Source organism: Pristis pectinata, chromosome 6 (genome assembly GCF_009764475.1).
Source record: "Pristis pectinata isolate sPriPec2 chromosome 6, sPriPec2.1.pri, whole genome shotgun sequence".
Classification (NCBI taxonomy): Eukaryota; Metazoa; Chordata; class Chondrichthyes; order Rhinopristiformes; family Pristidae; genus Pristis; species Pristis pectinata.
In genome coordinates, this window is record NC_067410.1 from 57,719,700 (window position 1) to 57,946,426 (window position 226,727).

The window sequence follows — 226,727 nt, forward strand, 5'->3', positions numbered from 1 at the left end:
CAGTCTGCCAAGCCAATCAGCTTCCCCTCCGTTGACTGTCTACACGTCCTACTGCTTTGGGAAATCAGCCAACATAATCAACGACTCCTTCCACACTGGTCATTTTCTGTTCTTCCACCCTCGCTCCCCCACCTCCAATCAGACAGAAGATACAAAAGCTTGAGGACACGTACCACCAGGCTCAAAGACAGCATCTATTGTGCCGTTCAAGACTCTTGAACATACTCTTATATGCTGAAGATGAACTCTTGATCTCTCAATCTACCTCGTCAAGGGCCTTGTACTTTACGTTTTTCTTGTGAACGTTGTGTATCAGATGCTACATGTCTCTGATGCTGCTGCAAGTAAATTTTTCATTGCACGTGTGCATATGTGTATTTGTGTATATGACCATAAACTCGATTTTGACTTTAATTGTTTACCTGCATTGCACTTTCTCTGTAACTGTAACACTCTATACTGCATTCTGTTTATTTTCCTTTTGTACTATCTTAATGTACTTACTTATGGAATGATCTGTCTAGATAGCATGCAAACAAAAGCTTTTCACTGTACATGTGGCAATATTAAACCAGCTACCAATTAGATCACACCTCTACTAAAAAGAACTATGACCATGTCAATATTTCCTGTTAAGTATAACTTTCAGATTTGGTTTCATTCTAATGAACCTATTTTGAACTTTGTCTGGTGCCTTTGTTTCATACATAACAGACACTAGAAGTGTTCACAATAACTCCAAGTACATATTATTTGGTTGCCACGACATAGGAAAGATTGGATTTGAGGGGTTACACAAAAGATGTTAGGACAATACCAGGGTTGGTGAAATTTAATAATAGGGGAAGATTGGCTAGGCTAGAGTAGCTTTACTTGGAGTGGGAAAGGTAGAGATTAATTAATTGAAGTGAATAAAATTATCAACTTTTTACTCTTCATCAATTGCCACCTTGACACAATGACCTGGCTTCTGTTTACCAATGACCCTGACAGGCACACTTGCAGTTGTACATTCCTGTTAGGCTCACCCTTGGTGACAAGTCAAAGGTGAGGTGACCATTTAGGAATAAAAGACTTCAAAAATGATGCAGATAAATGAAAGAAATATATTCCTGAATGGCTGCAAAGGCAAATGAGTGATCCAATCAAGGGGAAGCCCCAATCATTCTGCACCCTTTTGCCATCTATTCCAGGTTTCAACTCCAATAAGATCTTGTTCCTGGTGTACATCTTGCATCTTCCTCATGTAAATCACTCACAGGCTTCCATCACTGGATCCAATGATTCCCATTCTAATTACCAACCCCTGCAGCAATGGAAAAAAATGGCAATAGGAATAACTGAAGTGAAAGCCTCTAGTTCTGGACTACTACGTGGTCATCTCACACTTGGAATGGAACAGGAGAGTGATATGACAAGTGGGATCATAACTATGAAGTCCTTTTTGGAACACCCCACGGTGACCCTGCATAGGGAGAGTTCTGGGAAAAGTGCCCCGATCATAAACTGTCTCACCTGACCTAACCTGATGAGAAATTGCATCTAGAGGAATCATTCAAAATATAGTGAAAGTGTCATAGAGCACTACAGCACAGAAACAGGCCCTTCAGCTCATCTAGTTCATGCTGGCTTGGTTTTCTGCCTAGTCCCATCTACCTGCACCTGGACCATAGCACTCCATACCTTTCTCATTCATGTACCTATCCAAACTTCTCTTAAATGTTACAATTGAACCCGCATCCACCACTTCCGCTGGCAGCTCATTCCACGCTCACACCACCCTCTGAGTGAAGTAGTTCCCCCTCAGATTCCCCTTAAATATTTCATCTTTCACCTTAAACCTATGACCTCTAGTTCTATTCTCACCCAACCTGAGGGGAAAAAGCCTGCATGCATTCACCCTATCTATACCCCTAATAATTTTTTATACCTCTATAAGATCTCCCCTCATTCTCCTGCGCTCAAGGGAATAAAGTCCTAACCTATTCAACCTGTTACTGTAACTCAGGTCCTCAAGTCCTGGCAACATACGTGTAAATTTTCTCTGCGCTCTTCCAAGCTTATTGATATCTTTCCTGTAGGTAGGTGACCAGAACTGCACACATTACTCTAAATTTGACCTCATCAACATCTTGTACAACTTCAACATAACATCCCAACTCCCGTATTCAGTGCCCTGATTTATGAAGACCAATGTGCCAAAAGCTCTCTTTATGACCTTATCTACCTGTGATGCCACTTTCAAGGAATTATGGATCTGTATTCCCGGGTCCTTTTGTTCTACCACACACCTCAGTGCCCTACCATTGACTGTGTAAGTCTTACCCTGGTTTCTCCTCCCAAAGTGCATCACCTCACATTTGTCTACATTAAATTCCATCTGCCATTTTTCAGCCCATTTTCTCAGCTGGTCCAGATCGCTTTGCAAGCTTTGATAGCCTTCCTTGCTGTCCTCTACGCTAACGACTATCCTTTGCACCCTAGAATCTGTCAACCCTACCTGAAATCCTACATAATGACAGACTTGAGTGTATTGTTGCATCAGAGACATTGATAAGTACAAGCTACCACCAGAATTAGCTTTGTCACCTCATTCTTCCAAGTGGCATCACCTCATATATTCATATCCCAGCCAGCAACGAAATCTCTAAGGAGGATAATTTTTCCTTTTTTGTCATTTTGGGTCAGGACTTCATCAAAGTCAGCGAGAAACTTTTTTACATTTGTTGCCATCAAGTGTCAAGGTGTATGCAGTACTGATTGTGGCAAAGAGACTGTTGACTGGAGGGAGGTGTGGCTTATGAGATACTGTCTGATGACATTGCATACACCATCTTTAGATAGCACTACGTGTAGAAAAAGATATGGCAATCCTCAAAACAATGGAATGCGTGGAATGGGCTGCCTGAAACGGTGGTGGAGTCTTTCAAGAGACTGTTAGATAGGTATATGGAGCTAAGTAAAATAGAGGGCTATGGGTAAGCCTAGTAATTTCTAGGGTAGGGACATGTTCGGCACAGCTTTGTGGGCCGAAGGGCCTGAATTGTGCTGTAATTGTTCTATGTTCTAATGGCACTTCCGTGACATCTGTGTAAGAGCTCGAGATGTTAAAAAATCCACATTGCAGAAAGAAATACTGATTGAGCATTGCTTAGTCTATTCAATCAGGTACATGAAATATCAAAAGCAAGCTATGTCATTTCAGACAGTGTGATATTGAAAAGCTTCAGAACGCCCCAAGCTCTGTGAAGATGACTAAATATAATTCAGTGAGGAGCTTGCCAAAGTTAGAAATGTAAATGAAACATTTGTTCCTTCTTGATCTCCTGTTGAGGTTCAAAGTACTTCCCCCTCATCTTTACAAGATCCGTTTAAGACCCTTCCACTCCATTCTCAACCACTCAATATTCAGTTTTGAGTATGGGCTAACTACTTAAAACCGATAAATCCCACAACAACCTCCTTTCAACTCTACTTCCTGTAAAGACTTAATTCTTTCCAGTTCTCCCTATCTGTTACAGTATATCTGTTCCAATGAGGTCACCTTCCACATTAGTGCTTCCAATATCTTTTCTGATTTTCTTCAGTCAAGAATTCCTTAACACTGTGGTTGGCAGTGTCACCCATTTCTGATAGATCTGTACTCATTTCTCTCCTTGGATATGGGAGCGAAGCCAGAAGACTCTATGTTTACAAAAGTTAGTTTAAGAAATGAGAGGGATAGACCTAGAAAGTATGGGCCAATAAGCCTACTGTCAGTGAAGACAAGGGGTACTTATGTAGGACAAAAATTACAGGCTATTAAAAAGCAGACTTTTGTTAAAGGCACATTGTGTTCAATTAAAATGATTGAGTTTTTGATGAGGTAATGGAGAAGGTTGATGTTCTGCATATCGATTTACGTAAGGTATCACCACAATAGAGATATTAGCAAATTATAGCCCAAGGGGAAGTGGTGCAGTGAATGTTAAATTGACTAAAGGTAAAAAGAAAGTTAGTAGTGAACGGTTGTTTTTGAGTTTGGTGGAAAGTATACAATTGTTTGCCCCGGGTTGATGTTAAAACCACAGCTCTTTTTGATGTCTGTTAATGACTTATAAATTTGCAGATGGCATAAACTCTGAAATGAAGTAACCAATGTAGTGGCAAAATAGGCAGGTGAAGTTTAAGGCAGAGAAGGGCAGTGATACACTTTGTGGTTAGTATGACAGTCAATATGAACTAAATGCCTTAATGGTAAAAGGCGGGGAGAAAGTTGGCAGGTTATGTAAACAATTTTGTTTCTAAAATGCATCATTATTATCTGCAATGCACTGACGCTAAGGATGGTGAGAGCAGATTCATTGGTGATATTTGAAAGAGAATTAGATAAATAATTGAAGGGCTGTAAGACATGAACATGGATTAGTATTAACTGCCTATCTCTACAAAAAGAGCCAGATGGGCCTCATAAGCCAATTTCCTTCCAGGATGCATCATTCCATGTCTTGTGCTATCATCCTTTGGGTTGATTCATCATTAACAATATTTAAGCAGACCTGATTTTTCTCCATCCTTCTTTCTCTGCCTCAGCACTTGCTTAAACACAGCTACATCTTAAACTTCTTGTGGATGTGAATGGAAATCATTAAATTGAATGTTAACTCTGTCTATCTGTCCGTCTTTTGCTCCACAGATGAGAGTCTCACAGAGTGATGCTATGTTATTTTCTGAGTGTGAGACTCGCACATTAAGATGCTATTTTACACTATTTTTAAGCTTATCTCCTGCAATTTCAGGCTGGCAGACTGTGACTGGATGAAGCTTACAGAAGCTGAATGTTCAGCCATGCGCAGCTTTGGAATGATAGATGTGTGGTTTACAGGGATTGATTGCATCTAGTTCATATGAATTTTGGGTGGCATGGCATAATTTCTGAGGCTTCCTACATAACTTTCCGTTTGTTTAGGTAGGTTTAATTCTGACAAGAATCCGCAGCTTATTAGGTTGCATTCAGTTGTAAGTAAACATCCAAATTCTGAACCAGTGGAATGACTTTTCAGAAAGCATGATGTGTCTTTGTCCAGCCTTTCTTCCCAAATTAACTTGAAGCGACTTTATTAAAGCCAGATGCATGCATGTTCAATATGCCAAGCTTTTAACTGCCAGGCCAAATACAGGTTACTGACTCCATAACTTGGTCATACTCAAGGGACAGCACAGTGATGCAGCAGGTTGTGCTGCTGCCTCACAGCTCCAGTGATCCAGGTTCAAGCCTGACCTCCGGTGCTGTCTGCGTGGAGTTTGAACATTCTCCTTCCGACTGCATGGGTTTCCTTCTGGTGCTCCAGTTTCCACCCACATCCCACAGACTTGCTGGTTAATTGGCCACTGTAAATTGCCCCTGGCGTAGGTGGGTGGAGTTGATGGTCATGTGAGAGAAAGGGATTGGCAGAGTGGGTTACAGGGGGAAAAAAAGCAGAATTGGGCATGATGGGATTGCCCTGAGACATGGCATAGAGTTGATGGTTGAATGATCTTTTTCTGTACAAGAAATATATAAAATATAACATGAAATAAGTATCAACGCAAAGAAGAAAATCCTTTTCAGGAGAGAAGTTAATTTCGGTTCCAACAGCAGTAGCAGCTGAGAGGAGGAGCCAGAGCTGTTTAAAGGTTCATTGGCAGGTCAGGACATGTTAATTTCAGTCCCTACAGCAGAAGCAGCTGAGAGGAGGAGAGAGAGTTTTAAAGGTTCATTGACAGGTAAGGGACTTGTTTTAGAGCAATATAATAAGCTGGAGGAACTCAGCACGTCAGGCAGCATCTGTGGCGGGAAATGGACAGTTAACGTTTCAGGTTGAGACCCTTCATCGGGACTGGAAAGAAAGAGGGGAGAAAGCCAGTACAAAAAGTCGGGGGGGGGAAGGGTGGAGCAAGAGCTGGCGGATGATAAGTGGATACAGTTGAGGGGCTGATAGGCAGGTGGGGAAGGAGGGAGGGTAGGAATGATGTAAGATAGGTGGAGGTGGACAAAAAACTGAAGAAAATGGAATCTGATAGGAGAGGGACAGTGGACCATGGAATAAGGGAAAGGAGGTGGGGAGGGGACCGGTGGGAGAAATGTGTGGGTGGTGGGCAGATGGAGGTGGGGGGAGGGGAAAGAGAAGGGGAGTAGTGGATAAGAGGAATAAAAAGGAAGGGACAGAGGGGACTGGTTACTGGAAGTGAGAGAAATCGATGTTCGATGCCATCAGGTTGGAGACTGCCAAAGCAGACTATGAGGTGCTGTTCCTCTAATCTGCATCTAGCCTCAATTTGGCAGTAGAGGAGGCTGTGGACAGACATGTGAATGTGGGAATGGGAAGTGGAATTAAAATGGCGGGCCACCGGGAGATCCCAGCTGGTACAACGGATGAAACGGAGATCGCTCCAGATTTCCAGCATCTGCCATCTCTTTTGTCTCCAAGGGACTTGTTATTTTCAGTTGCAACAGAATAGTGGCTGAGAGGCGGATTCAAAACTGTTTAAAGGTTTAACCGCGGAGCTATTTAACCGTAAGAGGTGTAACACCTGTTCCTACACCTCCTCCCTCACCACCATCCAGGGCCCTAAACAGCCCTTCCAGGTAAGGCAGTCATTCACATGCATATCCTCCAGCCCAATTTATTGCATCCAGTGCTCCCAATGTGGCCTCCTCCACATTGGAGAGACTGGACCCAGACTGGGCAACTGCCGAGCACCTTCATTTCATACATTGTGGCTATCTGGAGCTCCCAGTTGCCATCCATTTTAATTTTATTCCTGATTCCCACAGCAACATGTCTGTCCACGGCCTCTCCACTGCTGAGTTGAGGCTCAACACTGATTCGAGGAATAGCACCTCATATTCTGCCGTGGTAGTCTCCAACCTGACGGCATGAACATCAATTTCTCTTAACTTCCAGTAACCACTCCCTTCTGTCCTGTTTTTTACCCTTATCTCACCGGCCCCCATCACGCCATCACTTTCCCCTCCCCCCGCCCCACTCCATCTGCCCATCACCCACACATTCCTCCCCCCAATTCCCCTCCCCACCTCCCTCCCTTTATTCCATGGTGCACTGTCCTCTCCTATCAGATTCCATCTTCTTCAGCCCTTTGTCACCTCCACCTATTACCTCCCAGCTTCTTACATCATTCTCACTCTCCGCCCCCCTCACCTGGATCCACCTATCGCCTGCCAGCTCTTGCTTCACCCCTTCCCCCACCTTTTGACACTGGCTTTCTCCCCTCTTTCTTTCCAGTCCTGACGAAGGGTCTCGACTCGAAACATCGATTATCCATTTCCCTCCATGGATGCTGCCTGACCCACTGACTTCCTCCAGCATTTTGTATTGCTCCAGATTTCCAACATTTGCCGTCTCTTGTGTCTCCAGGGGCTTGTTATTTTCGGTCTCGACAGAATAGCAGCTGAGAGGCAGAGCCAGAGCTGTTTAAAGGTTTAACCGCAGAACTGTTTAACCATAAGAGGTGTAACACCTGTCCCTACACCTCCTCGCTCACCACCATCCAGGGCCCTAAACAGCCTTTCCAGGGGAGGCAGTCACTCACATGCCCCCAGCCTGATTTATTGAATCCAGTGCTCCCGATTTGGCCTCCTCTACATCGGTGAGACCGGACCCAGACTGAGTGACTGCTTTGCCGAGCACCTTCGTTTCATCCTTCATGGCCATCTGCAGCTCCCAGTTGCCAGCCATTTTAATTCCATAAGACATAGGAGCAGAATTAGGCCATTTGGCACATCAAGTCTGTGCCTCCATTTGATCATGGCTGATTTATTTTTCCCTCTCAACCCCATTCTCCTGCCTTCTCCCCACAACATTTGACATCCTTACTAATCAAGAACCTATCAACCTCCACTTTAAATATACCCAATGACTTGGCCTCCACAGCCATCTGTGGTAATGAATTCCACAGATTCACAACCCTCTGGTCTGAAAGGATGCCCTTCTATTCTGAAGCTGTGCCCTCTGGTCCTAGACTCTCCCACTACTGGAAAATCCTCTCCACATCCACTCTATCCAGGCCTTTCAATATTCAGTAGGTTTCAATGAGATCCACCCTCATCCTTCTAAACTCCAGCAAGTACAGGCTCAGAGCCAACAAATTCTCCATATATGTTAACCCCTTCATTCCCAGGATCATTCTCATAAACCTCTGGAACCTCTCCATCGCCAACACATCCTTCCTTAGATATGGGGCCCAAAACTGCTCACAATACTTCAAATGTGGTCTGACCAATGACTTATAAAGTCTCAGCATTACATCCTCGCTTTTATATTCTGGTCCTCTCAAAATAAATACGAACATTGCATTTGCCTTCCTTACTACCGACTCAACCTGCAAGTTAATCTTTAGGGAATCCTGCACTAGGACTCTCAAGTCCCTTTGCACATCCAATTTCTGAATTCTCTCTCCGTTTAGAAATAGTCCACACTTTTATTCCTTCTACCAAAGTGCATGACCATACACTTCCCTAAGCTGTATTCCATCTGCCATTTCTTTGCCCATTCTTCCAACCTGTCCAAGTCCTTCTGCAGACTCCCTGCTTCCTCAACACTACATGCCCCTCCACCTGTCTTTGTATCAACCGCAAACTTGGCCACACAGCCATCAATTCCGTCATCCAGATCATTAACATAACAGGAAAAGTAGCGGATCCACACCGACTCCTGGGAGACACCACTAGTCACTGGTAGCCAACCAGAAAAGGCCCCCTTTATTCCCATTCTTTGCCTTCTGCCAATCAGCCAATCTTCTATCCATGTTAGTACCGTTCCTGTAATACCATGGGCTCCTATCTTGTTTACCAGCCTCATATGCAGCACCGTGTCAAAGGCCTTCTGAAAATCCAAGTAAACAACATCCACTGACTCTTTTGTCTATCCTGTCTGTTACTTCCTCAAAGAATTCCAACAGACTTGTTAGGCAAGATCTCCCCTTTAGGAAACCATGCTGACTTTGGCCTATTTTATCATGTGCTTCCAAGTAACCTGAAACCTCATCCTCAATAATGGACTCTTAAAATCTTACCAACCACCGGTCAGGCAAACTGGCCTATAATTTCCTGTCTTTTGCCTCCCTCCTTTCTTAAAGAGTGGAGTGACATCTGTGATTTACCACTCCTCTGGAACCATTCCCAATTCTAGTGATTCTTGAAAGCTCACTACTAATACTTCCACAATCTCTTCAGCTAACTCTTCTAGAATCCAGAGTGTAGTCCATCCTGTTCAGGGACTTATTCACCTTCTGACCTTTTAGCTTCCCAAGCACCTCCTCCTTAGTAATAGCGACTACACTCACTCCTGCCCCCTGACTCTCTCAAATTTCTGGCATGTTGCTGGTGTCTTCCAAAGCGAAGACTGACACAAAATACTTATTTAGTTCGTCCGCTCTTTCTTTGTTCCCTATTACTACTTCTCCAGCGTCATTTTCCAGTGGTCTGATGTCCACTCTTCCACTCTTGCCTCTCTTTTACTCTTTATACATCTGAAAAAACATTTGGTATCTTCTTTCATATTATTGGATAGCTTCATATTTCATCTTTTCTCCCCTTATTGCATTTTATTGGTACTGGTTTATTATTGTGACTTGTACCGAGGTACAGTGAAAAATTTGTCTTGCATACTGATAGTACAGGTCAATTCATTATATAGTGCAGTTACATTGAGTTAGCACAGAGTGCATTGATGTAGTACAGGTAAAACCAATAACAGTACACAGTAAAGTGTCACAGCTACAGAGAAAGTGCAGTGCAATAAGGTGCAAAGTCACAACAAGGTAGATCGTGAGGTCAGAGTCCATCTCATCGTATAAGGGAACAGTTCAATAGTCTTATCACAGTGGGGTAGAAGTCTGGTGGTACGTGCCCTCAGGCACCTGTATCTTCTACCCGATGGAAGAGGAGAGAAGAGAGAATGACCTGGGTGGGTGGGGTCTTTGATTATGCTGGCTGCTTCACCAAGGCAGTGAGAGGTAAAGACAGAGTCCAAGGAGGGGAGGCTGGTTTCCGTGACGCACTGGGCTGCGTCCACAACTCTCTACAGTTTCTTGCTGTCCTGGGTAGAGCAGTTGCCGTACCAAGCCGTGATGCATCCAGATAGGATGCTTTCTATGGTGCGTCGATAAAAGTTGGTGAGTGTCAAAGGAGACAAACCTAATTTCTTTAGCCTCCTGAGGAAGTAGAGGCACTGGTGAGCTTTCTTGGCCTTGGCATCTAAGTTATTTGACCAGGACAGGCTATTGGTGATGTTCACTCCCAGGAACTTGAAGCTCTCAATCTTCTTGACCTCAGCACTGTTGATGTAAACAGGTGCATGTACACCACCCCCTTTCCTGAAGTCAATGATCAGCTCTTTTGTTTTGTTGACATTGAGGGAAAGGTTGGTGTCATGACACCATAGTTTTAGTTGCCTTCTGTTGATTTTTAAAAGCTTTCCAATCCTCTAGCTTCCCGCTAATCTTTGCAATATTGTGTGCGCTCTCTTTTGCTTTTATGCTGTCTTTGTCAGCCACAGTTACCTCATCATTCCTTTAAAATGCTGCTTCTTCTTCGGGATGAAATGATCCTTCATCTTCCGAGTTACTCCCAGAAACTCCTGCCATTGCTGCTCCACCATCATACCTGCTGGGGTCCCCTTCCAATTAACTTTATCCAGCTCCTTTCTCATGCCTCTGTAGTTACCTTTATTCAACTGAACTCATCTGATTTCAGCTTCTCCCTCTCAAACTGCAAGGTGAATTCTGTCATATTATGATCACGGCCTCCTAAGGGTTCCTTTAATTTAAGCTCCTTAATCCAGAGGATGCGAAGAATCTGCAGAGAGATATAGATAGGTTAAATGAATGGGCAAGGGTCTGGCAGACGGAGTACAATGTTGGTAAATTTGAGGTAATCCACTTTGGAAGGAAAAAATATTACTTAAAAGGTGAAAGACTATAGCATGCTGTTGAGCAGAGGTACTTGGGAGTGCTTATGCATGAATCGCAAAAGATTAGTTTGGAGATGCAACAGGTTATCAAGTAGGCAAATGGAATGTTGGCCTTCATTGCGAGAAGGATTGAAGTTAAGAGCAGGGAGGTTATACTGCAACTGTACAGTGTACCGGTGAGGCAGCACCTGGAGTACTGTGTGCAGTTCTGGTCTCCTTACTTGAGAAAAGATACACTGACTTTGGAAGAGGTGCAGAGGAGGTTCACCAGCTTGATTCCGGAGAGGAGGGGAGCCTATGAGGAGAGATTGAGTCACTTGGGACTGTACCCACTGGAATTTGGAAGAATGAGAGGGGATCTTATAGAAACATATAAAATTATGAAAGGGATAGATAAGATAAAGGCAGGAAACTGGTTTCCACTGGTAAATGAGACTAGAACTAGGAGACATAGCTTCAAGATTCGGGGGAGTAGATTTAGGATAGAGATATCTCCCCTCTTTCTTTCCAGTCCTGATGAAGGGTCTCGACCCGAAACATCGATTATCCATTTCCCTCCACAGATGCTGCCTAACCCACTGACTTCCTCCAGCATTTTGTATTGCTCCAGATTTTTCCAGATGTGTCTCCAAGGGACTTCTTATTTTCGGTCTCGACAGAACAGCAGCTGAGAGGCAGAGCCAGAGCTGTTTAAAGGTTTAACCACAGAACTGTTTAACCGTAAGAGGTGTAACACCTGTCCCTCCACCTCCTCCCTCACCACCATCCGGGGCCCTAACCAGCCCTTCCAGGTGAGGCAGTCATTCACATGCATATCCTCCAGCCCAATTTATTGTATCTGGTGCTCCCGATTTGGCCTCTTCTACATCAGCGAGACCGGACCCTGACTGCGCGACTGCATTGCCGAGCACTTTTGTTTCATCCGTCGTGGCCATCTGGAGCTCCCAGTTGCCAGCTATTTTAATTCTCCTATTTCCCACATCGACCTGTCTGTCCGTGGCCTACTCTACTATCAAGCTGAGGCTAAATGCAAATAGAGGAACAGCACCTCATATTCCCGCTCTTTCCCTTTTCTCTCTCCTCCCGATCTATCCCCCATCCCCCATCTTCAAACTTTTGTCACTTCCACTGATCACCTACCAGACTCTGTCAATATTTCCACCCAACTGACAATCAACTTGTCCTCGCCTGGATCCAAGTATTGATTGCTAACTCTTGCTCCACCCCTTCCCCTCACCTTTTTTAAACTGGCTATCTCTCCTCTACTCTTTCAGACTAGATGAAGGATGTCAACTAAAATGTTGAGTATTCATTCCCTCCATAGATGCTGCCTGACCTGCTGAGTTCCTCCAGCTTTTTGTGTGTTGCTCCAGATTTCAGCGTATGCAGTTCATTGGCAGGTAAGAACTTGTTAATTTCAGTCCTGATAGTTGTTTCTCCTCCTTTTCTCTATAGATTTGTGCATCGTGTTTCTGTAGGCATGATCCATTTTGGATTTCAAGGGCTGAAATTGAAATGGCTCAGGTGACTGCCACCGTGCAGGAGTAAGTTATGGAACACAAGTGTGCTGTACACAGCAACACCAACATTTGCCTTTAAAAGAGGCAAGTCTTGCTGCTTGTAAGTTTCATTTTGCAGGAGTTGGGACTTGGAGCAAGAGCAGAAGACTTTAAAAGAGGCAAGTTAGCTCATTGTTAGTTCATTGTGACAGTGGGCCAGTGTGAGATTGGGGAGCTGAGGCTTTGGCTCAAGAGGCTTCGGCGAGAAGGCGCAGGTGAGGAGCAGGTAAGAACAGGTAAGATTTTATTTTCCTTTTCATCCTTAGTGCTTGACTCAGTGTAGGCAAGATGGTAGTTAGGGCAGTGGAATGCTCCTCCTATAAGATGTGGGAAGTCAGGGAACCTTATGGTCTCCCTGATGACTACATCTGTTGGAAGTGCACCCAGCTGCAGCTCCTGACAAACTGTTCAAGGAACTGGAGCTGGATTTGGATGTACTCAGGATCATCCAGGATGCTGAGGGTTTCATATATGAGACTTTTACTGAGGTGGTCACACCCAAGTTGCTGGCTTCAGACAGATAGGTGACCACCAGGAAAAGTAAGAGCAGTAGGCAGTCAGTGCAGGGTTCCCCTGTGACAGTTCCCCTCACTAACAGGTATACCTCTTTGGATACTCTTCGGGGGAATCATCACAGGTGTCTGGCACTGTGACCGGCTCTGAGGATCAGAGGGAGAGGGTGCAGTCAGATGGGACGATAGTGATAGGAGACTCAATAGTGGGGGGACAGACGGGAGATTCTGTGGGTGCAGAAGAGATGCCAGGATGGTGTGTTGCCTCCTGAGTGCCAGAGTCAAGGATATCTCTTGAGTGGTTGCAGAACATTCTCAGGGGGGAGAGCAAACAGCCAGAGATCGTTATACATGTTGGTACAAACGACATTCCTGCAGAATGAGTATAGAGAGTTAGGTAAGAAGTTAAGAAGCAGGACCTCAAGGGTAGTGATCTCTGGATTACTCCTAGTGCCATGTGCTAGCAAGGTCAGAAATAGAAAGATAGGCCAGATGAATGGGTGCAGGGGGCAGGGATTCAGCTTCTTGGATCATTGGGATCTCTTTTGGAGTAGAGGTGACCTGTACAAGAAGGATGGCTTGAACTTGAACCAGAGAAGGACTAATATCCTTGCAGGAGAATTTGTTAGTGCTACACAGGAGTGTTTAAACCAGATTGGCAGGGGATGGGACTCTGAGCAGGAGTAACTTATGGGATAAAGCAGTAGCCAGCAAGGTCAAGTTTATTAATCAGGATAGCCAGGGGCACAGTAAATGGAGAGAAAAGAATACTCAGTTATTTCAATGCATGAGGCTTAACAAGTAAGGTAGATGAAGTCAGAGCGTGGATTGGGACTGGGGACATAACAGAAACATGGCTGGCAGCTCAATGTTCCAGGATACAGATACTACAAGCCTGACAGAGGTACAGGTAAGGGAGGAAGGGGTGTGGCCTTTTTTGATAAGGGAGGATGTAACAGCAGTGCTTGGAAGTGACATTCTTGGGGGATCGTAGAGTGAGCCCATATGGGTAGGACTTAGAAACAAGAAGGGGAGGGTCACTCTTGTGGGGCTATATTATAGACCCCCCAGTAGTCAGCAGGAACTTGAGCAGGAGTGTGGAGAAATTGCTCACAGTTGTAAGAATAATAGAGATGAATTAGCAGGAGATTTTAATTTCCCCAGCACTGACTGGGCCATCCAAAATGTTAAGGGCCTGGATGGGGTGGAATTTCTGAAATGTGTCCAGGAAAGTTTCCTGAGTCAATATATAGAGGACCCTATGCAGGAGGGTGCAATACTGGACCTTCTCTTAGGGAACGAGGGAGGGCAAGTAACTGAAGTGACAGTCAGGGAGCACTTTGACTCTAGTGACCATAATTCTATTAGTTTTAAAATAGTGATGGAAAAGGATAGTCCACAGGTTAGGGTCCTGTACTGGGGCAGGACTAATTTTGGGGGAGTTAGGCAGGATCTAGCAGAGGTCGATTAGGTGATCCTGTTTGAAGGGAAAGGAACGAATGATAAGTGGGAGGCTTTTAAGAGTGTGATATCAAGAGTCCAGGAGCAGCATGTTCCTGTTAGTGTGAAGGATAAACCTGGCAAGGTTAGGGAGCCTTGGCTGATGTGAGATATTGAGACTCTGGTCAAGAGAAGGGAAACATATATTGGGTTTAGGAGGTCAAGGATGAGTGAATCCCTTGATGACTATAAAAAGATTAAGAATACACTTGACAGAAATCAGGAGGGCAAAGAGGGGATATGAGATGGATCAAGCAGGTCAGGTTAAGGAAAATCCGAGGAGCTATATTAAACTACATTAAGCTATATTAAGAGTAAAAAGGTGGCTGAGGAGAGAGTAGGTCCCCTTAGAGATCAGCACGACTGCTTACGTCTCGAGCCATAGGAAATGGGTGGGATTTTTAACAAATATTTCTCCTTGGTGTTTACTGAGGAGAAAATCATGGTTTCTCAAGAGATAAGAGAAACAAGTGGAGGTGTTTTGGAGAACATTCTTATTACCAGGGAGGAAGTATTTGCAGCTTTACAATGCATTAAGGTGGATAAATCCCCAAGTCCTGACCAAGTGCATCCTCGGACTTTGTGGGAGGCTAGAGAAGAAGTTCTGGAGGCATTTGAGGAGATATTTGCTTCATTGTTATCCACTGGTGAAGTTCCCAAAGATTGGAAGGTGACTAATGTTGTTCTGTTGTTTAAGAAGGGTAGAAAGGACAGGCCAGGGAACTACAAGCCAGTCAGCCTGATATCAGTTGCGTGGAAGTTACTGGAAGGAATTCTGAGGGACAGGCCCTACCAGCATTTGGATAGACAGAGCCTGATTAGGAGGAATCAGCATGGCTTTGTGCATGGGAAGTCGTGCTTGACGAACCTTTTAGAGTTTTTTTGAAGAGATAACCAAAAAGGTAGATGAAGGTAGGGCAGTGGATGTTGTCTATTTGGATTTTAGCAAAGCCTTTGACAAGGTCCCGCATGGTAGGCTGGTCTGGAAGGTTAGGTCCCATGGAATCCAGGGAGGGATAGTTAGGTGGATTCAAAATTGGCTCGGAGGTAGGAAGCAGTGGGTGGTGGTTGAAGTGGTCGGTATGGAGGCTGGTGACTAGTGGTGTGTCGCAGGGGTCAGCGTTGGGACCCTTGTTAATGATTTGGATGTGAATGCACAAGGCTTGATCAATAAGTTTGCAGAAGACATGAAATTAGGTGCTATTGATAGTGGAGAAGGTTATCAATAGATTACAAGGGGCTGTTGATCAGTTAGGAAACTGGGCCAGAGAGTGGCAAATGGATTTCAATACAGATAAGTGTGAGGTGATGCATTTTGGAAAGTCAAACCAGCATAGGACTTATACTATGAATGGTAGGGCACTAGGGAGTGTAATAGAACAAGGGGACCTAGGAGTACAAGTGCATGGCTTGTTGAAAGCGGCGTCACAGATAGACAGGGTGGTGAAAAGGGCATTTAGCACGCTGGCCTTCATCAGTCAGGCCATTGAGTATAGGAGTTGGGACATTATGTTGTAGTTGTATATATCATTGGTGAGGCCGCATTTGGGAGTACTGGGTACAGTTTTGGTTACCCCATTAAAGAAAAGATGTGGTTAAACTGGAAAGAGTGCAGAGAAGATGTATGAAGATGTTGCCATGACTAAGAAGGCCTGGGTTATAGGGAGAGGTTGGCTAGGTTAGGTCTTTATTCCTTGGAACGTAGGAGAATGTGGGGCAACCTTATAGAAGTGTTAAATTGTAAGCGGCATAGATAAGGTGGACAGTAATGGTTGTAATGTTTGTTCTTCATCAAGAGACAAACTTCGCATGGGTTTAACATCGGAACATTTTTATTAACCAACACCAGCCTAGCTTGCTTTTACTCGCTTTTTACAGCCACTTCCGGTTCCCCCATGTGACCCCTTGCATTGCCTGCTGGGAACTGTAGTTCTTTATTATAACTGCATAATAACACATCTTCCACCTTTAAAGAAAAACAAACACAATACCTTGTCCTTATAAACCTGCCAAGAACCCTTGTCCACTCAGCAGCTTTCAATCAGTCTCTGAGGTGGTTTAGTAGTCTTCTTTGGTCTGGTACTTCTTTTTGCAGGTCTGTTGCTTTCATTTGCTGTATTACTATTGGTGTTTGCTTGGGAACTCTGGTCCACATGTTCATTTTCTCCATATGCTGGCCCCTTTGGTGTACTGACAGGGGACGGGTCACAGCCATGGGTTGGAGCTTGTGGTCGTAGATCCATGCGGTTCCTCCTCAGAGGTGTCCCTCACTCCGTCTGGATCTGGTATGAATGTGGATTTACTTCCTCTTGCACAACTCCTTGCATGGACCATGTGCCAGAATCATGATCTCAGATTCACACTTGATCCCCAGGGTTCAGGACTTGTAGGGTTTTTGCTGTCTTGTCGTGATTCTGTTTCTGTTTTTCTTTCCCTTCCTCTTTAGCCTGTTTGACCTTGTGTTCTCCTTCAGGTGTCAGCAGGTTTTCATGTGTTGTAAGGTTAGTGCGTATGTGTCAACCCATAAGCATTTGGGCTGGTGAAAGGCTGTTCCGCAGTGGCACACTTCTGTAAATCAATAGACTTTAGTGGAAATCCTCTCGTCCATCTTGCGCTTTCTTCATGAGGCCCTTCACCACCTTAACTGAACTCTCTGCTAGGCCATTAGATTTTGGGTGATGTGGGCTTGAGGTTATATGTTGAAACCCCCAAACATTGGCAAAGGGTTCAAATTCACAGCTCGAAAACTGTGGACCATTGTCTGATATTACTTCACATGGAACTCCATGCCTCGCAAACACAGCTTTCAGGAACGTGATAACTGCTTTGCTGGATGTTGATTGCAGTGTCGCAACCTCTGGGTAATTGGAAAAGTAGTCTGTTACAACAATATGGCTCTTCCCATTACAATCAAACAAATCCACTCCAACTTTGAAATACGACCTGTCTGGTACAGGGTGTGGTGTAAGTGGTTCTGCTTGCTGGTTTGGTCTGTAGGTAAGGCATATTTCACATGAAACAGTGGTCCGGCTGATGTCTTGGATCATTCTTGGCTAGTACATCACTTCACATGCTCCACCTTTACATTTTTCCTCCCCAAGATGCCCTTTGTGTACCTTCTGGAGCATCTCCTTGCCTAGTGACACTGGAATCACAAACCTGTTCCCTTTGAAGACCATATCTTTCACTACTGACAGTTCAGCTCTGCATGCCCAATAATCCCGAATACACATTGGACAGTCATCCTTTGCTGCTGGCCATCCTTTCCGTATTGTATCATCGAGTACCTTCATTGTTTCATCTGCCTCTGCTGCTTTCCTAATCTGCTCTGTTCTATCCGGAGATACTGGAAGAGAGGTGACAATCATGTCAACATAGGCCTGTATATCTGCATTAACCTGTTGGTCTCCCTTTTCTGTCCTGTCGACTGCTCGAGACAGCGCACCAGCAGCAAACATACATTTTCCCAGTGTGTAGATCATCTTCACATCATATTTCTGCAGCCTTATCAACATGCGCTGTATTCTCATGGGACTGTCATTCAGTGGTTTGGACATAATTGAGACCAATGGTTTATGGTCTGTCTCCACTTGAATAGCTTGCCCACAGATGTACTGATGGAACCTTTCACATGTATTTGTACTGGTGAGAAGCTCTTTCTCTATCTGTGCATAGTTGGCTTCCGCACTTGTTAAAGCCCTTGATGCACAGGCCACAGGTTGCCATGTGCCATCATTCTGCTGCAGTAGTACTGATCCAAGGCCGTGCCGGAACGCATCAGCTGACATCCTGATACACCTTGTTGGATGATAAAACTTCAGCATGGGCTCTTCAGTTAGGACCCTTTTCAACGTCTGGAAACACTCCTGTTGCGCATGAGACCAAATCCATTTTTTTGCTCAAGGAGTGACATAAGTGGTGCTGACACTGTTGACAGTCAAGGGATGAACTTAGCTAGGTAAGTCACCATCCCTAAGAAACGTCTCACCTCCTCTTTGTTTTGGGGCCTCTCCATGTTTTCAATGGCTGATGTCTTTCTTGGGTCAGGCTTCACTCCCTCTTCAGATATGACATCTCCTATGAAGATCAGTGTCTTAACACCAAACTCACATTTCTCTTTATTTAATTTCAAATTGACATTCCTGGTCACGTCGAACACTTGTCTCAGTTGAGTATCATGTTCCTCCTTGGTGGACCCCCCAGACGATGATATCATCCATCATGGTCTCAACACCAGGTATGCCCTCAAAAATCATGTAGATGGTTTTATGGTAGACTTCTGGTGTGGACAGGATCCCATATGGCAGCCGAAGATAGTGAAATCTTCTCTGTGGTGTGTTAAAAGTACACAGTCTCGAACTTGCCTCATCAAGCTTCATCTGCCAAAACCCAGACGATGCGTCAAGCTTGCTAAACCATTTGGCACCTGAAAACTGGGACATGATCTCCTCCCGTGTTGGCAATTTAAAACGCTCTCTCTTGATGGCTTTATTGAGATCTCTTGGGTCTGGACATATCCACAATGCTCCATTTTTCTTTTGCACAATGACCAGTGAACTCACCCAATCTGTTGGTTCTTCAATTTTCTGTATGACATTCATCCATTCCATACCTGCTAGTTCTTGTTTAAGTTTATCTCTAAGTTGAAACAGAACTTTCCTGCATGCATGGACAACAGGAGCCACTGCCTCATCTATGTGAATTTTGTGTACACCAGGTAAGCATCCGAGCCCCTCAAAGACATCTGCATACTCTTCCACGAGTGTTGTGTGGTCATCTTTGGTATGTGAAGCTACTATGAAAACTCTTTTCACTAGGTTGAGCTTTTCACATGCACTCAGACCTAATATTGGCTGTACTCTCTTTTCTACAATCAGTAGCTGTGATTTTAAGTGCTGCCCCTTGTGCTTAAAGGTCACCATACAGCCCCTTTTACTGGAACTTTCCAGTGTAGCCTGTCACTTTTAACTTCACAGGGTAAATCTTACTCTTTACTGTGAGAGTCTTATGATCATCCATGGATAACAGATTCACCTGAGCTCATGTCAAGCTTGAGTGTCTCATTCACAGTTACTGGAACAATTCATTCTGTTTTACCAGCAGCCACAGTCTGTACAGAATCCACAAGGAATTCCTCTATTTCCTCATCAACGGTGTGCACCTTTCTCTTGTTAGCCCCAGCTTTGCAGCACCTTGCAAAGTGATTCTTCTTCCCACAGCTATTGCAGGACTTCCCATAAGCAGGACACATCTTTGGAATGTGTCTACCTCCACATCTGCTGCATTTGCTGTTTGAGCCTTCCTCTTTGCTTTGCTGTTGCTTTCGGAAATGCCTTGCGTGCTGCTTCTCTGTTTTCACAGCATGTGCTGTTGTGTCTGCCCTGTGCAGCTCCTTAGCTTGTGCTCATATGGTTTCTGCTGACCTACACATATTCACCGCCTTTTCCAGGATCAAATCTTTTTCATCCAACAGTCTTTCTCTGAGTCTATTATCTGGAATTCCACAAACTATTCTGTCTTTAACTAGTGAATTTCTCAAATCTCCAAATTCACAAGACTTACTCAGTGTGTGAAGCTCAGCTAAGTATTAGTCGAAGCTAACACCTTGTTTCTGGTCACAGGAAAAATATTTATATTTCTCAAATGTAATGTTTTTACTTGAGATAAAATACTCCTCAAATTTTTTCATCAAAGTGTCCAACTCAAAACTGTCTCATCAATCTGAAGGCTGTTATAGATGTCCAAAGCATCTTCACCAATCATGTGTAGAAAAATAGACGCTTTCAATTTTTCATTGTTCCCTCCCGCTCCACTAACATGGAGCTGTTTGAAGCGTTTCCAATTATCGGTTAGATTGTCAGTAAACTGCATAGGTGTGGGAGGACTTAGCTTATCCATAACGGGAACTCTTGGCAAATCCAGTGACTGCTGAACTTCAGGAACAATGTGCTCCCTCGCCATGCCAGCCAGCTTTTTTCTCTGTCTTATTACAGCTTTTCTTTCATACTCACTGAGTCTCTTTCTCAATTGCACACAGTATTCATCTACTCTCCCTGTTCAGACCTCACACCAGCTTCTTCATCAAGAGACAAACTTTGCGTGGGTTTAACATCTGAACATTTTATTAACTAACACCAGACTGGCTTACTTTCCCTCACTTTTTACAGCCACCTCCTGTTCCCCATGTGACTCCTTGCATTGCCTACTGGGAACTGTAGTTCTTTATTATAACTACATAATCACACAGCAGTGGCATAGGTTTAGGGTGAGAGGGGAAATATTTAAAAGGGACATGAGGGGCAACTTCATGCTGAGGTTAGTGAGTATATGGGTAGTGAGCAATGAGCTGCAGAGGAAGTGGTTGAGGCAGGTACAATAGTATCATTTAAGAAGCACTTGGATAGGTACATGCAAGGGCAGGGCTTAGGAGGATATGGGCAGGAAATTGGGACTAATTGGGTGGCAGTGGTCGATGTGGACTGGTTGGGTTAAAGAGCCTGTGTCCGTGCTGTATTGCTCTATGACACCAAGAGCACACACTCTTGCTGACTAGGTTCTTTCCTGCAGCTTAGAGGCAACGCTGCTCTTATGATGGAGATACGAGAGACTGCAGATGTTGGAAATTTGGAGCAACGAGCACAAAATGCTGGAGGAACTCAGCAGGCCAGACAACATCATGGAGGGAAATGAACAGTCAACGTTTCGGGCCCAGGCCCTTCATTAGGACTGTGCATTGGAGTATGACGAGCTGAGTGGAGCAGAAGATGATGCTGACAGTGACGGCCAGTTGTCCAATGCGGCCCAAGACATCTCCTGGGGAAAAAAATCACTCTCAGGTGCTGTAACTGTCACTCTGAAATACTTGACATCTCCCGCAGCTGCACGTTGAGTTGCTGAGTATTTCCACCAATGTTTTATTTCGGTGATCTTTCAGTCTTCCATTAACAGTGACAACTTTTCCTCTCTCTGAACCGCAGATTATCTCCGAGGCGGCAGCCACTCGGCGACGTGCGCGGCAGCCACTCGGCGACGTGCGGGGCAGCCCCCCAGCCGGCCCGGTGCAGCCCCTCAGCCGGCCCGGTGCGAAAGGGGCCAATCGATGACGACTCTCGATGTGCGCAGGGTTTCTGATTAGCCAATGGCGATGGACAGTGCTCGGCAATAGCCCACGGCTCTGCCGTCTCCGAGCGGCAGCTGATTGGTGCGTCCCGGCAGCAGTCGGGTTTACGCGCCTTAATGTGTGTGAGTCCCGGCTGTTGGCGCGAATGGCGGCCAAGCGGGGAGCTCTGATCGTGCTGGAAGGAATAGATCGGGTGGGAAAGAGCACCCAGTGCAAGCGGCTGTACGAGGCCCTGCGGCAGCAAGGACAGACCGTTGAGCTAATGCGCTTCCCGGGTAAGTGAAAGGGCCTGGGCCCCGTTTTGGAGTAGATGATCGCCATATCCAGCGGCTCTCCTCCTACCCCCACATCCCAGTAACCCCTCTGTGACACCCCACTACCCTCCCACCCCATCACCCTGATGTGACTAATGACCCTTCATTTCTTCAGGCTGCTCCTGCACCCAGCAATCAATGGACCGACCTTGTTCCTCGCCACATTCATTGCTAACGCTGTGAGAATGTTGCTGCATTTCACTAACTGCCTGACTGTGCCGCTGCTTTAATTGATCCGCTGTAACCCTCCATCTGTTGTCTCCAGACATGAGATACATTGCATGTTAGCGTCCTTGGTAGATTAGTTGGCCACTGTAAATTGCCCCTAGTATGTAGGTGAGTGAAAGGAGTTGATGGGAACGTGAGGAGGTTAAAAGATGGAATTAATGTAGGCTTAGAGTGGCTGATGGTCAGTGTGGGTCTGTTTCTGTGCTATGTGACTCTATCTACCTCCATGTAGTTTAGTTCATCCAAAACTTTGCAGTTAGTACCCAAACTAGTACCAGAGGATGTGGTAACTGCACCATTGGGACGCTCAACACCTGAATCACGCCTGCCCAGTATTCTTGCAAGCCACACAACTTGGAAAGTTGGGAGGTCATTAAATTAAATAGTGGGGGAAAGTGATCAAAGTTGCAGGGTCTCAACCCGAAATGTTGACCATGCCTCTGATGTCAAAGATGCTGCTTGACTTGCTGAGTTCCTCTAGCAATTTTTTTTTGCTCCACATTCCAGCATCAGCAATCTCTCATGTCTCCAGTGGATCAATGTTGTTAAGCTGCGAATAAAAGAGGAGAGACAAGGTCAGAGAGAAGGGTATTAATATCAGAAATGATATTGGGTGATAGGGAAGGACAGGGAGTACAAATCTAACTCGGTAAATAAGGCTAGAGATCAATGAGGAAAGAACTAGATGATTGTTGTGGACTTGGTGGGAAAAGGGTCTGTTTCAATGTTGTATGCATCTATTATGCTAAAGGCTCTGTATCTGGATGCACAAAGCAAGTGAACTGAGGGTAAATGGAAATAAATATAGAGACTTGGCTGCAGGATGGTATAGACTGAAGGATACGTGACATTTAAGAAAGACAAAAAGCTTGGAGGATAAAAGTGGAGATTGGATCCTTTAATGAATGATGTTCTTAATGCAATCCAAGTTCAGGAAACCAAGATGTGGAAGTAGGTGGCGATAAGAATTCATAAAGTCAAGAAGTCTTAAAATGTGAAAGAATGTAGAGCCAAAGATCATTATTTAAAATAATAGGTCACCCATTTAAGACAGATGACGTGAATATTTTTCACTTGGAGGATTGTGGTTCTTTGAACTCTGTTCCTCAAAGGATGGTGGAAATGAGCCTTTAAATATTTTTAAGATGGAGGTAGATAGAGTCTTGATGAAGGGGTGAAAGGTTACTTCTGTAGATGGGAATGTGGAGTTGAGATTACAGTTACATCAGCCATGATTTTATTAAATGCCAGGAGTAGGCTTGAGAGGCTGTGTTGTCTATTCTTGCTGCTTTGTCAAATGTTTTAAATGTACCTAGACCCATTCATCCACCAGTCCTGTGCTCACTATCCTGCTTGGCTCTTGCTCCAGCAACTCCTCTAATACTGAGAATCTTACTTTCATTCTTCTCAAGCAGTCCCTTGGGTTCAAGGTTGACTCCCTTCCATTGCAGTTCTGTGGGTTCTCTGGTGGCTAATGTGGCACCATGGACCTGCTAGGGTGGAACAAGAGGATCTTGGCAGGACAAGTGGGTGAGTAGGTTGGGAGTGGGTGTATCCCTTTACTGTTACAATCATAGAATCAAAATTTGCAATACTCATTTTGAGCAGTTACAGGGCAGGGATTCTCACAAATTGATGGGGATGCAACACTTTTCTGCAAGGCTTTGCAAACACTGCCTACCCTCTGGGTAACCTCTTCTTTGACAGAATAGAGTATGTCTTTCATGAGTTTATTGGAGACCACTTGAATGACATCAGAGTCAACAAAGTAATTGGCACTCATTGCTTGGACATTGGCTAGGGAGATGACACTAACGTTGGTTTGCTTATCCTGCCGGTGGATTTGGAGATTTTTGCAAGTGCCCAATTTCAGTACCATAGCCCTCCAACTCTGGCTAATTACCCCAACTTCCTCTGTTTCACTTGCTTTTAGCTGTCAAGTCCTGAAACTTTTCTATTCAATTTCTTGGATATCTGAGAAAATTTGGTAGGTCCACAAGAATTCTCTTGAACTTCTGCAGATGTGCCATAGAAAGTATTCTGATGGGTTGCATCTCAGCCTGGTATGACAACTGCTCTGTTCTTGACCAACTGAAGCTGCAGAGAGTGATAAATGCAGGCCAGGCCAGTCCATCGCAGGCTCATCATTTCCTTCCATCCAGTCCATCTTCGTGGGGCATTGCCTCAAGAAGGCTAGTGATATCATCAAGGATGCCTGCCACCCTGGCCACTCCCTTTTCTCTCTTCGACCTTCTGGAAGAAGATACAGGAGATTCAAAGCCCTGTGAAAGAGGTGATTGGTTCAGCAGTCTGATGGCAGTGCCACATTCTTGTACTTTTGACTCTACCTCTTGATTATTCCGTTATTGTCACTTCAGTATTTCTTATGTTGTACTAGTTCAGATGCACCACAATCTTTGCATTACTCTGTTGTTTGTGCTTGTTGTATTTATTGTTGTATTTATTATTACTATGTATAGTGTTTACTCTGTGAGTTTCATGCAAACAAGGAGTTTCATTGCACCCTCGTGTGTGCATATATAACAAACTAATCTAAACTGATCTAATCTAATTAGCCTTTAAAACACTCCCCTGTTTAAGCTTTTGGACAAAAACCTCACTATCCCCTTGTATATGGCATGAGATTATGACAGTGGGAGATCCTTGATTTTTGTCTCATTTGGTTTCAGATAGAGGTACTGAAATTGGGCGCCTGATCAGCTTATACCTGGAGAAGAAGTACAACCTGAATGATCATGCTGTGCACTTGCTCTTTGCAGCTAACAGATGGGAACAAGTGTAAGGTGTTTTACTTAATAATGTAAATGTAGAAAGGAGAGAGAAGATCCCTTTCTGATGGTGTGTGGTTGGCATGGGGAAAAGTACATTTAAAAATCAGCTACTGATACTTCCTGTTGCTGTTTTTTTTCATTTAGGCTTGACTTGTAATTGGGATTGGTTTAGATCCAGCTTTGTACAGATTAGTCCATGCATCTTTTACCCGAAATGGTACTTGATGTCAGCATAGTGTTTCTGTGTCTGGACTAAATATCATGTAACTTCAGTCAGTTAACTAAATCTGGAATATAAGATCAGTAGTATCTATAACACTGACCATGCAGCAGCAGTATAAGTCATTGGGCACTCTTTGCTAATTCTTGCTTCACTAGCAAGGCCAATATTTGTTGTTCATTCTTGAACCTGTGACATCCACCACTGTGTGCCGCACAACATAATCGTCAAGTTGGAGACGTGAGAGACTGTAGATGCCGGATCTGAAGATCTGGATTATCTGCAAGTTCCCTTGTGAGTCATGTACCATCCTGAGTAGTGAATATGCCACTCTTCAGTGGCATCAAGATCCTGAAACTTCCAAACTCTGTGGTGCTGTGGGAGTACCTTCTCTACATGGTTTACTGCAGTTCATCAAGATGGCTTGCCAGCATCTGAGACCATTAAACGGTGACTTTTCCATGGCCGTCATCTTTTTTTTATATAAAAGAAAAGGAAAAGTTGCTTCAATGTGTGGGTTGGGCAAAACTGTTGTAATCTGCTACTAAATTACAGATGTTTGTGAGATTTGCCTTGTGTCATAGAAATGTGCTTACAGTTTTGGCATTTTATTCTATGTTCTAGGTCACTGATTAGAAAAAAGTTACTGAAAGGGGTGTCTGTCATTGTGGATAGATATGCTTTTTCTGGAGTCGCATTCACAAGTGCAAAATCAGTAAGTATAATTAAACTGGGCAAAATAGTATTTTGCATGGTAATGAAAATGAATAACTAATTCATAAAATTTTAAGTGAAATCATATCTGCCTTCCCCTGCTGCCTTCAATGCCAATGTGACTTAATCATTCGTATTTAAGACTGAGGTGCCCTAATTGTCTGAACTGGAAATACATAGTATCTATGACAGGTGTGTCACCTTCACAACACAAGACTGAGAATGAACAATTGCTTAATCTGGACAATTTGGTGTTTCAGCCTTTGAATCTTGGTCTATTTTAGCTTCTGTTTCTCTGAGATTTTAAAAAAAACTTGATTTTCCTGGAAATCTGTGGTGTGAAATAGACCATTTCCTGGTAAATCTGGGAGGTTCAAACCATTCCTCCATTGCAAGACTTCAAAATTGAACTGAGGGGATCTTTATAATTATGAATGGGTAGATGTGGAGATGCTGCTAACGGCAGTAAAAATAAAATAGTCACTCATTAGTCCAATACAGTATTGGAATGATATCTGTTTACCAAGATGGCAGTAATGAGCTCTTTATCTCATTGTGGTTGAAGTGATTACCATGGATGTAACGGGGGGGGGGGGGGGGGGGTGGTGGTGGTGGTGGTAATTGTCAGATAAGGTCTGAGTGGGTGTGCTGATGGCATGAGATGGTTGAGGAAGACTCATTGGGATAGATCATTTGGCATGAGTGCCTAGTTATGTAAAATTCATTGTAAAATATTCCCATTGGTTGGCCTGGGCTGCCTCCATCCCTGAAGGAGAAAGGATCATTTTCTTTTCAGGAAAGCATATCAGGTATAGATAACTTGATTTGAATGAGGAATATAGAGGGTGCAGAAAAGGACTGAAGAAAGAAATTAGGAGAGCAGAAAGGGGCCATGAAATATCTATGGCAAGTTAGGTTAATTCCAATACATTCTATCAGTAGCAAGTGGGTAGCCAGGGAGAGGATGGTTCCCTGAGGGAGAAAAGGGGTAATCTGTGTGTGGAGTCGTGGATGTAGGCAAGGTCCTAAATGAATACTTCTTATCTACAGTTACCAGGGAGAAGGGTGGCATGGTAGCGTAGCAGTTAGTGTAACACTACTATAGTGCCAGCGATCTGGATTCAATTCCTGCTGCTGTCAGTAAGGAGTTTGTACGTTCTCCCCGTGTCTGCGTGGGTTTCCTTCGGGTGCTCCAGTTTCCTCCCACATTCCAAAGACGTACAGGTTAGGAGCTGTGGGCATGCTATATTGGCGCCAGAAGTGTGGTGACACTTGCGGCTGCCCCCAGCACATCCTCAATAACACAAAAAGACGCATTTCACTGTGTGTTTCGGTGTAGAAATATCTGAGGACATGGACACGTTGCAGCTGTATAAAACTTTAGTTAGGCCACATTTGGAGTACTATGCACAGTTCTGGTTGCTCTGTTACAGGAAGGATGTGGAGGCTTTGGGGCGGGTGCAGAAGTGGTTTACCAGGATGTTGCCTAGATTGCAGTGTATTAGCATAAGAAGAGGTTGGACAAACTTGGATTGCTTTCTCTAGAGTGTTGGAGGCTGAGGTGCAACCTGATAGAAGTATATAAAATTATGAGAGCCACAGATAGGGTGGATAGTCGGTCTTTTTTCCCCTAGAGTAGAAATGCCGAATACTGGAGGGCATCCTTCAGTGGCTGGAGGATAACTTTGATGACTATGAAAAGATTAAGAATACTCTTAAGAGGTGATCAGGAGGGCAAAGCAAGGGTATGAGGTGGATCTGGCAGGTAAGGTTAAGGAAAATCCCAAGAGGTTCTTTAATTATATAAACAGTAAAAGGGTGGCTAGGGAGAGAGTATGTCCCTGTGGAGATCAACAAGCTGCCTATGTCTCAAGCTGCAGGAGATGGGTGGGATTTTTAACGAATATTTCTCTGATGTTTACTGAAGATGAAATCATGGTTGCTCAAGAGATAAGGGAAGCTAGCCGAGATGTTCTGGAGGAAATTCATATTTCCAGGGAGGAGATATTTGCAGCCTTACAGCGTGTTAAGGTGGATAAATCCCCGGGTCCTGACTGAGTGCATCCTTGGTCTTTATGGGAGGCTAGTGCAGAAATTACAGAGGCCCTGTCAGAGATATTTGCCTCATCGTTAGTAACTGGTGAAGTTCCCAAAGACTGGAAAGTGGCTAATATTGCTCTGTTGTTTAAGAAGGAGAGCAGGGACAAGCCAGGGAACTAGTCAGCCTGACATCAGTGGTGGGGAAGTTACTGGAGGGAATTCTGGGGGACAGGATCTACCAGCATTTGGATAGACAGAGCCTGATTATAGGAATCAGCATGGCTTTGTGTATGGAAAGTCATGCTTGATGAACCTTTAAGTTTTTTTTTGAAGAGGTAACCAAAAAGGTAGATCACCATGGATATTGTCTGTTTGGACTTTAGCAGGGCCTTCAACAAGGTCCTGCGTGGTAGGCTGGTCTGGAAGGTTAGGTCCCATGGTTATCTAGGGAGAGCGAGTTAGGTGGATTCAAAATTGGCTCAGAGGTAGGAAGCAGAGGGCAGTGGTTGAAGTTTGTTTCTTGGAATGGAGGCTGGTGGCTAGTGGTGTGCTGCAGGGGTCAGTGTTGGGACCCTTGTTAATGATTTGGATTTGGATGTGAATGCACAAGGCTTGATCAATAAGTTTGTGGATGACACAAAATTAGGAGGAGGTGCTGATAATGAAGAAGGTTATTGTAGATTACAGGGGGATCTTGATCATTTAGGGAAGTGGGCTGAGGAGTGGCAAAAGGATTTGAATACAGATAAGTGTGAGGTGATGCATTTTGAAAAGTCAAACCAGTGTAGGACTTATACGATGAATGCTAAGGCCCTAGGAAGTGTATTGGAACAGAGGGACTTGGGAGTATGAGTGCATAGTTCGTTGAAAGTGGCAACACAGGTAGACGGTGGTGAAAAAGGTGTTTAGCACACTGGTCTTCATAATTCAGGGAATTGAGTATAGGATTTGGTACATTATGTTGCAGTTGTATGAGGCCACATTTGGAGTACTGTGTACAGTTTTGGTCACCCTGTTATAGGAAAGATGTGGTTAAACTAGAAAGAGTGCAGGAAAGATTTAAGAGGATATTGCCAGGATTAGAGGGCCTGAGTTGTAGAGAGAGGTTAGCCAGGCTAGGTCTTTATTCCTTGGAACGTAGGAGAATGAGGGGCAACCTATAGAAATGTTTAAAATTATGAGTGGCGTAGATAAGGTGGGCAGTAACAGTCTTTTCTCCAGGGTAGGGGAGTCCAAAACTAGTGTGCATAGGGGGAAAGATTTAAAAGGGAGCTGAGGAGCAACTTTTTCACAGGGTGGTGAGTGTTTGGAACGAGCTGCCAGAGAAGTGGTTGAGGCGGGTACAACAGTATCATTTAAGAAGCACTCGGATAGGTGCACGCAGGGGCGGAGCTTAGAGGGATATGGGCTGAACTCAGGAAATTGGGACTAGCTTGGTGGGCACTGTAGTCAGCATGGACCCGTTGGGCCGAAGGGTCTGTATCTGTGCTGTATTGCTCTATGACTTGATGACTCAATGGCATGAGTTTATGTTGAGAAGGGGAAAGTTTTAAGATTTATGGCAAGTTTCTTTTTACATGGGGGGTCAGTGCTGGGGAGGTGGTGGAAGCAGATAAGATAACAACATTTCAGAAGCATTTAGACAGACACCTGAATGTGCAGGGAGTGGAGGGATGTGGGCCAGGTACAGGCAGATGAAATTATTTTGCATTGGTATCATGGGCTGTAGGGGTCTGTTCCTGTGTTGTACTGTTTCTTGTATCCTGTTATTTAAATCAAATAATCAGTTATTTCTGCACTACAGTTAGAACAATTATGGCACATGCTGCTCTTTGACATCATGTGACAATGTGTAAGCAGATACCCCTCCCCTATCTATACTGACATCACTCAGCACTACCTCTCCACTAGCCCTCTCAGTTTTCTCACTGCTTTGGTTGTCAGATAGCTTCTCTGATGTTCTGTCTTGGATAAAGTGCGGTTTCCAGGAATCTTTGGCTTCCACCACAGAATCCATTCATTCGTACCTTCCCCATGGCCAGTGTCTAGGGTTGGAGTTGTACAGCATGGAAACAGGCCCTTCAGTCCTACTTGTCCACGTTGACAAAGTTGTCTATATGCGCTAGTCCCATTTCCCTGTGTTTGGCCCATATCTCTCTAAACCTTTCCTATCAATGAATCTGTCCAAATGTCTTTTAAGCATTGTAATTGTACCTGCCTCTATCACTTCCTCTGGCAGCTGGTTCCACATACCCACCACCATTTGTGTGGAAAAAGTTGTCCCTCAGGTCCCCTTTAGATCACTTTCCTCACCTTAAACCCATGTCCTCTAGTTTTGGACTCCCCTACCCTGGAAAAAGACTGTGTGACCATTTGCCTTATCTATGCTCCTCATAATTTTATTTACCTCTCTAAGGTCACCCCTCAGCCACGTATGCTCCAGAAAAAAAGTCATATATCCTTGAGAATCTTTGCTGCACCTTTTCCAGCTTAGTGACATCCTTTCTATACCCACATGACCAGAACTGCACATGGTATTCCAAGTGCAGTCTCACCAACATCTTGTACAGCTGTAACATGATGTTCCAGCTCTTATAGTCGATGCCCTCACCGATGAAGAGTCTTTGTAATCGTGGTGTCAAACTGGCTTTGGCTTTTGACCCTTTTCTGCCTTGTACAAAGGTCATTAACTATATCTATAGTTATACAGAACAGTATGTTCTAGTTCCATAAGATGTAGTGTTTGCACCCCTGCCTCAGCCTGACTTTTGAGAAACTCATCTCTGCTTTTGTTACCTTGGGTATTTCCAAGCTGTCCTGAAAGGTACACTCTTTACATCCTTGATTAAACTTCAGCTCATCCAAACCTTTATTACTGTATTCCATCGTACAATAGCCTCGTGCCACTGACCAGCATTGGCTTCCAGATCAATTTAAAGCTTTCATCTTTGCACGGCCACACCGTGCCCATCTCTGTAACCTCCAGCCTTGCAATCCTCTGAGAACTCTGAACTCCAGTTGTCACTGTCTTGTGTCAGTTACTTTGTCTCACTGTTCTAAAAGTCAGGTCCTGCTGTTACAGCTGTGATGACCAGCTTCACCTCTCCAGCATCTCTCTTGGCCCTCTGTAAGTCAAAGAAACGTGTTTTATTTGTCAATTTAACGCTATTCGCTTCTCTTTTGTTTTGAAATGTTTTGCCAAATAGGGTTTCACCCTGGAGTGGTGCAAACAGGCAGACGTTGGTATTCCAAAACCAGACGTGGTCCTATTCCTTCATCTTGAACCCTTGACTGCCATGAAGCGTGCAGGCTTTGGTACTGAACGCTATGAAGATCTTGCCTTTCAAGAGCAGGTGTATCAGCGGTTTAAAGAGTTGATGAAAGATGACAGCCTGAACTGGAAGGTATGGACATAGCATATCAAAAATGGGCATAGCTTTATAAAGGAAGACAGAGCACTAATGAGTGGCTGGAGGGGTTGTCACTGAAGACCTTTATTGAGGACTTGGAGCAAATCCGCTTTCCACTTTCAGTGAGACCTGACTCAGATTGGGTAACCGTTTTATTGAGCACATTTGCTCCGTCAGCCACAAAAGCAAGGATCTCCCAGTGACCAGCCACTTCAATTCCACATCCCACTCCCATACTGACATGTCTACCCACAGCCTCCTCTACTGCCACGTTGAGTCCAGATGCAGATTGGAGGAACAACACCTCGTATTCTGCTTTGGTAGTCTCCAACCTGACAGCCTCAACATCGACTTCTCTAACTTCCAGTAACCCCCCCCCCACCTTTGTCTTCACATACTGTGGTCCCCTTACCCCTTCTCTTTTCTCTCCCCCGCCTTCATGACCTGCCCAACTATTCCCCACCTTCTTCCTTTTATTCCATGGTCTACTGTCCTCTCCTACCAGATTCCACCTTCTTCAGCCCTTTGCCTCTTCTACCTGTCATCTCTCAGCTTCTTACTCACTCCCTTTCATCCCACCTACCTTCCTCCTCTCGCCTGGAGTTGCTTATCACCTGCCAGCCTGTGCTCCTCCCCCTCCCCTGACCTTCCTATTCTGGCTTCTGCCCTCTTCCTTACCAGTCCTGATGAAGGGTCTCAACCTGAAACTTCGACTGCTTATTTCCCTCCATAGGTGGTGCCTGACCTGCTGAGTTCCTCCAGCATTTTGTGTGCGTTGCTCCAGATTCTAGCGTCTTCAGAATCTCTTGTGTTTCCACTATCGGTCATCCCCAGGTTACGAGCACCCAGTTTATGGATGCCCCTACATGTGATCAAGCTCCCATAATATTACATATGTCAGAACTAGTTTCTTCTCTTAACTTTTGGTAATTCCTTCTTATCAGTCTTGTGTGTTTTTGATGCCATTTATTCCAATACTGTGGACATATGGTTACCATTTCAAATTTTCCCACAAAAGTTTCCTACTCGTGGACGATATCGGCTTATGGGCGCCTGTAAAAATGGAACCTGTTCTTTATCCAGGGGTGGCCTGTACGTGGACCAGTTAGTTGAGAGAGTAATGTGATTGTCTGTATGATAATGATGTGCAGACTAAAATTATAAAAGGATTGTTGACACTTCGGCTACCATATTTTTAAATGTTTTACCAGAAACGACCCCTTTCAGAGCCAATGTCAACTCCTCTCTGTGTTGCCCAGCAATCGACAAGGAACCACTCAGCAGTATAGATTTCCCATGTACATCTAGTTTTCTATGCACCTTTCCCTCTCCCAGATTCAGAAATGGACTTTTCCTTGACTTCATCTTCCACCCAGCAGCCTCTAATCAAATGATCATTCTTTGTGTTTTCTATTACCCTGAATGTTGCTATCCCCCGTCAACATTGTGAAAGAACAGCTTCCTCCACAACTCCCTGGTCCACTCTTCAACCACCTCTTCAACATAAGCACTGCAACTTCTGTTACAAGTGCAGGAGATGTAACATGGGCTAGCTTAGTCAGGGCATCTTGGTAGGCATGGACCAGTTGGGCTGAAGGGCCAGTTTCTGTGCTGTATAACTGTGTTTACCTCCTTTTCCCACTGCTCGGGAACCCCAGACCTTCCAAGTGAAACAGTGGTTCAATTATACCAACTTCAGTTTAGTACAGTTGCTACAATGCAGCCTTCTGTCTGTGGAGGAAGCCAAACACAAACTGGGTGTTTGCGAGTGTGACCCCCCCCCCCCCCCCCCCCCCAACTCTACACCCCAAGCTTCCAGGTGTCCCAAACATTAACTCTACAACTACTCACACTAACTACTCTGTCCTATACCTTCAACACTACCCCGACAGAGCTCAATGGAAACTCAAAAGTATAAGGACCATGTGGTCATCATTCCTGATACTGTCATGTCCAATGGCTATATTACAAGGACAAGCTCAAAAGATTTTTTCCATTGTGTTTTCACTCCACCTGCTACAAGCTCAGTCCAGCAGCAGTGTCCTTCTTCACTGTACATTGTGCACTTACTAAAGCAAAATACTCCAGGGTATCACAAATAAAAATATGAAATGCTGGTAATTCTCAACAGGTCAGGCAGCCTATGTAGAGAGAGACAGTGTTACCATTCTGGTCATGTCTGACCTACTGGGCTTTCCAACCTTTTCTATTTTTATTTGTGCTCTGGCTTCGACGAGTGCCTCTTCGAGATCGTGTTCATCGTGGAAGAGCTTGGTTCAACAGCTGGGGAAGAGCAAAATGTGGTCGTCAGCATGAGGCTTCCTTATGTTTTTGACAAAGGCATTGGGAATTGTTGTTGAATTCCCAATGGGCTACTCCCTCCCAGCTATATATCACTCTGCTGCACTTGTTTATCTGACAAGTTATTCATGTTATAGATTCATAATGATACAGCACAGAAAGAGGCCCTTTGGCCCAACTCATCCATGCCAACCAAGATGCCTGTCTAGGCTAATTCATTTGCCTGCATTTGGCCCATATCCCTCTAAACCTTTCTGTGTACCTCCCAAATGCTTTTTAAATGTTGTTTATACCTCTACCACTTCCTGTGGCAGCTCATTCCATATACCCACTATGTGAAAAACCTGCCCCTCAGATTCCTTTTAAATCTTTCCCTCTCACCTTAAACCTGTGCCATCTAGTTTTAAACTCCCCTACCCTCAGATAAAGACTGTAACTATCTACCCTATCTATGCCTCTCATAATTTTATAAACCTCAAAGGCCACCCCTTAGCCGCCTTCCCTTAGGGAAAACTGCCCCAGCCCATCCAGTCTCTCCTTGTAACTTGAGTTCTCCAGTCCATACTTGGGAATGGCCCTGGAATAGACTGGGCTGAAAGGTATGACTCTTGAGTATGACTGTATCAGTCAATTTCTGTGAGGCAACTCCCCCAATATTGGCACTAGTTCCCCTAGATGTTAGCGAGGAGGACTTTGTGTGATCGATGGGTTGTGTGTGCCTTTATTATGCTTTAGGTCAGAGTCTGGTGGTCTGTTGGGTTTTATTCCTACTTACTTTTCATTGTGATTTTAATACAATTGAGTAGCCTGTGATACTGTTTCAGAGGCAGAAAAGTGTTGGCCAACTTTACAACAGAAACAAAGTTCTGGAAATACTCAGTGGGTTAGGCTGCTGTTAACACATTAGTACAAATTACGTTAGTAGTTTACAGCCATATTAATCAGACAAAGGGCAGTTTGAGTAGGGATGACTGACCTTCCTGTGGAATACAAGGGATGCAGATAGGTTTCTGTGACAGTCTGGTAGGTATATGCCAAAATGAGTATATTCATAAGTTGCCTTTCATGGTACATGACATTCCATCAACTTACAAGATTCACATTGTATCATATGTCATCAATTTTTCTTCTGCATTATATTCCATGACCAAAGAGCCTGAGAGGTTTGTACATGTGTTCCAGCCCGTCAGGAACTTGTACTGTGGCCCTTGCCCTCAGATTCTTTGTGTTGGCTACAGCAGGCTTCAGTGTGTTCCTCAGCATGTAGTATAGGACCTAAGAATGTGCAGGTCTGTACCACTTGGTTATTGGTAACTGCCTGCACTGGGAGACTGGCAACACTGAGGCAGACCTTGAGGTGCCTTTCAGTGCATGGGACACTGAGTCGCATAATACATGGGATGATCTTCAAGAAAGGCCACTGCATCTCCATCTTGGCAAATGCACATGCTATTATACCTCTGTACCTGGAACTCACTAAATTCATTTACCACACTTTATCCAAAACCCATCTTAGTTTGCCTCATTGTCTCCACAGTTTTTTGCCATTTTAGTTTAACCCCTTCCCTCATGGCTTCAGTTAACTTTGGTCCCATCTCAGTTGAGGAGAGGTATGTGAGGAGTTTGCATGTTCTTCCTCTGACTGCGTGTTTCCTCCGGGCGCTCTGGTTTCTTCCCACATCCCAAAGACATGTGCGTTAATTGGCCACTGTAATTTGCCCTAACTGTGTAGCTGAGTGGTAGAATCTGGGGGTAGTTGATGGGATTGTGGGGAGAACAACATGGGGTTAAATGTAGGATTGGTGTTAATGAGTAGTTGATGGTTGGCATGGACTCTGAAGGGCCATTTCAGTACTGTGTTTGACTCTACAAAAAGATACAGCTCCATTATATAGCTGTAATTTCCTCTGGAACAGAGTCAAACCAGAGTGGCTGGATATTACTCAGACTGCACTATCTCAAAAGGTCTTTAACCGTCTCCAATATCTGACACTGTTAACCTGTTAAGATCGTAACCTTCCTGGAGACGCCTGTACTGTCATCCTTGCCCTATAATGCTATCCACTTCTGAACTTGTGTTTGTGGGAACATTTGCTGCAGGAAATTCAGCTACTCCTCAAACTCGGAATACTCGAGCTTAAGTGATGAGAAGTGCCTATGTCACTCATGGTTATCCAAGGCATGTGAGCCATTTTGGAATTCTCTCTTGGCATCAGTATTGCGGGCAGTGAGTCTCAGTTGGTCCATCTTTATACAAGTCTTCCTACTTGTATGTCTTTTGTAGTTGGAAACTGTTGAAGCTGTATCTGTTATCCTTGCAGGTAGTACATCATAGATCATAGCAACTCGCTGATTTTTTTTATATAAAAAAATAATTGTCATCTTGCCTCTGATTCTTTTGCCTATCACTTCAACTCTGTCTCCTCCTGATTATTGACCTTACTGCCACAAGAAGCACTTTCTCTTCATTTAACTACTTGTGACACTTTTTTTTATATGTATTAAAAACAGGTGTTGGATGCTTCTCAAAGTATTGAAGTCTTGCATCAGGAGGTAATATCCAACGTGGAGAAAACTATAGAGAAAGCTGTGGAGGAGCCAATCGGAGAACTCTGGAAGTAAGATCCTTTCTGCAGAGATAATGAGACATTTGGCTCATGGAGACTGTTAATCTTTTCACCATATGAAGTATTCAGCTCTAGTTTACGGGCATCTCCCTGTGCATTCTCCTGAATGTTGCTATGGAAAGATTTGATCCACAACTTGGCCACTTTGTTTCATTGAATATGACAGTCCAGTACCTCTTTCTGAAAATCACAGTGATCCTTAATAATCACAAGTCTTTGGTTTTGATTTCTCCCTTATGCTCTCCTACCTATGAACTGTTAAACAGCTCTCCTGCCCCAGGGATATAGATTCATTCTTTGTACACTTTTGATCCCAGACAATAAATGCAGGTAGGAGATGCAAGAGACAGCAGATGCTGGAAATCTGGACCAACATACAAAGGGGCTGGAGGAACTCAGCGGGTCGGGCAACATCTATGGAGGGAAATGGACAGTTGATGTTTTGTGTTGGGACCCTTCATCTGGATTGGCAAAAAGGAGGGGAGATAGTCCGTATGAAAGGGTGGGGGGAAGGGGTGGAGCAAGAGCTGGCAGGTGATGTGTGGATCCAGGTGGGGGAGGGGGAGGAATGGGAATGAAGTGAGAAGCTGGGAGGTGATAGTTGTAAGTAACAAAGATCTGAAGATGGTGGAATCTGATAGGAGAGGACAGTGGGCCATGGAATAAAGGGGAGGGGAACCAGAGGGAGGAATGTGTAGGTGATGGGCAGATTGAGAGGATGGGGGAGGGGAAAGAGATGGGGCAATGGTGGCCAATGGGAAAAGGGGGGACAGAGGAGTGGTTACAGGGGGTTAGAGAAATCGATGCTCCTGTCATTAGGTTGGAGACTACCAAGGCAGAATGAGGTGCTGTTCTTCTAATCTGTGTAGCATCAACGTGGCAGTGGAGGAGGCTGTAGGCAGCTGTGTTGATGTGGGAATGGAAAGTGGAATTAACATGGCTGGCCACTGGGATGTAGAGGAGGCTGCACAAGATGCAATAAATGACACCGATGGATTCACATTTGAAGAACTGCCTCACCTGGAAGGACTGTGTTACATATGCATGGAGCAAGAACAACAACAGCGTGGTAGAATAAACGTCTTATTCACATTAACCAAAATAAAGAAACTGAGCAACTTACAGTTGTAGATCAACAAGAAGGTCTATGGAGACTCGGAGCACGTGAGCCCCCGAAGTCCTGAGCCAAAAGTGATGTTCTGCACGTAGGAGGGCATCGTGCTCTGTCGAGCAATCAACTGGCAGACGCGTGCATGCGTACTTGCTGCATTTGCACCATCAATCTGCTGGGCAGTCGACTAAGCAGCATGCACACAGGTGTGTGCATTTGCCGTGTTCTCTGTGTGGTTCATTCCACCCTGCGCGCGGGCCCCCCCCCCCCCCCCCCCCCCCCAAAGAAAGGAACTGCAGGTGAAGAAAATAGGGGAAACATTGAAATTAATTTTCCACCACTATTCTGGCTGGTATCGGGTGACTGGCTGACACACCCTCATGGACTGCCGCAGGGGGACAGCTTCTTGGTATTGGTATATTGTCACTTGTACTGAGGTACAGTGAAAATCCTCTACAGATCAATTCATTACACAGTGCATTGAGGTAGAATGGTGAAACAATAACAGAATACAGAGTAAAGTGTCACAGCTACAGAGGAAATGCAGTGCAGGTAGACAATAAGGTGCAAGGTCATAACAACGTAGATTGTGAGGTTGACAGTCCATCTTGTATAAGGGAACTGTTCAATAGTTATAACAGTGCGATAGAAGCTGTCCTTGAGCCTGGTGGTATGTCTCCTCAGGATCTCCCAGTTCATTTGGGAACACCCGTATTGTCCTCTTTGGTACACGGTCCTCAACGCACTTGCTGATAAAGTCTGTGATGGTGGTGACATACTCATCTAGGCTGGCAGCTGAGTCTTTGAACATGGACCTGTCCGCTGACTCAAAGCAGTTGGTACAAGTCACAATAATAGACCAATACATGAGCTTCTACCTGAGGTACAGTGAAAGACTTGTCTTGCATACCAATAGTACAGGTCAATTCATTACACAGTGCAGTTACATTGGGTTAGTACAGAGTGCATTGATGTAGTACAGGTAAAAACAATAACAGTACAGAGTAAAGTATCACAGCTACAGAAAAAGTGCAGTGCAATAAGGTGCAAGGTCACAACAAGGTAGAGCGTGAGGTCAAAGTCCATCTCATTGTATAAGGGAACAGTTCAATAGTCTTATCACAGTGGGGTAGAAGCTGTCCTTAAGTCTGGTGGTACGTGCCCTCAGGCTCTTGTATCTTCTACCCAATGGAAGAAGAGAAATGACACGGGTGGGTGGGGTCTTTGATTATGCTGGCTGCTTCACCAAGACAGCGAGCAGTAAAGACAAAAGTCCAAGGAGGGGAGGCTGGTGTCTGTGATGCGCTGGGCTGTGTCCACAGCTTTCTGCAGTTTCTTGCGGTCCTGGGCAGAGCAGTTGCCATACCAAGCTGTGACGCATCCAGATAGGATGCTTTCTATGATGCATCAATAAAAGCTGGTGAGTGTCAAAGGGGACAAACCAAATTTCTTTAGCCTCCTGAGGAAGTAGAGGCGCTGGTGAGCTTTCTTGGCCGTGGCATCTATGTGATTTGACCAGGATAGGCTGTTGGTGATGTTCACTCCTAGGAACTTAAACTCTCAACCTCAGCACTGTTGATGTAGCCAGGTGCATGTACACAGCCCCCTTTCCTGAAGTTAATAACCAGCTCCTTTGTTGACATCGAGGGAAAGGTTGGTGTCATTGACACCATTCCACTAAGCTCTCTATCTCCTTCCTGTACTCCGACTCGTCGCTGTTTGAGATACGGCCTACGATGGTGGTATCATCTGCAAACTTGTAGATGGAGTTAGAGCAGAATCTGGCTACACGGTCATGACTATATAGGGAGTAGAGTAGAGGGCTGAGGACACAGCCTCGTGGGGCGTAAGTGTTGAGGACAATCGTGCCGGAGGTATTACCGTAGAACAATACAGGCCCTTCGGCTCACCATGTTGTGCTGACCTTTAAACCATGCCTAAGACTAACTAACCCCTTCCTCCCACATATCCCCCTATTTTAAATTCCTCCATATGCTTATCTAACAATCTCTTGAACTTGACCAATGTATCAGCCTCCACCACCACCTCAGGCAGCGCACTCCATGCACCAACCACTCTCTGGGTGAAAAACCTCCCTCTGACGTCTCCCGTGAACTTCCCACCCATTACCTTAAAGCCATGCCCTTTTGTAGAGCTTTGGTCTATCTATTCCTTTTAATATTTTGTATATCTCTATCATGTCTCCCCTCATCCTCCTCCTCTCCAAAGAGTAAAGCCCTAGCTCCTTTTGTCTCTCCTCATAATCCATACTCTTCAATCCAGGGAGCATCCTCCTCTACACCCTTTCCAATGCTTCCATGTCCTTCCTATAAAGAGGCGACCAGAACTGGACACAGTACTCCAAGTGTGGTCTAACCAGAGTTTTGTAAAGCTGCACCATTACCTCGCAGCTCTTAAACTCGACCCCACAACTTATGAAAGCTAACATCCCATACGTTTTCTTAACTACCCTATCCACCTGTGTGGCAACTTTCAGTGATCTGTGGATATGAACCCCCAGATCCCTCTGCTCCTCTACACTCCCCAGAATCCTGCCATTAACCTTATACTCCGCCTTGGAGTTTGTCCTTCCAAAGAGTACCACCTCACATTTCTCTGGATTGAACTCCATCTGCCACCTGTCAGCCCAGCTCTGCATCCTATCAATATCCCTCTGTAAGCTTCGACGGCCCTCCACACTATCCACAACACCACTGACCTTTGTGTCGTCTGCAAACTTGCTAACCCACCCTTCCACGCCCTCATCCAAGTCATTAATAAATATCACAAAAAGTAGAGGTCCCAGAACCGACCCTTGTGGGACACCACTAGTCACAGCCCTCCAATCTGAATGCACTCCCTCTACCACAACCCTCTGCTTTCTACAGGCAAGCCAATTCTGAATCCACATGGCCAAGCCTCCGTGGATCCCTTGCCCTCTGACCTTCTGAAGAAGCCTACCATGTGGAACCTTGTCAAACGCTTTACTAAAATCCATGTAGACCACATCTACTGCACTACCCTCAATCTTCCTGGTCACCTCCTCAAAGAACCCTATCAGGCTTGTGAGGCAAGATCTCTTCACGAAGCCATGCTGGCTGTCCCTAATCAGCCCATGATTCTCTAAATGCTCATAGATCCTATCTCTTAGAATCCTTTCTAACAGCTTGCCCACCACAGACATAAGGCTCACTGGTCTGTAATTCCCTGGACTATCCCTACTACCTTTTTTGAATAAGGGGACAACATTTGCCACCCTCCAATCCTCTGGTACCATTCCCGTGGACAACGAGGACTCAAAGATCCTAGCCAACGGTTCAGCAATCTCCCTTGTCTCGTGGAGCAACCTGGGGAATATTCCGTCAGGCCCTGGGGACTTATCTGTCCTAATATCTTCTAACGGCTCCAACACATCCTCTCCCTTGATATCTACATACTCTAGAACATTAACCTTACCAACACTGTCCTCAGCATCATCAAGACCCCTCTCCTTGGTGAATACTGAAGAGAAGTATTCATTGAGAACCTCACCCACTTCCATCACTTCCAGGCACATCTTCCCATCTTTGTCTTTAATCGGACCTACCTTTACTCTAGCGATCCTTCTGCCCTTCATGTACGAGAAAAAAGCCTTGGGATTCTCCTTAACCCTACTCTCCAAAGCCTTTTCATGTCCCCTTCTTGCTCTCCTCAGCCCCTTCTTAAGTTCCTTCCTTGCTACTCTATATTCCTCAAGAGACCTATCTGATCCTTGCTGCCAAAACCTTATGTATGCTGCCTTCTTCCTCCTAACTAGATGTTCCACCTCTCTTGTCAGCCATGGTTCCTTCACCCTGCCATTCTTTCTCTGTCTCACTGGGACAAATTTATCCCTAACATCCTGCAAGAGATCCCTGAACATCGACCACATCTCCATGGTACATTTCCCTTCAAAAATGTCATCCCAATTTACACTCTCAAGTTCTAGCCTTATAGCCTCATAATCTGCCTTTCCCCAATTAAATACCTTCCCGTCCTCTTTGCTCCTATCCTTGTCCATGACAATACTAAAGGTTATGGAGCAGTGGTCACTGTCCCCCAAATGCTCACCCACCGAGAGATCTGTCACCTGACCTGGTTCATTACCTAAAACTAGATCTAATATGGCATTCCCTCTAGTCGGTCTGTCAACATACTGTGACAGGAATCCGTCCTGGACACACTTAAACTCTACCCCATCTAAACCTTTGGCACTAAGCAGGTGCCAATCAATATTTGGGAAGTTGAAGTCTCCCAAGATAACAACCCTGTTATTTCTGTGTCTTTCCAAAATCTGCCTCCCAATCTGCTCCTCAGCATCCCTGCTGCTACCGGGGGGCCTAGAGAATACTCCCAGTAGAGTAACTGCTCCTTTCTTGTTCCTAACTTCCACCCATACTGACTCTAGAGAGGATCCTTCTGCATTACCCACCCTTTCTGCTGCTGTAATAGTGTCCCTGACCAGTATCGCCGCCCCTCCTCCTCTTCTCCCCTCCTTCCTGTTCCTTTTTAAAACACTGAAAACCAGGAATATTCAATATCCATTCCTGCCCTGGTGACAGCCAAGTCTCTGCAAGAGCCACAATATCATAGTCCCATGTACTTATCCAAGCTCTCAGTTCATCACCCTTATTCCTGATACTTCTTGCATTTAAGTAAATGCACTTTAGCCCATGCACCTTTCTACTTTTATACCCTGTACTCTGCTTCTCCTTCCCCAAAGCCACTCTGCATGTTAGATCTCACTTTTCCCCATCCCCTTCTTCCTCTGACCTATCCATCTGGTTCCCATCCCCCTCGCAGACTAGTTTAAACCCTCCCGAACCACCCTAGTAAACCTGCCTGCAAGGATATTGGCCCCCCTCGGGCTCAGGTGTAACCTGTCCTCTCTGTACAGGTCCCACCTTCCCCAGAAGAGATCCCAATGATCCAAAAATCTAAAACCTTCCCTCCTGCACCAGCTTCTCAGCCACACATTTATCTGCCATCTCCTCCTATTCCTACCTTCACTATCACGTGGCACTGGCAGCAATCCCAAGATTGCTACACTTGAGGTTCTGTTCTTCAGCCTTCTGCCTAGCTCCCTAAACTCACTTTTCAGGACCTCATCCCTCTTCCTACCTATGCCGTTGGTAACAACATGAACCACGACTTCTGGCTATTCTCTCTACCGATCAGAGACATCCGACATCCCGGACCCTGGCACCTGGGAGGCAACATACCATCCAGGATTCATGCTGACTGCCACAGAACCTCCTATCTGTTTCCCTGACTATTGAGTCCCCTATCACTACTATCCTCCTCCCTTTCCTTCTGAGCAGCAGGACCAGTCCCAGTGCCGGAGACCTGGCTACTGCTGCTTGATCCATGCAGGTCATCCCTCTCAACAGCTTCCGAACTGGAAAACCTGTTATTGAGGGGAACAGCCTCCGGGGTCCTCTGCACTATCTGCCTGTTCGTTTTCTTTTTCCTTTTCTCTCCCCTGACAGTTACCCTTCTATCTACTCCTTGGACCCCAGAAGTACCTGCTGTAAGGGGGGTGACTGTCTCCTGATGTACAGTATCTACATAACTCTCTCCCTCCCTGATGCTTCGCAGTGTATGAAGCTGCGACTCCAGCTCATCAATTCTGAGCTGAAGTTCCTCCAGCCTCAAGCACTTACTGCAGACGTGGTCACCATGCACCACAGCAAGGTCCACTAGCTCCCACATCAAGCAGCTGCAGCACACCACGATGTCCTCCATCTGAATTAATTCTTTCTCTACCTATTTCTGCCTATCCTCACTGATTGCAGTCCGTTGGTTAGAAAGTCAAGGATCCAGTTACAGAGGGAGGTGTTCTAGGTCTCGGAGTTTGGTGACAAGTTTGCTTGGGATTATTGTATTGAAGGCAGAGCTGTAGTCAATAAACAAGTGTCTAACGTAGGCGTCTTTACTGTCCAGATGTTCCAGAGCTGAGTGTAGGGCCAGGGAGGTGGCGTCCGCTGTAGACCTGCTTCGGCAACAGGCGAATTGCAGTGGGTCGAGATTGGGAGGCTGGAGTTAATGCATGCCATAACCAGCCTCTCAATGCACTTCATGATGGTGGATGTCAGAACCATTGGTCGGTAGTTATTGAGGCATGTTACCTTGCTTTTCTTTGGTACCGGGATGATTGTGCCCTTCTTAAAGCAGGTGGGAACCTGAGATTGAAGCAGGGAGAGGTTAAATATGTCTGCAAATACTTCTGCCAGCTGATCAGCACAAGATCTGAGCACACGGCCAGGGACACCATCTGGGCTAGGTACTTTCCTCGTAGTCACCCTCCGGAAGACTGATCTTACGTCCTCAACGGTGACCATGGGTTCAGTTGCATTGGAGGCTGTCAGGGTGGGTGGTGACAATCTATTTCCCTTCTGTTCAAAACGCACATAGAATGCGTTAAGCTCATCAGGAAGGGATGCACTGTTAACTATGCAGCCCGTCTTCGTCTTGTAGCCTGTTATACCATGTAAGCCCTGCCACAACTGACGGCTGGTCAGGGACTCTATTTTGAGTCGGTATTGCCTCTTGGCATCCCTGATAGCTTTACGAAGGTTATAGCTCGATTTCTTGTACGGATCAGGATGACCAGATTTGTGTGCAGCAGTCCTCGACTTCAGTAGGGAGTGGATCTCCCGGTTCATCCATGGTTTCCTGTTTGGGAACACCCATATTGTCTTCTTTGGTACACAGTCCTCCACGCACTTGCTGATGAAATCTGTTGATGGTGGTGGCATCTGTAAAGAGCAGCTTGCAATGAGTCGCCACACTCCGGCGCCATCTTGTTCCTGGATTCCATCTATTTCCTCAGACCAGCACTGCACGACTCTCTGTACTGGATCCTCCCGTTTCAGTTTCTGTTTGTATGTGGGGAGAAGGAGCACAGTCTGGTAGTCTGATTTCCCAAAGTAAGGACGAGGGGTGGCTTGGAAGGCATCCTTGATGGTTGTATAGCAGTGGTCAAGGGTGCTTGCGCCCCTGGTGGAGCAGATGTGCTGGTAGTATTTTGGTAACACTTTGGAAGTATTTTGGCCTGATTGAAGTCATCTGCGATGATGAAGAGGGTCCTCAGGGTATCCTGTCTCAAGGTTGTTGACCACGGAGTATAGCTCATTGAGTGCAGGCTTCATGTCTGTCTGTGGTGGGATGTAGACTGCCATCAGGATAGCTGAAGCGAATTCCCTTGGCGGATAGAATGGTCGACACTTCACCGTTAGATATTCCAGACTGGGTGAGCAGGAGCTCGCCAGGACCGTCGTGTCCGAGCACCACAAGTTACTGATTAAGAAGCAGACCCCTCCACCTTTAACTTTGCCTGAGGACTCTGTACGGTCCATTCGATGAATTGAGAAGCACTCATGTTGAATAGCACAGTTAGGTGAGGCAGGTGTAAGCCATGTTTCAGTGAGACATAGCACGTAGCAGTCCCTCGGTTCTCTTTGGTAGGTCAGTCTTGCCCTTAGTTCATCAACTTTGTTCTCAATGGACTGGACATTAGGTAGTAGTATGCTGGGGAGGGGCGTCTTGTATCCACGTTGTTTCAGCCTTTCCTGCAGCCCAGCCCTCTTGCCACATTTCCGAGATACGCGGCGGTGACTCTTCGGTCCTGAAGTGGAGCCACCAGGTAAGTGATTGCTTCAGGTCAGACCTGTAAGACCTGGAGTGGATCCACCTAGATTGGGAGGTAAGCTTGGAAGACCTGGAGTGGATTTTGCTGTCTTCTGAGGTAAGTTGTTTCCACATAGGTTTAAGTGTCCTGAAGAAGAGTGAGCTGCCTCAGCAGGTAAGTGGGGGCGTCTAGGGGGGCCTCGGTGTCGGGACTCAGCCCCAGGTGCTCCGTAGGGTTGGGCTTCCGATCTGGAGGGGCCCTGGTGTCATGCCCTGGCTGGTCAGGCCTCGGCGTCGGGTCGGGTCAGGCCTCGACCTCGTGTCGGGTCGGGCCTCAGGAGTCAATCTCACCAGGTCGGGCCTCGGGACTCATCCTCCACAGGTCGGGTCTCGGCATCAGGCACTCCGTGGGTGTCAGCGTCAGGCACTCCGGTAAGTCGGGTCTCGGCGTCAGGTGCTCCGGTGGGGTCCGGGAGTCAGGTCTGAGCGATGGGGGCTCCATGGGGACGTCTCTTCACCCTGCGTAGGCTTCCACATGGACGGGTCCATCCTAGGCCGCACTGGTCGCTTCCCTCGATCCGGAAGTCGGGTCCGCTTCGTAGTCGTTCCTGGACGTCGGAAGATCGCCAGCCCTGCAAGAAGATTTAAAAGAACATTAGTAGTAATAGTTAGTGACATAGAGTTTAAAGTTAAAAGTGTAGAACAATTATAGTAAGGGTAATGAGTAGATCTGTAAAGAGCAGCTTGCAATGAGTCGCCACGCTCTGGCGCCATCTTGTTCCTGGATTCCATCTGCTTCCTCAGACCAGCACTGCACGACTCTCTGTACCGGATCCTCCCGTTTCAGTTTCTGTTTGTATGCAGGGAGAAGGAGCACAACCTGGTGGTCTGATATACCAAAGAGGGTTGGGGGGGTGGGGTGGCTTGGGAGGCATCTTTCATGGTTGTACAGCAGTGGTCAAGGGTGTTAGGGCCCCTGGTGGGACAGGAGATGTGCTGGTAGTACTTTAGTAACACGGTCTTGAATCTGGCCTCGTTGAAGTCACCTGCATTAATGAAGAGGGTGTCAGGGTATCCTGTTTCAAGGCTGTTAACCACAAGAATATAATTGATTGAGTGCAGGCTTCATGTCCATCTGGGGTGGGATGTAGACTGCCATCACTCCTGTGGTAGGTAGTATGGTTGACACTTCACTGTTGGATATTCCAGACTGGATGAGCAGGAACTCGCCAGGACCGTCACGTCCGAGCACCACGAGTTATTGATTAAGAAGCAGACGCCTCCGCCTCTAACTTTGCCCAAGGATGCTGACAGTCCATTCGGTGAATTGAGAAGCCCTCGCGTTGTATGGCACAGTCAAGTGAAGCAGGTGTAAGCCATGTTTCGGTGAGACATAGCACACAGCAGTCCCTCGGTTCTCTTTGGTAGGTCAGTCTTGCTCTTAGTTCATCAGCTTTGTTCTCAATGGCCTGGATGTTAGCTGGAGAGGGAGGGGTCTTGTACCCATGCTGTTTCAGCCTCACCTGCAGCCCAGCCCTCTTACCACGCTTCTGAGGTAAGTGGCTGCGACTCGTCAGTCCTGGAGTGGAGCTACCTGGTAGGTGATTGCTTAAGGATGGACCTGAAGCGGATTTACCTGGACTGGAAGGTAAGTGACTGCTTGAGAACAGACTTGGAAGACCTGGAATGGATTCAGCTGGCCTGTAAGGTAAGTTGCTCCCATGCAGGTCTGAAGGTCCTGAAGCGGAGTGGGCTACCCCAGCAGGTAAGTGGGGGTGTCCAGGGGAGCCTCAATGTCGGGACTCGGCCCTGGGTACTCTATAGGGTTGGGCTTCCGATCCTGAGGGGTCCTGGCTGGGCATCCCCACAGGTCAGGGCTCGGCCTCCACTGGATGGGCCTCGTGTTGGTTCGGGCCTCAGGACTTGATCTCTGCTGGTCGGGCCTTGGGACTGGGATTCGGCTTCCGCTGGTCGGGCCCCACTTCGGGACTTCGTCTCAGGTCCGGCCTCCATATAGGTCCGGACGTGGGGGTCGGACGCTCCTGCTGATTGGGTCTTTGCTCGGGGTCCTCAGGTCTCAGTGTCGGGTGCTCCACTGGGGTCTGGGAGTCGGGTCTCGATGGTTGGGGCTCCATGGGGTTGGCTCTTCACCCTGCACAGGCTTCCACGTGGACGGGCCCATCCTAGACCTCGCTGGTTGTTTCCATCTGGGTCCAGGTGTCGCGGAAAAGGAGTACTTGGACCCAGAGGGCGTATGCTTCAGAAAGCCTTTATTGTAGCATGATATCATGGAGAACTCAGACTCCTAAAAGTGGAGTTCCAAAACTCTGCTCAGCAAAGGATTACGCTCATTTTTATAGTTAAAATATACATGACAAAAAGCATTTACACAAATACAAAAGTTTCACAGCATGTTCTAGGCGATAACCCAAAGCACCTATCAGTTTAAAAGTTACTCTGCCTGCAGCATTAGGGTAGATTATGAAACAATGATTCCAAAGAAAAATAGGTTCCCACGTCCTTCTTATAGTACAAGCAAGCATGGGAGTCAGTTACTTATACAGTAGCTAGGCACGGTCAGCTAGTTGGCAGTCCACCAAGGACAGACAGCACAGCTGTTGCGGCAGAAATGGCCCGACCCCCACCCCCAACCCCCCCAATCGTCCCCAATCGGCAATAATGCTTTAAATTTTCTTCCACACTGGGAGTTGGGTCAGTTGATCGGTCGTTCTTGGAGGTCGGAAGATCGCCAGCCCTGTAAGAAGATTTAAAAGAACATTATTAGTAATAGTGACATCAAATTTAAATTTACAAGAGTAGAATGATTATAGTAGAAGTAATGAGTAGATCTGCAGAGAGCAGCTTGCAATGAGTCTCCACGCTCTGACGCCATCTCTCTCGGTGTCTTCCTGATTAGCCGAGGTCAGTGGGCTACTCCTCTCTTGATGAAGCGTCTGTTGGTTCATCTGCTTGAACGGTAGCTTCATCGGCAGAGGCGGCTTCTGTGGCTTCACTGGTCCTCCATCAGTTCGCTGGTGTACATGATCCAAATGTCACCTGACAATTTGTTCATCCATCAGTTCAAGTTCTGCAACTTGACTATTACAATGTCGGATGACAGCTGGTTGCCAGTTTTCTTTGTGCATGAGTAGATTGTGGGCCTTGTCATCTGCACCAAACGTTCACAGCCTAGTGTGGGAATCATAGTTTTGTTTCATGGCCTCTTGTTTGCTGCAAGTTTGTTCCTGGACGGCCCGCTGCAGGAGTTCCAATCTGGTGCGTAAAGTGCGTTTGAACATTAATTCAGCGGGGGAGGTGCCTGTTAGTTCATTTGGGGTGATTTGGTAATGGAAAAGGAAATGGCTTAATTTTGTCATCAGGTCACCCTGTGTTTGTTTAGAAAGGCCTCGTTTCACCGTTTGCACTGCTCGCTCAGCCAGGCCATTTGAAGCTGTGTGATGAGAAGCCGTTGTCAGGTGCCTGATACCATTCTTCTCTACAAACTCCTTAAAAACTGCACTCATGAATGCCGGGCCATTGTTGGTTACGATCATTTCCGGAATACCAAATGTACCAAAGTCAGACTGTAGTTATAGTAGTAGTTGAGGAACACGACATATAGGTAGGTTATGCCTCTACCCACTTCGAATGGCCATCCACAATAACCAGAAACGTGTCCTCAGAATGGTCCAAAATAGTTGATATGAATATGCTTCCATGGGGAATCGGGCCAGGACCATGGTTTAAGGGGGTCCTTTGAACCATAGAACCATACAGCACAAAACAGGCCCTTCGGCCCACCATGTTGTGCCATCCATCAGACCACCCTCACACTACCTAACCCCTTCCTCCCGCATATCCTTCTATCTCACATTTCTTCATATGCCTATCCAACAAGCTCTTGAACCTGTTCAATGTATCTGCCTCCACCACCACCCCAGGCAGTGCATTCCATGCACCAACCACTCTCTGGGTGAAAAACCTCCCTCTGACATCTCCCCTGAACCTCCCACCCATAACCTTAAAGCCATGACCTCTCGTCTTGAGCATTGGTGCCCTGGGAAGGAGGCGCTGACTGTCTACTCTATCTATTCCTCTCAATATTTTATATACCTCTATCATGTCTCCTCTCATCCTCCTCCTTTCCAGTGAATAAAGCCCTAGCACCTTAAGCCTCTCCTCATATTCAATACTCTCCAATCCAGGCAGCATTCTGGTAAATCTCCTCTGCACCCTCTCCAATGTCTCCACATCCTTCCTATAATGAGGCAACCAGAACTGAACACAGTACTCTAAGTGTGGCCTAACTAGAGTTTTGTAAAGCTGCATCATCACCTCGCGGCTCTTAAACTCAATCCCGCGACTTATGAAAGCCAACATCCCATTGGCCTTCTTAACTGCTCTTTCCACCTGTGAGGCAACTTTCAATGAACTGTGAATATGAACCCCCAGATCCCTCTGCTCCTCCACACTGCCAAGTACCTTGCCATTTACCCAGTACTCTGCCCTGGAGTTTGTCCTTCCAAAGTGTACCACCTCACACTTCTCCGGATTGAACTCCATCTGCCACTTGTCAGCCCAGCTCTGCATCCCATCAATATCCCTCTGTAAGCTCCAACAGCCCTCCACACTATCCACAACACCGCCTATCTTAGTATCGTCTGCAAACTTACTAACCCAGCCCTCCACCCCCTCATCTAAGTCATCTATAAATATCACAAAAAGTAGAGGTCCCAGAACCAATCCCTGCGGGATACCACTAGTCACTGCCTTCCAATCCGAGGGCACTCCTTCCACCACAACCCTCTGCTTTCTACATGCAAGCCAATTCCTAATCCACACAGCCAAGCTTCCTTGGATCCCTTGGCCTCTGACCTTCTGAAGAAGCCTACCATGAGGAATCTTATCAAATGCCTTACTAAAATCCATGTAAACCACATCCACCGCACTGCCCTCATCAATCTTCCTGGTCACCTCCTCAAAGAACTCTATCAGGCTTGTGAGGCAAGATCTTCCCTTCACAAAGCCATGCTGGCTGTCCCTAATCAGTCCATGATTCTCAAGGTGTTCATAAATCCTATCCCTTAGAATCCTTTCTAACAGCTTACCCACCACAGATGTGAGACTCACCGGTCCATAATTCCCTGGCCTATCCCTATTACCTTTTTTGAACAAGGGGACAACATTCGCAACCCTCCAATCCTCCGGCACCACCCCCGTAGACAACGAGGACTCAAAGATCCTTACCAGCGGTTCAGCAATCTCCTCCCTAGCCTCTCGAAGCAGCCTGGGGAAAATCCCGTCAGGCCCCGGAGATTTATCTGTCTTAATATTATTTAACAACTTCAACACCTCCTCTCTCTTGATATCAACAACCTCGAGAACATTACCCCTACCAGCACTCCCTTCCGCATCATCAAGACCCCTCTCCCTGGTGAATACCAAAGAGAAGTACTCATTGAGAACTTCTCCCACTTCCGCCGCCTCCAGGCAAATTCTCCCACCTTTGTCCTTAATCGGACCTACCTTCACCCTAGCCATCCTCCTACCCTTCACGTACTTGAAAAAGGCCTTGGGATTTTCCTTAACCCTACTAGCCAAAGCCTTTTCATGTCCCCTTCTAGCTCTCCTCAGCCCTTTCTTAAGTTCCTTCCTCGCTACCCTATATTCCTCACGGACCCTGTCTGAACCTTGTTGCTTATACCTCACGTATGCTACCTTCTTCTCCCTAACAAGTCGTTCCACCTCTCTCATCACCCACGGTTCCTTCACCCTGCCATTCCTTCTCTGCCTCACCGGGACATATTTATCCCTAACATCCTGCATAAGATCCCTGAACATCGACCACATCTCCATGGTACATTTTCCTTCAAAAAGGACATCCCAATTTACACTCCCAAGTTCTCTCCTTATAGCCTCGTAGTTAGCCCTTCCCCAATTGAAAAACCTCTTGTCCTCTCTGCACCTGTCCCTGTCCATGACAATTTTAAAGGTTATGGAGCAATGGTCACTGTCCCCCAAATGCTCACGTGATGCTTTTTTCTGACAAATAGGGCAGATGTGCACCACGTTGTCAATATCGACCACCACACATAGCTTCTTGCAAGTGTCTTCATTCCGACCACAGCAGGATGAGCATCAGTATGCGCTTGTGGCCTTGAGGGGGAACCACTATTTGACTGCCTCATAATGTGCCACCATCCTGTAGGCTCAGTTCGTGTAGGCGATTTGTAAATGTTTGAAATTTGTATGAAGGGCTGGCGGGCCAACCAACCTGTAGTGTTCTTTTTACCTGTGATAGGAGTGGATCACGGTCTGTCCACTGCCTAATGAGGTGACTTTATATTGGTGTCTCATCTAGGCTTTGTAACAGGTGAACAACCTTAAACGGAGGGGTGCCAGATTTCTGTGCCCTCAACAACTGCTTAAGGCGTCGGCAACAACATTTTCATTTCCGGGGCTATACTTCGTTGTGTAGGAGTAAGTGGATAAGGCCAATGCCTTTTGTCACATTCTCAGTGATGACATTTGTTGGATACCTCATGTTTCCCCCCCCCCCCCCCCATTAAGCCTAGCAGAGGCTTATCATCTGTGTGGATTTCGAGAGGCTGCCCAAATATGTATAAATGGAAGCGCTTGATGCCAAAAATAATAGCTAGGGCTTCTCTGTCGAGCTGTGAATAATTCGTCTCTGCCTGAGACACTGTCCTTGAAGCAAAAGCAATAGGCATCTGTTCTGCAAGGAATTCGATATAGGAAGATGGCCCGGACCCCATATGGTGAGGTGTCACATTTCGTAGGTTTTTTGAGATCATAATGCACCAATACAGATGAAAAACAGAGGGCGGTTTTTATTTGGTCAAATGCCTGTTACTTGATTCTTGACCAGTCCCAGTGTTGGTCCTTCTGGAGTAGGTGGTATTAGGACTTTAACACTGTAGCTGATTGATTGAAGAACCAGTTGTAATGTGTGACTAGTCCCAGGAATGAGTGTAACTATGTCACGTTTCGTGGACGTGGAGCCTCTTTTAAGGCTTTGATTTTGTGCTCCTGCAGATGGAGACATGTTTTGACTTTGAAGCCCAGGTAATCGACTAAGTCAGCAAAAAACGTGCATTTCTCTTTCTTTAGGGTAAAGCCGGCTTCCTCTAAACGGGAAAGTACTCTTTCTAGTGTCTCAAGATGATGGGACTCTGATGTACCGGTTACTAAAATATCAAGGTAAGCACAGACGTGAGGAATATCCTTCATTAAATTATCAATAAGCCATTGGAATATCCCAGGTGCAGACCTCACTCCAAATAGCAGCCACTTGTACCAAAACAGGCCTCTGTATATTGATTATCATAATATCCCTAGAATCTGTTCAGGTGACCTGATTGTCGGCATGTTTCAGCTTAAGAACAGTTGGCCTCCCAACAGGGATGCATACGAGTACTCGACCCGTGGCACTGGCTACGTATTCAGTCTTGTCACAGGGTTTGCGGTCAGTTTGTAGTCGCCGCAGATACATTGGACTTGAGGACGGGTACAATTGGAGCTGCCTACTCTGAGTACTGTGCCAGCTCCATTACATCTGCTCGCTGTAGGCAGTCTGGTTCTTCTACCATGCTGGCAAACATTGGGAAGGGCCTCTCGCTCCAGTAATGCCTGAATAAGTGGTGATGGGGTCGATTAAATCTGTGTAAGGCCGCTCTTGACTGCCTTTCTGTGACATGCTGTGGAGCATGCTATGTCCCAGGACAAATCGTGCTTTTTGGACAGGAGGTTCTCGCGTCTCTTCTCATCATAGACCTTGATAATCAATGTTCGGTTGGATGTCTTTGTATTTGCATTCCTGCGCAGCCAGATTTAATCTTGTGTTAAGCTTGAGTTTGGTAGCTTCCTCCACCTCTGCTGTTGGTGTTAAAATGGGTAGAAATTCAATGTAGCCCTGGATGGTTTTCTTCCATTGTAGTCAGGTGTTTGGGGTTGGTTTTGCCATACTTGTGGCCCAAAATGGATTGGGTGCTTGAAGTAGAGAGGCCATTCTTGTTTTGATCCTCATCGCTAATTGTTACGTATGCATGGAGCAAGAAAAATAACTGCGGTAGAATAAACGTCTTTACTGATTCATATTAACCAAATTAAAGAAACTGAGCAACCTGCAGTTGTAGATCAACAAGAAGGTCTATGGAGGCATAAAGTGCACGAGTCCCCGAAGTTCCTCACCAAAAGTGATGTTTCGCGCATAGGACAGCGTTGTCGCTCTGAGCGATCAGCAGGTGTGTGTGTGTGTGTATACATTCGCCACATTCTCCGTATGGTTCAGACTGTTTAGGGCTCTGACTGGTGGTGAGGGAGGAGGTGTAGGGGCAGGTGTAACCCTTCGTGCGGTTGCAGAGATAAGTGTCTGGAGGGGGATCGGTGGGGAGGGACGAGTGGACAAGGGAGTCACTGAGAATGTGATCCTTGTGAGGGGAAGGGAAGATGTGCCCAGTGGTGGGATCCCGTTGGAGATGCTGGAAGTTGCAGCAAATGATGTGTTGGATGTGGGGGCTTGTGGAGTGGTTGGTGAGGATAAGGGGAACCCTATCCCTGTTATGTCTGGGGGAGATGGGGTGAGGGCAGATATGTGGGAAATAGAATAGATATGGGTGAGGGCTGCATTGATTGTAGTGGGGGGGGGGGGGGGAAGACCCCGTTTTCTGAAAAAGGACATCTCTGATGTCCTGGAGTGGATAACCTCATCACAAGAAGATGCGGCAGAGGCAGAGGAACTGAGAGAAGGGAATTGCGTTCTTGCAAGCAACAGGGGGGGGAAGAGGCATAGTTGAAGTAACTGTGGGAGTTGGGTTAGTAAAAGATGTCAGTGCCTCCCGAGATAGCGACAAAGATCCAGAAAGGGGAGAGAGGTGTCGAAGATGGACCAAGTGAATTTGAGGGCAGGGTGGAGGTTGGAGGCAAAGTCAATGAAATTGACGAGCTCAGCATGGGTGCAGGAAGCAGCCCCAATGCAGTCGTCAATGTAGCGGAGAAGGGGAGCATTGCCGGTGTAGACTTGGAACGTGGCTTGCTCCATGTGGTCAATGAAAAGGCAGCTATAGCTGGGCCCATGCGAGTGCCCGTGGCTACACCTTTGGTTTGGAGAAAGTGGGAGGAGCCGAAAGAGAAGTTGTTGAGGGCAAGTACCAGTTCTGCCAGACGGAGGAGGGTGGTGGTGGAGGGGAACTGGTTGGGTCTGTTATCCAGAAAGAAACTCAGCCCTGAGGTCTTCCTGATGGGGGATAGAAGTATACAAGGGCTGGACATCCATGGTGAAAATGAGGCGGTTGGGGCCAGGGAACTGGAAGTTATTGAAGGGGTGGAGAGCATGCGAAGGGGCATGGATGTAGGTGGGAAGGGACTGAACCAAGGGGGACAAAATGGAGTTGAGATAAGAGTACAGCAGGGCAGGAGCAGCTGTACTCTTATCTGGGCAGGTAGGTTTGTGAATCTTGGGTAGGAGGTAGAAATGGGCAGTGTGGGGTTGGGGAACAGGTTGGAGGCTGTGGAGGGGAAATCTCCGGAGTTGATGAGGTCAGTGATAGTGTGGGAGATAGTGGCCTGATATTTCTCATTCGGGCCCTGGTTGAGGGGTAAGTAAGAGGAGGTGTCTGAGAGCTGCTGTCTGGCCTCGGCAAGGTAGAGATCAGTCCGCCAGTCTACAACAGCACCGCCCTTGTCTGTGGGTTTGATGGGATTGGTGTGGAGAGCAGTGTGTTCAGAGGGTGAGGGGAGTGGTGGTCAAGACAGTTCATGTCCCATCGGCAGCTAGAAATGAAAAGATCCAGAGCGGGCAGAAGGCTTGAGGCGGGAGAAGGGGTCATTCAGTGGGGGGGTGGGGAATCCTCACTGAAGAAGGCACTGAAGCGACAGAAGAAGAGCTCGGCGTCACGGTGGGAGCAGAATTTGAGGGCGCAAGGAGGATGAAGCCAAGGCCCTGCTGAGGACAGAACATTCTGCCTCCGAGAGGGAATGGTTAGAGGGGATAGTGAAGACATGGCAGGGGTTGGAGCTGGGATCAGGGGAGGGTAGAGGGTTGGAGGGATCCGGGAAAGTGGGGTGGGAAAAAGAGGAGGGCTCAGGAGTGAAGGGGAGGGTGAGGGGTGGGTGGAGAATGGCCGCAAAAGAAGAGGTGCAGTAGGACCCAGTGACAGCATAAGAGGTCTCAGCCTAAAGGTGGTTTCGAACCTGGATTTGGAGTTCTGGGCTCAAGACATTTTTGGTCCCTCTCACTTTGTTTTTTGGTCTGACCCTCCTGACCCAAAGCCCTCATTTGCTTCAGTCAGACTTTTCATCCTCTACCACACAAAACAATTCAAATGGTACTGTGATCCATGCACTAATGTACGTTGCCCAGCTCAGCTGTTTTCAACTTTATACATGTGTGTAAAGTGGATTAGGCATTGCCTGTGATGTCAGCATTTTATTATTTAAATATCTTAGTAACACTTATTTAAATCCTTAAGAGATTCTAGCGTAAGGTCAATAGAATTGTGAATGCCTTCTGGGGTTAAGCCAGTGTGGCCACTATTATTAATAAGCCAAATAGCCCGATAGTGTTAATGTTCCTTATAACAACTGAAGCTGCTTTGACAGTACCAATGATTCAATATCGTAGTGTGGAAGCAGAAATTGACAACTGTTCTCATGATCCTGCTGGAACACCTCACTTAACCGGATACTGTTCACTATATTTCCTTCCTCTGAGTTTATTCCTCAAAAGACTAACTGGGCAAGACAGTGAAGGGACTAACACATGAAGGATTGTATTCAGGAATAGGAAGATGGTCTGTTTAGACTTTTATTCCACAGTGCAACCTGCAACATTCCTGATTTAATTCACTTAATTGCAAAATGTTTTGCTTCCAGACATGGGATTAGAAGACCAGTTGTCTTGGTAATTACCAACTCTCTCTCTCTCTTGCCCCTTATCTAAGGAACTATAGCAACCTAGGTCTTAGGGGATCAGTAGACCTGGAGTTTACTGATACATTTATAGTCTTGCCTGTATGTGACTGTTCACTTATGTTCAGACAGCAGCATTTACTGTTCAGGTGGCAGTGGCACAGCTGCTGTCTCGCGGTGTCAGTGATCTGGGTTCAGTCCTGACCTCCGGTTTTTTGTGTGTGTGTGTGTGTGTGTGTGTGTGTGTGTGTGTGTGTGTGTGTGTGTGTGTGTGTGTGTGTGTGTGTGTGTGTGTGTGTGTGTGTGTGTGTGTGTGTGTGTGTGTGTGTGTGTAGTGGGTTTCCTCTGGATACTCTGGTTTCCTCCCACTCCCAAAGACTGGAGGAAACCAGAGTCAATTGTTGGTAGAATACTTGGCCACTAAATTGTCCCTGGTTCCTATAGGTGAGTGGTGGAATCTGGGGGCAAGTTAATGGGTATGTGGCGAAAGTAAAACTATACTAGTGTACGATGAGTGTAAATGGGTGGTTGATAATTGGTGCAGGTTCGGTGGACTGGAGGGCCTGTTTCTGTCATGTATCTCTGACTAGTTGCTGATATCTACCCATTTCCCATGTAATCTCCATGTTTAAAAATCGCATTTTTAAAACTTTTTAATCAAAATTGTTTTAATAAATAAACATTACTTGCCAACCTGTTTCATATAATGTTACTTGCAAATAGTTATAAATGCATAATTGTGCTATTTTGTTTCAAGTGTGATTTTGTTGTGTGTGTGAAATATCCAGAGAAAAGACTTCTATCCACTTCAATTTGTATTCTAGATGAGAATTTTACTGTGACCAACTGGAGTTCCACTTTCTACACATTTGCCGGTACATTTGCTGCTTTTATGTAGAACGACTCAAATTTGGTGGTATTGTGCTTTCACTGTTCAGCTGTTGTAAACAAAGATCTTGACCTCCAAATTGTTTGATCAAGCTAATCATTTCCTTGGACTTGAACCAGAATCTGCTATCAGCACTGCAGTCGCACTTAGCCAGACCAGACTTGGGAACACATAAGGATAGTTTAACCCAGCCAGCCTCTTGTTAATGCCACAAACAGACTGACCTCTGTCTTTTCTCCCGTTCCTTGAAGTACAGCTGATTAACACATCTAATTGATATGAGATTTTAAATTAACAGTTGAGCTAGAATCAATTGCCATTTGCAGAGTTTCCAATTTCTACTACCCTTTGAACTCTACTGGTAGACTTATGATCCCTGTTCTAGAAACCTATCCAGTAAAGAGTTTTTCTTGTACTTTTAAATAATTATGTCAAATCCTCAAGTTAATGCCAAAGAACACTGGGAGGACAATATATCCTCTTCCTGAAGATGCTCTAAACTACTCCAGTGTGGCCCAAGCTCCGTTCACTCCATAATTTTTATGCCATTGTATTCTGCTCAAGATACAAAAGCCACTGTTCCACTAGCCTGTTTCATTACTTGCTGTGCTTGTCTAAGACATGGGCCAGATCAAACTTGGACCCAGGTGGCATTCCAGACCACTGCACCTGAACCCCCACTTCACACTTACAAAGCAGTGCCCCTTATTGAAAGTTCAGGTTAAGTTCATTTATATTTAGCTTTATAATGTACATTTTTTAAAAATTCAGATCCATTTAAACTTTTTGAATGTCTGAGACATTGGTAATTTGCTGCTGTCAGGTGTTCATCAAAGACTGGCAGAGGGTGCTGGGTCAATGCTATGGGTTCTGCCACTTGTGGCATTCCAGTGCAGTGCAGACTGTGGGGCCTACAGGAGGTCAATGCACCAGCTGGGGCCTGAATTGACAGACATGCTTTGGGGGGGGGGGGGGGGGGGGGGGGGGTGGGGAGCATGGGAGAAGAGTGAGTCAAGGGCTGCATTAAGCACAACTAGACTCACATCAGCCTGCGATTGTGCAGCCCCAGCGCAATACTTTTCACAGTTAGAAAATACGGTTCCCCTACCGTATGCAAGCTTCTCTTTGTGCTTCCTTTTTGTAAATATTGTCACCTGTCATTCTGTGCCTCATGTCCACAAGACAGAGCGTGCAGGTTCTGCCACTCATGGCCCACTCCTCCATTGGTGCCCTCCAGTGCAATGGAAACTATGAGCCCACAAGAAGGGCAATTGGTGGTCTAGTGGTCAGTACAAAGCTTGTCTAAGATTACAATGAAATCTTGATCAACTGGGCCAGTGGGATAAGGAATGCCAGATGGAGTTTAATTTGGATAAATGCGAGGTGTTGCATTTTGGTAAGACAAACCAGGGCAGGACTTGCACAGTAAATGGTGGTGGCTTGGGGAGTGTTGTACAACAGAGGGCCCAAGGGGTACAGATACATCGTTCCCTGAAAGTGGCGACACAGGTAGACTGAGTGGAGGTGGCAGCATTTGGCATACTTGCCTTCATCAGTCATTATATTTGAGTACAGGAGTTGGGACATCATGTTACAGCTGTACAAGACATCAGTAAGGCCACATTTGGAGTATTGCGTGCAGTTTCTCATCGTCCTGTATAGGAAAGATTTCATTTAAACTAGAGAGGGTGCAAAAAAAAGATTTACAAGGCTGTTACCAGGACTTGAGGCTTGAGTTGTAAGGATAGGCTGGGACTTTTTTTGCCTGGAGCTGAGGAGGCTGAGGAGTGACCTTTACAAAATCATGAGGGGTATAGATAAGGTGAATAGCCAAAGTCTTTTCCCCTGAATAGGGGAGTTCAAAACTAGAGGGCATTGGTTGAAAGTGAAAGGTGAAAGATTTAAAAGGGACCCGAGGGGCAACTTTTTCACACAGGGTGGTGAGTATATGGAACAAGCTGCCAGAGGAAGTGGTAGAGGTGTGTATCATTATAAAAGGCATTTGGACAGTTACATGGATAGGAAAGTTTTAGAGGGATATGGGACAAATGGAGACCAATGGGACTAGCTCAACTTGGTCAGAGTGGATGAGTTGGGCCAAAGGGCCTGTCTCTACACTGTGTAGCTCTATGACTGAGACTTTGTTCTTTAATTGTCCTTCAGTTTTTCACAGAGTGGTTTCTGCATAGCAGTATAAACTGATTCAGTATTACTGGTTACTGCATTTGAAGACCTTCCACTGCTCTAGTTTTACTGATGAGCAAATTTCCCCAGTTAACTGTGGCAGTCTCGGTCAATTTAAAGGGAGCAGCCTGACCCAGATCTAGAATCTTGGCAGCTGTTCTGCTTTGAATGCTTTGTTATTATTCAACTACTGTTAAAATGTTAACTACATGACTGATTGCTCATTGACTCTACTGTGGCCTGCCCATTTTGTCCTTTGACATAATGGTGCACGCAGTAGACAGAGGCAGACGGATCTCACCACCAATGGTGGAGGACAATGAAACAAAGGGGGAGGGGCTATATTCCAAAGTTTGTGAAATGTGAGCAGCACCCGTAAGCCGATGCCTGTGGGGAAGAGAGAAGTGATAGGACTAGCCAATGAACTGAAGCTTTAATTTCTAGGCCTGCTTAGTTTATTCCAATCTAGTCTCCCACATAGCATAAATGAGGCTGGGTGGGAAGCGCAGGGTGCAAGTTAGGTGTCTGCAGAGTGAGCAAGAGATTGGTCTAAGCATAATTGAGACCAGTTGGGGGAGGGTGTGAGAGTGGGAAAACCTGCCTTTAAAACAAAACTTTCTACAAGACCTCTGACACATCAGGATACGCACATTATAAATGTCAAGCTATGTAGACTCAGTCAGTGTAAAAATGGTAAAATTATAACATGGTGGGGTTGATGTTAAAGAGGATCACCATGGATACAGAGTCCTGGGTCGAGAGAGATCTTAGAAGAGATCTGTTGATAGCATCTCATGAGCACCACAAAATAGGGACTTCATCCTCCTGACTGCAGCTCTTGGTGCAAAAGATTAGGGGGAAGCTGATGCCAATATTTTAGAAACACTTTGGTTTAAGCCATGGCAGGTGCAAAACCATCATGGGCATTTCTTAGTCTGGTACTTGTAAGAACATGCTTACCGTTCTGTGGAGTTGGGCAGTCCACAAGATCCCTGATACAATGTACCACATCACTAGCAATCCTATGCCTCTTGCAAGGTTATAATGTTCAGTTTCTTGAGAAAACAGGGCTTCTACAGTTACTGCCTTTGTGCTTTGAAGATGTTAAAATATCCTGAGTGGTAACAGCCAGTCAAAATGGAGTTAAGAGCAGCACAGTGACGCAGCCAGCAGAGCTGCTGCCTTATAGCTCCAGTAACCTGGGTTTGGTCCTGACCTCTGGTGCCGCCTGCGTCAAGTTTGCACCTTCACTCTGTGACTGTGTGAGTTTCCTCTAGGTGCTCCAGTTTGCTCCCACATCCCAAAGATGGCTGCTGTAAATTGCCTATAGTGTGTACTTGAGTAATATAGTCTGGGAAAGTCTATAGGAATGTTGGGAGGATAAAATGGGATTAATGTAGCATTAGTATAAATGGGTGCTTGATGGGTGGCGTGTTCTAGTTGGATTGAAGGACCTATTTCTGTCTGTATAACTCCAAAAGAAAAAGTTAATGAAGAGGATACAGTCTCCTCACATCAACCAAAACAAAATCTTTTCAGCCATCAATACATTATTTTAAACAATTTATTTAGATATTATAGTTCAGCAGTCCATTTATCAGCCTCTTTAAATAGGTGCTATTTGGACAAGGTTAAGAGTGATCTATCAGTGTGCTGGTAGAACTGGCCATTTCACACTCGATGTACCATCCCTTTCACTGAAGAACAAGGTCCTAACCATCTCCTATACTAAAACAGATGTTGCCATCATCCTAAACAAAACCATAGGACTCCACTTATATGACTTTCCAAGCATCAGCCTATTTTCAACAAAGGTCAGTAGCTCAGAACTGCTTGAAGAACTTGCCTCAAGTTGTCAATGATCCACCACTTTGTCAACGTTGTCCTTCTTCATTGCAACCCGATACACATATTGTTTGATTGCTTTTGCACATTGAGTTATTAAAACAGTATTAATAAAAGATGTCAATAACAGCAAATATACTTCATACAATTAAAAAGCTCACCTTGTGTTAATTATATGAAGTGGTTAATTGATATTTCTTGGGTTTAGTGCAGACCTACTTCTATAAACTATAATGCTTTACTGTGCCTACTATTCAGCAGCAAGCAATCTCACCTTTAATGAAATTGAGATGTTGGTCTTCAGTTTCCTCCAGTTCTCCTGCCCCCAGTCCCTCCACTACCCTCAACAAAGATGCACTGGCAGGAAGTGGTTAAACTAAAGCCAGATGGTGTACATGGGGTGAGATGTTAAACTGGGCCTCTCTGTCAGCAGCATCATTAACCCCCGTTATCTTAGGGCAGCCCAGGTGGTTTATATTAAACACATCTATACCTCAAGCTGCTGATTAAAATACTTAAATTTATACAGCATCTTTATGACTTTGGGATGTCCCAAAGCACTTGTCAGTCAATGAAGTGTGGGCTCTCTTTTAATATGGATAAATACTGGAGCCAATCTGCATACAGCAAGGGTCCAACAAATGGAGTTTGATCATGATCAGATTACCCATTTTAGTGATGTTGGTTACGGAATAAATATTGACCAAAACACGGGATAATATCCCTGCTCTTGTTAAATGATGCAGCGAGATCACTTAGATCCAATGTGTGATGGCAGGCAGGGCCTCCACTTAACATCTCATTCCAGAGGTGGTACCTCAAACAATGTATATTCTCTGCTGGAATGTGAGCCTGGTCTTTTTGTGCTCAAGTGTCTAGAATGGGGCTTCAATCTACAAGTTTCTCTCAGGCAAGTGCGTTATCCAAAGCCATAGCTGGTACCAAACTTAAGTAATTCCTTTGAAGGACTTATACGAGTCATGTGGTCCCCAAATTCAGATCTAAAACTGATACTCGGATCAGTGAGGTCATCACTAAGCTGCTCCTTGTGCCTATGAAACCTGCCCAAAAATCCAAAAACTGAGCACAAACAATACCATTGTACAGCACAACTTTTCCTTCTCACCAAACATAACCATGTCAATGCATTTCAAACCCACTAATAGGGCTGAAGGTAACAAAGGTAGTTGGTCCTGTCTTTCTAAGAGAAAACAAAATCTCTCCAGTATACAGAATGTGATCAAACACACTCCTTTAACAAGAAACACTTGAATATCTGTACCACAATTCTTTCTGCACAACATTTAACCTAAGCAAACTGCTGATCTGATTCAGTTTGGAAGGAGATGGTTTAATACAGGTTCTTGATGTGACAGAGAATCCAAGCTGTCTGCAATCTTGCAACTTTTTATTTTATGCTGCTGCCTTAAATCCAACAGGATGCCATTCTGTTGCTGCAGGACTGCTGAAGAACAAGCTGCTGGATAAAACCCCAGGAGCTTTCAAATTACGTCCTCCGAATATGCTGCTAAAGTACAACAAAAAAATGTTGAAGTACATGGTAAGTGTGATGTGCTGGTAAAGCAGAGAGGCAGGTTTGCATTTAATCATCAAATAGTCTGGAGGGTGATCTGAGCTAGCTCACAGATGAGGAATATTTCTTCTCAGCGGGGACCAGTACAGTACGCACCGTCCGAGGATCCCAGTGCACTGACGATGATGTGAATTCATGAAACCTGTGCCAATTTACTGCTCCTTCAAAATATTGGCAGCGTAAGAATCACCAACACTTTGCTCTCAAAGGTGAATTCCTATTTTATAATGAGAGGATCTCAAAGTCTTCATCTTCAGAATCAAAGAATCGTTCCAGCCTTTCAGAATCTGTAAAGTCTGGGGGTGGGGTGGGGGGGGGGTGGGGTGGATGCGTTGAAGACAGACAGTAGTTAGTTTAAACATTCTTTGTGAGAGACCTGCAATTCACAAACTAACAAACTAGTGCTACATGCAAATTTAACGGGAGCATTTTGTTACCAGGAGTAAGACAGTGGACATCAGGGAAGCGAGTGTTCTGGTGATCCATCAGCTCAAACATTGGTAGGGCATCTTTCTCTTGTGAAATCTGCGGCGAGAGAGAGAAGAACTGTGATACTGGCAAGTAACCAAGCAGAGTCCTATCAGTGGCGAATATACAATCTATGGGAGTGGGTGAATTCAGTACCAGTCAGGTGAGAAGGATATGCTCACCACAATTCAACTCTCATGCATTGCAGATGGGGAATATGTAGTGAAAAGTAAGGACAGTCATTTAAGATTTTCAATAAAAGATTAAGTTGTGGAAATCAATCCCTAAATTAATGCAATAAAAAACATAATTTAGGTTTGGAGGGGGTTTGGGGATGGTTGGTAGGTTGAATGGATGGATGGGAGGCAGGGTCACGTGGAGGGGGGGAGGGAGGGAGGGGGAAGGGAAGGAGTGGGGGAGGAGTGGAGGGGTGAGGTGGGGAGGGGGAGGTGTGGGGAGGGGAGGTAGGGGGAGGGGTGGGGAAGGGAGGAGGGGAGAGGAGGAGGGTTGGGGGAGGAGGAGGTAGAGACAGAGACAGAGACAGAAGCTGTCTTTACCTCTTGTTTCCAGCATCTGCCGTCTCTTGTGTCTCCACTGGCGGCTACAAATTGTTTTACCATTAGAAAGCAAGTGCAAAGTGAACTCTGGCTGCCCTTATGCTCAGTACTTTCCCAGGCTCAATGCCATGTGTATTATTTTAAAAGGGGAAACAGGATGGTGGCCAGATGGACAGAATCACTTTAAGAAAAGTTTGGCCGCAAGGATCCATTTCACATCAAGAGAATGAGTCATACCATTTTCATTCTTTGACACCAGTCGTTAAAATCCTCCTCGGTGCTGCAGAAAAACCCCTGAAGAAGAACAAACAAAGCAATCAATGAAGAAATGAGTAACCTTGGATAGATTGACACACAGTTATCCTTTGGCTTCTATCTGACAGAATCTCAGTGGATGGGGTCTTGGGATGCAAGTCAACATCTGCTCGCTTGTTCCCATTCTGCACAAGTTTGTAAGAAAGAGAGGCACACAAAAGGTGATGGGGGTGTGATGGGGGGTGTAAAAGGTGTGTGCATGGGGGTAGTTGGGCAGGAGGGGTAGTTGGGCGGGAGGGGTGTGCTTAGGGTTGGCTGGGTAGGAGGGATGTGTGTGCATTTTAGCAGGGTGGTGGAGCTGCACTCCAAGTCACTTGTTGTGGGTTACAAATTATCACGAATGATAATTATACAAATTATCACCACTAACCCAATGGTGAGAGCTCCTGTCACAACAGTGGTCAACTTGACCGTTATTGAGCCTCTTTCTACAATTTAAATTTTCCATCATTCTGTGAATCAAATTTGTTGGGACAATATTCCTTCCTATCTTAGGTTTTTGGAGCTGACGTGGGTCCATCACATACAATCAGAAGAAATTATAATGGGAAATAAACTAATGGCAGAGAAATTAAACAAATACCTTGTGTCCATCTTCATAGAAAACCTCCCAGAAATAATGAACAACAGGCTGAGAGTGAATGAGGAGTTGAAAGAAATTAGCATTGGTTAGAAAACTATTGGAGAAATGTAAGTAAGGAAAGGGAGAAGAGCAGGGAACTGATTTGCCTGACATCAGTGGCGGGGAAGTGCTAGATTCTATTATTAAGGAAATAGCGACAGGGTGCTTAGAAATTAATCTGATTGGGTGGAGTCAACATGGATTTATGAAAGGGAAATCATGTTTGATGAATGTGTTAGAGGGTTTTAAATTTGTAACTAGCAGAATAAAGGAGAACCATTGCATGTGGTGTTTTTAGACTTTCATAAGCTGCCACCCAAGAGGTTATGAAGCAAAGATAATGTGATTAGTGGGGTGTTGCAGACATGGTGGCTGGGGTCCCAGGTGTTCACAGTCTATATCAATGATCTACACAAGAGGACCAAGTGTCATACATCCAGGCTTGTTGATGATATATAGTTGGGTGACAGGGTGGCTGTGAGGAGGATGCAGAGAGGCTTCAGGGGAATATAGGCAGTTTAAGTACATAAGCAAGGACATGGCAGATGGAATATAATGTGAGCAAATGTGGGGTCGCCTTCCTTGGTTTAACGAAATAGAAAAGTGCAGTTTTTTTTTAAATGGTGAGAGATTGGAAGTGTTGGTGTTTCTAAGGCCATAGGTGACCTTGCACACACGACCAAGTAACATACAGGTACAGTAAGCAATTCAGGAGGCACATTGCTGCCTCAGCCCCAGTGACCTGGGTTCAATCCTGACCTCTGGTGCTATCTGTGTGGAGTTTGCACATTCTCCTTGCAACCCTGGATATCTGTTTTCCTCCCACATCCCAAAGATGTGCTGGCTGTTAGTTAATTGCTCCTAGTATGTAGGTGGCTGAATCAGAATCAGGTTCACTATCACTGACATGTCATGAAATTTGTTGTTTTGCAGCAGCAGTACAGTGCAAGACATAAAGACATAAAAATTACTACAAGTTACAAACATAAATAGTGCAAAAGAGAAATAACTAGATAGTGTTTATGGGTTCATGGACCATTCAGAAATCCGATGGTGGAAGGGAAGAAGCTGATCCTGAAACATTGAGTGTGGTTCTCAGGCTCCTGTACCTCCTCCCCGATGGTAGTAACACAAAGAGGGCATGTCCTGGGTGGTGAGGGTCCTTAATGATGGATGCTGCCTTCTTTAGGCACCGCCTCTTGAAGATGTCTTCGGTGGCTGGTGGGAGATTCAAGGGGCATTAATGGGTATATGTGAGAGAATGGATTATAGGGATAATAAGTGGGGAAATGGGATTGAAGGGATTGCTCCAAGAGCCGGCAAAGACTTGATGGGCCAAATGGCCTCTACGGTCTCCTTTCTTGCAAGAGGACTTGAGTACAAGGCTATGTGTATCTTACTGGAATTACACAAGGCCCTGGTAAGACCACATCTGGAAAATTATGTACAGGTCTAATTTTCCTATCCAAGGATTGTTATACTTACAATACAGGGAGTGCAAAGGTTCACCAGAATGATTCTGGAATTTTGAGTTGGTGACATGGGTTGTCCCATGAGTTGAGATTAAGCAGACTAGGCCTTTGCTCTTCTGAGTTTACAAGAGCGAGAGGTGATCTCATCAAAATATACAAAATCCTTAAGGGGCCTCATTGGGTAGATGTTAGGATGATGTTTCCCCCGGCTGGGATGTCTGGAGTTGGAAATAATGATCTCAAAATAAGGGGTTGACCATTCAGGGCAGCAAGGAGAAGAAAGTTCTTCACCCAGAAGGCAGTGAACCTATGGAATTTTCTACCCAAGGGAGTTGCAGAGTCGAAGTCGTTGAGCAAATTCAGAATAGATATGGAAACGTTTTTGGAAGTTAAGAGAATCAAGGTATGTAGGGTTAGTGCAGAGAAGTGACACTGAGATAGAAGATCAACAAAGATCCTATTGAACAGGAGCATGCACGAGGGGCTGAAAGGCCTACTCCCACTTCTATTCCTAGAGTTCTTGAAGGTTCCTTTTCTCCTCCTTCAGCAGTCCCTTAGGATTGAGGATGTCTTGCTCCCCCTCGAGTATTCTGGGTCCTGGGATGGCTGAAGAGTCCAGTGTGTGATGTGCTGACTCTGCCACTGGTGAGGCAGGAGATGCTTGACTAAGCACAAGGTGGTGTGCTGCCTCCGCCATTTATAGTGACAAATGGACTCGAGGTCCTCAGAACCATCCCAAGTGGTCATGAGCCAGATATCCCCAGGAGTCAGTCGGGTTGTTGCAATTTTCATGGAGAATTTGAGAACATCTTTGTTTGCTCTGTCCATTTGGTAATATCTTACCATGACAAGGTTTGGAAAAGAGGGTCTGTTTTAAGAGTCTGGTGCCTAGCATAATCTGTACTGGAGCCCATCAAGTGTAGTTAGGGCCTCAAGGCTGGGAATGTTGGCCTGATGTTGGTTTGTTTACCTTAGTCATGGATTTGGAGGATTTTGCAAGGCAGAGTTGGTGGTACCTCTCCAGTGCCTAATATAGGTTGTCTATGTCACATGAGTATACAGGAGGGTAGGGATCACTGCTACCCCATAGACCAGCAGCTTTAAACCAGGTTTGAAGTCCTGATCTTCAGACACTTTTCCTCAGATAGCTAAACACTGTGCTGGCGATGCTGTATTACACCATCAATGTCTGCCTTTGCTGAGAGGTGGCTCCCCAGATAAAGAAAGTGATCCACATTTTTCAGAGTGGGTCCTTATTGTCACAGGCAGTGTTGTACATTGGGGACGGATTCAAAGACGAGATTTGATGTGCAGACATCAAATGTAAGGCCCATTCTATCATATACTGCGGTGAACAAGTCCTCAATGACTTGGAACTCGGCATCCGAATGTGTGCATATGCAAATATCGTCTGCCTACTGCAACTCAGCAACTGGGGTTGGAAGTCACGAGTATCAGGTCTTGAAAGGGCAGAATAGGAACCTTAATCCAAGTTTGTTCAACTTTTTACTTGTGCATCAATATGGAACGTATTTTTAAATGTCCCAAACCCTCTCAGATCAGGGACGCTTGAACCGATTACCATCCCAGCAGTTTGAACAAGAAGCAGAACTAATTTCCAAAGACAAAGTGTTCTGCCTTTCACCACCTATTCCTCAAAGCCAGAGTATATTTCACTGGCTATTTCCTGTTACTGTCAAGAACCATTAGAATATATAGCACAGCATGGTTTATGTTCAGTGGAGGTAAGTGATGCTAAATCTTTTTAATCTATGGTCTCAACAGGAGATGGAGCCTGGAAAAGGGAACGGGAAGACGATGAAGGAACTGCGACTAAACAAAGGCAGTTTGTTCTCCTTTTGTACTAGAGGTTATATATGTTTTGATCAATACAGATGCAATGTGAGTTCATTGTATTTCTCATCACTAATTCATTATTCATACAGTCCTTAGAAATCACTTGTATTCCTCAGATTGTTTTTCGTTTGCCTGGTAAGTTCAGAGAGACTTTCAGGTATTAAGGAAATCAAGGGACGTGGCATTAGTTCTGGAAAATGGTACTGAGGCAAAAGATCAGCCATGATCTGATAGTGAGCAGGTTCAATGCTCCTGCTTTTATTGCTCATGTTCTTTGAAGACCGCAAACTGGCTAAATTATATCAGCCAAGGTATTCTGTGCTCAGCTAGTCCTGAGCTACTGCACTTACCACTGCAATGGAAGGATCGAGGTCACAGATGTTCATTCTACAGGGAGGGTGCTGACAGTGAAAACTCTCGTCTGGTATAGAGAAGTCATCAAACGGCTCCACTGCAGGCTGTGTTGTGTGTGGGTCAAGATAGATCAGTTCATCTTCTGAGAACAAATAGCATAAGAATTTTTATGTATATAAATATGGCTACATAGGGATCCATCCAATAAAATTATTAACAGCATTTATCAGGTTACACGTCTGGACATTTCATACAGTTTGCTGTATCTAGCTGAAAGTAACCCAGTCACAGAATTGCAACATTATTTGTAGAAGTGACTCTGAGCTGATTAGTGTGAGGGCTCAGATTTTGAGGGAGTAACTTGTTCAGTAAAACATTGTGGGCTTTAATGCTGTACTGTCACAACAATAAGAATCCCAGTGTTGTATTCACAGGCAAGTATTTTGGAAATACTGTTTCAAAATAGTGCAATTCTTTTATTGGGGATAATTACTAAACACCATTCAAAAGTCTATTTTCTGTTTTGATTTCAGATTTCCATCATCCACAGTTATTTTTTTGCTTTTAGACCCAAAGTGACATCTATATCTACGAGTAGACCCACAGTACCATTTTTTTTGTGGCTAGTAAGCACATATTTTGTTTTATAATGGAGAAATAAGAAGAATGTTTCCTAAGTATTACTTGGAAAATTTGAACTCCATTTCTGTCTGACATTTTCCCATAATTAAATGCGGAACATTTTCAAATTAACATTTTCAAATTTCACAAAATTCTTCTAAGTTTACACACCTTGCAGAATGTATCCACCGTATCTTCAATTGAATTATTTCCCAAGAATGGCAGAAGATACCAAGCACATAGGGAGTGAACAGCTTACAGGATGCTTGAATATGATTTACTCAGGACCTTGCAAGCTGAAGGGATATAAAACTGCTTATTCATCTCCATCCCTTATTCCTAACCCCTTGGTTATTGTCAACAGACTACCATCTCACAATACCCATTATCCACTAAATCAAAAACAGAAATGTTGGAAGAACTCAGCCAGTCAGGCAACATCTGTGGAAAGAGAAACCAGTCATGTTTTGGGTCAGGGATTCTTCCTCAGAACTGGAGGGAGTTTGGAGGGTTTATAGTTTTCAAAACAGAGGTGGGCGGAGGGAGGTGTGAGACAAAAGACTGTACGGAGATACGACAGCAAAAAACAAACTGCTGGAGGAACTCAGCAGATCAAGCAGCATCTGCGGAGATAGTCAACATTTAAGGTTGAGAATCTGCATCGGATCTGAAATGTCGACCATCCCTTTCCCTCCACAGATGCTGCCTGACGAACTGAGTTCCTCCAGCAGTTTGTTTCATGCTCCAGATTCCAGCATCTGCAGTCTCTTGTGTCTCCTAGGTTAAGACAGGCGAAAGGGAGCACAAGTACTGACCTTCAGGGAGGCATTTTATAGGAAAAAAGTGAGAAGCATGATAATGGGAAATGAGAGAGCAGTGTACCTCAAGTTGGAAAATTCATTCAATATTTTCACATGATGTAGATCCCCTTTCAATAACTTTCCAACTTAAAGGAATGGAGTTGACGACATAATATTGCTCTGTTTCTACTGAGGAATTTCAGTCCAGTCTTTTTTTTTGTTTTTTTTTTAATTTTTCTGTTTAGTTTAGTTTAGTTTGATATATTGTTTATAATTTTTCTTATTGATTTGGGGATTTTTTTTCTTTCTTTTATATATATAATAAATCTTTTTCTTTCCTTTCTTTTACATTATATTCATTTACTAAGAGATCATGGGATCTACAGATTTTTTTTATATTTTATTGTTCTTTATGATTATCCATGCCATGACTGTTCTCCTGATTGATGTTATATATTAATCTGTATTAATTTGAAAACTAATACAGGGAAGGAGGGGAGGGAGGAAGGAAGGAAGGAAGGAGGGGAGGGAGGAAGGAGGGGAGGGAGGGAGGGAGGAAGGAGGGGAGGGAGGGAGGGAGGAAGGAAGGAGGGGAGGGAGGAAGGAAGGAAGGAGGGGAGGGAGGAAGGAAGGAAGGAGGGGAGGGAGGTAGGAAGGAAGGAGGGGAGGGAGGTAGGAAGGAAGGAGGGGAGGGAGGAAGGAAGGAAGGGAGGGGAGGGAGGAAGGAAGGAAGAAATAAAGGAAGCAAGGAAGTGAGGGAGGAAGGAAGGAAGGGAGGGGAGGGAGGAAGGAAGGAAGGAGGGGAGGAAAGTGCTCAGGTGAAGGAGATGTTGTTGTTTCTCTAGTTTATGTTGGGCCTCACTATGGTAGTGAGGGAGGCTGCAAACAGATTGGCTCAGTTCTTCCATCATTTTCTGTTTTTGCTTTTGGTTCCAGCTTGAACGGTTCCTTTATACAACGAGATGGACTATGACCTCATGACCTACCTTGTTGTGACCTTGCACCTTATTGCACTGCACTTTCTCTGTAGCTGTGACACTTTACTCTGTACTGTTACTGTTTTTTTACCTGTACTACATCAATGCACTTTGTACTAACTCAATGTAACTGCACTGTGTAATGAATTGACCTGTACAATGGGTTTGTAAGACAAGCTTTTCACTGTACCTCGATACAAGTGACAATGATAAACCAATACCAATACCAGTTTTACTTGTTACCCATTATCCACTGTTCCTTAAACCACAAGGCCTATTATCTGACATGGCTAACACAATGTTCACGATCACTACCCCAATATACACTGTCAACTATTCATTATATTTTTTAATTTACTGAAAATTACAGCAGCCATTTAACAAGAATAAAGAGATAACAGGAATAAAGATACTTTTCGTTAATTACTGACCTACGTAGCCGATGAAATAATGGGCACTGTTTGGCTTTCCACCAATGACTCCTAGAGATTGTGGCAACATAAAGCATTTCTGAAAGAGAAACTCTGATTAATGAATGAAACAGGTGCAGTCCCAAGGAGGGAACGTGGGCTAAAGTGTGGAAGGAAATGATCCATAGCAGGTAGGTCTCAAAGAAGGAAAGGGGTGAAGAAGTTTAGGGAAGTCCCTAGGTAAGGGCTTTGACAATTAAAGGTAGGGAGACCAATGATGGAGCGATTAAAACATTAGGGAGGTGCAAGTGGCCAGAGATGGACGAGCACAAATAACTTGGAAGATTATGGGGCTGGGGAAAGTTTCAGATTTGGATGGGTTATTTAAAAAAATAAGGGATTGAAAATGAGACACTGAAAAAACAGCACATTGTGGATGAGCACAGGATAAATGGATTTGAGGTGTGAACAGTGAGAGGAGAGGTTAGCAGGGAATAGGATGACCTCCTGTTTATAGGGAGTGGAAGATAGTTGTCTGCCAGGATTACTTTGGAGTAGTCGAGTACCAAAACAAAGCCATGCTTGGGTGCGAACTTATGCAGGAGAGGAACTGAGATGCCGTGCAGGTGGAATTAGGAGGTCTTGGCCATGGAGGGGATGTGGAGTTGGAAGTTGGTGCTGTGATGTAACAATCTGGTTGAGGTTCAGACAGTGACCAGGGAGACAGATGGAATCAGTGGCTAGAAAACGGAATTCCCAGTGCGGATTGAAGCCAGTGGTTTCGGTGTTCCCAATATTTCTGCTTATCCCATGTCGATCATCGGACAAAGCAGTGAATTAATTGGTGACACAGAACTTGGTGTCATCAACATACATGTAGAAGAGTTGTATCTTTGGATGATGTTCAAGTGGATGAGAAATAGAAAGTCAAAGCCAGATCCTTCTGTTGAGAAGGGGTGGGGTGGAGGTTATTTGCTGAGGAGGTGGTGGTAAAGGAACAACTGAACTCTTGAGTAGAGTAGGGAAAGATGACATTGCAGTAGATCTCCTGGCTGTGTGCGAATAGATAAGAATGGAACCAGGTGAGGACAATCTCACTTGGCAAGACAATGGAAGAGAGGCTTTGGGAGATGACGGTGTGGTCAGTTCTGTTAACGACTGCAGGCATGCTGGACGCAATGAATTGCCAAAACTGCTTTGTAGAGCAGATCAATCATTTGCTTTTCTAATTTGCACCATACCGTCTGAGCATTACTGGGGGACTAAAAAAAACTGTACCTTTAGTGTTTTGATGTACGATTCATTGATCTCACTGAGTCCCAGCCTCAGGGGTATTAGCAATACTAATGGTTTCCACAACAATGCATCTTCTGAGGAGTTTGCACCTGATGGATACCCATTGAATGGTCTTGGGCCATCGGCTTGAGGGAATGCTGCTGCTGCCCCTCCATACGCATTTTCAGACTGGCACAGCATCTCTATTACAAAGCAAGATGTGAAAAGAAGGAAGAAGCATTTGCAAGGAAACAAGTCGTAATTCTTAGCTAGCTTTATTAAGCCATTTTTATAAGATCAGGTCAGAAGTTGTGTATTCAATATGAATAATTTGAATAATTCATCTTTGACTTTCCACCAACCACAAGACATGTTCTTCCCATGCATTGACGAACATAGTTCAATGACACCCAACAAGCCATTCCCTGCACTGTTCCCATCTGCCCACCCCACCTCCCTTATTTAGTTCCATGCTCCACCTTCCTTCCTATCAGATTCCATCATCTGCAGTCCTTTGTTGCCTCCACCTATCACCTCCCAGCTTCTTCCCTCCCCCATCTGCCTATCACACCCCCTCACCCGGACCTACCTATTGCTTGCCAGCTCTTGATCCACCCCATCCCCTCACCTCTTAATACTGGCTATATCCCATCTACTCTTTCAGCTCAGATGAAAGGTCTCGACCCGAAACATCGACTGTCCATTTCCCTCCACAGTTGCTGCCTGACCCACTGAGTTTTTGCTCCAGATTCCAGCATCTGCAGTCGCTTGTGTCTCTAAGCTCAATATCATCTTGAATAAGGTACCCTGTTTGATTGGCATCTCATCCATCCCCTAAACACTTCCCTCCCTCCAAGATCAGTGCACTATGCCTGCAGTGTGTCCCACTTGCAAGAGACACTACAGTAGTTATCAAGGATTCTTCGACAGCATCTCCAAAAGCCACGCGTGGAAACAGCGCCACAGGCCAGCTCACACCAACTCGCACATTGTGCAGACTTGGAAAAGTGTAGTGTCCTTCTATTATTCTCACTGGTTAAAATTTTGGGAATCTCCAAGTTCACAAGAGCTGCAGTGGTTCAAAGTGACAGACCACCAATTTTACAAGGGTATTGAATACCGGCCCTGCCATCAGTGGTCACAGCCAGTGTATGCCTTAAAAAACAAAATCAGCCCCTTCTTTAGGTCATAATACTATTCACTTTGTTCAGCATTTAGATACATGACAATTTAGGCTACATTGCCAGCACTGGCAAGAAAGCAGAATTACACCAAGATATTTGTATAAGGAGTTTAATTAATGTGGATATAAGAAACAAGGAGAAAGCTGGCAATAGGAAGTAATGTTTGGTTTCAAATGCCTACATGGAAGTACAAGATTATCAACAGTTTTGTACTGCAAGATAGAAATTAGTTTTGGGCTCTCTCCCTACAACCAGAGCAGGGAACCACTGAAAGGTCACTGAAATAGGCTTCCTAGTGTTTTGCCTACAATAAGATGTGAAGTACACGAACTTACGCAGGGAGCCTGCAGACGTGTACAGATCTAACAGGATTCAGTCATAAACAGTAGAATGAATTACTTGATAACAAATAGGATCAGGAAAATGACAGGATTTTCCTCAAATATTGCCATGGGATTATTTTTGCCCACCTAATTGTAGCAACAACAAGCAATGCCCCAGTTTAACACCTCATTCAAAAGATTCTGATGTTGCGCCAGAATTGGGCTCGGACTTGCAACTCATCACCGCAACCACCCCCCGCAAACCAAACAGACATAACAGAAAAAAAAGTGCAAACTCAGGGTGACAGCATAAATACACAATACTAGGATTCAATCTGTGGTGATACTCACTGATGTTGTCGATTATTACAGTGTTATCCATCGCCACATGAACTGCTAATGAGCTCCAGTTGTCAAAAAATGTCAGCTTCCTAAAATAAGGAATATCATTATCTTGTGTGAATTATGATAAACACACACACACACAGAGCGCCATGTAGATCAGTTCCCATGCTCAATTCCCAGTCCAGTTTAGCTGTATAAGCAGAACCCATCCATTCAATCAGCAAGGGTGATTCTCAACTTCCAGTTGGTTGTCACTTGATTCACCTTCTCACTCTGACCAGTCCTTAGCCTCCTATATCATTCCAATGAAGGTCAATGCAAGAACACCTCATCTTCCAACCTGGGACATTACAGTCCTGAGGACAACAATAAATTCAATGATTTCCGATAACCCTCCATTCCCATCTAGAATCTCGTGTTCCAGCAGATTTGATTTTTCTTCCCCCTTTTCCGGTATTTCATATTTCATTCATCTCCTCCTATTGACATATTGCTCCTCCAGATATGTTGCAAGTTAATCACTAGCCTCTAACACCCTCTACCAGCTAGCACCAATCTTACCCAATCTCCAGCTTATCACAGACTTTCCTTTTCGTTCTCGCCACCTCTCCCCATCTCTGCAACATTCAACTTGTTTCATTTCTAACTGTTCCCAGTTTTGATGGAAGATCATTAACCTGAAATGTTAACTCTGATTTTTCTCCGCAGGTGCTGCCTGACCTGCTGAGTACTTGTGTTTTATCTAACACCGTTGGTAGTCCCCTTACAACCATGAATTCCATTTCTAAAGAGATATTCGTTATCATTGCTTAGAAATGGAGTCAATCTTTAATATCGGGGCATAACGCACCAATTTGGGATATGGATCCAGTGAATCATCACTAGTATATTAGCAGTTTAAAATTCCCAAACCACATTAGAATATTATTAGGTCCAAAACAAAAACATTTTTAAAAATGATGTACATATGCAAGAGGAAAACCTCCTTGGCACATTGCTCAACAGTTGCAGTACACTAGTTATTCTCACAGTATTAGCCAGACTCTCACATGCTACTGCTGATTGGATTCATACTTACTTCAATACTTGTGCTGCTGTGTTTGGACCATACCACTGACCAATTGACTTCCCTTCTCCGACTCCCATTTGAGCTGATTCAGGAGAAAAGAGACAATGTTTTCTTTTCCTAGATGCAAATTCCCAATCAACACATCCACTCTGATAACCAGCCTCTCACACTGTAGCATACAAGTTGGTGGAAGGCCCCAAATTAAGTTAAAGCATTAATTCAGTATTCAGGCGTGGCTTATGAACCAAATATTTGGAAACACCAGAATTTACTACCTAAAATTACAAAATAATTATTTCAAATGTGTTAATTATGAAAATATCAAATATTAACACAGTTTAAATATTAAAATACAGTAACTGTGTCCAGATTAAATCCTATCACATTTCTGTGGGCAAAGTCCATGCTGTCATATGTTCCAAGCTCATTACCAGGTGATCAAAATGCCTTGGGAAGAAGTTTCCACTTCCACAATAGTGAGTCACGGGTTATGAACCCAGAACTCAGGCTGATCCATGTATTACAGACTCATTCAGGTTCATCTGCCTAATACTTCTGCCATAGAACTGGAAGGTGCTCCTTTTCTGTTTCTGCACCTCAATTTGATTAATTCTACTTTTTCCCAGCTATCCAACAAAACTGAACTCCAATGTTTGTTAATCACCCATGTTTTTGTATGGTGATGATGAATAAAGCATGTTTATGCATTGTATACACAACAACGCCTGGTGTTATATTTTGACAGACACACTGTGCCTTCATATCAAGTTTATTACATATCACTTCACGAGCTTGGCACAAATTCTGATTCAGATTCGAGCAGACTCTCTAACACCGCACCAGGTGCTAATCATTGTCAAACAGGTCTAGTCTAAGACAATGGAACATTTTTTTTGTTGCTTATAGGGAAGAACAGGCAAAGGCAAAGAGAAGTCCAAGAGCGGGCATCAGATTGCTTGGAAGGTAGGTTCCAGACTTGGATTATATGAGTACATGATGTTTGCAATGGAGGTTGCATGGGCTATTTTTATTTAAAAAGGATGGCAACTTTATTATTGCATACCATGTACACAAACCATTCAGCCCAACTTGTCAATGATGAAATCTATATTTCTCAGGAGATTCCTCTCAATTCAATTGCATCTTCCAACCTTCTATTCCCTCCACATCCTTGTACACATCAAGCCCCTCTTCATTTGGCAGAGTGTTCCACATTCTCATCAAAGTCTATTAAAAAGGAAATCCCCCTAAATTTTATTTGATCCGTCCATGACTTTTTTTTTTACACCCCCTTATTCTGATCTTTATTTGCACAAAAAAGGATGTGGGCGTTGTTGGAAAGACCAACATCAATTATCTATCCCTAACTGTGCTCAAGAATGCCCTGCAGCCCTTACAGTGAAGCCCATTCTTGCCCAGTGACTGCAGCAGTTATAGAGAAGTGCCCTCTCAGTGAACACAGCAGTTTATGTCTCCTTCTAATGAGGTGATTGCAGCATTGGCAGCTGGTCTCTCTCCTTAAGTAGTGGGCATTGGCCTTGGTGACAATGGAGGTGGCAGTGCTGTGGGGTCCAACAGTCAGCGAGGTTCCTCCACATCGGTAAATGCAGAAACAATGGGCAGTAAGGGGCATGCCTGGTATTAGACAAAACATTGGATGGATATTGAAGCTTTGGAGACAGCACAATGAAAATTCATTTAGATGCTGTCTGATCTGTGGCAATACAAATACAGTCCTCATGTGTCACTTTTTCAATATTTAAAGTGGCCAGTCACTTGTCTGTCTGTCAAAAACAAAAATCCATTCACTATTTGATTTAAGATCAATTTCAAAGTTGCAGGCCCCAGCATTTTAAGAGTTCTGTTTATTTAGGGCAGAGACATCTGTGTTTATACACGCAGGAATCACAAACCTCACTGGGTCAACGATAATGGATCCAACTTAAATTGATAATGTTTAATCAAATTATTAGGGAACTGCTCTATGCTCTAGTCCAGTGGAGTAAGCTTTGTTTTTACCTATAGCCCAATAAAGAGTATAACGTGCATTAGTTCAGTTAAACGAATAACATTTCATAAATCCAGCAACCAGATACCAACACTTAACTGTCCTTTCCTGCTTACACATTAAAGACACTAAGCAGGGCATGTAGGGAAAGGGTAAATGCAAAGTGGAATCTTGGGCAAATTAAATCATGAACAGACTCAAAATGTTGATATTTTTATTTCAATCTGCATCAACTAACAACGCAGAAAAGAACTGGTGCATCACCAACTCATTCTGACCACAGAAGTCATTGGAACTGAACACTTGTGTGCGGGCTCCGAGAGAGTGTAAAAGAGATACAAATTTTCAGTCACTTACTGGCACAATATTACAGTGGTTTGCAGACAAACCACCCAAAGGATCTGATTGCTGACGTGCCCACAGCAACAACTGCTTCCATTTATGAAGTACTTTGGTGTGACAGAGGAATGTTATCAAGTAAAATGATAACAAGCAAAACTGATGTTGCAGGTCAAACATGATCCCAAGATCTTGAACTATCTTGTGCAATTTCAAACAGTTGCCATGAAGCTAACTTGTGACAGAAGCCAAAAACCAAGGTTTCAGACTTTCCAGTATTTAGTTGGAAGAAATTTTTGCTTATCCAACTAGTTGGAAACAAACTAACAAATGAAAGATCACAACGGGTTCAAGACAGGTGCAGAGAAGTAGAGTTGGGTACTGCTCGCGTACATATGGTAGTGTTTTTAGGATAGTGCCAAAAATATGCTAAATTGATATACTATACAGGCGACACCCATGTTATGACCATTCAGGTCACGGAATTCACAGATACAGAATTCACAAATCCCTACCCAAAAATCAGAGAGATGGAATAAAAATTGCTCTCACGGAATGTGTGTGTCAATTTTTATTTTATTTTCAGCTCGCATTTCTTGGCGCATGCACAGATGGCATGGCTTCGTGTTACAAAAAGTTGTGATACTGACAGTTTTCTGGGAACGCAGGAGTTGCCTGTATAGAAGACAAATTGTGGGTGAGCATTTACTAGCTATAACTGGTAAGGACCTGAGCAATACCCAAAAATCAGTTTACTATAATAACCCAGATTATGGAACTACATGATGGAAATGTCTGAATTATGAAAGTAGATCATCACTTAACTAGAGAAGCAATAGCTATGAATATAGACAAGAGAGTTAGAAAAGGGAGATGGAGAGTGTTTATCTCAAAGTTGTGAAACCACATAAATTCACTTGAAAGGAGTGTTGAGGCAGAAAATCTCAACCCTTTAGTTAGATTGGATAAAAATTACAAGAATTTTTAGGATTATGGGTGAGTAACTGACAAGGTGAACATATTCAATGCTCTAACTCCCATGTAGTTCTCCTTATTACATGTAGTGGTAAACAGCTCACCTATTTGATGAATAGAGTAGTAGCTGTCCTTTTTGTCAAGAAATGCATTCAATACATTGTAATATTCATCCCTTTGCTGTTTCCCATTTTCCCACCTCCAGTCTGCAAAGAAAGAGGAGAGAAGGAAGGAAATAGAGACAAATGGCGTTCTGCTGAAAACTGCAGGAAACAAATTTTCAATGAACAGGAATACTGCAATATTTCTTGCAACTCCTCAGTACCACAGGCAGGTGGGTGGAGGCCCAACACATTGATGCAATCACAAAGAAGGCACACCAGCAGATCTACTTCGTTAGGAGTTCCAGGAGATTCAGTTTATCACCAAAGACTCTTACAGTGGAGAGCATCCTGACTGGTTGCATCGCTGCCTGGTATGGAGGCTCCAATGCACAGGATTGCAAGAGGCTGCAGAGGGTTACAGCTTTAGCCAGCTCCATCACAGACACAACCCTCCCCACCATAGAGGACCTCATCAAGAGGTGGTGCCTCAAGAAGACGACATCCATCACTAAGTACCTCACTATCTGGGAGATGCCCTCTTCTCGTTACTACCATCGGGGAGCCTGAAGACCTACACTCAATAATTCAGGAACAGCTTCTTCCCCTCCATCAGGTCTCTGAACGATCCATGAATACTACCTCATTATTTTTCTGCACTATTATTTTTGTAACTTATAGATTTTTATATCTTTGCACTGTACTGCTCCCGCGAAACAACAAATTTCACGTCATATGTCAGCGATAATAAATCTGATTCTGACTCACTTTGTTTATCTTTACAAGCGGAGAAAGTAAACACTGAATTCTGTCCAAAGCCCTCATTTCTAACTCTATTTACTGACAGGGACAAAAACGTTGAACAATCCATTTCTCCGCCATTAAGTTCCTACCTTGCCCAAATGATTCTGATGCAAGGTTTGAACCAGTTCATGAAACTCACCTCGACCTAAATGTCTGCAGATGAGAGCCTGAGCCAAGATCATCTGTCCACATCGCAACATGCAGCCCCAACCATTATCGGAGGTGGGCCCCGTGCCTCCTGTTCACATCAGAAGAATGCAAGAGTTAATGATGACAACATGCAATAAATACTATACATTTATTATAGTGATCATAACCTTTCCTGGGGAACTGAAAGGAAGAAATCCAGTCACAGGATAAACAACCACAATAAAATTTTACTCAGTGATAGAAATCTCACAAAGACAAAGACAAAATATGGCAACACTAAAGCTAATAAGACTGATTGTTCTGTGTCAAACACCCAGCCCAGGCTCTTAATAGAAAACAAACACAGAAAATGCTGGAAATACTCAGCAGGTCTGTGAAAAGAGAAACAGAGTTAACAATTCAGATCAAACAGCTTTCATCAGAACTCTAACCCAAAATGTTAACCATTTCTTTATGAATGCTGTCTGCCTTGCTGAGCGTTTCCAGCATTTCCTCTTTTTATTTCAGTCAACAAGGACCGAAAGGTGGCCTAATACTCATGTTTAAAATGATGAGGAATTTGGTAAGAAAGTATAAAAAGGTTTTCATTTGTGGGAATTTGCTTATCCAACTGGTTGGAAACAAGCTAACAATTGGAAGATCACAGCAGGTTCAAGACAGGTGCAGAGAAGTAGAGTTGGGTACTGCTCGCGTACATGTGGTAGTGTTTTTAGGATAGTGCCAAAAATATTCTAAATTGATATACTATACAGGTGACACCCATGTTACGACCACTCAGGTCAAGAAATTCACAGAGACAGAATTCACAGACAGGTCAAACGTCTTGCAACTGGAATATATAATTGAGAGGATTACATAGGATAAATAGAATGGTAGCCATTCATTTGCTCAGTATTTGATCTGTATCTTAAATCCATCTTCCCACTAAGGTTCCATAGGCTTCAATATACTCATCTATCAAAATCTAGCAATGATAAAGCAAAGTATTGTGAATGCCAGAAATCTAAAATCAAAACAATGGATACTGAAAATACTCAGCAGGTCAGGCAGCATCTGTGGAGTGGAAACAAAATTAACATTTCAGGTCAATGACCAATTTCCATCAAACCTGACCAGATTAGATAAAGAAAAACTAAACTTCAGATTTGAAATTTTCAAGTCAACCCCAGGTTGTATTTTTTGGGGAAAGTGTTCCAAATTCCCGCGCATACTAGACCTCTCTGATGTCGTTCCTGAAAAACCTAGCTCTAAGATAAATGTTATGTCTTCTTGTTCTCGATTTTCCCACACTAATCTAATCAATGTCCTCTGTAACAGCTGCCATCTACATTATTTACTGTGCCACCAAACTCAATGTCATCAAACCTAGATTTAAAGTTCTCTTTTTCCTCATCCAAATTAAGTGCAACAAATTGTATTAGTGATGATATTCAGCTAGAAAAAGACATTATGAAATACACTTGTTCAGATTCTAGCCTGTAGTTCACTGCAGGATATTCAATGGTCTAACAACAGATGTTGTCCAAATGTATATAGCCATGCTACTAGCACAACGCTATAGGCAGCACAATGGCACAGCTAGTAGAGATGCTGCTTCACAGCTCTAGCAACCAGGATTCTATCCTGACCTCCCTTGCTGTCTGTGTGGAGTTTGCATGTTCTCCCTATGACTGTGTAGGTTTCATCTAGATGCTATGGTTTACTTACATGCCAAAGATGTGCTGGTTGGTAGGTTGATTGGCTATTGCAAATTGCCCTTAGTGTGTAGTTTACTGATGGAATCTAGGGGTAATTGTTGGGAATGTGGAGAGAATAAAATGGGATTAGAGTAATATTAGTGTAAACGGGTATTTGACAATCGGCATGAACTCAGTGGGCAGAAGGTCCTATTTCTCTGCTTTATGACTTGGCTACTTGGCTATCTGTTCTCATTTAGTGCTATCCAATATCTGAACTGTGTGCAGAATATTCCTTTAAAGAAGTGCAAAATGGTTTTACAAACCAATGAAGCTTGGCTGTGAAAGACCAATAAATACCTACCAATAGGAGAGAAATTCTTCCTGTAGGTAAACCAGAGTCGTGAAGTGACGTCTGCAAAGATCTCGTCTTTATCTGATTAAAAAAAATGAAAAAGACTCAGAATGAGACTGCCATTGGACTTTGTGGTGCAGACCTCATCTCCCGTCTAATCCTTCCACCAAATACTTTAGATCTATCCCCTGGTTTTTGACCTGATTTATGAGAGAAAAAAGTCCTTGCTATTCTTTCTAAGCCCACACCATAATTTTAAATACCTCAATTAAAGTCCCACTGAATCTCCTCAGTTCCAAAGAGAACTCTAAACTTATACAATCTCTCCTCATAGTTATAATTTTCCAGTCCTGGTAACATCCTCTTAAATCTCCTCTGTACTCTCCCCAGTGCAAATTACATATTTATTGTGACGTGCTGACCAGAACTACATGCAGAACTCGCTCTGGCCTAATTCATGTTATAAACAGTTCTAGCACAACTTATCTGTTCCTATGCTCAATGGTCCAGTTATAAAGTACAGCATCCAACATGCCCTTTTAACTACCTCCTTGATCTACATTGCCACCTTTAAGGAACAGTGCATATACACTCCAAGGTCCCTCTGTTCCACTATACTACTTTTCCTCCCATTAAGTCTTCTACTTTGCCTTGTTGTACCTCCCCAAATGCATTATCTCACATTTCTCTGGATTAAATTAACCTGCTACTTTTCTGCCCAATTGACGAGACCATCTACGTCACTTTGCAGCCTGGAGTTTTTTCCCTCACTGTCCACCAAAGGCTAATTTTTGAATTATGCGCTATAGGGGCACTTATCAGTAGATAAACACTGTTCAGACCAATGAGCAAAACCTCGAGCTCTTCTTGGAACCAGAGCAATAGGAATGAACCCAAGAGGGAAGACTTCATGTACTATTTGGTCCATTTTACTTATAAACAATTGTTGGTATACTGCCAGATTAAAACAGAGACATTGATTGATAATGCATATAAACATAACATGGGATTAGAATTTATTAATTCATTCAGAGCATGTGGGGTTTTACTTAATCTTTACATTTCAAATGAAGTTAGTGTGTAGTTTGTGTGCAATGATACCAGTGAGGAATTTCCTCAATTTTGACCCAGCAACAATGAAGGGATGGCAATATACTTTTAAGTTGCTTTATACTTGTAACTCAGACAGGATCCTGCAGGAGGAAATAATTCCATGAGCCAGCTGCCCTTGTCTTTCTAGGTGGTAGAGTTCATTGGATTGTGCAGCTGCCACTGAAGTTGTTTGGGTGAGACGTTGTAGTGCATTTCGTAGGTGGTATATGCTGCGGCAGTGATGGCCTGATGCTGGGGTGAGTCAATGTTTTAATGTGTTGATTAAGCAAACTATTTTGTCCTGGATGGATGTATACCTTAGACTGTTGTTCCAGCTCTTGCTATTCTACCACATCCCTGATTTCTCCCTTGGACAGAGATCCTTTGGCAAGTCAGAAGGTGAGACGCATTGTTTAGTGTTTGGTGTATGGCCTTCTCTTGTCACCTTTCCATTTGTGCTAGACTGTTAAGGTTCAGGTCAATAGTGACCCATTGGAAGTTGATGTTGGGTTTAAATGCCAGGAGCAGGTGCCTAGCCAGTTATTGCCCAGTAGTTGCATGGCATTAATGTTATTGATCTGAACCTTCTGCTTCCAGCAAAAGTCAATGAAAACATCTGGTTACTAGTAAGCATGGCTAATTAGCACTTTCATTGACCCAACGATTTTAGAAAAGGAACAAAGTTGGACATGCTTATTTTTAATTGACGTGACATTGCTAGACAATTCTCCTTGTCGGGTGAACACCCGTGTTGCAACTGTACCAGAACATCTTGACCACAGGAATAGCTAGAAAAGGACTTCAAGTCTTCAGCATTTCAGTCACCATGCATCAAGTCAATGTTTTCCTCATTCAGTGCATTAAAATATGCCTTGTTATGTGTTTGCTGATGATAAAATAGTAGCTGCAACAAGGAAAACTAGTGATTTGCTCCAAGTTGAAGATATAGTATGATCAATACCAGAGTGGGGACAGCAAGAGGAAGCTGAGGTGAATCCATTTACTTGATACTTCTGGCTGAACCTTATCGAGCCATGTTCAACCAGAAGTGCGAAACAGGTGATCCATCTTGGCTTCCCAAGATCTTCATCTTGGACTGCAAAGCTTTGATCTGATCAGATGGTTCCAAGATTGGTTAACCTTGTCTATTGTATGCTGTGTTTTGTAGTTGATTAGCATGCACACAGTCATACGTTACACCTTCACTGGACTGCACCTCTTCGTTTTTAGGTATGCCTGGTGCTGATCCTGGCATGCTTTTCTGCATTTCTCATTGAACTAGGATTGATCTCCTGGCTGAATAGCAATGGCAGAGTAAGGGATACCCCAGACCACAAGGTCATAATTTTGGTGTACATTTCTGCTGCTGTTAATAGTTTACAACATGTCTTGGATGCTCAGTTTTGAGTTGCCAGATCTGTTCTCAGTCTATCCCATTTAGCATGATTGCTGTACCAGATAACACATTGGAGGCATCCTCAGAGTGAAGATGGGTAATGGGGGGCTGGAGGGGGTGGGTGGGATAGGGGACAAAAGGACTGTGTGCTAGTTACTTCTACCAATACTATCATTGATAGATGCAACTGCCATAGATAAATGAGTGAGGACAAGGTAAAGCTGGTTTATCTCACACTGGTTTATTCACTACATGCCATAAACGGTCTGACAGCTGCGTCTTTCAATACTCCACCAGCTCAGTCAATGATGGGGCTACCAAGCCAAGCTTGGCGCTGTACACTGAAGTCCTCACCCAGATACAATCCTTGTTCTTGCTACTTTATGTTTCTTCCAAGTATTGTTCAACTAGGGAAGGGTACTGATTAGCTGAGGGAGAACTTGTAGGTGGTAATTATGAGGTGGTTTCCTTACGCATTTATGACCTGATGCTATGAGATTTCATGGGGTCTGGAGTCTACGTTGAAGATTTCAAGAGCTACTGCATCCCACCTGTATACCACAGTGTCACCACCTCTGGTAGGTCTGTTTGTTAGGACAGGGCGTACGTACTCAGGGATGGAAAAGGAAGAGTCTGGCATATTGTAAGATAAGCTACTTACAATAGATATAAATGAACGAGATGGAAGGACCAAGCACATGACATCCAAGCGTACTGAGAATATAAAGATCAGAGGGAAATTAGGTAATGAGGACACAGAGATAGGGAGGGATATAGATAAGCAGATAAAAAGAATGGCAGATGCAGCATAATGTGGGGAAATGTGAGGTTATCCACTTTGAATGGAGGGACAGAAAAGCAGATTTTTTAAAAAATACATGCTGGTGTTCAGAGAGATTTGGATATCCTTGGGACTAGAAACACAAAGTTAACACTAAGGTACAACAAGTTATTCAGAAGGGAAACAAAATATTCTTTATGAAAAAGGAATCAAATTCAAATGAAAATCAGAAACAATATGCAAAACTTTAGCAAGACCACAGCTGGCATACAGCTTCAATACCCTTTTTTAAGGAGGGATGTACTTGCCTTAGAGACAGTGAGGGTAAGAATCGCTGGACAGATTCTTGGAACACAGGAACAACAAACAATCTACTGGAGGAACTCAGCGTGTCGAGCAGTATCTGTGGTGGGGTTTTTTTTTGATGATTTGGGTCGAAACTCTGCCTCAGGATTGAGAGTGGAGAGGGGAGATAGCCAGTTCAAAGAGGAGAGTGGGAGTGGTGAGACAGGGTAGCCTACAACCCAATGGCATGAACAGTTTTTTTTCCAATTTTAGGTAACCTTCCCTTCCGATGGTTCCCCTCTCCCCTCCTCTCTCCCATTCTGATCCTCCTCCAGTTCTCCCATTTTTGTCCCCTATCCCACCCACCCCCTCCAGGTTCATTCCCTCCCCCTCCAGGTTCCATCTACCCACTACACAAATAGTTCACCCACAGGCATTTCCCCCCACCCCCCCCCCCCCCCATCTGGTTCTGGTTCCATCTGCAAATCACGGTAGTGTAGCGGTTAGCGTAATGCATAGCAGTTCCTGCCCCTATCTGCAAGGAGTTTGTACGTTCTCCCCGTGACTGCGTGGGTTTCCTCCAAGTGCTCTGGTCTCCTCCCACATTCTAAAGATATACAGGTTAGTAGGTTAACATGGGTGTAATTGGGTGGTGCTGAATCATTGGACCAAGGGCCTGTTACCGTGCTGTATAAAGTTTAAAATCACCTCCTTTACTTATCCAATTCTACCACTGGTAGAGCTTTGTGTTCCTGTTTATCTCCCTCCAGCAGCTGTCTCTAACCTTTACCCTCTCCTCCCCCCACCTTGCTCGATCTGCCTCTCACTTTATTTTCCTCTGTCTGCCTCCATTAATCATCTACCTATCACTGTTTCCCAACTCCACCCCCTTCCCCTCCCCTACCTGTCAGCTTTCATCCTCCTCAGTCCACCAATCACCTTGGGTCCCTGATTCACCACTCCCGCTCTCTTCTTTGTACTGGCCCTCTCCACTCTCAGTCCTGATGAACGGTTTCAACCCAACACATTGACAATTGCTTTCCCTCCCACAGATGCTGCTCAACCCGCCGTGTTCCTCCAGCAGTTTGTTTGCTGCTCCAGATTCCAGCATCTGCAGCCTCTTGTGTCTCCCAGATGACTGGATTGCCTGGTGAGGAAAGATCAAGTAGGTGGTCCACGTACTCTCTGGATTTTAGGCAAATGAGAGGTGGTCTAATTGAAACAAAGGACACCAAGGGTCTTGCAGGGAGGATGTTTCTACTGGTGGCGGATTTAGAACCAGGGAAAATAGGCTTGAGACAGACATGTCTTTTAAGAGATGAGCAATTTTTTGTCTCATAGAATGATGAATCTTCTGGAATTATACTGAGATTGATCCCCTTGCAGTCCAAGAATCTACGGTTATGGGGGTCAGACAGGTAATCGCTGAGACCACGACCAAATTAGCCATGATTTACAAATGGTGTGTAACTGCTTCCATTTCTTACATTCTCTCTCATGCCCTGTCATGTGCACCATGAAGAGAGCAATAGACGAGCATTCAATAAAAACTTGCAAGAGAAGTGGATAAATGTTTGAGGGGAAAAATAATTATGCTGTTATGGGGAAAAAAGCAACATAGAGTAATACATAATGAATTGCTTTAATACAAGGCCGCACAGACACTGAATGGCTTCCTTCTGTGTTTCATCGTTCTACGAAGAAGTGAAATCAGTCTATGGATTCAAACCAAGCCCATTAAATATAGAAAATAAATTTAAATTAGTGCGGAGTAATATTGAAAACTAACAGATATCAATAAAACAGCCTTTAAAGAATGAAAACATAGAATAATTGAGCAGGAAAATCTGCAGATTAGCTGTTGTCAAAATTAAGGGCTGATTTGAGCTGTTCAAATACTTGAATGTTGAAGAAAATTGACCTACTATAGAAAAAAATACATTGCAGTTAAGTACTGACCAATACTTTCCTCCTTTAAAGAATTGCTTCAAAAGGCTGGGAATGTGCTGGGATGATTAGAGTGCTGTAATCCTAGCCCAGCATCTACTTGACCTTCCAACAAGTCCTAACACTGTAGATTTAGCCAGCAGTTACCCTCCTAGCCTAATACTAAAAATGTACCAGCTCCTGGGAACTCTTCTCCCAGGTTATAGTTGCAAACCATTTTCCCAGTCTTCTTCCTACCTGTGAGTGCACTATACTTGGTTCCTAAAATCCAAACTGGCTCTTTTGTTTCCGGAAAGTCTTCAAAATCGCCAAACCTCAAGGTATCGTATGTTAGAGTAGCTGCAAAGAAATAAGACTAGTTACAGTATCAATCTAAAAGAGTCTGCAGATAAACACACATTCCCAGAGTTTTCAATTCTCTTTATTTCCCTGGTTGTCAGCCTTTCCTTCGTGAATAAACTATACTACAATCACAACGCCAGCTAATGACAATGCTTTGTTCTTAACTTGGACAGGGTATCAATGTCATGGGTGATGGGCGAGTCAAGATAAGAAATATGAATGAAGGTGATCAGATTAAGAGGGATAGAGGAGGAGGTACACCATGTCAGGGGGGAGGAGGACATCGGGATGAACTAGTGCAAGTGGATTACAGGATACTATCACAGGCCTGTAGAGAAGTGGGGAGGGAAGAGGGATGAGAAGCAAAATGGAAAGTTAAACATAAAAGCAGTCGGCTGGAATTGGGTCTGCTGGAAGAAATCGTCACAGGGAAGAGAATTTGGGGGAAGAGGGATACAGGGCACATGGAACTACTGGCTAATATATGCTACAAGTGAAGTGTTGAGTGCTGCCACCTTCATATTGTTTTTTTTGTCCTCATCAGATCTTTCCCGTGAACCATCACCCATGATCTGTCGTTGTGATCCAAATGCTAGTATGTAATTCTGCCACCCATACTCAAAACATAACAGAAATATACAATTAGAAAAGAATTTAAAAAGAGTAAAACAACACACAGACTGAAAACCAAAGAATGGATTAGCTGAGACGTAAAACACCAATGACATACGACCTGAAATGAAAACATGAGAACTGTCTCAGTCTCAGTTTCACTGTGGGCAACACAACTGAATGTATCTCAATAATTAGGTAAACATTTTGCATATTACTTTCCATCTCATGTGTTTGCAATATCCCAAGGTGGTAAAGAAGGTGTATGGAATGCTCATCTTCATTGATAGGGGTGTTCAGTATAAGAGTAAGGAAGTCATGCTGCGGCTATATGAAGCCTTAATCAGACCACACTCGGAGTATTGCATGTGGTTCTGGTAACCCCATTATAGGAAGGATGTGAAGACTGCAGAGGGTGCGGAAGAGGTTTACCAAGATGCTGCCTGGATTAGAGGGTATGAGCCATAAGGAAACATTGAACAAACTTGGGTTATTCTCCCTAGAGCGTCAGAGGCTGATGGAAGACCTGATGGAGATTTTTTAAAATTATGAGAGGCATAGATAGGGTAGACAGTGAGAATATTTTCCCCAGGGCAGAAATGTCAAATACCAGAGGACATGCTTTTAAGGTTAGGGGGGGGAGTTTAAAGGCAATGTGAGGGGCAAGTTTTTTTTATGCAGAGAGTGGTAAGTGCCTGGAAATAGGTTACCATGGGTAGTAGTGAAGTGAAGCACTTTGGTGGAATTTAAGAGGCTTTTAGATAGACATGTGAATATGAATATGAAGGGAATGGAAGGATATGGATGATACACAGGAGGTGGACATTTACTGTAAATTAGCATCAAGATCGACACACCATCGTGGGCCAAATGGCCTGTCCAGTGCTGTACTGTTCTATGTTCTATTTATTGTTGCTACCTTTTCTAACACTCATAGTTGCACTTTACACTACTTCAGTGGCTGTTAAATGTTTTGGTCCATCTCGACCACGAAACGTATTGTGCAAAACAAAAATGGGAGAGGACATAGAAGGGTAGGGGGCTGCAACAAGATGAGAGGAGACAAGACAGAGCTGCACACAGGGAAGGGGAAAAGGGTAATGTGGTGTAGCAGCACACTCAGAGGGAAAGTTGAAAACCAACCATTACTTTCCACTTGAATCAAAATCTATGCACTGCACCTTCCTCTGAGTAATCTTGGTAGCTATGTACAAAAAATCAAGTTTTCAGAAAGGTTGAGGTCTTTGGATAAAAATGTTAAAATGTTAATTGACCTGCACTTGCTAAAGCACTTTGACTTTAAATCTCTAACCTTTCTAATCTAATGTCTCAATGGCGTCTTCCCCTCTCCAAATCTGTAACAATCTCCAGTTCAGCAACTCTTTAAAAACCCCTGTTATCTTTCAGGTCTTGCAGTTATCCTCCCATCTTTCATGGATGGGTCTTCAGCTAATTAGGCATTAAGATTTAAAATTCTCTCCATAACCCTCTCTGTTTAGTCCCACCTGCTTCAAAGCCCTCCTTAAAATCTGGCTCTTTAACAAAGTTTTTGGTCACTAGTACCAATTTCTCATATGCCTCAGAATCAAATTTTAATTGATAATGTTTTGGTAAGTGCCTTTGTGCATTGTGAGTGTTTCCAGCAGTTTTTGTTTTTATATTGAATCAGTTCAAATTTCTTCTACTCTATTAATGTATACAAGCCAATTGCAAGAAAATTGAACTGAAGTGGAATAAACCTTGCAACAATGTTAGTAAAACCAAGTGTTTCACTGACAGGAAATGCACACATATATACACAGTATTAGGTAACCACCCTCTCTGTTGAGTTTTTTTGTTCCTTTGCTGATACTTCTAGTGAAATGTGGACACCTCCCTAGGGAGGTTAACAAAAACATTGTTTTTAAAGATTAGTTTTGAATTTTACAACCCTCCAACTTCCAACACCCCTCCCTCCCCCCCCCCCCCACCACCTTTATATGCAGTGTGTCCTCTGGTTCTACTGTCCCAGACGGTCTACATTAGGGATGTATAGATCACAACACTGCTTCATCTGGCCCACATGTACTGCACTATTAAGGCTGCTTCATGCCTCTGAATAAGACATGAATCTCCAGAGCACAATTAGCTGCAGACTGTACCACCAGACTGCTCCTTGCATTTATTCTTTAAATAACTGGGTAGAACTACAAAAAATTAGTCAAAACTTATGCTTGTAAAACCTCTTTGATCATATTCACATCATAAAATCCACAACAGAAATCCTGCTTCTCTTTCTTTCAGATGACAATTAACTGATAACTCCAACACCTGAAGGAATTGCTCACATCTCTTTGACTCACTACTCGAATTACAGACTTCTGTGCTGTTACTCTCTTTAATGAGACATTGGGATAGATAGCTTAACGGATACAATAATTACCACTCACGTTAATAACCACACAATTTAGTAGACAAAAATGATAATGGAATTTTATATCTGTGGTAAATGTTTTGATTGCAACATCTGACATTCTATTTTATTCTTCCCTTCTAGTTAGTGATTAACAAGAATTAAATAACCACATACCATTAAGAAAATACTAATAACATGAAAGCAAAAACATTTCTTGAGGCAGACTAAAAACCTTTTAAAAAAATATTCTCTTGGCCTGTTAAAAGTTAACAGAGGGAATACAACATCTAATATTGGTGCACCTCACATTGGACATGTAAAGTCTCAATTCTAACATATGTGATCAGAACGTCTAGCCTCCTTTTTGTAATAAAACTTCCAACCATTTAACTGAAGAATGTGAATATACGCCAGTTCACAATGCTTAAATATGAACGCAGAGAATTTATAAGCCACATACTGATGGAGAGCATGGAAATCATAAACTAAACCTACCACTTTTATATCAAATGTTCCAGATTACACCAGTAACAGAGAATGCTAGAGATAGTCAGTAAGTCAGATAGCATCCATGGAGAGAGAAACAGAACTCAAATATATTTTAAGTTGCAGAGAAGGTGACCAACAGACACAAAGGAGATGGTAAGGCTCATCAATTGCAGATGATCTGTCTGCAAGAGATGAAAATTTAAAAAAAAGAGATAAATGAATGAGTAACCGGGTTGATGACCTTCCATTGGAACTAGCCAGTTCTGACACAAAGTGGAAAGGCTGGGTATCTGAAATTGCTGACTTCCAAGCCCTGAGAGCTGTAATGGAAGCAGAAAAAAAACAAGTGCTAGAGATCTGAGAAACAAAAATAGTGAATGCTATAAACACTCAGCAATTCAGGCAGCATCTGACCTTAAACATTATTTCCATATCTCTCTCCACAGGTGCTGCCTGAACTGCTGGGTATTTCTGGCATTTTTTTGTTGTTGTTGTTGCGAGGACTGTAATGTGCCAAGTTAGAATACCAGCTGGTTACAGCGAGTTTGTGGCACAGGTTTAGCATCACTTAACACACACTAAAAGTCACTAACTTGATTACTGAGTTTGTGAAGTTACATTTTCAACTATATGCTATTTTGGCTTCACTGTTAGTCTGTCCCAAAGGAGAAAATATACATTAAAGCTATTAACATCTGCTTTCAATTTTGCAAAAATATGTTTCCAAATTTTATACCCAAATAGCAGAAAATTAGGAGGGACTTCAATTAGCATTCCCTGTGAATAAGCAATCTTAATAATGATCACTATTCCTAAACTTCACCATAAAAAGGCTGCAGAGAAGAGTTTGAATTTTGCTTCTTATAGTACAACACTGAGTAAATTGTTTAATATGTTTGAACTCTACAACTTGGAAATGTGTGTGTGTGAATATCCAGCCTCAAGACCTAAAAACTTTTGAGTTAAGAGTTTTTCTGAGATAGAAACTTCCAAAATTCATGGTTTACACTATCTTCACCTGACAGTGAGTAATGCTTCCCCGAACCACTGGAGTCAGTACAAATTTGAAAAGGAATATTTGCCATTTGGTGTAATATGCTTCCTGGGAACTGTGGCTCACGACACATTATGGGAGAATCACACAGCACAGGAACATTCAACTCAACCAAAATACAATGGCAAGACTAGAATGAAAAATTGTAATTGAACGATGGACAATCTTGATGGTTTGATTGTAGTCTAGGTACACACCACCAAGGGAAAGATTGGCCAACCAATGCCAGACCTCCCTGGGAAATAAGTTAAAGCAGACAAGGGTTTTAAGACTGATGTCAGGTTGATAACAGAAATGAAAATCAGTCCAAATATTTAAAGATCAGGACAGTTTAAAAAAGCACAGGGAATGAGAGGAGACTAACAGCTAATATTAAAGGGAATAAAAAAGTTTTTTCATAAGTATGTAAATAATAAAGTAATACAAGGAGGGCTAGAGCCAATTAGGGACCAAAGAGAACATCTACATGCGGGGGCAGAGGGCATATACGTTACATACTGTACTGTGCTGTAATGTTCTATGTTCTATCTTTCCCAATGAAAGCTACTGCCAAACTCAAAGTAGAGACTACTGACATAGTCAATAGGCTAAAAATTGTTACACTTAAGAAACAGGAGCAGGAGTAGGCCATTTCACAAGATCATGGTTGAACTTCTACCTGATCACCTTTTCCCCACCATGTCCTCAAATCCCTCAATACCTTTAATATCCAGAAATCTTTCAATCTCCATTTGAATACAATTAGTGACAGAGTGTCCACAGCCCTCCAGGATACAAATTTCCAAAGATTCACCCCTCTTTAAGTAAAGGAACTTCTTTTCATTTCAATCCTAAAAGTCCCACCCCTTGTTCTGAAACTGAGAGCCCTAGTTCTTGACTCCTGAGCCAGGAAAACATCCTCCCCACATCCACCTTATCAAGCCCTCCGAGTACTTTGTATATCTCCACTCTCATTTTCCTAGCCAATTCAATCCCCTCATAACAAACTCACCATCCAAGAGCCAGTCTGGCAAATCCATGCCACACTTCCTCTCAAACAAGAATATCCTGCTTTAGGTAAAGAAACCAAAATTGTACACAATATTCCAGGTCTCACCAATGACCAACTCTCAACCTGGATGCGAGGGAGCAATGCAGCACTAATCTCTGTGCCATCCTGCTTGCTCCCTGGCCCTTGCTAAAGAATGATGGCTGATGACTTAGGAAGGATGGCAGCTGGCTTTTAACAGAGGCCTTAAGATGGACAGATATAAAAGGTTTTAGAAAGCATGACATGTGTTTATGCAGTCCTTTGCACCTTAAAAAAAGTTACAAATTTCTATTATTAACAAAATGTGAATGTTTCTTTCCCACAATTTTGTCCGTCCTGTCCAAGTTCATGCTGAAGTTAATGTCTTGGGCTCAGGTGTACAGAGCAATTTGCAAATGACACCAAACATGGAGTAAGGTAGGACAACTGATGAATTTTAATATAGAAAACTACAAAGTGATACATTCAGGTTGTAAGAATACGGAGAGATAATATAAATACCTGTCAGAAGGGGGCGCAGGAAGAACAAAGTCTGGCTGCATGAGTGCACATAGGCATAGAGTCATACAGCATGGAAACAGGCCCTTTGGCCCAACTCGTTCATGCTGACCAAGATGGCCATCTGAGTTAGTCCCACTTGCCTGCGTTTGGCCCATATCCCTCTAAACCCTTCCTATCTATGTACCATAGATCTGGCCTCCACCACTATCAGAGACGGAGAATTCCAGAGAGTCATCCCCCTCTGAGAGGAGATGTGCCTGTCCAGTGGGAGATGTCTTAAAACAGATTGAGAAAACAATTAAAAAGGCATGGAGGTTCCTGGGCTTTATATATCGTGACACAGAATATAGAAGAAAGGAGGTCGTGTGAAATTATATGAAACACAGGTTGAGGCATCTCATTATTTTATACAATTATGGACACCTCGTCAAAAGTGCCCTACAGAGGGCCTGTTGATCTGGTGCCTGAATAGCTCAGTAACTACTGGAGAAGGTTGAGAGCGGCAGCTGCAGTAGCTAATTGGCCAATTTCTGCTGGGTGAGATTATCAAATTCAGGAAACATGAATCCAAAAGGAAGAAATACAAACCAACTCTCTCAATTTGTTTGACAGCTCACAAAAGACTCAGCTGCCAGCCTAGATGAGTACGTCACCACCATCACAGACTTTATCAGTAAGTGTGTTGGGGACTGTGTACCAAAGAGGACAATCCGGATTTTCCCAAACTGAAACCATGGATGAACAGGGACATCCGTTGCCTACTGAAGTCTAGGACTGCAGCATTCAAATCAGGTGACCTTGACCTTTAGAAGAAATCAAGATACAACCTCCGTAAAGCTATCAGAGATACCAAGAGACAACACCAGTCCAAAATCGAGTCTCAGACCAGCCTTCCGTTGTGGCAGGGCTTACACACTTCCCAGTCCCAGTTTGGCTGGATGCTAATCTGTAAGTGTACATAGTTATATCATGAAAATGTAATACAGGCAAGTTTAAATATAGTATAAAGGGTTTATTTTTCTTCATTCAAGGCCAGAATTTGTTACCCATTCCTGATTGTGCTTGAACTGAGTGGCTTGCTAGGCTATTTTGGAAGTCATTTGAGAGTTGACCATACCTGTCTGGTAGTTTTACAGCTACTGTTACTAGGCCTAGCCACCTATTTTTATTTCCAGATATTAATCTGAATTTAAATACCACAGCTGCTGTGGTGGAATTTGAACTTGAGTGTCTGAATTGTTACTCTAAACCCCTAGATTATTAGCCAGATAATTTAACCACTGCACTACGAGCATCCCCTAACAGTGATAATAATGTGCAGAATGACAGCGCCAGCTTCAGTTCAGTGGTAATACTTGCCTCAATGAAAAGGTCACGTGATCAAAACCACACAGGATTTGAGCACAAAACCTGGATACTCCAATTAGGAAACGAAATGAGTGAAGTGAAACTTACTATTGTTTAATTCTTCAGATGTTAATCCATGTGGTTAAGTTTTGCTCAAAGATGTGTGCTGTAGGAGTATCTTGACACAGCAGAGGAGAGGTTTCAGCAGGGAATCCCAAAATTTAAGGCCCAGGTTGCTGAAGACATGGTTTCCAACTGTGAGGTAAAAGGAACTGTGCCGCATGAAACCTGAGTTAGAGCAACTTAAGAGTTTTCGAAGGGTTAGAGTTAATCCTAGGAGGTGGTGGGAAAGTGTGTGTGTATGTGGAGGGGGTGGGGGTGGGGTTTGGAAATGAGATTTTAAAACTGAAGCTTTTCCAGACCAGATACCAACGCAGATGACTGAATATCTGGTTGAACAGAACCTGGATATAGAATATATATAGGCACCAGAATTTTGGACAAAATGAAGTTAAAGGGATTGAGAAGAAGGTTGCAAGGTGGGATGCCAGCTGTGAGCACTGGAAAAAATCTACTAAGGTAGTCCCTCAGGTCAAGAAAGACCTGCTTCTGCACCATTTTTTGTGTTTCAAAACATGGTCCAATATGGGTTCAACAGACTCTGTCCTCTGCTACAGGTGGAACTTGACAGGGGTGGGGAATAGTTTGATTGCTTGAATGTATTGTTCCGTGTTTCTTCTGCAGTTTGTGTGTGGCATTCATGCACTCCCAAAGAGATTAGTTTTCTGAGCCCTCAGATGCCACGGATTCCCATGATGATATTACGTCTTTTTTCCACCCAAGAGGCCCTTCAAGGGTTTCTTGGAAATTGCTAACTGTGACAGAGCCTAGACTAGTGCTGGCTTTGGGAATCTGAAGTTAGGCAAACGGATGACATGGCCCACACAATGAAGTTGGCTTGAGGACATAAAGGGTTAAGAAATTGTGACCGTACATATAACTAATGAAAAAATACCACACACACAAGCCCCTGACTCAAGACCAGGTGGTCATTACTGTGTCTGGAACTTGATTGTAAGCCAATTATACTAAACAATAAGTGTGAATTTTGTCCTAAACAATGAGTGTGAGGTTTGTCCTAAACAATGAGTGTGAATCTTAGGCAGAAAAGGCAATTTGGGAGTGCAATACAGGGGAAAAATGGAAAATATTAATGTCTACTTGTAAAAAAAGCCAAAGATCTGACAAATAGATCTAAACAGAGTAGTTGGGAACATAATGCACGTAGAAGGGGGATTAGTGTTTGTGAGGAAAAAGGAAATCCCAAGAGCTGGGATGTTCTGAAGTCTCAGTGTGGAGAACACAATGTTAAGAGAAGTAGAAGGGAGAGATCAGGAAAAAAAGGAAAAACATAGGAATAAAAATAGAGAAAATAAGGATAAAGTGGAGGAACCTCCCGACATGTCTGACGTGCCCCTGTTGTTCCAAAGTAATGATAGGGACATAAATAAGGAGGATCGGATGGTTCGACCCACAGCCCCACTCTGCCCCCAATTTCCCTGCCGCCCCCATATAATGTAACTAGTCCGCAAACCGTTCCAGTCTCACCACCAACGACTGCTGGACAAGTCCCGTCCCAAGGACAATCTCATGACCCTAATGCATCCCAAACTAGAAATTAGCTTGGAGCAAACTGTTCTGAGGCCACAGACAAGCGACGGAACTTTTCGGTAGGGAACAGACTTTTAGTCGATCCTCATTCGGACACTGATTATGACTCCGATTCTACCAGTGATAATGACAACCCTAAAGATCCCAACCCATCACCTATGTTGAATGAGGTAAAGGGAGCCAAAGCTAAGAGACAGTTCCCCAATAGGAGTGTTCCCAATCCCGATCCATCCCAAGTGAGCACTAATCCTACGATCCAAATCTACACCCCTTGGAAGCCTCAGGAGATGTGCCTAATCATAAATCAGGCGCCCAACCGTAAAACCAACCCGGAGGATTTTATAGATTATGTGATTGGGACAATTCAGATGTACCAGGCCACACCCCAAGACATTTTTAGTCTTTGTTGTATGGCCCTTACAACTAATGAGGTGGAAAGATGGAAAGAACACCTGGGAAACCATGCGGATTGGGCGAGCTTTCAAGCGGCCGTCCGGCCTCAGGACCAGGTAGGCACCATTAGAACTGCCCTTCGCAAAACCCTCCAACAGTCTATTGACATAACTAATGTTTTAGAATGCCGACCGAAACAGGGCGAGGACGACACAGATTTTTGGGACCGTTTCTGTTCACTTTCTGGTACCCTATGTGCGGGACTATGCCGAGAAGAGAGGCAATGCCTCCCCTAAGTTTAACGCCCTCCTACTACAATGTATCCCTGAGGGAGTGGCGTCAGCTATCGGCACTAATAACATGAATTGGCCTGACCATACGCGCAGGTCATGAGGAGGGCCATAGCTCCACTTCTGGAGTAACGGGCCGTGATTCGAAATCCACAAGGGTAAAAGCGGGGATATGGTACAAAGACTCCCATCAGCCCCCGCCGTGCCGACCCAGCTAAACACAAGATTATCAAATGTAACTCATAGCTGTTGCATTCGCAGAATAGGGTTTGACCGGTGTGTTAAAGGTAGCCTAATACACCCACAGCCCAAAAGACCCCCAATGTACGGAAACCCCTAATGCGCCACCACCAGCCCCCGATAATTACCCAGGACCCAGGGGGCCCAACAACCTGCGCTACCGAGAGTCAGGTTGACAGGATGCTACCTCTGTGGGTCATCTGACCATTAGCAGCAGTAGTGCTCCCACCGTCAAAGGCAGGCCCGACCCCCCCTCCCCCCCCGTAAACGACAACATTTCTCAACTGAAAACCCGTTTTCTGCCTGACTAGCTGTGGAAAGTAGTCATTCCATGTACCCTATCCTCACCGATAACCCGGACGATGAACCTATCGTCAATTTACTAGTTGAAGGAAAACCGATCCCCTTTATGATAGACACGGGGGCCAACCTCGACCCTCGAAGCTCCTTGTATCGCCCAGCAGGATTTTAAACTTTCCACGGCCACGGTTTCATTGAGCGGACTTGAGGGGCAGGAAAGATCCTACCCATTAACTGAACCTTTACGAGTGGGATTTGGAGATCAGGAATGTCTGATCCAATTCGCAGTAGCCCCAGACCTGGGGGTTAACTTGACCGGGAGAGACCTGTTCTGCTCCCTCCGACTGAAAATGCAATGCCTGGATGAAGGAATTAACATTACTGGCCCTAAACCACATACAATCCTCTGGATTCACCAGCCTCCTCAGTGGTGGGCAGTGGACTTCAAAAACGGAGATTTTGACCCACCCTTGAAGACCCCGACCCACATGTGACGCTAGCTTATGACTCCTCACGGGTCTCAAGAGAGCTAAATGTTTTGTATGCTCCTTACCTGGGTAGCATGGTTACTGTTACTATTTTAGGGGAAGTAGTGGGTAAGTAGGGGGCAGCACTTTTAGTTCAAGTGCCTAATGAATTGTGGAATCAGTCAGGCTTGGTGTCCCCTCACATTACCCTGTCAGTTAATGAGGGTCATAAACCGAAGGAGCTGGGATTCCCAGCCCACCGACTTGAGGTACAGGCAGACACAGGCCTTACGGGGTTCCCCATATACTGCCAGGAGGGACCCTGACTTATTACCTCACCCCTTGTTCGGTGACAGGATGTTTAACGCCACCATCAGCCCCACCGAATCCTTTTGAATGAGCCAACCTCCGATTTATGGGCCGCGTCGAAAGTTGAGGTAGTGTTCACCCCAGTGACCCCAGTCCAAATCCGTGTAAGACCGGGGGCACAATTGCCTACCGTCCCACACACCCCCTTCGGAGAGAGACAGTTAACGGAATAATCCATTTAATAGATTCATTCTGCAAACAGAGCATCCTGGTTCCTTGCCAATTACCATGCAACACGCCAATTTTACCCGTTCACAAACCCGGAAGGACGGAATGGCGCCTGGTACAAGACCTGGGTCAGGTTAATGATATAGTGGAACCACTGCATCCCGTGGTCCCAAACCCGGCCACCATTCTCAGCAATATCCCTGCTGCCATTTGTATTTTTACACCTGTGGGCCTCCAGTATGCATTTTCTGCAATTCCCCTATCTCCTGACTCGCAGTACCGGTTTGCTTTCACCTTCCAAGGTCGGCAATACACCTGGACGTGTCTCCCGCAAGGATTTATACACTCTCCGACTATTTTCTCCCAAATTTTGTATAAACAACTTCAAGAGTTCCAACTTCTTGACGAATCCACCGTTGTCCAGTATGTCGATGACCTTTTATTAGCAAGCCCCTCGGAGGCCGCCAACATTGCCGACACCAACAGACTACGTAACGCACTTCATTCTTGGGGATACATAATACCTCCACAGAAAGTAAATCGAACCCAGCGTCAGGTGAAATCTCTTGGCACCCTTTTCAGTGCAATCCGGCGATAGCTCACTCCTGAACGTATTACACCCATTATTCCTGCCCCACTGCACTCTACACTGAAGGGTATGCGCACCTTCCTAGGTTGAGTAAATTTCTGCAGACAATGGCTACCTAATGTGGCCCTCCTTACTAAGCACCTCACACCCCTGGCTTCAAGACAGTCCGTTGGACCTTTCAAACTTACAGAGGAACAAAAGGAGGCCTTTGAAAAGCTCAAACCGGCCCTTGCCAGTGCCCCGGCCCTGGGATTCCCTCTATATGATCACCCATTTCAGCTTTTTGTGAATGTCCTGGAGGACTGCGCCACAGCCGCCCTCACTCAAGTCCACGAGGATAGAAAAAGACCGGTGGCATATTCCTCCACTCGGCTGGAACCAGTTGCTCAGGGACTTCCGCCGTGCTCACAGATGCTTCCAGCGATCTACTCCCTGGTACAGCAGCCTCCAATGTAACTCTGCAGCAGTCAGTGGTTGTTTATTCCTCCCATACCGTAATGGCACTCCTGACCGCACATCAGATGCAACACCTTACCCAGGCCTGCTTAAACAGATATGAGGTAGCACTGCTGAATAACCCACTCTTCACTTTTGCATACTGCACCACCATTAACCCTGCAACTTTTCTAGAGGCCCCACCTGAGGATCTTGAAGATCCACCACATGACTGTTTAATGCATAACCACTTTTTGACTACACCCCATCCGGACCTTTCGGATAAGGCCTTCGAGTCAGCAGACTTAAACCTGTATATCGACGGTAGTTCCTCCATTTCTGAACAGGGAATCCACCTTTGTGGCTAAGCCATAGTAGACGACTCCCACGTTGTGGTGTCTATGTCTTTGCAGACCCCAGTCTCTGCCCAAAAAGCAGAACTCTTTGCCCTGACCAGAGCTTGTATTTTAGCCAAGGACAAAATAGCTAATATCTTTACTGATTCCCACTATGCTTTTGGAGTCGCCCATGATTTTGGCCAACACAGGGGATTTCTGACCTCTACAGGTAGCCCCATACAGAATGCGGCTTATGTAAAGAACCTCCTCCAAGCCATCCTCCTCCCTAATAAGTTGGCCATCATTAAATGCTCAGCTCACCTCACCTCTCAGATGCCTCCCTAGTAACACAGGGCAATAACAGAGCAGATGCAGAGGCTAAATTGGCAGCACACCAGGGGACTAATATCGTTTCGACTGCGGAAAAACAGGCGGTTGCTTGTAAGCCAACAATAACAACGCAGGGCACCCCAGACATAGTCACTGTACAGCACTTACAGGGGGACACCCCTGACTCAGAAAAACAAGTATGGAAGGTGCACGGGTGTACGCACTCTGCACCACATGGCCTCTGGACTACTCCAGTCAGTCAAGTATGCATACCTGATTACTTTTACCCGATGCTTATTGACTGCCTGCATTCTGACACCCACCTTGGCAAGGAAGGAATGAGTAACATTTTACTACGTACCTGGTGGCACCCCAGATTGGAGGAAGCAGCACAAGGCAAAATACGATCGTGTTTAATATGCCAACAAACCAATGCTGGGTAAGGGGTGAGGTGCACCCCAGGCAAAACCCCCTTGCCAGGTGGTCCTTTTGAATGTATATAACTTGATTTTATTGAATTACAGCGTGTTACAGTGTTATAAGCACTGTCTTATTATTGTTGATGTATTTAGTAGATGGATTGAAGCTTTTCCAACAACCAACAATAAGGCCTCAACGGTGGTAAAGTTATTGCTTACAGAGATCATACCAAGGTTTGGGGTACCCCGACAGATAAGTTCAGACAATGGTCCCCACTTCATAGGGAGAATAAATAAGGAGTTGTGCGAGGCACTGCATATCGAACAACAGTTCCATTGCACCTACCACCCTCAGGCAGCGGGTATAGTAGAATGAGCCAACGGCACCCTGAAGAATAAATTAACTAAATTAGTATCAGAGACAGGTCTAAATTGGCTGAAGGTTCTCCCATTAGCATTATACCACATGAGAATTACGCCCCACTCGGCCATTGGGGTGTCGGCTGCCGAAATTGTCTATGGACATCCGGGAAGAACCCCATGGGATGCTGACACCCAGCCCTCCACCCAGGTTGACTTTAACATCATGGGGAATGAACTACAAAGGTATTTCAGACAGCTTACGTCCTCTTTAAAGTTTCTTCATTCACAGGTGAAGAGTGCCTTTAAACCACGGGAAGGACAGGATGCAGAGTTGCCTGACCTGAAAATTGGAGATTTGGTACTGATAAGAGATTGGGAGCACCCTAAATTGGGACCTTGGTGGAAAGGCCCCTTCTAGATACTACTCCAAACTCCTACAGCTGTGAAAGTACAGGGCCAGGAACACTGGATTCATCTGAGTGACTGTAAACGATGGCCACCGGAAGGAAAATAATGTTTCTTAGATTTGGACTCTACCGGTACTCTTGTGTTGGCATTACAGGAAAATTTGTTTTACAAAGCACATATGCAACTACATGGAAATCGCACCGTTTGCTACCTCCTGGCAGAATCAGTGGAAGGTCTTTTTGTAGCCACACCAAGTTGGAGCCCCAGGTCTCTCTTAAAATACGAATATTCAGAAACAAAGTGTATTGGGCAGAAGGGAACTTACGGGAGGGTGTTGCCGGGTAAATGTTTGCAAAGAACAATAGCAGATCCTAGTAGCACAACTAGCTACCAGTCCTTCCCCCACTGCTTTGACGGTAAAGGATGGGGTTGTGGGATAGCGATCGTACGGCACATGATATCATGTGCCACCACCACCTGTGTAGACAGAATATGTGAACTTAGGGGAGGATGGTTTAGGTGTGGGTGTGCCACCACTAGGCAGGGGAGTGATGGGTTTGTGGGGAAGGGAACGGAACCCATGTGAAATTGTCTAATGTCTCTTTGGAATGGCTAACCAGCGAAAGTTATCTGAAAAATCATGGAAGGAATACTGCTGGAATCTCTTGGTATTCTCAGATGCCCAATCCATAGCAAATGGGTAATGTGACCTGTTACCGGGCCAAGGAAGGGTATGTGTTCCTTTTCAATGGTACTTATACTACTGCCACCCCCACTCTGCCAGCCTGGTTTGCAATAGGAATGATTGGGCCGGTCACGGTCCCCTGCCCCCAGAAGGCTCATGTCCGATGAAGACTTGTGGCGCGGTCAGTAAGTGAGAAGTTCTGTGAAGAATGGAGGGATCCTGTTACAATGGGCTCTCCCTTATCGTCATTAGGCTATGGGTTTCTGAGTACTCCCTCTCTGGGGGGGTTTGGCAGGAACTATAGCTGCAAAAAACCGGAACTACCTTATTTGTGGACTGACCATGCTGAGAAACAGTACCATAAAGGGCCTGGAGGCAGTGAACCAGGAAATGGCAGAACTTTGACTTTATGCCCAACAGAACCGGTATGCTGTGGACTACCAGTTGGCTCAGCAAGGAGGAGTATGTGCCATAGTAGGGGACAAATGTGTCACCAATGTTAGGGATGAGTCCTACAACACTTCCCATGCCATTCAGGACATTCAGAAGCAAGTAGATAGCTTTAGGCAGGGACTAGCAGGAGGGGAGGGTTGGTTGAGGTGGCTACTAGGAGGATCATGGACATCATACCTGCTGCATGGAGCAGTAGTGTTAATTGTTATTATTATAGTATGCTGTGTGGTGCTGACCTGTTTAAATACTTGTTGCAAGGTCTTTATTGATAAGCTCTCGACCCTGTTCTTGGCACCCCTCTAGGTTATCATGATATGATAAAAGGAGGGAATGAGGAAGTAAAGGGTTAAGAAATTGTACATACAACTAATGAAAAAATACCACACACGCAAGCCCCTGATTCAGGACCAGGTGGTGATTACTGTGTCTGGAACTTGATTGTAAGCCAATTATACTAAACAATAAGTGTGAGGTTTGTCCTAAAAAATGAGTGTGATGGTTGTCTTAAACAATGAGTGTGAATCTTAGGCTCCGCAACTGAAATCGGTGTAGTCGCATTGTTTAAGTGTGTGACAAGGACTGTATAAATTAATGTCTGCCCCTCTGTATTGTGGAGACCTCCGATAAAGACTCTGCATGAGAGTTGGGAGAATTTTCCCTGGCAGTATATTGCTAATAAATGCGTTTTACCAGAATTAATCCATGGCACTGTGTGATTTTGCAGCAGGCAGGAGTGGGAACTTAAAATTGGGCTGAGCATGATCTTAGTCCCAATGCTGCAGATGTTGGCCTAAGGTAGAATGTTGACATTGGTTCACCAATTCTGCCAGTGGGTTTGGAGGATTTTGTGGAGGCAGCATTAGTGGCACTTCTCCAGCACTTTGGGTTGTCCACAGTAAATTGTTCATACATCCAACACGTACATAAGAGACAACTTAGACATCCACAAGCTTGGTGCTGAGTTTTAGGTCTTGGCCTTTGAACACTTTTCAGCAGGCAGATTTAGTAGATTTCATCATCAATGGCTGTTCACATTGAAAAATGGTTCCCTAGATAATGGAAATGATCTATATTGACTAGTGTCTTGCCATGGATATTGAATGTTGGAATGGGTATTATATGGTGGGAGCAGGTTGAAGGACCTTTTATCTTCTGGATATTTAGTGCATGGCCCATCCTTGTGTATGCTTTGATGAAGGAATTGATATTATGAGGCTCAGCCTCAAAGAACTGACCAGTTCTGAAGCAAACAGAGAAAGTGAGTTACCTGAAATTGTTGAATGTGGTAGAGTCCAAAAGGCTCAATGTGCCCAGATGGAAGATGAGATGCCGTTCTTCAGGCTTACATTGACTAACATTAGTATAGTGCAAGAGTCCACAAACAGAAAGGTTAGAATGGGAATGGGATGGAGAATTAATGTGACAGGCAACTGGAAGCTCAGGGTCATCCCTGCATATTGAAAGCAGTATTCCAGAAAATGGTCATCTAATCTGCCTCATCTGTTAGGCATTTCCTACAATTATGACCTATATTTCAGAGCATTTACATGTTCCTATGTCTGTTTATTTTCTCTCTCTCTAACTGCCCTCATTAACCTATCCTCATGCCAATCCTGGGCATGCCCTATCAGAGATATTTCCTTTGTCCTGCCCACTCCCTGCTCTCTTTACCGCCTAAACCTAACTTGTTTTCTCACTTTCTCAGCTTTAATGAAGGGTCTTTGACCTGAAACATTAACTGATTCTCTTTCCTTTATTGTTGCTTGACCCGTCAAGCATGTCCAGCACATTTATTTTTATTGGAAGACTCAGGTGTGGACTAACAAAGGTCTCTGCAACAACTGGGTTAAGGCAAATGACAGAAGCAGCAGCATAGTATTTTTCTAATGCAGAGGATCCAGAGACAAACCCTCATTTCAGGGTCAAAAGTGGCACCAAGTTGTCTGGCTCAGGCAGCTGCTGTAGTGATTGATGGAATCTACAGCAGGAGCAAGATAGTTTCCCAATATTTAATTGAATTGAAGGAGACTGTGGCTCAAATAGGATTAGAAGCAGCTGTTTGACAACCTGAAAGAGAGTGGAGGTGTTGAAAGGCACCAGTTTAGTGGTGGTGAGCTGATGCTGGATGTCAAGAGCATGAATGCAAAACAGGACAAGGTGAAAGCAAGAGTCAGTACAGCACACCAGTAAGAATGTGGCCAAAGCTATACTTGCAATACAACCATATCAGTAAGAAACTTATGACTCAATATGTTACTTTCAGCCCAAGACCATTGATTCTGGATGATGTGACTGTAGGGCAAGCAGAAAAGACAAAGAGGCAAAGAAAGATTGTTGGAGGGAGTCCAGACGGTGCAAGGGTGGGAAGAGAGGCCATTTTAAGAGATTTTCTGGGAATGACTGGATAAATAATAGAATCAGGCCAGTATATCAAATTCCGTCAAAACATACTCAAGGAGATGGAGGAAGAGGAGGACACGATCCCAAAAGGCTGCAAATGGGGTGAAGGTAGCTGGAGGAATAACAACATGATCAGAAGCTACGACTTCTTAATTTGGTCAAATCTGTTTCATTGCTGCACCAGAGACAGGAACTGGATTGGAGATATTCAAATGTGAAGCTATGAAAAGAAGCCAACACTACTTTCAAGGACAAGAGGATAGGAAGATTAGAAATGTGCTGGTAGTTTGCAAGAGAGGTTAGGGGTTTAATTTCATAAGAATGTCTAATGACAACTGATTTCTGATGAAAGGTCATCGACCTGAGTATTTCTAGTATCTGCAGTATTTTGTTTCTGGATTACAAAGTGACTACACTTCAAAAATCACTCACTGCCTGCAGGATTTCTTTCAGGGACTGATACAAAAAGAATCTAGCCACCAATTTCATTCTTACAGCATTCTTTAAAGGACACCCCAGAGAATCTGCACTGAAAGGGAAATGCAATGATCCAGTTGACATAGTTGACTCAACGTCCTTGCGGTAACAAGGACGCTAATTGCCTGTCAGTGTGACATAGAGCCATAAGAAATATTACATTTTCAGAGAACCAAAACAGTGTATTGAATTTAGTGCCTGTCAGACATCTAGGAAACGATTCTGCATAACAAAAGATAATACCTTCAGCAAAATATATTTTTATTAGGTGGCTTCATTTCTGTGTCCTATTATTTTCTTTCTGAAATATCGTTTTCAGACTAGATTCTGAACATCCACCAACTGCTAGAAAAACAGTCCAAGGTGCTCAGCACTCTGATCTATTCTTTCCCTCTCACTTCCAAGCAACGACACATGGCCTCACATGAACACGTCCTTGTGACTGAGATCAGTAACACTATACAGAGTCATATGTGCAAACTCATATCCTGCCACACGGCAGTTTGCGTAGCAACTCGCCATATAGAGCAAAGATAAATATTGTGCAATTTAAACTGAGACTAGCACTTTGCGTTAAACAATAGGGTACGCCACAAACCACTTCAATGGAACCGGAGAATGAAACTACTATAGGAGAGGCTTCTACAATAACACAATAACGTAATATACATTTAGAATACCGGTGTACATACAAGAAACAATTTAATAACGTTATGAGATCGTCGATCCTGGATTAGCAAAGGACAAACTGGAAAATGGAGCAAGAGAATGCCAAGTGATGACTGTAGGACAAGGAAAAGCCGGGGATGGTGTACGGTTTCACACAATAGGGTCTACAATAAGTGCGTCCCTGGGAACGACAGGACAGGCAGCGACGAGAGGACACTGGCTGGATGGGACAAGCCAGCTTTCGGAGAGACGCCCCGATCTCATAGAGCGGTGGGACACGTTGCACCGAGTGTCCTGCGGCGTCGGCTGACGGGGCAGGGACGTTGTCAGGGTGCAAGGTAGATGGGGCAGGCCGCAGACCGGGTGCGGCACTGCTGCCAGCAGAGGCACAGCGGCGGACATCCCACCCCGCTCGCTGTCAGGCCCGGGCTTGGTACCAGGCCCAGGACGCGGAGGAGGGGCAGGGGTAGGTGAGGGAGACACCGCACTGGTTGACATGCAGCAACAACAGCTGCATCCGTAGCTGCGCCTCTCACAATTACCCTGACAAACCCAACCAGCAGGAGCTGAGGCCTACCTGCATCCATTGTGCACACTCCTCTCCCTGACACACTGGGCACCACCCGGCAACGCCGATGGACAGTCCGTGCGAGCCAATCAAAGCCTCCACCTCCGGTGGTGGCGGGGACTGGCACCGCCCCCCGGGTGGGCGTGGCGACGAGCAGATGCGGCCGTACCGCAGACTCCCCTCTGGGGGCGGGGTGAGCGGCGGAAGTTCCGTGGGCGCCAACTTGTCGTACGGAAAACGGGCAGCATTGCCGTTTGATTGGCATACTCGGTGCAGATTAAATCGGTTGGGGAGTTGATGAATTTACACACGATAATACTTGTTTCGCTTCTGTGAAGCAGAGGTGGCAAGTGCCGTGTGTTGTTCGTCACCCATTTCTTCTCCGATAGCAATGACTGGTTCAGGGCACAGGTGTCGCCATTTTGTTGTACGGAGGCTGAGACTGCTGTTGCTTCTTGATGGAGATGTGTTGAGTGCATTTACTTTTATTTATTGGTCTGCAAAATGGTGATATCTTGTTCAGCATATTCCTGTACCAACAGGCAGGGTAAAGCAGCTAAATCTATCTCTTTCCACAGGTGGGTATACCATCCAAGATGCGGATTGACCATTATTCAGACTATTTTTCCATGCGAAATTGTTTACTTCCTTGTAAAACGTTATTTTAAAAATTCATTATATCGAATATATTTTTAAGCATTGAGGTTCATCGATAGGTTTTCAAGTGTCCTTAAATCAAGTTACTGCGAAATTTTCACGTTGCCATTTAAAATAAATTTGTACCACAACAAATACATCTCAAAGAAGTTTGTGTAGTTGATTGAGCTACAGTTTAGGAACCTTGAGGTGACCAATTCTAGCTGGAGGAGTTCCTGGATGGATCATGGATGACGTGATTTCTATGACAAAATAAAACAATGCAGATACTGGAAATTCATGTCACATAGATGCATCCTGACCTGCTAAGCATTTCCAATATTGTGTTTTTATTTCAGAAACATGTTTCAGAAGCACGTTCACGACATATCTCAGTGATAATAAATTTGATTCTGAAATAAAAACGCCGTATTGGAAATGCTTAGCATGTCAGGATGCATCTATGTGACGTGGTTAATGTTTTAGTTCTACGACTTTTTAACAGAAATGTTGATTTTGTTTCTTTCTCCACAGATGATGTCTGATCTGCTGAGTATTTTCAACATTTTATGTTTTTATTTTTGACTTCTATGACTGTTCTTGCATTTACCATAAAAGCTGGGTCCCTTGTAGTTGAGTACTTTTGTCAGTTGTTTTGTGCTCTGCAGCTGGTATCTGAGCTGCAACAAGATGCTATTCTTTAACAAAGAAAGAGGGGAAACCAGATGTGGGAAGAGGAGAAAGTGGGGGATTAATGTGCAGAAGGGAGGTCTCACTTCATCAAACCTTCCACCCAAAACCAGTCTCCCATTCCACACACTTTGTTGTGACAAGCACCTGATCTGAGCTCATTTCCACAGTCTTGCAATTTTGCACCCCAAAGCTCCCATTTTTCTGTACTTTTCTACCCCTAAGCCCCTGGTCCTCACCCTTTTTCCACACCCTTCCTCCACTGTACCCTGAAATTGTGCAGTTTGTACAGGAAATGAAGTAGGATTATACTACTGTAGATCCTCTACATGGAATATTACCTTAACCCCTACTTCTCAAACAGCACCATTGTTACATAAGTGTGACATTTATAATTTCTGCATTGGTGTTCTCATAGCCTCATATTCATATAAAACAGAAATTTATCATTTGATTTTTTTTCCCTTTGAATCACACTTAACTAATTTTTTGGTGAATCTCTGACACTAATTTGCATAAAACTAACGTAAATTACTTCAAGTCATTTATTGTATGAAATGCTTTGAGATGCTTTGTGGTGAGGTGACTGTAAATGTAACTGTCAATATTTAATGATATTTTAATTATATCTGAACAAGGATGATCTACAATTGCTGAATATGCAAAATTATATCTACTAAATTGCTTGATAAAAATGTAGCTTTGTGTGTCTCTGCAAATATTGAAAGCGGTTGACGCTCTCTGTTATAACTCAAGTGTACCTCTGACATTTCTTTTTAGCACTTACCATTCTATTGGATTCTCTAGGAGAGACCTTTTGTTGAATCAACTATTGGCAGTTTTGTCCAGGGACTTTGGCACCAAAAACTTGCTCATTTCACTCAGGACCTGAATGACATACTTCCCTTCAGTCTGGCCTGACTATACTATCCAGATTGCAGTTTTTGTCTTTTAAAAACAGGGAAGTGGGATAGGGTAATGCAGCCTCTTAAGCTTGTTTTGCCACTCATTTGCATCAGGGGTACTTTGTTTGGTATTGGTTTATTATTGTCACTTGTACCAAGGTACAGTGAAAAGCTTGTCTTACAAACCGATCGTACCGATCAATTCATTACATAGTGCGGTTACATTGAGTTAGTACAGAGTGCATTGATATAGTACAGGTAAAAACAATAACAGTACAGGGTAAAGTGTCACAGCTACAGAGAAAGTGCAGTGCAATAAGGTGCAAGGTCACAACAAGGTAGATTGTGAGGTCATAGTCCATCTCATTGTATAAAGGAACCATTCAATAGTCTTATCACCTTAAGTCTGGTGGTATATGCCCTCAAGCTCCTGTATCTTCTACCCGATGGAAGAGGAGAGAAGAGAGAATGTCCCAGGTGGGTGGGGTCTTTGATTATGCTGGCTGCTTCACCAAGACAACGAGGGGTAAAGACTGTAATGCGCTGGGCTGTGTCCACAACTCTCTGCAGCTTCTTGCGGTCCTGGGCAGAGCAGTTGCCGTACCAAGCTGTGATACATCCAGATAGGATGCTTTCTATGGTGCATTGGTAAAAGTTGGTGAGAGTCAAAGGGGACAAACCAAATTTCTTCAGCCTCCTGAGGAAGTAGAGGCACTGGTGAGCTTTCTTGGCCATGGCATCTACGTGATTTGACCAGGACAGGCTGTTGGCGATGTTCACTCCCAGGAACTTGAAGTTCTCAACCCTCTCGACCTCAGCACCATTGATGTAGACAAGTGCATGTACACCGCCCCCTTTCCTGAAGTCAATGACCAGCTCTTTAGTTTTGTTGACATTGAGGGAAAGGTTGTTGTCATGACACCATTCCACTAAGCTCTCTATCTCCTTCCTGTACTCCGACTCGTCGCTGTTTGAGATACAGCCTACAACGGTGGTATCATCTGCAAACTTGTAAATGGGGTTAGAGCAGAATCTGGCTGCACAGTCATGAGTGTATAGGGAGTAGAGTAGAGGGCTGAGGACGCAGCCTTGTGGGGCAGCAGTGTTGAGAATAATCATGACGGAGGTATTGCTGCCTATCCTCACTGATTGTGATCTGTTTGTTAGAAAGTCAAGGATCCAGTTACAGAGGGAGGTGTTGAGTCCTAGGTCTCAGAGTTTGGTGACAAGCTTGTTTGGAATTATTGTATTGAAGGCAGAGCTGTAGTCAATAAACAATAGTCTAACGTATGTGTCTTTACTGTCCAGATGCTCCAGAGCTGAGTGTAGGGCCAGGGAGATGGCATCCGCTGTAGACCTGTTTCGGCGATAGGTGAATTGCAATGGGTCCAGGTTGTCTGGTAGGCTGGAGTTGATGCGTGCCATGACCAACCTCTCAAAGCACTTCATGATGGTGGATGTCAGAGCTACTGGTCGGCAGTCATTGAGGCATGTTACCTTGCTTTTCTTTGGTACCGGGATGATAGTGGTCTTCTTAAAACCTGAGATTGAAGCAGGGAGAGGTTGAATATGTCCTCAAATACTTCTGCCAGCTGATCAGCACAAGATCTGAGCACACGGCCAGGGACATCATCTGGGCCAGGTGCTTTCCTCGTTTTCACTCTCCGGAAGACTGATCTTACGTCCTCCACTGGACGAGTTTCTTAACTCTTATCTGCCTTTCTTGGTTATATAACCAATTTCAGGGCAGGACAGTGGTATAACAAGTAAAGCCACTGCATTACAGTACCAGCGACCTGGGTTCAATCCTGACCTTGGGTGCTGCCCGTATGGACAGCTTTGTTTGTCACCTTAATACCTCTGCACATCTATAATCAAGCTGGTATTGGAGATTTCTTTGTAAATGTTCTTGATTTTGGAGGTGTGACTATTATAAAACTTTATACACTTTATAATATTATACACACAGTATCTCTCTGCAACCCTTTTATTGAAGCTTAAATGAAAGAGCAATGAAATGGCATGGCAGTTCCTCATTATTAGCTTTCTGCTTTCTCTGCCAGATTCCCTCTGAAGGATACCAAACGCTTAGCAAAGTGGATTAATGCTGTTGGGCGGACTGACTGGAAACCAACCAAGTTTTCCTTCTTGTGCAGTGCTCACTTCACCAAGGACAGCTTTCAAAAGCGTCAGGAAGATCAGCATCATCGGCTGAAATTTAATGCTGTTCCTTCCATCTTCCACTTCTCAGAACGTAAGAAAACAGTAGAAGATCAGCACAGACGCTGCCAGGGTGCATCCAAAATACAGTCAACTCCAGCTAGTCAGCAAAAGGTTTATCTCCTTCATGAACAATTGAACAATAAGGGAAATGAGCTCCTTAAACCCAATTCTGTAATGTTGGAGAGCGAACATGTGCTTGAGACGGTTCATGTGCTGGGTGAACTTGCCACTTCTCCTACTTTCTTGGTGGCAAATGAACCCACTGGGTGTAAAGTTCCTGATCAACAGTGCACTTCGCAGTCTGAAGTTAGTAAGATCACAGCCACTGAAAGATTGCTGATTGACAGCACTGTACCATTTCCCGAAGATGCTACCCCATCTGCCTCTGGTGCTTGCAAACTAATTAGTTCACTGCATTCATACTGTTTAACTCCACTGCATGGTTCCTTTATCAAAGATCAGGTCATGAAAAAGAACACTGAGCTAAAGATCCTGAGAGAACAAAGTGGTCGGGTTGGGAAGCAAGTGAAAAAATTAGAAGGATGGATCTGTCGACTCCAGGAAAGCAATTCCACTCTAGTAAGGCACTTTCTACCTCAGGATCATGGTTAGTAAAAGCCTATAACTTCTCAGTTCTTGCAGTGAGTGTATATACAAATCAGCAAATGTCCGTGAAACCTGAAATTTAATTTTAGGAAACTAGTTGCTTAAAGCAGTAGATGTGGATTCTGTTTAACACCAATGAAGTAGTGACTCTATTCTCATTTCATTTTCACCCATATATTTACTGCAGATCACAACTCAGCTGGAATTTGAAACGTGTTCTTTCAGTGTTCACACATTAAGTGTAGCTATATGGGGAGATCTTGGAAAGCTTTAATTACCTGTGTACATAATAATTACCAAGTCTTTTAGCACAGAATCCTCATACTCATTGTCAAGTTTCATACTTTATGAAAAGTCATTTTTTAAATTAGCATCTAATTCAGAACTATCCTGACTAAAAGTTGTTTCTGCTTCATTTCTGAGATCCATGTAATAGAGGACTCACTGGACATCACTCTTGAAATAAGAATGACACTGTTACTTGTCCCAGTTGCTCCCTTCATCAATGCAGTGTTGTGTGACATTGAAAAGAACTGGCTGTTCAAGGCACTACAAAAGAACTGTAGAATCCTTTTAGATCAATGATAAATTGTCTTTGAAGGATTCTTCGGTGGGCTTGCTATGCTCTCTGCACTATCTTGAAGAAAGAGCTAACAGATGTGTGGCTATGATTTATAGATGTCCCCAAGTATATTGGTCTAGCTTAAGGTGAGGCCTCACTTTTCAAATCTTGCAATCTGATTAACAAATTCTTTTCTACCCTGTTTGCAAAGTGAGAATCTCATGAGAGTGAACATTTTGCAAAAAAAATACTGAGAATTTTTCAAGTAGTGTATTTTCCTAGAAATGAAATTCCTGAAATGGAGGAGTGACACTGGATTTAATTGGTAAATTGCCAGTGTGACTAAACATAATGTTTGGTTTCAGATTTGGAGGTCAAGGCACAGTGAATGTCTCCTGTATAGTTTCTGTATAGTTCCTTTCAGTAACAAACCTATTTTTAAATATATTTGTCTCTCTAAATCCTTTTAGTTAAAAAAATGCTTAGAACATAATGAAAAGAGTCACTCCCCTTGTTAGTTTTCTAATGACTAATTGCAAAAATCTCATTATAAAGAGTCACAGAGTCATAGTGTCATGGAGAGATGCAGCATGAAAACAAGCCCTTCGGCCCACTGTCTGCACTGACCACGAAACACCCATTTACACTAATCTTACATTCCTCATTCTCCCCATATTCTTATCGACTCCTTCCCAGGATCTACCACTCAGCTGCACAGTAGGGGCAATTTATTGTAGCCAACTATCCTACCAACCCACATGTCTTTGGGATGTGGTAGGAAACCCATGCAGTCACAGGGAGAACGTGCAAACCCCACACAGACAGCAGGTGAGGATTGAACGTGGGTCATCAGTGTTTTGAGCAAATGGCTCTACTAGTTGTGCCACTGTGATGAGGCAAGATTCGGCAAAATGCAACCATCATAATCACCGATCAAGTCAGTAATTAATGCCACAGTTTGCCATTTCACAATACACCAGGGCACTCTTGCTGATTAACCTAGAGAAAGCAATGGTGGGTTAGGGTCTTCCCATCTGCCTGTTTAAAGCCATGATATTCTGGGTAGTTTGAACTCCTGCATGTGCTTGTGGATCACTTTGATCAACAGTCTGAGCTCTTAGGATTTATGATTTGCCCAAGTTTTAGTTGGAAAGAATGTACACTCAGTGCATTTTATATATTTTGGTACCATGCCATGACAATGAAAAGTGCGTTTGTGTTTAGATATATGGTTGAGCAAAACAAAGTAGCTCCTTGGCCTGTATTGAATAATACATCAGGGAGGATTCAAGTTGCGTCAATGGATCTCACAGCAGCTGGAACACTGTAATTAGTACATATTGGAATGTCCTCACCATTCAGGCTAGAATGCAAAGAACTACCCAAGGCTTTTGTGTCGTAGAGTCATGCAGCATAAAAACAACCCTTCAGCTAGTACTGACCATCAAGCACCCATTTACACTAATCCCATTTTGTTCTCTCCATATTCCCATCGACCCCTTCCCCCCAGATTCTACCACGCGCCCACACACTAGGGGTAATTTACCAGATCACTGAACCCAGATCACTGGAGGTGTGAGGCAGCAGCTTTACCAGTCCCACCCCTGTGTGTGTCAGCTGGAATTTGAGAACATTGTTATTTCAGCCTCGCATCATTTACATCGTTTAGTTTGTTACTTGAGCTATTTTTGCTTACAGGGACCTCATTTGATTGATGGCTTTGATACACTGTGTGTCTCCAATGGTGCAATGCTGGGGATGCTCAAAAGTTACCAGCATTTGCTGCCCTAGGAGGAGCGGATGCGGCCTCAGGGAACCAAACTCCATCAATACACATCTATTGTGCTGTTTCTCTCCCGCACCATAGTAATATTATAAAATTCAGCTGTTGGGTGCACATGAGGGTCGTGGAAGCTCCTTACCCCCCGCCCCAGTGACTGGGGGGGGGGGGGGAGCAGCGCTGAGTGACTGAAGGCGGAGGGGTGCAGACCGGCGCCGAGCGAGTGAAGGGGGCGGGACCGGAGCCGAGCCGAGCCGCTGAAGGGAGCGAGGCCGGTGCCGAGCGAGTGAAGGAGGCGGGGCCGGAGCGGAGCGAGTAAAGGGGACGGATGGGCGGGCTGATTGGTGTCGACAGGTGTGGTTATCGTTTAGAAGGGAAGGGAAGGCATGGCTGGCGACGCGGCAGAGGCAGGTAAACAAATAAACAGGCTGGTGACTCGGATACACCGCGTTCCGGTTTATTCTGTAACTTTTCTCATGTTTGCCCGGGTTCCGAGTGTCTCCCGCGCCCCACAGCCGTCATCGCCTGCCGGTCCCGTCTGGGCAGGCCTCCCTCCTTCCTCGGGGCCTGTGGGCAAATTGCTATTGAACCGTGGGGCTGTGGGAGGGTGAGAGGAGTGGGCCAAGTGGAGGGAGACTGGGTGGATTGGGTTCGGGCCAGCGGTGAATATGAAAGGAATGGGATTGTGAAGGAGGAGTTGCGGGTGTCGTCAGTGGGAGCGAGGGCTGGTAAGGATGAGGCAAAAGACAGGATGGCGGGAGTGTCGGGACTGAAGTGTTGGTTCAAGGAATGGTTCGGGAAAGCAAGGGAGTATAGGAGAACGGCCGGATTGTGAGGGAGAGGAATTCTGACTGTGATGGGCAAAACAGATAACTCTTGCCTGTACATTTGTTAACGTTGGAAAGCTACAATTGCAGCTTTCAAGACTGCAATGAATAGATTTCCCTTGGTAACAAGGATATGAGAATAGGTGGGTGAATGGATTTGAGCTGTAGATCAACAATAATCCAGTTGACTGGTTGGAACACTTTAAATGATTTGCACCTGTTCCCATTAAGAACAGAATGGAATCTGAAGCATGTGTACGAACCGGAGACACGAGAGATTCTACAGATGCCGAAGATCTGGAGCAACACACACAAAATGTTGGAGGAACTCAGCAGATCAGACAGCATCTATGGAGGGAAATAAACAGTCAATGTTTTGGGTCAAGACCCTTCATTAGGACTGGAAAGGAAGAGGGCAGAAACCAGAATAAAAGGGTGGGGGAAGGGCGGGAGCACAGGCTGGCAGGTGATAGGTGAGTCCAGGTGAGAGGGGGAAGGCAGGTGGGAGGGGGGATGAAAGGGAGTGATGTGAGAAACTGGGAGGTGATAGATGGAAGAGGCAAAGGGCTGTAGAAGTTTGAGTCTGATAGGAGAGGACAGTAGACCATGGAATAAAGGGAAGGAGGTCTCCTCTTGGACACCCCATTCTGGCCTTCTGTCTGCTTTGGATGGAAGGGAATACCTCCCAGCTGCTTGCATCACTCCCTTTCATCCCCACCCACCTACCTGCCCCCTGTCACCTGGACTCGCCTATTGCCTGCCAGCTCATGCTCTTGCCCCTCTCCCCACCCTTTTATTCTGGCTTCTGCCCTCTTCCTTTCCAGTCCTGATGAAGGGTCTTAACCTGAAATGTTGACTGTTTATTTCCCTCCATAGATGCTGCCTGACCTGCTGAGTTCCTCCAGCATTTTGTGTGTATTGCATGTGTACAATCCCTTTAATCCTGCTACATACATTGTGGATTTGAGGTTTGTTCTAATATAATTCATAACCACATTTATTGATGTCTCATCAGTTTAGAAAGGGGCATCTTGCATTATACAGATCTTTTCAATTCCCTTATGAAGGTACTTGGGTACTTTTGAAATGTATTCACATTTGTAGGAAAATCAATAACAAGATTGCATACAACATAAATGAAAAACTATTAATCCACCATCCAACGTCAAGCCATCGTCTCCCACACTGTCATGAATCTCATTTTCTTGGGATTTCTTCCGATGATCTAATGCCCCAGCCCTGCATAGACCTCTTCAGGACTGTCTGGACAGACCCATTGTTTCAACCTATTGAATGTATATCTTCCTACCTTGACTCCATCTTTCCTTCCCACAGACATTTCAGATGCCCTCCATCACTTCAACGGTTTCTAATTTCCTGATCCACTGGTTCATCTTTACTGTGGATGTACAATTCCTCTAAACCAACATCCCATCTCCAGAGGGTCTGAGAGCCCTCTGCTGCTTCCTTTAACAAAGACCCGACCGCCAGCAGTCTTGTTCCCCTGGCTGAACTTACCCTCTGTAGTAGGAGAGCACATGGCTGTCACATGACAGTAACAACACTGACCCCGCTGGTCGGAGGACAGCATTGCTCCTTGGATCGGAAGTAACACCACTGTCAATCAAGGTGTGGCTCCACCCCACCCATCAGGTGTGGGCATAGGGATTGGCTTTGGAGAGGCATCTTTGTCCCTGAACCTGCCTGACCATTGGCCATGGCAGGGACCATTGGCCGTGGCAGGCACCTTTGTCCCTGACCTCCAAACCATTGGCCTGTCTAAATCACCTGGCCAGGCTCCACCCAGCCTCCCAGCACTATAAAGAGTTTTGCAATCCGCTGGTCTGTCTCTTTTGACTTCCCCAGGAATAGTGAGACAATGCTGCAGAGACCACTGGTAAGATTGTGCACTACCATGTGGTTTGGGAGCGTCTTAGTCAGATTCCAGGGAGTGTTAGGGCCAATGCCTGTTTGGGTCAAGGTATTCAGGCATTGAAGTGTTTATCCCTTGATAAGCTGTATCTTGTTTATTGTGTGTTTGTGTATCTCATCCTCGTTGTGATTCCCCCTCACGTTCGCAGTCTCCTGTGTGTGTGTGAGTGTGCATCTGGTCCCATTCATTCTGTCCCCGCGTTTGCCTTTGTGATTAAACTGTGTTTAAAATCCAAAGCCTGTGTCCAGAGTCTTCTATCTTTAGGATTCCAAGAGAACCTTTTCACACAACACCCTCACTTTGAATAATTTCTCCTTCGAGTCCATGCACTTTCTCCAGATCAAAGGTAGAGCCATGGGCACTCACATATGTTTAAGCTATGCTTGTCATTTTTGTGGATATGTGGAACAATATTTATTTCAATCCTATTTTGGAGCCACTTTCTGGTATGTTGTCTACCTTGGTGCTGCTTCCAGCACTCATACAAAACTCTAAATGTTCATCGTCTTTGCCAGTTTGCGCAGCTTTTACCTTAATGTGGTCCATCTTTGACTTGTGCCTTCCCTTTCTGGATCCTATCTATTACAAACATCTATTACAAGCCTACAAGCTGCCATAGCTATCTTGGTTATGCTTCCTCCCACCTGGCTTCCTGTATGGACTCCATTCTAATGACCTGGTTCCACCATCTGTTGCATTTCCTCTGATGAGAAATTCCATAGTGTCAGTAAAATATCTTCCTTCTTCCTGAAGCTTAGCCTCTCCTCTACCATAGCAGAGACAGAGCCTTTGACTGCATCTTACTTATTTCCTGCACCGCTGCTGCCGCCCCCTCTCCTCCAGAACAGAGCAAGGACAGAGTTTCGCTGATCCTTATCTTGCACCTCATCAACCACTGCATTCAACAGACCATCCCTCACAATGTCTATTAGCTTCAAGAGATTCCAACACCGGACATACCCTTCCCTTTCAGCATTTGGAAGGGATGGCTTCCTTTACGACTCTCTGGTCTGTTCCTCTGTCCCACCAATCACTCCTTATCTGCAGGAGATACAGCACCTGTTCTTTTGCCTCTTTCCACCACCCAGAGACCCAAACTGTATTTCTAGGTGAAGTAGTGATTCACTTCCATTTCTTCCAATCTAGTGTACTGCATTTGGTGTCTACAGTATCCTATATATTAGAGAAATAAAATGCAGACTGGGGATTGTCTTGTGGCACACTTGTGTTCAATTTGTAAGAATGACCCTGTGTTGTTGTTTGCTTGCCACTTGAATTTCCCATTCCCACTCCCTCTCTGACTTGTGTCTGTAGTGACCTGCGTTGTTACAATGGGGTTCCATGTAAGTTTGAGAACAACATCTCGTATTCTGTGTAGAATGTTGTTGCAGTGGATAGCAGCTTCACAGTTTCAAATATCTTTAATGTATTTCAAGGAATCTTTTGAAGATGAGTTGTCTTCCTGATTCGGTATCAAATTCTCTAGATTTTTATTACTCAGTCTTTCTTTCTGTCTCTACCACAACTTCACAGTTCTGCTTGTCATTCATATGTGATTTTTGGCTCAATTTTTTTCTTTCTAGCTCTTTAGTTTGGCCTGCTTACTATATCCCATGGCCTCGCTATTAGCAGCACATTACCCAAGTTATTCCATCTTCTTGGCAATGGCAACACTTTGCTACTTTTGTCCTACCAGTGTGAATTTAAGAAATGTATTTGAAGAATCTTTTCGTGAATTAGCTGCAGTGCATCTAATGAAAGATGTGCATTATAGTGATTGTACGTGGGTGGTAGATGGAGTGGCAAATAGGGAGCTAAATCAATTTACTGTTCTGTCTTGTGCAGCATCGTACTTTGAGTATTTCTAAATCTGCATTCATTTATGTGCATATAGAGTATTCCATTTGCATTCCTGACTTTGTGCCTTATGGATTGCAGAAGGGCTTTGGGGGAATCACATGCCACATCATGCTCAGTCTTTGACCTACTATTGTGGACCCAGTATTTTATGTGGGTGGTCCTGTAAGTTTTTGGTCTGTGGTGGTGTTGGTGGGGAATTAACAATCCCATTAAACATCAAAGGGAAATGCTTAGAGTTTCTTCTCACAGAGATGGTCATTAATTGGCACTTTTGTACCATGTACATGCCATTTATCAGCCCATGCCTGAGTATTGTACCCATCATGTTGCAAGTATACTTTGACTGGCTTGTTATCTGAGAGATTGTGAATGGAACTGAACGCTGCAGTTATTGACCAACATTCCCACTTCTAACATTGTAATCTAGTAAACATCTGAACTGCTTCCAACCCATTAACAGCATTCTTTAAATAAGGAGATTATGGTGTGGTGTCACCAGTACCTTATTTAAATGAAGAATAACCTTTCTACCTTTGTATTCAATTTCTCTGACAATAAATAACATTCTGTTTGTTTTCCTAATTACTTGTGACATCAGCATACTAGCCTTTGGGGAATCATTTCCTCTTTGCATCTCAAAGACCTATAACCTCTCACTATTTAGATAATATGCTTTTTTTTTACACATTTTCCTGCATTTATACTCCACTTGTCAGATCTTTTCCCTCTCATATCTTTATTCTTTTGTAGCTTCCTTGCGTTCTCTTTACAACTTCCCAACTTGTATCATCAGCAGATTTAATAACCATACTTTTGTTGCTTTCATTCAAGCCATTTATATAAATTGTAAAAAGTTGAGGCCCCAGCACTGATCCCTGTGCACGCCACTTGGAAATCTTTGGAAAAGACTGAGTTAGAAGATTTACCGAGACCTTCTGGTTGAAGTTAATTACTCATACTTTAGTTTTCTCTGCACTCTCATGAGTGGGGGTGTTTGTGGACCCCTGTCCTCCCATTGGTAACAGAAATGTTACAACACATCGGAGGTCGTACAGCCCATCATGTCAGCAGCTGTTCAGAAAAGACCCTAATCCCACTTGGCACTAGATCTATAGCCCTGCAAATCACAGCCCTTCAGGTACACATCCAAGTATCTCTTAAATTAAGCAAGGGTTTCTATTTCTACTATCCTTTCTGGGAGAGTTCCAGACCTCTATGATTGTCTGGATGGGGGAAAAAAAGTCTCTAATCATTTAATCAATTGCTCTACATATATGCCACCTAGTTTTTGACTTTTCTAAGGAGAATAGATCCTTACTATTTAACCTGTCTCAGCCCCTCATAAATTTATACACCACCAGTGGAGTCTCCCCTCAGCCTCTTCTGTCTTAATGAAAACAATATTAATAGTTGTTCCTCACCTTGTTCTGGCAACATCCTCATTAATAGCTTCTGTGGCCCCTGCAGTGCAATATCAAATTGCAACTTTTCTGAAAAGTGCTGACCAGAATTGTAAGCTACACCCAAGCTGTCGTTTAACAAGTGTTGCAGACAATTCAAGCATGACCACTCTGCTATGGTTAATAAAAGAAAGTATTCAGTGTGTCTTTTTTTAGCTATGTTAGTGACCAGTCCTGCTGCCTTTTAAGGATCTGAGATGTGCACTACTTTTAATTCTCCTTGCCTCTCAGTATTCTCCCATTTATTATATATTCTTTGCCTTGTTACATCCCCTAAGTACATTACCTCATACTTCTCTAGATTAAATTCTATTTGCTACTTTTCAGCCCAACCAATCAAACCGTATATCTTTCTGCAATCTAGAGCTTTTCTTCTTACTGTCAAGCACATGGCCAGTTTCTGAATCAACTGTAGTGTGATTGTCCAGGACCATTCTCAGTTTGGATGTGGCAGGACTTCACGGTTTCAAGACCTTGGCCACTTGCCAAATGGTATTGGTATATTATTGTCACTTGTACTGAGGTACAGTGAAGAACTTGTCTTGCATACCGATTGTACAAATCAATTCATTACACAGTGCAGTTACATTGGGTTAGTACAGAGTGCATTGAGATAGTACAGGTAAAAACAATAACAGTACAGAGTAAAGTGTCACAGCTACAGATGAAGAGCAGTACAGGTAGACAATAAGGTGCAAGGTCACAACAAGGTAGATTGCGAGGTCAAGAGTCCATCTAATTGTATAAGGGAACCGTTCAATAGTTTTATCACAGTGGGATAGAAGCTGTCCTTGAGCCTGGTGGTATGTGTCCTCAGGCTTCTGTATCTTCTGCCTGATGGCAGAAGAGAGAATGACCCGATTGGGTGGGGTCTTTGATTATGCTGGCTGCTTCACCAAGGCAGCAAGAGGTAAAGACAGAGTTCATGGAGGGGAGGCTGGTTTCTGTGACTTGCTGGGCTGTGTCCACAGCTCTCTGCAGTTTCTTGTGGTCCTGGGCAGAGCAGTTGCCTACCAAGTTGTGATGCATCCAGATAGGATGCTATCTATGGTGCATCAATAATGCATCAGTCTAGCCTCTAGGAGAATAAACCCTTTAGTCTCTCCATGTATTGAGGTATTTTCCCCCGGTAATATTTTTCATTCAATTATAAAATTGTAGAATGGTAACAACCAGAAGGGCCTGTTACCACGCTGTAAATAAAATTAAAAAATTTAATTTAAATTTAAAATGTAAAATTTAAGACTTGGACATCCTCTTCAGTCCTCTGGTGCTTAGTAATGATCACCATATTCTAGCTGAGACTAATGTGCTTTTATAAAGTTTCAACATAACTTCCATATTTTTACATTCTGGGCCTCTTATTAAAGGCAAGGGTCCTATAAAACACTCGTTGTGCTACTTTGGGTACATACTCTCCATGCCTGTCTGTTAATGGATCACAAATAAAATTGAAGACATTGAGCAGGTCGAGCCGAATCTGTGAAGATGGAAACAGAATTAATTTTTTTTCTTGTCTTTCTTCAGAACATCCTTCATATAGAAAGTAAGGTTCATAGACTCTTAATTTGCTGAGTATTTTATGTACTGTATTTTATGAACTCTGCAGATAATTCAGTACAGTAAAACCCTGAAAACCTAGCACACTGTGTGCTGGACTAACAGATTTTCCAACTATTATATTGTTACTCCAATACGCTTTATTTTTTTTAACATGTTAATCAGTCATATAATAAATTTTCCAGTGAACCAGGTGAGTTTTAAAGGGAGGGGGCAAGAGAACCTGGTGTGTTTCATCTTGTTACTTTCAGCTCTGCACTGCAGACCTCAGCTCTGGCCGCAAACCTACCCACATTCCTGACCCCCAGTGTTGCTGACCCAACCCTGTCGGCACAGTCAACTGCACTCCCAGTGACACGTGGCAGACCTCGCGAGTGTGTGAATCCATGGGTATCAAGGACTTAGTGCAGTGATAAGTGAGCTAGATGCTCAACCATTAGGATCTGTGAAGTATCAGATAACAGAATTTTACTGTACTTTTCTTTGAATCAGCAGTGTGGTATTAGAAATCTGTGATCTTAATAGGCATTCCCTCAGAATTAAGGATGACTTGCTTCCACTCTGGCTCTGTTGTTTGAGGTAACTAATAAAGCCGATGTGGGAATTGCAGGCTAATCCACAGATGGAGCGAGGGTTCCTTGACTGGACAAGTGAGTTTGTGAAGTGTGCTCTGTCAACGTATACACTGGCCTTCTGTGTGCTCCAACATGTGGACTCTATTCTCTGTGTTCCTTCTGCACTTTGGTCATGAGCCAGGGATTCCCATGTGTCAGTGAGAATGTTGCACTTTCTTAAGGAGATTTTTAGAATGTATTTGTCTGTAACTTTTTTCTGTGACACAGTTCAGAGTAGAGTATCTGTTGTCAGACATGTAAATGACATGGCCTGTCTAGTGAAGCTGACTGAGTTTAATTAGGGCCTTGGTGTTGGAATGTTGCCCTTAGAAAGGAGGCTGAAGTTGGTTCACATCCTTTCAGTGGATTTGGAGGATTTTGTGGAGGCAGCATTGATCTTATGATTCCAGCGTTTTGGCGCCCACTGTAGGTAGCCCATGTCTCAGAAGCACATAGGAGAGCAGGGGCCATGGGTTTTGTGCCACGTTTGAGACTTTGATCACCAAGCACTTTTTTTTGCTCAGTCATTCAAAGGCTGTGCTGGTGCACTGAAGATGACAGTGAATTCTATCAATGTCTTCCTTCACTGAGAAATTGAACAGGGTTTTGAGAGTCAAGCTGTGAACCTTTTAACCGTCAATGGGAGGTTTTCTAGAGTGGGGACAGTTTGGCAGAGGAACTTTGTTTTGCAAATGTTAAATGCAAGGCCCATCCTCTCCTATGTCTCAGTGAGCGAGTTGAGAGAGCTTGGCCTCTGAATATGCGCAAATGCAAACATCCTCTGCACACTGTAGAGGTTCTCCCCAGATTACAAATGCCTGATTTACAGACACCCCATACATTTGAATGAGCGTTTGGGAGACCAGTGGAATGGAGGTGAATTGATCTTTGGCCAGGTGGGAGCGGGCGTTTCTGTGTGCATTCCCACCTCCCCCACCCACCCCCGAGCCGCAACAATCAGGGCTGGAGGAAAAAAAAGTACTGGCTGTCTACTCTATCTATGCCTCTCATAAACTTATAAATGTTTATCAAGTCTCCCCTCAGCCTCCGCCTGTTTCAGCTGTAAGTGAACTGCAGTGGATCAAAGTTGTATGGGAGGCTGGAGCTTATGTGTTCCATGAACAGCCTCTTGAAGCATTTCATGGTGGATGTCAGAGCCATCGGGCAGTAGTCATTAAGGCAAGTTACCTTATTTTTCTTTGGCACTGGGATGATAGTGGTCTCCTTAAAGCAGGTGGGAATGTCGGATTGTAGTAGGGAGAGGTTAAAAGTGTCTGCAAATGCTAGTGTCAGCTGACTCACGCAGGATCTGAGGACATGGCCAGGGCCTCCATTCAGGCCAGACACTTTCCATGGGTTCACTCTTGGAAAGGCTGACCTGATGTCTGCAATGGTGACTGTGAGTGCAGGTACATCAGAGGCTGTCGGGGTGAGTGGTGTCATTGCCCTTGTATTCAAAACGTGCAGAGAATGCATTGAGCTCATCAGGGAGGGATGCGTTGTTGTCAACGATGCTGCCTGACTTCATTTTGTAGCCCATTATAGCATGCAAGCCTTGTCACAACTGACGGCTGGTCTGGGTCTCTATTTTGGTCTCGTACTGTCTCTTGGCATTCCTGATATCTTTATGAAGGTTGTACCTCAATTTCCTGTATAGGTCAGGGTCACCCGATTTGAACATTGCAGACCTGAACTTCCGCGGGGAGTGGATCTCTTGGTTCATCTATGGTTTCCAGTTGGGGAATACTTGGATCGACCTCTTTGTTACGAAGTCCCCCACAGACTTGCTGAAGACTGTGACAGCAGTGACATACTCACTTAGATTGGCTGTTGAGTCCTTGAATATAGACCAGTCCACTGACTCAAAGCAGTCATATAGAAACTCATCTATTTCCTCAGACCAGCACCGTATGACTTTCAATACTGGATCCTCCCGCTTCAGTTTGTTTGTACACAGAGAGAAGGAGCACAGTCTGATGGTCTAATTTACCAAAGCGCAGGTGGGGGAATGGATCGGTAGGCATCTTTAATGGTTGCGTAGTAGTGGTTGAGAGTGTTTAGGGTTCCTGGTGGGACAGGAGACATGCTGATAATATATTGATAGCACACACTTGTAGTTGGCCTGGTTGAAGTCCCCAACTATGATGAACAGGGCCTCAGGTTATCCCGTTTCAAGGCTGTTGATCACAGAGTATAGTTCATTGAGTGTAGGCTTCATGTCTGCCGGGGTGGGATGTAGACTGCTGTCATGATAGCCAAAGTGGATTCCCGTTAGCAGGTAGTATGGGCAGCATTTTACTGTTAGATATTCCAAATCTGGTGAGCAGGAACTCACCAGGATCACCACGTCCAAGTGCCACGAGGAGTTGATTAGTAAGCAGATCCCTCGACCCCTTATTTTGCCCAAGGACGCCGTATGGTCTAGCTGGTAAATTGAGAAGCCCTCGGCTTGTATGGCGCAGTCAGATGAAGCAGGGGTGAGCCACGTCTCTGTAAGGCAGAGCACACAGCAGTCCCTGAGTTCCCTTTGATAGGTAAGTCTAGCTTTAAATTCATTCACTTTACTTTCAATGGCCTGGACGTTTGCTGGAGAGGGGGGACTTGAAACCGCATTGTTTCAGTCTCGCCTGCAGACCAGCTCTCCTGGCACATTTCCTGGTTGAGTGGCTGCGTCTGATCGGGCCCAAGAGTTCTGGTGCAGAGTTGGCTCTTCCAGAAGGTATGTGGAAGCACCCAGCGGGGCCTCGGCGTTGAGACTCGGCCTTGTGTGCTCTGGAGGATTGGGCCTTCGATCACGTACATTGGTTGATGGTGCTCTTTGCAGTTCTCTTGCTTGTGCGGTAAAGATTGTACCCATGCTATGGGTAATGATATCACATGACACAACTAAACTGTTAACCAATGCAAAGTTTGGGTTGTCTTGTTAGTCCTGACAAAAATAATACACCTTGAGTATACAATACAAGATGGTGTGGCAGTCTATTATCATTACCTCTTGAGACTGAATTTGATGAATCTACTGTACTGGTTTTGCATAATTGAGCTGCAAGTCTTGAGTTGCATTTTATGCAACAAGGGTGGTGAGTATGACATTGTTGCAAATGACATCAATCATGTAAGCTTAGATTTTCAGTACATGAGAGCGGCATCATTGGGTGGCCAGGTCCAGGTGCATAACAGAACCGTGGTGAGCCCCTCAGCTTGCGTCAGGTCACGCCATGCTGGCTCTTTATAAATTGGAGTCCGGGGCGATTGGTGGACTGGGGAGGGGTGTGAGATGACGGGCTGGAAGCGCCAGGTAGGGGAGGGGAACAGGGGTGGAGTTGGGAGACAGTGGCAGGTATAAAGTCTAAAGGAATAAAGTCCTAGCCACATGAATGATAGAAGAATAGGGGGCTATGTGGGAGGGAAGGGTTAGATAGAACTTAGCAGGATAAAATGTCAGCACAACATTGTGGGACGAAGGGCCTGTACTGTGCTGTAGTGTTCTTAATAAAATACCAGCGCTCAGCACTTTATTTAGAGTCCATTTATCCAACCCATACCTGACCTGACAATAGACGCGAATACTGGTTCAGGTATCAAAAAACTTAAGCCCTCTGGCTTAGGTTCAGTTTAGTCATAGTCAGGACAGGTTTTACTTTTATATCCAGCCTGATCTCTGGTTTGTAATAATCGTCTTTTTCAAAAATGAACGGTGAATTCAAAACACAATTAAGATTTGAGCAAAATTGAGGAACCCCTGTGTTTTAGAAAGGTTGAACCCTGAATTGTCTCTGCTCTCTTGGGCATAAAAGGTTCTACGTTATTGTTTCCAACAATAAGGCATTTATTCCTGGTCAACTGGTCAGAATTTATCCTGTATACCAGAATAGGTTACCTGGTAATTATTCCCATTGTCTTGTAAAATTTAGCTGGTATGCTTACTATGCCACACAGTGACTATAATTCAAAAGAACTTTAATGGCTGTGAAGCCCTTTGGAATATTTCTAAAGGGATGTGACGTAAATGCAAATCTTTTTCTCTGTGTATGGCTCTCCTCTACTCACTTCTGTTCTCCTCTCTCCCCCATTCACTGATTTGTCTTTGCTCTGCTCACCCCTGCTGGTTATTTAATCCCCTGGGTCTCTCCCCACCCGCTGCCACCACCCCCCCCCCCCCCCCCCACCACTTGATCAATTCATCTCACCAATTTTTTTTTAACATTCACCAGTCAAGCAGTAAGCAGAAGGGTAAAGGTTGAAATTACAAAAAAGGCCCTTCAGGATGGGTAGGTGGCTAGGTGTGTGCACTGTCACAACGTCAAGAGTGGGTTTGCACTTTGGTGGGGTGTGTGGTTATCTGTAGCTACAGAAAGACATGCCAACCACCACTCTCTCAGTGACTCTGAGAGCTTGATTTGATTCATGGTGTAGCTGTGAAAGTACACAGCAGAGGGCAATAGTAAGATGCCAAACTGGTAATTCATGTGTACAGAAAGATTTGGATTACTTTGCTGTGTAATGAGTCACACCACTTGCATCCTATGACATGTTTGAGGTTTTTTGTGATAACTTAAAAGAAATTTCTGAAACTATTAACCTGACTAAATGTAGTCATTGCAGATGTAATTTCTCAGTCTCCTGTTTTTGCTGTCAAATTATTCAGTCTCAGGCTAGCTCCCAGGAGAAAATGAATTGTTTGTGATTAGCTCAAAATCTACTGGTGCAAAGTAGGCCATAAATATTTTGTTATAAATTAATATATATAGTAAATACAATCTGGACATCCTTTTTTACTTCTGTTGTTATGCCACTCATATATCCTCCTCAATGCAGCTGTGAAGCATTTGGGAGACTATTATATAGCCCAGTCCTCAGTGCCCAGTGTCAGCAAGACCCTAAACAGTGGTCCTTCCCCACAGAGCCATTGTGGTGGCTGCACTGAGCGTCCCTCAGCACATATTCCTGCACCCTGGAATGTGTCAGTCAGCAGCATTTGCTTGCGGATATCTCTTTGCAATGGAAGACGAACAAGTTTTGGGCAGACCAAAGTGCATCTTTCACTGAGCTGATGATTGTCTCGATGTGTGCCCTGGGAACACAGCAGCTGTTATTGCAGCTGCTTGGGACAAACTTTGACGAGAACCACAGCATCCTTTACCTGACCACCTTGGCAAACATACAGACCAAGAGAAGGTGGGCAAGCACTTGAACAACACCACAATCATCTCAAGGGCAGCATGCAGTGGAAATGAGACTCCTGCTGTGCAGTAAGGATCTGTCTGACAGAGAAGACCCCTCTCAATGCTGGCATAGATTAAAGGATTAAACAATGTACTTTTTCTTACTCTGTGCTACGTGTAAAAAAAGAGAAAACCTGAATTCAATTGTGCTTTCTGAAAGATGGCCATTTCTGTGACGATGGCCTCTCGCTCAATTTGGAGCATTTGGCAACAGTTTGAATTGTTGGGTTGGACTTTGTTACATGGCCTTTCTGCAGGTGTGTAATTTTGTCTTAAAATACTTTGTCAAAACACTACAGATGCTGGAATTCTGAAACAGAACAGAAAATGCTTGAAATGCTTTTATCAGGTATTTTCTAGAACATAGAACGTTACAGCACAATATAGGCCCTTCGGCCCACGATGTTGTGCCGACATTTTATCCTGCTCTAAGATCTATCTAACCCTTCCCTCCCACATTGCCCTCCATTTTTCTATCGTTCATGTAGCTATCTAAGAATCTCTTAGATGTCCCTAATGTATCTGCCTCCACCACCTCTGCCGGCAGTACGTTCCATACACCCATCATTCCCTGTGTAAACAAAACCTTACCTCTGACATTCACCCCCTATACCCTCCACCAATCACTTTAAAATTATGCCCCCTCGTGTTGACACTTTCACCCTGGGAAAAAGTTTCTGACTGTCCACTCCATCTATGCCTCTTATCATCTTGTACACCTCTGTCAAGTCACCTCTCATCCCCCTTTGCTCCAAAGAGAACAGCCCTAGCTCACTCAACCTATCCTCATAAGACGTGCTCTCCAATCCAGATAGCATCCTGGTAAATCTCCTCTGCACCCTCTCTAAAGCTTCCACATCCTTCCTATAATGAGGCAACCAGAACTGGAATACTCCAAGTATGGTCTAACCAGAATTTTACAGAGCTGCAACATTACCTGGCAGCTCTTGAACTCAATACCCAACTAATGAAGGCCAACACACCATACGCCACCTTAACCCTATCAACCTATGTGGCAACCTTGAGGGATCTATGGACGTGGACCCCAAGATCCCTCTGTTCCTCCACGCTGCTAAGAGTCCTGCCATTAACTTTGTATTCTGCCTTCAAATTCGATCTCCCGAAATGTATCACTTCACACTTTTCCGGGTTGAACTCCATTTGCCACTTCTCAGCCCAGCTCTGCATCCTATCAATGTCCTATTGTAACCTACAGCAACCTTCTACACTATCTACAATACCACCAACCTTCATGTCATCTGCAAACTTACTAAACCACCCTTCCACATCCTCATCCAAGTCATTTATAAAAATCTCAAAGAGCAGGGGTCCCAGAACAGATTCCTGTGGAACACCACTGGTCACCGACATCCAGGCAGAATACGCTCCATCTACCACCACCCTCTGTCTTCTGTGGCTGAACCAATTCTGAATCCACACAGCAATCAAAGCCATACTGACTGTCCTTAATCAGCCTATGCTTCTCCAAATGCCCATAAATCCTGTCTCTAAGAATCTTCTTCAGTAATTTGCCCACCACTGAAGTAAGACTCACTAGCCTGTAATTCCCAAGGTTATCCCTACTTCCTTTCTTGAACAAAGGGACAACATTTGCCACCCTCCAATCATCTGGCACTACTCCTGTGGCCAGTGAGGACCAAAGATCATCACCAAAGGTGCAGCAATCTCTTCCCTTGCTTCCTGTAATAACCTTGGATATATCCCATCCAGCCCCGGTGACTTATCCTAATGTTTTTCAAAAGTTCCAGCACATCCTCTTTCCTCACGTCGACATGCCCTAGCATATCAGCCTGTTGTATGCCATCCTCACAAACGTCACGGTCTCTCTCACTGGTGAATACTGAAGCAAAGTATTCATTAAGGACCTCCCCTACCTCTTCCAACTCCAGGCACTTTTCCTCTTTTATTCCTAATCGGTCCTACCCTCACTCTAGTCATCCTCCTATTCTTCACATACGTGTAGAATGCCTTGGGGTTTTCCTTAATCCTACTGGCCAAGGCCTTCTCATGCCCCCTTCTAGCTCTCCTAAGTCCATTCTTAAGCTCCCTCCTGGCTACCTTGTAACTCTCCAGAGCCCTATTTGGTCCTTGCTTTCTAAACCTTAGGTAAGCATCTTTCTTCCTCTTAACAAGATATTCTACGTCTCTTGTCAATCATGGTTCCTTCACTCTACCACCCTTACCCTGCCCCAATGGGACAAACCTATCCAGAACCCCATGCAAGTACTCCCGAAACAACCTCCACATTTCCGTTGTGCACTTCCCCAAGAACATCTGTTCCCAATTTACGTTCCCAAGTTCCTGCCTAATAGCATCATAATTCCCCCTCCCCCCAATTAAATACTTTCCCATATCGTCTGCTCCTATCCCTCTCCAAGGTAAAGGTCAAGGAATTATGGTCACTGTCTCCAAAATGCTCTCCCACTGAGAGATCTGAAACCTGATCAGGCTCATTGCCTAGTACCAGGTCCAGTATGGCCTCTCCTCTAGTCGTCCTGTCCACATACTGTGTCAGGAATCCTTCCTGGACACATCTAACAAACTCTGCCCCATCTATCCCCTTTACAGTAAGGAGGTGCCAATCAATATTAGGGAAGTTGAAATCACCCATGACAACAACCCTGTTATTTTTGCACCTCTCTGAAATCTGCCTCCCAATCTGCTCCTCAGTATATCTGCTGCTATTGGGGGGTCTGTAGAATACTTCCAATAGGGTGATCGCTCCCTCCCTGTTTCTGAGTTCCACCTACACTAAACCAGTAGACAATATCTCCAGGACATCCTCCCTTTTCTACAGCTGTGGTACTGTCCCTGATCAGCAAAGCCATTCCCCCACCTCTCTTACCTCCAACACTGTCCATTTTGAAACATCTAAACCCCGGGATATCCAGCAGCCATTCCTGCCCTTGTGACAGCCAAGTAAGTCTCTGTAATAGCCACAACGCCATAGTTCAATGTACTTACCCATGCTCTAAGTTCATCACCCTTGTTCCTGATACTTCTCGCATTAAAGTAGACACACTTCAGCCCATCCAACTGACTGTAATTTTGCCCTTTCAACTGCCTACACTTCCTCATAGTCTTTCTACACGCTGAAATTCACAAGCACACACAGAGAGCGGAGAGAGAGCTAGAATTGACATTTTGTGTTAGCATTTCTAGAAATTTAGAAGTCAGATTAGTTTTTAGTTGAGAAAAAGGGGGATGAGAGGAGAGAACAAATGGAAAATTTGTGATGGAAAGGCCCACCATAAATTCAAAAGAATGCTTATATCAATAAATTATGGAAATAGACAATGTCCTCTATTGAGATTTCACCAGGTACATTTCAGGGTCGTAACTATTAGTCTGGAAGCTTGTGACTTCATTGGCATCAGTGAGATTTTGAGTCTATTACAAAGGAATCCATCACTACTGAATAATGAATGAATACTCTGTGCTGCTTGACTGGTTTCTAGAACAGCTTGCCCCGATCCTGTTTTACCAAAGGAATGAGTGACTTTTCTGGCCTTTTCTCTGTACCCTCAGGCAAGGACTTGTTATTTTCCCTGTCCTTTTGCATTCCATCACACTGGCTCACCTCAAATAACAGGAAGAAATAATCTTATTGCTCTACATGTGAGAAAAATGCAAGCCCAGATAGCTTGGGGATTGATCCTGCAATGCATGTGTCTGCAACCATTAGCAGAGGAAGGTTCCTTTAATTATAGCCATGGGATAACACCTTTACCACTAACTAAGCTCTGGGAAATCAATAGCAATGGTATTTTGCTAAATTTGGGCCATGAGGTTACACATTCATCATTTATTTTACCAACAGCTAAGGGTATCAACTCGGTTTTAAGATGTGGAAGAGCATGCTGCAGCAGCACGTTGTGTACCTAAATGTGACAAATCGATGTGTGAAGCGACAAAGCATGACTACATGCATGCTATTCAGTGGAAACAGCATGCTTTAACCAACTAAATAATCTGTACAATGACCAGATCAGATCAAAACTCTGCATGTCTGCCCCATCCAGATGTGAATGGTGTGCAATTAAAGTAGCTAATGGGGGCGGAGGAGGCTCTGTGATCTTTCTTGATGGTGGAGATCAATGTATGAGTGGAAAATACTGGGAAGACTTTACACCAATCCAGAAATGTCAAAAGGATGTGATGGTGGGGAACTCCTCTGGACATCCCCACCATTATAGAAGCTATTCTTCACATTCACATGATATTCATAGAGTCATACAGCATGGAAACAGGCCCTTCGGCCCAACCTGTCCATGCTGACTGTGTTGCCCAGCAAGCTAGTCCCATCTGCCCACACTTGGTCCATAGCCCTCTAAACCTCTCCTATCCATGTACTTATCTAGATGGCTTTTAAATGTTGCTAGTGTGCCGGCCTCAACCACTATTTCTGGCAGCTCTTTCCAAATATGCACCACCCTTTGTGTGAAGAAGCTGCCCCGATGTCCCTTTTAAATCTCCCACCTCTGATCTTAAACGTATGCCCTCTTGTTTTTAACATCCCCTCCCTGGGAAAAAGACATGTGCTTTCACCCTGCCTATGCCCCTCATGATCTTGTATACCTCTAGCAGATCACCCCTGAATCTCCTACTTCCAGGGAATAAAGTCCTAGTCTATGCAACCTCTCCTTGTAACTCAGGCCCCCACGTGCAGGCAACAACCTGGTAAATCTTTTCTGCACTCTTTCTAGTTTAATATTTTTTCTTATAACAGGGCAACCAAAACTATGCATAATACTCCAAGTGCAGCCTCACCAATGACTTGTATAACTGCAACATAACTTCCCAAATCCTACAGTCAGTGCCCTGACTAATAAAGACCAGCATGCCAAACACCTTCTTCACCACCCTATTTACCTGTGACACCGCTTTGAATGAACTATGCACTTGCACTCCTAGGTGCCTCTGTTCCATAACACTACCGAGAGCCCTACCACTAAGTCCTATCCTGGTTTGATCTCACATTTATCTCGATTGAAAGCCATTTGCCAATCCTTAGCCCACATACCCAGATGATTGAGATCCCCCTGTAATTTTTCATCTACACTACCAGCAACACTACCTATTTTAGTATCATCTGCAAACTTACTAACCATGCTTTGTACATTCACATCCAAATTGTTTATATAAATTACTAATAACAAAGGTCCCAGCACCGACCCTGTGACACTCCACTAGACGTAGCCTCCGGTCTGAGAAACAGCCCCCGACCTCAACATGATATTCATTTCACGTGATAATTGTAAATTGGTTTATTATTGTCACATGTATATAGTGAAAAGCTTTTGTTTGCATACTATCAAGACATGCAAGTACATCTAGGTAGTACAAAAGGAAAATAAAACCATGCAAAATGTAGAACCATAGAACAATACGGCACAATACAGGCCCTTCGGCCCCCCCATGTTGTGCTGCCCTTCAAATATAGTGTTACAGTTACAGAGAAAGTGCAGTGGAGGTAGACGGATAAAGTGCAACGGCCATGACAAGGTAGATTGAGGGACCAAGAGTTCATCTTTATCATATAAGAGGTCTGTTCAAGAGTCTTGTAATAGCAGGGTAGAAGCTGTCCTTGAGCCTGGTGGTACATGTTCTCAAACTTTTGTATCTTCTGCCTGATGGGAGGGGGGAGGAGAGAGAATGACTGGGATCAGTGGGGCCCTTGATTACATTGGCTTTCCTGAATCTTCGGGAAGTGTCACTGGAAGGGAGGTAGGTTTTTGTGATAGACTGGACTGTATTCAGAACCTTCTGCAATTTCTTGTGGTCTTGGGCAGAGCAGATGCCATACTAAGCTGTGATGCATCTGGATAGGATGATTTTTGTGGTGCATCTGTTTAAAAAAAAATCGGTGAGGGTCAACGGGGACATTTGGAATTTCCTTAGCTTTCTGAGGAAGTAGAGGCATTTGTGTGCAACAAGAAACATTTGTGTGCTCTGGATATACCAACATCTGGGAGCCCCTATAACATCCCAGCTGTAATGCTGAAGGAATGTGCTGCAGAGCTAGCTGAAATTTTAGTTAATCTTTCCAGTAGAGCTAAAACACTTGTCTCAATCCGATCATGTGGAAGAACCTTCACTACCTGAACAAAAGTAGTTCAAGAAGGTGGCTCAGTGCCGCCACCTCTAGCAGTTTGAAATGCCCAGTAAATCTGGGCCTACCAGTGATGTACACATCCTGTCTATGAGTTTTAAACAAAATATTATTGTTATGTTTATATATTGGCAAATCACTAACTGGGGCCAGTATCTCTAAGGGATAGCTACCCAGCAGTTATGTAGAGTGTGCATAAAAACAAATTACATGGGTGGTAAGGAAGCCAGTCAGCTGGCTCTGACTTAAGGTTCAGTAGTTGATCAGGGATACTTCATAATTTGTACTACTTGAAAGTTCAGTTAGTTGAAAATTATATGACATTCCCTCCTAGTAAAATAACTTTAGTGCTTCATATTTGGCTTGGTGTCACTAGAATGTTTCCATTCACTTTTGGAAAGATTGGTGAGAGCATTTAAAGGCCAAGGTGAAAGATGCAACATCCAGTTGTCATAGGGGGTCCCATGGTTACAGATTATACACTTGTGTATGAGGAAGTAGTGAAGCATTTTGAAAAACCTCATTTTGTTGCTGTTGTCACAATTGTGTTTTGGGCCTACCTACCTTAGATGTTCTTGAGTACAGGGGTGCCATATACTCAGGTGACCTACAGGCATGGCATGCTTGAGTTGGCAGAACAGTCATGGGTCAGCAGCGTGAACAGTAGTGGACTGAGCACGCATCCCTGGGGGGCTCCAGTGCTCAGCCTGGTGATATTTCCAATGCGAACTGACTGTGGCCTTTCAGAGAGGAAGTCCAGAATCCAGTTGCAGGTGGAGGTGCTAAGGCCCAGTAGGCGTATCTTCCTTATGAGGTTCTGTGGGGTGATAGTGTTAAAGGCAGAGCTGAAGTCTATAAAGAGCATCCTAACATCCTCACCTTTTGATCTAGGTGAGACAAGGCCAGGTGGAGGGCAAAGGACACTGCATCTTCGGTTGACCGATTGGGGCGGTATGCAAGCTGAAGGGGTCTAATAAGGGAGGGAGAATGGATTTGATGTGTTGCAAAACTAACCTCTCAAAGCACTTCGTGATGATTGGTGTCAGTGCCACAGGGCGGTATTCATTTAAACAGGTTACTGGTGTCTTTTTAGGCACTGGAACGATGGTGGTAGATTTGAAAGATATGGGGACAACTGCTTGGCTCAAAGAGATGTTAAAGATGTCGGTGAATACATCTGCCAGCTGATCTGCGCAGTCCCTGAGCACACAGCCAGGTATGTTATCAGGTCCCGCTGATTATCGAGGGCCAACCCTGGATAATGTCTTCCTCACACTAGCTGAGGACAGACAAAGTACCTGGTCATTGAGCAGTGGAGGTGTCTTGCTCGCAGGTTCGTTGTTAAGTGCATCAAACTGAGCATAAAAGTCATTCAGCACATCTGGGAGTGGGGGCTTGTAGTCCGTGTTAGCCTGGTCCTCACTGTCCTGAGGGCTGCCACATCACCTGACCTGAAGGCAACATCTCAGGTTTTCAACAGTTCATGTACCTCTGCTGTCAGCCATGGCTTCTGGTTGGGTGCGTGTGGTGATGGTTTTGATGACAGTGACCTCGTCAATATACTTGTTGATGTAGCCAGTCACCACAGCTGCATACTTCTCCAAATTGATGGTATGGTCATAGGTGGCTGCTTCTCGAAACATACTCCAGTCTGTGTTTTCAAAGCAGTCCTGTAAGGCTGACATTGCACTCACAGGCCACATTCTTATCTGCTTCCGAAACAGTTTGTAGCGTCTGAGGAGTGGTTTGTATGTCGGCATCAGCATAACAGAGACATGGTCTGAGTAGCCAAGGTGGGGGCGGGGGACAGCTCTGTATGCATTCTTGATATTTGTGAATACCAAATCCAATGTATTCTCTCCCCGGGTTGCAAAGTTAACATGTTGGAAAAATTTTGGAAGCACTGATTTCCCCAGCAATGATGAAACAGCCATCGGGGTGAGCCGTTTGAAGTTTGCTTATCGCTCCGTAAAGTTCACACAGTGCTTCCCTGGCATTCACCTGGGGGGATGTGCACAGCCACAATAACAATGGCTGTGAACTCCCTCGGCAGATAGTATGGCCATTAGATTGACGTTCTAAATATACCTAGGATGTCCAGTTGTTACTGACCAATTTGAAGCTTCAGCCCTCCAACCAGTAGCTATAGTTGATGTGTGTTTGAGAGAACTGGTTTGCAACCACAATAATTTGTCAAATTTCTGTCACAGAGGCATGGCGCTATATAGTATAGAAACAGGCCCTTCAACCCAACTAGTCCATGCTGACCAAGATGCCTATCTAAGCTAGTCCCATTTACCCGCATTTGGCCCACATCCTTCTAAACCTTTCCTATTCATGTACCTGTCTAAATCTCTTCCAGATGTTTTTATTGTACCTGCCTCAACCACTTCTGGCAGCTTGTTCCATATACGCACCACCCTCTGCGTGAAGATGATGTTCCTTAGGTCCCTTTTAAAATCTTTCCCCTCTCACCTTAAACCAATGCCCTCTAGTTTTTGATTCCCTTTCCCTGGGAAAAAGACAGTGTGCATTCACCCTATCCCTTTCATGATTTCATGCACCTCTGTAAAGTCACTCCTTCATCTCCTACTCTCTGAATAAAGTCCTAGCCTACCCAACATGTCCTGGGCTCCCTTCAACTATGGCTCTCCATTGTGATCATGGAATTATTTCTTTTAGAGCTGTGGGTTTATATTCCTTGGATATTATTTCCTCCTCAACTAATATCACTAAAAATGGTCACTTTTCTTATTGTTGGGACTTTGCTGAGCACAAATTGGCTGCCCTTGTCCCCTTTTCGTAAACAGTTGAACTTTTAGAATTCTATACTCCAGAAGGCTGTGAAGGATGAGTGATTGATAACAGAGATTCATTGATTTCTGGGTGTTAGCGGTATCGAGGGGTATGGGGATAGGATGGGAAAATGGTGTTGAGATAGAAAATTAGCCAAGTTCTTGTTGAATGGTAAAGCTCGCTTAGGAGGCCAAATGGCCTCCTCCTGCTCCTATTAATATTTTTTCTATTTTGCTCTTCAGTAGTTCATAAAAGGCAAGTCTTTACTTTCTTCATTGCTTTGTTTTCCTCCTGTAGTTCATTTGAACCCAGCCATTGAGCCTCTCTCTTGGATGTTGGGTACCTGGATTTCTGACCCGTCTGGGGAAGGTTGCTACCCAACTATCAAACCTTTCAAGTACATGGAGGAAGTCCAAATCACGCACGTTGGTCAGCCCATGCTGAATATCTCGTAAGTCAGGACATCTTTTTGCACGGTCTAAATGTAATTTTCAGTAATATAACCAATGATATGGCTTCACTGGTCAGCTCTGTCCAGTAGCTATTCACTAGCAGGGATTTGGTTTTCCCATTCTATTACTAAAATTTCATTTCGAAGATAAGTGGGTAGTGCCGATGATATTTTGCAGTAGAAAATGGGAAAGGTTTATGAATAACCATAGATTAGAATATAACATCAGAATTACAAGCAGGAGTAGGCCATTGCCTCTTCAAGTTTGTGCTACCATTGATCAAGATCATGACTGATCTAGCTCAGTGCCATTTTGCTGCCATATTCCTATATTCTTTGAATCCATCACTATCCAGCAATCATGATCTGGTGAGCCAAGATCATTTCTCACCATCAGACTGATCTCATCCTTTAGTAATAACACTAACCCAGCTCTTTTACATTTCTGCTTGTCCTTTCTAAACGTCAAGTACCCTTCAACATTCAGCTCTCAGCTTTGGTCAACCTGTAGCCTGTAGGTTCTTCACAGTTCGTTGAAAGTTGCCTCACAGGTGGAAAGAGCAGTTAAGAAGGCCAATGGGATGTTGGCTTTCATAAGTCGCGGGATTGAGTTTAAGAGCCGCGAGGTTATGATGCAGCTTTACAAAACTCTAGTTAGGCCACACTTAGAGTACTGTGTTCAGTTCTGGTCGCCTCATTATAGGAAGGATGTGGAGGCGTTGGAGAGGGTGCAGAGGAGATTTACCAGGATGCTGCCTGGATTGGAGAGTATTGAATATGAGGAGAGGCTTAAGGTGCTAGGGCTTTATTCACTGGAAAGGAGGAGGATGAGAGGAGACATGATAGAGGTATATAAAATATTGAGAGGAATAGATAGAGTAGACAGTCAGCGCCTCCTTCCCAGGGCACCAATGCTCAAGACGAGAGGTCATGGCTTTAAGGTTATGGGTGGGAGGTTCAGGGGAGATGCCAGAGGGAGGTTTTTCACCCAAAGAGTGGTTGGTGCATGGAATGCACTGCCTGGGGTGGTGGTGGAGGCAGATACATTGAACAGGTCCAAGAGCTTGTTGGATAGGCTTATGGAGGAACGTGAGATAGAGGGATATGCGGGAGGAAGGGGTTAGGTAGTGTGAGGGTGGTCTGATGGACGGCACGACACGGTGGGCCAAAGGGCCTGTTTTGTGCTGTATGGTTCTATGGCAGTTGGATCCTATCCAGTTACTTCAGTTTGTGCAGGTAATTCATCAAGTTTCTTGTGAACATTGCATGCATTTAGATATAGCACCTTTAATTTTGTCCCTTTAACAGTTTCTGTACTTTAACCTCTTGCTGCTTGCCATTATCTTGCCTGTTACTTTTCTCACTTCCACATCCTGTTTTGTTTCTCTCCTTCCTGAATTCCTTCTACGTTTCCCATCCCTCTTGCTAGCTTAAATGCTTTCCAATTGCAATCCTTCCTGCAAGGAAACTAGTTCTGATCCTACTGAAGTGTAATCTGCCCAATTTGCACAGGTTTCACTTGTCCCAAAAACAGTCCCAATTCCTCCCAATCTTAAACCCTCCCTCCCGAAGTATTCATTTTCTATTTCTGTACCACTCAGCAGGTGGTACCACGGCATAGAAGTCCTTTTCAAACTAGCTCCTGAAAACCTGCTTGCAAGATCTCATCCCTTGCGCCATCTATGTTGTTGGTACCAATACAAACAACAGGTTCCGGTTGTTCCCACTCCCCTTTCAGGATGCTCTGCAGCTGTCCAGCGACGTCCTACGACCCTGGAGTCACGTGCATGGCCACAGAAATGGCTGTCTTTCCCCCTACCTATTGAAACCCCAATCAGTTTTGCTGTCTCGCTCTTCTGTGCAGCTGAGCAAGGCTGTTCCGTGCCAGGGGTTATTAGATTTCCTGAGCATGGTGAACAAAGTAAGAGTGGAGATGTCGTCCCGAAATCAATTTTCCCTTTCCGTCTGCTGTAAATAACACAGTGCCACGAGGTCAATTCGAGCAAATACCTTTATTAGCAGTGCACTGCTAGGAGCATTCTCTTCAGCACTCACTAAGAGTCGCTTCCCGAGTTCTCCCCGAACAAAGGGCAGACAGACATTTATACAGGAATTGTCACGCACATCCCATGCAAACGGCGCCGCGAGTTTCGGTCGAGCTATAGAGATCCCGAGACAGCTATCACACCTTTTGTCTTAGTATAATTGAGTTATAATCAAGGCTTTCAAAGGCAGGTATCACCCTTCATTGTTCAGACCAAGTCTTCACCTCGATGTTAATTACACTCAGTATCACCACTGTCTGACATAGCGGAATGGTTCGTTACCCGAAACAAAGTTCCAACCTAACTAGTGGGTCAGCAGCTTGCTAGTCCTTGCTAAAGAAATATAAATGCATATATATATATTTTATTTGCCAGTTATAGGTATGGTTGCAATTCTTAACCCCTTCACTTCCTCAGAGAGGGCTTAAGCTCCAAAGGAACCTGTCTAATTCTGTAATTAATTGGATACACAATGCAAGATGTTTCCTGTATTTGCTACATTCTTTCGTTCCACACAGACAGATAAATTTGCCTCTATTTATTTGAGATGCAATGCTGTTCTAAGCTGTAACTCTCAGGGGAAACTCTCACACATATTTAAAATGTGGAATTTGCAACCACTTGGATTGACTGAAGGAGAAATGAACAAAAGGGTATGTTAATAGGATTTTATGAAGTAGGGTGGAAGGGGGTACTTCTGGAGGCTGTGGAATAAATTTGAAGAATAAACATTTCTTTACATAAATGATTGTAAATTTGGTGTACTAGCAAGGGATTACAGCATTCAGCTGCCTAATGCCATTACTTGTGTGTATGTGAGGAATTGAGGTTTTGAAATGGAGTAGCAACGATTGGGCTAGGACACAACATATTACAGTAAAATTCCAATAATCCAGCACCCTTTGGACTTCGGTAATGCCGAACTGGCAGATTTTCTGGACTATTGGATGTTTCTTCCATTGATACCCAAACACACTTTTATTTCACTTTTTTTTTTGTTTGCAAGTTACACAACAGAATAATAAATTGTCTAGTGAACCCACTGAGTTTAAAGGAAGTGGGAAATAAAGGGCTCTCCTGACCCTGGCTGTAGCCTTGTTCCAATCTTTCACTTCATAGTGAACTCAAACTATGGGCAATTGTTGGGTTACAACTAAAACCTTTTCAAGGATAAATGGGGAATGTCCTTTTCACAATTTGTATTAATGAGTTAGATGAGTAAAGATTGAAACATATCCAGTTTAGCTGATTAGGCAGAACTAGGTGGGAAAGTGAATTGTGAAGTGGGTGTGAAATCTCTCCAAAGGGATATGTAAGGATTAAATGAATGAGCAAGATAATGACAAAAGGAGTGCAATGTGGGAAAATATGACTATGGGATGCATAGATAAACAACTTTTAAACAGTGAGAAATGAGTAAATGTTGATGTACAAATAGACCATGGTCTGCTGGTTTATGATTCACAGAAAGTAAACATGCAGGTACAGCAAGCAATTAGTATGTTGGGCTTTATTTCATGTGGGTTGGAGCACGAAAGTTATAACAATTTGATGAGATTGTATGGGGCTTTGGTGTAGACTGCATTTGGAGCACTGTATGTACCGAGACAGAGAGAGATACTTGGCCTAGTGTAGATTCATTAGATTGATTCCTTGGGGAAAGTCCTGTCCCATGTAGAGAGAGAGTAAACTTGGAGCTCAGAAGAATTGAGATGGGCGGTGAGCTCATTGAGTGATATACCATTCTGAGAGGGATTGAGGGATGCCAAAAGGCTGCTACCTTTAGCCGGAAAATCTAGAACCATAGGGCATATTCTCAGGATAAGGAGTTGGCCATTTAGGAGTGAGGTGAGGAAACATTTCTTTACATAAATGATTGTAAATCTTTGGAAGCTTCTTTCTCAGAGGCTGTGGATCTTCAAATATTGAGTGTATTCAGGAATGAGATTGATAGGTTTTTGGATGAGGGAACTGGAGGATATGGTGATCTGGTGGTAAAGTGGACGAGACACAGCATCAGCCACAACCGTGCAGAATGACAGGGTAGACGTGGACTGCATAGCCTATTCCTATTTCTTATTTTGTACATTCTTAAAGTGCATGAAACTTTGCATCTTCTCTTATCCACTTAGCTGAGCATTATAAAAGGAGAGCACAGAAAGAAAGTAATGAAATCACAAAGTTATATCCTTTTTTAAAGAAAAATTGATAACCAAACTATTCAATTTGAAATGGGAATCAAGTGTGTGCTTGTCTCCAATAAGTCACCTGGCTTGAGTGTGGAGGTCATGGTTAATATGAATTCTTTTTAAATCTGAATGGCCCTGCTTGGGAAATGTCTGAGAAGTTCCATTTTAGTTTGAGAAGCTACACTTTTATTAGTAACAATTTTTAGTCTTTTGAACATTTTCAAACTAAGTTTCCTCATTTATTTCACAGATTTAATGGTTTCAATCCTGAAACCAGGAAGCCAATGCATAGGGAGTGTGGCTTTATCAGAATCAAGCCTGGCACCAACAAAGTGGCATTCATCAGCGCCCAAAACACAGGTAGAGTACCACCTGCACTGAATGCTGTAAGTATGATCTGCACTTGAGAATGAAACTCCACCTTCTAATATAATTTAGCTGCTGTGAAGGACACATTTACATTTTATCTTTGTTGTGTAATTACTGTTTCATACTTTTAAATAAGCCAGGTGCCTGATGTGTGTGGAAATATATTGATATATACAAATTAAACTGCAAAAGACAATTATACTTCAGTACCAATTTCCTCCTCAGAAGGATACTATGGTAAGTTAGTAGGCATGTTTGGTACACAGACAGAATTCAGTACCACATTGAAATGGATTTAGAACAGTAAAGTAATTAATAGGCAGATTCCAACCAATTATGAACCATTGTTGAAAACTCTTCATCGGTATTAACCTGCATGGGCCTCTGCTTCTTTTCCAAAGGGACAGCTGAGGGATGTCCTTGATAGGGTAAGACTGGGGTGACCATAGGGATAAGTTGTAAATGAGGTTATCCGGTCAATGAGTGAATGGGAGCTGTTAGAGAGTGAGAACATGGACAAAAGAATGTAGGAGTTGCGAAATGCAGAGGGGGAAGGCATGCCCACAGGTCAGGCTGGGAATGTCCTCCACTTGCAGAGTTAAAGAAAGAAAGGGGAAAAAAAAACACAAGCAAGCTGGGTCAATATCACAGGTGGATGACTGATAAAGAGAAATCAAGTTACCTGAAGTTTGTAGAATTCAATATCGAGTCCAGAAGGCTGCAATGTGCCCAGATGTTTACCAGATAACCTTGTTTACAGCTTATCCCCATGGTCACCCTGATTTTACCCTGATAAAGACATGCCACCCCCCTTCCTGCACCTTATGAGTTTTCTCTCCTTCCCAATTTGACCTGAAACATTTAATTCTATTTCTCTTCTTACAGATGTGGCCTGACCTAATGTGTATTTCCAGCATTTTCTTTTTATTGGTGAATTAGTCTTCAGAATTATTGGGATAGAAATGCATCCTTGGTCCTAAATATGCACATTAATGCAGTGGTTGCACATTGTACTTTGTTTCTGAAATTCAGTTGTATTGACAAATTATCATTGTTCACTAAAAAAGGTGGTTTGGCACTATCTGTGAAAGAAGAACTGACCTGCAGTTTCAAGTTCAAAACCCTTCTTCATAACTTCAGTCTTGGACCTGAAACATTAACTCCGTATCTGTTTCAACAGATGCTGCTTGACCTGCTGAGTGTTTCTGTTTTCATTTCAGATTTCCAACATCTTCAGTCTTTTGATAAGCACTTAGTGCAAACTTCTGAGATTGAATTTCTGCTCATTTTTTCTCCATATCATGGATCATGGCTGCTATTTTCAGTTTCTTGCAATGTCTTGTGTTTGCTGAAAGAGAACATGTTTTCATTAAAGCCCTTAATTTCTGCCACTTTTTCCCACCTTTTATACTTCCTCACCTGCTGGCACTAAAACTCACAGCTGGACTCATCCCAGAGTTGTCACAGTAGTACAATTTGAGATTAAAGAAACCCCAAAAATGTTACCATCGGGATTGTCGAACTCTAATGGGATGCTCAGTGAAGAACACATCATACCCAAAGCTCCTATCAGTTGAGAACATTTCCCAATGGTCTAGTTTGTTCAGGTTAAGCTACTAACCAATTTTATCATTAATGATTTACAAAAGTAATATGACTGTAGATAAAAATGAAGACAAAATTAGAATTAATCCTCAGTGAGTTAATGCAGAGTCCTGATGCAGGGTCGTGACCCAAAATGTCAACTATCCCTTTGCCTCCACAGATGACCCGCTGAGTTCCTCCAGCAATTTGGATTTTTTGCTCCAGATTACAGCATCTGTAGTTTCTTGTGTCTCTAATCTATTTTTACCATGGCTGCTTTTGTTTTTTGTGGTTTTTAGGAAAGGTACTGTTTCTTTGAACACTAAGTTGCATTCAAACAGCAAATTAAGTAAATGATGATTTAATCTGCTTTCAGTGGTGTGTGTTGCAGTATAATTGTTGGTAGCTGAAATCACAAGCGCCTGTCTGTGTTACAAAGAGAGTCATCAGTTCATTGTCAGAACCAGAAGATGACACCCCTGGTACTGTGGCACTTCTTCAGTACTGCAGTGAAGTGTCAGTTATCTATCATGCATGACTTGGTTTGGGGCTTAGAAAGCTATATAATTTAAGCCCCATCTAGGACAGAAGCTAGTTTACGAAGACATCACTTGGACCTAGCTAATGATGTTATTTCTAATGCTATCTCAGGCTATATTAAATGAGCTTTCCTTTATTTTAGAAAAAAACTATAGCTTTCTTTTACGTTTTATAAAATACAGAATTTTAATAAGTAGGATTTAAACAGTGAAGTGCAGATTAAAGTATTCTCTTCCCCTGTTTTCTGGCCATTACATTAGAATCTCATGAGCAGCATGTGACCAAATTTCTCTTGTGCTTTTCCAAGGTCAGCTGCATCTCTTAAGAATAATTGTATTAATACTTGGTTTATGTCCAAATTTTCTGGCAACACGTTCAGTAATAGAATTTTCCACTGCAAAAACCACTGTTAATCCAGCTCTTGATCCATGGCACTGAATCACCAAAAGCTAGAGTAGTAGCTTTCAACAGGCACAAAGGTACAGACACGACAGCTGTCATCCATTGGCAGTGAGTTCTGTTTGTTTTGGATTCAAACATTGATTCCTCTGGAACTAAATCAAATTGCAAATTAATTTCTGTAAATGACTTTGCACTCTGTGATATTCTTGCTGATCGTAAACTCCAGGCAGTTTCTTGGTGCTTGTCAGCTCTGCTCTACGTATAACTTCCATTTATAAAAGTGAAGTAATACCTATAGAAACGGAATATGCTAAGTCGGACTGAATAGGCTCCTTTACATATATGTACTGTACATATTTTTTGTCTGGCATGGTTATCAGGAATGTCTTTGAAAGTAGATGTGATCTAAACAGAGACGTTTTTGTTATATAGATTTGGCATTAACTTGCTTTTTCCTCTATCTTTAAATGTCAACGTGTAACAAGTTGAAAGCCTGAATAACCTCTGGACATTTTCCATGAGAAATTGTTTTTGAACAAAATATAAAAATGCAGTCAGCCAGCCTGAATCGAATTTGTCTTTTGAAGAAATGGTTTATATTTTGCATGGATGTACCCTATTATCTCATGCCAAACCAAGGGAATGTTCTCATCATCTGCTATCACAAAGTCCTTTTGAACTTCCTGCATTTCATATAATCTCATTGTTAACTTCTTAACCCATTAAAAGCCAAATGGTATTTGATCTTTCATTAGCTTTTGTAACCTTTCATACCACTTGCTTTTAATCTGGTTTATCCTTACAAATGTTTTGGTTTGTGCCCATAATTTTTCTCCTGTTGATTTCAGCACATTTGTCTTTTTGTGAATTCCAGCCTAGACACGAGGCAAATGAAATTTCTGTGACAGATGTATTATTTACGTGGGTTTGGAGCAATCTCTGTTCTGCTCCTCCTGAATTCTCTGTTCACCACTGTGTGACTCTAAGTTGGAGAATGGAGATGACTGATATTATGCATTTAGTTGGAGCAGCTCCTCTGAGACTGGTATTCAGGACTATTGTTAGTGGAATACTTTAGCTTTAGAATACTTTAGCTTTCCCGCTCCTTATCATTTTGGAACTCTCTGTAACCAGCAAGGTGTTGTGAATTTCATTACAAGTAGGCACCATGCTTGCACCACAACCCAAGCATGGTGATCAGACCACAACAGAAGGTCATTGTTCCAGCAACAATTTGGATCATTTGCATTCATCAGTTTAACCAAAAAAAATGTTTACCCTTGTTTCAAGGGATGCTTTCATAATGCATAATGTTTTTACTCTACATTTTCCTTAGAGTTGTAGAGCATAGAAACAGGCCCTTCTGCCCACCATATCCATGCCAACCTTTTTGCCCATCTACACTAATCCATTTGCCTACATTAGGACCAAATCCTTCTATGCTTTACTTCTTCAAGTGCCTGTCCAGATGCTTCTTAAATGTAGATTTGAATTCCATTCCACTACCTTGGGCAGCATGTTCCAGATATCAACTATTCTCTTTCCCCTGAAGTCCTCTTTAAAGCTTTCTCTTGTGTTACTGTAGCTGCTGTTATTTGAGCTGGAATTCTTTGCTCTGATCCTTTTCACAGACGTTGCCTGCCTTGGCCCAGTTCCGTCTTTTTCCTCTGGTGTAGTACATGGAACTGTTTGATGTGAATGCTCCATGATATGCTGACTGCAAGGATTCCTGTTTGTCCTTAGTCAAGCATTGAATGTTGAGTTTCATTTATGTAAGCCTTTCAAGACTTTAGGATGTCTGAAAGTGCTTTGCAGTTAATGAAGTAGTTTATAATGAGTAGTCCCATTGTTAAGTAGGAAAACAGAATCCAGTTCAAATCAACCAGAGTTCCTTACTATTAAATTTTGCTAATCACTAGAGTGCATTGTTTTTAATTCCAGGTACCTTTTTTTCATTTACAGGTTGCCTCTTTAACAGTATCATCTGAAACTCTGGCTCCAGTTTTCACCACTTTATCTCACCACCACTCTTGCGATCCTTTCACTGTCTCTAAATTGTCAGACTTTTAACTGACTTCAGCACTGAATAAGCAGTAATTTCCTCCAAGTACTAGGAAGCCATTATCTTCAGTCTCTGTCACAAACTCCTTTTCCACTGATTCCATCCACTTGCTTGTCAGCTGTTGGAAGTTGAAATGAATTTTTCCCAGTCTCAGTTTCATCTCCTACCTCTGCTGTCACAAGACCACTTATTTCACTTCCCTTAACATTGTCTGACTTTCTTTCCATTCCCAACCTCTGCCTCACCATATCAGTTGTAGAATCCCTCATCTGTGACCTCTGGACTTGATTATTCCATTCCAGGCTGACCTCTGTTTTTTTTCTCTGTAAGCTAGAGGTCCGAAATGCCTGTGTCATAATTTGCACCTCCTGATGAATGCTGATCTATTCTGGCTCCTGGTTTGTGTGCCTCAATTTTAAATTTCATGGTCTTATACTACTGAGGAGGTTATGGAGTAGGGAGGTATCTCCCCTTCAAGCTCTAGCCACCTGAAGGTTTTAATGACTCAACTATTGGTGACTTTGCTGTCAGCTGACAAGGCTCTAAACTCTCCCAGAACTACTTTGCCTCTCTACCTCTGGTTTATTCCTTCAAGGTCTTGCTTAAAACCAACCAACGTGACTTAGTGTTAATTTTTTCTGTTTCTGTTGCTGTTTCTGTGAAATGTTTTGGGACACTTTTGCTGCATTAAAGGTACTGTATAAATGGAAATGTTGTTAATACACACCCTTGGGTATGTATTAACAACACTTCAGAAGCTTTTCTGTGGAGGTTGTTTTTAAACTAATGTTTTTTTCTGATGCAAGGTATTGTGGAGATTGAAGAAGGAGAGGTGAAGGATCAGGAGCTGACATTGTCTTCGCATTCTGTGGCTCGAATGTCCTTTGCAAAGGAGCCACACGTTCAGCAAGTAAGAATGGGCTCCAAAGGTCTGGAGTTTTTGCTTCTATTGCAACAAGAGATCCTATTAAGCAGTACTGTATCTTACTTTTTTTAAATTGTGTTGAGACTATATGGTTAATAGGCTGTCCTCTCTCTGGGTTTCCTATTGGAAACCTCTTCCACCCCTAGCGTTGAAGGAATGCTCTGTTGTAAAGGTTCTGTGTGAAATTAGTTCCATGAGTGTCCAGATCCATGAGATGAAACCCCAGCAAGCTGCCTACCTGTCTTGATAAGTATTAGGAAAAGAATGTGCCAAAGGTTCAGCATGAGAAATCACTGAAGATGTTTCAGGCATAATGATGATGTGAGTGCTAACTTATGAGCGAAGTGTTTTCCAATATGAGGACTGCCTAGTAACTTTGTTCAGTTAGCAATGGTATCACATTAATAGTGAGATGAGCCTTCCTCTCCTCCCTTTGAACTGGGGCACCCAATATTGTTACTAAGGAAAGTAGTTTATGTACTCTGGTTAATATAGCCTATATCTTCTTGCTGGCAAACATACTTACTCTTTTACTTGTTTAGAGTAAATTGATCTGTTTCAAAGGTGGTTTCGACTTGCATTTAAGGTAAATACTGTAATGGGGAGTCGATCTTCTAAAGGTCAGGATTCTCATAATGAAAAGGAGCAATGCATTGTACTCGCACTCAGTGACTTGTGAAGCCATACGTTGGGTCATGTTTATCCCACAACTAATATTACTTAAAGCAAAGTTGTGTATTTACATACCTTGTTGCCCATTTGTGGAACCAGCTCCTGGTAAAGTGCCTGTAATGTTTCTTCCAAGTTACAATAGAGGTTGCACCTTATTGGCTGGGAAATGTCTTGAGTTTGAGAAAGCAGTTGTTTCCTTCAAAATATTGACACATTGTGTGGCATCACCTGGTTAATGTGTGTAATTCTTTCTGTTCAACATCTGCTAAAGTATGACCTAGTTGATTTTTCCAATGGCTTTGAACACTTTTCAAGAAGTTATCTCCTTGCTTGTCCCACCACTAATTTTTTTTTTTGTCCACTCACTTTCTGTTTGTATCCTCTTGTCGCCATAGTTTTAACGCAATTCCTTTGATCTCCTAATTTTTTTTGTCTTCGCTATTTTCCCATTGTGAGCATTCTTTGTGAAACCTGCTTCTTGGTCTGTCTGCTTTCTTTCTTTCCCCCATGGTATTGTATTTGACCCTAAGAAGACCCTCTGACTGCATATCTCACTGTTCACAAAGTTCACCTATTTTATCCCATGACATCAGCTGACGGCTGCTTCAACTTCAGATACCTACTGCTGAAACATTGCTCTAAGCTCTTGTTCTCCTAGATTTGGCTATTCCAATATAATACAAGTTGAACAACTTCATCTTCCATTTAAGTTAGGTTGTCACTTATTGTACAGGAATATAATTAAAAGAGCAGCATTTGGGTCTCGATGACAAAATGAACTCAAAGGCATGAGGTGAGAAAGGAGAGAAAGTAGGCAGGCAGACTTCTTTGTCACTAACATGAAGGCTGAGTTCATGTTGGAGGTTCGGGTGTCAAAGGCAAGAGAGAGACATTTAAGAAAATGTTGATGGGGGAGAAAGAAAGCCTAATGTTAGTTTTGCACTCGCTGTTGTTTTGATGGAGGACAGTAGTGTTTGATGTAATCCGGCTACTTCTGGAAATGAACGGTAAAACCAGTTGTATGTCAGTAAATCGGTCTACATCCATGGGTGTAAGGTAGCAAGTGTGATTTGTATAATTGGGATCAACATAGATGGAGGGAGTAAGGCTTTTATGGGAACAAGTGGATTAATTGTGAACTCAGTTTCTTGAAAAATGCTAATCCATGGAGATGTGGAGATTTGACCTTGTGCCAGTATAGGTTGAACATGCATGCATCAATGTTCAACTTCAGATTGCTTAAATGAAAAGCAACTGGAATCCACTCATTTTTCTTATTCCCATTTTGCCTCATGTTAACTAGATTGGGAGGAATCTATGTTTATTGTTCCAAATGGCAATGTCTCTAACTGGGAAGAGTAATCAAGCTCAGACTGAATGTGTCTTTGCCCAAATGCTCTTTCTGCCAGGGCATGTATTGGTTGTTGGAGCCTTGCATTATCCTGCCCCTGCCAAACTCAAGGCCAATTCTGTTTCCCCATGGACATCTCTTCCAAGCTAAAGATATTCCAGACACCAGAAATTTATCCTAGCATTTGAGATTCAGTACTGCCTTAGATTGCACTTACTCAATAGAGAAGCCATATTCACCACTTTTTTCCCCAAGATCTGTCAAAAGCCTGACCTCATCATACTCTCAAAACCATACCCTGCAGACAACATGCCAGACTCCTCCTCCACAATCCTTCTGTCCAACCTGAGGGGGTGGTACAATGTGGAGAGAGTACAATGAGTAGCATTGATTGCAGGCCCCTTGGTTTCATAGCATCGTTAAATATGCCCAACGTAATGTCGTCCTTGGAAGAATCATTGAAAATGACAAGAGCATAGGTGTACACTGGGTGTGGAATTTCAACGTCTGTCGCCAAGAATGGCTGATAGCACCAGTACTGACTGAGCTGGATAAATACTGAGGGACATAGCTACAGACTGGCAGCAACTCAATTGTGAGGGATAGCCATACATGACCTCTTCCTCTGTAGTCTACATGTGGAAGCTATATCTGTCCACAGTAGAAATAACTGCTGCAGGGTACTTGTGGAGACAAAGTCCTACCTTCACATTGAAGGCACCCTCCATCACGTTGTGTGGCATTACAATGATGTGCTAAATAGGATAGACTTAGATCAGATCTAGCAGCTCAAAAACTGGGTATCCATGAGGAGCTGTGGACAATCAACAATTGCTGAAATGTACATTTCCACAATCTGTAAATTCATGGCTGGGTAGATCCCTCATCCTGTTGTTGCAGTCAAGCCAGGGGATCAGTCCTGGTTCAATAAGAAGAGCATAAGGGCATGCAAAGAACAGCAGCAACTTTGCCTAAATATAAGCTACCAACTTGTTGAAGCTGCAACACAGGATTTCACTTTGCCTTGCAATATATATTGAAACCAGAGAAGTTAAGGGCAAGCCTATCTTACGGCGGAAGATATCATGCCTTGCCACAGCCATGATGTGAAATGCATAACAATTAGCTGAAGCCTCCGAGGTACTGCACTTGTTTAATTGCTTTGTGTTTCCCTGCTTGTCCATATACTGAGGAAGTCTCCACACCCTCGCAGCCCCTCATATCTTGGGTGTGAAGAAGTCAGCTACTTCCACAGCCAGATGCTGATAAAAATCAGTTCTGTCAGAATTTGTTCCTCCTTCAGGGTGATTCAGCAGATTGTGAAAGAATATTGTGGTTCAGAAGTGTGACTTTGAAGCTCTAGGCCAAGAAGATAAAAGAACAAAAGGCAGTTCCAATGAAGCCCAGTGTAAGTTCAAGGAACAATATCTTCTGACAATTCAATCATTTCAGAAAACCAGCCTTACCAGTTTGTACCCAAACTGGCCATTTCTCATGTAACATTATAACAACTCAATTTCTCCCTTCCACAAATGCTGCCTGACCTGCTGGTTATTTTCAGCATTCTCTTATTTCAAACTTCCAACTACTGTCGTGCTTTGTATCAACATTTTTTTGTTAACTTCCGTCCTCTGTCATTCATTCCCTTCAAACTCATCAACTCCCATTACCAAGCCTTCAATACCCCACTTGTCTTGCACTACCATCATTCCCATTGCAGTTTCTCTTGGTCTCCATTCCTTCACAGAGGGTCCTTGGTTTTCTCCACCCCTTCTCTCCAACTTAAAACCTGTTTGTTTTTTCTAGCTTTGCCCTGTTCTGATGAGAGCACTTCACTGTGAGAAGTTAACTGCTTCTCTTTCCACAGATGCAGCCTGACCTGAGCATTTCCACTATTTTGTATATTTTTACTGTATTATTATATTTTAAATTATTTCTTAGTGTTCCAATATTTAACTTTTTTAATTTTTAAAATGGTTTGTTTTAAAGATTTGCAGCAATATTAATAGTCTTTTTTCAGAAGTAATTAAAAACTCTCAAGAAAAGTGCTCTGCTTTGCCTCCTATCAAAGTCTGTGAGCGCTTCGGGAATGGGCCCTCAGCAGTGTGGTACCCGAGGCCCAGTCGTTGTGGCCTTGCTGCCCAGTTCCCCAGTGTGGGGATTTGACGTTCTTGGCTTTCCACAGATGGGGACCATGAGCAGTGAGTCTTGATGGGTGAATTACACAGCCATTGCCAAGACCCGTCACCCATTTTGTCCCAGGGTCCGTCTTTGCACATTCAGATAGTTCCATCCTTCTTCATTACTTTTCAATTCACTTTTTATGTGCATTTATCCTTTCCCTGTGTTTCTGGTCTTGTTTCTGGTCTTGTCTCAGGCCTGTACCATTCATTACCTACAATATTGGAATTGGTTTATTACTGTCACTTGTACTGACGTACAGTGACAAACTTGTCTTGTGTACCATTCATACAGTTCAATTCATTATACAGTGCATTGAGATAGTACAAGGTAAAACAATACAGAATGCAGAGTAAAGTGTCACAGCTACAGAGAAAGTGCAGTGCAGGTAGATAATAAGGTGCAAGGTCACAACAAGGTAGATTGTGAGGTCAAGAGTCCATCTCATCGTACTAGGGAACCATTCAATAGTCTTATAACAGTGGGATAGAAACTCTTTGAGCCTGGTGGTATGTGTTTTCAGGCTTTTGTATCTTTTGCCTGATAGGAGAAGAGAGAATGTCTGGGGGGGGGGTGGGGTCTTTGATTGTGCTGGCTGCTTTACTGAGGCAGTGAGAAATGTAGGCAGAGTCCATGGAGGGGAGGCTGGTTTCTGTGCTGTGCTGAGCTGTGTCCACAACTCTTTGCAGTTTTTTGCAGTCCCAGGCAGAGCAGTTATCATACCAAGCTGTGATGCATCCAGATAGGATGCTTTCTATGATGCATCAGTAAAAGTTAGTGAGTGTCAAGGGGTACATGCCAAAGTTCTTTAGCCTCCTGAGGCGCTGGTGAGCTTTCTTGGCCATGGTGTCAACGTGGTTGGACCAGGACAGGCTATTGGTGATGTTCACTCTCAGGAACTTGAAGCTCTCAGCATCTTTGATATAGACAGGTGTATGTGCACTGCCCCACTTCCTGAAGTCAATGACAGCTCTTTTGTTTCGCTGACATTGAGGGAAAGGTTGTTGTCATGACACCATGTCACTAAGCTCTCTATTTCTTTCCTGTATTCCAACTCATCGTTATTTGAGATACGGCCCACTACAGTGGTATCATCTGCAAACTTGTAGATTGAATTAGAGCAGGATCTGGCCACAGTCATGAATGTATAGAGAGTAGAGTAGGGGACTGAGGACACCACCAGTGTTGAGAATAATTGTGCTGGAGGTGTTGCTGCCTATCCTTACTGATTGTGGTCTGTTGGTCAGCAAGTCAGGGATCCAGTTGCAGAGGGAGGTGTTGAGTCCCAGGTCTCAGAGTTTGGTGATGAGTTTGCTTGGAATTATAGTATTGAAGGTGGAGCTGTAGTGAATAAACAATAGTCTAACCTAGGTGTCTTTGCTGTCTAGATGCTCCAGAGATGAATGTAGGGCTAGGGAGGTGGCGTCTGCCGTAGACCTGTTTCGACGGTAGGTTCATTGCAGCGGGTTGAGATTTTCTGGGAGGCTGGAGTTGATGTGTGCCATAACCAACCTATCAAAGCACTTGATGATGGTGGATGTCAGAGCCACTGGGCTGTAGTCACTAAGGCATGTTACCTTGTTTTTCTTAGGTACTCGGATGATAGTGGTCTTCCTAAAGCAGATAAACAATATTCCTAATTTTGCCCAGCTTCCACTTCTTTATATCAAACCTTCAGTGTCACCGTAAGAATAGTATTTCCAGTGCCAGTTGTTGATGCACTGCAGCCTGGCAGAGCCAGCCCATTCCACTTTTGTCCGAGATTCTGCCTCCATGTGTCCAATTTCATCCTTATTGGCTGAGGAGGGCTCCCAACTTTGTGCCATCTGTATCATAAGAAATGTCTGTACTTCTAACCTGCAACCCCAAACCAACCACCCTCCAAATATCCCAAGGCCACCAAAACACCTTTGTCACCTTCAAATTTAATTAGTCCAATAATTTCTTCACAACTTCTGAACCACCAAAGCCAAGTCATTCATGTTGAGTGTTTATCCCATCCTGATCAACACCATTACTTGAATTCGCTGATTTTCATAACCTCACCCTTATTTGGAAGCAGTCCAAAGGGTTTACTTGCGCAACACAGAAAGTGCTGGAGGAACTCAGTGGGTCAGGCAGCATCTATGGAGGGAAATATACAGTTGACATTTCGGGTCAAGGCCCTTCATCTGGACTGATGAAGTTCAAAATCCAGTTCAGGGTTCTAGACTTGAAATATCAACTGTCCATTTCCCTCCACAGATGCTGCCTGACCTGCTAAGTTCCTCGGGCGCCTTTGTTGCTCCAGATTCCAGCACTTGCAGTCTCTTGTGTCTCCTGAGATTTCACTTGTCTTTTTTGTGAAGTGATTAACAGCATTAAAGAGACTATGTAAATGCAAACTGCTTTGTAAAACTCAGCTACATGATGCTCTTGCCCTGCCTCAGCAGAGCTGTTTAACAAACACCATTTCTACATTTGTGAAAGCAGTACAATAAAACTCGGTAAATCTGGCACATTCAGGACTTATGTGCCAAACTGGCAGATTTTCTGGACTGTAGGATGTTATTTCTGTTAATACTCCAGCACCCTTTTTTAATTCACTTTTATGTCAGCGTGTAACATCTTAAATAAATTTTCCGGTGGAGAAAGTAAGTTTCAAAGGAGCTTGAGAAATGGGCCCCACTAAGTTTCGGGGAAGTGGGGAACCAGGGCCCCAGTGTATCAAACGGAGCATAGCAACTGGAGCCCCAGTGTGTCAAAAGGAGAGTGGGAATCAGCACCCTGTGAGCCAGATGCCAAACCATTGTAATTTATGAACAGTATAATAGCGGATTATTGGAGTTTGACTACAGTAAGATTTGTTTGCACTGTCATTCGAGTCTGAGCAAATACTTGCACACAAATGGGTCTATGTAGAATAAAAGCAACGCTGTCATCAGGAGAAAATTTGTATCAATAAGTTCATTTTAATGTCTGTTTAAAGCAAGTGGAAAATGTCAATTTAAAGTTTCCTTTGTATCAACCAAAGTTGTGTGGGTGGCTTTTTCTCTGCAGAGCATCCTATCTGACTTTAATCAGTTGTCTCTTAGTCTCGCTCTGTGCGAGCTGGGCAGGTGCTGATCAGTGACAGATAAGAGGCTTAAGGTTGCAATTTGTCAAAATGAGCATTGTTGCAATCAAATATTCCTGCAACATAGTTAAGCTTTCTCTGGTGCCTCAGCTCCTGAAGCAGAGCAGAACTGGGGTGGTGGTTGAGTTTTACTTTTACTGCAATGACTGATTTATAGTCAACTGATCTTTAGAAAAGATTTAAGTATTTGCTGTCATTTGCGACCCTTGGTTTAGAGCTGTCACTAGTGACACGGCTGTCTCAGTTTCCCCATCTCCACCTCATCTGTTCTTGAGATGAGGCCTTCCTGAGATGTCCTCCTGTTTCAGAAAATGGGGCTTTCCCCCCCACTGGTTGATGGAGCCCTCACCCACATCTCCTTTATTTCCCCCAATCCTTTTCTTATCCCACTTTCCCCTAGAGACAGAACAGGGATAAAGTTCCCCTCATCCTTGCCTTTCACCCCACCAGTCGACACATCCAGTATATCATTCTTCGAAACTTCCACCAGCTAGACCATAAGGCATAGGAACAGAATCAGGCCATTCAGCCCTTCAAGTCTGCTCTGCCATTCGATCATGGCTGATCTATTTTTCCCTCTCAACCTCATTCTCCAGCCTTCTCCCTGTAACCTTTTGCGCCCTTGCTAATCAAGAACCTATCAACCTCCGCTTTAAGTGTACCCAATGACCTGGCCTCCACAGCCGTCTGTGGCAATGAATTCCACAGATTCACCACCCTCTGGCTAAAGAAATTTCTCCTCATCTCTGTTCTAAAGGGATACCCTTCTATTCTGAGGCTGTGCCCTCTGGTCCTAGACTCTCCCACTGCTGGAAGCATCCTCTCCACATCCACTCTATCCTTTCAATATTCGGTAGGTTTCAATGAGATCCCCCCTCACCCTTCTAAACTCCAGCAAGTACAGGCCCAGAGCCATGAAATGCTCCTCATGTTAACACTTTCATTTCTGGGATCGTTCTTGTAAACCTCCTCTGGACCCTCTCCAGTGCCAGCACATCCTTCCTTGGACATGGGACCCAAAACTGCTCACAATACTCCAAATGTGGTCTGACCAACGCTTTATAAAGCCTCAGCATTACATCCTTGTTTTTATATTCTAGTCCTCTCAAAATGAATGCTAACATTGCATTTGCCTTCCTTACTACCGACTCAACCTGCAAGTTAACCTTTAGGGAATCCTGCACTAGGACTCCCAAGTCCCTTTACACCTCCAATTTCTGAATTCACTCCCCATTTAGAAAATAATCTATGCTTTTATTCCTTCTACCAAAGGGCATGACCATACACTTCCCTATGCTGTACTCCATCTGCCACTTCTTTACCCATTCTCCCAACCTGTTCAAGTCCTTCTGCAGACTCCCTGCTTCCTCAACACTACCTGCCCCTCCACCTATCTTTGTATCATCCACAAACTTGGCCACACAGCCATCAATTCCGTCACCCAGATCATTAACATATAACGTGAAAAGTAGCAGACCCAACACCAACCCCTGCGGAACACCACCAGTCACCGGCAGCCCCCTTTATTCCCACTCTTTGCCTTCTGCCAGTCAGCCAGTTTTCTGTCCACGCTAGTACCTTTTCTTGTAATACCATGGGCTCCTATCTTGCTTAGTAGCCTTGTGTGCGGCATGTTGTCAATGACCTTCTGAAAATCCAAGTAAACAACATCCACTGACTCTCCTTTGTCTATGCTGCCTGTTACTTCCTCAAAGAATTCCAACAGGTTTGTCAGGCAAGATCTCCCCTTAAGGAAACCATGCTGATATCGGTCTATTTTCTTGTGAGCTTCCAAGTATCCCGAAACTTCATCCTTAATAATAGACTTTAGCATCTTATCAACCACTGAAGTCAGGCTAACTAGCCTATAATTTCCTGTCTTTTGCCTCCCTCTCTTCTTAAAGAGTGGAGTGACATTTGTGATTTTCTCTGCAATGGGATCCCAGCACCAGCCACCTCTTCGCTCTTCACCCCTTTCTGCATTCTTCCAGGACCACTCCCTCCATAATTTCCTGGTCCGCTCATCCCACCCTATCCATCCTCCCCCCTCCCCAGGCACCTTCCCCTACACGTATCCCTACACCTCCTCCTTCACCACCATCCAGGGCCCAAAACTGCCCCTTCAGGTGAGACAAATGTTTAGATGCATCTCCTCCAAACTTGGCTATCTCCCCTCTATCTTTCACTCCAGATGAAGGGTCTTGACCTGAAACGACAATTGTCCATTTTTCTCCATAGATGCTGGCTGACCCACTGAGTTCCTCCAGCAAATTGTTTGTTACTAGTGACTCTTCATCATGTTGTTTGTGGGCTTGTCTGACTGTAGATACCTGAGACCTAATCAAGTGTTAAATTCAGGGCCTGACTGATATTTTTGGTGGTTATAAAAGGTCTCATGGCATAATTCATAAAACATGGCCATTCTTCAGATGTCCAGCACTAGTGGGCACATTTAACTCATGAACTATATGAACAAATATGAATTGAAAATTTTTACTTTTCCAATTTTGTGCTTCAGGAGTAACTACATGTGTGTCTTGGATTCTATGCCCAGATCTCAATGTTTTTGGAAAGAGACAGTTAATGACTAGCAGATGGGACATCTCACAGTAGCAGTTTGTTTTCTGTCATCTAGACCATCTGTCTAAAGACTTCTCTTTAATGAGCAAGAGGTTTGTGTTGCAGTGCACAAGCAGGAAATGCAAAGTCCTAGAAAGACAAACTTGTTGACTGCATGTCTTTCCTGTTCGGCTTATAGAAATGATCACTCACCAATGTGTACTCTTGGGGGACATCTGCAAAGTCATGAAGTCATTGATGGCATTTTGTAGCTTGTTGCCTTGAAAAAGAATGAAATCCAATCAAAAGCAATGGGAGGGTGGGGGAGGGCACGTTGAAGAGCTTTTGTTAGTACGGCTTGGGATTCTAAAATCGTCACTTTGGTTCTGAACCTTGGAATTTTCCCAACGTTGCAAAACTAAGTTCACTCGTACAGGATTCCTTCATTAGCAGTTGTATAGAATATTTTTCATGGTAATGTGTATGCTCGATAGCACCATGTACGACACCTCCGTTCATGGTGTTGTACATGGTGCTATCGAGCACCCACATTATCTTCAGTGTAATAACCCCTGAAGGATGAAAAGTCGGCCCATCTGAAAAGAGACTGAAGGGGTTAACAGAGCAACGAGAGTGTGAGGGAGAAAGTTTGTCCTTTAAGCCAGGCAGAGGATAGGATACAGGAGAATAAACCGACTTCTAAATATGTTTACACAGCAATGAGGAGCATTTGACCAGCTGGGCAACTTCAACCTCTCGGGAGGCAATAAATATGAATGACTAATGATAAATGTATCAAAGGCCAGTTATCTGGACTTATGGGGAGTGTAGATGTATTTTCTATCTTAAGACCTCGACTACTTGTAACTTGGTGGAAAAGCCTGTGCACTGTTTCTCCATACGCATGCAAACAGACTGCTTGCATCTTAATATTGGTGCACTAAGTCTTGACTCTGTTATTTAACACTGTCTGCTTTGTTCAACACCCCAGTGTATATTTCATTCAAGCAGAATTCTGGGTCGAGCCTCCCTAATTAAGCTCGTGGCGGAACGGAGTTGACCTGTGCTCACACCAAAGAGGCTTTTGCGTTTATTTCATTCCAGAAAGCATTTAGCATAGAAAATTAATTATTTTGAACTGCAACTGCAATTGTCAAGGTAAAAGCATCATAAAAGATAGAGATAAAATATCAGAATTGTTGGTGACAGTTGGTTCATCTTCTAGTTATGGTATTGGTTGAGGGTGAAATGCCCGCTTAGATGGGGAGAGCCCCTGACTCATTGTGTTAGTGCAGTGGAATCTTTAATGCTCTGAATTATGTGAACAGAATGTTGGAGTATTGCTTTAAAATTATATAAACATTTAACCTTTCTAATAATGAAGCACTGGCTGTCAACCAGGATTGCATTCATGTTTTGGAGGGTGACTTCAATCCTTCTGATGTGAGAATGAAACAAGCCAGTGTATTCCCACTGGCATCTCTTCCAATTCTGAAGTGTCCCAAACCTGAAATGTTAACTGTTTCCCTTTCCACAGATGCTGCCTGGCCTGCTGAGTGTTTCCAGTGCCTGAAAACAGCCTGAAAGCACGTACCACCAGGCTCAAGGACAGCTTCTATCCCACTGTTATAAGACTATTAAACAGTTCCCTCGTACAATAAGATGGACTCTTGACCTCACAATCTACCTCTTATGACCTTGCACCTTATTGTTTACCTGCACTGCACTGTCTCTGTAGCTGTGACATTTTCTTCTGCATTCTGTTATTGTTTTACCTTGTACTACCTCAATACACTGTGTAATGAATTGATCTGAATGAACAGTGTGCAAGACAAGTTTTTCACTGTACCTCAGTACGTGACAATAATAAACCAAGTCCAATTCCAGCGTTTTCTGTTTTGATTTCAGATTTCCAGCATCTGCAGTTTTTGTGATTTTCATTTATCAAGAAAGTGGTTCTTGGTTGCTGTATTTCAGATAGAAATGAATGTTCTTTGATCTTTATTTTCATTAAGTATTCCTGCTGTCAGTGACCTTTCCTTGATTTGTGTTTTCACTTTCAGATTTCACGGACATTCAGACTCACAAAGGAAGGGAAGTTGGAGCAAACCGTTTTTATGGCAACTGATAAACAACCTCTACTTCAGCATCTCCATGTAACCTACACACGCAGTTCCTAACAGTGTATTATGTAACATGTTTGCAAGGTACACATGCTTTCCATTTTACACTGTAGCCTCATTGTGTTAAACTTGAGCACTTTAAGTGGTGGTTGCAGATTTTACTTTTGGAGATGTATAATTGATTGACCACAACAGTGGAAATTACCATCTGTTCATTTTACAAAATATGGAATGTCTCAGAATATGCATGACGGCCTTTGAAAGATTGTAAGAGCTTTCTATTGACTTGGTGGCAAGTCGTGACAATCAGGGAAACTTCTGTAATGATTTTGTTTTGCCTTCCCAGACAAATAAGATTTTGTGTTCCTTTCACTCACTAGTTAAAATCGAGTGATAGATAACTTAGTATCCAGCAGCCCTATACTGCTAGATTACATCTGTCTCTTTGAAGCTCTCTTTATTTGACATTTCTTCTGGACTCCACTCTCCCAAGCATCTAATCTAGGTTGACTCCATTGTTAGCATACTATTAAATGCAATAACAGAGACTACCTCAGCTCTGCCAGGCAGAGGGATGAAGAAGTTGCTTTTCATATCAGTACTGAATGGCCAACTTCTTATTTTGAGACTGTGGTCCTTGGTCCAGACACCCCAGCCAGAGGAAATACCATCTCTCATCAAGGTAATGTTACCAGTGTCAAGGTAATTGTCAAGGTAATGTTACCAGTGTAATGTATGTTCAGTGGCTGTGAAGTCTAGTGGTAATGTGCCTTTTTCTTAAACTGGTGCAGTTCCTGTGGTAGGTGCTGCAGCCGTAGTGATGTAAGGTTGACATTGAAGACTGGATTGCATGATGTGTTTAAATCAAAACTTCACAAATACGTTAAATGAAAGTGGGAGTGATTCTGAGCTGGAGAACATTAACTTGAAGTTTTCAGCAAAATTAATGACTTGATTCATCCTTTATTGTGTAAATAAATGTCCACAAATTGTACTGTTGTCTCTAGAATGCTGTAACATAATAGACTAACACGATTCAAATAATACTGATACCTTCCAATGACCCATCTGTTGGGGTTTTGAGTGACTTAGCAAATGGATTAACCTTTCAGTGCATCTCCTAATGGAGCATTGAATGGCTTATGTAATGGGGAGTCCCTCTTGATGGAAGAGCAAATGATGCAACTAACATTTCAGTAGCTCACCCAAGGGTTAATAAAAAGATCCTTAAATGGAGTAACAAATGAATCATCCACTGGGACACCTCTCATCCAAAAAGATGGAAGCTAGGCAAATGTGGGTAAGCTGATTTAGAGAACCATGCATACAAATTGCTAAGAGCCAGTATAAATGTACGAAAAGTAGCGATACAGGCTAATGAAATGTTGGGCATTATCTTCAAGGGTGGAACTCAAAAGCAGAAAATGCTGGAAATACTCAGTGGGTCAGGCAGCACCTGTGGATAGAGAAACAGTTAACATTTCAGGTTGACTATCTTTCATCAAGTATGTTTCAAATTGCAGTGATGGGAGGAGTGGTGAGGAGAAAAAAAGGGTATCTCTGCAACTTAAGCTGTTTGACCTTGACTTTTAGCTGTTCCGATAAAAGGTCATCAACCTGAAACATTAATTTTGTTTTCCTCTCCACAGGTACTGCCTGACCTGCAGTGTATTTTCTGCATTTTGTTTCTATTTCAGTGTTTCAACATCTGCAGTCTTTTGCCTTTCAAAAGATTGTTATTCTTTGTAAGTGGACCCTTGATCACACCCTTTCTGTGTTTGCGAGATTCAAATGACTGATACCATGGCTAAAAGGTTTACATTTATTAAATTGGGCCACATTAATCTAGTTTGCATTCCTTTTGTCTTTTGAGTTCAGAAGCTTGAAGATAATATGAGGTATTTAAGATGATTAAAGGGATTAGGTGGGGTTGATAGAAGTAGTAGTAGGGGAATCCAGATCACATGCATCAGCAATGAAGGGAAACATTTTTTCTATAGCCTGGAATTCAGTGCCTCAAATGACTTTGAATTCAGAGTCAAGGCAGAGGTCAATAGGTTTTTGTTGGGTAAAGGTAGTGAGGAACATGGAACAAGGATGGGTAAGTGGGTATGAGATGCAGTAAAACTTCATTAATCCAACATGCGAGAGACTTTGGTGCTGGACTGGCAAATTTTCTGGACTATTGCATTCAATCCAATTAATACTCGAACATACTTTTAATTCACTATTTTTATACGTATACAGTACTACAATAAATTTTCCAGTTAACTCTGTAAGCAAAAAGGGAAAAGAAGACCCTGGTGTGTTAAAGGACCATGGGAACCGGAGACAGTTAGCCATGTGCCAAACCATCAAGACTTCCAAATGATCAGATAATAGATTATAGGAGATTTTCCTGTATAGATAAACCAGGATTGAATTGGATAGTGTAAGAAACTTGAGGGAGGCACATGGAAAATTAAACCTCAAATCTTAAATGTTTCCACCTAGAACAATGAAGAGCACTTCAAACCGTGACCCAAGAAATTGCTTAAAAGCTTGGTTTTGTATTCCCATCCTTGGTTTTACATAATATATGAACTACCTGTACCTTAATGGTCCATACCACATTACTTGCTTTGGGATGGTCTCCCATTGTAGGGAAACAAGTTCAAGGAGAAAGGACAACAATACTCTTTCCTGCACAATATGCCAAGTGGGTGATTGTCAGATTGCATCAGACTGGCTCCTGGTTTGTGCCTGGTGCTCTGGTACTTATCCCCCTGCCAAACATTTAAATCCTCCTGAGTAGCACTAGTGAACCTCCCCACCAGGGTATGGTTCCCCTCCAGTTAGGCATCCTGCTGCTAAGGGGAGAAGCCAGCCCTGAAAGTGGCTGCACAGGTTGAAAAGGTAAAGAAGGCATATGGCATGCTTGCCTTTATCAGTCAAGGCATTGAGTTCAGGAGTCAGGAAGTTATGTTGCAGCTTTATAAAACTCTGGTTAGCCACATCTGGGGTATTGCATTCAATTCTGGTTGCCCCGAAGGCTTTGGAGAGGGTTCAGAAGAGCTTTACCAGGATGCTGCCTGGATTAGAGGGCATGTGCTATAAGCAGGGGTTGGACAAACTTGGGTTATTTTCTCTGGAGTGGGAGAGGCTGAGGGGGGACCTGATAAAAGTTTATAAGATTATGAGAGGCATAGATAGGGTAGACAGCCAGTATCTTTGTACCAGGGTTCAAATGTCTAATACTAGAGGGCATGCATTTAAGGTGAGAGGGGATAAGTTCAAAGGAGATGTGCGGGGTAAGTTTTTTTTTACACAGAGGGTGGTGGGTGCCTGGAATGGGCTGGCAGGGGTGGTAGTGGAGGCAAATACGATAGGGGCGTTTAAGAGGCTTTTAGATAGGCACATGAATGTGCAGAGAATGGAGGGATATGGAACTTGTGTAGACAGAAGGGATTAGTTTAGTCGTTTAATTACTAGTTTAATTAGTTTGGCACAACATTGTGGGCTGAAGGGCCTGTTCCTGTGCTGTACCGTCATCCAAAGTTTTTGTGTTAGTTCTGGAGGACCCCAGTCAGGGTAGAGGTCTAATTCAACATGATAACAGGTCATTTTCAGATTGGCAATCAGTAACTAGTGGGGTGGCACAGGAATCAGTGCTGGGGCCTCACCATTTATTTTATATTAATGACTTGGGTGAAGGGGCTGAGTGTACTGTAGTCAGTATTACTGATATAGTAAAAATAGTTGGGTTGGCAAGTTGAGAGGAAAGAGTCTGCAAAGGAATAAAGATTAAATGAGTAGGCAATGAGTCAGCAGTTACAGTATGGGACAGTGTGTGGTTACCTGCCTTAGAAGGAAGAATGAAAAAGCAAATTATTATTTAAATGAAGCAGAACTTTGCAGTGCAAAGGGATCTAGGGCTGCTGGTACTTGAAACACAAAGTTAGTATGCAGGGATAGCAATTAGAATAACTAATAGAATATTGTCCCTTATTACAAGGGGTATGGAGTTTAAAAGTAGGGAACCAGGGCCCCAGTGTGTTGAAGAGAGCATGGGAATCGGCACCTGGTGAGCCAGATGCCAAACCATTGGGATTTCCCAATGGTCCGATGGTGGATTATTGGAGTTTTAACTGAACTAAGTAACAGGGAATTGAAGTATTTCCTTCCACTTTCTCCTCGAACTTCATTTATTGACAGCCCAGTTTCCTTTTGTTTGGAATATATGGCATAGAGGTTTTATCATAAACTTTCATACAGTTGAACATCTGAAATTGTCCCTTGGATTTTGTGGGTTGACACAGGTATTGGATTCTCCAGGTCATCTTTACAGAGCATCTGTTTAAATTATTCTCCTGGCAAGGGGCAGGAATCAGTTACAATTCTACCTTATTACCCCGTTCCTGCTAGTATCCCTCTGGCCGTCATGTTAACAGCTCACTGCAGTAGGTGCTTGAGGCATTTTCAGGAAGCATTTGGAAATCTTACTTGGGAAAACAGGATTGCTTTACCTAAATGGAGAGGCTGCAGCAACCTTCTTGCCAGATGAAGGCAGAATACTGCCCAAATAGAGAGCAAAGAGGTCCTTCAAGGTAAGTGGACCCAAGCGACTTCTTTAATAAAAGTCTGTCTCTGATGCCAGCCAGTGTAAGGGCAAACAGACGTTTTACTTTTAACGTGTGTTTGTAGACTCAGGAGACAGAATAGTTTGATTAGTACTCTTTATTAATGAAATCAATTTTACCCCAATTCAGGTAGCACTTATGGGGTAAGTATGAGAGTACACACACAAATGCCTCATAGATTTTAAAACTGATTAATCACAGAAACAATCCAGAGTTCCTAAGGTTTACCAACATACTGGAATTACGGATACAGTTAAAATATAATTAGAATGTTAGGTTAATATGTAAATTTGTGGTTCATGAGTTTGTTCCCAGTTTTGCATCTTTTGCTGACTAGGTTTGCATTTGAGCCAGTTACACCTGTACTTATTGCCCCAGCTGTTAACTTTCTCCCTCCCTCACACTTTCATCTTATCTACCATAACACCTCAAAGCCTTGAGTTGCCTGAACCCGGTGCCTTGCTCAGGAGCTAACTGCTTTCTATCCATTTAACCATGTATATGAGGCCAGGCACTTAAAATATCATTGGCTTCACTTACTGGCCTGTGAGTACATTTTATGCTTGCCCCAGCTGAAACCTATTGTGAGGTTAAAAAAAATCAATTTTCAGAAACAAAGAATTACAGTTTTCTTGCAGATTGTAAGAAATATATTCTTCAGTAGGTATTTTAGTCCTGTGGGTGATTCTACCTTGATTGTTCTAAAAGTATTTCTGCTGTCAATAGGATGGACTATCTCATTCTTTCTGTGTAAGAACTTATCTGTAAAGAAAATTGACTGCTAGCTTTAACCTGAACACAACTGATATCCTTATTATGTTTTCTTACACACACTGTAGTAACAGCTGTCTTTTCTGTGTTGTTTCCAGAATTTTGTCCTATCAACTTCATCTTTAGGGTGTGAGCATTAATGGCAAGGCCAGCATTTTTCTGTTCTTCTCCAAATGTTGGTGCTTCTTGAACCACTGCTGTCCTTCTGGTGAACTGGTCCCACAGTGCTATTGGGCAGTTTTGGGATTAGACCAGTGACATTGAGGCATTGGGATTGTGTGCAACTTGGAGGAACCTGTAAGGGTTGGTGTTCCAATGTCCCTGTAGCCTTGTTCTTGGTAATTGAGGGCATGGGTTTGGAGGGCGCTGTCACACTAGCTTGGGTAACTGCTGAGTATTTTGTCATAAAAAAAAATACTGCAGTAATGGCACATACTGCAGCCAATATGCACCAGTGGCGGACAGGGTGCCAATTCAGGCTGCTTTGTCAGGATGTTGTTAAGCTTCTTCAGTGCTGTGGAGCTGCACTCATCAGGCAAGCATTCATCATGTTCTTGACTTGTAAGACTCTTACTTGATAAGTTACTGGAGGGGATTCTGAGGGATAAGATGTATGTGCATGGTTGATTAGGGGTAATCAGCATGACTTTGTGCGTGGGAAATCATGTCTTACGTATGAATTGAGCTTTTTTTTTGATGATGGGACCAAGAAAGTCAATGAGGGCAGGGTGTAGACATGGTTTATATGGACTTCAGTGAGGGCCTTTTGATAAGATTCCACACGGTAGGCTGCTCTGGAAGGTTAGATCACGTGGAATCCAGGAGAGCTGGTTAATTGGGCACACACTTGACGTGATAATAGAAAGCAGAGGGTGATGGTGGAAGGTTGTTTTCTCAGACTGGAGGCCCGTGACTAGTGGTGTGCTTCAGGAGTCGGTGCTGGGTCCATTGTTGTTTGTCAATGTACAAGGCACGGTTAGTAAGTTTGCTGATGACACTCAGCAGACAATGAAGAAGTGTCAACAAAGTTACAGGGGATCTTGATCAGCAGAATAAGTGGGCCAAAGGAATGGTAGTGGAGTTTAATTCGGTTGTGGCAAAGTATTGCATTTGGAAAGTCAAATCCGGGTATGACTTTCATAGTGAATAGCAGGGCACCTGGGGAATGTTGTAAAACAGAGGGACCTTGGAGTACATGGTTTCCTGAAAGGAGAGTCACAGGTAGACAGGGTGGTGAAGGTGGCTTTGGCACATTGGCCTTCATAAGTCAGGACATTGCATATAAAAGGTGGGCGGTTGTAACAGGACACTGGTGAGACAGCACTTGGAGTACTGTGTTCAGTTTTGGTTGCCCTGCTATAGGAAAGATGTTATTAAACTGAAAAGAGTGCAAAAAAGATTTATAAGGATGTTGCCAGGTCTTGAGGGACTGAGTTATAGGGAGAGGTTGGATAGGCTAGGACTTTGTCTCCTACACTCCAAGGAAAAGAGGTGATCTAATAGAGGTGTATAAAATCATGAGGGGCATAGATAGAGTGAATGCACTCAGTCCTTTTCCCAGGGTTGGGGAATCAAAAACTAGAGGGCATAGGTTTAAGGTGAGAGGGGAAAAATTTAATAGATTCTTTTTACACAAAGAATGGTATGCATGTGAAATGAGCTGCCAGAGGAAATGGTTGAGGCAGGTACAATAATAACTTTCAGAAGACAGTTGAACAGGAACATGGAATTGGAAAGGTTTAGAAGGTTATGGGCCAAACACTGGCAAATGGGACCAGCTTGGATGGGTATCTTGGTCTGCATGGACCAGTTGGGCTGAGGGCCTGTTTCTGTGACTCTCTGAACTTGTGTCTTGTAAATGACGGAAAGGTTTTGGGGTGTCACTTGGCAAATGATACTCAACCTCTTATGGCTGGTTCAATTGAGTTTCTGGACTAAGATGATCCCAGGATGTTGATAGGGAACTTGGTGAAGGTAATGCCATTGAATCTCAAGGGTAGGTGGTTAAACTCTCTCCTGTTGAAGATAGTCGTGAGGCACGTTTTTTCCTACTTATTAGCCCATGCCCGAGTGTTGTCCAGGTCTTGCTGCATGGATGGTTCAACCTCATTTGCTGAGGAGTTGGAAATGGAATTGAACATTGTGAACATCCCCACTTCTGACCATATGACAGAAGGAAGGTCATTGATGAAGCCACGGAAGATGGTTGGGCCTAGGACACTGCCTCAAGGAACTCAGTGATGTTCTGAAGCAGGGATGTTTGGCCTTCCATTGCGTGAGGTATGATTCCAGCCATTGGAAATTTTTCCCCTTTGTGCCTATTGACCTCAGTTTTACCAAGCCTCCTTGATTGGTTAAATGCTGCCTTGACATCAAGGACTGAAACTCAAATCTTTGGTTCTCTGTAATTCATCGTGACACCAGAATGTCCCTGTTGCAATTCTTTCAGACTTCAAAGACACTTTATTTATATTTGAGTCAATTGAGCAGCTCTTGGCCCAGTTTCATGTCTGTGTAACTTCCTGGTTAAATAATTACCATTTCCTAGTGTTCTAAGTATCTGAACTTATTATTTCTTTTCCCCCATGAAGAACTGTTTTCAGTCCTAATGAGCTAGAGGTCCTTCCCTGAACAACCACGCTGACTTGATCATCCTTAGACCTGTGCAGGGATTTTATACAAGGCCACGTCCCACTTTCATTTGGGTCACAAAATTATTTCATTGCTGCTTTCATTGGCACAAGTCAGACCTAAATCTTATGTACATAACTTGCTTGCCTCCCCATTGTAATGCTTGAGGACAGAAGTTAAGAAAGTCTGTGAATTTCATTATAGGCCACAGCCCTGACTTAAACAGGACCAGCTGAAAAGGTTTGGAATTTCAGGCTGCTGTGTTGTTGGTATCAATGTCTGGTAAGTGCTTAAAAGGGGGTGTTTTTTCAGCTGTGGTGGGGAAAGGTTTGGCCAGTAATAAACCAAGGGACTGTGGTGAAAATCTGAACAATAACACCACCTAACTTCTCATTCGGGCAATTATATTTTAAAATCCTACATTATTGGGTGATGGACTGTAGCCTACCTCTCCTATGGAGCTCTGACAGCCACATGTTGACTTTGTTTGCCTAAGCATATCACTGGCCACCATGTTCTACAGTGACCTACATCAATAAGGCAGTGCAGCAAAAGTCCCTGATTTCTAACTATGATGTTGGAGGCTTAAATACCCCTTTTAGTGTGTGAAAGCAAGCACTGGTCCACTGAGACTTGGTTTCTGTGAGAAGACAAGCTGATCAGCCATGAAAGGTCTAAGAAATGTTAGAAATAATCAGCAGGTTAGGCACCATCTGTGAAGAGAGTAACTCCTCCTCCTCTACACATACTTTTTCTGTGTTTAGATTTCAGCGTTTTATTTCTCAGTGTCTGCATTCAACCATGTGATCTCTGTTAGCTTCAGTATCGTGGAATTCTAAAGTGCAGCCAATGAAACAAACATGGGTATCTTTGAGGGGAATTTTAGGGAATAAGTTAGTATTGCAGAAAATATCATAGAACCTGAAACCTTGTTACATGAAGGTTTGTGCTGGAATGGTACTACCACTGCAGACATTAGCACAGATAGGTCTTTACACAAATGAAATAAGCCATATTTAGTGTAGTTAATAACAATGTCTCTTTATGACAGTAAAAGTTTTTTTCTTCCCCACCTAACACTGCAAAAACTCCTTACAGGATCTAAAATAACAATAGAGCAAAATGTGAAAGGGAGTCCCCAAAATTCTGCCAACTGATTGTCAATCTTAGGATTCCTGTTCTGTCTTCCATTTTAAACCAGCTTCAGGTTGGATTTCTGTAACACTAGCAAATTCATTGTTGTGCAGCTAATCTGTAGAATCCATGATGAAGCCATGGTAAAGGTGGCTTTTTTTTAAAGTATCTAATTTCTCGATGTTTATTGCCGATTTTTCAATTGGGCTGCTATTGTGGATGGGAATATTGCATTTGCTAGTAATCTCCTTATCGAACTCATCCTCCCCTTGCAGCAAGAGATCAAGACAGTGTCCCCCCTTTGCCCGATAATGCAAAGGGTTCATATTCTAGTCCAGCAAGTGCAGAAATTCCCTTCAGTCAAGACTGTATACTCAGGCATGCTGAGAGTTCTGTATCACATTAAATAAGGAAAGTTAACTTTGACCATATCTTCCACATGGAGTCAACGCTCTCGCAGGAGGAAGAAGAAGATCGCCTTGAGGAAATGTCCACAGGTACAGATGGCAGAGATGAGCCAATGATCACGGATACTGGGATCATTGTTAACCACAGATTTTGTAATGTCAGCCTAGGGTCAGAACAGATAAGAATTATTCAACACCACTTGACTGGGGTCATAGTTTAGACCAAAGCTACTCAATTATTTTGGAAAATATTTTATTCTGTCCTATTATGTACACTTGAAGTAAAATGCAGCATTTTTTAAGCATCAGATGACAACATAATTTAGAATGAATATAGAATAAGTTTGGGATGACAACTAGGAACTGCACATGCTTAAGAATGTACAGAGCTCTACAGGTCTATGTTCACAATAAAAGCTTACCCAAGGCATTTTACAAGAACATTGTCATACAAATTTTGGTACAAAGCCACATAAAGCTGTTAGAATGGATGACCAAAAACTTGGTAAAAAGATAGGTTTTAATGAATTTAAGGAGTGAAGGATGAGGTTTAGGTAAGGAGTGCCAGAGGTTAGAGCTAAGGAAGGTGGAGGTGCAATCACCAATGTTGGAACAGTGCAATGATATTGGAAGTTGTAGGGCTGGAAGTGGTTATAGAAATCAAAGTAATGCCCTAAGAAGATTTTAAACCTGACACACTGTCAGGCCAAAAGACAGCTTGTTTTGATGAGCACACAGCTTAATGGTTTTGGTGAGAGTTAACATCTAAAACTCTGCTGCCCACATTCAAAGTCGACAAAGATTGCCAGATGGGAAGGTGGGCCAAGGGACCATTTGAACATTAGGTGAAAACCAGAAAAAAAGCATGATCAAGCGTTTCAGCAGCAGGATCAATAGTAATCCAGCTATTTCAAGAACCTTACATGTCCAGCTTGTGCAAATACAAATGTATCGTATATCTGGGATGTGTGATCCAGCTGTTCTTCTACACATGATCTCAGCATCAGCTATCACTGGCTCATCTACACTTTCTTGTATCCTACCATTTTCCAAGCCCTGTCTTGGTTGCCCTCCCCAACTGCATTTGTCCTAACACAAGCAGTACATCCTGAACTTCCTGTAAACTACAACTTTCCTCCTCATTATCTCACACTGCCAAGTTTACTGTTACCACCAAACTTCCTATTCAAGTACAAGTCATTCATGTACATCACACAGACCAACAAGGGTGGTAGAACTGAGCACAGCAGACACCCATTGCTCACTGCCCTCCAGTCACTAAAATACCCACTAACCATTGCTTTTTGCATTCTCCCATTTAGCTAGTTTTTAATCCAATTCTCCTTTGGGTACCAGAGTCTTTTATCTGTCTTGATCAATCGGCCAATTGATCAATTGCCCATCTGGCAATCTTTGTCGACTTCAGCCAAGCAGGGCTTTGTCAAATACACACATATTTCAAATGTGTCATCCTCATTAAGCCTTCCCCTTATCTAAAAATATTCAATCAAAACGTAAAACTACATCCACCTCTTACCTCATTTTGATCTGTAACGGGGTCTGCTTTCTACACTGTTCTCCTTTTCCCCTCAAACATTTAAAACAATCAGGAAATTCTATACTTTTACCTGCCAATATTTTTTTCATACACTACATTCTACTTTAATTTTACCCTCCACTTTCTGCACTTATCTAAGCTTCCTGTATTGTAGACCTTTTGCTATCAGTAATAAACTTCCCTTTTTTTAAAAATCCTATTTTTTATAAAATCCTATTTTTTATATGTCCCTTTCTGTCCAGGTTACCCCTTCTCTATTACTGGGAACACATCTGGTCTGGAACTCTTTCCTTACTGAGACTGGCTATCAGCACCAATTCCTGATCAATCTGGGACCTTGGTCTTAAGGAAAATCAAAACACTGCAGATGCTGGAAATCTGAAATAAAAACAGAAAATGCTGACTACATTCAGTAGGTCAGGCAGAATTCATTGAAAGAAAATGTGTTGATGTTTCAGGTTGAAAACCCTTTGTCAGTTCTGATGAAGAGTCTTTGACCTGAAACCTTAATTCTGTTTCTCTTTCCACAGATGCTGTCTGACCTGCTAAGTGTTTCCAGCATTTTCTACTTTTGTTCTTGATCTGAATGCTTGGACACACAGGCAAGTAGTGTAGTTGCTCGTAATATTTTAAGGGTAAACATCTTATTTCATTCATTTTTCAGGAGGTGGCACCACTGGCAAGCCTGTTTATTGCCCATCCCTAAGTAACATTGAGAAGGCAATGATGAGCCATCTTTTGTTATGAAACAACTAAATACTGAGCCATTTCAGAGGGCAGTTAAGAGTCAAACATAAAGTTGTGGGTGTGGAGTCACAAAGAGGTCAGACCAGATGAGGACAGCAGACTTCTTCCCCTGAAGTACACTGGGGAACAAGAAGGGTTTTTACACTAGTTCGTAGTTCCTGTTACTGGAACTGTGTTTTTTATTATTTATAATCCATGTTAGTTAACTGAATTTCAATTTTTAGTTGCCACCACAGCATTTGAACTTGAATTGTGGATTGCCAGTGTTGGCCTTTGGTTGAGTTACCAGTACAGTAATCCAGAGCACCATTACCATGTACATTCATTTTGATAAATGGGGCAATACAAGTACAAATATTGAAGTTTGCTGAAAAGATAGTCCCTTACCCATCCACCCCGTCTCCTTAGCCATGTCACCAGTGTTTTCCGGACAAACTCTCCCAAGCAATCGACAATTGTGTGCACCATTGCGTGCTGGCCTTGCTTCACGCAGTCAATGGCTAACCCACCAGCTACAGCGTACAGGGCCACCACCTTCCCCCAGGTTATACCTACAGAGTAAAAATACAGGTAGACCCAACATAAGAACCACAATCAATGGAAGGGCAATCCATACATTTAATTACAACAATACAGTGTAACACTCAAAATAGGACCATAAAGATATACAAAGCTCAATGTATAGAACTTGGTAGAACTAGAAAGAGATGGAAAAAAAAGCAGCATCTCGTTGGCATTAATTTCCATTTTACCACTTAACCCTAGGACCACAGCTAAAAGACATCAAATGGAGCTCTGAACTGGTCCTATGAACGCCTGACATATGTACAGCCCTTACATATGAACAAGTGTTTAGGAGACTAATGAGATGGATTTGCCAGCTGCTGCCTCATGGGAACTCTGTCCCAGCAATATCATTGCATCTTGCAGAGAAATCTGAATTAAACACCCAGGTTTAACTACTCGTTGTCTTTGGTTGGTCTATGTTTTTATTTAACTATACTGCTGAGCGACTGCGTTTTCGACTTCTTACCCCCACAATGACAAACTAATCTCCCTCACCGTCCCAACTTCTCCCTACTGCTCTACCTTCTCTCCCAACCGGTCAGATCACATTTCCTCTCCTGCCTCAATAGTGTGCCTGTCAGGTAAGGATACAGTTTCCAAGCTTTGATTCCCCACTGTGCACTACCTTCCTGGTGACCAGCTCCTGATCAGATGGACACAGATCAGTTTGTGAAAGAATTCTGGGGATTTTACTAGAAATGCATTCTCCTAAAACTGAAGGTCTCTGATTGTTTGACACCACTCAACCAGCCAATCTATCTCACCCCTATACGCCTCCTCATATGGATGCCAATTTTCCCATAAAAAGAACAGGAGCCATTGGAGGTGGGGCCAAGGCAGGAATCCCTGGGACAGCCACAGCTGCTCAAAAGGAGTGGCTGGTGTTACCACCACCCAGTTTACCCTGAGGCCCTGCACAATGACCAGGAGGAGTGTGGGGAGGTTCCGGGAGGACACCACGGAACACAATGGGCCTGAGTAACTCTTTCACTGGCACTCTTAACTGACACAGTGGTGCAGCTAATAGAGCTGTTGCCTCAGCACCAGAGACTCAGGTCCAATCCTGCCCTCTGATGCTGCCTGTGTGGAGTGAATGGGAGCAGTTACAGATAAAAGAATGTGGAAGTTGTGAAATGCAGAACAGGAAGACATGTCTAGGCATGTACTCCACTCTGAGGAAAGAAAATACTTCTTGTTAAATTCATGGCTTGAGACATGATGATGTCATTAGGACCTGACAATTAATTTGAATAAGAGACTTGTGCAGTGAGCTGGGGCCATCTCAGTCGTGAATCTCTTCACAGCCCTTTCCATTCACTGTTGCACTGATCCCTATTGGAAGCTCCCGTCACCTGACACTTCAACCTGCTCACCTGGCAACAGCCGTCCCCTGCTGCTCACTCACTGCAGGTTACCCAGGGCACCTCTGGCTAACCTGTTGCCAAAAACCCTGCAAGCTGCAGCTCGCACATCCACTGCGGATACTACACCTGCACAGTGCACGGATGAACTGCCAACTCGCTCTGCAAAGCCTGAATGAGCTGGAGACCCAGATCACAAGTGAGAAAGAGATTTCACTCTGTGGGAGCTCTTGGCTTTTGTGAGAAAGTTGTCACTTCAGGAAGAGGAATAGATGCTCCTCATTCCACAGGGAACAGTGGAACGTCAAAGTGACACAGTGGCAGAGCCACTATCTCACAGCGCCAGAGACCTGGGTTCAATCCTGATCTCAGGCATCTTTGTCAAATTTTTACATTCTCCCTGTGACCAAGTGGTTTTCTGCAGGTGCTTTGGTTTTCACCCACATCCCCAAAAAATGCTGGTCAGTAGACTAATTGACTGCTGTAACTTGCCCCTAGTGTGTAGGTGAGTGGTAAAAACAAGGAGGAAGTTGGTGGGAATGTGGGGAGAATAAAAATGGGCTTGAGCAGGATCAATGTAAAAATGGTTTCTTGTTGCTGTGGGCTTGGTGGGCTGAATTGCCTGTGCTGTAGCTCTCTATGCCTGAATTGCATTTGAGAATGATGGGTTGTAAGATGCCTTGAATTACTGCCTCTGCCCCAGCCTCCATCCCAGACCTTACTCCTGTATGGGTGCTTGTACATGAACCCGAGGGACCCCTTGATGAAGTCATGTCAGTGGTTCTGGAGGGTGAGCAGAGCGGAATATGCACAGGTTTGCCTCCGAGAGGAAAATGTACTAGATTTTCAAAGAAAATGCTCAATATTTACTATGGAATCATAGAATGGTTCCAAGTTCAAGTTCCCTAGTTTCAAGGTTAAGCTTATTGTCATAGGCATACATATCCAGGGTATAAATGCCATGAAAGTTAGCTTGTTGTAACAGCAGCACAGTACATTACGAACATAGACTTAATTTAAGTCACAAGGAGGCCATTCAGCCCAACATGTCCGTGGCATCTCTCTGTCAGGGGCAACTCAGCAGTTCCGCACACTAGTACTACTTCCATAACAATGCACACAAAATGCTGGAGGAACTCAGCAGGTCAAGCAGCATCTATGGAGGGAAATGAACTACTTCCGCAGCCCTGCAAATTTTTGTTTCCGAGTATCTTAGGGTGTTGCCTTTACAGTTTGGCGAGTCAGATTTTAGGAAGGAGTAACCAGCAGATCCTGGACTGTTTTATTCTTTCACATTTTTAATATAATTTCAGTGAACACTCGTGGTAACAGGAGGTAGTTACAGTCCCATTGAGGCTGTGGTGCAGCTCCAGGGATCTTGTGTTACACAATGGGCCACGTTGTGGCCCTGCCCACAGTAAGCCCCAGCCACAATCTGTCTGTTAATGTGGAGAATGTTGTTGGCAAATCCCACTATGTGGCATCCCCAGTAAATACTGATACACTGCCTGGAATCCCCAGCAAGTACAGACACACCCAGGACTCTACCACAAATTATTTTCTCAAGGGAATTCCTTACAAGTCCCAACAATCTTAAATCAATACAGGGACACTCCCAGTCACTACCTGAAAATATTGGCAGCCACCAAAGGTTAAATAAAAGAACAAATGGAAAAGCAGGAAACATTTTCATTGGTGCACAATGGCAGAAGCAAACCACGGATCACTACTGGTCTTGGAGCTGTGCTCGAGTCCACAGATTTCAATTTACTTAAATACTTAAATCGTTGTATCTCTCACTTCCTACCGTAGAATCTGTTTACCTTAAAGCTACCTTAAGAGAAAGCCTGGGAGCAGAGATGATGAGATAACCCTCCCTGGTGTGGAGTTCAGACCTGTGGGATTCCCTGTGGTCTCTTCGCACTGAGTCCACAGGGCAACTTCAAGGGTGACCACCTTATCAAATTGATAATGTGGGTTGGTAGGTTAACTGGCCACTGTAAGATGCTCCTAGTGTGTAGCTGATTGGTAGAATCTGGGGGCAGTGGATGGGAGTGTGGGGAGATTAAAAATGGGATTAGTGTAGGATTCGTGCAAATGGGTGGTCAGCACGGACTGAAGGGCCCATTTCTGTTCTTGTGTCTCCATAACTCTGTGCCTCTTGCAATTTAAGAAATCCAGCTAGCTTTTGCAAGTACGACTTCTCACATGATAGTTTAATAGTGAGTAGGGCCCTGTCGATACACAGGACCTCACTGTTAGGGACTGAGACAACTCCTAGTCTTGGCAGGTACTAATCTTTTCTCTCAAACTCCACCGTCAATGTTTACAGCCGGCAGTGTTGGGAGCAAGTACACACACTGCAAGGCCAATGTGAACGAACCCTGGCTGCCTACCCCTCCTTTCCTCCCCTGCCCACCCTGCTTCCAAGAACTACTGCCACTGAATACAACGTTAGAAGTCTAACTTCGTGTTATCTATCCTGGATACCATACACTCTGTCGATTCATAGAAACTGTGAATAGCTGGCAATCAATCCCATGACACCTCAATCCCAGCAGACTGCCAGCCCAGAAACAACCTGATGATTACTCTTTATTTTCTGTCCTTTAACCAATTCAGTTCTGTGCTAAAAGGTTACCCCTAACCCTGTGAGTTCCTTACTTAATGTAACACACAAAAGGTTGTTACATGAAATATGGGCTCACAGAGTTGCGGGGTTAACTTATTAGCACAGAACTGGATTAGTTGAAGGACAGAAAATAAAAGAATCAACTAGTTGCACTTAACAATGGCTTTGACAGCCGGTGAGCCTTCAACCCCAGACACAGGCCAAACACTCAGTGACACTTAAAATGAGTAAAAATGTTTTTCATATATTTAACTATAAAGAATACATGTCAAAAATAAATGCAATTAAAACTAATTCAAATAATTAAAAAATAACTGCTTGCCTCTCTCCCAGTAGCAGATTTGTCCCACTCATGTGATTGGGGCACGTTGTGCCTGTATCAGGTTTAGCCCAGCACTGGTTCAGTGAGGCGACTGCCCAGCCTGAGAGCATAGAGATCAGCCTGCCCCACCAGAGCGGCACTAAGGCAGTCAGCTGCTGCAGGGTGGGAGACACTGGGCCATCACTGGTCTTCAGGGCCAGGAATCTGCCCAGTCTAATTTTATCCGTAGCCTCCTTCAGTAGCCACTTTTCTCACAAAGAATCTTAAGTATTTCTTATGTTTATCTTTTGGTAACCTTTTAATCTAATTCACCCCACATTCCTCCATTAATCAGTGTCATTAAGTTCAAGAATCTAATCATTGACTGATTTGTATCTCTCATGAACTGTGTACAAAATTGTATCACGTAATCACTTTTCCCTCGAGGGCCCCCTACCCAAAGCTTGTTAGTTAAACCCTGCATTAATATAGAAAGTAAAATCTGAGGCAGCCTGTTCCCCAGTTGGTTCAATGACATGTTGTTTCAGAATACTGTCCCCAGTTAATCCTCCATGAACTGATCCTGCAAACTATTTTTGACAATCTGATTTGCCTAATCAATATAAATGCCTCTCTGTATTAGCTTTGCCTGATCATTTATACAGGTTCTTCTACTTTGTGATTAATCCTTCATCCAGTTGTGTTGCTGCTATTAGGGTACCTATAAACCCCTTACTATCTCTTGTTATATTTTAATCGCTACTCTAACTAATTCTACTTCCTTTTCTTCTGTCAAGGTAATTCTCACCGCTGCCTTTACCATCAGGCTATGGACCCTTCCCCACTCACTCATCATTTACACTTGGCTATCCATTCTAAACATCAGGCACCCTGGAGCAACACACAAAATGGCTGGAGGAATTCAGCAAGTCAGGCAGCATCTATGGAGAGAGATTAACAGTTGATGCTGCAGACCGAGACCCTTCAGTCCTGAGGAAGGGTCTCGACCCAAAACGTCGACTGTTCGTGTGCCTGACTTGCTGAGTTCCTCCATTTTGTGTGTTGCTCCAGATTTCCAGCATCTGCAGTCTCTCTTGTTTATCAGGTACCCTGGACTATGTAATTCCTGCCCACTGTCACCAGGCAATCACTTCTCTGCAAAAACAATGAGATTAATTCTGTTTTTCATTACTTGGGTCATTTGTTCAACTGCTTAATGCATTCCGATTCAATACATATTAAGTTCAACAATTTAAATGGCCTCAAGTACAATGGCTGCCAATCTTCCCCACAATCTTTGATCATATCAATACAGGGAGTAAGTTCCCTGCAACAGTAGGACAAGTTCAAAGGCTGAGGCTCCTGCTCCATTACTTCCTGGGTCCTCACACCTGCCTGAGCTACAGCCACATCCTTCTGACCCTGACCATAACCCGGAACCAGGATACTCCTTAACCCATGGCCACCTGGAAAGTCTACAGCAACTTGGTGGCAGTTCAAACAAGCTGGAGGTTTCTATCCATCTTTGACTCTGTCATTTCCCCATCCACCCACAACCTCCCCTCGACCCCACCCCACACTTCTATAGCACCAACATTGTCATTTTTAGACACTGTGTACTTTGTCTCTAAAGCCTTTCAAAGCCCAAGTTTAGTGAATACCACAAAGAAGGAAAAGATACAGAGACGAAGCTTGCTGCATCTGACAGGAATTAGTTCAAGAGATCAAAGTCTTCCTCTGTTCTAAGAGGCATCGAGGAAGTTGGCCCACCTCCCTTGGAGTGATGTCACAGAAGAGAGCTCAGCATAAACTTTGCTGTAGGTTGTGTACAGAACACAATGTGTCCTGAAGAGACTTCTGCAACTTTGCCTACAAGAACCCTCAGACATCTCCCTCCAATTTGCAACTGAAAACTTAGCTCCTATGAGCTGTGCAAGCCCAGAGTTCTGTGCGGCCATGTTCAGTACGATCACACTTTTCAGGACCACATCTTATGCTCAGATCACCATAGTTATAATCCACAATTTAAATTCATAAGGTTAAAGTGTACAGCACAGAAATGCAGCCATTCAATCTGACTGATTTATGTATTTCTACTCTATACAAGTCTCACCCCAGCAATACATATTTCTTGAACTTTCTCCTTCACGTGTTTACCTAGTTTCCCCATAGCTGTGACTGCGCTGGTCATCTCAACTGCACTATGTGGGGGCAAGTTCCTACATTCACATCACTCTGAGTAGAGATACTTCTCCTGAATTCTTTGTTTGGATACATTTGTTACTACCTTATATTTATGGCCACTCGCTTTGATATATTTTCCACTTTATTAAACAACTTCATAATTTTAAACAACCCCTCACTATTAGAGAAAAGAGCTTCAGCCTCTACAATCCCCAACTCAAACAAACTCTCAGTCCTGGGATCATTCCAATAACATACTTGCAACATTTCCAGAGCTTTTATATCCTTTTAATGTGGAAGTTAAAACTCATAGGTTCCAAACATCCAAGTTTCTTGCCAATACAAAGCTCATTCGAAAAGTGTGCTGAGAGTTTGCATGTGAATAGATGTATACTTCTGGGATAAGTAGACCCCAGGGGACCTCAGCGGTGCTAGAATTGTGACCAAGAAAGGAGACAAATCCGACTGGGGTAACTGCAGAGGCATCACTCTGCTGTCTGCCACAGGGTCCTCCTCAACTGCCTACTCATAGCAGCTGAAGAAATGCTCCCCGAATTGTAGTGGGTATTCAGTCCTTCAAGAGGCACAGTGGAGAGGAGAATAAAAGCAGCAACATGGCCTTCTTGAACTTCACAAAGCCTTCCTCTCTATTGACTGAGACTGTGGAACACACCCAAATTTGGCTGCCTACAGAAATTCATCTCCATCTTGTGTTTGCTTCTTGAGATGACATACAAGCCATGATACCAACCAACGGGTCTACAACAGAGCCAGTCTCAGAGACAAAGGTGGCTGTGTCAGTGCCCCAACACTTATGTTAATCATTCCTGCTGCAATGCTGCACCTCACCTCCAACATGCTTCCCACAGGAGTGGAGCTAATCGATAGAACTAAAGGGAACCATTCACCCTACAGCAACTATGCCCAGAGGTCACCAGAACCATAGTAGTCAGGCTGTGTTTGCGTTCTCTCAGAAGCCGAGAACCAAAACATTGCCGATTTGTTTACTGAAGCAAACTCAACATCCACTACACAAAAGTCCTCTATCAAACTGCCTCTGACAATAAAGGTTCATGGTGAGACCCCAGAAAACATGGACCATTTACTATATCTCAGGAGCCACCTTTTGGTGAAGACAGACATTTACAATGAAATTCACCACTGCCTGCACGGCCTTTGGTCAATTGAGGTAAAGGGTGTTTGAAGATCAAGACTCCAGACCCAGAAGAAAACTCATGGTCTACCAGTCAACAGTGATCGCTGCCCTCCTGTGTGCTTCCTGAGACCCGGACCACTGGACCACCTCAAATCACTGGAAAAGTTCCACCAATGATGTCTCTTTATAATCCTCCAAGTTCACCAGCAGGACAAGGAACCAATATCAGGGTCTCCTTCCTGGCCAACATCCCCAATACTGAGGACCTTGTTACACTGAGTCAGCTCCATTGTGCAGGTTACATCACTTAATTAGCCAACACCAGACTCCCAAACAGACACTCTATTTCAAGCTGTCACGAAAAGAGATTACCAGGTGGGCAGAGGAAAAGATTCAAAAGAGTGCTCAAAGTCTCCTTGGAAAAAATGCAACATTCCCTCTAACTCCTGGGAATTCCTGCACCATGGACACTCAAAGTGGTGATGGTACTTGAAGCAATCAGAGTGGTATTGAGAACCTTGAGTCTATGCAGAGGGAGCACATGAAACTCTCTGTATAAAAGACAAAAGGAGTGCACCCAAGGACCAGCCACTTCATTAGAACAGTGTGGGAACTGGAGACCTTTACTATCAGTCACCTAACCCAAAAAACTGTAGTGGAAGCAAGTTTTTCTTGACATCAATGGAGTGGCTAAGAAGATATGCAACTAGGTTAAGGGAGTGGGCAAGAAGGTGGCAGATAGGGTATAATGTGTGAAAATGTGAGGTTACACACTTTAGTGGAAAGAATAGAAAGCTTTTTAAAAGGTGAAATATGAATAAATATTTGATCTACAAAGAGATCTGGATTTGCTGATACTACAGGATTTTCTGAGACTTAATTTATACAATGTGCAGTTTTGCTCTCCTTATTTAAAGAAGCAAATGTTTGCCTCAGAGACAGGGCAGTGGATTAAATCCTGGGATGTCCTCTGCCTAGAGATTGAACAAGATTGGACTCCAGTTACTCGAAATGTAGAAGACATCATGAGATGCACCAGATACTGAGAGGGACTGAAAAGGTTGATGCAGGGAGGCCGTTTCCTCTTGCTAGAGAATCTCAAGTGGAGGCCTAACCCAAGGATGAATAGCTAGCTGCTTAGAACTGAGGTGACAAGATTTCTTTACACAAGGTGTTGCAAGTTTTTGGAATCTATAATACATAGCCAATGTATATTCAAGGATGGGATATAATGACTAAACTAAAAAACATACTGCTGGAGGAACTCAGCCAGTTAAGAAGCATCTGTGGAGCCAAAGGGATAGTCAGCATTTCAGTCCTGATGCAGACTTCCTCCAATAATTTGATTTTTGCTCCAAATTTTGGCATCTGCAGTCTCTTGTGTCTCTATAATGATTAAACTGTTCACAGTACTCCAGGTGGTCAACCATTCTATATTATTGTAACTTAATATCACACAAAGTTTACAAATAACAATTGGGTAGAATACCTTGTCTGAAGATTTCAGATTAGACTTAAACAAAATACCAACACTACAATACTTTTTAAAACTATGCAGTCAGCAACAAGTTTAAACTAGTTCAAAAAAACACTTCACTCTTTCAGCAGATCTTTGCTATGGTGAAGATACTGTGTTTATGAAGAAACCCACACCAGGATGTGGTCTTTTCTGCCTCAGTTCTGGTACAATGCACTTCGTCAAGATTACTAACTCTGTTGAATATAGACTCGACATTTTCATCTCAGCCAAATCTCACCTTGTTTCCAGTCCAATCAACACCCAAATCATTTCCTTCTCCAGTGCCACACAACATCCCCAGCCTGGTACACAATCAGGCTCCAATAATGGAAAAGTCCCTGAGAGCCACTTAATCCCTTCACAAACTGAGCTAGAGAAAATCGGGATCATTTAATTTCAATGTGTTCGTTATTGGGGACGTGGTGAAGGCCGGTATTCATTGCCCATCCCTAACTGCCCTTGCTAGCTCGTTAAAAGTGAACCACACTGACAAAGGTCGTAGATTTACTCAACTGAAGGACATCAGTGGACAAAGTGAGCTTGTATCTGTAGTTCTGACATCATCATGACCAGTTTTATATTTTTTTAAAAAGAACTCCAGTTTATTAACTGAATTTAAATTCCATAGTGGAATTTGAACTCAGGTTCCAGATTGTTAGTGCAAGATACTAGTGTGGGAATTTAACCACCGTAGCACTATTCCCATTCAATCACCAGTTGGTGATGAATCAGCCTGGTGGTACTTCTTATTTCAGGTCTCCTCAGTTTAACAACCAGCACTCTTGTTCCAGATTATCACAGTGATCCCTGCTGGTAGTCCATGTCCTTAGGTACAGGCTAAATAAACTGTTAACTCTTCAACCGAGACATGACCACATCCTGTAGGTCCTCCCTAACTAACTAAAGTCATTGATTTAAAGCCACAAAGCACAGAAATAGGCCCTTCGGCCCATCAAGTCTTCAATAACTATCAACCACCCATTTACATTAATCCCAATTTTTATTCTCCCCACATTCTCATCAACTCCCCCCAGATTCAACTCCTCACCTACACACTAGGGACAATTTACAGTGGCCAATTAACCAACCCGCACATCTTGGAGATGTGGGAGGAAAGTGGAGCACCTGAGGGAAACTTGCACCGTCACAGGGAGATCGTGTGAACTCCACACGGACAGTGCCAGAGGTCAAGACTGAATGCAGTGAGGCAGCAGCTCCACCAGCTGCATCATTGTCACTCTGACCTTCTGACTTTCCGACTTTCCATCGCTCCCTGTGGAATGAGGAAATCATTAATAGTGAGCAGCATCAAACAGAAGTGACAACTTTCTCACAGAAAACAAGAACTCCCACAGAAATGACAACTCTTTCCCACTAGTGATTTATATCTGGGTCTCCAGGCTTTGCAGAGTGAGTTGGCAGTTCATCCATGCACCGTGCAGGTATAGTATCCGCAATGGATGTGCAAGTTGCAGCTCGCAGGGTTTTGGGCAACAGGTTAGCCAGAGGTGCCCTGGGTAACCTGCAGTGAGTGAGCAGCAGGGGACGGCAGTTGCCAAGTGAGCAGGTCGAAGTATCAGGTGACAGGAGCTTCCAATAGGGATCAGTACAACAGTGAATGGAAAGGGCTGTGAAGAGACTCATGACTAGGTACAAAGTAGCTGGCTGCACTTCTTCCAGAACGTGCTACACTGAGCAATGATTTAACATAAAACCTGTGGATGAGTGGGACCAAAGCTGAATCTGTCAGCTTTTTCCTACACCAATCAGATCTATTTCCATCCCAAAGAGGATGAAATTAGCAACAGTGACTGAACCCCACTGCCAGTAATGTGGGAACAGCAGGAGTGGGATGCTGGGAGCAGACAGGTGGGGTTAAATTGTGAAATATTTTCCAATACAATACAACCTCCAATACAACCACAGTCTGCAGCACCTGCAAGCTTTTCTGTGATGGTGAACATGGGGCCTTCAGGGATTTTGGTAATGAAGAGTCATAATAACTTAATCCTTTGAAACCCTTTCCCCTACCCCAGGATCACAGGCTGTGTAAGGCGTCACTGAGAATGAATGTTTGTGAATGTCTCTGACATTCGTACGTTCAAAATCACTAAGAAAATAACCTCACTGTACCACTCTGCTGGTGCATATTAACTGTACAAACTGTAATCTTTTCTAATGTATGACAGAGATGCTTTCCTAGATTAAAATATTTTAAACAAAACCCAAGTGCTGGGAGTCTAAAATACAACAGAAAACTCTGATTCAGACAGTGTGATCTACTTTAAATTTTACAGCATTATATATTGACACATCCATCCAGAGACAAAGGACAGATCAGACATTTTTAACATGAATACATATTACCCAAGTTCTAGTAGCATCCACAGTAAACACTCAAGATCAAATTTAGCCTTTAATTAATTATTGATTCAAACTACCTATCAAACCTGAAGGATGTTGAGCAGGTCAAATTATGTTAGGATACAAGATGAAATTTACATTTTATCTTAGAACACAATATTTGCATAATCCAACAACATCGAGTTTATGTGCAGCCATCTTAGTCACAATAATTTAATGCAAGAAAATGAAAGCAGGAGTAGGCCACCCACTGGCCCCTCGAGCCTGCCCCACCATCCAATCTGCCCAGGCCTCAACTCCAGTGCCAGTTCCCCATAGCTTTCAATTCCTCGATCTGTCAAAAATGTAACATAGAACAGTACAGCACAATACAGGCCCTTCAGCCCACAATGTTGTGCCGTCCTTTAAACCTCGCCTAAGACTATCTAACCCCTTCCTCCCACATATCCCTCTATTTTAAATTCCTCCACATGCTTATCTAGTAATCTCTTGAATTTGACCAATGTACCTGCCTCCACCACTGCCCCAGGCAGCGCATTCCATGCCCCAACCACTCTCTGGGTAAAAAACCTTCCTCTGATATCTTCCTTGAACTTCCCACTTTACTTTAAAGCCATACCCTCTTGTATTGAACAATGGTGCTCTGGGAAAGAGGCGCTGGCTGTCTTTCTATTCCTCTTAATATTTTGTACACCTCTATCATGCCTCCTCTCATTCTCCCTCTCTCCAAAGAGTAAAACCCTGACTCCCTTAGTCTCTCCTCATAATGCATAATCTCTAAACCAGGCAGCATCCTGGTAAATCTCCTCTGCAGCCTTTCCAACGCTTCCACATCCTTCCTATAATGAAGCGACCAGAACTGGACACAGTACTCCAAGTGTGGTCTAACCAGAGTTTTATAGAGCTGCATCGTTACCTCGCGGCTCTTAAACTCAATCCCTCAATTTATGAAAGCTAACATCCCATAAGCTTTCTTAACTACCCTATCCACCTGTGAGGCAACTTTCAGGGATCTGTGGATATGAACCCCCAGATCCCTCTACTCCTCCACACTACCCAGAATCCTGCCATTAACTTTGTACTCCGCCTTGGAGTTTGTCCTTCCAAAGCGTACCACCTCACACTTCACCGGATTGAACTCCATCTGCCACCTCTCAGCCCAGCTCTGCATCCTATCAATGTCTCTCTGCAATCTTCGACAATCCTCCACACTATCCACAACACCGCCAACATTTGTGTCGTCTGCAAACCTGCCAACCCACCCTTCTACCCCCTCATTCAAGTCATTAATAAAAATCACGAAAAGCAGAGGTCCCAGAACCAATCCTTGTGGGACATCACTAGTCACAGCCCCCCAATCTGAATGCACTTTCTCCACCACAACCCTCTGCTTTCTACAGGCAAGCCAATTCTGAATCCACATGGCCAAGCTTCCCTGGATCCCATGCCCTCTGACCTTCTGAAGAAGCCTACCATGTGGAACTTTGTCAAATGCCTTATTAAAATCCATGTAGACCACATCTACTGCACTACCCTCATCAATCTGTCTGGTCACCTACTCAGAGAACACTATCAGGCTTGTGAGACATGATCTGCCCTTCACAAAGCCACGCTGGCTGTCCCTGATCAGACCATGATTCTCCAAATGCCCATAGATCCTATCTCTAAGAATCCTTTCCAACAGCTTGCCCACCACAGATGCAAGGCTCACTGGTCTATAATTCCCTGGACTATCCCTACTACCTTTTTTGAATGAGGGGACAACATTTGCCACCCTCCAATCCTCCAGTACCATTCCCGTGGACAACGAGGACTCAAAGATCCTAGCCAAAGGCTCAGCAATCTCCTCCCTCGCCTTGCGGATCAGCCTGGGGAATATTCCGTCAGGCCCTGGGGACTATCTGTCCTAATATTTTCTAACAGCTCCAACACATCCTCTCTCTTAATATCAACATGCTCTAGAACATTACCCTTACCAACGCTGTCCTCAGCGTCAAGGCCCCTTTCCTTGGCGCATACTGAAGAGAAATATTCATTGAGGACCTCACCCACTTCCACAGCTTCCAGGCACATCTTCCCACCTTTATCCCTAATCAGTCCTACCCGTACTCCTGTCATCCTTCTGCTCTTCACATAAGTGAAAAATGCCTTGGGGTTTTCCTTAACCCTACTCGCCAAGGCCTTTTCATGTCCCCTTCTTAAGTTCCTTCCTTGCTACTCTATATTCCTCAAGAGACCTATCTGATCCTTGCTGCTTACACCTCACGTATGCTGCCTTCTTCCTCCTAACTAGATGTTCCACCTCTCTTGTCACCCATGGTTCCTTCACCCTGCCATTCTTTCTCTGCCTCACTGGGACAAATTTATCCCTAACATCCTGCAAGAGATCCCCGAACATCGACCACATCTCCATAGTACATCTCCCTTCAAAAATGTCATCCCAATTCACACTCGCAAGTTCTAGCCTTATAGTTCATAATTTGCCCTTCCCCAATTAAATATTTTCCTGTCCTCTTTGCTCCTATCCTTGTCCATGACAATGCTAAACGTTAGGGAGCGGTGGTCACTGTCCCCCAATGTATCTACTTTATTTTTAAATACCCCAAATGATTCAGTCTCCACAACTCCAAGTGATAAACCTTAAAATCTGATCAACATGAAGCCTGTAACTGATCCAGGTTGGTCATTGGAGCAGATAATGAATGGGGCTGCCAGACATGTGAGGTTTGATCTGGCACAGGTAAAATGGGTAGAGCTCTCAGCCTAAGAGTTGGGAAATTGTTGACAGTCTGCTCTGCCACCTTGACCCTTTGAGGAGTCCACCTTAGGTGCCCAGATACCAAGATTTAAATGTGACAGATGACTGGGGATTTCACTGCTCTCAGGAATTGCAGATCCAAGCAGATCACCCGGTTTTTCAGCTGTAGCTCAATTGTATTTATTGCTCCTGATGTGTTTACACTTTAATTTCTGGAATCTCCAGGATATGTACAGTATTTGTGTACTACAATGGGAAGAGTGAACGCTACTGGTATGGTAGTGGAATTTACTTGACTAACCTGTCTTGCATGGGCAACTTAGTGTAGGAATGACTGATAATAAGAGAAAGCAAATTATTCCAGATGCTGGAAATGCAAAACAAAAATGTCAAGTGATAGAAACCATCAGTAGGTTAGGCTACATCAATGAGGAGAGGAAACAAGACGGTTTCCTGCTCTGGGCTGGGTTTAACCGGCTGACTGTGATGGGAACTTCTGCAAATTCTATTCAACAAGAAGCTGATTTCTGTCATAGAAACTGTTTACACAAATCAAATGCCTTCAAACATTCCAAAGAGTTTGCTTTTAATGAGCAATGGATCAAGTTAGAAGATAATATGTAATAAATACTTAGTAAAGGAACATTGAAATGAAACAGGGCAGTGAGTGAAATAGGTCCGATCTGACAGCCAGGTTAGTTTCTTTTAGTCAACGGGTGAAATGCAGAATTGGAGGAGGCAGATTTTTAAGATGCTTCACTGAAGCATTTGGCCTCTGTCCATATGGAGCAATTGGCAGGAGAAGCATTTGTCGACAAAGGACATTTATTCAGGGGCTTATTAATACAGAGCAATGGTACACTGAGGAACTCTCTGCCACCGAAAGCTCTGCAAGAAAATGTCATTGAGTCAGTCAGGCCACCCGTTATGTATACTGATCAACAGTGCAGTGTGTTTGCAGGCACAAGGTGCCACCTTTGCTTCTCACTACATTACAGTCACTCTTGTTTGTGATCCTCTGCAGAAGCATGATACATCGTGCCAACTAATTAGACCTGTAGGATTTCCTTCATTCATAGCTGTTAACAGATCCACCTCCCATCTGAATGAAGCTATATAATGCTCTCCTCTCCATAAATATACTTCCTGTGACAACAAATACTGTGGTCTGTCTGAGGGCTGCTGGTGGATGCTGATGTGGTGGAGGCAGTGGCTAGCTCATCTTATGACCCTGCTGAAGGAAAATGAGGGCAATCCTACTCCTTAAGAGTAGGATTAACTCCTTAAGAATACATCACCCAGGCACCTCACTTACTCCCAAAATTGGGAAACGGTTTAGAAACAGTGGTGAGTCATCAGCATTGCTCCTTTTTGAAATACTGTATTAATAAATGTCAAATATACTCAAGTTTAGGACAACAGTATTTGTTCAATTGATTCCAATAAGTATTCTTGGTACCATGCTGGTTAATAATTAAACAGAGAGAGGGAAAGGGATCCAGTTAATTTACATGCAGCAACTGGAGGTGAAGATGTGCATGTCAACAGTACATTAATAGCCAAGTGAAGTGTTTTGGAAAACACGGAGAAGGGAAGGTGCTGCATGAATGCAGGCATTCCTCTTCCATTATGGGGAACTTAGGAGGAATACATTTGTCCAGACCTTGGAACTTTCAAAGTTTTTACTGTTGCTACTTAATCTACAGGAAGATGTTCTGCCTTGGTGTTTGTAAAAATGGGCAGCAGGTATTAATTATCCAGGTGAATTCTGCTGTATGGCTTTAGAATAATCCTGGCCCAATTGACCTTTGAAATTGCCTGAAGCATTGTAGTGAAGTATACAGCATGCTTAAGTTGAATCTTGGCCATGTGTGCCTTATTGTACTTTGAATTTAGAGAGCAGCAGACAACTGTTTCTGGTTTAACCAAAATAAGGGGATGTACAGTGGACTGTCTCGAGAAGTCCTGAGCCATAGGTGGACCCTCCTAAGTATTAATGTCCAAAATGCAAATCACACTTGAGTAGCAAATTGAGTCCTTGCTCTTACTTATTACCATTGTCTGCAAAACAGAATTGAAGCCTGTAGTTTCCCTTTTCAACTGCTCATAAACATGCTTTTCTGGCATTCCTGCTGAGTTTCCAGCGTTCCTGCCCTGTGCTTCCAATGTTCCCACTATTTCCAGCGTTTTCACTGTGCATTTCCTGCTGGGTTCCCAACATTCCTTTAGACGTTACCGATATTTCCAATGTTCCTGCTTTGCCCTCTTGTGGAAAATCGAACAGACCAAGATGTAGGTTTCATTTGTCTGTTTTGAGCCATATTGCACTAGGATGGCTGTTAAAGTTGTCGGGGCTTTCAAGATCATAAAGTATCACAGAAACAGCAAGGTTTCCAATTGTACATGTAGCATCACCAGCTCTAACTGAATTTATTCCTGGAAGTTTCACCACATGACTGTTAGGTCCCAACTTACTGCCCCACACCCCATTACTGGTCACTTGATGTTAATCTTCACACTGCCCCTCCTTTCCAGGATAATTGTGAATATAAACAGCCTCTCTTACCCCACTGGGTGATCCTTGAGCATCAGACATACTTCTCATTCTAAGACTCTTATAACCTCTAAGCAAAAGCATTCCAAAAAAAATCACAACATAGCAAAAAAAAAGACGCAACAACCTTTCTAATAACCAAAGGTATTTAGAGTCGGTCACATATCACAGAAATAGGCCCTTCAGCCCACTACGTCCACACCAACTATCTACACTAATCCTATCTACTGACACTTGGTCCATAGCCTACTACACCTTGATGATTTAAGTGCATGGTCAGATGCTGTTTAGATGTTGTGAGAATATCTGCCTCCACCACCTGTTCAGGCAGAGTTCTAGATTGCAAAAAAATTCCTCCTGGGTTACACACTGCAGTGCCCTGGTGATTAATTCTGGAAGGTTTACAGATTTACAGAGAATATTTCCCACTGATAACTATCAACATAACAGTAACAGCTAAAATGCACCATGACCTTTCACCTTCCAACTACTTTCTGTTGTTCGCTAAATGAGTAAACCTGATATCCACCAGTCTGAAATATGGGAATCTACTAAGAGATCTTGGTTCTTGGCCCATTTCTTACAAGTCTACACGATCAGTGCGCATTATCCATGTATCCTACTTTCTTCCTAATTTTGGAATGGAACCTGTCTTCTGTCCAAGGATCGAATCCATCACATCACAGCAAAAATTCCACTTCCTCAAAGTCCCTGCAACACAATGACCTTCTAATGCCACACACACACACACTTTGCTGCTCTCAATGTGGGGCAATTTCTCGCACTGTGCAGAGAGCCATTAAAGCTGCACCAGTCAGTGGAGTGTGAGCAACGTGAAAGAACACTTTTATTGAGCAATATTTCCTATCGTACACATTCATTTGGCTGCATTCCAGCCCTCAGGGACAAGTAATGAAATGTCAAACTTTGTCAGGAACTCTTGTAGCAGGGAATTTGAGAAGGGAAAGAGGTAAATAACTCATTTATATGCATTGTAGGAACAAACTCCTAAGTAACTCCTCAAACTTCATTTCTACACAGTTCTGTGGGAACTCACAATACAAATTCAATGCAATTAAGAAAATGGTGCTGCTGTACACACCCATATTATATCAAGTAGATAGTTTTCACTGAGGCAGAGAAGGGTACAGCATAGAAAAAGGACTTTCAGCCTTTTGCATTCATGCCAATTCTCTAATGAGCAATCCACTTAATCACATTCCTAATATGTGCTAATGGGATTTCTGCCTCAACTAGCATTATAAACATCAGATCTACATACCCCTGGAGACACAGGCAGCACAACATGGTGGGCCGAAGGGCCTGTATTGTGCTGTATTGTTCTATGGTTCTATGGACACAGAGCACGCCTCTACACGGACCAACCTGCACAACTACCTAATTCTGATTTAGATGTTGCACAATAGAATGGTGACACAGGAATGGGAGTAGGTCATTCAACACCACCCCCAGCTGCAGGGCTCTATCCCTGAATGCCCTCACCTAATAAAATATACTAACCACCCCAGTTTGAATCTTTCAACTGACCAGAGTATCAATTGTGCTTTGTGGAAAGACTTAACAGATTTACATTCCTTTTTAAAGCAACTCTGGCAAGTGTCTATAGCATCTGGACTGGAGTCCATTCCATCATTACACATGAAGGAACAGCCAAACCTGGGACTAAAATACAGAGTGCACGACAAATAATGAAATACCCAGTGACTGAGTTGCTCAAAGGTGGAAATGAACTAAAAACAGAAATAGGAACATTTTACTTGTGAGCTGGCAATGAACATTTCTAGACTGAGCACAGCTGAAGCTGCAGCTACTGGTCCAGTTTCTCCTTTGGTTAGGGATGTGCCAAGCAGAGCGATCACTTCACCACAGCAACAGACATTCCACAGTTCTCTCCTGTCAGTATCGAGGAGCAGATTGCTTGTTCACACTGCTCTGTTAAATAGCTGCAGGGAAGAAATGGTAAAAATGCAAGCCTGTGCAAGTACTTGAAACTGCAAAAGGATCAGCATAGGGCTGAATCTATGCTGATATAGTATTACCGGTGGATGTTCTTTATAGATAACAGGTACAGAACAATAGTGAGCACAACCAATGTACAAATTAACAAGCATTTCTGTGATTACCTGCAGAGAATAGCTCAGCAGCAACGGCCAGGAATGCATCTGACACAATGCTTTCAGAAGTGACAGAGATATTCAGTTGTTTTGCAATGTTCCTGTAGACATTTGGTCTGATGTACTCTAATTCATCACCTTAATAAAAAAATAAAATATAAATTAGATTTAAGAAACAACTAGACAAGTACTTGAATTGCCAGGGCATAAAAAGCTATAGACCTAAAGCGGATTAATGGGATTAATTTAGATAGGTAGAATGGTCGGCATGGACATGGTGGGCCGAAGGGCCTGTTTCAGTGCTGTATTCCATGACTCTAAATTAGATCATAAGGGTCAGAGGAGTTGGTAATAAATACTCAGATAATTAGGATCAATTTTGCTGTGATGGAAGTTTATAATAATGTACTTGGCAGGATCCCTTCAAAATGAAACAAACAGAAAAAGATCTGTGTATGTTAATTTTCAGATTAATGAAATGAAACAAAACATGTTGATGCAAAAATCTGTCATGCAGGGTGAGTTATCCAGGAGCCACCACTATCAGAAACAGTGAACTCAGATATCTGAGTCATAAGATGAAGCACTGAAACTGTCTTTTGGCACTTCATACCTGCGTCAGTGTTTTGAGAGTATATATATATTGTTTAAATGGGATATGGGTGTTGTTGACAGCATGTATTACACATCCCTAATCAGCTTTGAGCCACTGTGTCCATTGTGGTGAAGATACTCTGAAATTGTTATTCGGAGGGAGTGCCAGCATTTAGGCCCAGTGAGGTTGAAGGGGTGGATTATACTTCTAAGTCAGGGTAGTGTGTGAATTGAAAGGAGGGTTACTCCCATGTACCTGCTGTCTTGATATGGGTCATCCTGACAAGGAGACCTTGCTGAGTTCCTGGGGTTACTTTTGGAGATGGTGTGAATTTTATGGGGAGCCAGTCAAGCAGGCTGCTTTGTGCTGGATGGTGGGAGGCTGTTTTGTTGGAGCGGTACTTATTCAGGACAATGAATTCCCAAACGACTTGTGCCATCTAGATACTTTGAAGAGTCAAATGGTGAACTCACACAAGATTTATGCAACACCTTCTCTTAGAGCACAGAGTTCTGCTATATTTATTGGGTCTTAGACAAAATGTGAGCATAAACAGGAAAAGCTCCATACAATCACAGCGGAGTCTCAGCAGACAAAGAGGGACTCCACAGGGACATAATAGGGACTCCTTACAAGCTCCAGGGACTCAAACCAACAGCAGTGACTAAAATATAAAGAGTGGGAAAATAAAACAAGCAGGCATGCAGTGCAAACACAGCAGAGCCCAATGCAAACTGCAGGGATTCAGTGCAAACCAAGGGGTCTTTATAAGGACAATAGAGTTTATTACAAACAGAAGGGACTCAAGAAAACAGTGGGGTTCCCATACAAATGGTAGGGACCCATTCTAAGCTGCAGGGACTTTTGGGACTCAGTAAAAGTAGATGGGTTAATACAAGCAGCAGGAACCCAAATCAAATGATAGGTATGTGATACAAATAGTGGGAATTTAATACAAACATAAATCAAACAATGGATAGGTGATACAAAGAACAGCAATTTAATACAATCTGCAGAGACTCAATAAAATAGTAGTTATTCAATAAAGCAGAAATAAATACTTTTATTTATTTAATGTCTTTCACAACCCAAGGATGTCTTGAGAGCATTACAGACAATGAAGCACTCCTTGTAGCATGGTCATTATTGTAATATATGAAACATCGACACCAAATTGCACATTGCAGCGACGTGTTAACAGGCAGATAAGGTTCTTTGTGATGTTGGTTTTATGATAATCGTTGGTTAAACTGCTAGGAGCGACTCCACTGCTCTGCCTTGTAACAATGCATGCAACTTTACATGAAAGTGATCTCAGAATTGAGGGATTAATCCATTAAGAGATTAAACAGACTGGCCTCTTGAATTTAGGAGAGTAACATACAAAATTTCCTAGAGGACTTGACAGGGCAAATGCAGGGATGTTTCCTCTGTCAAGAGTGTCTAGAACCACAGGTCAGTCTCAAACTAAGGGGTTGGCCACTCAGGACAAAGATATTAAAAAATTTCTTCACCCAAAGGGGAGTGAATCTTTGGAATTCTCCACCCAAGAGGCTTGTGGAGGCTCCGTTGCTAAGTATATTCAAGGCAGTAATCAATAGATTTTTGGATATTAAGGAATCAATGGATATGCAGTTAGAGCAGGAAAGTGGCACCAAGGTAAAAGATCTGCCATGATCCTCCTGAACAATGAAGAAGACGTGATGGGACCAATGACCTTCTACTGCTTCTGTCTCTTATGTCCACCTGAAAGGGTAGGTGGGTCCTTAATGTAGTGATCAACTGAAAACACGGTGCCTTTGAGAGTGCAGCAGTCTCTCAGTTCTGAAACCAAGTTCAGTTCCAGGCAGGAGCTGTGGTGGGAACATTTGAACAAGCTGTAGAGGAGAGCCGACCTTGCAGGTTTCAAGGCAGGAGGCAGAGCAGAGCAGACCTGACCCTTTTGAATGGCTAATTTGTGAAGAGAATAGCCAATAAAGAGGCAAGGTAAATCATTCTGGAGTGGCCATTGCCAGGAGTGGCAGTGTTGAGTTCCAAAGTGCAGTGTTTGAGGAATAAACGCTGAAGCTTTGACAAGAGGAGGTTGAGCAGAGGAAGGAAACAGGTAAGGTCCAGTAAGTCTTTAACTTTACTATTTAGTAGAGTGTAGTTGGGACATCAGTTAGGGCAGTGGTATGGTCTCCCCCTAGGATGTGGGAGATCAGGGAGACTCCCAGTGTTCAAGGACAACACCTGTGGGAATTGTGCCCAGCTACAGCTCCTGACCGACCACATTAAGGAACTGGAGCTCTACTTGGACGTACTTAGGATCATCCAGGATGCTGAGAGCTTTAGTGAGGTGGTCACACCCAAGGGGCAGGCTGCAGGTAGTTGGGTGACCACCAGGAAAAGCATAGGGGAAGAGACAGATAGTGGACAGTCCCCATGACTGTTCCTCTCAGCAACAAGTATACCCCTTTCAATACTGCTTGGGGGGGGGGGGGGGGGGGGGGGGGGGGGGGGGGGGGGGGGGGGGGGGGGGGGGGGGGAGGGGGGGGGGAGAGAGAAAAGAGGAGAAACAACCTTTCTGGGCATGGCAGCAGTAGCCAGATTGGTAGCACTGAGACCCGCTCGAGGCTCAGTGGGTTAAGGGACAAGTCAGGCAGGGCAGTAATGATAGGAGAGTCAAAGACTCGATAGTTGGGGAGGGGGAGGGGGGGGGGTCGGGGAAGAGATAGGACATTCTTAGCCGCAAAAGAGACACCAGGATGGTTTGTTGCCTCCTGAGTGCCAGGGTCGAGGATGTCTTGGAGAGGCTGCAGAACATTCTCAAGGGGGATGTTGAGCAGCCAGAGGTCATGGTGCACATTGGTACAAACAACACAGGTAGAAAGAGGAATTAGGTCCTGTGCAGTGAATATTGGGAATTAGGAGAAAACCTAAAAATCAGGACTTCAAGGGTAGTAATCTCTGGATTACTCCCAGTGTCACATGCTAGTGAGGATGAATCTGTGTCTGAGGAACTGGTGCAGGGATTCAAGTTCTTGGATCATTGGGATCTCTACCCCAGGGATGACCTGTACAAGAATCAGAAATCAGGTTTATTATCACTGACAAACGTCGTGAAATGTGCTGTTTTGCGACAGCGGTACAGTGCAAGATAAAGACATAAAAATTTACTATAAGTTACAAAAACAAATAAATAGTGCAAAAGAAGAATAATGAGGTAGTGTTCATGGACTGTTCAGAAATCTGATGGCAGAGGGGAAGAAGCTGTTCCTAAAACACAGTGTGGGTCTTCAGGCTCCTATATCTCCTCCGAGGGTAGTAATGCTAAAAGAGCATGTCCCGGATGGTGAGGGTCCTTAATGATGGATGCCTTCTTGAGGCACCACCTTGTGAAGATGTCCTCAATGGCAGGGAAGGTTGTGTCTGTAATGGAGCTGGCTAAGTCTACAACCCTCTACAGCCTCTTGTGATCCTGCTCATTGGAGCCTCCATACCAGGCGGTGATGCAACCAGTCAGAATGCTCTCCATCATACGTCTGCAGAAATTTGCAAGAGTCTTTGTGATATGCCAAATCTCCTCAAACTACTAATGAAGCAGAGCTGCTGGCATACCTTCTTCGTGATTGCATCAATGTGTTGGGCCCTGGATAGATCCTCTGAGATGTTGACGCCCAGGAACTTGAACCTGCTTACCCTTTTCACTGCTGACCCCTCAATGAGGGCTGGGGTGTTCTCCTAACCTCCCCTTCCTGAAGTCTACAATCAATTCTTTGGTCTTGCTGACATTGAGTCCAACGTTGTTGTTGTGACACCACTCAACCAGCTGATCTCTCCCACTCTTGTATGCCTCCTCATCGCCATCTGAGATTGATACCACTGTTGTTGGCATGTCGGCAAATTTATAGATGGCGTATGAGCTGTGCCTAGCCACACAGTCATGTGTGGATACAGTAGAGCAGTGGGCTAAGCACACATCCTTGCATTCCACCCGTGTTGATTGTCAGCGAGGAAGAGATGTTACTACTGATCACACTGACTGTGGTCTCCCGATGAGGAAGTTGAGGATCCAGTTGCAGAGGGAAGTACAGAGGCCCAGGTTTTGAAGCTTGTTGCTTAGAACTGAGGGGATGATGGTGTTGAACGCCAAGCTGTAATTGATAAACAGCAGCCTGACGTATGTTTTGCTGTTGTCTAGGTGCTCCAAAGCTAAGTAGAGAGCCAGTGAGTTTGCGTCTGCTGTGGACCTGTTGTGGCGGTAGGCAAATTGCAGCGGGTCCAGGTCCTTGCTCAGGCAGGAGTTATCTCTAGTTGTGACCAACCTCTCAAAACACTTCATCACAGTATATGTGAGTGTTACCAGGCGACAGTTGTTGAGGCAGCTCACCCTGCTCTTCTTGGGCACTGGTATCATTGATGCCCTTTTGAAGCAGGTGGGAACATCTGAGTGCAGCAGTGAGAGGTTGAAGATGTCCTTGAACACTCCAGCCAGTTGGTCAGCACAGATTTTCAGCACCTGCCAAGTGCACTGTAGGGAAGGGTTCACCCTCTTGAAGGATGTTCTGACATCGGCCTCCAAAACAGAACACAGGATTGCTAGATGTTGTGGGGATTTGTACATCAGAATTCGCACATTAGAAAAGAGACTGGTTGCACCTGAAATAGAGGGGGAACCAATATCCTGGCTGGGAGATTTGCTAATGCTACTCAGGAGGGTTTAAACTAGAGTGGCAGGAGGTGTGGAACTCTGAGCAGTGGAGTGGCTGATGAGAAATCAGGGGATAATACTGTAGCCAATGAGAGAAAGTTTAGTCATCAGGATAGACAGGAGTACAGTAAAGGCAGAGGAAAGACCATTGGTTTAAACTGCATTTATTTCATGCAAGAGGCTTAATAGGTAAGGCAGATAAACTCAGGGTGTGCATTGGCTCTGGGGACTAGGATATCATATCCGTAACAGAAACATGGCTGAGGGAAGGGCAGAACTGGCAGCTCAGTGTTCCAGGATACAGATGCCGCAGGCGTGACAAAAACGCAAGCAAGGAGGGGGAGTTGCCTTCTTGACGAAAGAGGACATAACAACAGTCCTTAGCAAGGATATTCCTGGGGGATCATCCAGTGAAGCCACATGGGTAGAACTTGGAAACAAGAAGGGGACAGTCACTCTGAATGGATTGTATTATAGGTCCCCGAATAGTCAGCAGGAATTGGAGGAGCAGATATGCAGAGAGATTGCAGCTAGTTGTAAACATGATAGGGTAGTATTAGTGGGAGATTTTAAGTTCCCTAATATTGTCTGGGCCAACCATAGTGTATAAGGCTTGGATGGAGTGGAATTTGTGAAATGTGTCCAAGAAAGCTTGATCAATATATAGAGGGGCCTACTAGAGGGGGTGCAAAACTGGACCTCCTCCTGGAGAATGAGGTAGGGCAGGTGACGGAAGTGTCTGTCGGCGAGCACTTTAGGTCCAGTGACCATAATTCTATTAGTTTTAAAACAGTTATGAAGAATGATACGGTCAGTTCACAGGTTAAAGGTCCTGAACTGGGGCAGAGCAAACTTTGGAGCCATTAGGCTGGATCTTGTAGTAGTTGATTGGGGCCTTCATGTTCCTATTAGGATGAAGGGCAGGGCTAGCAGGTTTCAGGAACCCTGGATGACAAGAGATATTGATGCTCTGGTTAAGAAAAAGAGGGAGACATACGCTGCACATAAGCATTTGGAAACTAGTGAATCTCTTGATGACTACAAGTGTAGGTATGCACTTAAGAGAGAAGTTAGGAGGGCAAAAAGAGGCTATGAGAAGGATCTGGCAGGCAAGGTGAGGCCGAATCCCAAGATACTCTATAGGTATATCAAGAGTAAAAGGGTGGCTAGGGAGACAACGGGTCTCGTTAAAGATCAGCATGGCTGTCCGTGTGTGCAACCAAAGGAAATGGGAGAGATTTTTCATATTTCTCTTCAGTTTTTACTGTGGAGAAAACCATGGAAGCTAAGGAAATGGGGGAAATGAGTGGTGATGTCTTGGATCATATACGAATTTGTAGGGAACTGGTATTAGAGGCCTTAAAGAGCATTAATGTGGATAAATCCCCAGGGCCTGACCTGGTGCATACTCGGGCATTGTGGGAAGTAGAGAAGAAATTTTGGTGGCCCTTGCAGAGGTTTTTGCTTCATCTCTGGTTTCAGGGGAGGTTCCAGAGGACTGGAGAGTGGCTAATGTGGTGCCATTATTTAAAAAGGGTAGCATAAACAAGCCAGGAGCCGACAGGCCAGAGAGTCTGACACTGGTGGTGGGTAAATTGCTGGAGGGAATTCTGAGGGACAGGATCTACCAACACATGTAGAGACGCAGTCTGATTTAGGACAGTCCCTCATGGCAAGCTAGTCTGGAAGGTTAGATCACATGTCATCAAGGGGGAAGACAGCTGATTGGAATCATAATTGGCTCAGTGGTAGGAAGCAGAGGGTGATGGTCGAGGGTTGTTTCTCAGATTGGAGGTCTGTGTCCAGTGGTGTATCACAAAGTCAGTGCTGAGACCTTTGTTGTTAGTAATTTATAGAAACAATTTGGATGTGAATGTACAAGGCATGGTAAGTTTGCAGATGATACTAAAATACATGGTGTTGTAGACAGCATAGAAGGTTATGAAAAATTACAGGGGGATCTTGATCAGCTAGGTATGTGGGCTGAGGATTGGCAAATTGCTTTCAATCCAGATAAATGTGATCTATTGCATTTTAGGAGGTCAAACCAGGATAGGACTTACAGTGAATGGTGGGGCCCTGAGGAGCGTTATGGAACGGAGGGACCTAGGAGCACAAGTGCATAGTTCGCTGAAAGTGGCATCACAGGTAGACAGGGTGGTAAAGGCAGCATTTGGTATGTTGGCCTTCAGAGTATTGAGTATAGGAGTTGAAAACTAATGTAGTTATACAAGACGTTGGTGAGGCCTCACTTGAAGTATTGTGTACAGTTCTGGTCACCCTGTTACAGGAAAGATATTATTAAACTAGAAAGAATGCAGAAAAGATTTACCAGAATATTGCCTGGACTTGGGGGCCTGAGTTACATGGAAAGGTTGCCTAGACTAGCACTTTATTCTTTGGAATACAGGAGACCGATGGGTGACCTGACCCATCATGGGTATACAAGACTATGAGGGGCATAGACAAGGTGAAAGCACGTAGCATCCCTTCGCTGGGAAAAAGACTAAAAACAAGAGAGCATAGGTTTAAGATCAGAGGCGAGAGGTTTAAAAGGAACATCAGGGGCAGTTTCTTCACACAAAGGGTGGTGCTTATTTGGAATGAGCTGCCAGAAATAGTGGTTGAGGCAGGCACATTAGCAACATTTCATGGATAGGAGAGGTTTAGAGGGCTATGGGCCACACGTGGGCAGATGGGACTAGTTAGTTGGGCAACACAGTCGGCATGGACGAGTTGGACCAAAGGGCCTGTTTCCATGCTGTATGACTCTGTGGTAGTGCTCAGTGGAGTACAGTGGTAGCCAACGTAGAACTACACTGCAGGAGTGCTCAGCATGGGGAGAAACATGTTTTTACTAAAATAAAGTGCTACACCATTGATAGCATATTGCATCCTTGACTCTTCGCCAATAAGAGTGCAGGACATAATTTGAAACTCAGCCACTGAGAATGCAATACACCATAGTCATTACTGCATTCTGATTGGCCAAGCAATGTATTTGGTTACATTTCCTAGTGATTCACATGCTGCAGTATCTGTAGTTTTGTGAAGAGGCTCCTGTTAAGGCATTCAAACCCATGATGTCTGGAAAAGGGTCAGTGTGGGTACTGTATCAAGAAAGGGCATCACCTTTGATGTGATAGTGCAGAAGTTGTAACAATGTATTTCTTCTGCCTCCACATCAGGCTGTGTTTTGGCATCAAATTAGTTGCTCCATTTTGACCCTCTTTCCCCTTTATAGAACATCAGTTTTCCTTGATTGCCAGTTTATTTTCATGCATCCTCAAAATTCTATTAAATCCTTCCCTTTCATAAAACTTTTTTTTTAAATCTGCCTAATCATAGGAGTCACCATGACTAAAGCCCATCCTTTCGCCGGCTCCTCTAGAAGTGGTCAATGTAGAATGGTGGCTGTTTCAACTAATCTGTCCAAACCTGGAGGTGTGATAGGGAAGGAGGGAGTTAGTGAGAGGACATTGACAGGCTGGGTGAAAGGGCAGACATGTGGGAGATGAAACAGTGCATAAAATTATGAAGTGATACACCTTATGAATGAACAATGACATAAAACACAAATTAATTGGCAGAGTTTCAAAGAGTGGTGGAGCAGAGGAACTATCAGTAAATATGCAAAGATCTTTAAAGATGGTAGAAAATAGGCCATTCAATAAGATGATGACCGACTTTTACCTCAGCGCTACTTTCATATCCCTTAATTTTCTTAATAACTAAAAATCAATTAATTAACTTCCCCCTTATCCTATTTTGTAGGTTCCTTGATGTCCATGGGCATCTAGATTTGGTAGTTACAGGTTGTTTACCTTGGAGCACAGAATACTGAGAGGTAATCTGATACAGGTTTGCAAGATCATAAAGTTTTTAAGACAGGCTGAACAGAGACTAACCATTGCTTTTAGAGAATGGTTCAAAGATCAGTGGACACATTATTTAAAATAGTGGGAAGCAGATGTAGGGGGGTGTGAGCTTAAGCTCTTTTAAGCAGAGGATGTTTATGGTCTGGAACCCACTGCTAGCAAGGTTGGTAGAATAAATCAGGTTTTCAAACTGAATTGGACAGATATTGGAGTGAAAATGATTAGCAGAGTTACAGTGGAAGAGGGGGACAATGGGACAAACTAGATTGTTCCATTAAAAGCTAGTATGGACTCAATAGGCCAAATGGCCTCCAATTGTGCCATAATGATTCTTTGATTCTCTCTGTTCACATGTTTAAAAACTGGAAGGTGATGAGGTCAATGTTTCAGAGAGGATTCAATTGCCAATGAACTGTGCTATGCCAAATTTTGGACAAACCTTGTTGATGGAGGAGTTTGGTGTGTACCTGCAGTTACCTGTCAGGACTAATTCAACAGTATCTCTCAGGCTCACAACCTGCCACCCACGAAGGACAAGAGCAGCAGGTGCATGGGAACACCACCCCCTCAGGTTCCCACCCAAGTCACACACTATCCTACCTTGGAGCTGGATCACTAGCTTTTCATCCTTGCTGGGTCAAAATCTTTCATCTCCTCATCCAGCAGTACCGTGGGAGCACCTTCACAACATCAGTTCCAGGCAGCAGGTCACCACCTTGTCAAAGGCAACTAAGAACTGACAATAAATACTGCCTTTGCTAAATGAAATTTTTTGGACAAGATTAAATTAAAGCCTAATCATCCCACCAAGTTGAAATTGAGATGACATGACTATATCATGGGAGCTTTCCTCAGTATCTGGCTATTATTTATCTTCAACCGCCATCACAAATTCAGACTAAGTTGGTCTGTGGGACCTTGTTACGTACGAATTGGCCGTCTTATTTCTAACATTACAATAATGGCCACACACTTCAAAAGTGCTTCATTAGCAACAAAATGCTTTAGGATTTGGGATGTTATGAGGTTGTAAATTTAAATATAAATGCAAATCTGTCTCCTAATAGATGTATTGTGAATGAAAGGATCGGTAATGCATTGCAAGGATGTCATAATTTACAGAAAATCAAACAGGGAGGGCGACAACAATCTCCCATTTTGAGCTTTCATTGACATAAAATTTCAACCATCCCTTCCCCCTTGATTGTTGGGATCTACAGCTTTAAATAATCCAAAATTTAAAAAAAACATTTCTGAGATTCTTCATATTTGGCACACAAAGAACATACTTGGATGAGTTCCCTTGCTAAAGAGACAGCTGTAATAATCTACAATAGGATCCAGTCGTTAGAGTGACATATGGGCTGGGGAAGGGTTAGGGGATTTTTAATAGTACATGTGTCCAGTGTAGATATGTGACTTTTTGGGGTGGCTCTTAAGTCTCTGCAACAGTGTAAAATGAGTAATGGTGAATCAATAACACACTTCACATCTCAATCCATTTTAGTCAGCCATGTGAAAATGAGGGGAGATATAAAACAGGCTGTCAGCCCAGATATCACTCAAACCAGCCTCCCCTCCATTGATTCAGTCTACATTTCCTGTTGCCTCGGGAAAGCAGCCAACATAATCAAGGACCCCTCCCATTCCGGACACTCTCTCTTCTCCCCACCTCCCATCGGCAGATGAACATCCACCACCAGGCTCAAGGACAGTTTCTATCCTGCTGTTATCAGACTCTTGAACAGACCTCTTATATGATAAAGACGAACTCTTGATCTCTCAGTCTACCTTGTCGGGCCCTTGCACTTTATTTGTCTACCTGCACTGCACTCTCTCTGTAACTGAGACACTGTATTCTGTTCTTTTATTGTTTTTCCTTTTGTACTACCTTGGTGTACTTGTGTATGAAATGATCTGTGTGGATGGCATGTAGACCAATCTTTATACTCCATCTCAGTACATCTGACAATAATAAACCAATTACCAGCTTGCCAACAGCCAAGTTACATTAGTGCACCAAGCATTATTTCTGCAAAGCATTCATGATTTCTGAAGATTTTGCAATTATAGGATCTTGAAATGGCAAGGTACAAATGAAGTGAAACATCCTGTTCCAATACAAGACAAGATCATAGGCCACACAGGTCAACTTCTTAAAAAATTCAAGAAACCTGTGCTAAGGGAAATTGAAATCTGAACACAAGAAATTGATGGAAATGTCCTATCAGGACAGTCAACATTCTAGAAGAGAAAGGACATGGTAGGCTGAACTACCTCTTTCAATACTGTGCACATTTTTGATTTTTGACTGGACATTGGACCAGAAGTGGAGGATTTCCTCCAATGGAGACACAAAATGACCTTGCCCTGCTTTGGGTCAGTTGTATAAAGGAACACACCAAGCATCACCCAAAACATCCAGCAAAGCTTATCTTTCAGGCACTAAATGGCCTTTTGTGCTCGTGTTGCATTTGATATTTTTAAACAGTGGTATGTCCCTGAGCCAGGGTTCAGACGAAGGTAAAAGGGGTGGTGGAGATCGACTGAACAATATACCCTCTCATTACAAGTCCATCAATCTGGTGCCATCCATCAGTGCTGACAATACCCATTAAAATTGGACTAGTGAAGGATTGGCAGGTGCCTGCATGACAAGAATAGGATTCCCCTCTTACCTGTCCCTAGTGGGTAGGGGACACAGGTCACCCTGGAGCTCCCACTGAATACCCCTCAGCATCCTGAGGGGAGGGAAATTGGTAATTCACACATTTCTACATATTCCTACTGGAGGATAGTACACAACAACAGACTGGATCCATGCTGAATGTCATAGGAAGCCTCTAGTAAATGTGTTAAAAAAAAAATTGGTGGGCAGGCCTCAATGTTGCTAGTTCTAACAGACAGATAATGAAAAGCTGTAAACAATGAAAAGTGAAAAAATACATTAAGTAAAATTTAAGAAATGCAGAACACAAGTTTAAGTGTGGCAAAACAAAAATCTGGGTGGAGTAGGGAAATTAGGACAAACTCATTTTGGCTGCAATGTCTGAAAGTTTGATGAGTGAAGATCCAATATTAACATTCGAAAGGGAATTAGATAAAAATTTGAACAGACAAAATTTTTAGTTCTTCGGGGAAAGTGGGATTGAGTAACTCTGTCAGCTCAGACACTATGGAGTGAACAGCTTTCTTCTTAACTAGGGTTCTATTAGTTGTCTCTCTCTAAACAAACCTCTACCTTGATCTGAATCATTCATCAGGAAGTGCAAGTAACCCAGTGCAGACCTCCTCACCTGCTCCCTTGCTACTGCAGCTTCCCATTACAACATGTCCATGCCCCTAACTAATTTCAGCAAGGTGGAGGGTTTCATCCACATCTCTTCACTCCATAGGATCACAAACTGGCAATCCAGTTCCTGGCCTGCTGAGTTCCTCCAGCATCATCGTATCTAATCTGAATCTGCAGACTTGATCAGGAGCACAGAAGAAAAAAAAACAGACGAAAATCAAAAATAAAACCCACAGATGCTGGAAATCTGAAGTAAACACTCAGCAGGGCAGGCATCTTTCCATAGCAGTTAACTGACCTGTAGAGAGTGTACAGCATTTTGTTTCCTAGAAAAATCAACGAACGTATTTCAATTTCTCATTCCATCATTTGCATTTACAAAGTTGCCAAAGTATAGAAGAACACCACTGAGACCAACCTATGCCGTCTTTTCACAGAAACCTTTAAACTCAATGCCACAGCACCCAACCAACTCTTGGAAACCAGAAGCTTTTGTCTCCACCTACCCCTCCACATGTCAATCACTTCCTGCTAACAGTCCCACACTTGGCTTTTATAGATCTGTACATACATTTACTACAGTCATGGTCTAACTCAAGATTGTGCTTGTGATGACATTTTGTTTTAAAACCATCCCACTCAATTCAAACACATACCTGAAAAGTTCTTTTACATTCACCTCATTAGAACTGTACATTTTTAAATTTAAAAATTATTTACAGCGTGGTAACAGGCCCTTCGGGCCCGACGAGTCCGCGCTGCCCATTTTAAACCCAAATTAACCCACCCGTACGTCTTTGCAATGTGGGAGGAAACCGGAGCACCCAGAGGAAACCCATGCAGACACGGGAGAACGTACAAACTCCTTACAGACAGCAATGGGAATCGAACCCCGATCGCTGGCGCTGTAATAGCGTCGTGCTAACTGCTACGCTACCGTGCTGCCCCTAAGTAATAAAGGTTTCTTACCTTACTTCATGTTTTTGGGTGGAGAGCCAACCCGTTCTACAAAGTACTTCCTGGGTTTGAATGTTTTTACATAGAACACTACAGCACAGTGCAGGCCCTTCAGTCCACAACGTTGTGCCAACATTTTATCCTGCTCTAAGATCTATCTAACCCTTCCCTCCCACATAGACACAGGAATGATAGAAAAATAGGAGGCTATCTAAGAGTCTCTTAAATGTCCCTAATGTATCTGCCTCCACAACCTCTGCTAGCAGTGCGTTCCATGCATCCACCACTCTTTGTGTAAAAAAAAACTTACCCCTGACATCCCCCTTATACCTTCCTCCAATCACCTTAAAATTATGTCCCCTCGTGTTAGCCATTGTCGCCCTGGGAAAAAGTCTCTGACTGTCCACTCGATCTATGCCTCTTATCATCTTGTACACCTCTATCAAGTCACCCCTCATCCTCCTCCTCTCCAAAGAGAAAAGCCCAAGCTTACTCAACCTATATCATAAGACGTACTCTCCAATCCAGGCAACATCCTGGTAAATCTCCTCTGCACCCTCTCTAAAGCTTCCACAACCTTTAGACATTTTAGGCTGATGTTAAACACAGTATTCGTGATATAGCTTGACCACAAAAATCGGCACCCACAGGCTCATTCATAACTTATTGATTTCACAATAAAAGTGGAGGTTATTTCTACAAGTTGCTGATAGGAGACAGGAGGAGATGGGAGATTAATGTTTGAATACCACCCTTGAGCTTTCATTATAAATCTTGGAAAATCATGGGTAGTAAAGTCTCAGGAAATTAAAAACTGCAGATGCTGGAAATTCCAAAAAAACAGAAAATGCTGGAAACACCCAGCAGGTCAGGCAGCATCTGTAAAATGAGAAACTGAATTGACATGTTAACTCATTCTTTCTGCACACAGATGCTGCCCGACTTTCTGAATATTTCCACCATTTTCTGTTTTTGTTGCTAGTTTCAGACTAGAATAATCTGACAGTAAAGATTTCAGTGGAATCAGAAACCCATCAATAAGCTCCTGTATCTTAGCATTCTGTTTGCTTTGTTGATTGCAGCTTTACAATGACAGAATATCACAAGTTCAGTTTGCGTCTTATTGCAAGTATTGTCAACGATCTCTTGAATTAAAACTGTTTCTTCACACCGTACAACCAACCCAAGATTTCCTTCACAATTTAGTATCACCTGTAAGTTTCACAAATTTCCATTATACTTCAGGGCTTAATCTCCTTTCTATTCCTTGAATAACTTTCACTCCTAGCAATTCTGTCCTGTACTCTATCACAGCTTTTATTCCTTTTTCTCTGACTCTCTCTAGAGCCCTATAACGATAGACTTACCCAAATGGAGAAGGGCAGCGGACACCTCAGTAAGTTTGCTTGCTGGGCCAGCAGCCAGAGGATCTGGTTTACTCCAAACAATACCAGCTCGGATCAGGCGGGAATGGATGTAATCGCGACAGAGCGCTTTAGCTTGAGAAATAAGCTCTTTATCGGGTGGGGAGCGATCAAACACTTCCATCACCTCAGCAGCAAAGACAGAAGAACGTCTAAGCATCTCCATCTGAGAAAAACAAAGCAAGATATTAGACAGAACTAAACCTGAATAATACTGGAAAGTGTCTACAAAATTACCAGCATCAACATAAATGGAAGATAGCCACACCAATATTACTATCAACAACACAACTGGAAGATATTAGTACTACACACAACAGAAACATATCAGCAGTAACCTAACTTGAAATGAACATCACCCCTACACAACTGGAAAGTATCTACACCCCTACAACTGGAAAACCTGACTTCACCACTGAAAAACATCAGCACCGACACACAACTGGAAAATGCGTCTGCCACAAATGTACAACTGAAAGTACAGCAACTGAAGTAGAAGTAGGAATAAACATCAATTCTGTACAACCTCTAAAAGAATGACAAACTTTGCTTTATGGGGTTCTGTGTAATGTCACACAGCAATGGGTACCTGAATCTGTAGATCATGCAAAGTGGGATATCAGATGCATTCAACCAGGAAAGTAAATTACATTTTCAGTCCTTTTATTTAAGACTAATATATTTCACATTATGCACGGTTGGTCACATTTTATTGCTAATTACAGTCGCTCCACTTTTGCTTCCGTGACCTTCATTCTCTTTCGCGTTTTATATCCAAACTGATCTTTGATTCTCTTGACTCTTCTGCTTCCCTCAGTGACATTTTGTCGAATTTTACTCTCTGCTGGAGGAGGGCAGGTAGTGTGGAAGGTGTGTGTGTGTGTGTGTGTGTGTGTGTGTGTGTTGACAGATATGTGTGCAAAAAGGCAGTCTGCAATGGTTGGTAATGACAGGAGTGATAGGGTGCATAGGAAGGGCAGCAGTAGATGGCAGACCTGTGAGTGGTCTGTGGTTAGTATGAAAGGGTAGTAAAGGTGTTTGTACAGAATGGCAGGAGTGGGGAATATGTCCATTGCATAGATGTTATGGAGTCCATTGCATAGATGATAGGCAGGTGTGTGGGTAGTATGGCAGGTAGCACATTCTTTTATTGCCAAAGTTGCCATCAAATTCACAGAGAATGCTGAGGCAGCGGAAAGTTGTTGGGCCACTAATTACTGGGCGGCAGCAAGATAGTAGAGAGTGCCAGAGGACGAACACATATCAACCGCACACGTTCTGATGAAAGGTCATCAACCCAAAACATTAACTCTGTTTCTCTCCAAGTGTGCATGGGTCCTTAGTGGGCACATAAAATTGTTTACTGAATAGGAATAAAGCTAGAACAATTCAACAGGCATAAGGCTTAGACTATCAAGTTAAATAAAAGGAGGAAGGAAGAACTTGTTTCTGCCTAGTGCCTTTCCCCTCTGGACATTCTAAAGAACCGTACCATAAATCAAGTACTTTTGATGTTAAAACAAAAATCACTGTTGCAAATGCAGCAGCCAATTTGTATACAACAAACTCTCAGGAGCAATTAAGTCATGAGGAGCAGAGACTCTCTCATAGTACCGTAGGCCACTGCTTTTGGATTTGTGTCATTAGATCTTTTCAGTCAACCTTGGTAAAAGAAGATTTGGTGAGGAAAATCAGGTGTGGAAAATGAACCCGTGAGCTTCTGACGGGGGACGGGGGCGCGAGTGTCACCACGGGCCTACAGAAGGCAGGTACCGAGGAGAAATGTTTTACAGAAAGTAATGGATAACTGGCATTAGATCTGTCAGGTCCGCCAGGAAAAAGCAATCAGATTTAATAGATAAGTGTTGCAACAGGAGAGCGACTGGGATATTACATCAGAAGTGGTCAAACAGCCCGAAGGCTCTTCAAAGCAACCCAGCTTGTAAAATTTGCAGCAAACGAATTAAAACCAACGCTAATCTGACACCAAGCCAGCCAGACACATATCACCATTCACTCCATAATAAAATCACCATTAACGGTCCACAGTTATGCTGCGGTAAACAACAACCCTATAACGGGGAAAAATACCAAACGAGGAACAAAAAAAAAGTCAGAATTCCTCCTAAAACACTCTCTATAAAACGTCAATCACATTTGCAGCATGCTAAATAAAACAGTAAATAAATGCGGGAAAATAACTGTGTTCTGACGAAGGGTCTGAGACATTAGCTCGGTTTCTCTTCCCACAGGTGCTCCCTGACTTGATGAGCGTTTCTTGCATTTTCGGTTTTAAATAAGAATGAAAACCAATTTCAAACCTGCGACAGCCCGACAAAACATCCCGCCGGGACATTCAAATCAGAGGGAGGTCTGTAAGCAGCGGCCTCAATCAGCAAAGCACGGGGTCTTTGAGTCTGCCACTGCACACGAAGTAATTAACATTCACGTTAAAACCCCATGAACTACTTAAATTAGTGAGTGGATGATAACTGATGATATGTAAATGTCAAGTAATGCAATAACAATACTTGTTATGAAGATGCTGATTTGAACGTTCTGCATTTATATATTTCAGATAATGTTTTGTTTGGGGAAAAGAACAAGCAGACCTCGAACTCCCTATTGAACCACCTACATGAATCTAGGATGAAGGGGACAAGGTGAGGATTTGGTGGATCGGCTTCGCGTCAGAAAGAGCAACGTGGCTGCAGGGAGTGAATCACCGTGCTCTCCTCCCGCACCGGGAAAGACCCCTGGCACCCACTGGAAGGAGATCTCTTCTCACAAAGGAGCGCTCGGAAGCTGCACTCACCTCGCTTGGGACTTTTGCAAAAGGAAGTTCCTCCCGCGTTCGACTCCGGGAGCCGACTCACTTTTCCAGCCTCTCTCGCAGATCAAGAGCTTTGTGCGCCCACTGCCTCTCCTTTTATGGCCAGACGCTTTACCGATGTGCTTCGTATTAAGATGCCTCTGGGCTGCCAGCAACTTTCACAAACAACCCCATTTAAGGGAAGGGGACGAGTTGTGATCGGAGCCTGGGCCAGATCCACAGTCAGCAACCGCCCTGCGCACAAAGAGCAGCACGCACCTCGAGATTTTAGGCTCAAAGCCTCCCCCTCAGCATCTCGGAGTCAACATGCTGACTCCCTGGCGCTGGAGACACACCGCCCCTTTCTGGCCGCTCGGCAACTGAGAATAAAAGCCTGTCCTGATGTTTAAACGCTACACCTTCAGTACAATAGCATGGATTTTTCATTAGAAGATGCCTCGTAGAAGACTATGGTGAGATGTTATAATTTTACACTTGCAGAAAATACGAGGTTAAACAAACACACACAAACCGCGCACACACATCCTCTTGGATAGTCCCCGGGATGGAGGATGACTTGTTTCCACTCTGGTTCTGTGGTTAATGAGGCCAATGTGCGACCCGTAAACTCTTCCACAAATGGGGCAGGAGGTGGTTTGTGGGGAGGGTGGTGGTTTGTGGGGAGGGTGGTAGTTTGTGAGGAGCTCTGCTCCTGCCGCTTACCCCTGATCCATGAACAACACCATCCCAAATGCTCCTGCCCCGTTTTGAGCAGTCATAGGCCAGAGGTTCCCAGGAAGCAGTGGGGATGTCGTATTTCTTAAGGGAGGATTTGAATCTTTTCCTCTCTCTGCCTGATAATCTCTTTCTGTGACAGAGCTTGTGTGTTCACCAAGGCAGCGAGAGATATAGTCCATGGAGGGGAGGTGCATCCATGATGTGCTGGGCTGTGTCCACAACTCTCTGCAGTTTCCATACCAAGCTGTGATACAAACGGCTCCCTTATACGATGAGATGGACTCTTGACCTCAATCTACCTTGTTTGACCTTGCACCTCATTGTCTATCTGCAATGCATTTCCCTGTAGCTGTGACACTTTACTCTGTATTCTGTTATTGTTTTTACCCTGTACTACCTCAATGCACTATGTAATGAATTGATCTGTACGAACGGTATGCAAGACAAGTTTTTCACTGTACCTCAGTACAAGCGACAATAATAAACCAATACCAATAACCAATACCAAGTGTTTTGTGTGCCTTTTATCAGAATGTGATCAGCCTGAAGTAACAAGAGCCTCAATACTGGGGATGTTGGTACTGGGATATTAATGTCAACACTGACATTGGTTCACTTATCCTTCCAGTAAATTTGGAAGATTTTGTGGAGATGGCATTGGTGGCACCTTTCCAGTATCCTGGGGTTCCTGCTGGGTAGATCAGATCTCAGAAGTATATAAGAGGGCTGGGATCACTGCTGCTTGTGGACCATGGGTTTTGTGCCAGATCTGAGGTATTGATCTCCATATACTCTTCCTCAATTGACCAAAGGCTCTGCTGGGGCATTGAAGGCAGTGACAAGTTTCACCTTCACTGAGAGCTGGCTTCACACATCTACAAACACACATGTGTACAAATGGGCATGTAAACTAACTCTTGTGTGCACACATTTAAACATGTATATTCAAAATGATTGTCTCTAATGTAAAAAAAAATTCCAAGTGTTTCACGAGCATAATCAGACTCAAGAAGAAACTAAACTAAAAGGAAAAAGACATGGAATAAATCTTGGTCAAAAAGGGTATCTTTTCAGAGAGACTTTAAATGTAGTCAGAAGTGGAGAGGCTAATTTGTTTACCAGTGACCAGAAGCCTAACTGAACCAATAAAATTAGTGGAAAATGCTGGAAATACTCAGTGGGTTTGGCAGCATCTGTGGAGCAAGAATGCTGCCTAGAGAAACAAAGGACTGCAGATGATGGAACCTAGATGAAAAACATTATGATGCTGGAGGAACTCAGCAGGTCAGGCAGCATCCGTGGAATGCTGCCTGCCCTGCTGTGTAGTTCCAGCACTGATTTTATTTCAGACTTTTGGCATTTCAGTTATTTGCTTCTCCAGTATTATGTACCTCACAGTTCTGGTGCTGTCGTTCACTTCCTTCTATGTATACCTCCTCCAGACAGATCAGCAGGGATTAAGCAGCCTTCCCCACCTCTCTCAGACAGCACCATCACCACTTGTGCTATTAAGTTTCTGTTGGTCTCCACCTCTTCCACTCCTCACTAATCTTACTTTAGTTTCCTCATGCACCCTCAGTCCCCTGGCCCCCCCCCCCCCCCAGACTCTACCACCCACCTACACACTAGGGGCAATTTACAGTGGCCAATAAATCTACCAACCCACACATCTTTGGGAGGTGGGAGGAAAGTGAAAGACCCAGAGGAAACTCACATGGTCACAGGAAGAATGTGCAAACAGCCAGTGCCAGAGGTCAGGATCGAACTGGGGTTGCTGGAGCTGTGAGGCCCCAAGGCACATGCTGCCTGATCTGTTTAGTATTTCCATCGTCTTATACTTTTATTTCAGATTTCCAGCATCTGCAGTTCTTTATTTTTCCATTATTTGATTCACTATCACTTCTCCTTCAGTGTCCACCTTGAAGAAGTCGTGCTCCTCTCTCTGGGATTTCTTTTTGTCTCTTTTATCTTGTTCGCCTTCATTACTTTTGGTCTCATTCCTTGATTTTGACAAACTGTTGACCAAAACTCACTTCCACAATCACCTCTCTTTCCCCCACGAATGTTCCCACATCTGACTTATTCCACGTTGATCCCAACTGATATCCCAGCCTTCACATTTTGGTTCCAATCACGAGCTCTGATGAAAGGCTGTCGATCTGAAACATGAATCCTATTTTTCTCTCTCCATAGATGCTGCCCGACCTGCTGAACATTTCCAGCATTTTCTGCTTTCAGCCCAATCATATCAATCTACAGTTGCCAGCAACACCAGCAGAAGGTACACTCGAGCACCCCTGACCCATCAACTGTTCACCAACAGTGCCAAGACTCAGTGCCAGGAATGCCACCACTCCTCAGGATAGATGTAGTATTCAAGAAGCTCCACACAATTCAGGAGAAAATGATCCACTTCAGCCACTGAACTCAAACAATCCAACCTGCTCCATCCACATCAAATTGTGGTGCCAATGTGTACTATTTGCAAGATGCCTTGTAGTTGTAGGCTAGACTTTGGTGACCTTTCTCAGACCTTTGTCCCCTAACACCAACAGAATAATTGCCCCAGAATCACAGAAGAAAGTAATTCAATCAACAACAAGCAGCTGCAACAGAGAGTGTCAGGACAACACCAGGAAATAACAACTTCTTGTCAGGTAAAGCTTATGCCCATAGCCTTCAACACCATAGTATCTAATTAGCTCATCTCTAAACTCTTGGACCTTTGCTTTGGGCCCCCGTCTGCAACCAGCTCCTAAAATTCCTGACCGGCAGACCTTAGTTGGTTAGAATTGGTCATAACATTTCATCCACCCTGACCCTCAGCACTGTGGCTCCCCAGGGTTGTGTGCACAGTTCTCTGCTCTATTCCCTGTATACCCATGACAGTATGGCCAGATACAGCACCCACTTGATCTTTAAATTTGCCAGTGATACCACTGTTATAGGCTGAATCAACAATAATGAAGAGATGGAGTGTAGAAAAGAGATCTCAAACCTTGTGTCATGATGTCAAAACAAGAACCTAGCCCTTAATGTCTGCAAAACGAAAGAGCTGGTTGTTAACCTAAGGAAGCAGGGGAAGGGAAGGGGTGGGGAGGCGGTGAACACAACCCTATCCTCACCAATGGAGTTGCTGTAGAGATGGTCGACAGCTTCAAGTTCCTTGTTATCCATATCACGTGCAACCTCACCCGGTCCCTCCATTACTGATGCAGTGATCAAGAAAGTGCATCAGTGTGTGCTTTCTTAGGTGTCTGAGAAGATTTGACTTGTCCATGAGGGTTCTCGCAAACACTCTACAGATACGCTACAAAAAGTATGCTGATGGGTTGCATTTCAGCCTGGCATTGCAACTGCTCTGCTCTGGACCAACGGAACCTACAGAGAGTGGTAAACACAGTCCAGTCCATCACAGGCTCGTCTCTTCCTTCCATTCAGTCCATCTGCATTGGTGCGTTGCTTCAGGAAGGCCAATAGTATCATCAAGGATGCCTCCCGCCCTGGCCATTCCCTTTCCTCTCTTCTACCTTCTGGGAGAAGGTACAAGAGCTTGAAAGTCCAGATATCTAGAGTTAAGAACAGCTTATTCCCCACCGCTATCAGACTCTTGAACTAATCACCTCTTTTACACCCCCTTCATGCTGGTGCTGCCATGTTCTCATACTCTTAATTCTATCTCTCTCAGTTATTCCATAATTGCCACTTTAGCATTTCTTTTTGCACTACTTCAGATTGCACTACAATTGTTGCACCATTGTGTTGTTTTGCATTCATCACTGTACTTATTGTTGTATACCATATATACTATTTACTCTGTGAGCTTCAGGTGAGCAAGGAATTTCATTGCATCCTAGTGTATATGACAATAAACTAATCCGAATCTGAGGTCCCAATAATCAAGATTGAGTCCCCTTTTTTGATGTTTCTGAGCCACTTTAACTGTTGTAACCAAACACCAACCCACTGCACAAAGCCCTGCTGAAAGGAATGGGATCAGCTCCCAGCATATTAAAGGTATCACTATTGGCACTTGTAAAAAGATGAAGGCAGTTTATGTTCAAACTGGAATGAGTGAAATTGATACCCAGTACAGCATGTCAACAAGTGAATATATCGGGAGTGGCTGCTACTGCAGAGCTGGGCTGAAGATCACTGGAGTACAGGCTCCCAACCCCATAGCATGAACATGGTTAACTCCTGATAAACCAACAATGAGTGAAAATTCACCAAACTGTCTACCTCAGCATGGTGTGAGAAACCAAAGGTATTTCCAAATGAACTTTTAAAACAGGCTGCAAGCTGAAGGAAATAAGCTGCCCGCTTCCATCTCTAACCCTGTGTGGGCTGACTGTCTACAATATTTACAAATCGAAAGAAAAGCAGCAATCTTCTCCAAGTCTGCATTCATCCCCAAAGTCTTTGGAAATGTTAATGCACAGCTTCTTGCTGCAGTGAAACCCATTCATTAGCTTTAAAAAATGATGATAATGCAGAACATAGAACAGTACAGCACAGAAACAAGCCCTTCAGCCCACAGCTTGTGCCAAACTAATTATACTAGTAATTAACACCTAACTGAACTAGTCCCTCCTGCCTACACAATGTCCATATCCCTCCATTCTCTGCACATTCATGCACCTATCCAAGAGCCTCTTAAACACCACTATCATATTTGCCTCCACTACCACCCCTGGCCGCACATTCCAGGCACCCACCACTCTCTGTGTAAAAAACCTGCCCTGCACATCTCCTTTGAACTTTCCCCCTCACCTTAAATGCATGCCCTCCGGTATTAGACATTTCAACCCTGGGAAAAAGATACCGGCTGTCTACTCTATCTCTGCCTCTCATAATCTGCCTCTCCCACTCCAGAGAAAACAACCCAAGTTTCTCCAACCTCTCCTTATAGCACATGCCCTCTAATCCAGGCAACAACCTAGTAAACCTCTTCTACAGGCTCCATTTACTGTCTCCATTTACTTCCTATAATGGGGTGACCAGAATTAAATGCAATACTTCAGATGCAGCATAACCAGAGTTTTATAAAGCTGCAACATAACTTCCTGACTCTTGAATGAAATACATCAACTAATAAAGGCAAGCATGTCATATGTCTTCTTTACTACCCTATCAACTTGCGCAGCCACTTTCAGGGAGCTATGGATTTGGACCCCAAAATCCCTCTGCACATCAATGCTGTTAAGGGTCCTGCTATTAAAAATGTACTGTCCATTTACATTTGATCTCCAAAAGCGCAACATTTCACACTTGGCTGGATTAAACTTCATTCGCCATTTCTCTGCCCATATCTGCAATTGATCTATATCCCATTGTATTCTTTGGCAATCGTCTGCACAATCTATAATACCACCAATCTTTGTGTCATCTGCAAACTTGCTCACCCACCCATCCACGTTTTCATCCAAGTCGTTTACATATATCACAAACAGCAGAAGTCCCAGTACAGATCCCTGTGGAACACCACTAGTCAAGGACCTCCAGCCAGAATAGGTCCCATCGACCACTACCCTCTGTCTTCTATGGGCAAGCCAATTCTGAATCCAAACAGCCAAGTCACAGTGGATCCCATGCATCCAAGGATACATATCCTATGGAAAAGACAGGCAGGTGGGCACAGGGAGTGGGGTGGCTCTGTTACTAAAAAAATGAAATCAAATCCTTAGCAAAAAATGGCATAGGATCAGAAGATGTAGAATCCTTGTGGGTAGAGTTAAGAAACTGCAAGGGTAAAAAGATCCTGATGGGAGTCATATAAAGGCCTCCGAATAGTAGCGAAGATGTGGGGTACAAATTACAACAGGGGACAGAAAAGGCATGTAAAAAGGGCAACGTTACAGTGGTCATGGGGGATTTCAATATGCAAGTAGATTGGGAAAATCAGGTTGGTACTGGATCCCAAGAGAGAGAATTTGTAGAATGCCTATGAGATGGCTTCTTAGAGCAGCTTTTGGTCGAACCCACGAAGGAAAAGGCAATTCTGGATTTGGTGTTGTGCAATGAACCAGATTTGACTCGGGAGCTTAAGGTAATGGAACCCTTAGGAGGCAGTGATCATAATATGTTGGAACTTACCCTGCAGTTTGTGAGGGAGAAGCTAAAATCGGATGAATCGGTATTATAGTTGAGTAAAGGTAACTCCAGAGGCATGAGAGAGGAGCTGGCCAAAGTTGATTGGAAGGGGACCCTAGCAGGGATGATGGTAGAACAGCAATGGCAGGAGTTTCTGGGAGTAATTCGGAAGATGCAGGATCATTTCATCCCAAAGAAGAAGAAGCATTCTAAAGGGAGGATGAGGCAACCGTGGTTGACAAAGGAAGTCAAAGACAGCATTAAGGCAAAAGAGAGGGCATACAGTATTGCAAAAATTAGTGGAAGCTAGAGGACCGGGAAGCTTTTAAAAACCAACAGAAGGCAACTAAAAAAGCAATAAGGGAAGAAAAGATGAAATATGAAGGTAAGCTAGCCAATAATATAAAAGAGGATACCAAAAGTTTTTTCAGATATATAAAGAGTAAAGGAGAGGCAAGAGTGGACATTGATGCTGGAGAGGTAGTAATGGGGAACAAAGAAATTGCTGACAAACTGAATAAGTATTTTGCGTCAGTCTTCACTGTGGAAGACACCAGCAACATGCCAGAAATTTGAGAGAGTCAGGGGGCAGAAGTGAGTGTCGTCGCTACTACTAAGGAGAAGGTGCTTGGGAAGCTGAAAAGTCTGAAGGTAGATAAGTCACCTGGACTGGATGGACTGCACCCCAGGGTTCAGAAAGAGGTAGATGAAGAGATTGTGGAGACATTAGTAGTGATATTTCAAGAATCACTAGATTCAGGAATGGTTCCAGAGGACTGGAAAATCACAAATGTCACTCCACTCTTTAAGAACGGAGGAAGGCAAAAGACAGGAAATTATAGGCCAGTTAGCTTGACTTCAGTGGTTGGTAAGATGTTAAGAGTCCATTATTAAGGATGAGGTTTCGGGGTACTTGGAAGCACATGATAAAATAGGCTGAAGTCAGCATGGTTTCCTTAAGGGGAGATCTTGCCTTACAAATCTGTTGGAATTCTTTGAGGAAGTAACAGGCAGCATAGTCAGTGGCTGTTGTTTACTTGGATTTTCAGAAGGCCTTTGACAAGGTGCCACACAAGAGGCTGCTAAACAAGACAGGACCCCATGGTTCTAGCATGGATAGAAGATTGGCTGACTAGCAGAAGGCAAAAAGTGGGAATAAAGGGGGCCTTTTCTGGTTGGCTGCTGGTGACCGGTGGTGTTCCGCAGGGGTTGGTGTTGGGTCTGCTACTTTTCACACTATATGTTAATGATCTGGATGATGGAATTACTGGCTGTGTGGCAAAGTTTGCGGATGATACAAAGATAGGTGGAGGGGCAGGTAGTGTTTAGGAAGCAGGGAGTCTGCAGAAGGACTTGGACAGGTTGGGAGAACAGGCAAAGAAGGGGCAGATGGGATACAGCTTAGGGAAGTGTACGGTCATGCACTTTGGTAGAAGGAATAAATGGGGAGTGAATTCAGAAATCAGAGGTGCAAAGGAACTTGGTGGATTACCTAAAGGTTAACTTGCAGGTAGAGTCGGTAGTAAGGAAGGCAAATGCAATGTTAGCATTCATTATGAGAGGACCAGAATATAAAAGCAAGGATGTAATGCTGAGGCTTTATAATGCAATGGTCAGACCACATTTGGTGTATTGTGAGCAGTTTTGGGCCCCATACCTAAGGAAGGATGTACTGGCATTGGAGAGGGTCCAGAGGAGGTTCACAAGAATGATCCTGGGAATGAAAGGGTTAATGTGTGAGGAGCTTTTGATGGCTCTGGGCCCGTACTCACTGGAGTTTAGAAGGATGAAGGGGGATCTCATTGAAACCTACTGAATATTGAAAGGCCTGGATAGAGTGGATGTGAAGAGGATGTTTCCAGTGGTGGGAGGGTTTTGGACCAGAGGGCACAGCCTCAGAATAGAAGGACATCCTTTTAGAACAGAGATGAGGAGGAATTTCTTTGGCCAGAGGGTGGTGAATCTGTGGAATTCATTGTCACAGACGGCTGTGGAGGCCAAGTCATTGTTATATGTAAAGCGGAAGTTGATAGGTTCTTGATTAGTGAGGGTGTCAAAGGTTACGGGGAGAAGGCAGGAAAATGGGGTTGAGAGGGAAAAATAGATCAGCCATGATCAAATGGCAGAGCAGACTCGATGGGCCGAATGGCCTAATTCTGCTCCCATGTCTTAAGGTCTTATCTCAGTTTTCTGGATGAGCCTACCATGTGGGACCTTGTCAAATGCCTTTCTAAAATCCACGTAGGTAATATCCACAGCTCTAACTTCATCAATCACCTTTATCACCTCCTCGAAAAACTCAGTCATTAATAAGACATGGCTTGCCCCACATAAAGCTATGCTCACTGTCCCTAATTAAGCCATGGTTTTCCAAATGCTCATAAATCCTATCAATCTAATCTCCTTTGTACAATAGTAGCCAAAGCATCAACAGATGACATTGCCATGAAAATACTATTGCTAAATGGGATTGGGATACATTAAGTACCCAATCCCATTTAGCAATAATATTTTCATGGCAATCCAGAACTCTGTCCCAGGTCCTCCATATGTTTACTGCCCTTTTGCATTGAGGCCTTCAGTGACATCTAATGCATGCAACATCATTATCACATACTGACATTACATGTATAAAGTTCTTATGGATGTAGAGTTCTCACAAATAAGGTGGGCTTCACACACTGAAGCTGGCATTAACTGGTATACTTTCTTTAATATTAGTTTCAGAGAGCTAGACCTTTGATGGTGCACTGTCTAGGAATCACAAGTGCCCATAGTCAACAATGTTGTTTCTGGACTCAGCTGGCATTAGTGATACTGAGTCACTCTTGAGATGGATCTGGAAATCCCCCACCTGGAATACATTCTGTGGTTCCTGGTCCTCCTTCCACGTGGCATCCAATGTGAGGAAACGGCTGAGGGAAGGCAATGGCAGGGGGTGAGCTTATATACGTTTGACCCAATGTTGTGTCTTCATGGTCTATCAAGTCAATTTGTAGGGTTCTGATGATTGGTCACCATGGTCCCATCACCTGTGGGGTCAAGATATGTGATGAATGTTCCTGGGAAGAGGAGCAGAGGAGCCTGGGTTAATGGCTTGCAAATGTGATTCTTTAAGTGTGACTATGCTTGACAGATACAGTATGAGTGATGTTAATAAAGAGAATTATGCAGATTCAGCTGGACTGGCTGTGACTTTGACACATCTAAGGCTCGTGCTCAAGTTGAAACTGGGTGATCCAAATGATTTTATTCTCATTATATATTTTTGGACTATTTTGAGAGCCAGGATGCATCATTTCAGAGGGTTGCTAAAAATCACCAATGTTGATTTGGGCTCTGGAATTATATTGCAGACCAGACCAAAACCAGCTGGGATTCTAGAAACAATGACACATTTATCAAGCAGCTTTTACAATTTCAAGGCAACTTGGAGTCAACAAAATACTTTTGAAATTTACTCACTCTTTTAGAAAATGCAGCAGCTAATTTGTGCAAAAGTTCCCACAAACAGCAGGGTGACAATCAACTTTAAAATAGTTAATTAGTTTCATGGTTACTTTTACTGACTGTAGCTTTTTATTCCAAGTCTACTTAGTTAATTGAATCCAAGTTCACAAATTCAAGGACAGCATTGGTAAGAGTGATACAAAGTCCTTTCAGAGGCAACAAACAATCTGCTAGAGGAACTTAGCAGGTTGAGCAGCATCTTGGGAGGGAAGAAATTGTTCACCTCCGCTACCTGGCACTACCTGCCTCTCTCCCTCCTCAGTCCACCAATTTCCTCAGAATCCTTTCTTGCCACTCCCCTCCTCCTCTTTATACTGGCCGTCTCACCTCTCCACTCGCAGTCCCATTACAGGGTTTTGACCCGAAACATCAACAATTTCTTTCCTCCCACAGATGCTGCTCAGCCCACTGAATTCCTCCAGCAGATTGTTTGTTGCTCCAGATTCCAGCATCTGCAGTCTGTCTCTTGTGTCTTTTTTAGAGGCAATCTGCCTCCGTCACACCAGGGACAGATTCCATTGTATTGCATGGCATTACCATGGTGCTAATGGGATAGATGCAGCACAAGATCTGGCAGCTCAAAACTGTAATCCGTCTGCATCAATAGAATTGTATTCCATCACAATCTGTAACCTGACAGCCCAGCATATTCCTCACTCCACCATTACTAAACCTAGGGCACCAATCCTGGTTCAAAGAGAATGTTGGGAGCAGCAACACACATATCTACATGTGAGTTGCCAACTTGGCAAGGTTTCAACATGGGACTCAGTGAGTGTTAAACAGAAAAAATGACACCAGTTGGTAGGGTTAAACAATCCAAACCAATGGATCAGATCCCAGTTGTGCAGCCCTGCCATATCTAGTCATGGGATAATGGAGGACAATTATACATCTAACGGGAGAGACCCCAAGAACATCTCACAATATAGAGTCCGGCATGTCAGTGCCAAAGACAAGGCTGAAGCATTTGCAACCATGATCAGCCAGAAGTGGCAAATCAATGATCCATCTCAGCTTCCTCCTAACACTTCTGCATTCCAGAAGTCACTTTTCATCCAATTTGATTGACTCCATACTAAATCAACATGAGTGAGAACACTGGATTCAACAAGTGCTCTGGGACTAGACAACTTCCTGCCTGCAGTGCTTGAGACATGCGGTCCAGAACTAGTTGTACCTCTTGCCAAGCTCTTCAATCATTATTACAACACTGGCAACCATCCAGCAATGTGGAAATTTGCCCATAAATGTCCTGTCCACAAAAATGCAGCACAAATCGAATCCAGTCCATCCATTTGCACTTACCAATATTCTGCCCATCAATGCTCAGTTTGAGCTGTGGCTCCAGACCTTATTAGCACCATGGTCCAAACATGGATAAAAGAGCTGAACACCAAAAGTGAGGTTAGAGTGACTGCTTTTGACATCAAGAAAGCATTTGACTGAGTAGTAATATCAAGGAGCCCCGGTAAAACTGAAGTCAATTGGAATATTGGAAAATTCTTCACCGGCTGGTCATTCCTCACACAAAGATGGTGTGGTTGTGGGACGTCAATCATTTTAACCCCTGGAAACAACTGCAGGATTTTGTCAAGGGAGTGTTCTGGGATAAAATTATTCAACTTCTTCTTTCAAAAACCTTTCTTTCACCACTTCAGAAATGTCTATGTTCTCTAATGTTTACAGAGTGTCAACTGTATTTTCAATTCTTTAGTAAATAAAGCTGCCACCCAGACGACACTGAAGCATGGGCTAGCCTAGCAAGTGGCAAGAAATATGCAATGTGCAAGGCTTAGGAAATGATCATGTCCAGAAAGAGGGAGTTTATCTCTCCAGTCGTGCCATTCTACTACTGAATCCACCACCACTGAACAGAAATAGATCCATCAGACAGCATCTGTGCAAAGAGGAACAGTTCTGATGAAGGGTCTCGGACTTGAAATTATAACTGTTTCTCTCTCCACAGATGCTGCCTGACCTTCTGGATGTCTGCCAGACCTTTTATTTCAGATTTTTAGCATCTGCAGTTTTTTGATTTTCAGAAAACTATCTGGCCAAGCCACATTAATACCATGGGTAGAAAAGTCATGTATCATGTGGTAAGTGACATCTTCTGTTACGAGCCAGGTATTCCTAGACTTGGGGTTTGGGAATTTGCCACACACACACTTCGAGTTTATTTCTTTTAGGGTCAATGTTTAATATCTAATGTTTTTATTTCTCTTATTATTACAAGTAGTTATTAATAAATAGATTCTAACATTTATACTTGGCTTGTTGTGTTTCTATTGTTGCTGGTACTTCCTCCTCAAAGCCTTTGCACCATCTTTATGCATGAGTTAGGAATGCAAAGGAATATTTGTCATGTGTGTGCAATTCAGAACTCCTCTAGAAGATTAACACTATCCAGGACAAAGCAGCTTGCTTGATTGGCATCCCATTCATCACCCTGAACACTTACTCCCTCCACATTTAGTACAGCTTAACAGCAGTCAGTGCCATTTACCAGTGTATCACAGTTACTTACCAAGGCTTCTTCAACAAGACCTCCAAGGGCAGCAGACTCAAGGAAACACCACTCCTGAATGTTTCCTTCCATACACCACCCTGACTCGCTGTGAGGTGGGAATCCATTCTAGAACATTGGGGAAATGTAGAACATAAGAACAGGGACCAGGCCATCCAGTCCTCAACCCCACTCCTCCAGTCAAAAAGAACATGGTTGATCTTCTATAACATCACTTTCTGCCCCATCCCCATAATTCTAATTTCCATAAATAGATCCATCTCTATGTTAAGTGCAGTCAATGACTGAGTCTCCATTGCCCTCTAGGTTGGAGAATTCCAAAGATTCACCACCCTCTGAGTTAAGAAATTTCTCCTCACTTCAGTCTCAAACAGCTTACCCCTTATTTGAGGCTATGACCTTTAGTTCTAGACTCTTCAGCCAGAGGAAACATCCTCCCTGGATCTAAAGTGTAGCCTATTCAATCTCTCCTCACAAGACAACCCTACCATCCCTATGAATTAGAAGCAGGGGGAGGCACCTTGCTCCTGCAAGCCTACTCTGCCATTTAACACTATGACTCATCTCACTGTAATCTCAACTCCACATTCCCACCTACCTATGCTAACCTTTCACCACCTTGTTTAAGTATTCATCTACCACTGTCTTAAAATAATTCAAAGATTTTGCTTGCGCCACCCATTAAGGAGAGAGTTTGAAAGACTCAAGACCTTCCATTCACTGGCCCTGGCTCCAACATTCCCTTTCAACTCACTGTGGCCCTGATTCCTGCTCTTGCTTCCACTCATCAGATTCCAGCTCCCATACTTCCTCTGACTCACCAGGGCCCTGGTTCCTGTGTTCCCTTCCGAATTACCAGGGGCTAGGTTCCTACACTCCCATTCAACGCACCGGGGCTCTGGTTCCTGTGATCTCTTTAAGCTTACCTGTTTCACTGGAAAAAATATTATAATAATGTGTAACATCTTAAAAAAGTGAATTAAAAATGTATTGGAGTATTAATATGAACAACATCCAATAGTTTGGAAAATGTACTAACCCGGCACCACCAAAGTTCCGAGCATGCTGCATTTAACTGTACCTTTTTAAAAATGTTTCTGCCAAAATGGGTAATTTCAGATTTTCCCACATTATACTCCATTTGCCAGATATTTGTTCCCTTATCTATATCCCTTTGTAGTTCCTTTATGTCTCTACACAACCTATTTTTCAACCTGTGTCATTAGCAAATTTAGCTACCATAGTTTTGTGTCTTCATCCAAGACACTTATAAAAATTGCAACAAGATGAGGACATAATACCAATCCCTGTGGGACTTCGCTTGTTACATCTCGCGAACCGGAAAAAGACCTATTAATGCCTACTCTCTGTTTCCTGTTCACCACCCAATTCTCTATCCATGCCAGTATGTTGCCACTACACCATTACTGCTGTAGCTTATTACATCTCCTAAGAATTTAAGAATAGCGTATCCACTGGTTCCCTTTCATCTACAGCATGTGTTACCTTTTCAAAGCACTTCAATGAACTGGTCAAACATGATTTCCTTTCACAAACCAAGCTGACTTTCCTTGATCACCTTGAACTTTCTACGTGCCCTGCTATAATTTCTTTACTAATAGCTTCTAACACTTTTCTCTGACAAATGTTAAACTAACCAGCCTGCAGTTTCTTTCTTTCTGTCCTGCTCCTTTTTCTGAATAAAGGAACTATTTTTGCATAAATAATTTATATTTGTATAAAGGAACAACATTCGCACGATACCTTTATTGCTGGTAGAATCAAGTACAAAGATAGGAAGATTATGCTTCAGTTATACAGAACATTGGTGAGACCACATACAGAGTGCTATATACAGCATTGGTGTCTTTATTTAAGGAAGAGTGTTAATGCATTGGAAGCAGTTTAGAGACGGTTTGCACGAATTATATCTGCAACGAGTGAGTAGTCTCATAAAAACTTGGACAGGCTAGTCTTTTATCTGCTAGAGTTTAAAGGAGTGAGAGTCATAATTGAAACATATAGACGATTCTGAGGGGGGCTTTCAGAATGGACATGGAGAGAATGTGTCCTCTAATGTAAGAACCTAGAACAAAGGGGTCACTGTTCAAACAATGTTTTAGAATGACACAGCCTGCACCAGTTTTTCATTTTAACTAATTATAACAATTAGTGAAAGGTAAAATATTTATATAAGAATGATTCATTCCAGTTACTAATTGAAATAAATCATTCTAGATATCAAATAATCCAGTCATATGTGAAATAATACTCCATTTTAGTTATTTGTTGATACAATTCTCATCTGTCAAGTCTTGCTTTGATACAATACCCACTAGAATATTGATATAGTCCTCATATGCTTTTCAAAGTTACATTCCAGTTGTTTGCTATGCTATGTTCTGCATTGTTACGCAATGAAGAAATTAGAGATGGGCAAGGAAGCTCTCAAAATGACAGATCAGCATCTTGGGCAGACTCAGCCATTCTTCACATGTCAACGGGCAGCTGAGATGTTATTCAGCTTCAAGCATAACAGTGGAAAGGGCACTAGTAGCAAGACATTATTTAGCACTCACCTATTAAAGGGAACGCATAAGACTGAAGTTCAGAGCATTGATCCTGCGTGAAAGATTCTGGGAAAGACAAAAGAACGCTCTGTCCCCCTGTATAGTTCATATTTAAAGAGACACTTTATCCACATGATACACTGGGCCAGTTTGCCCGAGCCGCATAAGGGCAAAAACTGCCATAACTACCTGCACTTTGCTTCTGGTTGGAAGAATGGGCAAATCAGCAGAGTCGTTTGGAAATTGCAAACTGCCGCCCCTTCTGACTGCCCACCCACTGGCACAGCTGGTCCCTTGCCACTGCACTGGGAGCTAAATCCCCAGGCCCTTGTGTTGGCAGGTGACCACCTCTTCCAGTGCCCCAGGCTCCGCCAAGATATTTTGGTGCATCTAGACTGCTGAGTGAGATCCCAATAGTGAATGGGTTCTCTGGCTCAGTCTGACACTGGGGGAATAACAAGAATGGGAGAGAGTAGAAGTTTGTTTTGAAAGGGACATCTGCGGATGGGATACATGGTTGAACAATGGAGAGACATAGATTAGGAACGTGAAATTTGACTATCCCTTGGCCTCCACAGATGCTGCCTGACCCGCTTAGTTCCTCCAGCAGTTTGTTTATTGCTGCAGATGCTTCCAGCACCTGAAGTCTCATGTGTCTCCATTTTACTACTTCCCTGCAAAGTCTCTTCAAAGTATGCCCTTTTTGAAGAAGTTTTCCTTCTCTCTTCAATGGGAATTCTGTGAATCCCTCTCTCACTGCTCCCCCTCTGTTGTTCCTACTGCTCTTCAACCACGTTCTTATTGACTCGCTACTACACACGTGTTCTTCCTCTGTGCTTGTCTTCACCACCATCTTGTCCCATGTGGCTTCCAGCTCCATTTTCATTCCTGATGCACAGTCTTGACCCGAAACATTGACCATCACTTTGCTTCCACAGATGTTGCCAGAACCTCTGAGTTCCTCCAGCAGTTTGCTTTTTGCTTCATATTCCAGCATCTGTAGTTTATTGTGTTTCCATTAGGAAAGTAGTAAGTTTGAAACTACAATTCCAAACTACTTTTATCCTGGCACAAAAACATAATAAGAATAGGCCATTTAGATCAATTTGTTCTAAGAAAATTGATTTCTTTGTTCTACTATGATTAAAATGAATTTACAACTACATAATGGAAAATGCTCAAATAAGTAATAGGTGGTCAACTAATAGGATAATGGCTGCCAGTGTCCGTTTCTTAATTTCATGTGTCTTTAGTGCTTAGCATGGGAGAGAAAGTATCCCTGTATGACTTGCTTCTGACTGTGGGCAGAGCTGGCATCACAATGTGCTTTGATGCAGTAGTCTGAAAGTGTCAATCTCTCTTAATGCATGCAGAAATTAAACTCAATATAGTAAGGCAGTCACTTCAGACATGGTGAAACCAAGTGATTTGATGAAAAGGTTCCTTTGACAAAGCGGCTGTTCTGAATGAAGACAAAAAATGCTTCACAAATTTGGTTGGAAGATTGCTGGTTAACCTTTTCATATTGGAATGTATAATGAATCATACAAAAATATACTCATTCCAACGTAAAAGTATTAAAGGCACTTAACATGAAGACAGGGCAGCCACCACCCTATCGTTTAACTACGATAGGCAAATTTTGTCTGAAAATAAGGATTGTGATGTGGGCTAACTTCATTGGGTTATGACTCCCAGCTGCAGCACTGAGAAGCCTGATGCAAGTTCACAATTCTGCAAGTTGATATTTGCCTGAGAAAGAAGCCAGTCAGCAGTTGAGGGAGGAGAGGGGTGTGTTTACTGCTGACATCAGTGTGCACTTCCTACATATTGATTGTAGAAACTGTAAACAATTAGAATGAAGAACTCAGTCTAGAGTTCGATAAGCTCACTGGAGATCAGCACAACGAAGCAATGGCTGGATGGTGGACTGGATGATCTGGCCCATTATTACTCTCTCGGGGATTTGTCACATAGGCTAAAAACCCCAGAAAATGCTGTAAACACTCAGCAGATCAGACAGCAGCTGTGGTAAAGAGAAGCAGAGTAAACGTTTCAGGTCAAAGTTCCTTCATCAGAACTGGGAAAGTGAGGAGACAAATGTGCTTTATGTGGCAGAGAGGATGAGGTAGGGGTGGATAAGGTCAGATTTGTCTTATTGCTCCCTTCCTTGCCTTCTGTAAACTTAAAAACTTGTTTTCTCACTTTTTCAGTTCTGTTGGTCTTTTGACTTGAAAATGTTAACTGTTTCTCTCTCCACAGGTGCTGCTTGACCTGCTGAGTGTTTCCAGTGTTTTCTGTTTTTATATCAAATTTCCAGCATTTGTAGATTTTGAAAACTCAATATTACATGATGGGTCTCCAACTTAGATCAGGGAGCAGCTTAAACCTCTTAAGCATTACAATAACAAGTGAAAGATGGCTGGGGAAAAGACATATAGAAAGTTCAGTAATTATTGTCAGATAGAACTGATGCAGCAATTCCTAAACAGAAGTAATATGACACTCATGGCCTTTGTAGCACAATAACCTGGTTGTAGTTGGATGCAAATTGCTAGATGATTTGCAGACTGGATTTTACAGACTATAGGCTGCATTCATTTGCACGACAAAAAGGCAGGCCAGATTTCTGATAGTTCTTGTAGGATGATATCCTTATAGGATGTGTAATTTGATCCTGAGTGATTCAACTTCCCTGCATCATTTTTACTTGTTTAATTGGTTCCACCTGCCCATCATCCCCTTCCCATCTGGTTCCACCCACCACCTATCAGCCTCTATCCTACCCCCCTATGTACTGATATATATTGGCAATTGTTTTTGTTCCCTCTCAGTCCTGATGCAGGGTCTTGACCTGAACATCGACTTACACCTTTTGCTTCCACAGATGCTGCTTAACCCATTGAGTTCCTCTAGCATTCTGTTTTGTTCTAATAGTAAAGAGTTTTAGAGCTGTGAAATGACAAGCTTTGCAGTTAGCAGAAAGCTCTTGCACAGTCACAAACATGCAA

The 226,727-nt window shown here is 43.6% G+C and overlaps 4 protein-coding genes across 7 annotated transcripts; 2 read left to right on the plus strand and 2 right to left on the minus strand.

The window, feature by feature from the left end:
• Nucleotides 1-21,622: 21,622 nt before the first annotated feature.
• On the plus strand, nucleotides 21,623-37,413 carry dtymk (deoxythymidylate kinase (thymidylate kinase)). The gene is made up of 5 exons (XM_052018095.1): nucleotides 21,623-21,918; nucleotides 24,876-24,984; nucleotides 25,822-25,912; nucleotides 31,158-31,355; nucleotides 36,174-37,413. Exons 1-5 carry the CDS (start codon nucleotides 21,636-21,638, stop codon nucleotides 36,282-36,284), a joined length of 792 nt encoding a protein of 263 aa, XP_051874055.1. The 5' UTR covers nucleotides 21,623-21,635; the 3' UTR covers nucleotides 36,285-37,413.
• A 23,182-nt stretch (nucleotides 37,414-60,595) lies between these two features.
• On the minus strand, nucleotides 60,596-107,242 carry atg4b (autophagy related 4B, cysteine peptidase). Of its 2 annotated transcripts, XM_052017277.1 has the most exons (13): nucleotides 106,858-107,236; nucleotides 87,284-87,385; nucleotides 81,555-81,626; nucleotides 79,504-79,602; nucleotides 78,564-78,665; nucleotides 75,147-75,219; nucleotides 74,075-74,154; nucleotides 72,220-72,419; nucleotides 70,963-71,041; nucleotides 68,130-68,275; nucleotides 63,751-63,807; nucleotides 62,926-63,013; nucleotides 60,596-62,784 (listed from the first exon to the last, which is right to left on the minus strand). In XM_052017277.1, the coding sequence occupies exons 1-13, from the start codon at nucleotides 107,111-107,113 to the stop codon at nucleotides 62,711-62,713; spliced, it is 1,428 nt and encodes a 475-aa protein (XP_051873237.1). In that variant the 5' UTR covers nucleotides 107,114-107,236; the 3' UTR covers nucleotides 60,596-62,710. The 2 variants fall into 2 exon arrangements, with proteins under 2 accessions (XP_051873237.1, XP_051873238.1); XM_052017278.1 differs by lacking the exon at nucleotides 78,564-78,665 and having other exon boundaries at nucleotides 106,858-107,242.
• Nucleotides 107,243-107,313: 71 nt separating this feature from the next.
• On the plus strand, nucleotides 107,314-208,259 carry thap4 (THAP domain containing 4). 3 transcript variants are annotated; one of them, XM_052017280.1, is made up of 7 exons: nucleotides 107,314-107,426; nucleotides 111,143-111,909; nucleotides 136,956-137,109; nucleotides 141,594-141,703; nucleotides 147,107-147,210; nucleotides 159,167-159,310; nucleotides 208,042-208,259. In XM_052017280.1, exons 1-6 carry the CDS (start codon nucleotides 107,353-107,355, stop codon nucleotides 159,281-159,283), a joined length of 1,326 nt encoding a protein of 441 aa, XP_051873240.1. In that variant the 5' UTR covers nucleotides 107,314-107,352; the 3' UTR covers nucleotides 159,284-159,310; nucleotides 208,042-208,259. The 3 variants fall into 3 exon arrangements, with proteins under 3 accessions (XP_051873240.1, XP_051873239.1, XP_051873241.1); XM_052017279.1 differs by lacking the exon at nucleotides 208,042-208,259 and having other exon boundaries at nucleotides 159,167-160,220; XM_052017281.1 differs by lacking the exons at nucleotides 107,314-107,426; nucleotides 111,143-111,909; nucleotides 208,042-208,259 and adding an exon at nucleotides 114,535-114,661 and having other exon boundaries at nucleotides 159,167-160,220.
• LOC127571170 (bcl-2-related ovarian killer protein-like) lies at nucleotides 163,928-208,521 on the minus strand. Its single transcript, XM_052017282.1, has 5 exons — nucleotides 208,279-208,521; nucleotides 205,407-205,629; nucleotides 190,634-190,762; nucleotides 171,481-171,644; nucleotides 163,928-168,952 (listed from the first exon to the last, which is right to left on the minus strand). The coding sequence occupies exons 2-5, from the start codon at nucleotides 205,627-205,629 to the stop codon at nucleotides 168,827-168,829; spliced, it is 642 nt and encodes a 213-aa protein (XP_051873242.1). The 5' UTR covers nucleotides 208,279-208,521; the 3' UTR covers nucleotides 163,928-168,826.
• Nucleotides 208,522-226,727: the final 18,206 nt, after the last annotated feature.

Coding starts and splice junctions, on each gene's coding strand:
- dtymk (XM_052018095.1), top strand. CDS start 21,636: ATGTGCGCAGGGTTTCTGATTAGCCAATGGCGATGGACAGTGCTCGGC. Junction 21,919..24,875: donor TGAGCTAATGCGCTTCCCGG/GTAAGTGAAAGG, acceptor ATTTGGTTTCAG/ATAGAGGTACTGAAATTGGG. Junction 24,985..25,821: donor GCTAACAGATGGGAACAAGT/GTAAGGTGTTTT, acceptor TCTATGTTCTAG/GTCACTGATTAGAAAAAAGT.
- atg4b (XM_052017277.1), bottom strand. CDS start 107,113: ATGCCAATCAAACGGCAATGCTGCCCGTTTTCCGTACGACAAGTTGGC. Junction 81,627..87,283: donor CAAGTATAGTGCACTCACAG/GTAGGAAGAAGA, acceptor TTTTTTAATCAG/ATAAAGACGAGATCTTTGCA. Junction 63,014..63,750: donor GGTGTCAAAGAATGAAAATG/GTATGACTCATT, acceptor CTCTCGCCGCAG/ATTTCACAAGAGAAAGATGC.
- thap4 (XM_052017280.1), top strand. CDS start 107,353: ATGGTGATATCTTGTTCAGCATATTCCTGTACCAACAGGCAGGGTAAA. Junction 137,110..141,593: donor CAGCCCATGCTGAATATCTC/GTAAGTCAGGAC, acceptor TTTATTTCACAG/ATTTAATGGTTTCAATCCTG. Junction 147,211..159,166: donor AGGAGCCACACGTTCAGCAA/GTAAGAATGGGC, acceptor TTTCACTTTCAG/ATTTCACGGACATTCAGACT.
- LOC127571170 (XM_052017282.1), bottom strand. CDS start 205,629: ATGGAGATGCTTAGACGTTCTTCTGTCTTTGCTGCTGAGGTGATGGAA. Junction 171,645..190,633: donor TGCTGAGCTATTCTCTGCAG/GTAATCACAGAA, acceptor TTTACTCTGTAG/GTATAACCTGGGGGAAGGTG. Junction 168,953..171,480: donor TAAGGAGACGGGGTGGATGG/GTAAGGGACTAT, acceptor TTCTGACCCTAG/GCTGACATTACAAAATCTGT.